Source organism: Meles meles, chromosome 6, assembly GCF_922984935.1.
Source record: "Meles meles chromosome 6, mMelMel3.1 paternal haplotype, whole genome shotgun sequence".
Classification (NCBI taxonomy): domain Eukaryota; kingdom Metazoa; phylum Chordata; class Mammalia; order Carnivora; family Mustelidae; genus Meles; species Meles meles.
Window position 1 is genome coordinate 917,993 of NC_060071.1, and position 272,359 is coordinate 1,190,351.

General features: G+C 61.0%; 9 protein-coding genes and 1 non-coding gene across 26 annotated transcripts in view; 6 read left to right on the plus strand and 4 right to left on the minus strand.

The window, feature by feature from the left end:
* Positions 1 to 6,230: 6,230 nt before the first annotated feature.
* ACSBG1 (acyl-CoA synthetase bubblegum family member 1) lies at positions 6,231 to 46,777 on the plus strand. 3 transcript variants are annotated; one of them, XM_046009912.1, is made up of 15 exons: positions 6,231 to 6,423; positions 22,837 to 22,935; positions 23,894 to 23,994; positions 33,418 to 33,638; positions 34,004 to 34,092; positions 34,340 to 34,460; positions 37,676 to 37,756; positions 37,851 to 38,000; positions 38,307 to 38,483; positions 39,085 to 39,266; positions 40,048 to 40,278; positions 40,806 to 41,023; positions 44,375 to 44,514; positions 44,903 to 45,149; positions 46,208 to 46,777. In XM_046009912.1, the coding sequence occupies exons 1-15, from the start codon at positions 6,362 to 6,364 to the stop codon at positions 46,291 to 46,293; spliced, it is 2,205 nt and encodes a 734-aa protein (XP_045865868.1). In that variant the 5' UTR covers positions 6,231 to 6,361; the 3' UTR covers positions 46,294 to 46,777. The 3 variants fall into 3 exon arrangements, with proteins under 3 accessions (XP_045865868.1, XP_045865870.1, XP_045865869.1); XM_046009913.1 differs by lacking the exon at positions 6,231 to 6,423 and adding an exon at positions 20,245 to 20,300; XM_046009914.1 differs by lacking the exon at positions 22,837 to 22,935 and having other exon boundaries at positions 6,236 to 6,423.
* Positions 46,778 to 47,614: 837 nt separating this feature from the next.
* IDH3A (isocitrate dehydrogenase (NAD(+)) 3 catalytic subunit alpha) lies at positions 47,615 to 61,463 on the minus strand. 4 transcript variants are annotated; one of them, XM_046008214.1, is made up of 11 exons: positions 61,371 to 61,463; positions 57,607 to 57,669; positions 55,508 to 55,591; positions 54,181 to 54,295; positions 52,856 to 53,043; positions 52,377 to 52,510; positions 51,620 to 51,722; positions 51,461 to 51,525; positions 50,152 to 50,236; positions 49,589 to 49,741; positions 47,615 to 48,268 (listed from the first exon to the last, which is right to left on the minus strand). In XM_046008214.1, the coding sequence occupies exons 1-11, from the start codon at positions 61,395 to 61,397 to the stop codon at positions 48,185 to 48,187; spliced, it is 1,101 nt and encodes a 366-aa protein (XP_045864170.1). In that variant the 5' UTR covers positions 61,398 to 61,463; the 3' UTR covers positions 47,615 to 48,184. The 4 variants fall into 4 exon arrangements, with proteins under 4 accessions (XP_045864170.1, XP_045864172.1, XP_045864169.1 ...); XM_046008216.1 differs by having other exon boundaries at positions 55,508 to 55,566; positions 61,371 to 61,419; XM_046008213.1 differs by lacking the exon at positions 61,371 to 61,463 and adding an exon at positions 59,246 to 59,473 and having other exon boundaries at positions 55,508 to 55,566.
* A 9,070-nt stretch (positions 61,464 to 70,533) lies between these two features.
* CIB2 (calcium and integrin binding family member 2) lies at positions 70,534 to 85,253 on the plus strand. Of its 4 annotated transcripts, XM_046007519.1 has the most exons (6): positions 70,535 to 70,789; positions 75,050 to 75,084; positions 80,844 to 80,955; positions 82,376 to 82,523; positions 84,321 to 84,516; positions 84,653 to 85,246. In XM_046007519.1, the coding sequence occupies exons 1-6, from the start codon at positions 70,739 to 70,741 to the stop codon at positions 84,672 to 84,674; spliced, it is 564 nt and encodes a 187-aa protein (XP_045863475.1). In that variant the 5' UTR covers positions 70,535 to 70,738; the 3' UTR covers positions 84,675 to 85,246. The 4 variants fall into 4 exon arrangements, with proteins under 4 accessions (XP_045863479.1, XP_045863475.1, XP_045863477.1 ...); XM_046007521.1 differs by lacking the exon at positions 75,050 to 75,084 and having other exon boundaries at positions 84,653 to 85,247; XM_046007522.1 differs by lacking the exons at positions 70,535 to 70,789; positions 75,050 to 75,084 and adding an exon at positions 75,139 to 75,291 and having other exon boundaries at positions 84,653 to 85,247.
* Positions 85,254 to 86,257: 1,004 nt separating this feature from the next.
* Positions 86,258 to 93,901, minus strand: SH2D7 (SH2 domain containing 7). 5 transcript variants are annotated; one of them, XM_046007515.1, is made up of 6 exons: positions 93,657 to 93,901; positions 92,401 to 92,486; positions 89,878 to 90,317; positions 89,464 to 89,676; positions 87,632 to 88,318; positions 86,258 to 86,554 (listed from the first exon to the last, which is right to left on the minus strand). In XM_046007515.1, the coding sequence occupies exons 1-6, from the start codon at positions 93,830 to 93,832 to the stop codon at positions 86,267 to 86,269; spliced, it is 1,890 nt and encodes a 629-aa protein (XP_045863471.1). In that variant the 5' UTR covers positions 93,833 to 93,901; the 3' UTR covers positions 86,258 to 86,266. The 5 variants fall into 5 exon arrangements, with proteins under 5 accessions (XP_045863471.1, XP_045863473.1, XP_045863474.1 ...); XM_046007517.1 differs by having other exon boundaries at positions 86,266 to 86,463; XM_046007518.1 differs by having other exon boundaries at positions 86,266 to 86,463; positions 89,878 to 90,043; positions 92,401 to 92,490.
* An 8,553-nt stretch (positions 93,902 to 102,454) lies between these two features.
* TBC1D2B (TBC1 domain family member 2B) lies at positions 102,455 to 158,439 on the plus strand. 3 transcript variants are annotated; one of them, XM_046007511.1, is made up of 14 exons: positions 102,455 to 102,807; positions 116,689 to 116,842; positions 122,869 to 123,034; positions 138,304 to 138,467; positions 140,850 to 141,079; positions 141,565 to 141,954; positions 145,414 to 145,524; positions 146,376 to 146,569; positions 148,716 to 148,782; positions 148,916 to 149,343; positions 149,766 to 149,883; positions 153,152 to 153,337; positions 153,514 to 153,635; positions 157,181 to 158,439. In XM_046007511.1, the coding sequence occupies exons 1-14, from the start codon at positions 102,484 to 102,486 to the stop codon at positions 157,374 to 157,376; spliced, it is 2,850 nt and encodes a 949-aa protein (XP_045863467.1). In that variant the 5' UTR covers positions 102,455 to 102,483; the 3' UTR covers positions 157,377 to 158,439. The 3 variants fall into 3 exon arrangements, with proteins under 3 accessions (XP_045863467.1, XP_045863466.1, XP_045863468.1); XM_046007510.1 differs by lacking the exon at positions 148,716 to 148,782 and having other exon boundaries at positions 148,849 to 149,343; XM_046007512.1 differs by lacking the exon at positions 148,716 to 148,782 and having other exon boundaries at positions 102,455 to 102,774; positions 148,849 to 149,343.
* Positions 158,440 to 161,261: 2,822 nt separating this feature from the next.
* Positions 161,262 to 200,022, minus strand: ADAMTS7 (ADAM metallopeptidase with thrombospondin type 1 motif 7). The gene is made up of 24 exons (XM_046007509.1): positions 199,675 to 200,022; positions 192,719 to 193,074; positions 191,068 to 191,233; positions 189,912 to 190,111; positions 185,970 to 186,053; positions 185,551 to 185,675; positions 184,528 to 184,677; positions 183,188 to 183,331; positions 175,136 to 175,280; positions 174,327 to 174,419; positions 173,881 to 174,026; positions 172,581 to 172,750; positions 172,267 to 172,400; positions 171,286 to 171,406; positions 170,052 to 170,296; positions 169,720 to 169,861; positions 167,982 to 168,108; positions 167,518 to 167,731; positions 165,825 to 167,189; positions 164,860 to 165,012; positions 164,379 to 164,552; positions 164,142 to 164,288; positions 163,522 to 163,684; positions 161,262 to 161,608 (listed from the first exon to the last, which is right to left on the minus strand). The coding sequence occupies exons 1-24, from the start codon at positions 199,808 to 199,810 to the stop codon at positions 161,451 to 161,453; spliced, it is 5,058 nt and encodes a 1,685-aa protein (XP_045863465.1). The 5' UTR covers positions 199,811 to 200,022; the 3' UTR covers positions 161,262 to 161,450.
* A 27,401-nt stretch (positions 200,023 to 227,423) lies between these two features.
* On the plus strand, positions 227,424 to 227,496 carry TRNAK-CUU. The gene has a single exon. It is a non-coding gene; the product is annotated as a tRNA-Lys (tRNA).
* Positions 227,497 to 232,971: 5,475 nt separating this feature from the next.
* On the plus strand, positions 232,972 to 253,481 carry MORF4L1 (mortality factor 4 like 1). Of its 3 annotated transcripts, XM_046008659.1 has the most exons (13): positions 232,972 to 233,134; positions 237,264 to 237,310; positions 238,912 to 238,979; positions 242,049 to 242,165; positions 243,616 to 243,702; positions 244,118 to 244,198; positions 246,819 to 246,844; positions 247,324 to 247,412; positions 248,051 to 248,152; positions 249,313 to 249,401; positions 250,119 to 250,291; positions 250,778 to 250,862; positions 252,744 to 253,481. In XM_046008659.1, the coding sequence occupies exons 1-13, from the start codon at positions 233,095 to 233,097 to the stop codon at positions 252,826 to 252,828; spliced, it is 1,089 nt and encodes a 362-aa protein (XP_045864615.1). In that variant the 5' UTR covers positions 232,972 to 233,094; the 3' UTR covers positions 252,829 to 253,481. The 3 variants fall into 3 exon arrangements, with proteins under 3 accessions (XP_045864615.1, XP_045864616.1, XP_045864617.1); XM_046008660.1 differs by lacking the exon at positions 242,049 to 242,165 and having other exon boundaries at positions 232,982 to 233,134; XM_046008661.1 differs by lacking the exons at positions 238,912 to 238,979; positions 242,049 to 242,165 and having other exon boundaries at positions 232,987 to 233,134.
* LOC123944014 (transcription initiation factor TFIID subunit 4-like) lies at positions 233,388 to 235,958 on the plus strand. Its single transcript, XM_046008662.1, has 2 exons — positions 233,388 to 234,987; positions 235,561 to 235,958. The coding sequence occupies exon 1, from the start codon at positions 233,582 to 233,584 to the stop codon at positions 234,437 to 234,439; it is 858 nt and encodes a 285-aa protein (XP_045864618.1). The 5' UTR covers positions 233,388 to 233,581; the 3' UTR covers positions 234,440 to 234,987; positions 235,561 to 235,958.
* Positions 253,482 to 267,455: 13,974 nt separating the features above from the next.
* The window catches only part of CTSH (cathepsin H), a 14,128-nt gene continuing 9,224 nt past the window's right edge, over positions 267,456 to 272,359 (minus strand). The window contains exons 8-12 of the mRNA XM_046008771.1: positions 271,580 to 271,661; positions 270,439 to 270,507; positions 269,483 to 269,589; positions 268,517 to 268,642; positions 267,456 to 267,845 (exon numbers count right to left, since the gene is read on the minus strand). Of these exons, the coding sequence (XP_045864727.1) occupies positions 267,770 to 267,845; positions 268,517 to 268,642; positions 269,483 to 269,589; positions 270,439 to 270,507; positions 271,580 to 271,661 (460 nt within the window). The 3' untranslated portion in view covers positions 267,456 to 267,769. The remainder of the gene's footprint in view (positions 267,846 to 268,516; positions 268,643 to 269,482; positions 269,590 to 270,438; positions 270,508 to 271,579; positions 271,662 to 272,359) is intronic.

The following is a 272,359-nucleotide window of genomic DNA, read 5'->3' on the forward strand; positions in this document are numbered from 1 at the left end:
TGGGGCAAAGACTCACTAAATTTTCAGTCAGTGAAGCTCTTGAAGCACCATGGCCCGGCCGCAGGGCAAGCCCCGAGACGGGCGTGCACATAAATGTTGCTTCATAAGTGGGGAAACTGAGGTTCTGGGCCACAAAGGCGCCGAGGCTTGAGGACCCTCGTCTGGGGCTCCCTCTCCAGCCCCAGCCCTGCCCCAGCTCCAAAGGCAGCTGGCGTGGGGTGTGGTGGGGACCTGAGCCTCAAGCTGCACACACACCCCCCACCCCTCCGGGAGGACCTGCCTCCGGGCCAATCTGGAGCTTTCTCGGGACCCAGGGTAATAAAAACAACGAACACTGACTCCTGCTGAAAGTTCCCACGGCTCTCGGCGCTTTCTGTGTGATTAGCTCCCTGTGAGCCGTGAGACGGGTTATTAGGGCTCCATTTTTCAGATGAGAAAACTGAAGCACAGAGAAGTCACATAAGGTCACACAACTTGTGCGCAGCTGTGTCCTCCCAGGTTCCCCAGAACACAGAGCCCGAGGCAAAGCTTCTGCCCTGAGGCTTTGTTGGGGCTGCACTCCCGGCACAGATTGTGGGGGGCAGTGAGGCGGAAAACGATGGAAAGCAAACGCAAGGTAGTGAGCGGCCCGTTGCGGCTCAGGAGAACAGCTCTTGGTCTCAAGCCCGTGGGATCCCCGGGTTCCTCCCGGTCTCGTCTGTCTCCACGTGAGGGAGCTGGTGCAGACCGTGTCTGGGAGGACAGGGTCAGATGGCAGGCACGGGGCCGGGGCAGAACGGCCCGTCCAGCCCTCAACCTCCCCACCCCATCCCCCAAGACGACTTGTTAACCCCGCCTTGGAGTACCTCACTGTGTTGTCCTTGTCGCTTACGCTGGTTTCTGTGAGGGTTTCTGCCCCGGCCACCAAGAGTCCCCATTTTATAAATGAAGAAGCAGACTCGGAAGGGGGGACTTGTCCTGGCCTGGGTCGTGATCCTATGCCGGGGCTCAGCCTCTGCCCAGAAAACCCCAGCCATGTGGCCCCTGGTCTGGGCCTTCCAGGTGAGGGCAGGAGGGAAGGGGTCTCCGCGACGGACGGGCCGGCCTCTGCCGTGCCCACTGCCCCTCGCCCACCAGTCTCCTCCCTCAAGGGGCTCGTTCCCAGGCAGGCCCCCCGCCCGCCCGGCCCCGTGCCCCCTCGTCAGAACCCACCGCATCCTGTCCTTCCGCCCCCGCGTTGGGGAAGCTCTGCCCTGGTGAGTCTGTGAGGCCCTGGGAGAGGGTCTGAACCTCCGGGACCCCCTGAACCCCTCTGATTCTGTCCGGAGCTGGAGGAAACGCAGCTCGGAGCCGGGGACCCGAAGCCCTCCTGACCGCGGGACATGGGCGCCGCCCTGGCACAGGGCCCTTGGGTGCACAAGGGCCTGGCAGCAGGCTCTGGGCCCCGAGGGTCTGCTTGGGGTCAGGGCAAGAAGGTAGCTCCTGGGGGCAGGGGCGGTGGCATTCTCCGGAGCCCACGGCTAAGACCGGGCAGCCTCGGTCATGGCCCCAGAGCACAGCATTTAAAGCACAAAAACGATGCCCTAGGAACACATTCACATGGTCTCAGAAACAGCCCAGAGGAGTCGATGCTGAGAATAGACAGCAAGGCTCCCCCGGCTGGAGCTGCCGACGCGTCCGTGGGCTATTCTGTTTCTTGACCGTTTCTGTCCGGAACCCCTGTGTCTTGAGAGGGCTCCGCAGGGTTAAACCATACGTCGTCTCCCGCGGTCTTGGTTCATCAGCCGTGAGGGACACCGGTACAAGGACTCAGGTCCCCCTGCCTCCTGCCCATGCTCGGGCACTGTGCCCCGAGCGCCAGCTCCGTGATCCGCTCCGACAGCTCTGGGCAGTGCCCTTGTGCCTCCAGCCGCGTCCCAGCCGCGTCCGCGGAACCCGGGAGCCCTCTGCGTCGCTGCGGGTCTGAAGCCGCCCACTCACCCACCGAGGCTCCGGGCAGCCGCTCCCTGACGCTGGCGGCTTCCAAGGAAGAACATGTACACCCTTCAGCAAAAATTAAACTAGATTTCCCCAGCTTTTCCTACAGCAGATTCCAAAAGTATCCCCGACCCAACGGTATATGTGGAATGGACATTTTTGGGAAGTTTCCTGGGCATGTCGGCGGTCCTCGGGAAACGCGTGTGTGGAACCAGGCCTGCTGGTGGTGACGTCACTGATGGAAAGGCTTAGGAAGGAACCGGCGTCAGGCTCTAGATTTTAAAAGTGGGTCAAAGTCCAGAGGAACATTTAAGGGTGTAGGAGGCCAGGGGTGTGCAGAACTTGCGGACTGCGATGGTCTGGAACGAAACGGAAAGTTGGCCTCGGTCTTCCAGGCGGGGGACACTTAGGGACACGTAGACTTGATTTTCTCCCAACTGTTCACAACGTTGCCACTTTCACATTTGTGCAGGTTGCTTTCCTGGCACTCCAAACCGCCTGTCCCGCTGCTCTGTGTCCGCCCTGACCAGACAGCAGCCCTCTGGGCGCAGTCACTGCGTCGGGAGCAGGGCCTGTTGTCCTCTTTCCTGAAGGAGCCACGATGCCACAGTGACCAGGGTCACACAGAAACCTCCGCCTTCCAGGAGCGCACATTCTGGCTCACGGGTAGATGATAAAAACCAGAGCATCCCAGAACTGGGTGACGGTAAGGCGCACGCAGGAAGTAAACAGAAAGGGGGCAGGGCGTGCCGGGGGGAGCTAGGTGCCCGCCCCGTGGCTGGAGAAGGCGTCCTGAGAAGGCGACATCTGGGCAGGGCTGAGGGAGGCGAAGGAGAGACAGCCAATGGTTGCGGACCGTGCGTTCCCCACGGGGGAACACTGTGCAAAGGCCCTGAGGCAGTGGGAACAGCAAAGAGGCTGGTGTGGCTCAGGGCCCAGCGCTTGGAGGAGGTGCTGGGCCCGGGGTAAGGACCAGGGCTTTTGTTCTGACAAGGGACAAGGGAAGCTTTCGGAAGGGTCCGGCACAAGAGCGATGCACTCTCCCCTATAACCGAGCCTGTGCGGCCACACCCCTGCGCAGGGCTCCAAGACTCCACTCTGCTCCCTCAGGTCCAGCCCTGGGAAGGCCCGTCGCCCACAGCTGCTGGGGGCAGGGGCTCCACCGCAGCCGGCACACCGCGGCCGTCCGCTGGATCCGGTCCAGGACTCTTCCTTCCCGCAGCCCCTCCCGCAGCCTCCCCCTCATTGCCCTTTCCCTCTTCTTTCCCAAACCGCCGGATCTAATCTCCCAGAGAAGGAAATGCCCTCTGCGCACACGTTCCCACGGTGTTGTTCCAGGTCAGTGGGGCAGACCGGTGGGGGGACCGTCGCCCCCAGGCCCCGGTACAGGGAAGGGGGCAGAGACCAGCTATTCCCCCAGGTGCAGTGGTGCCCCGAGGAAGCCCCACTGGCCACCCCCCATGCCGGCACCTCCCCACCTCCTGGTTGGCTCCTCGCAGAAGTCGCCCCTTCTCACCCACCCCCTGCGGCCACGCTCAGGCTCCCCGGGCTGGGGTCCCTTCCCCTAGGTCGCTCAGCCCCGGAACACAAGAACGGGGAGCTGAACCGTGGCCTGTTAACCCCAAAGCTTGGGGCTTTCCTCCTGCTGTGGTTGCTCACCTCGGGGTCTGCTAAGGGCTAGAGCCCTGTCCCTAGAAAGATGGGACCAGTGGGGACACACAGAGCCTGTGATTTCAGGAGCTTCCCACACCCCCGGCTAGGAGCACACCTGTACCGTCCACAACCCTGTCTTACCGCTGGGCCCGGAGCACCCTGGAGACACCCTACGTCCGCTCAGCAAGCCCTCCCCACCCCACCCTGCGCCCCGAGTACCGAGCAGGGGGGCCTCCAGCTGCTGCAGAATGAGGAGGGAACTCCCAGACCACACACTGCGGCAGCAAACTGCGCGTTCTTCCCGGTAAGTCGGTGGAAAGAACTGTGACCCTCTCCCCATCCTCCTCCTAAGGGCAGAACATTCAGTCTGTCCCTGTCGCAGAAACTGTCATTTCTAACTTTCACCTGAGTCCCACCCCAGCAGCGTCACTGTGGGAGCTTGTCCTGGGGTGACGCGCGGATGGGCCAGGCACGGCCAGTCGCTGCGGCAAACGACCTCGATGGTCCTCCCACGATGGGGGGCTAGGGGAGCCAGACCTCTGGTGGCCAAGGAGCCCAGAGGGGCGGCCCTACCCCGGGCCACGCGGGGCTGGGTACGGGAGCGAGGCCGCTGCCACAGACCACGCCGGCCACCGGCGGGTGAGAGGACACAGCCCCCAGCCTCTCCCTCTCCCCGTGTCCCCCTGCGCGGGCCTAACTCAATCCCGCCGACGTCCACACAACTCTGCTAAACCAGGCTCGGTTCTCCCCGTCCTTCCCTTCAGCCCTGAGCCCAGCACCGACCCTCTGCACGGCCTGTGCCCTTGGTCCTGGGGCCCAGCACAGGGGACAGCAGCCTTTCGGCCCCAGCTCTGCCATCTCCCCAGGGGGCCTCTGGTCTGTCGCCTGCTCTGAGGAGCGGCTGCCCAGACCCTCCCATCTCGGGGGCCCCAGCACCATCTCCTCGGTGGCCCTCAGGGGCCTCGTCATCTCCACCTCAGAAATGGCCCAAGGAAGACCCTCCCTGTACCCCTCCCCGGGACGGCTCCGTTCCCAGGAACCCTGAAATTCGGGGGGAGGGGGGGCGGGGTGTCCTGGCTAGGCCCGTTCACACCTCCCTCCAAACCCTTCTAGGCCTTCATCTCGGCCAAGAACTGGACATCGTTCTCTGACTCGGGGCCGCGTGGCTGCTGCTCCCCGACCCACCACTCCAGCGCGGTCCCGTGGCACGCCCGAGCCCAGAAACAGGCCCCTCCACCCGGTCACCGTCCCTGTCACCGGTCACCGTCCCTGTCCAGGTGGCCGGTTCCAGGCCTTTGCCCACATGATTCAGTCAGTCCAGTGGAGGCCCAGAGGGGGACGGGGACCCATGCAAGGTCGCAGGGAAGGGGGCAGGAGTGAGGGTTCGGCCTCAAAGCCAGGCTTTGGGGCCCCGTCCTGTGTATGGCGAGCCGCACCGGCAGGCAGCACCCTGAGGCCGGAGGCCGATGTTCGAGTTGTCCCGCGGGCTGCGCACTCCGCCTCGGCCCGCTGTCAGACGGCATCCCAGCACCCAGCGGACCCCACCGTCCCTTTAGGCTGTGCCACACAGGGATCGCCACCGGCAGCTCCTGCCTGGGGTTCCCACCCGTGTGCCCAGAGCTCATGCCCACTCAGAGCCCGGAATGCGTCCTCACTTGGAAGCATGGCCTTTGCCGTGACGACGACGTGGTATGCGGTCAGGTGGGCCCCAGTCCCAGGACGGCCGACCGCGGGCCAAGGACAGGGTGAGGCGCGTAGGCACAGACTGGGGTGCGGCACCTCCAAGCCTGGGCCGCGGAGGGCACGAGCAGAGCGAGGAGAGGCCAGGGAAAGGCCCTCCGGGATTCCCCCGGGGTGGCGGGGGGGAGGCGCCGCTGCTGCCCGACCTCCTGCGGCCGAGCCCCAGAATGGGAGACCATGACCTTGTGCGCTTCCGCCCCCCCTTCTGTGGTGCTTTGCTCCAGCTTCAGGGACCTCTACACAGGGAAGGGGGCTCTGTGGGGTCCAGAGGAAGCCCTCTGTTCCTCTCACCCCGCGTCCGGCCGTCCTCTGCTGCGGCTAGCCCGCCGGCGCCCTGCTTGCCTTCTGCCAAAGGGGCGGATCCGTGCTTGTATTTCGGTGCCCTGGATGGTCTCCGGCCTCGGTCCCTCTCCCAAGTCTGTTTTGGGGCCGATGCCTGTGACAATGACACGTCCTGGAGGGCAGGAGTCAGGGACCCCTCAGCGGGTCCTCGTCCGGGCAGGGCCTGGGCAGGGAGGTCGGCGGGGAGACTGGCGGCCGGGGCTCGAGGGGCACACGGTGAGCTGGGCGAGGCTGCAGCTCGTGGGCCCTGGGGCAGCGGCTGCGGCCGGCCGGGTCCGGGCGCACCTGGGGCCGGGCTCCCCTTCGGCTCCAGCCACCAGGGAGGCCTGCCAGGACGGCAGGGGAGGTGGAAGCCGGAGCCCACTGGCCAGGCTTCCGGCAGATTTGCATCATAAAGAACGCGGCTTCGTTGAAATTCTCCTCGCCTCCCGGGAAGCAAAACTCAGAAGAAAAGTGAAGTTTTCCTCCTGAGCAACTGCACTGCCCGGAGCCTTCTGGGCTTCTAAAAATAGAGAGGAAATGGGCCTCTTCGGGCCGCTCCAGTCGCCGCCTCCCAGCCTGGGGCCCGCCCCCACGGTCCACTCAAGGGCAGCCTCCCGCCCCGTGGGACACCGGCCGCAGAGGCCACGCAGCTCTGGAGCTGGACGCGGCCGCCCCGGAGGAGCCCAGCATGCCGGATAGCGCGGAGGCCCCGCAGGCCAGCGGCCCCGCCCGGGAAAGCTCGGCCGCCAGGTGAGCCCGCCGTCAGGCCGGTGTCCGTCCTCTGGACTGGGGGCTCTGCCCTGGGGTCCTGGGGCAGCTGCACCCTCTGAGCCTCAGCCTCCCCATCTGGGAAATGGAAGGAAGGGCCCGGATGACCCGCGGAATGAGCTGGGACGCAAGTCCTTTGAGCTGTTACTTGTGTCCCTTCCCTGTGTGGCCAAGAGGGGCTCAACTGAAAGGGGACTTGTCCCCCAGGGGTGTGAGCCCGGGGCTGCTCTGGAATGCGGGAAGGACCCCTCGGTCCTTAAGAACCTTCCTTATCTCCCCAAGGGCCCTTGGCACATGGAGTTGATAAGAGGCGAGGACGGGGAGAGCTCGGGCTGGCTGTGTGACCTTGGCAGGTCCCTGCCCCTCTCTGGGCTGCGGCCTCCCCGAAGCCCTCGCACTGTGTGTTCTACCAGCCCGCGATTCAGAGGACTCAGACATTTGCTGGCACCACGCAGACCCAGGCCCTGCCCGCCCGAGGTGCGGGGGCTCCTGAGAAGAAGGGACCCAGTCCCTGCCAGAGCGCTCAGCCGGGAGGCAGGAGAGGGCAGGCATCTCCAGAGTCCAGACATTGTGCTCGGTGCCCAGGAGGGGCGCCGGCCACTGGGGAGGGAGAGATTTCTAACTAGGGGCGCCGGCCACAGTGAAAAGACACGCAGAAAGTCAGGGACTTCGGGGATGGGAGCGGTCCGGGCAGCCGCTGTGTGGGATCCGACGGGAACAAGGGGTAACTGCCAGGTCTGAGCTCCAGAGCGCCTGGCCTGTTCAAACAAGACAGGGTAGGAGGACAGAAGGAATGTTAGCGAGCTTCAGATACAGAGGCCCCTTACAAGGGCTGGGCCCTGGGTCTCCAGGGAACCCTCCAGAAGCAGGGGGCCTTGCTGGCCAGGCCGCGAGAGCAGGTGGTCCAGCCTCCCTCCCTGGACATGGGCCGTACCCTGAGGGCCAGTAGGCCCCTTGAGGTGGCTGGCGGAGCGTCCTCACCGAGGGGTAGCTTCAGGTCGTCCCGGCACCGCCTCCATCCTGGGGGCGATGCGCTCATAGGCCTGCCTCAAAAGCTCACCCTTTGACAGGAAGCACCAGGCTCTGCTGGTTCGCTGGGTTCCCCATGCCCGTGGACAAGCGTTGGGGTGGGGGGGAGTGTCAAGAGCCCGGGGTGTTCCGAGGTTCGCCGAGCAGGTCCACGGGGACAGGGGTGGCCAAGGGTCCTGTGCACGGGCTGGGGCCCAGCCGCCCTGGAGGGGCTGGACAACAGGGCCCGCAGAGGCTGAGCCCGGTCTGTGGACATCAGGAAAGGGAGGCCGTCAGACAGGGACAGAGCCCCTGACGGGGAGAGAGGGCTAAAAGTGCAGTTAGAGGACCTGCCCCTCCGCCTTCTTGCTGAGAGGCTTTGGGTAAGTCGTCTGGCCTCCCTGAGCCTCCATCCCACCCTCCGTGCCCACGAAGACAGACCCTGACCCTGCTGGCCTTGCAGAGAAGTCAGGCAGATTCCGCAGGCTGGAGAGGATGGCCTGGTTCCGGGAGCAGAAGGCCATGCTCGAGGCACGGGGGACGTCCCGGCAATGCGGGGGACTCTGAGCGGCACGGGGGGATGCTGGTGGCAGGTGATCTTGGGTTCCTGCCACGCTCTGCTCTGGACCGACGCCGGCCCTGGGCGAGGCTGGCTGGCAGAGCCTCGGTTCCCCGGTCCGGTCCGCGGCTGTGACACCGCGACACCGTGACACCGTGGGCCCGCTCTCCTCCAGTAGCCCGAGGGGGGGCTCATCCACCCACCCCGCTCCCAGGACTGCAGAGGGGACGGCTGGAGGTCGGGGGAAAGGACCTGAGAGCCGGAGGAGGGCTGGCACACCAGCCAGACCGATGAGAACTCCCTTCTGTGCCTGAGGGCAGAGCTGGCGCTGGGCCTTTTGGGCAGGCTTGAGGGGAAGGAGCAGAGCGAGATGCCGCGGGGCTGGAGCAGGGTCCCCCTGAGACCGCGGGGGGAGGCCGGACCAGACGTCGGGAGCACCACTGGGTGTGTGCAGAGCCCCCGTTGGAGTCTGCGCTGGTACAGAGAGCAGCTGCCCGAGGCTGAAGAAGCCCAGCTTGGAGGAAGGCCTTCCAAGGAACCAGGGGAAGGAGCCGTTCTGGGGCTGGGAGGCCGTGGACGCCCAGGGGACAGGCAAGGGCACCGCCAGTTCTGAAGGTGTGGGTGAAGGGGAGTCACGGGCCTCGTTAGGCCGGTCAGGACGGGCCGGGCTAACTTCTAGGTCTGGACAGGCTGGTGTGGCCAGGTGAGGGGTGGCCGCGGCCGGAACAGCCCTGAGGAACCCTGAGAGCACAGAAGCGGAGGAGAGCCTGGGGTGGGGGGCTGGCGGGGGGTGCTGGAGTCTGGAGGCCGGGAGACGGGAGCCTGCAGGCCGAGTCTGGCCCCGGGAAGGACAGAGAGAGCACCACACTTGCCCCGGGCTCCCCACGGCCCCTCCCGGCAGGGCCCACCCAAAGACTGGGTGCAGAGAGATGGCCCGCGGGAGCCAGGGACGTGAGGCCGGCCGGGGCCCAGCGAGCCTGGGGAAGGAGGCTGTTCTCCCTGACGGAGCTTCCCAAGGAGGACAAGCGGTGAGCTCCCCGTCTCTGCGGTGGCTAAGCCTAGGAGGAACAGTTAAAATGCAAATACCAGGGGAAGGATACAGGTCTTCGAAAGAAGGGGGCTACCCAGTACCTCCGGGTTCTCCCCGGCCTCCTCCCTGCTCCCCTGTGTACGGAACACGGCTAGGGCGGGGGTTTGGTTTGTCATTGTGTTTGTGTGTTTGTTTCCGGCATCTTTATTGTCTTTCTCTGCTTTCGCGAACACACGTTCACTTATGCAAAATCATTCATCGTTGACTGCGTCGGGCACTGTGCTGAGCCCAGCAGAGTCATCACGGAAAACCAGGCAGGCTCCCGACCTAAGGAGTGAGTTTACATCCGTGCCACGAGACCCACATCACACTGTAGTTGTGCAATGGCCTAGGGACCCATCATTGCGAACGTGCCGCGGAGGGACTCGGGAAAAGGGGGAGGGGATGTGAGCAACGACGCCAAACACCACTCAGAACTGCTGAACTGGCACATTTGTGTTACATGTTTCATCGCAATAAAGATGATCTTTAAAATGTTGGTAATGCTTTTAAGGAAATTATGGACAACACGTAACAGATGTCCAGCCTAGGCTTGACAACACCTTAGGAGAAGCAACACCTAAGCCGAGACCTTAGGTGTCGAGGAAGGGGTGATCAGGGGAGCTTTCTAGGAAAAAGGCACAGCACATGCAAAGGCCCTGAGACGGGAAGGAGCTCGGAGTGTCTGAGAACGTGCAAGGCCAGTGGGCACAGGCAGAGAGCTTGGGAGCCTGCGAGCCCCAGGAAGGCTGGTGCGGGTGCCAACAGTCCCTGGGCAAAGGGCACATCGGTAGAGTCAGAGTGCCCGGTCCCGGACTTCTGAATACAGATCCTGCAGGATGCAGTCCTTAAAGGGGATGCCACGCTGTTGTCTGGGTACAGCAGAGCCTAAGCTGGCCTGGAGTCGGGACGCTGCGCCCAAAGCTGACTTACTCTGTCCCCACGCAAGCCCTCGAATGGCAGACCCTCAGGTCAGTGGGGTTTTTTTTAGGTCACTGAGTCTAACCTGCTCCGTCACAATGTTCATATATTATCAACCTACCCTGACTTGAGAACTCCAGTGATGGGGAACTCACTACTTCTTTGTCCCTGCAAAAGGTATGGTTTCATTTAAAGAAATCCCTACATCACTCTCTCCTCCCAGGCAGCCCTGGCTCCTTGCAAGGGAGCCGGTGAGGGACGCTTGAGGTCAGGGCTGGGATGGTGCTTTGAAAACTGTGACGGTCATGGCCATGTGAGGGACGTCTAGGACCGAGCTCAGACTCTAGCCCCAAGCGGCTGTAAACTAGACTTTACCTATGCAGAACCTAATGGGTCGCGTCCTGTGTTAATGGAAGGAAGTTGTTCATAGAATGCACAAGGGTGAGTAGGACTTGATGAGTGGACTCAGCGACGCGGTAGAAATGCCGAAGGTTTCATCGTCCCAGAACGTTCTTGTCCTCGACAGTCCGCCCTCGCCCCTCTTACATAAGCAGCCCGTGGGAACAGACCCTGCTCTGGCAATTTCTGGACGTCCTGGCAACGGGTCACACAGCAGGTGCCCGTCCCCTCCTCCCTGTGAGACTCACCCCTGCGGCTAAGTGTTTCTGCTTCTCACTCTTCGGCCCAGTGGGGTGAACGCTGCTCCAGGCTCTTCCATACGTGGATTATCCGTTCTTGTGGGCATCTGGGCTGTTTCCAGATTGAGGATTTCATGAGCAGAGCTGGAAGGAACATTCTTGCCGAGCCTGTTTTGTGATGGGCGTATTTGTTTTCTTGGCTCAACCCCTGGGATCCTACTGCCGGCTCAGGGCGGGGGTGGGGGGTGGGGGGGGATGTTTGAAGAAGCCACAGACGTCCCCACAGAGTCGGGGTCTCCGCCGTCCCGCATTGTTGCTGGCGCTGGGAGCGCTGTTCTTTGCGAGCCCCTGGGCGGGGTGAGCGGTAGAGTCCCCCTGGGTTTCGGTGTTCGTTTCCCTGCCCATGGCGTTGAGCCTGTTTCCAAGGGCCGACCGGCTGTGTCTCCACATTCTGTTGTGAGGTCTGTTCAGATCTCCAGCCCATTTCATAACTGCGTTTAGCCCTCTTGTTCTTGTTTGTCTCTTGTTGAGATTCTTCCTACGTTCTGGACATCAGTCCCCCACTAGCTACAGGGCGTCCCAGTACTTTCTCCCACCTGTGGCTTATTTTCCCTTTTGCAATGCTGTCTTGATGAGCAGACGTCTTCTGTTTGATAAAATACAGTCTCCCTGGGGCGCCTGGGTGGCTCAGTGGGTTAAAGCCTCTGCCTTCGTCTCGGGTCATGATCCCGGGGTCCTGGGATCAAGTCCCGCATCGGGATCCCAGCTCCACGGGGAGTCTGCTTCTCCCTCTGACCTTCTCACTCATGCTCTCTCTCACTGCCTCTCTCTCAAATAAATAAATAAAATCTTAAAAAAAAAATCCCATCTCCTTGGGGCACCTGGGTGGCTCAGTGGGTTGGGGCCTCTGCCTTCGGCTCAGGTCATGATCCCAGGGTCATGGGATCAAGCCCTGCATCGGGTTCTCTGCTCAGCGGGGAGCCTGCTTCCTCCTCCTCTCTGCCTGCCTCTCTGCCTACTTGTGATCTCTGTCTGCCAAATAAATAAATAAAATCTTTTAAAAAAATCCAATCTCCTTTTCTCTTTTATGGTTGGAGACACCGTGTCTTCTCTAAGAAATCTGCCTCTGCCGAGGTTAGAAGATACTTCTCTAGGTGTTCTCCCAGAAGCTTGATAATTTTAGCTTTTCCATTGATGTGCATGATCTATGTCAAAGTAATATTTTTCCACACATTGATTCAAGTGCCATTTTGTCGAAAATATTTTTTTCACTATTAAGCTGACAAATCTCCTTTGTAAAAAAAAAAAAAGAAAGAAAGAAAGAAAAAGAAAAAAAAATCATTTGACCATACGCATGTGGGCCTTTTCCTGGACTTTCTTCCCAGAGCCAGTCTTCCATCCCGATGTTCCTACCTTACTGTCTCCTTTGCCCTGACTGCATCGTAAGTTTTGAAACCAGGCAGTCTTGGTCCCCCGTGTGGTTCTTTCCTCCTGCTTGGGCAACGGCCAGTGCTGTTGGCGGCCTCTAGGTTGTTCTGGGACTCTTGTCTCTGGATTCCGTGCAATGGCCACCTCTGGGCGTGCGCCGAGCTAGTGACTCATCTCTAACAAGTGGAGAATTGCAGAAGCCGTGGGATTTCACTTCAGAAGTTGAGTCACAAAAGGCTCATGCTTTCACCTTTGTTTTCTTGCTCGTTCTGAGGGAAAGGCCTCTGTGGCAAGGGCCGAGGGAGACCTCTGGCCGAGAACCAGGGAGCTGAGGCCCTCGGCCCAATGATCTGCCAGGGACCAAACACGAGCAAAGACAGGGGTGCACTTGGAAGCCGGTCCTCCCCCAGTCGAACCTCCAGATGAGATGCAGCCCGGAGAACAGTTTGACTGTGGCCTGTGCGAGGCTTTGAGCCAGAGGCACCAGCAAAGCCACACCAGACTCCTGACCCCCAGCAGCTCTGAGGTAATAAGTGCTTAAGTGACCGCATTTTAGGATGTTTGTTATGTAAGGATAAGTGACTAACACGCTCGCTCCTTTGTGTGCCCACGCAAAATTTAGAATCACCGTGTCAGTCTCCGCAAAAAAAGGCTGTTGGAACTTTGACAGGGAATGAGGGAGACTCTTCTGATCCATGAACATAGTCTGTATTTTCATTTATTTAGGTCTTTGATTCCTCTTATCTGTGATTTGTAATTTTCAATGTAGATTTCTTGCACACTTTTTCTTCCATTTGTTCCTAAGAATTGTATGGGTTTTGATGCTATGTAAATGTATTTCACACTTAATTGTCTAACATATATTGTTGGTAGATAGTAATACAGTTGATTTTTTAAATTATTGACCTTGTATTCTGTGATGTTACTAAATTCTTTTATTAGTTCTAGTAACTTTGGGGGGAGGCCCTCCCTAAGATTTTTTATTTGCACAGTTTTGTTATCTGTTAATAAAGATAGCTGTATTTCTTCCTTTCCAGTCATTTCTTGTCTTATCGCACTGGCTAGAACCTCCAATGGAACTTATGTAGAGGGGACATCCTTCCCTGTTCCTGACATTGTTGGCATTTCCAGTGATCTTCATTCATTTCTGGAGATTTGTGGTCCTTCTGGTGCAATCCCCGTAAGCCTCAAGCCAATAACGATTATTTATTATTTTTCTTGGTTTCCGTGGTCACGAGCAGCTTAGCAGAGGGGCTCTGCCTCAGGGTATCTGGAGGTCACAGTCAAGGCATCAGTCAGCCAGGTGCCAGACATCTGGACTTGGAGGACATGCTGAAAACTATTTGTTTCCTGTGGACACTGTAACAGGTCACCACAAACCTGGTGGCTTCAGACAGCAGACATTTATTCTGAAGTTCTGGAAGTCACACTTTCATTGGGCTCCAGTCAAGATGTCAGCAGGGCTGTGCCCCCCTCCAGAGGCTCTCAGAGAGACTCTGTCCCTCACCTGTCCATCGTCCAGCATTGGTCCTTGACCTGAGGCTTCATCACTCCCATCCCTGCCTCTGTGGTCACACGGCCTCTCTCCTGTGTGTGTCTCCCTCTGCCTGGCTCTTATAAGCATACAGGGGACTGCAGTTAGGGCCCACCTGGAGGGTCCAGGTCAATCTCCCTATCTTAAGATCCTTAATTTAATCATGTCCACAAAATTCCCTTTTGTGGTATAAGGTAATAGTCACAGGTTCCAGAGACGAAGAGATGGATATTTGGGGGGACAGTTTTCAATTTACCACATTGGTTGTTGGCCAGAGACTTTAATTATGCCAGTGGACCTCTCTGTCGGCTTCTTGAGAGATAACGGCCAGAAGAAGCAAATCTATAGAGGAAAAGTAGGTTAGCAGTTGCCTGGGGTTGAGGGGCTTGAGAGGAAATGGGAAGTAACTGCTAAGAGGGTTTCTTCTGGTGATGACAAAAATGTTCTCAAAGTGACCATGACGATGACGGCCCAACTGTGAAAATACTAAAAATTATTGAATTTTACAGTTCAAATGGTTGCTTCTTCTGGACAATTAATGTCAGTGAATTCGTGTATCATCTACCGTGAATGGCTTCTTTCACTAATCCTGCTTTCGCGAATCAGCCACGTCGTGCTGTGTGACCGTGCTCGTTCCGTGACGGCCAGCTCACATCCAGTGCAGGGATGCGCCCCATTCCACTCACCCTCTCATCAGCTGGAGGACATTTGGGTTGTTTGCACTCGATGGCCACGGTTCATGACGCTGCCAGGAACACATGCACGGGGTTTATCTAGACATGTTTGTATTTCCCTCAGGAGTCTATGTGGGGATAGAGCCACAGGGTCAGAGGATGACTCTGTGCATCACCTTTTGAGGATCTGCCAGACTGTTCCCTACTGTGGCGACAGCCCCCCGGTCCCCAGCAGCCGTGTGCAGGGGCTCTGATGCCTCCCACCCACCCAACACTCCTCCTCATCTCTCTGACTACAGCCATCCAGGAGTGGCGAGGGGCGTCCCCATGGTTTTGATCTCCTGACGCCTGGCTGTGCTGAGCGCCTCTGCATGAGGCTGATGCCCACTCGAGCATCTTGCAGAAATGTCCACTGAGACACATTGCCTGGTTTTTTTTTTTCCAAAGATTTTTTACTTATTTGACAGATAGAGAGCACAAGCAGGCAGAGAGGCAGGCAGAGAGAGAGGGAAGCAGACTCCCTGCTGAGCAGAGAGCCCAATGTGGGGGCTCGATCCCAGGACCCTGAGATCATGACCTGAGCCGAAGACAGAGGTTTAACCCACTGAGCCACCCAGGCGCCCCACACACTGCCTGGTTTTAATCAGGTCTCTTGTCATCTTGTTGAGTTGTAAGGGTTCTTTGTATATTCTACATGTAATTCTCTTCGCAGAAATATAATTTCTAATGTTTTCTCCCGTTCTGCAGGTTATCTCTTTGCTTTATTTATGCTGTCCTTGAAGCACAGGAAGGCTTTATTTTGACGTAATCCAATTTATGTGTTTTTCTCTTGCTGCTTCTGCTCTTGACATCGTGTCTCAGAAGGCTGTGCCTAACCCCAGGCCTCACAGATTTGGATTTTCTTCTAATGGTTAAAGTTTTAGCTCTTACCGTTAAGACTTTGACTTTCATTTTTTGTGTGTATGGTGGGATCCAACTGCATTCTTCTGCATGTGGATATCCAGCTGTCCCAGAGCTATTTGTTGAAAAGACTATTTTTCCCCTACTGAATGGTCTTGGTGCCCTCGTTGGAGACCAGTAGACGGTACCTGCGAACTTCAGTTCTGGACTCCATGCTCTGCCCCCTTTATCCGCACACGCATCCTTGCACTGCACTGCGTTGTCTAAATGACTATAGATGTGTAGTGAGACTTGAAATCAAGAGGTGTGAATCCTTCAGCTTTGTTCTTTTTCAATATTGTTTTGGCTATTCTGGGGCTTTTGAATTTTCATATAAACTTTAGACCAGCTTGTTGATTTCTGAAAACTAAGTCAGCTGGGATTTTGTTAGGGATTATGTTGACCTGTAGATCAGTTTGCGGGGGGCGGGTAATTGTCATCTTAATATTAAATCTCTTGGTCTTAAGATGACTTTCCATTTGTTTAGATCTTAATTTCTTTCAACAATGTTTTGTTTAATTTTAAAAAACATTTTTTCTCCCTATTCTTTTGATTGAATAATTTCTACTATTCTGTCTTCAAGTTCACAACATTTTTCTGATCATCTCAAATCTGCTGTTAAGCTCATCTGGTGGGCTTTTCATTCAGAGATTGTACTTCCCTTATACTTTCCATTTTCATGGGCAACCCTGCATTATTCATCAATTATGTCGCTATTTTTTCTTTTAATCATCAAACATGTGTTAGGAACTGCGTTAAAGTCCTGGCACGCTCATCTCAACATCTGCGTCAGATCCAAGTTTGTTTCTGTTGACTGCCTTTTTTCCTCAATTTTGGCTCAAATTTCTTGCTTTTTTGGATGTCTGGTCATTTTTTGTTATATGCTAGATATTGTTATGATAGGTTGGGAATATGTTGATTCAAAGGGTTTAAATCTGCACGAGCGTCAGCTGGTGTCTCAGCCACAGGGCTCTGCCTTTCTGAGTCAGTCACTCCTAAGAGTTCCCATGTTGCTGGCTGCAATGGCCCCGGAGCCTGGCAGACACCCAGCCACATTCGGGCAGTGTGTACGGTGCTTGAGAGTTTGAAGTCTGGAGTCAAACTACCTGGCTTTGAATCCCAAATATTCTGATTACCAGCTGCGTCAGCCTCAGCACGTCAGCTCTCTGTGCTTCCACAGCCCGCATGATGCGGATTAGAATTCGGTACCTACTTTATAGGACTGTGGGTATAATTGAGCGACTTTATAAATTGAGTGACATGTAAAACGATTGGAGCAGCACCTGCCATATGCTAAGGGCTCAGGAGATGTTAGTTTGAACTTTTAAAAAAGTGAAATGAGGGGCGCCTGGGTGGCACAGTCAATGAAGTGTCTGCCTTTGGCTCAGGTCATGATCTCAGGGTCCTGGAATCGAGTCACGCATCGGGCTCTCTGCTTGGTGGGAAGCCTGCTTCTCCCTCTGCTCCTCCCCCTGCTTGTGTTCCCCCCTCGCTGTGTCTCTGTCAAATAAATAAATAAAATCTTAAAAAAAAGAAGAAGAAGAGCAGAGGACACTAGCGGCAGCGACAGGAAGTGCCCTTGTCAGCCGTCTGCGGGCTGCCTGCACGCATGTCTGTACAAGGTGTAGAGGCAATGGCCTGACACGTGGAGCCACGTAAATGCCAGCTGCTGGCTGTTTACATAAAATCATTATTTCTGCCGGCTTTCCCTCTGCCCCCTCTGGCCTAGGGGTCTGGTAACACCCCACCTGGTAGCCCTGTCCCTGCCGGAGGCAGCTGAATTCCGGCCCAGATGCCAAAATCACCCTTCACCGGTGCAAGGCGGTCCCAGAGAGGACCAAGGACTCACCCACGATCACCCATCTGGGGCAGACCCCAAGCTAGAAGCCACGGGGCTCACTGGGTTTTGCAAGAGAGCCTGATGATGGACGAGTTCATCCCCATGCAGGCCTGTGAGCTTTGTCCCGACAGGGTTGGAGACTCTGGGTGTGGCCATCTGGGTTAGAAGTGAGCTGGCTGGCCTCACCCAACACGGCAGAAGCCAAGCTGCAGCTGGGACCAGGTTTGGGGCGAACGCCACTCCCCAAACACTCTGTGGGGGCCTTGCTCTGGGGGCTCAGTCCCCAGGTGCCTGCCACAAATATGTTCCTTCTAGTGGGTGTGGCAAACTGGGCTTAGACCACTCGTGCCCTGTCCCCACCCTTTCGGAGAGACCATGGGTCCCCCCAGAGCTGGTCCGTCACGGGGCCTCAGCTGCCTCCCCTCGGAACACATTCTCGTCTCGGGCCAAATAGACACACCCTCACACCTTGCCAGCTGTCTCCTTTAACTTCGCTGAGCGCCGCCCCCCAGCCTGGGTTTGGTGCCCCAGTGACCCTGAATGCTCCTCCATTCACGGACGGTCCCCGGTCTGCCGTCACCTCTCAGCCTTCGAAGCACGAGCCAGGCTGGCTGGCTCCTTCGGCCCCCATACCCCCCAACCCCTGCACAGGCGAGGTACTGAACCATTCTCCACGGTCGGAAGGGGGATCCTCCTGGTGCTGTCAGTTCTGCGGAAGGGTCAGATCGTTTCCAGTTCAGGGAACTTCAGTAGAATTTTTATTTCACGGTAGACGGTTATACTTAACAAAATAACACCCAGCCTCTAATCTGCGTGCTCTGGGAGGCGGTCAGCTAGGGTGGCTGCAGAGGGTCCCTCCCAGAGGGCTTCCTGGAGGAGGAGGGCTCCGAAGAACAGGCCAGCTTGTGGATTGTGCAAGGGGATGGAAAGTGAAGATGATATATTTCCCAAGCCACCCTGATCCCAGAAGGAGGTTATCTGCCTCCTCGTCCGTTTAGGAACTGCTGGAGATCCAGCTGGCCTGGGGGTGCCAAGGCCTGGGCGTGGGGTAGATGGCAGCCCTGGAACGGAGGCCATCTCTGATGCCATCCCCCACCCCACCCGCACCCATGCCCAGCGCCAACTCTAATCATTAACACCGCAACCGCGAGCCCTAGCCCTCAGCGGGCATCATCCATGTCCTGGGGACAGAGGAGGACTGCATTCCTTCCTGGGGTTCGCTGGGGCTGGGAACCCTTCCAAAGCACGGATGGGGGTGAGGAGGGGGCTTCTGGCAGGTTCTCAAAGGAGCACATAACCCATGGGGGGCTCAGGGCTAAAGCCCCATACCCAAACTGTCAGGGTGCCCTGAGACGGCTGCGGGCGTGCATGGCCAGGGAAAGGGAACTTGAAGGAACTGGAATTTGGTGAAAGGCAGAATTTTCTTGAAGTTGGTCCACTGTCATTGGCATTCCAGCTTCCTGGGGCCGTCTGGGGGGTATCTGCCATCTGACTGGGTTCAGGGCCTTGGAGCAACCAGTGTCCTGCCCCTGGGCCCTCAGAAGGGACTTACAATCCCCCTGAACGCCCGGCGGGGCTCGGCACGTCTTCCCCTCCCCCAGAGGCAGTCCAGATCCTGAAGCTGTAGCTTGCAAGTGACCAGTAAAGGTGGGGGCCTCCTGGACTGGGAGGGCAGCTGGGGGGGGGTTTCCATGGAGCGGGGGTCCTGGTGTTCGAAAGGTTTGGGCTTGATGCGACAATCCTGCCAAGTCCCGGGGGAAGAAGCAGAGGGGGCACAGGAGGGCAAAGGGCACAGGGCAGGATGCCGGCCGCCGCAGGACAGGGACCCTCCAGAGGCAGGGGTGAGGGAACAGGGGACTGTTTCATGACACAGACGATGGGTACATCTGGCACCCATTGTGTCCTGGTCCAAGGAGACCCGGGATCCGATCCCTGTTCTGCCTCTGGCTGGGCTCACGACACCGACCCCGTCCCAGGCTCTCCAGACTTTTGTGCTGCCTCGGCGGGAGCTCGGAGCTCTCCACGAAGCCCGCGCTGCAGGGCTGGAGAGTGCAGGGGAAAGGCACACCTGGACTGCTGGACGCCGGGCATGCATTTAGTACAGAAAAGTGAAAAAGTCAAAACCAAACCAAAAGTCAAGCTTGCATCCTGCCGCTGGGGCCCGGGCCAGCTTCAGGAGCGGCGCCCAGCGGAGGGCGGCACCAGCCGACTGCCTCCCCACCCACGCCGCAGGGGCCCTCTTCCTCGCCGTCCCTGTGCTCTTGTGTAAGGCGCGCAGGTGGGCAGCTGGGCCTGTGCCAGGTGGGTCAGAGGTGTCTGGGGACCCACCTCACCCACAGCCCCGGGGCAGGCCGGGGCGGGTCCCCACGCACGCCCGGCCAACCTGCCTCATTACCTGGAGCTCAGGCAGCACCGGCTCCCATACTGGGAGCCTTAGCCGGCGGCGCACAGGGAACGCTGAGCCCTGTCCCGGCCTCTGCTTCGGGGAGGCAGGTGAGCCCCCCGTGGGGCCGGACCCGGGATCCTGAGAGAGCTGCCGGGGTCCGACCGATCTTCGAGGTGAGACAGGCCATATGGACTAAGGAGAAGCAGGGGCGTGGGCCACCGCATGGGGGGACCAGAGAGGCCCCGAGGAAGCAGCTGTCTGCCGGGCTGCTGGCAAGCCTGACTTCAGCGCTGCGGCGGGGGACAGTGGGATCTGGAGGAGGAGCTGCTCCCCTCCCCGCCCGGGGCCGTTTAGGATTCGGGGAAGGTCTGGGCAAGGCCCTGAACTGGAAACCCTCTGCTGAGTTTCCGGAGATAAGGTCTCCCCTTTGCACTGCGGGCGGAGAGAGGTGGGAAGGGAAGAGGAATGGGGAAGGCAGGCAGGGCAGGCGGTGGGGGCGCAAGGCGTCCCGGGGACCCGGCGGGTTTGCTCATCCTGGTCAGCGCCGCCTGGCCCTGGGAAGAGAAACTGGAGCCCGAAGTCGAGTCGGTGCTATTCCTGACACACTCAGGTGTGTGGGCTCGGCAGGCGGCAGACTACCGTCAGGTGCCCGGCCCCAGGAGCCGGTGAGTCCTGCCCAGCCTGGCCGCGGGCCGTGACGCACACTGTGTCTCTGTTGCAGGGCGGTTTGGTGGAGCGGGGCCTCTCTGGGTCCCCTGCGGTCCCCACTCTCTCCTGGGTGAGCTCGAGGGGCACAGCCGCCCCACGGGGACCACGCCAGAGATGCTCCTGCTCAGGCCTGCCAGCTCCGTCCTGAGGACTGTGTAAGGAACTAGGACCCCACCCTCCTCCCAGAGACGGTCCCCGCACCGCACGGCGCCTGGACCCCCAGGCCTGGGCTCAGCGGCTTTCTTTCCTCTGAGTCACCCTCCCAACCCCAGCAAAGATCTTTCTCCTCCTTTCTCCCGGGAAGACCCCGACAGCCCCGCAGCGATACAGGAGAGCCGCTGAGCACACGAGGCACTCTGCAGGGTCCCATAGCCTCACCACAGATGCAGGACTGGCCCAGGGCCCCGAGGCTCAGAGAGGGACGGCGACTTGCCCAGGGTCACACAGCAGGCGGAGCTGACCCCAGACAGGCCGGTTCTCATGAACCTTAGAAAGCACTTCTTGAACGTGTGTTGCATACGGCACGGTGCCTTGGCTGTTGAGAAAGTGGAAAGGGAAGAAAGAACGAGTAACGAGGAGGTGCACCCCCATCCAGGAGGGCTGCCCATGGAAAACGAGGGTTCCTCTTGGCTTGTGGGTCACACACATGATGACACCTTGAGGATGCTTACCGAGCTCCAACTGCGCACCTCAGGGCCTCTCAAGGGCAGAGGACAGACAGACTCATGGAGCTTACCAAGTCGCGTGCGGCCTTCAAGGCCCAAACCAGAGTGTCCAAAGGCCATGAGAGTGAGAAGGTGTTGGGGACAATCCCTGAGGGCTTCCTGAAGGAGGAGCTGAATGAGGCTTAGTAAGCTCTGTCTTCAAATGCCTCGCTTCAGCTCCTAGGGCAGGACAGGAGGACAGAGGAGAGTTGACCGGGTGCGGTCAGGAGAGGAAGTGCAGGTTCTCGCAGCCCCCGCCTGACCCACGAACCTCGAATATACCTTCGGTATATTACCGCACACAAGCCCTTCGAGAGCTCCCTCGTCCCAGGGTGACTGGGCCGCTGCTAAGGACATTTGGTTTCTGTGCCAGCGGCGTGAGGCCAGATGCTAATGGGGTGCGTGCGTGCCGGAGGGGGTCTAGCTTGCCAGAGGAAGAGGAATACTGTGCTCATCCCCTCGGACGGGCTCTGGACACGATCACGGTGGACCCACCTCGCCCGCTGGTCCCTCGCCGGACCCTGGGGCTGCCCAGAGCAGCAGCAGGAGTCCAAGGGCCCCCGTGCGTGGGAGGGTCAGAGCGGCCGGGGTGGCTGCCCTCGGGGGACGCTGTGGAAGCCGATCTGTGGGCTCACTCCCCAGGCAGAAGAGGCTGGTTCAGCGGGCTTGGTTCTCCGGGCCCCCAGGGCGGCTGCAGATGGGCCAAGCAGAGTGGGGGCGGGGCAGGGCTGGAGGCCGTCCCAGTAGCGACAGGAGCAGGGGCAAGGAGGACGGCTGGAGCGGCCACGGAGGGGCCCACTCCCGGACACGGGAGTGTCCACGCAGGGAGGGCATGGCCCCCGTACCACACAGCACGGCTCCCTTTCCTTCCGTGCTGCAAGCGGGACCAGGACATCAGGGAGGTCCTGCAAAGTCTGTTCCTGGCGGTGGGCAAGGGTGCTGTCCCCCTTCCAGGGGCCAAGCTCCATCAAGGGAAAGGGCACGGCTTCCTCGCCGGGGAGATGGGATGCTGCCCGCTCCTAACAGGGCATCCAGCGTTCTGCCAGCTCCAGGCCATGCGCAGGGTGAGCGAGGTGTCCCTGTCACAGTCCCCCAGGCCGGGGGGGGTGGATGGCAGCGCGTCTGAGGCTGCAGAGCCCGGCCCGTGCGTGGGGCTGCCTGGCGCTCAGGAAAGGGCCCCACACAGAAGCAGAAACCAGAAGCTCTATCAAGTGCGGGACGGGCTGCCTGTACCTTCGGTGGTGGGCATTTTTTTTTTTTAAGAGTTTATTTATTTGTTTGACAGAGATCACAGGCAGGCCGAGAGAGAGGAGGAAGCAGGCTCCCCGCTAAGCAGAGAGCCCGATACGGGGCTCGATCCCAGGACACTGGGATCACGACCTGAGCCGAAGGCAGAGGCTTTAACCCACTGAGCCCCCAGGCGCCCCAGTGGTGGGCATTTAAAGCAGACCATGCCGGTGGCGGGGGGCCTCCACTAATCTGGGCGTGGGGAGTCCAGAGTCTCGTCGCTGTAGGCCGTGGGTTTGCCCCGTGTGTGGCCCACCCATCCTTTGCAGACATGGCCAGGAGAGTGTGTCCTGTACCAAGTTGGCCCCGTACCAAGTTCGCCGTGCCTGCTCGGGAGCTCCCAATGGGGAACCCTCGGCCCGTGCGTGTGCATGTCCCGCATCCACCCACTAATTGCGGCGTCTGTGCCCAGAGCTCGGGGGCCGTTTGGTACCAGCATGGCTGTATCTGTCCCAAAGCAGACGCAGCATCCACTCTGCGACCCAAGAGGGTAATGGTGGTGGCCAATGACCCAAAATCAGCAGGACAAGTCCCACGTGCTCACCCCTCCACCTAGCACAGCGGCCCCCGGCCCCAGACAGAGGGGACTTGCTCACAAAGTTCCCAGGAAGGGGACCGCCTTGGCCCCCACCCAGCGCCCTTTCCCCAGGCCCCCCCCTTTATAATCTCCTGATGTCTTTCGCTTTAAAACCCATCCCAGGTTCTTAAGCAGACTGCTGCCAGGTGGGCCTGGGTGCGTTCAGAAACTTAGTTTGAACCTGCAGAACCAGCAAGGAGTAAGGCCGAATGTGACAAGCAGGTAACTGGCGCAACAGCCTGGGAAATGGGCAAGGATGGGACCAGCCCCACCCTGACAGACGGACGAGACTCCCTGGAGCCAGGGTCCTGCCCTCAGGGCTGCCATGACCAGCTACACAGGTTGCACACTGCCCAACTCCAGTAGGCTCTGTTTACGTATTGATGCGTGTGAAATGTGCCCCTGGAGTTGAGTGAGGTTATAGCCCTGCTTGACCCTGGTGTGTGTACTGAACTCCATCCACTCATCACCCAGGACACTGAGGTCTGGCCAGTTGAACACTGAGGAGGAACGGTGCTGAGGTTCAGTCGGTTGACAACAGAGGTCCCATAACCCCTTAGACCATCCAGCTGGAACAGGAGATCCATTGTCCACGGCCACCATGCCTGGGAAGCGAGGAGGATCTGGGCCAGGAGTGAAGGCGAATGGCCTGAGCCCCTGATCTCTCTGGCCCCACACCTGTCCTCTCCCTGAGGGAGTAGGCTAGGGCCTCCCCACAGGTGCCTTGGGGGCGGGGAGGTCCTTGCTGCGGCCCGCACGGGACGCGTGGGAGCCCTAGGAATGTCCCCAGCTCCAGTCTGAGCTTGTAAGCCTGAGTGCATCTGACGCCTGAGGCCAGGGCTCTGGGAGGGTCAGGAGGGGTTCTCATGAAGTCGCGCCCAAATCGGCCAGTGCTGGACCCCCAGCCTTTCCGTGTCCGGAAGGGGACACTGAGTCCAGACAGAGCTGGGCCCTTGCCCAGAGTCCCAAAGTCCGAAGCAGAGCAGGGCTGAGCACTGAGCAACCACGGTGGGGGGCTGGGGGGCCAGCTGAGCCCTGCAGCCGCTGCGCTCTTGTCCCCGACCCCCACCGGGAGACAGAGATGTCCATGTCACCCCCGGTGCCCCGATGTGTTCCCGGGCGAGCACCGGGAAGCCAGGCCGGGCCCGAGGGTCTCACGCTGTTTCTCCCCTCCCCCCAGCTCCCTGACGGAAGCGAGAAAGCTCTCCAAGGAGTCCCTAAGCCGTGCTCTCACGCTCTCATCCCCGGAGGAGGAGAAGGATGCCCAGCTGGATGGCTCAGGTGAGCCGGCCAGGAGACTGCGGGCTGCGCTGGGGTGCTGGGGGGCTGCGGGCAGAGCCCGGGCAGAGGCGAGCTCCGGGAGCCACAGGACGAGACTCCAGGGGCCAGATCTGGTGGAAATCCCGCTGGTCGCCATGTCCCCAGGAACCCCATCACACCCCTTTCCTGATGGCCGTGTCAGGGCCCAGCACGAGAGAAGGCCGTGACTGGTGGGGAGGACAGAGGCAGGGAGGCGGCTGGGGGCTCTGGACAGTTGGAGATCCTGGGGAGCAGCCTGGTTGCCTGGGGTGTGCGGCCGCCGGGGCCTGAAAGGGGGCTGAGTCTGTGGGAGGCTCGCAAAGACCTTCTGTCACAGCCTGCCCAGGGAGGACGCAGAGCCGTCATTTACCCCGAAGAGTCATCACAATGACAGCAGCCACATAGCTTCGCTCCGTTTTATTGGCTGTGTGGCAACATTGTAGCAAAAGCACAGGTCAGAGGTAAACAGAAACAGGCAGCGCAGAGGTGGCCGTCTCCAGGTCCCGCGCGGTCCCCAGGGCAGTGCCGTCCTGTGTCACCTGCCCCTGAGCTCCTGGGAGCAGCCAAGCGCGACCCCGAGGCTGCCCCCTCGCTCGGGTGTTAGGGTGCAGGCATTTGAACTTGGGGCATGTTTTGCAGAATGTTAAGTTTGGGTCTGCCTGGTGTCTTCCTCGTGCTCAGACTAGGCCTGGGATTTCGGGAGCAAGTGGAACTAGCTGGGGAGGCCATTTCTTTCTTTATTTTTTTTTTTTTAAGATTTTATTTATTTATTAGAGAGTTGGAGAGAGATCACAAGTAGGCAAAGACGCAGGCAGAGAGAGAGAGAGGAGGAAGCAGGCTCCCTGCTGAGCAGAGAGCCTGATGCGGGGCTCGCTCCCAGGACCCTGAGATCATGACCTGAGCCGAAGGCAGAGGCTTAACCCACTGAGCCACCCAGGCGCCCTGGGAGGCCACTTCTTCCGGTCTCCGCACAGGACCGAGGGGAGGGCAGAGCCAGCAACAGCTGGAGGGGAGGCCCAGGCCTCCTCCCCCAGATTTCTTCCGGCCGGGCTTTCCGGGTCAGAGGACCGAGGAGAGTCAGGCAAAGGTCACCGTGCGCGCCAGAAGAGGTACCGAGAGGTGTAAGGACTGTGTGCGCCTCAGGGCACAGCTGCTCCCAGGGATGTGGGCACTGCCAGGGGCGCGGTCCGGCCTCTGGGAGCCCCACGGGCCGACGAGTGGGTCGGGCTCTGCCAGCCTGTCCTGTGCAGCCCTGGGGCCTCTGGGGCATGGCCGCGGTGGGATCCGAGTCCCGCGGTGACCGAGTGCCCGCCACGTGCCCGCCTGGTGCCGGGGCTGGGCCCTCTTACTCCCCGACTGCCCAGCAAGTGCAGGAACCCGGGCTTCAGGCTCCGCGAGGAAGGAGGAGGGAAGGAGCCTTGCAGCCGCCTGTGCAAACGCGCCCTCCACAGCACTGGGAGACAGTCGTGGGGCGGGGCTGGAGGGCGGTGAGGGGTTCAGTCCACCGTCTCCACCCACCTGCCCCCTGAGAACATGGGGCGCGTGCTCCGCTTTGTGCCGAGAGGTTCGCTGTCCTGCACATTACCTTCAGAGGGCAGTATGGGGTGGGCCCAAGCTCATTCCCACGTGGCGGAGGAAAGCGGGCTCAGAGAGGCTCTGTGACGGTCTCAGTCATGCCGCAAGTAGGACGTGGAAGTCTCCACAGGCCACGCTGCGTCCTAGGGCCCCGGCAGGCATGGCCCCCTCCGGGCCCAGCAGCCTCCGCTCCCCTCCAGTTCACCTCGGAGCCGCGGCCCCCCTGGGGAGTTCAGGGAAGTCTTGTCTTCATGTCACCTACCACCGGGGCCTCTGTGAGTTCCCAGAAGCCAGAGGGTCCCCGAGCCCCTATCCCCAGGCCAGGCTCTGAGCTGGGAGGCAGGCCCACTGAATCCAGCGTCCGAGCTGCTGGAACCTGACCTCCACACAAAGGCAGCCTTGTGCCAGGCCCTGGGGATGCATTTCTTTCTAGTGCTTCCCAGCGGGGCATGAACGCCAGCTGGAGCGGGGCATGGCCAAGACCACAGGGACGGGGAGGGGTCCGGGGAGAGCAGCTGCTCCGGACGGGACCAGCAGAGGGGCTGGCCAGTGCCAGGTCCCCACGCCCAATCTTCTAGTGGACTCCACACCCCCGGGGAGCTCAGAGCCCCGGGAGGCCTGCGGTTGGGTCAAGGGCTGGGGGGGGCCTCCTGTCCCGCACTCCCCCCTGCCCAGACGCCTCAAGGACAAGGCTGCTCTTGGCTGGGAGGACACAGACACCACCCTTGTCCTGGGGCGCTCAGCCTGAGGCAGGGGGCAGGGTGGGGGCAGTGGGAGGGAGCCCCCCCCATGGTCACTTCTGCCTCTGGCGGGGAAGGAGCGGGAAGGACAGGGGGCTGGGTGCAGGCAGCTGCTGGGGAAGAGGGGACCCTTGTGCGAGCGTCCCCGGTCGCAGGCCCAGCTGGTGGCAGGTAAAGCACACGATTCGTCGGGCCCAGCGCTGTCGTGTCTCGCGTCGTTTCGGGGTATAGGGGAGGCTTTAGGGGTCAAGAAAGAACACTTGAAATGCCTTTGGTGCAACATGTGGTCTTCCTAAAGCTCGGCGACAGGCCCCGTGGGCAGAAAGAGCTGCCCCAGGGCTGAGAGGCTGAAGATTCATTTGTGCCCGTGGCCCAGAGCTGCTCCTGCCTGTCCCGCGCCCCCAGCTGAGCAGGGCGCGTGTTCAAGGGAGGGGCTGTGAGGCTTGGCTCCTCCCGAAACGACAGGAAAACCCCCTTGGGCCCCTGGGGGCTAGCCATGGGATTGCCCCTGGAGAGGGTGCCGGTGGATGGAAGCTGGGCTCCACTGGCTCCGGGCTTCGGAGCGCCTCCGGCACGTGCCCACCACAAGGCGGGCAAAGCCCGTCTCAGCTCCCCCACTGAGTGGTCCAGGCCTGGACAAGGGAAATCCTGGGGGTAGAACATAAAGGCAGAAACAGCGACCGCAGGGGGGCCCACAGAGACCATCTCGTCCGTCCCGACTGTAATTCAGGTGGGGAAACTAAGGCCCGGGGAGGATGGGGGTCTGCCCAGGCTCTCCCTGCTGAGTGGCCACAAGCCCGAGCTCGTAACCTGTGGGCAAGAAGGCTTGGTGAGTGGCCAGCAGGTGGAGGGGGTCTCTCCCACCCCAGACACAGAGGAGCCAAAGTCACATTCTGGCACATTCTGTACAAGGTCTGGACAAGCTGTTCTGTCCTAGGCAGGCCGCGTCCTTGTCTTGAGTTGTGTTCTGAGGCCACCATGACCTCTTTCCCTTAAATATCCCCACGAGGGCCTGGCATGCATCTGAGCAGGGTCCAAGGGCTGAAGCAAAGGGTCCCTGTGTGCAGAGGGAGCGTCCATGCCCCCATCCAGCCTCCATCCAGCCCCTGTCCAGGCCCGAGTCCAGCCCCCATCCAGCCTCCATCCAGGCCCGCGTCCAGGGCCCCTTCCAACCCCCGCCCCCGGCTAGGGTGACCTCGACAGCAGAGGTTTTGGGGCCCAGAGCTGGAAGGAGCCGCATGGAGGCAGATCCATCCCAGGCCTGAAGCCCCCCCTCCCCACCCCAGGCCCACGAACCCCTCCAGCTGCACAATGGGCTCCTTCTCAGTTGTCCCGCAGACTGTGGTAAACAGCCCTGGGCTTCTCCTCCCCCACATCGCCTCGCCCTTGCCCTCGCCCAGTGTTTTCTCCTTCCCAGGCAATTCAGAGTGGTTTCCTCTGCTCCTCAGAAGCCTTTATCCCAGAGCCTCAGGACAGCCGCTCCCAGCCCCCGGCCACCCCCAGCATAATGGGTGATTGATAAGACACAGGCCGGGTCGGGCCAAGACCAGTGCCCATGTGAGCAAGAGGAGGCGAGGACAGGGGGAGGGGGCCTTTGGGAAAGCCCGTCCCGGGCACTCGGCTGGCATTCTCTCCTGCGCACGGGGGGGGGGGGGGGGGGGGGGGGGGCGGGGCTGGCTGGGCTGCGATCGAGGGGGCCTCCTAGATGTCAGGGACCTTGGCTGGGTGGCGGCTGTATTCTTCGCTGCTCCTGGAGCCGTGAGCTTGCTGGGGTATGGCGGACTGCGTCCCTGCCCAACGTCCGGTCGGGGGCCGAGGATGCTTTAAAGGGCAGGTAACTCGGGGACTTCGGCTGGCTCCGTTGGTGGAGCATGGCACTCTTGATCTCAGGGTCGTGAGTTCAAGCCCCACGTTGGGCATGGAGCCTACTTAAAATAAAAAATAATAAACAGAAAAGAAAGGGCTAAAGGGGACTGGCAACCCGTCCTGATTTCTGTCGCCGCGGTCACCGCGGACACTGCCCCTGGAACGGCGGGCTGAGCAGCCCCGCAGCTCACAGGCCCTCCTCCCTGCTCGGGCCTGGTAGGGGGTCCAGCTCCTCCCCCAACACCATCCCCAAGGGAACGGACTGTGGCCCCCCACGCCTACACCCCCTTCAGCTGCCGGGACTGACTGCAGTCTGGCCCTACTGTTGCCCTGAGCTGCTGTGACCCTGGCCACCCCGGCCCGCTGTAAGGAAGCCCTCTCAGGCCGCCAGGGTGCTATGTGTGGGAATCCCGGCCGCTTCTCCACGGAGGCTCTGTCCCCATCCGCGACGGACGCCACAGGCTTAGCTTTACTTGACTGTTGGCGAACGTTTGCGGCGAGCACGGTGGTTGCATAGGCTCAAGTCTGTCTGGAGCGAAGGAGGGAAGGTTCCGGACGTGCCTGCTGTGTCGGCTCTGGGTGTGGATCGAGAGGCAGCCCGTCTCCCCTCCACCCACGAGCTGACCCCACGTCCCCCGGATGTCGTCCGCCGGCATTTCCGTGTCATTAAACTCTTCAGACGCCTTGTTCTTGCCACTGCTCAGCGACTGCTCAGCGTCCGCGGTGCGGCTTCCCGGACGCATGCGCCGGTCCCTTGCTGGGACACGGGGTCAGTCCCCAGGGACCCTGCGCAGAGCAGAGCCACGGACGGATGGGTCTCCGGGCTTGCAGGCTCCGGACCCTGCTCCGGTCGCACGGGCCCGTCCTGCAAGTGTGGCTGCTGCTCCGAAGGGACTCCGTTCCGAAGCCCTTTGCTGTATCTGCCTGACTGTCCCCAGGGGGGTCGCACCGACTCCCACACGGCCAGAGCCCCGGCAGGTCGTGTGCGGAGTCCGCGGGGCTGGCGCTGACTTTGCCGCTGCCTCACCCTGGGAGAGGCCCCGGGCAGGAGGCTGGTGGGCCGGTGCGTGGACACGGCTCCCCCAGGGGGGTTGTCGGGACGACAGGCCGGGTGGGAGGGAGCGAAGGTAGGAGGAGGGGTGGGAAGTAATCGAGGTCGCAGCTCCCCTCGCCCGTGGCCGCCACTGCGCGCACACTCTGCCTGCCACCTGCCTCTCCAGGCTCCCCACCCGCCGTGGCCCAGGCCTGCCACACGTGCTCTGCGCGCGAGAGGCTCCCACGGCGCGGGGACCCCACGGGCCTGGTCCAGGGCGTGAGGCTCCGGAGTTCCTGTGGCCAGGGTGCAGGGCCGGGGTCCAAGGCTCGTTGCTTCACGGGCCCGCAGCCCCCTACAGCTCTGCCCACCTCGATGGTAGCGAAAACTCTTCGTCCAGAGGTGAGGTCGGGAGAGGGAGCGGTGTGAGCAGAGGCCCAAAGGTGGGCCTGCGTGCATGTGAGAAGACAAAGGTGAGCATGAGGCCCTCCCAGGCGTGGAGATTCCCGCGTCTTCCTCCATTCAGTCCCCAAGCCTGTGGGCGCTCGGTGGCGGGCACCAGAGGCCATGGCCCCTGAGCTGTGGCAGGCTCCCGGGCATGCGGGACAGAGGCTCACGGGGCCGCGTAGGCCACCCCGACTCGGTGGGCCAGCCTCTCTCGGTACGTGGGCAGGAAGGGGACCTGCATCACCGTCGGGCCAAGCCAGTGGCCGGGAGGATGGAGGATAGGAGGCCTGGGTCCCCTAGACACACGGTGGTTCAGTCCAGCCTCCCTGGGACGGGGATGGGACAGAAGCAAGCTCCGTCTTCCCTGAAGGCCCCCTGACCTCCGCTCCGGGTCCGGCTTCCGCACTCAGGCCCCAGGAGGAGTCACACCCACTTTCGAGGCCTCCAGGCAGAGACGCAGCTCGGGCCCAGGCATGGGTAGGGGCTCTGGGACCGGGAGCTGCTCCGGCTGACCAGAAGGGGGGTGTGTGCTGAGGTCACAGAGGGCCTTCTGCAGAGGCCGCACGTGGAAACCTCCCTGTGGTCAAGGTCAGACCTGGGCTCCAGAAGGTCGCTCCGGGAGCCGCGGAATGTGGGAAGGGGCAGTGGTGGCCGCTGCCCAAGGTCACCGCTCCTGGGCCACCCCCCCAGGCCTTGGGCAGGAGGTACAACAGTCCTTTCCCAAAGGAGATGTGAGCGCCGGGGTCAGCGTGGGGCCAGGAGCCGGCCTGCAGGTGGGATCGCAGCTGGGCCGCCAGCCGCGCCCGTGACCTGCCCGCCTCCCTGTTCCTCCGAGGGTCAGCAGTGCAGTCCGTGGCCGTGGAGGTTTGCACAGCCCACCTGCTGCAAGGTGGGCGCTCAGACCGCGAGCTGGGACCGCGGCAGCTGTCCACGGGCAGGGGGGCGGCTGGGGCCAAGGCAGGCCCCTTGCCCACCAGAGTCCTTCCTCCTGCGGGTCTGGGGGCTCGGGGGCCCAGCTGACTCGGCTCGGCAGGGGGAGCTGATGAGCCTCCAGCGTGGCTCTCCTGTCAGGGCTGAGCAGCTGGGCTCAAGGGCCCACCACATTCCCTCTCCTCGCCGTCCCCTCTGTCCCGCTGCCTGCCGAGCGCGGGCACCACCGGGCAGGGCCCCGCCGTCCGTGGGAGAGCAGGGTCAGATGAAGGGACTCCGTCGAAACCTATACGCTTTGTCCTTCGGAGCCGATGGACCCATGTCAGAGACATGTCCTGTGGAAAGCCTGGAACGAGGGCCAACACCGGGGCCGTGGGAGCACGCGTGGCTGGGAGGTGGCTGGGAGTGCGCTCACCCCCGCCGCGGCACCGCCGGGGAGACTCGCTGGGCTCATGGAATCGAGGAGGGGCATTTCCGAGGGCTCTGTGGGGTTCGGTCGCGGAATGTTTCTTTCAAAGTGTGAGCCAACATTGGACGCAGGGCGGTCGCGCGCAGACACTCAGATGTCACGGGACCCTCAGTTTTCACTCCTTCGGGGCACTGGCTCGCGGTGTCCAGGGCGGCTCGCGGTGTCCAGGGCAGCTCATGGTGCCGCGGAGGACTGTGCCCGCCCTTCCCGCCCGCCCTGCGGCCTCCCCGGCGCGGGGACGGGGCTCAGGGCGGTTACCGTCCCCCTGCGCTGCGGCCCCCTTCATGGGTGCTGTTCCTGCCGAAGTACAGAGAAGCGGGAGGAGGACCCCGCGGCGGGCGCTTCCGGGAGGGGAGGAGGAGCCCCGACGCCCGCCGGCCCTGGAGCGGGCCGCTCCGTGGTATTGTGTCCACACGTCAGGTTCTTGAAGATTTTAAGTGTTCATCTGAGACGGAGACACAAGCAGGGAGGGGCCGAGGGGGAAGCAGGCTCGGGGAAGCGTCTGCCTTCATGGGGTCGATCTCGGAGTCAGGGATCGTGCTCCACGCTCAGCAGGGGCTTGTGTCCCTCCTGCCCCCCCGTCTGCCGCCGCCTCTCATGCCCCGAGGGACATACCTGCAGGAGAATCCACCAGCTCTGGTTTAGGGACCTGGGAAGGGAAGAGGGCCTCCAGCTGCCCAAGCATCAGAGCAGCTTCACTGAGGTAATTGTATGGCCTCAAACTGACCCATTTTAAGTGTGATTATTTTTCACTGGAAAAAATCACTTGTCGGTCATTTGTAGCGAATGTTAGAGTCGAGCCGGCATCACTGCAATCTGACTTCAGAACCTTTCCCCTTGGTGCCCGTTTGCGGGGACTCCCCACCGCCAGGCCACCACGAATCTGCCTTTTCTGGACGGTTCCCACACTCCTGGCTTCTTTCCGCGAACACGGTTCAGAGATACCCGGCGCCGTGCCCGCAGCGGTCGTGACTGCCGTTTCTGAGGGGACCTGCGTTTGGGGATGGCAGGGGGCGGGGCCCCGCTTGACTGTTCACCAGCGACAGTGTTTGCCGGTTTGCACGTTCGACTGTCCTGTAAATAATGCGGATGGCATCCACATCCATGTCTTTACGTGGCAAATTCCGTGGGCTCGTTGGAAAGAGGAACTGGCTGTCCTGTCCCAGCCCGGGGTCTCCTGTCAACCTCGAGGGTCCATGTGCCACCCAAGAGCATCTGGAGGGCAGGGACGAGGTTGTCCCACAGGACGGTGTTGAGCTTGGGGCTGCCTCAACAGGACATCCAGCGGCTGGGGCCACCTGTGCGGTCCAGCCGTCAGGTGGCAGAGCCCCCCCCCCACCCCCGGTGCGTCGTCTGCCCCAAAGGACTGTCTCAGGCTGCGGGGAAAGGAAGCCCAGAGGACAGAAGCCTCCTGGGCATTTGGGGAACTTGGGAAATCGGAAACGTGCATTTGCTGCAGACCACCTATGTGTTAGGGTTCTTCGTGGACATGGTTTCTGTTGACCCCCGATGGTCCCTGAGGTCTGCATCCTTGCCTCTCTGCCAAGGAAGCCGACTCGGAGACCACACGGTGTGCTGGAGGCTCTGGTACACGGCGGTCAGGCTGTCCCGCCTGCCACGCGGGGAATGGCCACCTGACGCTTCGGGGCGGGCTGGTGCCCCGAGAGGGAGCTGTGGCATTGGGCCTGCGGGGCCAGCGCTGTGACCTCAGGGAAATGCCTGGGCCTCCCAGAGCTGCGCGGCTCCGTCTGCAAACCGAGGGGCCAAGCCCTGTGGAGCAGACTGGCCGCCCGCGGGAGGGAATCGGCACGGCGCCTGGCATCGGGCGAGAAGACCTGAAGTTGGTCCCCTCGTCCAGGCCACTTCTCGGGAGCCTCCAGTCTCCGGCCTCCCCCTCGGGAGGGCTGCTTTTTCTGCTGCTTTGACCTTCTGCCCCGCTGGGTCTGTCCCCGGTTCTCAGGAGGCAGAGGAAGGGTGCGAGTCTGGAGCACCAGGAGGTCTGACGGGCCCCTCTCCGGAGGTGACCCGAACGCTGCTGACCACGCAGCCTCGGGGGACAGGTTCACTGGCGAGAAGACGGGAAAAGGTCTAGGCCTTCCGCATCTGCGCGGCCTCCACCTCCTTGCTGCCTCCCTAAGCCTGGCCCATCCCCAGAGCCGTCAGACCTCCTCCTCCGGGAGCCTCCCAAGCACCCAGAACCCTGCGTGTCTGCCACCACTCAGCCCGGAAGCACGGCTGGGACCGGCAGCCGGGGGCTCCGCCCGCGGGAGGACCGGGCCCCCGGCGGGGTAGGGAGGCGACTCTCGGCCAGCACGGTCCCAGCCGTGGTCTCCGCTCCCCTGCAGAGGAGAAGCTGTGGACGACGCGGGCTGACGGGTGCGTGCGCCCACGCCTCCACCCTGCGTGCCCTCAGCCGCCCTACACCGTGCACCGGATGTTCTCCGAGGCCCTGGACAAGTACGGGGACCTCCGCGCTCTGGGCTTCAAGCGCCAGGGCAGCTGGGAGCACGTCTCCTACGCCCAGTACTACCAGCTGGCCCGAAAAGCCGCCAAGGGCTTCCTGAAGGTGAGGCCCTGCGAGACGCGGCCTTCCCTCCCCGGCCCTGCCTTTTGGCTCCGGACCTCCCCTCTGACCCCCAACCTGGCGAGACTTTGGGAGAATAACTGAAACCCTCCCATGTATCGGCCCGCTGGTACGTGCTGGGCCCTCCCCGCGGGCCAGCCACTCCGCCGCTGGTTTTCCTTCGTGGGCACATTCGGGATGGGCTGGGCGCCTTGCTATGCCGGGCGGGTGGGGGGCAGCCAGGGCCCCACGGCATTCCCCCACTCCGTGCACCGTGAGGTGGTCCCCGCGGTCCGGAAGGCGGCCTGGATGGGAAGGAGAGACCCTTCCATGCCCGCTGACCCGGCCTGTCTGCCTTGGTCCTGGAGCTCGGCCTGGAGCAGGCGCACAGCGTGGCCATCCTGGGCTTCAACTCCCCAGAGTGGTTCTTCTCCGCGGTGGGCGCGGTGTTTGCAGGGTGAGTGACCGGGGTGGGTCGGAGGAGGGCAGAGAGGGCAAAGAGGGTCGGTCTCTCTTTCCCGAGCTCCCCCATGCCCTCCCCAGCCCCCATCTCCCCCATCTGAGGACCCTTCTGTGTCCCCGTCCACCCCCGCTCCCCCACCCCCCACTGTCTGTCCGGATGTGGCGGCTCCCTGGGGCAGGGTTGCGGGCAGAGGGCGTGGCCGTCTGCACTGGCTCACAGGTGAACCCCGGGTCCCCTGCAGCGGCATCGTTACCGGCATCTACACCACCAGCTCCCCGGAGGCCTGCCAGTACATCGCCCACGACAGCCGCGCCAACATCATCGTGGTCGACACCCAGAAGCAGCTGGAAAAGATCCTGAAGGTTTGGAGCAGGGGGGAGTGGGCATGGGGGCCAGAGGCCGGGTGTCCTGGGGGAGCTCCGGCTACAAAAGGACTTTTCCACTCTCCCTTCTGGGGCTTCATTCTCTGCGGCGACCCCGTGCCACACAGATACACACAGACCAAGGCCAGGCGATGGGAACTTACCCACTGGCCAGCTCGGGACCTGAGGACCAGGAAGCCGGGGGTGTGGTGATAGCCTCGGACTAGGGCCGCCAGCTGGCCCGCTGCCTCCCATGGGCACCAGGGTCCTCAGGCTTGTGTGACAATGACCCAGGGCCCGGGCACCTTGAGCACTCAACCCCGACTCTCAGTGTGGGGGATGGGGCCTGCCGCAGGTCTTGTCAGGTCTTCTAAAGACAGCGGGGGCAAAGCATGGGCTTGAAATCACCCCCTGAGCCAACCGAGCCTCCTTTGCGGCCGGGGACTCACTTAAGAGCCCTCCCTGATTGGCTGCGTCCCACGTGCACCACGGCCAGGGCGCGGCGGCCCAGGGACAGCCCTGAGCCCCCGCTGCACTGCACCCTGCCACCTGCGAGGCCCTCAGGGGCTCCTTGCATCCCAGAGGGCTCTGGAGTGGACTTGGTGGCTTGGCGCTGGTTCTGGAGATATCTGCCCCGCCCCGGCTCCTGACCTGCCCCTGCCGGGGGGACGGTGGGTCTGGAGGCGCAGAGAGGAGACTGGAGCAGGCGTCTCCCTCCGTCACCAGTGAGGAGGTCTCCCCCTCAAGCCTAAAGAAAGAAGCCAGCTTGGCCATCCGCTCCTGGGCCGGCCACGGTGGCCGCCAGTCCCCTGAGCCAGACTCACCGGCAAGTGACCCCAAATCAAAGTGCGTTCTGAAATCGCTCCCCGGTGAGGCTGTGGGGTCCCCCGCTTCAGTTTGCGAAGGCCGGTGTTCGGTGTTCGGACATGGCAGCCTGTCATCCCTGCCTCTCCGCTGGCAGGGCCCATGCTCCCCGTCTGTTCTCTGCCTCCAAATCCCTTTCCCTGAGGACAGCGGCCGTGTTAGGGTCAACGTTTAAGACTGATTCCCTCTGTAGAGACCGGATTTCCCAGTAAGAGCACATTCTAGGGGGCTGGAGCTTAAGAGTCCAACATATCTTTTCTGGGGACACAATTCAACCTATGTGAGTGCTGTTTTTATTTTAAGATTTTATTTATTTATTTGACAGACAGAGATCACAAGTAGGCAGGGAGGCAGGTGGAGGGGGCGGGGGGGGGGAGAAGCAGGCTCCCCCTCCCTGCAGTTTTGGATTCTTCTGAAAACCCGCTTTCTCACAGCACTTTGGACCTGCTTTGCTTGAGGATTAAAGATTGCAGATAGGGTCACCTCCCTGGGGTTCCTCTGGGATGTGTTTGCAGGACCTCGTGGGGAATGTCTCTATCCTGCTGGGACTGGGAGGAGGTAGGGGTGTGGACTGCGCAGCCCGAGCCGTCCTGGGCGCCCCCCCTCACACCCCGCCCCCACCCCAAGCACTCAGGTCCTTCACGAAACAGAAGGGGGACAAGTACGTGGACAGTGGTGACCAGCAGGGACGTCCCGTCACAGGCCCACCTGGCGACCCCAGGGCTCAGTGATTTCCTCGGCCTTGGGGGCTTCAGAGCCCCGAGAGTTCTCTGAGGCGAAGGACCCCCTGGCCCCACGCCCAGCCAGGAGAGCCAGCGAGGCGGGGCCCTTCTCTGCAGCTTCCATGTGGGCACCCCGGAGTCCAGGGCAGGGAGGCCTCCCTCCCCTAGATCCTGCAGCCAGTGATTTAAGCCCAAAGCTGTCCTCAGCTTTTGCATCTGAAGAGGCTGAGGCCCAGAGTGAGGAAGTGCTCACCCCACGTCACCATTTAGAATAAGGCCCTCCAATGGTCACTTCCTTTGAGTCAGGACCTAATGGCCCCGCCGCTGCCTGTGATGGTCCCTGAGTGTCTTTGACCCAGAGCAAATCCCCACCTTGCGGGACTGAGGCAGCCCACCCGGAACTTGTCAGAAACGCAAATCCGCAGGCCCCACCCCAGGCCGCCTGCCCCCGGACGGCACCCTGTGGGGAGGGGAGCACACAGGGACCTGCGGTGAGAACTGTCTCCACAGCCTGCGGCAGAAACAGGTCAGCTGCCCTAAGCAGCGTCCGGTGGGGGTTACCCGCCCGCTTCCCCTCCTGGCTGCTCCCCTGGTTGTTGTTGGGTGGAAAGGCGGCTGCGTTCCGATGGAGCCCCGCCGGGCTCACACCCCACAGGCGGATGCCATGCCCAGGGCCTCGGGGGTGGGGGACATTATGGGGGGGCACCCTCGCAGGGAGCTTGGCTTCATCAGCATGTGGGGGGAGGGTGCCATGCACGGGGACGTTCCCCGTCGACCTTTCTCCGTGGACGGTCGTGGCCTGAATGTTTACCTCGTGAGTGGCAGCAAGTGAGCTGGTTTTCTGACTCACCTGCGGGACTGTTCTCGGAACGTTCTCTCCCTACTGAGCTGGGGCTCTCGGCCACCCGTGGCACCTGCTGGTGCTCGTGCTGGGCGGGACGGCGGCCTGTGCTGGGCGGGAAGGCGGCCTGTGCTGGCGAACATCCCAGCACGTTCGAAGGGAGGGCGTGGGGCAGCCGCTGGGTGGGAGGTCGCTGAGTGCCCGCGCCGTCTCTGCGGCGGGCTGCGTCACGATGCTCAGGTCGTCGGTCTCCTTGACCCCCTGCCTCCTCCATCCGTCCAGGACTGAGAAACGGAGCAGCGAGTCGCCCATTATTATCGTGGGTTTGTCCGTTTCTCCTTTCCCCTCCGTGAGGTGTTGCCCCGTGTACTTGGACGGTCCGTCGCGTGCGCGCACGTCCAGGCTCCCGTGTCCTTTTGCGACACACAACCTTCTCCTTGAGGACTGCTCCAACGATGGAGGAGCCGCCCTTGTTCCGAAGCGACTGTGTCTCCGGTTCAGACTCCAGACTCCCGACCAACGCTTGCACTGTCCCAGCAGCCCGTGTCCTTGTGCTCACAGCAGGTGTCTCGTGGCCCCTCTGTCCTCCAGGAGAGCACAGATGCTCCTGGAGGACACATCTGCTCCTTGTCGCTTCCCCTCCTCCCTGCGCTCCTCTGCGTTCCGTTCTTTATTTGCATTTCAGCCCGTCCTAGGTGTCCCGTCGTCCTGGGGTGTCCGTCCTGTGGCGTCTGGCGTCAGGTAACTTCTCTTTCAATGAAACCCCATTATTTTTCCTGCCAACCCAGATCTGGAAACACCTGCCACACCTGAGGGCAGTGGTGATGTACAGAGACGCCCTGCCGGAGAAGATGGCCAACGTGTACACGGTGCGAGGGGGCGCGCGGGGGCAGGCGGGGCCCGTCCGGCCGCCCCACTGACCGCCCCACTGACCGGGCGCCCGCGCGCTCCCACCTGCCGCAGATGGACGAGCTCATGCAGCTGGGGGACGGGCTGCCCGAGGAGACCCTGGACGCCGTCATCGCCACCCAGCGGCCCAACCAGTGCTGCGTGCTGGTCTACACGTCCGGCACCACTGGCAGCCCCAAGGGCGTGATGCTGAGTCAGGACAATGTACGCGGGTCCCGCATGGGTGGGCTTGGCCGCAGGCGGATCTGGGCGCGGGACCTGCCCTTACAGCCCCTGGGGATGCTCCTTCGGCCCCTCAACTGGGGGGCGCAGGACATGTGGGACGGCACCTGGGTCTGTGGTCCAGACCAAGTCCACGGAAGGGGATGGGGAGGGGAGGCCTATCCTGGGAGCTCCCTGCAGAGGCGCCCAGGGTTGGGGGGTGCCTGAAGAGGTCTCCCAAGCCCCCCGGGGTAAGGACTTCCGGGACGGGCTGTGGGACCCTGCCGGGCCCGTGTGCCGGTCCTCTAGATCACGTGGACAGCACGGTACGGCAGCCAGGCCGGCGACATCCAGCCGGCAGAAGTCCAGCAGGAGGTGGTGGTCAGCTACCTGCCCCTCAGCCACATCGCCGCCCAGATCTATGACCTGTGGACGGGCATCCAGTGGGGCGCCCAGGTCTGCTTTGCTGAGCCTGACGCCCTCAAGGTCAGTCTGCCTCGGCCCGAGCAGGGGTCCGTGGACATGCGCACTCGTGTATGCACCCGGGGGCGTGGGAGCGAGTGGGCGTCCCGCACGTTTGTGGCCGGAATGCTCTCTGCTGCAGCCAGCACGGCCCACGTGACCCAGCAAGGGCTGGCGCCTGTACGCGGGGGAAAGGGCCCCCGCGCCATCACGGACAGGGCGGACTCAGAGGAAGGCCGTGGGTGCACAGCCCCCCTGCTTCCCGGGCTCATCAGCTACCCCGTTCTTTGGAAACCGATTTTAAGTGGGCGGAGAGCTCTCCGGGACCCCTCCCCCGACCGGCACTCTGCCCAACACCCCCTACCTCGCACCTCCTGCCCCAAAGTGCCCCTTGTCCATTCCTGCATCGGTCACTGCTGAGGGGAGAGGTCAGGTTAGAGAGGAAAGAGGACTGGGAGGGGGCCGAGCAGCGGGGATGGCCGCCCAGCGGTGGCCGACCGCGTGGAACACAGCGTGTGCAAGTGTGTGTGCACCTGTGTGGGCGCCCGGGCGCGGGACGCGGGGGGTGGGGGCCTCCTGGCACTGAGCCGGCACTGAGCGGGCCTCCCTCCCTGGCTCGGGACAGGGGAGCCTGGTGAACACGCTGCGGGAGGTGGAGCCCACGTCGCACATGGGGGTTCCCCGCGTGTGGGAGAAGTTCATGGAGCGGATCCAGGAGGCGGCGGCCCAGTCTGGCTTCATCCGGCGCAAGATGCTGCTCTGGGCCATGTCGGTGGCCTTGGAGCAGAACCTCACCTGCCCGGGCAGGTACGGAAGGCTGGGAGGCCGGTGGGGCCGGCGGGGCGGGGGCACAGGGCCAGCAGGCACCTGGGGATCTGCTGGGCTGGGCTTGTTCTGGGGACCCCTGTGCGGAGGCCCCAGCACGCACCGGGCTGGAGACCTCTTCCCAGACAGTCCAGGAGATGGTCCCCCACCTCTGGGTTCTGGCTGGCAGGACGGCCTCCCTCCCTCTGGGTGGCATTCACCTCCCGGGAGTGGTTCCTTGTGGTCTCCTGGGAGGTTTCCGGACTCCATAGGGGGCCAGGGAACGGGGCACGGTGATGCGCCCTCTTCCAGCCTTTCCAGCCCCCAAGGCACCCCACAGCCGTCTGACTGCTTGTCCAACGCCCACACAGCCCTGGGGACGGTCCGTGGCATAGCCCTGGCCACCCCCCAGCACGGATGTTTTCCACCACTAGTGAGTCTGTGAACTGGCATCAGGTCTCGTGAGATGCACACGCACGTCCACAAATACGGCCTTGTGTGCACAGACAGGGACAGTGGACACACATGAGTGACTCATCTGTGGTCCTCAGAGGGGATCACGCCGGTCGGCCCCGTGTGTCTGCAAACAGACCGCAAGCTTCCGCACACCCACACGGCCCAGCTGGGCTGACCTCCAGGCTCGGGCGCGGTGCACACAGGGCACACACACACCCGGGCGTGCGGGCCCGCTCACGGACAGCCTGGCCAGCGAGCAGCCGCCCGATGCCCCCCTTGCCCCCATGAGCACACATGTTCCTCCGCTGACCACCCCCACTCCCCGCAGTGACCTGAAGCCCTTCTCGACCCGACTGGCGGATTACCTGGTGCTCGGCAGGGTCCGGCAGGCACTGGGCTTTGCCAAGTGTCAGAAGAGCTTCTATGGTGCGGCTCCCATGACGGCTGAGACGCAGCACTTCTTCCTGGGCCTCAACATCCGCTTGTACGCGGGCTACGGCCTCAGCGAGACCTCGGGCCCCCACTTCATGTCCAGCCCCTGCAACTACCGGCTCTACAGGTACCCACAAGCCCCTTGCCCTCGCTGGACCCCGGGGCCACCGCGGTGTGGCTGTCCTGAGCCATCACTTCCATCCTGGGCCGGGCCCCCGGGGCCGGGCCTGTCCCCGTGCGCGTGGTCTCCGCCATGCTGTCCCCGGGGGGCTGAGGTCGCAAGCCCCCCCACCCCGTTCTGGCTCCGTCCCCTCCCTCCTGCAGGGTGGGGTGTTGTCGCAGGCTGTCCCTGCTCCACTGGGGGCAGGTAGTGGGGAGGACAGGGCAGTCAGCTCTGGGGTGAGTGCAGGGACCCTCTGTGGTGCTTAAAATCCCTTCCGGCCAGCCCATCACCCCCCCTTCCTCCCCCTCTTCCTTCCTTCCTTCTTCCCTTCCTCTCTCCCCCTCCCTTCTCCTTTCTCCTTAAAGCCTCTCACTCTAAGTCCCTGTTAAAATACAAAAGCGCTGGAGGCTAAGAGGGAGAGGTTGGAGGGGATGTTCCGGGCAGAGTCTGACCCCGGACTGAGGCCCGACCGGCCCCCTCGGCCGCCCCAGCTCGGGCAAGGTGGTGCCAGGCTGCTTGGCAAAGCTGGTGAACGAGGACGCGGAGGGCGTTGGGGAGATCTGTCTGTGGGGCCGCACCGTCTTCATGGGCTACCTCAACATGGAGGACAAGACGCGGGAGGCCATCGATGACGACGGCTGGCTGCACACGGGTGACATGGGGCGCCTGGACACGGACGGCTTCCTCTACATCACCGGGCGGCTCAAAGGTGAGCGCAGCCGACTCCGTGGCTGCAGGCTGGGGGGGAAGCGCCGCGGCCCGTGTGCCCCGAGTCCTGAGCCCGTATGGAGCTCATGCACTTGGACTTCCCCGTCTCCGCTGCGGGGCGGACACTGTCACCCCGACTTCCTAACGAGGACACCCAGAGAGGGTAAGGGACTTGCCCAAGGTCGCCCAGCTAGTAAATGGTGGGGTTGGGTCCCAATTCCCTCGAGAAACAAGGCAAGTCTTTCCAGAAGATTCTGGGGCATAAATATCATGTACTTTTACATGCAAAATGGGCATGATATCAAGAACACAGATTGGATATAAAATTTAGAATAAAGCAGGAGACTTCAGAGAAGTTTCCCATGAGGGATGTGGCCCTGGCAGGGGGGACAGCTGGGGACTTGCACGGAAAAAGTGTTTTGCTCACTGCCCCGGGGATGTAAGCCCAAGCACATCCCTGGGGGGAGATCTCCGCCTGCCTCCCCGGGGAAGCCAGCCCAGTGAGGCGGGGAACAGCTCTGGCAATCTCGCAGGCCGGGGTGCCATTCAGCCTGGGCTCTGAGTGTCACAGAGAGCTGGCCCTGGGGGCAGAGTCTGGGCAGGCCTAGCTTGAGCCTTGGGAGGAGCGGGGACAGTCCTGGCTGCCAGCCCACAGCCCAGGGCTGCGGGATGCCCAGAGGCACAGTCCTGCCCGGCCGGTGCTGGCCGGCTTAGAGCGCCGCCTAGGGCCCGGCTTGGGGATGGCGGCTGAGGGCCGGCACGCTGATGGGGAGAGTAACCAGAAACATCAATCCGGAGTTGGCCCTCCTTTCAAAGTAGTATGGTTAGGGGCGCTGGGGTCGGGCGGAGGGAGCTCCATTGGTGAGGCGTCTGCTTTGGGCTCAGGTCATGATCCCGGGGTCTGGGGATCGAGTCCCATGTCGGGCTCCCTGCTCAGTGGGGAGCCTGCTTCTCCCTCACCCTCTGCTGCTCCCCCTGCTTGTTCTCGCTCTCTCTCTGTCAAGTAAATAAACAGAATATTTAGAATTCAGGGTTAGAGGCTGGGGCCCCCTGACTTTCTGCAGATAAACATGTACGGGCCCAGCCTCCGTGTGGAGGAGACCGTGCTCCCAGGCCTCACCGCAGGGGGCCGTGTGGGAGCCGGCTGGTCTGCCTGTCCTCGTGCCCGAGGACCTTGTGACACGGCTGTCATCTGGCTGAGTGAGGCCCACAGCCTCGGTCTTCGTCTTTCAGACGGCCTTGGCCAGAATCATGCCAGTTGCCTACAAGATTTTTTTGATTTTTTTTTTAAAGACTTTATTTATTTGACAGAGATCACAAGCAGGCAGAGAGGCAGGCAGAGAGAGGGGTGGGGGAAGCAGGCTCCCTGCTGAGCAGAGAGCCCGATGCGGGGCTCGATCCCAGGACCCTGAGAGCATGACCTGAGCGGAAGGCAGAGGCTTAACCCACTGAGCACCCAGGCGCCCCTGCCTGCAAGATTTTGACTTTGGTTTAAACAAAGAAACCTCCACGTGGTCAAACCGCCAGGAGCACAGACAGGTGTCACAGCCAGGGAGACGCGCCTGCAGCTCCCGACGTGGGCGTTGACGGGTGGAAGCAACACGGCCTGTCCCTGGGTCTCAACCTTCCGCTTCGTGCCTCCCCGCCGCGTTTCCTACTGTGAGGTGTGGAGGTTTCTGCACACTTCTCCTTAGATCTGCGCCCGCGTACCTTATTTTTGGGGTGCTACTGTACAGAGCATCATTTAAAATGTGTTTTCTATTGGCTTGCTGCCTACCGAGGGGCCTTGTCCCGCGGGCTGGGGTCATGTGACTGGGGGCGCCTGTTAGAAGCTGGTGGCTTGTAGACGTCGTTCCAGCTCTCTGTGCGCAACACCCGGTCGTCTCAAATGCCGACAGTTTCGTTCCTTCCTTTCCGTTGCTCCTGGGTGTTTCTCTTGCCTCCTGTGCCGATAGGACGAGCAGAGCAGCAGTGGAGAGACATAGGGACTGCGGTCGTCCGTGTACCATTCCTGATCATGGGGGAACGCTCTCAGCATTCGCTCCCTGAGTGGGGATTTTTGGGAAGGTGCTCCTTTCTGTGCCCGGTTTGCTGAGGGCTTCTACGCACACTAACGGGTGAAAGACACCGGTAGGAGGTGGGGGAGGGGCCAGAGAAAGCCTCCTCTCTGACCAGCCTCGGGAGCCCTCCTCATTCACCCCGCTCACCGGCGTCCTGAAAGTCCGAGCCCCAGCTGCTCAGCGGCCGGCACCCACCCGGGCAGCCCCTCGCCAGGCTCTGGAGGGGCCCCGCCGCCCTGCCTTTGCCTCCCTGCCTCACCGGCCGCACACGTATGCCCTCCGCCCACGAGACCCAGTTCACGCTCAACGTGCAGCCAGGCCATGAGCCTCCCTGTCCCACCGCCCTGGGAACTCCCTGTGGCCAGGGCCCATCTCAAGGTCTGCACGGGACCTGCACACAAGGGGACCAACTCCTGCAGTTGACCTAGGACTGGGGGACTCAATCCAGCAAAAGCAGGCCAGGCGTGTTGAGCAAATGTCCGCTTACCCCCATCTGGCCCGGCCGTAAACCGCCCTCCAGGGAGGAGCCCGGAGTGCTCAGTGCAGACGCTGGTCTTGCATACGTGCCCGCGGCGGATCCCTGAGTGGGCGAGGCGGTGGGCGAGGGCTGGACGCTGGGACTGCAGCTCCGAGGGGGGAGCCGGTGTCCCCAGAGGGGCGAGGGCTCCCTGAGAAGAGTACATGGTGTGTTAGAGTCGGGAGCGCGTGTTGGGAAGGTGCAGGCGAGGGGAGAGGCTCACGGCAGGAGCTCGGGAACAGAGCTGTACCGCACTCCCAGACGCTACTCGACCTCAGACAAGACACCTAACCACCCCAGGCCTCAGTTTCCCCATCTATGAAATGAGCCACTTTCTAGGCCGGTTGTGAGGTTTCGGTGAAGCACCGCACGTGTAGGACTTACGCAGCGCCTGGCCCACGGTGCGTGCCGGGTGCCCGCCAGGGAGTGGCAGTTCACCTGCAGGGCAACAGCGGTGTGTCCGGGGCGCTGGGGAGGTCTGAGCGGGCAAAGTCTTAGACGATGAGCAAAGAAGTGGAGCCCCGAGTGGGCATTGCTCCAGGAACTGCCACCATCCCTCAGTAGGTGTCCCCCCTGCAGGCGTGTCTCCCAGCAGGCGTCCCCCAGCGGGTGTCCCCCAGCAGGTGTGAGGAGCCTCTGAGGGCATGCCCCCCCGGAGTATCCCCAGTGCTGCCGGGCGCTCCTGCCTCCAGAGGCTGGGGCAAGGCTGGCGTCCTGGTCCAGCCGGGGCACCTGGACTGAAGCCTGTGTCGGGGGCCTGGCCCTGCCTCCCCAGAATTAATCATCACAGCGGGCGGAGAGAACGTGCCCCCTATGCCCATCGAGGAGGCCGTGAAGATGGAGCTGCCCATCATCAGCCACGCCGTGCTCATCGGGGACCAGAGGAAGTTCCTGTCCATGCTGCTCACGTTGAAGGTGCGTCAGGGGATCTGGTTCTGGGGGGTGTGGGTCTGGCCCAGGCAGAAGCCATGCCCAGCCGGGACACATCTACGTCTCAGACTTTGTTCTGGGCTAACCTGCTGGCTGCCTGCAGTGGGGGCGGGAAACACAAGTGGCCACCAGCTGCTGTGACGACCCGTTACAGTCCAGCTCAGCCTTGCTCCCCAGGGCTCCTGCCCTCGCTCTCCCTGCCCAGATGCTCCAAGCCCAGGCTGCTGAGCGGGGAAAAAGCCCACGGTTTTCCTGGCTGTCCTGCCACCACGGGCTGTCTCTGAAACAGCTCACGGTGACCCACAGCCTCCGAGACCGGGGCTTGAGTCTTGTGGGCCGAGGCTTGGGCCCGGTCTGACCTCTGGCTTTTCAGTGCGTGCTGGACGCAGACACGTCTGAGCCGACAGACAGCCTGACCGAACCGGCTGTGGCCTTCTGCCAGCGGGCGGGCAGCAAAGCCACCACCGTGTCTGAGATCGTGGGCACCAAGGACGAGGCCGTGTACCAGGCCATCGAGCAGGGGATCCAGAGGGTCAACAGCAAGGCCGCCGCCCGACCCTACCGCATCCAGAAGTGGGCCATTCTCCAGCGGGACTTCTCCATTTTGGGCGGAGAGCTGGGTAGGGCTGTTTTTCCCGCTTGTCTGTTCGCACTATCGCACGGTGCCGGCTTGCACCTGGGGAGAGTCCGCCGCGTGCACTGTGTGTGCTGGAGCCTATAGATTCGGACGGACAACCTTTAACTTTGCCTTGACTGGGGGGCCGTTCTCCCCTGAAATCACAGTGGGAGCAGCGGGCAGACCCCAAGGCCCTGGCTCTGGGGGCTCAGCTCACGTACAGGTAAAGGAGACGACCTTCTGGACCGTGATCCGCAAAACCGGGGAAGCTGCGGTACAGCCCCGGCTGGACAGAGAGGTTGCTCTTGGCTGTGGCACGTGGTTCGCGGCAGGGGAGGTGGGATGGTTTCTAGAACAGCCTCTGGCCCGTGAGGCTGCAGCAGGCACGCCGAGAGGCCCTCAGAGCTTGGAGCGCGTCTGGCTGGCTGACGCGAACAGAGGGAAGGCAGGTGTCCTCTCTAACCGGCCTCCGGAAAGGACTTTGATTTTGAAGTGTCCGGTGTCTGTCACAGCCCCCAAGCTGCCCCCAAGCTACGTCACAGCCCATGTGCTTTTGAGGAGCAGGACAGGGATTTGGGAAAGACCGCGGTCGGCGGAGGTGGCGTGCCCGGACTCCCCCCGCCCGTCGGGCAAACAAAGCACAGTGCCCCGCGCTGTCCTGTGCACGGTCCCCGGCAGCTCGTCAGGATGTCAGCTGCTGGCCTGCTCACCCGCGCGGCTGTTGGCCACAGCTTTGTCCCGAGGCTGCCCGTGTGCTCCCGGCACGGTGGCTCGCCGAGTGCCCCGGACAGAAACCGTAGTTGTGTGGGTCTGCTTGACTCCGTCATCAATTCACCCGAGACACAGAACAGAAAACGCTTGGGGGGACCAGAAACGGGTGCAGGATAAGGAAGGCGGCACCTGCTGGCCCTGCGGCTGCGGGGACGGTGCTGGGGCAGTGCAGGGGGCTCGGGGGTGTAGCCTCAGGGGCTGGGTCACCGGGCGCCACTCCGATCCTCACACGCGCCTTCCCACGCTTCGCGGTGTCCAGGCCTCACTCCCTCTTTCCAATCGCTCCTTTAGGTCCGACGATGAAGCTGAAACGGCTCACAGTTCTGGACAAGTACAAAGACATCATCGACTCCTTTTACCAAGAGCAAAAGGAGTAACCAGGGGCCATCCTCCCAGCTTCTGCTGAAGACGGCTGGCCTTTCGGAGGGCCGGCCTGCGCTCCAGTCGCCGTCGGTCTGGGTGCACGGACACCCGGCAGGGCTGAGGTCTCCGTGTCTGGCCGAGACGCTGGCGCCTGCACTTGCCAGGTCTGGTGCCAGCAGCAGCTGACGCCTCCCAGAAGCTTCCCGTGTGGGTCGTTGTAATTTTAAGCATTGCTTTTTGTTCAGGTGACGCCTGAGCTCAGCTCCCCCCCCACCCCAGAAGTAGCAGGCAGGTCGCTAGCTCCCGTTGGGGAGGACGCGAGGAGGACGGTGGGGAGGACGGCTGGAGCTCCTCTGCACGCTGCAGGAGAGCCAGTACTTAGAACTCACCTCCGAGCTGACCTGCTCTGGAACCGTGGCCGCTGCTCTGCCTGTCACGGCGCCAGGACCCCTCACACTTGCCCGCTGATCTGATGCTTAATAAAACCGCTGCCGCCTATCTGATTGTACGGGTGTGATTTGAGTATTAAACCGTTTAACAGAATTGCCAACAAGGACCTGGTTTTTCTTGTCCGTTGAGCAGGCGGGCCGGGTCGGAGTCGTGGGTGTTTCACCCAAGGGACCATCGCGCCCCGGAGCCCGCGGGGCACAGGACGGCATCGAGGGGCGCACGCTATAAAGGCTGGCCGTCTGCACCAGCCCCACCCCCCGAACATGCAGAGCCCCGCCAGGAGACGGGCGGCGAAAGGATACCCCCAGTCCATCCTGGAATTCTCTGTTACAGCGAACCCAAGAGTCACGATCATTAGCGCCATCCAGCTGAGCAGAGGAAGCCACGGCCTGAACAGACCGAGACACACGTGAGAGAGTGTGGGGACCAGCCTGAGGCAGCACCCAGACAGGGACCCTCGCTAAGGAATCCCGTGTGCTCAGGGCGTGGTATGCAAAGCCCATGGGTTCACAACACTGTGCGGGGTGCAAGAGAGAGACAGGAGCGGCTAAAAATAGTGACTTAGAGTCTGACATAAAGGACAAAGGTGTTGGGTGGGGAGGGGGCAGAGTGGGGGGCGTAGGGAGGGCGCTCAGTGGCTCTGCTGAGGCAGGACAGCAGGCAGTGACTCGGTGCCCTGGGGACAGGGCAGGCCGGCCAGCACACCCAGTATAACCACAGCCGCAATCGAGGCCGTGGGGGCCTTGGGCTGCTACGCGCAGAAGGACACATGCTGCAGACTCCTGCAGCCGCCCTCCGCTCTGCTAAAGCTCTCCCCGAGAAGGGTGCGTCTCCAGGTAACAAAGTAACCGAACCCACAAACGTTAACAAAAATTACATCGCCCGTCACGCAGTTCTTGAAGTCTTTATTCGAGTCAGTAGTTCACGTTCAAGGACGCGCCTGTCTACTCCCCACATCACTAAGAAATATGCCGTGTCCGCTGGCTCTGAGCTGAACTTTCCGGGAGGCCTCCCCCGTGCCCGTGCAGCTTCATAAGAAGGTCACCTTTACTAACATGTCAGTAATCCATTTTGTTTCTATTACATTCTTCATAAACCAAGGAAAACAGGGTTTCTTTAAAAAGTTATGTTTTCTCTTATTAATTCTGTATCGTATTTACAGCTGAGGAAAAACCGTTTTAACCGAAATGTAAAATGATTAACATGGGAAACGATACGGTCCACTCAGAATTTACAAAAAACATACACCGGATAGACGCCGAATAAATAAACAAGCACTTGGGGAAAGTCCTCGGAGAGCAGGCCTGGGGACGCCACCAGCGGCTGCTGCACGGACTTTGTTCAGAAAAGGCAACATCTACGGGGCGTCAGGAAAGAAGCGAAGCACACGTGCGCACGACGGGCGGGACCTGCGGCGGCCGGGGGGACTGACGGCCACCGACACGCTCGCGGACCTCAATCCAGATCTCGCACTCGACGACAGATCTCGTCGGTGAAGTCGGAGCACTTTGCGTTGCCTCCTAAGTCTTTTGTTAAGCTCTGGAAGAAGAAAAGAGCGAAGATAAAAGGCAGCCACCGGCTAGAGCCAAGCCAGGCGGCTTCCCGGAGCGCCCGGGCAGACGCGGGCCGAGCTGGACCGGCCGCCCCCGTGGAGAGCAGGGCCCCCACCCGGGACGACAGGCCCAGTTAGCGCACACGGAACACCCGGCGAGGCCAGGCCACGCTCGCGGCGGGGAGGAGGGAGGCTCTCCCAACTGTGCCTCTGTCGGTACAGCAGACCTGAAGAAAACAGTTGATTGTGGACCTTTAAACGGAGCACAAATCCCTTGGGGAAGTTTTAAAGTTTAAAAAACAGAGTTGACCTGTTTGGGGAAACTGAGAAACGGACTGAAGGGACAGCGTGAATCCCCCGGGGCCTGACTCATGAGCCGGAGACCGGGCGGCTCCCAGTCCACAGAGCCGCCAGCCAGGTGCTCCGAACCACCAGCTCCCTGACTCTCCTCTGAGGAGGGAAACCCTCCCGCAGCCCTGTCGTCCACCAGCCTGTCCTCCCTTCACTCACAAAGGGACCCCGAGACACTTAGATCTCCCGTCCCACCGCATGCCACAGCCTCCCGCGCGGCTCTAGGGGCCACCGTGGACCCCTGCGGGGCTGGTACAGCCGCTCGGAACAGAGCCTGTGCCTTCGAGGTCCAGCCTCCTCCCTGGCTACGCGCAGAACCACCAGACCGGGCTCCAGCCCGACTACGCGCCAGCCCTGACCACCCTGGAGCAGCGGTGGGACCTTGGACAAGCAGGTTCCCTCACCGGGGGAGGGGGCTGCTCCCGGCCCAGACCTCCCAAAGGAGTGGAGACCGAGGGAGACGCCGTGTGTGGGGAACAGACAGTCACGCAGTACTGACAGGCACGAGGGCTGCTTTTATGAAAGCTGTCTTACTCTCACAGCTCACATGGAGTGCTCCGTCTCCATGCGCCCGATTTGTACAAACCGCTCGACCCCCCGCCTCCGTGGCCGGGACATCCACTCCCCTGGCCATGGAAGACCACTCAGACCTTATCAGGGGCACCACCCGTGTTTGCGGGGGAAGGGGCAGGGACCTGGCCCAGACTGTGCGCGGAAGACAGGACATCAAGGCCTCGCAGGCTCTGGGCTCCGAACTGCGGCTCCTCCCGCAGCATACGGGCGTCTCTGTGTGCTCGCTTCGGCAGCACATATAATACGGGCGTCTCTGCGCCACTGCTTCCCGGGTCTCCCTGGAGAAACCCGCAGCTCCTCTCCCCAGAGCACACACCGCGTGTGCCCGGGAGCCAACGCCTGCTCCCCCCGTCTGGACGCAGCGTGCACAAAACGACCCATACCTTCCCGTCCTTAATCGTGGCAAAGCACGCGGCCTCCACCCTCGCCGCGTGGTCGAAGAGGCCCATGTGCCGCAGCATCATGACCGCGCTGAGCAGCAGGGCCGTGGGGTTGGCCATGTCCTTGCCTGCAATGTCCGGGGCCGTGCCGTGAACCTACCGGCGAGAAACGCAAACACGGTCAGGGGGACAGCAACAGTCCCCTCCCAGGGACTCCGCCTCGTCACGTCCCTTATCGTCAGCGACGACCGGGCCAGGACAGAAAGCCTCAGAAGAATCAAGAGCCAGAGGAACAGGGAAAGTGCAACGATGCGGACTGACGACCCTTCCCAGCTTCCGACCGAGTGCGTAACCGAGGAAGGACACATGGTAACAAGGACACAAACAAAGAAGGGGGAGATGAACGAACTAACCACGCTCATACAAACCACCTAACGAAAGCATCATTTTCTTGTGGCTCCTGGGAAAACTCAACACTTGAACCGTGTTTGTGCAGATAACCTGTCCCGGACCCTCAGGCCGCTCCCAAGCGAACGCTGCTTTTCCCGCGTCAGCCGGGTCCTTACCGACTCGAAGACCGCGACCCCGTTGGCTCCAATGTTACCGCTCGGTGTCACGCCGAGACCTCCGATCAGTCCCGCACACAGGTCACTGGGGGCAGAGACACAGTTCACAGGGTGCTCGGAACAATGAAACACCTTGCCCAGACTTTGGATTTTATCTATTATGTTTTAAAGATTTTATTTATTTATTTGACAGAGAGAGCACAAGCAGAGAGAGCAGAAGAGGCAGAGGGAGAAGCAGGCTCCCCACTGAGCAGGGAGCCTGATGCGGGACTCGATCCCAGGACCCTGAGATCACGACCTGAGATGAAGTCAGACACTCAACCCACTACGCCCCCCAGGTGCCCTGGACTCCGTTCTCTGCCAAAGGGAACCAGAGCTCCTTGGAGAAACAGCTAATCTGGGACCAGTCAGAAAACCAGGATGGGCCGGAGGCAGCTTACTGTTCCAGAAAGCAGATGGTGGGCTGCGTCCAGAGGACACAACAGCTCAAAGGGACACACACTGACTAATACAGATAATGGTTGTGACGGTTATACCCGTGAGTCAAACGGACAGAAGGACACCAATAACTGCGAGAGAAGGGAAGCTGACCGTCGCAGCAAAAGGCCGACTAACAGACGTAGCAGTAAGGGCCACCTCTGCACGTGTGGGAGAGGGGGCCCACCAGGAGGGGGAAAGCAGGCTGAGGGCGAGAGAGGGAGAAGTGACATTAGCAGGCGTGCGCTGGGCGGGCAGGGGACACAGGAGTTCCTTGTCCATCTTGTAACTTTTCTGTTAAGTCTGAAATGACGTCAAAAGTCACAACAATTTTGTAAAAAGGTCTGCCTCCTGGCTAACACACTGCAAGCAACCAACAAAACCTCTCAGACGGGGAAGAGGGGCGGACCATCAGAGCGCAGCCCAGAGCCAATGTGGCAAATTGAACCAATCAGCCACCCAACATGTGGTCACTGATGTCCCCACCAACTCGCCAGGACCCAACTCATCAGACACATGCTGTACTTTTTTTTTTAAGATTTTTTTTTTTTTTTAAGATTTTATTTATTTGACAGACAGAGATCACAAGTAGGCAGAGAGGCAGGCAGAGAGAGGGAGAAGCAGGCTCCCCACTGAGCAGAGAGCCCAATGCGGGGCTTGATCTCAGGATCCTGGGATCATGACCAGAGCCGAAGGCAGAGGCTTAACCCACTGAGCCACCCAGGCGCCCCCATGCTGTACTTTTTATATTTGAATGAAACTCCTTAAGCCACATGCATTTCAGAGCACGTGCAAATAAACTACAGGCACGACGACGTAGAGCTGGGCTCACCTGAGGATGTCTCCGTACAGATTGGGCATAACGAGAACGTCAAACTGGGACGGGTCCTGGACCATCTGCGAGGGACGCACAGCGCGTTCAGCGACCAGCAGCTGGGCTGCCGCGCCCCCGACAGTCACAGAAGGCAGGCGAGCAAGCACTTATACTTACATTCAGACACACTGTATCAAGGTACATCTCATTAAACTTAATATCTTTACAGTTTTCAGCAACTTCCCTGCATTTTTGCAGAAAAAGCCCATCTGACATTCGCCTGTATTTAATCAAATAAAAATGGTTGAAAGAAAGATTTGCAGAAAGAAAAGGGTCAGGTCAGGGAGCAAAGTTAAGTTCAAGAAGTGTTAGTTCCAGAAGCCCAGACATCTGATTTCAATCATAGCAAAATCATTTTTCAGGCAGTTAATAAAAAGCAAACTGAAAATGGGGATTTTTCTGGAAGTACAAAAGGGCATAAAAATGTAGAATAGTCTGATCATAATAAAAACTATTATTTTTAATAGTTCTGTCCAGAAAAAATGAAGAAATATAAGAAAATGTTAAGACTCCCTCTCACGGGTCAGGGAACCGTGTCTGCACCCGTCCAGAGCTGCCTCCAGCCGCCTGGGGCGAGCAGAGGGTGACCGCCGAGGACCTGTCAGACGGCGCTGACCAGGCAGCCCCTGGCACACGGCGTGTCAGAGACGCTGCCCTAGCCCACGTGGACGGCACACGCGCCTGCCCTTCAACCTGCATGGCCTCGGCTAAGCAGCCACACCAGCTGGGGGTCCGGTCTCCAGTGTGTTGCTCGGATGAAGCCCAGTCCCTCCTGCCCCCCAGTCCGCTCACAGACAGAGCTGCCTGGCCCGCTGGCTGGGGAGAAGGAAGGGACGCCGGTCGCTGAGCCCCCCGCTGGCCAGCGGGGACTTACATGATGTTGGCTTTGTGCACGGCCGTGACGTTGCTCCGGTGGTGGTTGCGGGCGTACTCGAAGGCGAACTCGGCGATGCGCCTGCTGGCCTCCTCGGTGATGAGCTTGATGCTCTGCACGACCCCGTCCACGATCTGAGGGAGAGCGGGTCCGGCCTCACTACGTGGCTGGCGCTGGGCACCCCGCCATGGGGGATGCGTGGGGCTCTCAGCAGCCTCAGCCGCAGGAGGCAGGCGTCACGAGGCCCACTAAACAGATGGGGACCACTGAGGTGCAAAGGCCACCTGCCCCAGAACACGCCTGTGAGGGGGATCGAGACTCCCAGCAGATGCCCGCCCCAGGCCAGGGTCCAAGCCCCCAGCTCACAGAGGTCACTGTGAGCCGTCCCCGCAAGGGGCTCCCAACACCCGGGAACCCGAAGGGCAGTCCCAAGTGCACAGAAGGCGGCGCGAGTGAGAAAGTGCGTGAGATGAACGTACCACATGCTCGATGCCGCTGTACTCGCCTTCCGTGTTCTCCCGGATGGTGACGATGTTCACGTCGGTGTAAGGAGTCTTATAGCCCTCGATCGAGACACACGGGCGGACGTTCGCATACAGGTCAAACGTTTTCCGCAGCAATAAATTCATAGATGGGTGACCAGCAGCTATTGGGGTCTTCAAAGGGCCTGTGACAAAGAACACCCAGACGACACGTGCATGGCACCCAGACGACAACAGGCTGCGCTCTGGGGTGCTTTTCTTCTTTACGGACACGAGTACAGAATGTTGACTTGAAATCCGTTTCTCCTCGCTCCATTTTCCCGCTGGGGCGGTCAGGATGAGAAGCACCAAGTGACGCGTGCACCCCCAGGCCGCCCGCGAACCCACCGGGCTGCCGAGGGCCTATCTCTGACTGTACCCCCTCCCTGACTCTAACGAAGGAGGCAGAGTTGCCTGGAAGCCTTCGGGAACATTACTGCACCCACAACACCACACAGCTCCCGGGGGAGGGCTGGGCGCGGCAGCATCGGACCCTCCCCACCACCTACAAGGTGCCAACATCCCCGCTGTCATTTAGGGGAAGGGGCACCTGGGAGGCTCAGTGAATGAAGAGTCTGCCTTCGGCTCGGGTCATGATCTCAGGGTCCTGGGATCGAGTCCCACATCGGGCTCCCAGCTCAACAGGGAGCCCGCTTCCCTCTCTGCCCCTCCCCCCTGCTTGTGCTCTCTCTATCAAATAAATAAATAAAAATCTTTAAAACTAAAAAATAAATAAACTAAAAGTGAAGGGAAACAACAAAAGCAGGAGCAAGAAACCTGCAGAGCCCGCGGTGCTGAGGGGCGGAGAGGGCATTTGACCTCCCACGTGTCCGCACCAGCAGCCCGTGCTCCACCGGCCCCAGGCACGCACTCGTGTTTTCCATCATGACCTGAAGTACGTATTAATTAAAATAGTAACAAAAACGTGGAAAGTGTGCAAAGGTAAATCTGGGTGAACCAAAACACACACTTGCATTTGCCGCTGGCCAGCAAGCCTTTACTGCTCTTACTGGGGGGAAACACACCCAAATGAGAAACCACCTTGCCGTGACCAGGCTGTTTCGCGTAGGGCAGCGGGAGGGCAGGGAGGGCGAATCTCCGTGCTGCGCACCCACACCACGTGCATGTGTCAGCCGCACGCCGATACAGACACGCGGGGGAAAGCGGAGGCCGCCCCACAGGGACGGCTGCACTGCAATGCGGCCAGCCCTAGCTCCGACCGCGCACCCTGCAAGAGCACGGCGCGTGGCGCAGAGACGCACCCAAGCCCGCACGGCCACTACCTTTCAAGCCCATCTTGTTCTTATCCATGGACTCTTTGGCTTCGGGAGGGATCATCCACTTTCCTCCGGGTCCTTGGATGGCTGTGACATTCCGCTCCTCCCACTGAATGGGCGCCTAGATGCGGCGACACAGAGCAGTGAGCTGCAGGCCTCGGGTGTGACCGGCACCCACCTCCGAGCACCCGTCTCCCACGTCGGGGGGACTGGCGAGAACGCACAATAAAGGTCCAGGAAGTTGCTGGCACGCGAGAAGAGGTGTCATTCCCTAGTGCGACCGGAGGGCCTCTCCGCGCCAGCCCGTCCAGTCCGCACCGAGCTGCCACCCGCCCCTCCTTGTTCTCGCAACTCTTGCCACGGCTAGAGTCAAAACATCGCAGCGAGAGGACAAACACGGCCGCCTACGACACGGGCGTGAACTAGAAATCATCCGATCATCAAAGACCACACAGTAGAAAACTATGCATAGCAAGTGTCCAGAAGAGGCCAGCGGTGGACAGAAAGTAGCCAAGTGGTGACCTGGGGCCTGCGGAGGGAGGGGCAGGCTGGGAGGGCTGGGGGACGGGCAGTGAGTGCTAACGAGGGTAAGATTTCTGTTTGGGGGGTGAGAACAGTCTAAAATTAGACCGTGGTGCTGGCCGCACAGCTCAGGGCATGCGTTAAATACCATGGACTTGGACCGCACGATGCAAACCAGCGAGCGTGTGGCATGTCGGCTGTTCCAGTACAGCTGTGGGAAGACCCCAGATACGGTCCATAATCCACACAGGTGCTCGCCAGGGTCCCCTCCTTCCCCAGATGCGCCCCGGCAGCCAGCACCGGAGACGCCCCTGGTGTGGGGGGGTCCTTCTCCACAGGGCGCTCACAGCGGGGGCGCAGCCCCCCAGCTCTCCGCGCCACCTGCCCCTCCGCGGGGCTGTTGCTTACGGAGACGCGCTCCGAAGCGGCCCCTGCGCGGAAGGCCGGGCCGCCACGATAATCGTTCCCACGCCTCAGGGTGACCCCACAGCGGGAATTTGGTTTCATCCTTCAAAATCTCCTAGGCGGTTTTTTGAAATAGCAGCTCTAGTCGGGTTGGCAGGAAGGCAGGGAAGAGGCGGTCGGGGGACTGGCAGGGCTGAGCCCGCCACCCAAAAGCACCTCGCGTGACTGTGCACGACAAAGCCAGCCCGCGCTCCTGTCCCTGCGGCCGCAGCGAGCGGCTCTGAGCCAGGGCTGCGGCGACCCGCGGCAGCGCCCCACCTCCCGCAAGTTATCCCAAGAGCTCATACACTCCAACTGCCCAAGGAAAGTTCTCCACAAACGATCCACGCCTTTTCCCAGCACTTACCTTGGCGGCATCAAAAATCTTCATCACAGCAGCCGAGATCTCGGGCCCGATGCCGTCGCCTGGAATTAGAGTGACTGTCTGAACCTGAGCGTGAGAATCACCAAAGAGGATAGTCAGGGTGAGCTCTGGAAGGTCCGGAGAGAACATCACTCGCAGAGAAATCCAGCTCCCGGGGGCTGCTCGGGAAGCGGAAGGCCTTCAGGAAGAGAGCGTTCCTCAAGAGAAGAGGCTCTACTCTCCACCTGAGTTCCGAGACCTTCGTAAGGCTTACGTGATGCTCTTCAGATAGCACAAAAATCAACTACTAAGCAGACTTCCCGACTGATTTTTTTTTTTTCAGACAAACTACAAAGAGGTCAATTAAGTCACGTCTGGGCAGCCGAAGACAACAGAGTTCCCACCATGCTCAGTCACCGGAATTCGGGGGCTTCCCATGAGGGCAACTGCTCCCTCGCCACAGCGACTCTGGGAAGGTCTGTCCTCCCCCAGCCACCCAGGCTTAAAAACACTTGCAAACACGTTCCCAGAGGACTGCTGCGGTCTGTTCTAGAACTCGGAGAACATCGGACTTCCAATCACAAGGGGGTCCCCGCTTTCCGGCGTCCCTCTGTGACACCAGCGCCTCAGTGACAAGGGTCACCTAGGGAGCCTGGCGGAGTTTCTGGGGGGCCTACAAGAGCAGCAAGTATGGTCACACCGGAGAGTGTGAGTTAGCCACAGAATGACAAGGGGTTTATAACGCAACACCAGAGCTTGAGGACAAAGACTCAAACAATCAAGCCGGCATTTCAAACGGAGAAATAAAACTGTGTAAAGGGACGTGATGATGGGCCCTCAGGGAGGTAAGACCACATTCAGACGGCCTCTCCCCGTCCGGAGACAACAGGTCTCACGGGGACTTGCTCTCAGCGGAAGTCTGGCCCAGACGCGGTCCCTGTCTTTTCCCGAGGGGCCGCCTGCGCTACACTGTTCTAGGTCACGGACTCAAGGGTCACCGGTCGTTTGCCTTCCACTGATACTCACTGAGCAGGTGGACTATTTCCGAATTTCTCTGTTATTACCGAAGACATCTTTTTTAAAAATTTAGTTCCTCTTCTTATTTCTTTCAAATATAACCCCGTCCCACCGGGCAAATCTCTTTACGAAACGGACAGCTTAAATCATCGCAGAGAGCGTGGTTCGCCCCGTCAGCTCTGAGCGCGTCCGAAACGCTAGCCCGGCCAGCCTGACGCTGGAAATGCAAGCCTCGTTCTGCGTCTTTGCACAAGCGGGAGCCCAAAGAACCCTCTGGCTTCTTCTTCCTGTTCTCCCACCACATAAAACAAACGTCATCAGGCCACCAGAAGAACCCACTTTTCTTCCACAGTACAGAAAGTCAACGGAAGAAAAGAGGTACAAAGGTCTTACAAACCCCTCCCAGCGTAAGACGTGGTATGGGAGCAGAGAATTATGGAATCCCATCAGACTCTGCAAGATGCGGTAAACAAAAACCCACAGGAAGTCGCTGACCCACAGTCTTAGAATGCTCTAACAGTGTGGTATCAGCTCTTGAAGCACAGAATTCCAGGCTGGCGGTTCTAAAAGCAGCAGATTTACTGAGAAATGGGAGATCCATTAACATGTCTACAAAGACCGTGAGAGGACGTGTGAGCCCGCGGGACTCAGACAAGTCGGGGGCCCTCCCAACAGCGGTCCCTCTACGGTTTTTATGGAAGCTCACAAAATAAAAATGCAAAGCAGGCTTTGAAGGTTCTCAACAATTTTCTCTCAACTTGTACTAGTTTCAAAAAATAGTCTTACCAAAGTGAGTTTGCGAAGGGAGGCAACAGGCTCAAGGGTGATTTCTATTTTTAACCAGGCTCCTTTAAGACACCAGTATGACAGGTTTAACAGAGCCAGCTGTAAGGTCATTCTTAAATGTGCAAGTGATCCGATGAGTTCATGCATGTCAGCCAAGAATCTAAATATCCAAGGTAAGTGGGACACGGTTTTCCCGAATTTTAAGTAAATGGCAACAAAAAACTGTATCATAAATGTGTTAGAGCATCTTTCTTGAGAAACTTCTAAAAGGAAAAAATAAAAGATATAATTATACTCACACCACCAGCAAAACGTCTGGTCACCTGTTTTTGGTTGTGGAACGCCCCCAGCAGCCGAGAGACCTACATCAATATCAACAAAGAAACGTCACGCACAGGATTCAACCACGTACAGTGAGGAGCAGAGATGAGGCCGTTTCTGATGCTGAGGACACAGCGCGTTTACACACGTAATTCAGGAACTTCTGTATTAGCTCAATCTGACGAGCTCTCTCAGATTTGAAAACCTCAGTTTCTGGCTTACCTTTGCCTTGGAAATGTCAGTACTATGTACTTTTACATTTCATTTGACAAATTTAAGTTGCCAAAAAACGCTGAGGGTCCAATGAAACTATCCCTTTGAACTCAAACAGAACTTTTCTCAGATGATCTGGAAGGTTTTAGGTCGACAGTCTTGACTACCGGGGCATTCTGGGGGGAACACATATTTGAAGAAAACTACCACAAATTTAAGCTGGAAGGGTCCTTAAAAATTCCAGAGCCCAACTCATTCACTACACAGGCAGCGGCATCGCTGCCTCAGGGTCGGGGTTTGCCTGCAGCTGCAGAGTTCTCCTGACTCCCAGTCCAGTGCTCCTGCGGGGGAGGAACTACGGACAAGCAGCGAAGTGCCTGTTCTTCCCCATGAGTATTTAGTAACTACACTTCATAAAACCAAAATACAATGAAGTTTATTTAATCCCACTGGATACCTACGTCATACAGAATGAAGATTTTACTTATTTTTCTAGTAATACAAGTAATGTGGTCATTTTTATTAGCTGTCAGGAAAGAGGATACAGAAAAAAGCAAAGTGACCCCCTAACCCCACTAGCCCAAGATGTTACCACTGGTTCCTACTCAATGCTACCAGACACTAGAAACAGAAATTTTAAAAGGTTACTTTGAACTTTAAAAACTGAGTCATTGAAAACTGGTACAAAGTCCTATTAAGAAACTGGGTCCATAGACCACAGGTACTAAAATCCATTACATGTTATAAAGGTAACTTTTTTTCACACTAGATTCATAAGCCCTTTGTTACACCCTGGCTTGGTCTTCCCTCCTGGGAACGGTTCTCGTAAGGCCCGACCCTTTGCAGTCACCCTGGCGTCCACTAACAAGACACCAAACAAGAACCCAGCAGGTAGGCAGGACCAGTGTTCTCTATCCTGGCATGTACAGTCATCCCTCTGGACCCAAAAGAACACTGTGTGCCAAAACCGGCAGCAAAAATCTTAACCCCAGAACATGATTCATCCACGGACAGACGGGCCGCTGGAACAGAGGCTGTGGAAAAGCACTCGGTGACAGGAACACGATAAAATGTGACAAGCACGTCTGCCCAGCCCAGCCCAGCCCAGCGAGAAAGAGGGGAAAGACAGTCATACAAAACGGGCCCCTATTCTGTGACAAAAGACCTATCCAACCCGTGATTTAAAATGTCAATCTACGGGGCACTTGGGTGGCTCAGTGGGTTAAAGCCTCTGCCTTCGGCTTGGGTCATGATCCCGGGGTCCTGGGATGGGGCCCCGCGTCGGGCTCTCTGCTCCGCGGGGAGCCTGCTTCCTCCTCTCTCTCTGCCTGCCTCTCTGCCTACTTGTGATCTCTCTCTGTCAAATACAATATTTAAAAAAAATAAAATAAAATGTCAACCTACAAGCACAAAGATTTTTCTGTCTCGCTCGTTGCTGGACCTCCAATGCCGACAGCAGCACGGGCTCACAGGAGGTGCTCAGTGTGTGCATTCTGCAGAGACACAGGCCAGCCTCGACCATCTCTCTCATCTGACAAGTCCCCACCCCAGCAAACATCTTAATACTTGGGATGATTTTTCTCTCAGGAGGCCGCGTTTGTCATCTCTCCATGGGATCTTGGAATAAGGCACCTAAGTCACAAAAATGACCCAGAACTGTAAGTAAAATGAGGCTTTTTAAGGCAGAGACTGTCTTGTACTTCACACTGTATCTGTCCACACGTGACGTTATGTTACCGCTATAAAACCTGGAGAGGCAGGTATCAGCGGCCCGTTTCAGATGAGGAGACTAGGGCCAGGCTCGCAGAGCGTGAACTGGGCTGACCTCGGGCGCTGGGCCGTCTCAACCCACGGCTCCTCATTCCCTTCGCAGCTTCACAACCCAACTTAAAAATACACAAATACGGTGCTGGATGTATGGCTGGTACCCATTCACTACGTATTTGCTGCTGGGGAACCCGCTCCTTGTAATTACGGCATTTCAGAACCAGAAAGGTCTTCAGAATCCTATTTCTCTAAATAAAGTTTTTTTTTTAGAAAGAAAGAGTAAGCTGCAGACCACTTTTTCAGATTAAACCCTGCGTGTACCCCAAGACAGGAACCGCGCTGCTCGAAGCATGAGCCCGGCCCCCGGCATCCTGGGCATGGGGCTCTGCGACACCTTCTCGCTCCAACCCCTAAAGGGCCCCACCAAGGTCCAATGCTGGCCGAGGACCACACGGGCGTCCACGTCAGGGGAGAACCTCGTCGGATCCCACAGCCCAGCAGCTTCTGAGCACCCGCCGTGTGGTTTCTCCTTGCAGTCCGCGCCAGGCAAAGCAGGCTGACCAGCACGTCAGCATCCGCAGCACCTGAGCCCACCTCTGAAGCGCAAGGCACCCACCGAAGACGAGGCAGTAAGTGGGGGCGACCTCCGTGACTAAAGGTCTGATTTCTGCTGAGACCGTGACACAGACATCACTTCACCTTCAGGAGCAAATGGGGCAGAACAGTGACCCTCACGCACGAAGCCGTCCGGAGAGGGGGACAAAGCAGATCCGCTCCCTGAGGCCCAGGCACGCCGCCCACGGGGAGTGCCAGATGGACGCGGATGCTGGAGAAGCTTCGGGGCTGCGCGCACCTTCTGGTGAACTCACGCCCTCCCGGACCGTGTCTAACGCTCAAACAGCCCCCTACCGACGGCCACAGAGCCCAGAGATGTGAAGCAACCCCTCAAGGTCACACAGCCAACCTGCGGAACTGCCCCAGAGGCAAACCTTGGTCGGACGGGGTGCAGACTTCCAGAGGAGACCTCCGGTCCCTAAATCAGTGACCTGGGATGCTCTTTAAGCTCAAAGCAAAGGAGAAAAATAGCACCAAGTTTTACCAAAAAAAAGGGAATTTCTTGCGGCAGATTTCCAGGGGCCATGCTTGAAGCGCAACAGGAGACCCAGGGCCTGCTCTTCCCTGCGCCTGTCATGTGGCTGACCTTGGCCCGAGGAGGGAGAATGGGACCAACAAGTAGGAAGCGGGACGCCCGGGGCCGCCCCCAGTTCCGACCCCGACTCCCCGCGTGACCTTGAGCGGCGGCGTCTGCAGAAACGGGCCGCGGGGGGCCCTGACGCCCCTTCCGGGTCCGGCCCGAGCTGTCAAGGGCAGCGACAGCTCTCCTCGAGGTCGCGGGGCTCTCCGCAGGGAGGGCGGGGGCCGGCGGTGGGACGTCCGGGGTGCGGGGGGCCCGCGCCGTGTATGTCGGCCCCGGGTGTCCCAGTGAGCGGCGCGGCCCGCGTCCGGGACACCATCCCCCCCGCCAGCCCCGCCGGCCGCGCTCGGGCCCCAGCGCCACCCGGGCCACCCCCACCCCCACCCCCGCCGCCGCGCGGCGCTCGCGGGCACACGCTGGCCCGGCCGTGACCTTGGCCCGCCTCCGGCGCGCCTGTCCGGGAGCACGGCCGCCCGCACCGTCCGCGCCCGTCGAGGCCCGCGCGCAGCGCCGCCGCCGCTCGGCCGCGCAGCCCGCGCGCCGCACACCCGCCGGCCGGGCGCTCACCTTGGAGATCCACGCGGGCCCCGCCATAGCGTCCCTCCTGCCGCCGCGACGACTGCAGCGGAAGCACTGCGCAGTCGCGCAGTCCGGGCTGGAGCCCCGCCCCCCCCCGCGGGGGAGGGGAGGGACTCAGGCCCCTCCCCGGAGCCCCAGTCCCGCCCCTGTCTGGACGGGCGCAGTCTCTGTTGACCAATCGCCTGCCTCCCCTCGCCGTGACGTAACAGACGCGACCCGGAAGCATCGAGAAGGCCCGTCCCCTCCTCCCGGCGGCGGCCGCCGCGCTGGGGCGGGCGGGACGCGGCTCCTCACCGCAGTTTGCAACTTCGTGCGGGTCCTGGGGCGGCTCGCACCGTCCCAGACGCTTCTTGTTGTGTGGCAGCGTCACCGACGAGTGGCCGCGGAAGTCCGGCGGTCGGCCGTGAGCGCTGGGTCCCGTCCGGCGTCACGGCCGCGCGGGCGAGGTTGGAGGCGGTGCGGGGACGCGCTGGGGGACCTCGTCCCGGAGGGGGGGGAGGCTGGCCGGGGAGCCTCCTGCCGGGGGACGGGGCTGGCCGGGGAGCCTCGTCAGGGGGAAGGCGGTGGCCGGGGAGCCTCCTGCCGGGGACCCGGGGCGCCGCGGCGACTCACACCAGGGCCTCCCCTGCCCGCCCTGCAAGGTGCTTAGGTGAGAAATGACGCCCGGGGCCTTCGTGGGGTAAAACAACCACAGCTACGCCTGTGGCCTGAGCAGGGCCGGGGCCTCGCCAGCCTCCCCCTGGCTCTGGCCGTCTTGGGGCCTGGCGATCCGGTCCTGAAGGGTCCGCGGACTCTCCCGTCTCCTCCAGGCCTGCCCCGCCCCGGCCCGCCCTCCTCCCCTCTCACTGGACCACCCTGGCTGGCCCGCTCCCGGCTCTCCCTCGCTGGCATCTCCCCAGTGTCTATTTTCAGCCGGATTCCTGCCCCTCCTCCCCGCTGCCCAGCCCCGATGCCTCCCGTGCGTGCCTGGTCCCACGCTCCTGCCAGCTCCTGCCGTGCCCGCTGCCGACGGCCCTTTCCTCCCGTCCCGCCTGCCGAAATTCCAGCCACCTGTTGAGACAGCTGGGACGCTGGTTCCCCGGGGAAACCCCCACACCTGCCCACCTGTCCTCTCCCTACTCAGAGCTCCCCAGCCCTGGATTCCCACCTCCCCCGGGGAGCCTCATGGCGTTCTTTCCTGCTGAGTATCCGAGAAGATCTCCCTCCAGCAGTCTTTGCTTTGGGAGCAAAACCAGCACGTTTTCTCCTCAGTGACTACAAAACAGACCAAGTGACTTGCTCCAGTCTCTGTTGAATGCCTACAACAGCCCCATGAGGAAACGGAGGTACAGCGGGCTGCCGTGGTGCTGCGTTACACTGGGAAACGTAATTCCTGCGGGGTCATCCGTTCAACACGGCTTCCCAAGAGGAGTGCGGTCAGGTGCACTGTGAGAACAAGGAATGAGCCCTCCCCCCCCACTCTCGTGAGGGCGACACCCAGACTCCGAGACAGGGACAGGTGCTTGGAGGGTTTTGAACAGAGTGGGGTTGGCTGGGGAAGATCCCGGTGTGAAGATGGAACTTAAAGTGGTCCTTGCAGAGCTGAGATGTCGGCAGCCTGCGATGGGGCCAGGAGAAGGGACCGGTGCCAGCGAAGACTTGGAGGCAGGAACGCATCAAATTCTCAGAAGCTCAGGTGCTCGGGACTGAAACGGACCTTGGAGGTTTCCCAGCCAATTCCCACAACAGGGTGCTCCCTGCCTCCTGAGCAGCTGAAAGGACGTCGAGGAGACAAACGCTGCTTCAGCCCCAGCTGGGAGCTGCTCTCTGGACCAGGCCACAGGATCCAGAACCCCTCGGACATTCTGGAGCGCCTCCGCCATGCATGTCACTGTCCTCTGGACAAGCCCTTTGTCCTGTCCTTACACTTTGTAGCATCCGGATGTGCCGTCAGCCGTGTCCGTTTGCCCCTCAGGAGAAGGATCTAGAAGGAGTGCCCTTGGGACTACAGCATCACCCAATCCAAGACAATGTTTTTAATTGAGACAGCAACCTTTAAGAAATCAGCAAAATATGTTCTATTTATTCACATACCAAGGGCTTTTTACTTTTTTTAAAGGGAGCACAAATTTATTTCAATAGGGTTTCCCTCATTAGTTTCCTAAACATTAGAACTTTAGTAAATACATGGGCAAGGGACCCATGTGAATGACCAGTTCACAGCCAAAGAAACAAACAGACAAAAAAATCCTTAAAATATTTAATGTAGGGACCCCTGGGGGCTCCAGTTAAACATCCAACTCTCTTATTTTTAAATTTCATTTATTTGATAGATCTAATGTAGGAAAGAGGACATTAGGATTCAAAGCCAATGGCAAGAAAGAATTCTTGAGGCATCTTTGGTGCATAATGGTGGTTTATTAAAGCACAGGGCGGGACCGTGGGCAGGAAGAGCTGCTGCCCCGGGGTTGTGAGGGGTGGCTGAAGGGGTTGGGGGAGGTAAGGAAAAGGGAGGTTTCAAAAGAGGACCTACAAGGAGGCCTTGCCATTGTCAAGTTAAGGTCGTTTTCCCCTCTAGCAAGGCATTAAGACGGTTGGGAGATTGCTGAAGAGTGTCACACAGATCCCACCCAGGAGTGGGCGGCGGGGTCGGGGCAGAGGGTGCAGGCGTTCAGCTTCTGCTCTGTCTTCTGCGAGCCTTTGGCTCCCTCATCAGTATCTTCTGTGCTCTGGGATCACCTCTTTGTGCATGTGAGCAAAGACTAGCAGGGGACCTGCTCCCCGACTCAGGCTCCCCGCATAGTAAAATCCAACTCTAGTCTCCCCTTCTCGGGTCAGAAGCCTTGAGGGTTGGCTCTGTTTTTCCAAGTAGATCGAGAATTAGATACTCCTTCCCCCGCACAGCTCCCTCCCAGGTCTAGAGTCCTCTCTGGGCAGAACCAGGGCGGGACCCTGCGGACTTGTCTCCCGCCTCCGCCTCTGCCCCTTACAGTCCATCTCCTCCTGCCTTACAGATGCTGTTAAAGCCTAAGGCAAATACAGCCTCCTCTGGTCAGAGCAGCGAGTGACAACTGTCTCTCGGAGTAAAAGGTAAAAGCCAGTGCTCTGACCATGGTATGTAGATCCTAAGTCTGGTCTTGCTCCCCGCCCCCTATGACTCAGATGTGGGGCTTTTCCCCACAACAAGCAACTGTCTGCAGCACCCCTGGGTGTCCCCAACTCCGTTCTGACACCAGCTTCCAGCAACACCATCCCTCCTCCTGGCCAAGGGCTCAGTCCTGCCACATTGCCCCACCACAACGCTAGTTGCTGGCCCAGGTATTCAACTAACTGTGTTTCTGACAATCAACCATAAGCCTGATGTACCCATGATCCCCTCCCTGGGTTCAATTAACTTGCCAGGCGGCTCACAGAGCTCAGGGACATGCCTGTACCTGTTCATTAAAGGACAGGACACAGAATGCGGGTAAACATCTCCATGAAGAGGGACAGAGCCAGCTCTGGGAGGGTCCCAAGTGCAGGCAGGAGCCTCTGTCCCCATGGATTTGGGGCACGTCACCCTCCTGGCACATGGATGTGTTCACCGACCTGAAAGCTCCCCAGACCTCATACATGAGGGATTTTGATGGCGGCTTCCCCATCTCGGCATGATCAACGAGTAACTCCATTTCCAGCCTCTCTCCCTTCTCAGGAGGTTGGGGAGGGGGTCATGGCTGCTAGGTCTTTCTCATGATCAGAACCCCTTTCAGGAGCCCACCTGGGGTCACCTCATTAGAACAAGGGACACTCCTGTCACCCAGAAAGTGACAAAGGTTTCAGGGGTCCTGTGTCGTCAACCAGAGGCAAAGCTGCTATATTATCTTTAAATATTTCAGTTTAAATAATGTGATGTATGTGTGTGTTACAGGTTTGAACCCATAACTACGGAAAACCACCTCCTACAGACAAGCTTTGGCCCGGTGCCTCCTTTTGGACAGCTAAGACTTGTTTTGACACTTACACTTTTATAAGTGGCTCATAAAAATTAAAAGATAATGCTTTGAGGGACTTCAATTATGTAAAATTCAGATTGCAGTGCCGATAAGTAACGTGTAGCTGGAACACAGCCCACCCACGCGCCTGGTATGACAGCGATCAGAGCCGCGGCAAGGAGACGGGACACAGCCCTGGACTGCGGATCCTGCAGAGCCGAAACTCTCCCGTCTGGCCCAAACGGAGAAAGCATGCTGAACCCCAGAGCCATGGTGTCCAGACATTTTGGCCCTAACACTACTTCTCACTCTTAAAATTTGAGGCCCCGAACTCTGTTAATATAGATTATTAATATTTAACCTAAGTTAAAATTGCAAATGACCCCTATGGCTGTATTCGAGTGTGTGTGTGTGTTTTAAGATTTTATTTTTTTATCTGACAGACAGAGATCACAAGTAGGCAGAGAGGCAGGCAGAGAGAGGGGAGGAAGCAGGCTCCCCGCCAAGCAGAGAGCCCGATGTGGGGCTCGATCCCAGGACCCCAGGACCATGACCTGAGCTGAAGGCAGAGGCTTAACCCACTGAGCCACCCAGGCATCCCTCAAGTGTGTTTTAAATAACTATAACAAGAACCCCGCTATATGTTCGCTTAGCTCAAGTATTTTTATGAAAAATAATATTTTCAAAGACAATAAACATTTAGTGAGAAGAGTGAAATCGTTCCACGTGTTTGCAGACGGCTTTAAGTGGTGGTAGTCTGCTGGCAGACCACTGGAATGCCCTGCCAGCTGCGTTGTGCCCCTGCTGCCACAGGGCTGAGTCCGGGAGAGCCCCCGCACCTGTGAGAAGATGAGGGTGGGAACAGCGACTTATGTTTTCTGTAGCAGAGATGATAACACCGCGGACCTCACAGACCCTCCGAGAAGGTCCCGGGCACCGTGCCTAGAGAAGGGCTGCTGGGGCAGCGGGGACTTCCCCCAGAAGCCTACACTCCAAGAGCATCCGGGCGGCGGAGGATCCGCTGGTGAGCACACGGACGCTCAGACGGCGGGGTTCCCGTCCGCAAGGTGCCGGCCAAGGGCTTCCGCGCTCTCAGAGCACAAGGCTCGATGGGATCCGGGTCTTAGATGCCTGTCTGGCCTCAGGTTCACGCTGCTGAGCGAGGACGCCGTCATCTGGTCCCGAACTGGAAGCTGTCTGCATCTCGTTCCTCAAATATTGTTGCTGCTGCTTCGGACTAAATCCTTGAACAACGGAGCCTGTGGCAACACCTGAAAGGATGCTCTTTAGCCCTCCTTGTGCTCACAGAGCACGTCTGTGACCGTGGGAGGTCTCCTTGCTAATGAGGGACAGTCTGTGGCCCCACCATCCAGCCTGCTTGCACGGCCTCGCACCCCCTCCCCATAGCAAGATTTGAGCATTCCCCGCTGGAGACGACACCGAGCCCGGTGGTGAATGACAGGTGTCCCACAATGCTCCAGGAGAGGCGAGGGGGTGGGGACCCAAGTGAGGGGACCCAGAGCTCGTGGCCGTGGGACTCTGCTGGCAGGAGAATGTGGGGTGAGGGAAGGAGAGGGTCACGCCTCTGAGGATTTTAGAAGCACCTGAAAGGAGGGACGGGACAGTTTGCAAGGGAGGCTGACCCGCCTCCCTCAACAACAGGACGGCCACCATTGGCTTGGGCCCATTCTAGGCCACCCAGGAACATCCCACATCCAGAATGGCTTCTGGCAGAGGGTCCGGAACAGGACCACAGGGGCCATTCATGGGGAAAGCGAGCTCATCCTGCTTGCTCTGTCCCGAAGGCCTTGGTCACTGGACCCTCCAGGAGCAGTGACTTGACTGAATGTGTGAACGACTCCAGGAAATGGATTCTTTTAAAGAATGTGGATTCAGTGTTCACTAAGACCTTGTCCTAGACCCTGGGGATAGAGCCTCATCGGATGTGGTGTTGCCCTCCTGAGCCCTAGCGTTGGAAGGGAACTACAGCCCCAGACTGTATTCCTTCACCCACAAGTACAAAGATGTGTGTGTCAGACGCTGGAGATGATAAGGGAGCGGACAGACTGTCCAGTGCTCGGGACGGAGAGGTAACAGGCAGTTGCAGGGCACGTGAGAGGGATTGAGGTGGACCCAGTAACCTCTCACAGATGACAAACAGCTCTTCGGGGAGAGGCCAAGATGACCAGCGCCCTGCGGCAGCGGTAAGACCTCCAGAAGGAATGAGGTTCGGACAGCCCGTGAGGTAGAGAAGAGTCAGAGAGGGCAGGGCATCCCCGGAGGGCCCCTAAAGCTGCTAACAGTGACTAGAGATGGGACAGCGAAGGACAAAGGGACATCTTCACTTTAGAAGATGTCCCGACCAGGCCTCGGGTCCAGGACGCTCCATCTCCACCACTAAGATCCCCTCAGACTCTACGTCTTAGAGCAGCTGCTTGCGGAGGAAGGACATTTCATCGCGAAGAGTCACAGCTGATCGAGGAGGAAGGATGGGAAAGAAGGAACCAGATGAACGTTTCGTTGTGGTCACTCAGACCCTTTACCTCCTACCAAACACTGCTTCAGCTTCGTACCATTGATGCCTCCTGTTTTCCTTCCAAATTTTAAAACAAACTTCATGGAGTCAGAAACGAGAAAGGTCAGGTCTGATGAGTGCTCGCAGAGTGCGGCGCTCCGGTGGGCTCCTCCTCTCAGAGACGTGAAACGGGTAATAATGCCAACTCTGCAGACTCGGGAGGTGCCCATGGAGTCATACTCAGCAAATGTACAGCGTCCAGCACAGAGCAGGTGACCAGTGTTTGTTATGTCCCCCTCTCTCCACCCTCCTGTTTGTTATGTCCCCCTCTCTCCACCCTCCCTTCACACACACACACACACACACACACACACACACACACACACAGAATCCCAGCAGGAGGTAAGAGCTTCCTATTACCCTTTCCTAGCTGGGTGGCATCGGGCAGGTCACTGAGCCTCTCCCAGCCCAGGGTCCTGTGACTGTAACGCGGGATGTCACTGGCCCCTCCTCACGGCGCTGTGGGAAGAATTCAGGAGGGAGGGCCTCTTCTAGGGCAGCGGCGATAGAGATCACAAAAGTTTTATTTTTTTATTTTTTTTAAACATTTTATTCATTTATTTGACAGACAGAGATCACAAGTAGGCAGAGAGGCAGACAGACAGAGGGAGGAAGCAGGCTCCCCGCTGAGCAGAGAGCCCGATGCAGGGCTCGATCCCAGGACCCCGGGATCATGACCTGAGCCGAAGGCAGAGGCTTTAACCCACTGAGCCACCCAGGTGCCCTGAGATCACAAAAGTTTTAAGGGAATTTTTCCTGGGGCGGGGAGGGGGTTGCTCCTGTTGATCTCCCGAGGTCAGAATCCCAGAACTGAACACACAGGCCTCGGAGCCGAGGCACTTGCTCCTCTACCTGGAACGCAGGGGAGGAGCAGAATGCGAAGACAGGGCTCTGGCCCGCTGCTGGGCAGTGCGCAACGCGAGAACAAGAAGAAAAACCACGCCGGTAACTGCTCTGAGAGGGCTGCGATCTCCCTGGCTCTGACACGGGGGAGACCCTCACACGGGCTCTCGCTCTAAGATGCCACATTCTCTGAATCGCTGCCCACATATCCCACTGCCTTTCCTGCAGTCGGGCCCCCCCTCACACGGGTCCACTACACGTGAAGACTGGTCAGCAATCCCCTGGGCTTCTGAAGTCCTCCCACCCGTCTCAAAGCCACAGATTACGCCTCTGGTGACTCTTGGGATTTGAACAGGGCGGCTCTTCTGCTTCGCTGATGGCTGCTGTTCTCATCTGAAAGTGGCAAAATGCTGAGAAACTCCAACAGGAACCTTCAGCAGAAAAGGAAAACATAAAAACACCAGGGATGATCTGTCCAAGAGGGAGGGACCCCTGTTCCCATCGGAAGCCCTAACCTCCAGCAGTGATTCTCGAAGTGGGGTCCGGAGCCAGCAGCACTAGCATCACTTGGGACCTTGTTAGACCCCCACATTATGGGCCGCCCCAGACCTATTACATCAGAAACCCTAGGGGCGCCTGAATGGCTCAGTGGGTTAAGCCTCCGCCTTCCGCTCAGGTCATGATCCCAGGGTCCTGGGATCTCAGGGTCCTGGGATCGAGCCCCGCATCGGGCTCTCTGCTCAGTGGGGAGCCTGCTCCCCCCACCCCGCCTGCCTCTCTGCCTACTTGTGATCTCTGTCTATCAAATAAATAAATAAAAATTTAAAAAAAAGAAAGAAGAACAAGCCTGGGAGTGGAGCCTCCCAAGTGGCTGAAGAAACAAACCACCTATTTTAAAGCAAAACGTCCTGAGCTCAGGAAGCCCAGGTGCGGTTCCGAGTCAGCACCCGCGTCCAGCCCAGGTCCTGCTACCGCCCAGCCGTGGGGCCCGGGAGAGGGGGACCCGGGCGCGTGGCCGAAGGGGTCTCAGCGCGTGTCCCCGCCGGTGCGCCGCAGAGGACGCCGGCAGCACCAGCTGCCCTGGGGTCGGCAGTAACGGGTGTGGGCGCGACCCCAGAGGACTCAGCGGGGCTGCGGTCTTCGGCGTTTGCTAAACGTCCCGGAAAGCGTCCCGGCCTTTGCCCCCTTCTCCGGACACGGTAAGTCCTCCGCAGTCCCGCGAGGGCGCCCGGAGCTGCAAAGACAGCCCGGCGGGTCCTGCCCGGCTGCGCCAGAGACCCGGGGCCGGAGAGGCCGTGCCCGGCAGTGACGCAGGGCCGCGCGGGCCTCCCGCTCACCGACCCCTCCCGAGCGCCGCGAGGCCGGGACGCGAGCACCCACTGCAGGGCTCGCCTCGCGGGCGCGCCCAGCCCCGGCGAAGGGGCGCCAGGCCCACCGCACCGCATTCCCACGCCACGGAGTCTTCCGCCGCCCGACGTCCGGGTCCCCGCGGGTTCCAGTCCCACGTCCCGCCCGGAGGGAGGGCCCCGCCCCGCCCCGTCCCGCCCCGCCCCGCCCCGCCCCGTCCCGTCCCGCCCCGCCGGATGTCCTGGCCCCGCCCCGCTAGGGGTCCAGGCCCCGCCTGGCAGGAAGTCTCGGTCCCGCCCACCATTAACCTTGACCCCGCCCAGCCGGTGGTCCTGCCCTCCCCCTCGGCCGGAAGTCCCCTCCCCGCCTTGCCGGAAGTCTCGGCCCCACCTGGCCGGAAGTCCCGGCCACGCCCGGCCGGAAGTCTTGGCCCCGCCCGGCCGGAGGCGGGACGAGGCCGGGTAGCGCCTCCCGCGGCCGGAGGGGGCGGCCCCTGACGGGGTGGGCGCGCGGGTCGCACGGTGGGCGGAGCCGCCCGGCCCCCTCCGCGCCGCTCGAGGGCTGCGGGGCTGCGGGGCTGCGGGGCTGCGGGGCTGCGGGGCGGGTCCCGGCGGCCGCGAGCTCGGGCTCCGGTGCCCGCCATGGGGAACAAGCAGACCATCTTCACGGAGGAGCAGCTGGACAACTACCAGGTGAGCCGGCGCCCGCCCTGCTCTGCTCTCCGCGCCGCGTGCGGGCTGGAGACCCTGCCCCTGCGTCAGCTCGAAGCGTGACCTTGGGCCGTGACCCCGAGCCTCAGTTTCCCCACCCTCGCGTTGAGAGCGCTTCGTGGGGAGATGCTCGCCGGCGCGCTCGCCCGCCTTCAGCCGCCTTGCTCTGGGCCCCAGCCTGGACGCGACCCCCGCCCCAGCCACCTGCCCAGCGCCCCCCTTGGCACGGAGCTGGCGGGTCATCGAACGCGGGCTGGAGGGAGGCCCCTATCCCAGGAGGCAGCCCAGCAGAGTGGGGTCCTGTCCGGCTCGGGAGTGCGGTGCAGCTGCCGCAAATGCAGTTCCAAGTTGGGGCGTCTTGTTGATCCGTAGGAGCCAATACCAGTCCACATCTCGGGGCCCCCCGTCCCCCGGCAGCCAGCCCCTAAGACCCTTCCAGGACCTCCTGCCTGCAGTCACGAAACGTGCAGACCAGGTGTCCAGAGCCCTCCCACCGGTGGGTGCAGGAGGAAGGCCCAGCTCTGACCCGGGGGACCCTGGCCAGCCTCCCAGGCCCCGTCCGGGCTCTGCCCACTTCAGCCACCCCCGACTATCCACAGCAACCCTGACGTGCCAGCTCTTTATCCCTCCCTTTGCCTGCGTTCTTCCTCCTCCAAGCCCAAGGCGATGCTTCTTACCCCACTCCCCCGGGCAGGGGGCCCTGGATGTGCTGTGGTCCCTGTGGGTGCGCTGTGGGAGCCAGGAGGCCGCCTGCTGCCTTCCCCAGCAGCTAGTTTGGTGATGGGCTGGACGTGGGAGCCCTCTGATGTGGGCGAGGTGAAACAAAGGCCCGGCTGTCAGGAATGGTGGTCAGCCCCACGTGAGGCCCTGAGAAGGCACAGGAAGCCGCAGTCACGGCCCGGCTGCTGGGTACCAGGCACTGGAACGGGCGCCCTCCCCGCCGGGTGCTTTTCAGCCCCATTTCACAGAAGAGTAAACAGAGGCTGAGGCACCAGTCAGGGCTCTAGCCCAAGGCTCTCTGCATTTGTTTGGGGGCAGGGACTGTGTGTGCTCTTGGTCTTGGAGGCTGGCCAGCCTTCCCAGAGGCCCTTAATGCGGGCAGCTCCTGGGGAGGGCCCTGGTGGGCGGCCGAACACCACGGGGAAGAGGGGCTTTTGCTTTGCAAGATTCAGCGAGAGTGCCTCACTTACGCAGGAGGCGTTCCAGGGGCAGGGGGCCACACGATCACGGGCAATTAGTAGGTAGACTGTGGCTCAGGAGTGCAGAGTGGCCCGGTGTGGCTGGGTGCCTGGGTTTCCACGCAGACCAGCAGGTGTTGGGTTACGCTTCTGAGCCAGGCCCAGGGCTGGGTTGTGATCCTCCCGCCACAGCCAGGCAGGCTGGGACAAATGAGAGCCTCCAGCCCCCTCCCTCGGCTGTCCAGCCAGTCGGGGCCCCAGTTACAGCCACCTACCCGCTCCTCCGTCTGCAGAAACCTGAGAGCCCCAGCCCTCTCCCTCGGCTGTCCAGCCAGCCCCTTGCCGTCCAGGGCCCCAGTTACAGCCTTTTCCACCTTCCCCTCCCCCTCTGCAGGTGCCAGTGATGCCCAAGTTCAGGTTTCTCTCCAGACTTCTCTGCCTTCCTGATCAATCGATCCATCCCCCAGACCTCTCCCTCTCCAAAGCAGGGCTCCCTGCCTTCCCCAGAACCCTGCGACTCTGTCCTGGCTCTCTGCTTGCGCTCAGGCAGCTCACGATTTCAGCCCTGAGCAAGTCCTGCAACTCTCCTGGGAACCCACCTCTGTCTCCGACTAAGGGTCCAAACCAAGACAAGAATTTGAATGTGGCTACAAAACCTTTCCTTTGCCAACACCACCAGCCTACTCAGAACCCTGAGAAGCTTTAAAGGTTACTGCCGTATTCACCCCCCGGGGGCTGCTTCCTGCCACGGGCTTCAGGCAGATAAGTCAGCAGCAGCAGAAGCAGACCGTCAGCTGATGCGTGGCCTCCTGGCAGCTTTGCTGGTGTCCAGAGGCGGGTGAGGTTAGGGGAGGCAGGGTCAGCGTCTTCACGGACACCTTCTGCACCCAGGGGGAGGTTTACATGCAGAGGCCTGGTTCCTCATCCCACCTGCACATATTGAGCACCTGTGGTGCGCAGGGGATCAGCACACAGAGCAGGAGCAGAACGCGGTCACGTACAGTGGTCGTGGGTGGACTCTACTGCAGTAGGCCACGTCAGGAAGCACAGAGGCCCGAGCTGCCGTCAGCCCTTCTGGGCTGCATGTACAGCTAAGAACAAACCATCAACTTCACGGAACCTGTCTTCCCATCTATAGAATGGGGAGATAATGCCTCTCCCCCGCCAGGCCCCCACTGGCTAGTGGGGAGGACTGAATAGAATTGGATAATCGGAGCCCCACGGACCAGGCCCGGCCGGGGTGTGGTTCTCAGCCTGGGATGTGCATGCAGGCATCAGAGTAGCTTTGAAAGTGATGCCTGGCTCTAGCCCTGGGGATTCTGCTTTAATGGATCTGTTCCTTGGTGCTGCTGGGGCTAGAGTGGGTGGTGGGGCCGGGGCTGCTGGGAGAGGGCACAGAAGGTTCCACAGCCCCCCAGCTGATCCTGCTCTAGAGCCGAGGCCCTCATGTTAGCAGGCGTCGGCATCCCTGAAGCCGGAGGATCTCAAAATGCAGATTCCCCCCCGCCCCGAGTTTGTGACTCAGTAGGTCTGGAGTGGAGCTTGAGAGGCGGGTGCTGCCCGTCCAGGCACCACACCTTGAGGACCGTTGAGGGGGACAGATGTAAGTGGTTTGATAAGCGACCAGGCTCATGTGAGAAACTTCTGCATCTTTGCCTGTAGGGCCCTGGGTCAGGACCCACACACTCTTCAGCCCAGGGCAGAGGAGCGAGAAGAGGAAGAGAGGACAGGCCAGGGCACAGAGACCAGAAGCCAGGGCCTCTCCCCGTTGGTGGTGATGCTGACACGCCCACCGGGCTGGTCGGGAGAGCCTTGGCCCTTCTCACTGGGCACCTTAAGGCCACAGAGCCAGCCCTGGGGCTGAGGGAGGTCTGTACCTGGACGACTCAGCTGGGTGGCCTTTGGGACCTGCTCCTGAGATCTGGGGGCTTGAGGAAATCAGTCCACACAGTCACCACCTGAGTCTGGGGCCTGCAGGACAGGGCGTTCTCTCTCCATGCTTGTTGGGGTGAGGGCAGACAGAGGGGCTAGGGCCTACAGCAAAGCCCAGTCCTCCAGGGAAGCTCCTGGTTCCTAGAAGGCCAGGACAGCATGAGGGCTCCTAGTCCAACTATTGGGTAGCGGCGTGTGGCTCAGAAAGACAGACTAACTGCGCGTGGCCTGGAAATGCCCACCAGCTCCCCCTCCTCAGCTCTCCCAGAGGCGCCCAGTGGGGCCATCCTCAGTGTGCGTTCCAGCTGCTGCGGTGTTTTCGGGTCCCATCCAGGGCAGCAGCCGCAAGCCCCTCGCCGGCCCGCTCTGCACAACATACTGCCTCAGGGTCTCTGGGCTCTACAGAGCCTCAGGGGCAGCCTGCCCCCATGGGCAACAGCGGGCAAGGGCAGAGGGTCCGGACAGCAGGGGTGAGCACAAGAGCCTTCCGCTGCTGGGATCTTTGTGTCACTGTACTTCCCGCCGTGGCCTGGCCTGGTAACCGCATCACCGGGCAGGACATCCAGAGCGAGGGGGGACAGCTGAGAGGAGTTTATGACCAGGAGACCTTAGGACCCGTGTGCTACGCCCACCCTGAGAAACACCTGTCCGAGGGTCCCTGGCAGCCACCGCCCTTGATTCTGTCCAGGTGCCACCGGCCCCTCCCTGCCTGCCTGCCTCCTCGCCGGTACGGCCCCACACCCCCACCTTCCTGTGTGACCCCAGCTCTTCCAGTGGCTTCAGAGGACAGGGAGATGCTGGGGTTTCCCCAGCCTGTGGACCTCGGACCCCCCTCTCTGCGCTAAGGCTAAGGGTGGCCCCTGCAGCTGAGGCCCTACGGCCCCGAGCTTGTCTCCCAGCCCCTCTCCTTGCTGTCCCGCAGGGCAGTCTGCACCTCGGTGACCTCTCCATCTGCCCATGAATGCTCCTCAACACCATGTACACAGTTCCCCCACCAGGATAGAAGCTTTGGGAAGCAGCGGCTCTTGGCCAGGGGCGGGGCAGGCGGGGAGGAGCGGTATGAGTCTGAGATCCCGAGGGAGAAAGGAACCTGGGACTTGCAAGGGACTGTGTGTGTGTTTTCCCTTTGCAGGACTGCACTTTCTTCAATAAGAAGGACATCCTCAAGTAAGTGCGGCTTCTGCTCGCCCCCGGCACGGGGACGGGGGCAGGGGCTGGGGCCCTCGCATGGGCTGGCTGTGCTAGCTGGACCTGAGGAGGAGCGTCGTGAGCTCAGGCTGCGGTGAACTCGAGTGCTTGCCCTGCCTGCACCCATACCCCTCTGCCAGGAACCGAGCCTCTCCGTCTCTCTGCTCCTGCACACCGGGCGCCATGGTGGGTGGTTTCAGGCTCTTTCATTTAATCCTCACTGTGACCTCGTAAGAGGAGAACACTCTTTTCCGCACTTTGCAGGTGGGGCTCAGCGGTCAGCCAGAGTCGCAGAGCCAGGCACTGAAGACCCGGCCTCCTCCCACAGGCCCTTTGCTCTGTCCCCGTGGCCTGTCACCTGTCTAGTAGACTAGCGGCCCCTGACGGCCCTCTGGCTCCGGCTCTGATGGCCTCGTGCTTCTGGGAGGTCCAGAAGTCAAGGCCATGGCCTGTACCCCCACACCACCCCTGAGGTGCCCACCCGGGGCTCTTCCCTTTCTTTGGGCTTTGATGGGTGAGATGAAGGGGGTTCGGCAGCTGAGAGCCCCAAGGCCAGACAGTAGCTTCCCGGTGGCGTTAAAAGCCTGCAGGGTCGCAGGGCTGCTTTCCCTGGGCGTCGACGGGCAGGCTGGTGTAAGAGCCTGGAACAGCGAGCTGTGCTTCGTCACTGTCCTGCCCACTCTGCGCGGACAGGCAGTGTCCTTTCTCCTCTGCCCAGACTGCTCTTCCAGCCTGTCTGCTGGCTAGACAGGGACACCCACGTCTACCACCTTGGGGGGGGGCACAGGCCCCAGGCTGTGGCATCAGCAGACCAGGGCTGCTCCCGCTTGCTGGCTCTGTGGCCTTGGGCAAGCCGTGAGCCTCTCCGCGTCTCCGTCCCTCCTGTAAAGTGGGGACCACGGTGCGTGCCTCTCTGCAAGCTGACAGGCAGGAGCCGCAGGGCATGGTGTTCAGAACATGGGATTTGGTCCGTGGCCTGAGTGATGTGTGGGGTGAGGTCCCCGTCTGCACAGGATGGCGCTCGGAACCATGACCACAGCCATCGCCCAGGCACTTCTCCCCTTTCAGAGCTCTCAGCCCGGACCTTCGTGGAAGCCTGGCCACGTCTGTTCTCTGCGGGGGGACCCCACATCCACGGCACTCACATGCAGCCGCTCGGCGTCTGAGGCCCGTGGCCATTTCTGCTCCAGCAGCTTGTCCCCGCCACTGGCCACCGCTTCTCCACGTTCTCTGCTCACCCCGATCCTGCGCCGCAGTCAGCTGCTCCGTGAGCGCCCCCTGCCGCCGCACCCCTGCCACTGCTCTTTTGGTGTCCTGGGGCCTCTGGGAGCTCATGGCTGGGGTGGGCGGGCCCCTGCGAGGCTGCAGTCGGTCAGGACCCAGGTCCCCCCTGCTCTCGTTGGGCACGTGTTAGCCACCAGCAAGCACTGGAAGATCCCGCAGGTGAGGACCCATCGAGTTGGTCCTGAGAGAATGTTCCGGGCTCAGAGCCGCAGGGCCAAGGACACAGGTCTGCTTCTCCCCACCTCTGCCTCCAGTGGTCGCTCCGGGGAGAAGCACGGCTGCCGTGGGGCAGGGAGGCACAAAGGCCAGGCCAGAGATTAGGCTAGACATGGTAGGTTCCTGGGAGTGTCCCTTGGCAGATGGGGGATCCCGCCCATAGCCCTGGCCTGCCCCACTCTGAGCCCTCTGAACCCTTCAGTACCCCAACCTCTGTAGCTCCGCCCAGACCAGGCCTGGGGTCCAGACAGGAAAAGCACCCCCCCCACCCCCCGCCAGCAGCTGGGTGCCCTCCCTGGTCCCAGCTGCTTGCTCTGGCTCATCCCGGCTTTCCCACGCTGGTCACACCCCCTGGGGACCCGAGGGGCCAGATGCCGTGCTTCTGCGGAGTGGCCGGCAGGAAGACGGCCCGGACTGCACGGGCGCAGCAACCCTGGGGCCTGCTGGGGAGCACTGTGGAGGTCACTGTGCCGTAGCTCCGTCCCAGCGTTGGTGCCTTTGCTGGGCCCCGGCAAGGGCTGGCGGGACGCACCCCCCACTATGCCTGCCAGAGGAGACCCCCGGTCTCAGTCACGCACTGATGGTCCGGCCGGGCGGCAAGCCCTGTAAGTCATGGTGCCTGTCCCTCGTTGCCTTGCCGCGGATCCAGGCTCCTCAAGCCATGTTCTAACTTGTATGTTTGGCAGCTACGGTTTGGGTTATTGCCTTAATTTACTTACTGTTCCTGGCAAGCTAGTCCCAAATGGGGACCGCCAGCCAGTCCACAACTTCCAGAAGAATCCATCCCTCCCGGTGCTTTCCAGTGCCGTCTGTCATGGACCGCCCTTCTGTAGATGGGCGCCGTGTGTGCCCTGGTGATCTGCTGCTCCTGCCAGCTGTCTCCACACCGGGGGCTCACGGCCGCAGAGGCCTCTGCTCCAGGCCCGCGCCCGCTCTCCTGCTGTCGTCCTGCCCCGCGGGCTTCCGAGTCCGGCCAGCGTGCTCTTGGGTGACCCTGTTGCAGACGGCGGTTAAGGTTGTGGTCACTGTGTGGGAGAATGGGGACGTGGTTGTCACTGTTACAGGTTCCAAGAGGAAAAGAGCGGCACGTACCCCACCTGATGTTTGCTAGCTTTTTTTTTCCTTAATATTTTATGTATTGGACAGACAGAGATCACAAGCAGGCAGAGAGGCAGGCAGAGAGAGGAGGAAGTAGGCTCCCCACGGAGCAGAGAGCCCGACGCGGGGCTCGATCCCAGGACCCAGGGATCATGACTTGAGCCGAAGGCAGAGGCTTAACCCACTGAGCCACCCGGGCGCCCTTGAGCGTTTCCTATCTTTTTACACACTTTGAGTTTATTTCATACTTTGTTGTTTTGGCGGGTCTTGGTGGGGTTTTTTCCCCTATTGTGAATTAGGTCTTTTATATCTAATTTTTGAACAGGCTGATGATGGAACATAGAAAACTATTTGGCGTTGGGTGGCTGCTGAGCCATTTCTCACTGGTAGTTTTTAAACTGACGATTTTTGGTTTTGGCAAATAATTTGCCTCCTCCTTTCCAGTACTTCCGTACTCCGCCTGTTTCCCTGACTGGTCGCGGAGCCCAGTGCTCCCCAGTGGCTGCTGCGTGACGATAGTGCCAGTGGGCGTCCCACACCCCTGGGGTCTCTGCTAGGTCACTGTTTAAGTGTGGGACTGGGCGCCGGTGTGAAGCAACCCTTTATTTCTGTTTCACTAAGCATAGGAAGCTTTATTATTGATAACAATAACATGGCCGCCAGCTCCCTCTTCTCACTCTCGTGTGCCCCCATCTTGCAGGCGCCATGAGTGTGAATACGGCCTGCGTACGTCTGGGGTCTCTCCCGTGTTTTTACAACCATCCGGTCATAAATGCAGCTGCCAAGTTAATAAAAATGTTTTTTAACCTATTGCTATGACGTGGGGCCCCTGGTTTTCGGACACCGGTGTATTCCCGGCAGGAATCCTCCGTGGTCCGAGTGCATGAAGCTTCCAACTCCGTTGGACTTGACGTAGCTGAATCTTGTAAGATTCTAGCACCTGTGTGTGCCTGTCGTCGGCCCATCCTGCATGCCGCCCGTTGTGTTCTTGCTAACTTTCTGAGAGAAGCGGGGAGGCTCTTACCGGTTTGCCCCGCGGGGAGGCTCTTACCGGTTTGCCCCGCGGGGCAGGGGTCCATCGTGCTGAAGCCTCCAGGAGTTCCGCGGGCCCAGCGCTGGGACGGGGTAGCAGGGATCCACATCCACTTGTTCCGAGTTTCTCCCACAGTGATTCAGCCTTCCCAGTTCTCTTCAAGTTTTCCCAGAAAGAGAAAAAATGGCCATGTCACTTTGTCCTAGAGTCAGGGCGGAAGTTGGCCTCCTCCCCCCACAAGGGGACACGCCACCCTGCCAGCCCTGCGCCCCTCTCCCCAGCTCCCCCTGGTGGGGTGCCCCTGATGGGCGGGCAGCTGAGGGCCCACTGGCTTCTGTAGCGCCATCCTCTTTGAGCCCCACATGTGAGGACATAGGACAGTCCCCATTTTCTGATAGGGAAGTTGACTCACCCTGGGGTCAGACCACCAGCCAGCGAGGTGCGGGCTCCAGCCACCCCCTGACTTGACCCCATGTGACCTTGGAAGGGTCAGGTGATGCCTAGGAGCACGTAGCATCACTCCCCAGCATGTCAAGGGTCAAGGGCGGGGAGCAGGGGCGTAATGTGACAGTTGGAAGTTGAACACACCGTACTCCACCCCAGCTGCCTGAATTGGGGTATGGAAGTCCTGGCTCCGTGTTTGGGGACAGAAATTCGAAAGCAAGAGCAAAGAAAGCCCTTGAGTGCGGCCGGTGGGGGGTCCGGCTTGGTCCGGTCACCCCGCTGTCTGCTCACGTGCCCCCAGCCAGGGGACGGGCCTCCGCTTGTTTCCCTCCAGCGCCGTGTCTCAGGCACAGAGCTTCATTGTGATTTCGGAATGAGCCCCGGCAGGGCGGGCTGGTGGCACTTTGCTCTGCCTGAGCCCTGTGCGGACTCTGAGCCGGGTGCCGATGGGCTGGGAGGAGCCCAATGACTGGAACCGGAGGGCCTTGGGTTCAAGTCTGGCCCCACCACTCACTGGCTGGGGTGCTGGGCAGGCACTTAACCCTCAAAGCCTCAGTTTCCTCCCCGGAAACAATGGAGAGGGCGACACCTGTGTCTTGGGGTGGTGTGGGAGTGACATTGAGTCGTCCACACGGGGCACTGAGCCGGAGCAGGGCACAGAGTGAGCGTTTGCTGGACGGAGCTGTCTCACCTGGGGGAGCCAGATGCACGCTCCATGCTCTGCTGGAGAGGGCTGCGTGGCTGTGCCGGCCAGCCTGCCACAGGGGCCGCCGCTTGCAAGCACACCTGGCTTTGGGGGAGCAGGGCAGGTGTGGCCAGGAGCTCTGGGGCCACTTCGATGCCCCTCCCAACAGTCCTGGGCCTCACCTTGGGCCAGGGACCTGCCTCAGTCCCTGCTCAGTGCCCCGACACTTTCCCCCGTAAGTTGTACTTGTCTGGGCCTGGGAGTTGGGGGCTGTTGTCTGCGACGTTAGAGGCGCAGACACAGAGACACAGGGCAGAAGAGGCCCGAAGAGCCAGGGAAGGGCCTCCGCCTGCGTGCTCGGCCGCCCAGGGAGGTGCGAGGGGGTCCCACGCGGCCCAGGGTCCACAGGGGCTTCCTGGGGGTGGGGGTGGGGGCAGCTGGCAGCTCTTCCAGAGACCGGCCTCGCGGCCCGGCTCGAGGCTGGGGCAGCCAGCAGCCTAGGCCTTAGCAGCTTTGGGGCCGGGGCAGAGCGGTGAAGAGCTCCTGGTCTTTGTTCCCACCATGGACCCCGAGAGTTGTAGTTGGGGGGTCCTAGACAGGTGACTTCTAACCTCCTCAGGCCTCCGTTTGCTGAGCAGTGGGCTGGGCCTGCAGTGTGTCTGCATGGCCAAGGGGAGAGTTAAACCAGGGGACGTGCCTAGTAGAAGGCCCTTATGGGAGCCTAAAGAGGAACACAAAGGTCTGGTTGTGGACCCGGCGAGTGGGGCCCGGCCTCCGGGGCCCAGGACACGACCTGGTTATTGGTGCGGGGGTCTGGGCAGAAGCGGCCTCCCTCACAGGTCCCAGCCCTGTGGGCAGAGCAAGGGCCGGGGTGGGAGAGTGTGCCGTGCACGAGACTCGGGTACGGGGTGGGCAGCACCGGCCACGGGGGGCTCCGGGGTGCGCCCCTCCAGCTCCTCCCCTCTGCCTCCCTCACAGGCTGCACGCCCGGTTCTACGAGCTGGCCCCCAACCTCGTCCCCATGGACTACAGGAAGAGCCCTGTCGTCCACGTGCCCATGAGCCTCATCATCCAGATGCCGGAGCTCCGGGTACGAGCAAGGCTGCTACTGCCCCGAGGGGGGCTGGGGCGCAGGGAGCCCACGCCCCCGGACCCCGGCTGAGGCTGCTCTGCCCTCCGGGGCACGCCTGCTCCGTGCCTGCCCTCTCCCCTGCTCTCTGAATGCACGGGCTCGCATGCGGGGGCGGCGTGGGGGCTGCGCTCACTGCCGGTCCCTTGTGCCATGGCCAGGCGGCTTTTCAAGGCAGAGCTTGTCTGCTTTTTCTTTTGTAAGATTTTATTTGTTTTCTGAGAGGGAGTGAGCGAGCAGGGGGAGAGGGACAAGCAGACACTGAGCACAGAGCCTGGCACAGGGCTCCATCTGGTGGCCCTGAGATCATGACCCAAGCCCAGTCCGAGAGTCCCACACTTAACCGACAGAGCCCCCCCGGCTCCCGCTTGTGTCTGCCTTTGTAGATGGCTCTTCTGTCTCCGCCTCATCTGGCTTTGGCCTCTCGCCTCAGGTCACCCCCCACCACCCCTTCTCAGACCTGCCGATCTTGTCGGAAGGCCGCTTAGGGTCAGCAGGTCTGGGTGGAGGGGGTGAGATTCCATTCGCCCGCGGATGCTGCTGGACCTCAGACACATGTATGTTGGACGGGAAAGTTTCATTTCATGAGTTCCTGGCCTGTAATGCAACCGGTGCCCGCCAGGGGTAAGGGAGACTGGTGTTCGGGGCACAGCTGCGTCCCGCTGTGGGATGTCGCCAGGAGCCCCTCGCCAGGCTTTGGATGTGTGACTCCAGGTCAGGGCACCATGTGGCATCCTTTCTGGTCTGTGTTCCAGTTGTGACTTCTGTCCCGAGGGACGGTGAGGCCCAGGCTTGGCCCTGGCACGTGCCTGCCATCCTAGAGAAGGGCCTGAGCGCTGGCCCGGAGGTCACTGCAGGGGTGTGGGGCACTCTGACCACCACGCAGGTGGTTTCTGAGTCTCCTTGGCCTGGCACAGAGTGGGGGCGGCCAAGCCCAGAGACCTGGGACCAGAGGATGGAGTTGGGGTGCAGCTCCTGGAGTGGGAGAGCCCCGAGCAGGCTGACAGTGGCCTGGGCTCTGACTAGCCCCCCCGAGTCTTGCCGTTTGTCTCTCCCCTTTCTCCAAGCCTTGGGGGGCCCCACTTCTGCCTCCCATGACCTTGACCTGACCTGGCCTAGTGAGAGCCGAGAGGGTGTCTGGTGAGCACAACTTGGCCTCGCCAGCTCCATGCTCGTCTGAGAAACGTGACCCGAGGAACCCAGGCGCCTGGCCGCGCACCCCCCGAACCCTCATCATGCTTTATTCATCCCCTCATACGCCGGCTGAGCTGTGCTCGCAGCCATGGGGGCTCACTCGTCCGAGGCCACACAGGCCTAGCGGTCTCTCTGGAGTCCGCCCGGTGCCCTGCACCCACGCGACCGCTGTGGCTGTTTCCTGCAGGAGAACCCCTTCAAGGAAAGGATCGTGGAGGCTTTTTCTGAGGACGGCGAGGGGAACCTCACCTTCAACGACTTTGTGGACATGTTCTCTGTGCTGTGCGAGTCGGCTCCACGGGAGCTCAAGGCTAACTATGCCTTTAAGATCTACGGTGGGGGCCTGGGGGGTGCCTGGGGGGGTCCTGGGGGTGGGGGTGGGGTTTGGGGATGGGGGGCCTGGGGGCTGTCTGTGGACACCACAGCGGGGGCGGGCGTGCCCAACAGACGGAGCAGCAAGGAGGTGCCAGGCCTCCAGGAGCAGAGACCCAGGCGGTGTGAGCCCAGGGAGCTTGCAGGTCCGGCTGCAAGGAGCCAGCCAAGGGGCTCTGGGGCCGCTGCGGGCTCTGGGTGGTGCACGTGTGCGCCAGGGGCTGGAGAGGCACCTAGGCCAGGCAGCGGGGCTCCCGGGACCGTGGCCACACCGGGCCCCAGAGGAGAGAACTTGGCACAGCTGGCCTGTACCCCCATGGGGACACCCAGTTCCAGGGCGGGGCTGGGCCTGAGCTACAAGACACCTTGTGTGTCCCAGCACCTTTGACCAGCCTGTGGCTCCGGGCCTCTCGGACTTTTTCCTTTTATAGCCACGTGCTGCTCTCAGAGGCCTGGTCTCGGGCACGCAGCACCCCCTGTGTGTGAGAAAGCACGGCAGCCGCAGGCCCTCCCTCCCACGCCCCACTGCACCCGCCACCCTCTAGCCTCGGACCCCTGGCAGCAGGCGTGGGGCATGCTGTTATCTGCCGGTGAGGGTCGTGTGGGCAGGTGGGGGCAGATGCAGGGGTACCCAGACTCTCTGCTGCCCCAGCTGTGGGACAGAGTGGGAAGGGCAACTGGGACACGGCATTTGGTGCTGGGGAGAGTTGCGTCAAGGGTCACCCCCTTCCTGGGCCTCAGCTCCTTCCCATCAAAGGGGCCCAGGAATCCAGCGGCGGGGCAGCTGGCACATCTCTGCAGAGCTTTCTGGGCGCCCCTGCGGGAGCCAGGGAAATCCCACCCGTGCCTGCCCACCCGTCCTGAGGCGGCCCGTGCATGTACCTGTCCAGGGGCTAGGCTCAGGGTCCAGCCCTGACCAGGGGTGTCCCTTTGGGTCACGTGCCCTCTGCAAGACCCTGTTTCTTCACATGTGCATGACCTGGACCCCCCAATTCGCTGCATGGGTGGTGCCAGGAGGCAGACCCCTGCCATTCCCACGGGCCGCCGCACTCTTCATCCCTGCCGCTTGTGTCAGGCGCGGCCAGCGGCGGGAGACCCTGCAGCCTAGAAAGCCCCCCAGAGGTGGTGTTTGATTTGGAACCTGAGGACAAATGGGAATTTGCTGGACCAACGACTGGGAGGGGCGGAGATCTGGGAGCCGAGCTGGACGCGGCGTGCAGGGTGTCAGGGTCCCCGCTGCGAGCTGGGCGGCTGTACTTGGGGCCGCGGTAGTGCCCTATGCCAAGTAGACTGGAGCCGTGTGCCCTGCTCTGTGCGCGGCGACCAGCCTGGGCCTCCCTCGAGGGCTCCCGAGTCTCCTGACCACTGCCGCTCCTGGCGGGTGGCCCGCAGGAGGCCACGTGGTGCCGTTGGGAGAACGTGGCCGTGGTGGGTGAGCACTTAGTGGAAAGCACACCTGTCCTGACTCCCCCTCCATGCAGCCCTGCCCTGGGCTCGGTGCCTTGGCCTCCTGGGCCTCGATTTCCTCTACTCTGCAGGAGCACAGGGCCCACCGCGGGTGTGGCCAGAAGGGCCCAGTGTCCCCAGACTCAGACTCAGACTCGGAAGGGTCTCGGGCCAGGTTTGGACCTCGGACCATCACGGGGTCTTATGGGGTCATGAGCATCAACTCCTCTGATGTGCTGTTTGTCCTGGGCCTGGGCACCGGGGGCGGGACATCGTGGGGGGCCCCGGCCTGAGCACCCCTGCCCCGCCCACAGACTTCAATACGGACAACTTCATCTGTAAGGAGGACCTGGAGCGCACGCTGGCGCGGCTCACCAAGTCAGAGCTGGACGAGGACGAGGTGGTGCTCGTGTGTGACAAGGTCATCGAGGAGGCCGACCTGGACGGCGACGGCAAGCTGGGCTTCGCGGACTTTGAGGACATGATCGCCAAGGCTCCCGATTTCCTCAGGTGTGGCCCCGCGGCTGGGGCTGGGTTTCCGGCCCTCCCTGGAGGTCAGCCGTGTCCTTCGCATCCTCCTATGGGACCGTACCCTGGGCCGGGGGCCGGTGGCATTTCTGCTGAGGGGCCCTTCCTCTTTTTCTAGCACCTTTCACATCCGGATCTGAGAACGCCGGTGAGGGCGTGGGGGCCCCGAAGCTGACCCTCTGGCTGTGCTGTCTACACGAGCGTGACCTCCGAGCTGCCCGGAATAGAGGCTGTGGCCTCTAGGGTTAGACCCACCAACATTTCCTCGGCCCTTTCAGCAAAAAAATCCTTAACCAGGGAAGGGGGGTGTGGGGAGCAGGGCCCTGCCACAGGCCATCCGTCTGGGCCCCCAAGCCCTCCAGACCCCTGTCCTCTCCCGTCAGAAGTGGCCCCACTAGGAGGGGACAGCAAGACCTCACAGGGCAAAGGCTCCAGATGTGTCCCAAGTCGTGGGCGGGTGTCCCAGTCACCCAGGGCAAAGGGAAAGAGGACAAAGTTTCACGAGCTATGCAGTCTTTCTCCAAAACTCACGGCCGGGCTCTTCCCCCGGCCCCCCCAATGTGAAACTGTGTGGACAGTGGGCCAAGGGCTCTGTCCCTGTCCCTGGCTCTGAGGCCTGAGCATCCCATGCTCTGCGCCACCCCCCGAAGATGTAGAATTCTCACTGGTGCGTGCTGTCCACACGTAGTAAAGCACTTTGACGTCCCTGTGCTCTGTGACGTTAAGACGGGCTCAGTGGTCCCTTTCTCCTGCTCCTTAAAACCCCACAGTGAGTGGGTCGCCTCGGCCGCGCGTTGCCTTCCTGCGTTGGGCACTCACGTTTATTTCAGTGCTTGTATTTTTGAGGGAAACACATGCCCCGAACCTCCGGGTGAGCCCACAGGAGACGTTGGGTGAGAACCGTGTCCGTTTCCCCAGTGATAGTAGAGCTCGTGGTGAGAATTCACGGAGCGCTAACCACGAGCGGACACGGGGCTGGGCTGTGTGCCGCGCCTTCCATGCTACAAGGCTCCTGGGGGTCGCTCTTCGTGGGGAGAGGCGGCTAAGGGGACATGCCCCCGCAGGTGTGAGGCGGGCCAAGGCCACTGAGGGACATGGGTAGGTGGGGTGGGGGTCACAGTGCTCCTTCTGGGGACGGTCAGCTTGTTTTCTACCTCTGGGGGCTGTGGGCGGGCAGCGGAGGACAAGCTCCTCACCCTCACACAGGTGGGGACGTGGGGGACGAGGGGAAGTGGGACAAAGCAGGAAGGACCCTGGGGGACCCAGGAGCGCCTGTGTCCAGAGCTGTTGTGTGGGCCACCTGGTGTGAGAGCCGCCCCTTGGGGCCAGGATGGGTGGGAGCCAGAGGGCAGGGGAGGGTGACCTGGTCGAACGGGTGGGCAGTCCACACCTGACTGGCTCCAGAAACGCCCAGGACCGCGTCTCAGGCGGCCCCTGGGCAGGCAGGCTTGGGGTGTGTGCTGAGGGGCTAACCAGAACCTCAGGCAGCGTATTCCCCCTCTGCAGGCCTTGGTTTCTCCATCCGCAGCACAGAGGGGTTGGGAGAGGGCCTGACAGGACCGTGTGGCAGGGCTACAGTACGGCAGGGGGCTGCTCCTGGGAGCCCAGCGCCTTCGGGCCGGAGCTCGTGCCTCAGAGGCCTCTGAGCCCTGCTGCTGGGAGGGCCCCCAGCCCGGGAGCGGTCTTGGGTCTCAGCTCAGAGTGGCCACCCCAGCCCAGGGCCGGCCTGGGCTCAGAAGTGGTCTGGGAGCCCAGGCCGCAGTTCATCATGGAGATGGGGGTGCCGCCCCTGCCTGTGGTCAGCCCCCCACCTCTCCGGTCCTGACCCCCACTCCTCTCGGGAGGCCCACCGCTGAGCTGCTGGGAGGAAGCCTGGGCTCAGGACTTGTTCTTCTTGTCGGTGAAGAAGATCCTCCGGAGCTTGTCGGGCTGCAAAGAGGGAGGAGACGCTGGGGCCTGGAGGCCCTGGGCAGGGAGAGGCGGCGCCGCTCAGACGCTGGGGCCCAATCGCAGGAAAGGCCTGCTGGGAGGATCGCTGGTGGGTTGGGAGCCTCATGGTCCCAGAAACTGCACAGCCAGCCCCGCTGCCCGCCCTGTCCTGGGTGAAGGACCTGTGTCTTCTGAGAAGGCTCAGGGGAGGAGGGGGTCTCCAAAAAGATGGAGAAGCAGGCCCCGGCCACCCTTCCCTCCCTGGAGGGTCCTGGGGTCCCCTAATCTCCCAGCGGGGCACTAGGCAGGCGGGAGGGGGCTGGCCCTTGGGGCGGGAGGGACTGGAGAGGATGTGGGCTTTGCAGTGATGGGGAGGGGCGGGGACTGCCATGGGGTGTGGCTTCAGGGTTCCTTGGCCTCCCTGCAGGCAGGGCTTGTGGTCCCAGCAGTCAGGACTTCAGTGGTGCCCTGCACCGCACTGGGTGAACCCCCCGCCCCAGGATGTGTGGGAAGGCCTTTCAGCAGGGTCTGCGGGAGCAGAGGTCCGAAGCTGTCCCCACAAGCAGTGGACCCTCCCTGCCCACTGGCTTGGGGTGCAGGTAGAGTGTGCTGGGGCCGAGGGTGCCTGTGCCCCATGGAAGCCCCTGCCCTCTGTTTCCCCCGCCGGCCCTCAGACCAGAAACCCTCCATGTGACAGCTCTGCCCGGCCATCTCGGCTGTGTCCTGAGCACGGGGGTATGTCTAGCCTTGCCCCGGGGCAGACTGCAGTACAGAGGAAGAGAGGGAGGTCCTGGTTCGGGTTGCTGAAGGAGAACAAGCAGCGATCGCAGTGTTTGCGACAGTCTTGGGAAGGCCTGCTAGGGAGACTGCCTTGCCCAGAGCCGCGTGGCTGGGGGCGACTGAGCCACAGTGAGGGCCTGGCACGAGTGGCTTGGAGGGGGCCAGGAAACTTGGTCTGCAGAGAAAGCCCCCCCGAAGGGCCTAGAAGACCACACCTTACATTCAAGCTGAGCAACAGCCCTCCCACCACCTCCGAGCATATGTTACTTCTAGAAAATCCTGGGCCCCGTGGAGCAGTCGCAGTGACCCGACCTGCTGGTGTATGAAGGCCGCTGACCCCTGTCACCAGCAGGGGCTGGCAGCCACCCCATCCCCCCGTGGAGCCCACCTTTTGTGTCCATCCAGTCTCCTTGCTCCTGGCCGCTGGGATTTGTTCGTAGGTGTTCCCGGGCTCGGGGAGCTCTGGGTCCCCTGAGAGCCTCTTGTAGTCATGGTCTGTGGATCCTAGTGGCCTGCTGGTTGGAGGACTGGTCCCGGGACACAGGGGCCTGGGTGGGGCCCCCCAGCGCACTGGGACCTGCGCATAGGCACTGCCTTCTTGGTCTGGCTTGTCCCTGGGCTCTGACAGGGGACCTTCTGTCTGCAGGAGCTGGTACGTATCTGCAGAAGCGCCCTGGGAGTCAGGCTGAGCCCTGTGGCTCAGCTTTGGAGATGCCTGGCTCCAGGGGGTGGCGGAGGATCCCAGGGCCTCGGAAGCGGGGGGCAGGAGGTGGCCCCGGGCTGTGGGAGGCCCTGTGGTTCCCTGCTCAGGGCTCACCCCAGAGAAGGCAGGCCCAAGGCCATCAGGCCTGTTCTGACCTCCAGCCGAGAGTCTCTTCAGGGACTCCTTGCCTGGGGAGCTGGGCTGGCCGCCCCCTGGAGCTGGCCTGGGTCTGCCGGATGCCTCTGGGCCCAGGCCTAGCCGTGCCTGGTTCATCTTCCTCAGGTCTGAGTAGATGCTATTGTTGGGGCTTCCAAAGGACTCATCCAGAAGGGAGGCACTCCTCTCAGGGAGGGGGGGTACCCTCCCGGGGACCTGCGGAGACAGAAACAGAACCCCTGGAACGCTCACCCATCGCTAAGATGCCCTCAGGTAAGAGGGAGCTCTCAGCGAGCCGCAGCCCCTGTCCTGGCTCAGTTTACCTCACTGTCCTGTCCCCGTCAGCCCCCACACTCCGAGTCTAGTCTTCCTTGGCATTGGAAGCCAGCAGGCACCACCCAAGCTCATCCTGCCCTGTCCTGCCTCCCGAGTGCTCCACTGGCCCCTCAGAGCCCCTGAGCCCCTCCACTCACCGCCCTCCCCCCGCTTCAGAATAGACTGTCACCTCCAAGGCTACCATTTGTGTGTTTATTCCCTAAATGCCCGCTGGGCACCAGCTCTGTGCCAGACACGGTTCCAGGTGCCAAGGACTCGATGGGCAGCAAGGCCAACTCTGAAGTCTGCCTTTTACCCTGGGAGATGGATAGCAGACCAGTCTGTTACATGGTTTCATGTGCCTGACACACAGGATAGCATGTCGCAAGATGGTAAGCTGTCAGGTTGTGATTGGTCCCATGAGTGGGATAGACAGAATGACAGGTGGGAAGGCGTCTTTCCTGCAGCCTTGGCCCTTCTGGAGAGATGACATGCAAGCAGAGAAAGGGCAAGCAGCTATGTGGGAGGGAGAGCGTTGCAGCAAAGATACAGCAAGTGCAAAGGCCTTGGGGTGGGACCAAGATTGGCGTGTTCTGGGAAGGTGCCAGAGAGGTCGGAGAAGAGGGTGCAGAGGGGAGGTAGCAGGACCCCTGGTGAGGCCCCCCCATGGACCCTGGGAGAGGCCTCAGATTGTTTACAAACGCTAGGAGAGGCCTGGGGCATGCTGTGGTCTGCTGCGTAGGAGGAAAACTCTCTGAGCCCCTCCGGGGGGTGCTGTAGAGGGAGAATGTCCTCTCATAGACACCACCTCCCACCTCGTTCCCCTATAGTTCAGAGGAATTTCAGGCCATTTCCTACCCATTTTCTCATTCAAGCCTCAGAAGAACTGTAGGAATGGTAAACTGAGGCAGCCCCAGCAGGCCAGAGGCGGCCCTGGGGTGGGTGAGCTCACACCTCTCTGAGCCTGGAGCTCAAGCCGCAAAACCCTAGACCAGACCTTTGGGCCTGGTGCATGCAGGACCCACTGGGCTCCGGATGCTGCTTACCGCCACGCCCCCGTCCTCTGAGAAGCTGTAGGAACTCGCATCCAGGCTCTTCTTGGTTTGGGGGAAGGAGACCTGTGGCTTGGGGCAGGGGCAGGCGCTGGCAGCCCCGTCCAGGATCGCTGCCGGCGAAGATGTGACCGCTGGGTTGTCCAGGCCCAGGTGGGTGTGGCGGAGGCCCAGCGTGATAGCGTCATATAGATCGTTGTCCTCCGGCTGGGCATGGGGCGCACAGCGGGAGCGTGGTCACGCACTCCCTGCTGACCTCCCATGGAGGGACCCACACAGGCTCCCCAGGGCCCTGACCTCAGGGAAGGTGCTGCCTCAGCCCGCCCTCCTCAAAGCTGACCACGACTCTGCACTGAGTGCCTGGGGGCACCCGCCCCACCCCTGCACACCCCGGGTAGGGGTGCCTACCCGCGGGCAGGCAGCAGACAGGGTCTCCCCAAAGGGCTCCAGCTGCACCTCCTGGTAATGGCGTACAAGGTCAGCCAGGGTGCCGTGGCTGTGCGTGTCCCCGGAGACCAGGTAGCGCCGGTCCCGCAGCTGGTTGATGACGAAGTGCCGACAGCGGTCGCTGCCCCTGTAAGGCAAGCAGGTGTGGCCGCGGGCGGTCCAGCCTCCGCGCCAGCGCCCGCCGGCCGCACAGCCCTCCGTGTGTCCCTCTGTAGCGGGGACTCGGCCCTCCGTGTGTCCCTCTGTAGCGGGGCCTGGAGTCCCGGAGCCCAGCCTCGCGGGTGGCCATGTGGGGTCGGGAGCCGGGGAGTGGCTTCCAAACCACGGGCCCCAGGTGGCAGGGAAGCCCCCAGGCCCGCCCGGTGGGGCGTGGGCGGCACCCAGCGGGGCGCCACAGTGACCTGCAAGGCGATGTTTTAGAGAAAGTCCATGAAGAACAAGACACCGAAATCTTCGACCAAAACGAGGTCCAGCCCTGCACTTCCTCCGCGCGCCCCAAACCCTTGGACTCCCGGCCCCGCCCCCAGGCCCGGGTCCACGGCCGCGCTGCTGCGGTGAGGTGCCCGCGTCCGCAGTGCGCGCAGCGACGGTTCCCGCACCGGAGCGCTCCCGCCCGCTGACCCCCGCCCGGCCCCGCGCGGCTGCGGGGCGTCGCCTCCTGAAGTCCCGGGGCCTCGCTCTCCCGCCCTGCTCCTTGCCCCAACCCTCCGTTTTAGACCGACCGGCTCCACGCCCATCGAGCGCCCGCCCCGATGCCGCGAGGTCCCCTGCGGGCAAACACGCGCGTCCGCCTCTGTCGCCGCGCGTCCCCTCGTCGTCCGCAGACTCGGCCCTGCAGGGAGCGCAGCCGCCGCGGGCGTCCTCGTGCCTCCGGGCGCTCAGGGGCGGCTCCGAGCAGGGGGCTGCGGGGGCGCCGCTGTGCCGCTCGGCGGCTTGGGGCTTGGGGCGGACGTTCTCGGAAGCCCCTGCGAGCCGAGCCGCGGAGCGCACCCTCCCAGACCCTCGCGGCTCCTCCTCCCGCGTGCGCGCACTGGGGCTGCGTTTGTATTTCCCGGGAGAGGGTCGCTGCGGGTCGCCCAGGCCCGTTGCGCTCCAGACAGCCCCGTCTGCTAAGCGCCATTCCAGCCTTTCCCCCTCGTGTACCGCGTCGTGTCTGTCCCAGTGGTTCTCCGCAGCTCCCCGCGTGTTCTGCCCTCGCTAGACACGCGCACTACCATACGTGACTTCTCCCGAGACTTCGGTTTGGCCTTTTGTTCACTTGGCATCCTCTGAAGAGCAGGAAGTTTTAATTTTAGGGAAAAATTTTAGGCAAAAATTTTCCTGGTTAGTAGGTCTGGTCTTAAGGAATCTTTGTCTTTTTCGAAGTCTTGACAATTTTTCCTGTCTTCTTTTAGAAATGTCCTTTGTTTTCCTCACTCAGGGCTGTGATCCTGCTAGAATTAGTTGACTTCTGTGTATGCTTAAGGTGGGGGTCATTGTTCTCCATCTGGATATCCGACTGCTCCCGCGCTCCTTGCTGGAAAGACCTGCCTTTCCCCACAGAACCGCTGGGAAGCAGGTGACCACAAGCGCCGGACTGTTTCTGGACCCCAGGGTGCCCACGGGTCCATCTACCCATCATGGACCTCTGAGCAATTATATAAGTTGGCATCCCACCCAAGACATGTTCGGGAAAAGGAGCCCTGATGCTGAAAAGACATTTGGAAGCTGCTGAGCTCACGTATTTCAAAGTGCTTAGCTTAGTACCTGGCACACAGAATAACAATTCCCATTTTGGTAGTGACTGACGTTTGTTTGGTCATGACGACGTTCAGCCCCTGTGCCAAGCACGTTTCAATGTGTAAACCTGTCCTACCCATTCAGCGATCCTGCGACGTCTGTACTAAATGTTCCCACCCTACAGATGGAGAGACGGAGGCACAGGGATGCCCGTGCTCAAGGTCAGGATCGGGGCGGTCTGAGCAGGAGGTAACTTTGAATCTGATCTGAGGCCTTTGAGATGCACGGGAGCTCTGGCCTCGCTTCCTGATGGGGAGGAGGCTTCTCACTTCCTTCAACTCTGCCTTTTCGGACCCAAACTGCTCTCCAGCCCGGTCCGATGTCACCATCTCCCGCGGCTTCGTGCTGGTCGTCCTGCCCTCTGTTCTGTATCGTAGCCTCATCCTTTCAAGGGTTCCCACGGGCCTCACCCGTCTAGGCTCTGTCTTTAGGTCCTCCATCCACAGCAGGACCCTGACCAAATGGCCCTGCCCTCCTGCACAAGCCCTCCTCCTAAGGAACCCACTGCCCCCAGCCCCTTGTGGCTTCCCCAATGCCCCCGCCCGCTCCCTCCGAAGGCTGCTGCCTCCCATCGCGTGGCCTGTGCTGCTCAGTGACGGAGGGAGGCGGTGGGGTTGGGGGAGCCCACGCCCGGGGAAAGCCAGGCCGTGCAGGCTGTGGGGGCAAGGCGGGCTCAGGGGCCTTGCAGACAGCTCCCTCTCCTACCTGTAGGACAAGATGTAGCCAGTGGCCCGGTCACTGAGGCGGATGAGGAAGGAGCCGAGAGCTTTGTCCCCAAGCAGCTGCTCCGTCTGCCTGGGCAGAAGACATGGAATTAACAGGGGCCCGTGCCCGTGTGGCCGCAGGAGCAGGTGGACTCAGCCTGCCCCAGAGTCCCTGCTGGCCGCTCCTTTGGGTACAATCTCCAGCTCTCTACAGGGAACTCTCAGACCTGCAACCGCTACTGTGGTCTGTGTGTGCTCGAGCATCCGGCAAACTCAAGACTCAGGGCTGGGCTGGGCCCGAGTGCTGAGGCCCCGGGCGGCACCCTCCCCTGCAGCCTCACCGGCAGGTACAACAGCCACTGACCCAGGCCACCCTCTCTCCACCTGAATGTCTCTGTAGCAAGAATGAATCTCTATCGCCAGAGATTTTTAGGTCTGGGGGCTCCTGCCTCAGGACCACTGTACGGTTGTGCAGGCTGTGCACAACAGACGTTTCTGCCGGGAGGAGGTGCTGTGATGCCAAGAGCTTGATCGCAAGGGCAATTCCTAGGCTCTCATCTCCCTACATGTCCCTTCCAACCCGAGGCAGCCACGGCCATTTCTGAATGGCGCCAAGTATTCTGGAGAGGTGGTGGAAAGTTCCAGCTCTCTTCTGGTTTGGCAGCCCATGGAACACCCGCTCACCCAGCGCTTACCAAGTGCTGGCTCCGTGCAGGGCCCACGCCAGAGTTTGCAAGCCCAGCACTAAATGAAAGTGCCGAGCCTCTCGCTCGAACATCGAGCCTCTCGAGACAGGGACAGCAGAGCCGCACACTAAGTGTGGCCCTGGTTGACTGCCGGCGCTGAGCCGGGAGCTGCAGGGGGAAACCTGCCACTCCTCTGTCTCGGCTCAGGCCACTGGCAGGGGCCGCACAACCCGACGCCAGCCCCACGTCGCCTCCTCCACAGTGGGGCGGCGCACGTCCAGGCGGGCCCAGGTCGGCCCCCACTCAAGACAGCGCTCACCCCCCCCAACGAGTGTCTGGCTGGCATGACAGCCCTCCAGTCCTTGGTTCTCCGGGGCGGGTCCCAACGCACCCTGCGCCTGCCCCCCTCCCTCTGCGAGACCAGCGCTCAGAGCGGCCCGGCACTCGCCTGCCCTGCCCACATGGTGCCCCTCAGTCTGCTCCCTGCCTGGCCCAGGGAGGCAGCAGAGGCCCATCTTGTCCCGGGGGGGCCCAGGCAGCTCTCTCACGGCGGGGGACGGGGCAGCCTTACTTGCGGGTGATGAATCCGTGAAACCAGGGGGGCAGGGCTCCGTCCTGCAGGATGAAGGGTGCCTGTGTCTCCGTGAACCATGTCAGGGCCAGTTCCTGCAGCTTGGCGAGGGCCTGGCTGTCCCCCACGTCCTGGGGCCCACTCCGCAGGCAGGGCTGCTTCGGGCTGCCCTCCATTCTGGCCGGCTGAGCGGAAGCAGCGGGCGGACCACCCACAGGCCTCTATATCTGTGGGCGCCCCGCTCATTTGCCTGAGTCCTTGACCGCCCCAACGCCCAGCCACGCCCGCACACAGGAGCCCTATTGTCACTGTCCTTCCTGACCCTGGGGCGGACCCCTTGTGTGGCTGGAGACACTGGGGGGAGCGGCCTGTGCGCAGCGAGGTTGGGGGGTCTGGATCGCAGGGGAGGCCTCGGACTTCTTGACCCCTTCCCCCCCAACCCCCAGCCTCTGCCTCTGCCGAAGCCAGGCCCTGGCTCAGGTCCTCAGCCCAGCGGCTCTTAGGAAGCCGGGGCTTCAATCCCCCTGTCCTACAGGGTGCCACTCGCACTTTGTGAAGCTCTGCGCTGATGACTCTTCCTCTCGAGATGCAGGGAGCGCTGCCGTGCGCCGCGTGCCCGGGGCCGTGGGAATCCCGCACCGGAGAGCGTCTCTCCCTCGTGGCGTGGACCCAGAGCGTTGATAAGTCCACGTACAGAACACGGTATCCAGTGCGAGGGGCACCCCAACAGAAGGGGGCAGAAGAGGGCGTGGCTCCCGTCCCTGAGGGCTTGGGTCAGGGGTCAAGTGGGGGTCTGGCCAGGAGCAGGCAGGCGCCCGGGGAGGGGGGAAGAGAGGCTGCTCACCTGCGGGGGATGGGGGGTCTTCGCGGGAGATCTGGGAGGACAGCCCAGACCTCGGCGGAGCTGATGGGGACAGACCTCGTGTCACGAGCATTTGAGAACCTGTTCCAGTGCAACTGATTTCTGCCGGGACGCCGTGTATTCTGTTATGTGCATTTAAAAACGCAATTCTGAGATCCAGGGGCGTCGCCGGAGCCCAAAGGGGAAGCTGGGGGCGCTGGGGTCGGACGCAGAAGCGGTCTGCTGCGGGACTGAGTCCTGCACGTATTCAAATGCAAAGAAATGTGTTTCTATGATTTTCCATGAAGCACTCCCTCCCCACCTCCCTTTCAGGCGCTGCTCTCCTGGGCCAAGCCTGGTCATTTGCATGGGAAGACAAAGGTGTTTTGTGCCCGAGGGACCAGGGTGAGGATCCCCAGTGGGCCAACAGGCCAGACTCTGTATCTGTGCTCAGATGACAGGTGAGGCCCCAGTCTGGGGGCATCGGGGTCTCTGTGAAGGACTGCGGGGTGTGGTCCAGGTCTGGGGGCATCGGGGGCTCTGTGAAGGACTGCAGGAGGGTGGTCCAGGTCTGGGGGCATCGGGGGCTCTGTGAAGGACTGCAGGAGGGTGGTCTCTGACAGCGCTGCAGACCCTGCTGCTCAGTCCCCGCCATGGTCACCTGGGGGGACACTGGTGTGCCGTGCCCCTTCAGTTCTGCTCCCTGAGGCGCCAGGAGGGGCTTGGCCTGGGACCCTTGGTCCCCGCTGGCTGGCTCTGAGGCTCTGAGGTCAGTCCTAAACCTCACCACCTCTCGGTGCCCTCGTCTATATAAATGGAGGGGAGAAACCGCCCTGGTAGGGTTTGGAGCGTCAGAAGCCTGTGCGTGCAGGCCGGTGGCTGGAAAGGACACACGTGGACCAGAAACGTCAGCCCCGCTCCAGGTGTCTGTAGGATTGACACCTCCTGGTGCTGGGTTCTCCTCCCAAGGTCACGTTCCTCCTGGAGGACCCATACTGGGCAGCAGGCCACCCCAAAGGGGATCCCGCCTGAGGGCGCCCAGTCTGGCCTGCCCTCCTAGAGGCCACGCCCGAGGTCTGTCCAGCTGTCCTGACTGGACACCCAGCCCCAGCCCCGCACACCTCCTTTCCTGAGCCTGTGTGGCGGTGGCGGGAGCCCAGCATGGCCTCCTGAGTGAGTTCCAGCGCTCGTTGTTTGTGGACGTGAGGTCTTCATGCCCTTGGTTATTCCATTAGTGGGCGTGGATCACGAGCGAGCAAGTCTTCTCTCCGTCGTCTGCTCCGTTCTCTAGTCTGTTCTGTGCCTAGAACACGCTTGGCGCAGTCGCATGCCCAACAGGCACATTTCATTTAACTTAAATTCTTTACTTAGGTCTGACTTACAGTCGAGTTAGTGAGGATACAGCGGGTCAGTAGCTGTGGGGGTCGGATTTAGCGACCCATCACTCGCGGGTAACACCCAATGCTCATTCAATAGGCATGTTTTAAGTTATTATCCATGTTCAGGATACACCCACATGACGTTTAAAAATAAAAAATATAAGACGGTATCTGTACCGGTGCTTTCCGCCCAAGCATTAAATCCCATGCCCCCAGGTCCTTCTCCCTCCCACGGGGACCCAGGGCCGCCCCCCCCACCCGCAACGTCCTTCCTGGGTTTCCCTGTGCACAGCTGCCTCGGTCCGCACGTTCTTATTCGAAGGGCAGAGTGCCCCGCGGCGTTCCGTGCGTGCACGGCGTTTCGCTTCATGAAACAATCCGGGCCCCGTCCTGGAGCCCTGCCCGTAGGGGCACGCCCGGGTGCCACGCGGGCCATGGCTGTGGGACATTCCTGCTGTGGCTGCACCGTAAGCGTCTCACTTGGTCGCTTCCAGTGTTCCTCGATTTCCAGCGTCGCGGCAGTGGACGGCCTCACACATACTCGACGTGCACAAGCATGAGAACATCCCGAACACGGTCTCCCGGGGGGCCCCTCCACTCAAAGGGGGCTTGCTCTGTGGTTTTGACAGATGTTGCCAAATTGCCTTCTTTCGGGGTCGTTTCCATCTGTGCTCAGTAGAAGCTGGAGGAGCGGGCAGATGCACGGATATTTTCAAGCTCAGTCGTTTGGGCCTCCCGCTTGAGAGGAACACCGGGGGAGGGGCTGACGCTGTCAGGAGAGGTCCCCGGTTTCACTAGGACTGTTTGGCCCCTCGATGCCGCCAAGCAGCTTGTTTCTGCACGGCTGCAGGTGTGGAGGGGGCCCCGGCGATGCCCTCGCCCCCCCCCCCAACCCGATGCACTTTGCAGCCGTAGGAGGATGGCCAGGTCCTAGGAACGCAACAAGGGCCAGTAAACATGTCTGGGACCCGAGCGAGGAAACACCCCCCAGCCCGCACCAGTGTTGGCCCCAAAATCCAGAAAGAGAAAACCTTAAAATCGCAATGAATAAGTGTGTACGCAAATGTCTATACAGTGCAGAATTGCATCAGCTTTATTAAGGGTTCATAAAGGGGTCATCACACCCAAAACGGTTTGGAGGTCAGATGGTCCCCCCAAAACCCCCAAGTGCGCAGGAAAACTCTCCAGAAGTGACCACCAGCCCCCAGTTAAACGAATTCTCAAAGCCAAATCATTCCGAAACCAAATCATGAAAATAGTATTTTACCAAAAGTTCAAAGCAAAAATACACACACACACACACATACACATTTTTAAAATAATGTAAAATGGGACTGTCATTTCAGAATCATATGTATCTATTTGGTAGGAAGTGACACGGAGTCTCCACAGACTGTCTTGGACCGAGCATCCCTGCTCGGGCCTTCGGGCGCACCTGGAGGAAAGGGGGACCGTCCCCTGGTGCCAGCGGCCTCCCCGTGCGCCGCCTCTCGGTCTTAGTGTCAAGAACAGGTGAACTTCTCCTCCGATGATCGTCTCGGCAGTGAGGTCTGAGTCCAGGCGAAGCTGAAGCCCCGCAGACTGTGAGGTCTGGAGGAGGGGCAGCCACGTGGCGGTCCCTCTCGGCGCACTGGCAAGATCGGGTCAAAGGCCGAATGTTAAGAACCCTGTTCTACAGCTTCTCAGAGGCCAGGTGGCAGCTGTGGTCCTGGCGCCCCCGCAGCCTGCTCTGTGGCCCTGGGGTTCCCCCCACCAACAGCTGGGAGCATGGAGCCCGACCACGGCAGGTGCGCGATGACGCACCAGGCCCTTCAAATACACCCCGTTTCCTCCCCTCCCTGTCCCAGGCTCGGTGACCGCAGAGGTGTGAAACAGACCCAGGACCGGAAAAGGCCTGGCCTGGTCCAGACCCAGCAGGACGCGGTGCAGGGCCTCCCCCTGCCCGCCCCCCTCCCCGCCCCCACCAGCGGCACCGCAGCTTCGCCTCTGCCCTTCCCCCGTGGGGGGCGCCTTTCCCTGCACACCAGTTCCGCACCTTATCTTCCAAGCGCACTGCGAAACAGACCCCAAGTGGGCCCTTGCTGGGTGTCCTCCTGTCCCCACCCTTCCCTCAGGGACCGCCCCCAGCTCTGCTCCCCTCATTGTTCAGCCTAAGTCAGCACCTCTTAGCCCCTTTGGAGACCCCTTCGCCCAACCAGGAGGCCGCCTGGACTCTGCCATGAGCACAGCCCCTCCCCCCCACTCCCACCTGGGCCTCACAAGGGGGCTGCAAAGAGGGAAGCCTGCGGGCAGGAGGCCCAGGGAGGGGAGCCCTGAAGGCAGGTGGGCTGCTGTCCTGGGCCCAGAGCCAGGCTGAGAACCAGGACGGGGAACAGAGAGACCCTGGGGCCTCTGGCCCTGCAGCCCCACTGCCCGCCCCAGGGTCCATGCCTCAACCGCTGCCTGGGCTGCTGGGCTCCCCTCACTCCCGTGCAGGCCTCCCCTGGCCACCCTCTGCCCTCCATCAGCACCCTGGGGTAGCCAGGCCTCTGCTGGTCCTAGCCCTGGCCCCCTGGACCCTGGGGCTGGGACGGTGGCCAGCACCTCAGGGGACCTCCCTCTAGGAAAGGCAATCACAAGGTGTGGAGATTTGCCTGCCCATTTGGTAGGGAAACTAGGCTTTCTGGAAGCCAGAGTCTGCAAATCCAGGCCGAGAGAGGGTCCGTGGGGCGGGGGCGGGGAGGGGTTTTGGGCTCCTCTGCACAGCTGCTCCGCCTGCCCAGCATGCTTCCGGCCACGGGCAGCACAGCCAGAGCCCCTCTTCCTTCCCCCCACGACCCTGCCAGGGCAGGAGGCACGGTGTGGGGCTGTGTGGACACGCACGTGGACGGCCGTCTCCCCGGGGCCGTGGTGAGGCCTCCCCGGGGGGCTGCTCCCTGGGCCCTGCCACTGGCCCAACTCCCTCGGTTCCCTCTCCAGCACCCGGCCCTGAACTCCAATCCCCTCCCTCCCAGGCCAGCTTCCTCCACACGTGCTCTGGGGTCAGCAAGGTCCTCCTGAGATCCCCGAGATCCCCCTGTGCCTGACCTCGGGACCCCGTGCTCTCTGCCTCAGGCACAGGAGGCTCCGTCCCCGCCATCTCTCTGGGCGGCAGGGGTGGGCTGTGGTTAGACGCAGGGAACACGCAGACCTGTGACCCCCCCAGGGGCAATGCTTACACTGACCACAGGGCAGGATGGAAGCGAGCCCGGGAGGGAGGGGTCGGTTGGCTGTGATGCCCGAAACACTCAAGAAGCTGGAAAGAGGAGTGTCGCTGGTCCCAGGAGCTGCGGGACGAAGGCCCACAGGCCCACTGGGCCTCAGCTGGCCACCCAGCCCCTGGCAGTACAGGTGGGAAACGGCAGCCCAGAGAGGGCACAGACAAGTCTGAGGACACACAGCATAGCAGGCGGTGAGGTCTCTCCTCTCTGGAGAACTGCAGGCTCCTGCTGTGTCAGGACAGTGACCTGGCAGGCTAGTCCCCGGGGTCTGAGAGGCACAGGGGCTGTGCGTGGCCGGGCTTCTCACCCCATTCCTCTCGAGGGAAACTGGCCCGGGAGGAGTCCCTGGCTCTGTGTCCCTGGGGCTTGCCCAGAGGCTGGCCATGTGGGAGCACGCTCGCTGCCCAAATTTCCCCTTTTGGGTAAACAGCAGCCACTTCCTCCTGGTCACCGGGCTCCAAGAGGCTGGAGGGGGCACACCCTGCGGCCCCAAGCAGGCCTGTCCTAGGCATGGGGAGCGGGGCTACAGAGGCTGGACCCGGCCACAGGACGCGGACGTTCAGCCAGGAGACTTGGGGACGTGAGCCACGGAGGAAGGGCCACGGGGGAGGACCCAGGAGCCAGCAGAGTTCCCGTGTACAACGGCCTTGAGCGGGGGACCCGCCTGGAAAGGACGGGAACCGAAGCTGCGTTTGTTCAGCATTTTACATAAACTGACTAAACTTGCCCAAATGGAGGTGGGGGAAGGGCAGCAGGAGTGGAGATAAGGGCTGTCCTGTAGCTCCTTTGGGCATGGCGACCCCGGTGGGACACAATGCAGGGTTTGTTTCAGGAAAAAAGCATCTTGGTTGAGGGAGTGGACAGGGCTGGTGGCCTGGGAGAGGTCTGGGGGGTCGGGAGGGGGTCGGGTGGGTCCTGAATTCTCGGCCACTTCTACTCGGCGGGACTGCAGGGACAGGGACTTTGCTGAGAGGTTGGGACCACTTTGTCCGGCTTGCTGGGGTCCCAGGACGCCGGGGGCCACGTTCTGGGCCTGGCCAGGGTGGTCTGTTCTGTAGACTCTGCAGGCCTGGTGCCCTCGGCCAGCTCTCAAGGGGCCGACGAAATGTCTGGAGCCTAAAACAGATAAACTGGGGCTCCAAGAGGAAAAGCAGAATCTCCATGAACACACGTGGAATCAGATGTCTGCAAGAGGTACCGTTCTGTCAATGCCGCAGTCATCCTAAAAACAGTCCTGGTAGGGGATGCGGCTGGCTCCGTCAGCAGAGTGTGCGACTCCTGACCCTGGGGTCATGAATTGGAGCCCCATGTGGGGCGTCAGGTCACTCAGAAATAAACTTCAGAAAGAAACGTCACTCCCTTTGAAAACAATGCGTGGGCTGGATTTCTCTCACTCGGCCAGGGCGCCCACACAGACATGATGATTGCCAAGAAACTGTCAACCAGACATAAATTAAAATGAATTCCTCACAGTCAGAAAATACCGGCATCATGATTATAGAAATGCCTTCAAACATTTTTGAGCAATGTTTACCGTAGAATGTGCGGCATTTTAATGTGTTGGATATGATGTGGGATGTGGCCCGGCCCAAGGAAGCCGGGGGCAGAGGCAGCCTCCTCCCTCGCCAGGGGTGGCCGGGAGGGACAGCGGGCTCTGGTGCAGGATGGTCAGGCTGGGGGCCCAGCTTCTCTGCTGAGAAGCACAGACAGCAGCCGCCGAGGGATGGTAGCGGTCCCTTGTCCAGTCCCATCTGCCCAGGCTGGGGACTTAGTCCTGTATCTTCCTGACACTTAGCAGACCTCGGTCTCAGCAAGGGGTATCCGGGCTCAGTTCTGTCCTCTGGGACCACAGGCCACGGCCACCCCCACTTTTGCACAACTGGCTCACGGAGCTGAGGACAGTGGCTGTCCCCCGCTCCTCCCTGGCCTCCTGTGCACAGAGTTGCGGCTACACAGATCCAGCGCTCTGCAGATCCAGCTGGTCCCCTTTCCACGGGATTTCCTGGTCACATCCCACCCCCACTGCAAGCTGGTTAGTCACTGCCCCTCTCACCCACAGGGCGAGGCCCAGATCCAGCTCGGTTCCCTCTCTCTGGAGGGCGGCCCACCCCACTTCTACAGGGCACTCTCGGGCCTCCACCTGGGTCACTGCTGGATTCAGCACCCCCTCCTGGGAAGCTACCAGCTGAGGACATCTGTGTTAACTGTACAGGACTGGACCGAGTGCCGAGCACTGCTCCTGTAAACCTCACAGGAACAACAGTACGAGCTGTGTGATCCCATTCTACAGATGAAGAGGCAGAGGCTCAGAGAGGTCAAATGACCTACCCAAGGTCACAGCTCTGGAGAGTGGCAGAGCTCCAGGCCAGTTCCGTGTGCCTGGCTCCAGAGTCCACCCTCCACACTGTGTGTTTGGTGCTCAAAGAGCACGCGGGACAGGAAGGTGGGGTAGCCGCGCTGTGGCCACCTGCGGGACTGCTGATGGCCCCGGGCAAGGGGTGTCCGAGGGTCAGCGGACCCCGCGCTCATGTGTGGCTGGCTGGGCGGAGGTGGGGGGGCGCTCACTGGGCTCGCGAGTCTGAGTGGGCGACTCGGTCGGTGCCCTGTCCGTCCCAGAAAGCGAGGCCTTCCAGCTTCCCTGGTGTCCTTTCACGCGTCTGGTGAGGACGCGCAGAGGAAAGGGGTATTTGCTTCCATCTGGCCCTTGAGGCGAAGCCAGAACCTCCTCTCTGTCCTTCCGCGGAGCTGCAGTCCGCACAGTCAGGTCCAGGGGCCGGACGCAGCGGTCGGCGGGGCGGCTGCCCGGCAGGTCCCGCTCCGAGCCGCCCCTGCTCCGCCGAACCCCGCGCCGCGCCCCTGCAGGCCCGGACCTCCCGCCGACGGCCAGGGCGCGCCTCTTCCCCGGCCCCGAAGCGCCGGCTTCCGCTGTGTTGCTGCGTCTGCCTTCCAGACCCTCCGCACTGGCGAAACCGTGCGGGGTCCGGGTGCCCCCGCGCGTTCCTCTCTGCACCGCGGCCTTGGGCCCACGTGGTCGCGGCGGGCTCGGCCTGTCCTTCCTCGCGCTTCCTCTTTCGGACGACGGCCAGTCTCGCGCGGTCGTGGCCGCTGCCGGGCCGTCCGCGGCGCGTGCCCCGCGTCCCCCCCGGAAGAGCGCGCGGCACAGGGGCTGCGGGTGCGCCGAGCGCCAGCTCCCCGCGGGCTCGCGCCGTGACGGCGGGACTACAAGTCCCAGGCGGCCTTGCGCGGCCGCGGGCCGTGCGCAGCGGCGGGGCGGGGCGAGGCGGGGCGGGGCGCGCGGGGGCGGCGCGGGGGCGCGGGCGCGGCGCGGGGGCGCGCAGGGCCGGGGCGGCGGCGCGGCGGCGGCGGCGATGCCGGGGCCCGGGGCGCGGGCCGACGAGGAGGAGCGGGAGGGCGCGGCGGGGGCGCGGGAGCCGGCGCGGCTGTGCGGGTACCTGCAGAAGCTGTCGGGCAAGGGCCCGCTGCGCGGCTACCGCAGCCGCTGGTTCGTGTTCGACGCGCGCCGCTGCTACCTCTACTACTTCAAGAGCCCGCAGGACGCGCTGCCGCTCGGCCACCTGGACATCGCGGACGCCTGCTTCAGCTACCAGGGCCCCGACGAGGCGGCCGAGCCCGGCGCCGAGCCGCCCGCGCACTTCCAGGTGCACAGCGCGGGCGCCGTCACGGTGCTCAAGGTGGGAGCGAGCCCGCCCCGGCGCCCCCCGCCCCGGCGCCCCCCGCCCCGGCGCCCCCCGCCCCGGCGCCCCCCGCCCCGGCGCCCCCCGCCCCGGCGCCCCCCGCCCCGGCGCCCCCCGCCCGGCCCCCGCGCCCGCCCCTCACCTGGGCTCCCCACGCGCGACGCGGACGCCCCGCGCGGCCCCTCGCGCCCGCGGGCTCCTGTCCCTGCCGAGCGCCCGGCCTCTGGGTGCTTCCGCTGCCGCTTCGGGCCGGGGGAGGGGCGGGCTGACCCTGGACCCCCGGCGGGGGTGCGTGTCAGGGCCCCCACCCGTGGTCGCCTGCACTGCGCGCCCCGTGGGGCAGGGGCGTCGGCGACGGTCAGCCTGTTCGGCTCCTGGCTTTGCTTGGGAGACGTGGGAGGGGGCTGCTCCCGCCAGGTCTGCCTGGCCTGTGCGAGGCCTCCTCCCTCCCGTCGCACAGAAACCCCGCCTGGGACGTCCGGCAGAGGGGCTGGGGCTAGAGTCACCAGCGGTCCTGGTGCCCGCAGCCTCCCCTGGCCTTGGGGGCCCTTCCCGTCCCAGGGGCCCTGGCCCTGGAGCTCACACCTCTCTCCTGGCCTCGCTCCCTGCCTGGCTGCTGGGCCCCCCCACCTCTGTCCTCAGGCTGGGCTCTGTCCCCAGCAGCAGGGCTGGGCTGGGCTGCGGCGCTGGCTCTCCCAGGCCGAGTGCAGAGCACGGTGGGTGTGCCTGCTTCCCTCAGCCCCCTGAGCCCCGGACGGTCCCCAGGACCTCCCTGAGCACGGTCGTTCTTACAGCCTGGTCACCTCAGCCGCTGCCACTCAGGGCCACCGTGACTCCCGGGTCTTTTCCGGCCCCTCCGTGCCCTCTCTGAGTGGGTGCGGACAGCCCGATTCTGCAGGGTGCGCTAGGACTCCGGCTGACTTGGAAACAGTTGGTGTAAACTTAGGAATGACTCCAGGGAGCGCACAGGGACTCCTGCCAGAGAAAGGCTTGTCCTCACTGTGCGTGCAGGCCCTGTGTGTCAGATGGATTTCCTGTGGAAGTGTTTGTTAAAAGAGAAAATGTAGCATCCTGTTTCAGGTTCTCTCAGCCGACTTTGGAGCCTTCTGTGCGTCGTCTCATGGACTGAAATGTGAGTCACGGAGGCACGACCCCGCACGGGGCCTAGAGGGTCAGGCGGGGACGGTGGCGGGAGAGCCCAGTGGGCCCGAGCTCGCCTGGTCTGCCAGCTCCCACCCCTGCGTGTCCCGGACCCCTCTGGTCTAGGGGGACGCTCGCCTTGCTTGTTAGGGGGTTGTGAGCAGTCTGGATGTGCGGGACTGTCTGGAACGCCGTAGGCCCTCATGCGAAATGACGAGGAGCATCTGTGGCCGAGTACGTGGCACAGCCGAGTAACGGAGTGTTTATACAGCAGAGAGCCTGAAGGGATGACAGCTAGCGCTGTCCACACGGCAGACGCGCAGAAAACGGGGCAAGGAGTCAGGACAGGGGGATTGCCTGTAGACGGCACCATGACGGAAGCGTCCAGAAGGTCCCGCCATGGTCTGTGCTGTGTCGTGAGTGGGGGGCCGCGTGGGGTGATGAGCCCTGGATTTAGGATGGACTAGCCGCGTAGGAAGACGGGCAGCAGGAGTGGGTCCCGTGGGTGTCCGGTGTGTTTGCAAGTGTTCGTTTCTAGGACCGGGTGGTGGGTGCCCCAGAGTGCTGTCTAGATTTCGTCCATCTACTTATAGGTTCAGAATATTTGAAAAAAGGGAATCCATGTTCATGTGGACTCCTGAGTGACAAACACGGGAAGTTGAGTGTCACGGGGTCACACAGGATGCCCGAGGCTGAGGGTCTGCTTTGCAGAAACACTGGGAGCCGGCGCGTGGGCAGAGCTTTTCGGAAGACGGGAGCAGGGGCGACGGCGGGGCCCAGAGCAGGGCACGCTCTGAGAGGATGCATTTTGGTGCAGGGCGTCCCTCTGGCACCGCGGAGTAAAACTTGCAGGGTGGTAGAGGTGGGGACTGGCCATTTACCTTCCTTGTCACCTGTCGGGTCCTGCAAGCACTAATGCTTGGCTCAAGGGCCCCTTGGCCCGGGGGAGCCCCTGATCTGCAGCGGGGTCTTAGGCTGCAGTGGGGTCTTAGGCTGCGGCGGGGTCTTAGGCTGCCGCGGGGTCTTAGGCTAGCGAGGGACTAAGCCCAGCTCAGGCTTCAACTGGTCGCATATCATCTTACAGATACCACATCCCTGGGCAGATGACTTGTAAAGAAAAGAAAAATCAGCAATTTCCTTCTTGCATTATCATGTGTTTCTTGTTTGAGGCGTCTCTCGGCTGCCTCTGGCACGGCTGTGGTTTCGCTGGGCTTTTTCGAAACGTTTTACTCTTTGAGTCTTAATGAAAGCTGATATTGGAATTTCTTGCTCAGCTTCTCTGTTGCCGAGCTTGGGGATCTGGTCCAGCGCCGTGTTTTGCAGAGGAGGGGATGGAGGCCAGCAAGGAGCTGGGATGTGCCTGAGGTCGGGAAGCCAGAACAAGACCCCCTCTGAAAGTCGGGACTGCGGGAGTAGCGAGTGCCTAGGTCTGGGCTAGGCACCAGCGTGGGTACATCCGTGGTTTGGGATGAAAGAAGGTTTGGTGCTTTTCCCTTCACTGCATTTGATTTCTGTCCTTTGCACGCAGTAAACAAGCATCAGAACACTCGGAAGCCGCCGGGGTGGTCAGGCCGAGGCCAGCGACGCGGGGACGGGGTGGGGAGGCGGCCCACTGGACGCTCCAGGGGTGTGAGGAGCGGGGGACGGTTCTGGAGTGAGGCTGGCGCATGACTGCCTGCGGGGGTGGGAGGGCGTGAGCGGGAACCCGCTTCCCCACTGGGCCTCTGCGGCCAGGACAGCCAGTGGATGGGTCCCCTGCCCTCCACCCCTTCCCTGCGGCCGTTCGGTGCTCAGAGGGACTCGGGGTGGTTTCTGAGCCGTGTAACTACCCAGTCGCGCTCCCTCAGTCTCGGCCCACTTTTGTGGGAAGGGCGCACGTTGTCTGGTTAATGCTGCTCCCAGCCGAATGACAGACTTCTCTTAGCTCAGGTGATCGTTGCGTCCCTCACAGAAGGGGGGGGCTCTGCCTGCCAGCGCCGGGGTCCTGCCTAGCGCTCCCGCCAGAAGGCTCCCACTTGGGCCCTCCGAGAAGTCCTCCTGCCCGTTGTCCCGACTCCGCTCCTCGCGGGTCTGTTGGGCATCCCAGCCAGGGCCGTCCCGAAAGGCCGGCGCAGTGTCCTCCACGCGCACTGCCAGCGGCTTGCCCGGTCCTGCTGTCTTTCCCGGCGTGCCTTACGCCGGGGCTTGCACCCCACGTCCTGGAGTTCGAACCCCAGTTTCCAAGCAGCTTCTGCACAGTCTGGAGGGCGCAGACGGGGGCCGCCCAGTAAGCAGGGGCGTTGGCCTTCTGGGACGGTGAGTCAGACCCTCCAGTGTGCCCGGGGGGGACCCTCTTCCCTTGGGGCACGCACAAGCGCCCGCTGAACCCAGCAGGCATCAGCTCTGCAGGGAGGGTGCGGCCCGCGCGGAGCACGGGGGTCCTGATCTTCTGGCTGTGCTGGGTCATGCCCCTGGCTGGACGCCGAGGACCCCGGTGTAGCCGCGGTGAGTGTTGGACGTCAGGGACGTGTGGGAGAGATTGCGGGCGTCGCCGTGGCACCACCTCCGGCTGCTCTGCTATCACAGCGCAGGAGCCTCTGCGGCGAGCGTAGCCCTGTCTCCGAAACTGGAATTTCACGTGATTTTCACATGGCGCCAAACACTGTTCTTTCCATTTTCCCCAACCATCTAACAGCGTAAAAACTGTTCCTGGCGTGTGGGCACGTTTACAGGCCGTGGGCTGGGTGTGACCCCGGGCGGTGGGTCACGGACCCGCATGTTTTGGGGGGGCCTGCGGCCCTTCTCCCTCTCTCAGCCTGAGCAGAGGCGCTGGGCCTACAGGCGGACGGACGTGAGCCAGTTCCTGCCCGTCGGGGCTCTGTGTCGCGTTGGAGGCAGACGCGGGTCACAGTGACGGGCGCCTTGCAGCGTGGGCGGGACGAGGTGTGAGCGCGTGTGACGCGAGCGGATCCTTCACAGGAGGGTGGGACAGACTTGCTGAGATGTGAGGGCCGGGCGGGCGTGGGCCGCAGGGGTGGGAAGGGGGCACGGCGGGAGCAGAGGCGCGTCGGGGGCAGTGGGGGGGGGCGTTTGGGGCCGGAGCTGCAGGAATCAGCAAAGAGTTCTAAGTGGGGGTAGAGAGGTTTTTCCAAAGCGAGGCAGGGCCCGCCGGGCACTCTGGTGTCACCGCGGGGGAGGAGGGTCGGGTCTGGGTGGGGAGGGCCGCCGTGGGGATGACAGACCGGCAGGAAGGCCCCAAGGGACGTGGACGTGAAGGAGGCGCTGCCGTGGCCCCTGGTCCTCAGGCACTGCGGGGGGCCACTCGGGGGGCTCACGTGCCCCGGGCCAGCCCTGCAGGGTGGACGTGCCGCCCCAGAGCGCCCCTCGTGACCCCCTCAGCGAACGCCCGCCGCCCCCACCCGCGTCGCTCTCATGCACGGTGCCAGCTTCCTTCCCGTGTGGGGGCAGCTGTTTCTTGAGAAACGGGGAGGGGCCTGCACGTTCAGGCTTGAGGCCGAGACACCAGCTGCCACCCCCCCTGAGGCTCCCGAGGGCTGGACAGGTGTCCTCGCCTGGGTGCTGTACCCACAGCCTTCCTGTGTGGTCACAACGGCATTCAGACGTTAGCCTCCCCCCGAGGACAGGAAAGACCCCGTTAGCGTAGAGATGACTCTCTGGTGGGGGTAATCCCGTCTCGGAGAGCTGTGTAGTCGGGTCTGAACGACACGGAGGGGCCATTTGCCTGCCTGCTGCCGGCCTGGGCTTCCGTGGGGCTTGGCCGCCGGCCCAGAGAGAGCGCCGTGGGGGGTCGTGAGTTCGGGGACTCCTGATGGGTCACCCGCCGCACACCTACCTACCTGCAGAACCCGTGACTGGGACACTCTGGCAGCGCAGGAGGAGACGCCCTGGGGAGCCCGTGGACCCTGCATTGCCCCTTAAAACGTGGCTTATCAGGCTACACAGGAAAGCCCAGGGGCACACAGTGCCCCGAGGTGGGCCCAGTCCTGTCCAGGTATCTGAGCACCGCATGCTGCCCCAGGACAGGGATCGTCCGCGGCTCCGCACTGTGTCCCGGGCATGTAGAGGGAGGTCAGGCAGGCCGTCGGCGCTCAGGCCATTCTGGCCGGCTGAGCGGGTTCCCGCGACCCTGGGAGGTTCACGGGGTCTGTCTGTCCGTTGGCTCCTGCCGCTGGGTAAGTGGTAAGCCTTTCGCTCCTCCCGCAGATACGGGAGCCGTCTTCCCGCACAGTGCGGGGACTTTACAAACACACCGGCACCTGACGGCCTCGCGGGGAGAGTGTAATTGTCGTCCTCGTCCGCGTGGGGCATGACGGTCCGAGGCTCCCCGCATCCTGACCCTGGGGGCCTTGGGGCATCTTCCCAGAGGGATGAAGAGAAGGGAGTCCCGTATGTCAGGGACCGGCTTGGATATGGCCCAGGGCCAGATGGCTATGGGCTCTGCGACCATTTCTGTGGGCCTGGGAAGGCCTGGGCAGTGGCTGTAGGGAGTGCTCCCTGGAGAAGGGAGGCAGGGAGCCGGGAGGTTTGGGTAGAACTGTAGTTGCTCGAACACTTAGAGCCTCTCACGCCCGTGGACCTGTCCCCGGTCCGGCGAGAGTCTGTGTCGTCATTCGCTGGCCTTTCTCAGGTTGACCGCACGGGGAACTGGAGCCTGCTGGGGAGGGGTCCAGAGCCGCGTCCTTGGGTCCTCATGCTGCGTGCCCCTCGGCGGAGAACTTGTCTGAGTGTTGGACGGCAGGCCTGGCAGTGGACGGGATGGGCAGGCCCTGCCCTCGGAGGTGTCGGTCTTGGGTTAGACGGATTATTTCGTTCCCCTTCCAGATATGTGATGTCTAGGGAAGACCGGTGGCCGACAAGCTGGCCTGACTGTCCCGGGACACTGTGGCCAGTCAGCCCGGCGCCTGGCGGGTTCTGTGGCACGAGGCCCTGGCGGGAGTTGGCGGGAGTTGGCGGGAGTCAGCTGTGGCCTCTGGCCTCGGGGGTTGTACCCGGCCTGCTCCGGGCTAGTGGCTCTGGGGTGGTGTCATTAAGCGGCTTGGTGACTTGGAGGAAGTCCCTGCGCACTCTAGCTCCGGGGTCACTGTCCCCAAATTGGAGCTGAAGGGGCCGTGACCCGAGGCGTCAGCACAAGGGAGCAGGCCCCGGGCGGGGTGGAGGCGGTTCTGACACTGGGCTGTCCCTGGACGCGCGAATCCAGCAGCTCCCCAAACCCAGTCTGCGTCATGTTTCCGCCCTTGGCCGCGATCGGTGGGCTCGCGCGGGGCAGGGGGGGACCGGCCCCCAGACTGACCATCTGTCCGTCTCCTCCTGCGATGTGGCTTCAAGACGGTGAGTCCCATGGGAGCCGGGTGGGAGCGGTGCAGGCGACGTGCTTTCGGGAGGCACTGACTTACCGGGAAGTGCGGGTCACGTTGGGAGCCCTCCCTTGGGCGGCTTGTGCCGGCGGGGACAGGCCCCGGCGACTGGGCTGTCCCGTGGCTGCCTGTAAGCCGTGCCCACCTGCTGGCCACAGGGTTCGCACCGCATCCCCGCATCCTGGCCCACGGGCAGCATGCTGGCAGGTGCCCTCGCGGCTGGCATCTGAAGGGAGCATGTTGCTCAGAACCGTGGTTCTCAAACAGGGGAGAGGCCTGCGGAGAACACACATGGCGGGCTCGCCCCAGAGACCCCGGTGCGGCCGGTGGGCCATGGTGTGCCCCGGGAACCCACAGCTTAGGATGCCCCGACCTTCCCACCACAGCCTGTGCTCCTGTCTCTGGGGACTGCTGCCGTCCTGGACCGCGGGTGACTGCGCCCCCCCCGCCCCCCACCAAGAACCGAGCGGCCCCGTGTGGTCACGGTTCCCCATGCGGACTGAAGCTGGTGAGGCTGCGTGGGCGAGGCCAGTGGGGCGTGAGCCCGGATGCTCGGGTGAACACTCTGTGGTTTCTGTCTGCGCGTCTATTTTGCATTCTGGGTTTCTACTGGCAGCGGTTTGGGGCCCCCAATCCCCCGAGGCCTTGAGGTCTGGGTCCCCTGCGCCGGCCACTAGGGGCCTAGGCTGCCCTGCGTGAGGGCGCTCCTCCGGGGGCGTTCGAAAAGTGTTACCCCGCGCAGCTGGTGAGGTCTGCCAGAGCCCCCGGGCTTCACCCAGCGAAGGGACAGAGACAGAATGACATCGAGGAGCCACCCAACCCTTTCCTGAGACACGGCTCAGCCCAAAAGACCGTTAGAGAACAGCATGCCTCCCAGACACCCCGCAGACTAGCCTGAAGGTCTGCGGATCTCGGCTGCCTTGCTCTCCTGCCCCCCAGGTCTCTGGCGGGTGGAACCTGGGACCCCAGTTCCTAAACCTTCATGGTGCGTGGAAACTGTCCCAGGCAGGGGTGCTGCGGGTGGTCCCATGGGCTGCTGGCCGAGGCTGCCTCAGCTTTTCATTCTCTGAGCCGCAGAGCCCTGGCTGTCCCCAACTGTGATAGCGGAGCTGGCAGGGCCGCGGGGATGCAGCCCCGTGGTCTGTGGGGGGCCATGTGCACCCGGCCTGCTACTGGGAGAGTGGAGCGGCTCTAGTCTGTCACTGGCCCAGCCCCCAGCCGTGGCCCTTGTCTTTGGAGCCCCTTTCCTGCGGACGTGCTTCACCTTGTTTCGTGGCTGGGTCCCCTGTCCCTGTCCTTGCCTCTGCTCGCTCATCTCTGTGAGGCCCCTGGACGCCGGGAAGGCACCAGGACGGAGACCTGTGTCAGCGGATCTGTTTTTCCAAAGAAGGGGCCTGAGTGGTAAGGGGGAGCCCACCGATGTCCTCCTCCCAAGTGGGCGGCAGAGGGGGCACCACTCCTGGGCTCTGGCCTCTTGCTAAGCCTTTGAGATGGGTCGAGGTCCCAGTCGTGTAACTGCTTTGATAGAGAATGTGAAAATGCCAACGAGAAGGTCGTGTGACGAGGTAAGAGGTGCGTGCGCAGCCGCCGCTCTCCCCGGAGGTCCCAGCTGGGTCCCCTTCCTGGCGTCTGCCACGGCTCACACGCATGGCTTCACGTCCGTTTCGTTTGAGAGCTTTCCAGGCCCGTGACTTTGAAACATTCAAAGGAAAGTTTAGAACCTAAAGTTATTAACCAGACGTGGCTGTAGTGTGTGTTTCATCTGAGTTTTGTGTCATCGGGCTGCTGACGGTTCCTCGTTGCTTCCAGGTGTCCTGGGGCGCAGGCATCCATCTTCAGGGCTGGGAAACAGAATCCCCTCCCAACAAGCAGCCGCCGTGTCCTCTTACGTGACACGCTGAGTGAGGTGGGCATGGGAGCCCACCCCGTGCGTACCCTCCTCTCTGTGGCTCTGCGGGGAGCCCAGAGTCTGCACCCCACATGGACGACAGGGGTGCTGTGTCCTCACACTCTGCAGGATTGGTTCTGGGGGGGCATTTGGGCCGGGTGTTGAGGAGCGAGTAGGAGCTCGCAGGCAGTTGCTGGTGCAGCAGGAGGCTGGGCTGTGGGAGCTGAGCCAGCTTCTGCGGGGGACGGGGACAGGCCACTGTCCGCGGAGACGGGTGCGGGGTGGGGCGTGGCACAGGGACACCGTCAGTGAGTCTGGAAGCATAGGGCCCATGTGACTTCGCCAGGTCTTGGGGGGACGCTGAGGACAGCTCGCTGCTGCAGGGCAAGGTGGACCCTCAGGAGAGCACAGGGAGCAGGCGTGGAGGGACGGACGGTCGTCACCCTGCAGGGCCTCTGGGCTGGAGCGTGGCTTCTCCTGCCTGTTGCCCCCTGCGGTCTGCCTGCGACAAATGTCTTCGGTGCGGGATCGTGGGGCCCTGGGGACCCGCGGCCGCCCTCGCTTTGATCCCGTGCAGCCGTGCCGACCCTGGTCCGTGTCTGGCCAGAGCTGGCGTCCTTGCCCAGAGCCCGGCATGCTCGGCCCTCGAGGACAGCTGTGCAGCTGTGGGTCCTGCTGGGGTGCTGGGAAGATGGGTGCAGCCTTGGGCGTGCGCTCCCTCCTCTTCCTCGTGAGACCGCAAGGACCCCAGGCCCCGGATGAGCGTTCTCGGAGCCACCCACCCACCGGGAGGTTGTAGGGGACGGTGGAGACGGGAGAGCAGGTGCGGCGGGCATGCTGCTGTGGGTCCCTGCTGGCCACACGGGAGCTGCTTGGCCCTCAGAACCGCGGGGGCGAATCCGTTCCCACGGTTGCTTGCGTCCGCCCCAGGGGGGATCGGGGCTCCGCTGCTCTCGACACGCAGGCGGTGCGCCCAGACGTCTGGTGCCCAGCCCTGGTGCTGACACCGAGGTCCGTGGACAGTGCTGCCCGATGGCTGTGCGTATCCCGTGACCACGTGTGCCCTGCGTTCAGTCCGACGTCCGGCCCGTGGCGATGGCATCCTTGATGGTGTCTGACGCTGTCACCAGTACGGGACGCACGTCACAGCCTGTCGTGCTCGGTTGTGTGGAGGAAACCGGGCCGGGGGACAGGAGAGCATCGGGAAGGAGTCCCAGTGAAGGGCAGGCGCCGTCCCGTCTGGAGAAGGGCTGGTGGTCCGGCGCTCTTTTTCCTGCGTCCCCAGAGCTGCACACTCTTGTTTGAAGTAAAAGTCTACCATGTGCTGTGGGGTTTTTTCTTTTTAAGGTTTTTATTTATTTATTTGAGAGACAGAGAGCACAAGCAGGGAGAGGCAGAAGGAGAGGCAGACTCCCCGCCGAGCAGGGAGCCCGATGCGGGACTCCGTCCCAGGACTCCAGGATCATGACCTGAGCGGAAGGCAGACGCCCAACCGACGGAGCCCCCCGCCCTCTGCTGTGGTGTTTGTTAACGAGAGTGAGCTGGAGCTCCCAGGCAGACAGGAATCCTCGAGGTCGGCCCCCCTCCGGCTCATGCAGGCTCTTCGCTCTCTGTCTCCGTTTGTCGATTCTCTTCCACGTCTGGGTGTGCTGTTTGGGACAGTTTTCTCTGTGCCTTCCTTTCTGGGAGTAGAAAGGTCTTTACATCCCAAGAGACTGAGGCTGTTGCAGTAGTCACTCCCTTTTGTTTCTGGTGAAAATAATCAGCCCGGTGGGACCAACGCCTCCTGCCTGGAGCCGACTCCAGGGCCTGGCCGTGCGCAGGAAACAGCCCTCAAAGGCCTGTCCCTGGGCCTTCTGTCTGGGGCTCAGCCTCGGGGAGCGGTGGTCCCTCCCAGGTGCACGTGGTCTCTGTGGTGGCCGCCCACAGTGCTTGACCAAAGCTGCCCTCCGCTCTGCTGGGAGCTTCCGCGTGGATCACGGTGGGCCAGAGTCAGACCCCCGGGCCCACCTTCGAAATTCGGCGGAAATCTGCTTGGCTACTATCGCGGGATGCAAAAAGAGACAGAAACTTGATCGTGTAGGCATTTTCTTTGGGTGATTTAATAATGACTTTTACTGTACATTCAAATCTGGAACCAAATTTGACTTCGTTTTCTTTCTTTGCAAATTTCTAACCAGCTGTCCTAATGGCCATAGTGGAATCGTGAGTCCTTCTCCTGATTTTGCTTGGAACCCTGCGTTCCGTACCGGCTCGGCTCTGCGTCGGACTCTGGGGCTGGCCCTCCGCGCCCGGTGGCGCCTTCCTCACGGGCTTCCGTGCCTAGAAGGGCAGAGCCCCATGCCCCCTGGTTTTGTCCAGGATCACTGAGGGCTAAACTTCAGATGAGTCTGTGGTCTCCTTGCTGTATCTTGATGAGCTCCTCTAGAGCATGGACTGGCATTTTGGGAAGTTTCCGTCTGGTACCGTAGGAGGGTTTCTGTCTCCGAGGCCAGGCCTTTTGCGTTCCAGCTGGGATGGGGAGTGCGCTTCTAGCTGTTGATTGCTGCTGTGAAGGAAACCGCTGCTCCTGGGTGTGGCCGAGGCAGGAATCCGCCGGTCCCACCCAGTTCTGCGTCCCCAGCCTGGACCGGCACTTGGCCCAAGTTAGGAGCTTGGTAAATATTTGCCGAGCAGATGAACCGTTTTTGTGTACACGGCATCTTTCCCTTTTCCCTCCTTTGGATTCCTTTCGATAGAGGCCCAGGAATGATGCAGTCAAAGGGGACGGGCCTTGTGTGGCTGAGTTCTTTCCCACAGGGCTGGAGACCCCGGCGTGCAGAGCTCGGCCCAGGGGTCGTGTGCTGGCGGTGTGGGCGGGGGGCGCCCCACTCCCGTGGCTGCCAAGTCTGCTGCACCAGCCCCTCCCGTGGGAACTCGCCTGCCGGGAGTGGTGACCAGATGACCTTATGATAGGACTTTTCTACGCCCTGGGGAGAGAGCCAGGCCCCGGGGGAGTGTCCAGGGGAAGGGGCAGGGGCCTGGGGCCCTTCTCCCCACATGCGGGCTTCTGGGTTTGGAGGCCTGGGGACCGAGTCTGTGGGAGCAGCTGGGGCATCGTGTGGTTCTCGGCCGCTGAGGGCTGAAGTCCACGTCAGGCTGCATGTGGGTGGCCTGGTTTTCATCCTCCGACCTGATGTGATGCGGCCCTCTGTGCCGCAGGTGCCGCAGATCAGGGCCGTGCCTGCCCAGTCCGAGTCTGGCCCCTGAGACGCTCGCACGTACAGCTGTCCAAGGTGTTTCTGTGTGGTTTGTGCCGGGCCTGGTGCCATGTCTGGCTGGGATTAGCAGCCTTGGCACATTAGGAGCAGCTGGACATGAGGAGAAAGTTGGATCAGGCATCATGGACCGTGTTGAGAGCAGCAGGTCTGACCTCCAGCTTCAGGGAACTCAGGCCGATGAGGGACACGCGAGGAGCGTGCCTATGTCCGTGGGAAGCTCACCTGGGTTACGTGGTGTGGTGAGATTCCGTCGAGAGGATGGAGAGAACATGCAGGCTCAGCTCAGGGAAACGTCCTCTGGAGGTAACATTTGCATTGGGCTTTGCAGGATGTAGAGGAGTTCGGCAGACGGGTATTCTGAGAGACTTAGGATATGGCCCTGGTGAGTCTTCAGGTGGCCTTCTGCTGGACGCTTGTCTCCCACGGGCACCTCCTGTGTCTCAGCTAAGCCTTGGCCCTGCCCCGTCCAGCATGACTGGGATGCCCGTCTGGCTGTCCAGAGTTTGGGATTAGAGCTCTGTAAATGGGAGACCAGGGGCAGATCCTCTCTCCCAGTCCTGCTCCCCATCCTGTGGCGGGTGGGGGCTGGGCAGACACAGTCTGGTGGCCATAGGCTTTAGCACGGACTGGCTTGTGTCCGCAGCCGGGCTGGGGCTCTGTGGGGCACTCCTGGTGATGGGCTCGTGGAGGTGTTTGTGACGTCAGACCGCTTGAGGGTCCGACTTACCCCATTGGAGAAGGGCAGAGGAGGTATAGAAACGTGAGCCGTCAGCCGGACGAGCCAGACCCGTGGTTGGTCCCTAAACAGTGCTGGCCTCTCCGTGGTTCAAGATCGGAGATGATATCTTGAGTCCTACAGCCCTGTGGAGGGGGGCAGTGGGGTCGCCCCAGGAACCCGATGCTCTTGGCCTCCGTTTCAGTCCCCAGGGCTGCGTCCCACCCCCCGGCCTTCCCACCAGCCTCGGCTCCCAGAGTGGACTGCGTTTCCCATCACGGTCCAGCGCAGCCCGAGTGAGGAGCACACAGTGGGAGCGTGCCAGGCAGGCTTTCGGTTTTCAAGTACGGGTGAGACGATCCGAGGCCTCCAGAGGGTTCCGTCCCGTGGCACCCACCGCATTTCCCGTGCTCCGTTGCGGCGTGTGTCCGGGGGCCGCGGCCCTGGGCGGGTCTGGAGATGAACTTCCCGTGGTGAACCCAGACTGAACCCGGGGTGACGGAGAGCTTGTTAGTGATCGTGATCTAATCAGGTCGGGGCGAGGTCGGCCCTCTGCTCCGCCCTCCCTCCGTGCAGAGATGCCGAGGGAACACACAGTGCCAGCAGCCGGACTTCCGCAGAAAGGCCGCCTGGTGCGGTGGGTGCCGCCCAGCCTTGCGGCCTCTGCCGGTCTGTCCAGGGATCTGGGCGCCTGACGGCAGGGCCTCCCTGGCCCTCCCGCCTCCCCGCAGACTGTGCCAGCCCTGGAGCCTTCTGCCCGCTGCTCGGGATTGAGGTCAAGATGCACTCAGAGCTTTCCAGATTTTAGAAAGGGAAGGAACCCCAGTTAATCATCGCCTCGAGGTGGTTTTCCCTGCCACACTGACCAGACTTCTGTAACACGAACAATGGGTCAGACCCTGAAAGCATGTGACGTTCATGTGTGTTTCTGCCCTGGGGAATTCAGTGAGCGAGCCTCACGAGGTCTCTAACTGCTCCCCAGCCTGGTTTTCCCCTTTTGACTGAGGGTTCTCCTACAAGCACATGTGCCCGCCATGCAGGGACCGTGGGGGGCTCGCGACGGGGCCCGTGACCCGGCACCCCTCCCGCCACTGGGTCTCATCAGTGGGAAAAGTCGTGGCCATTGGACTCGCCCGAGTCCAGCCTGCAGTGCCCGTGGACGCCCTCCCAGAGGCTCACGAGTGGAAATAGGGTTATTCGACGTGACGCGCCCAGGACGGCTCCCCGGCCTACACGAGGTGTGAGCTCTCGACGGACTTTATGCCTGTGCCACGTGCAGGGGCTGCGAGGCTGTCCAGCCGTCCCGAAACCGCCTGCGGACGGTGTTCCGTGGCCCTAGACTTCCAGGTCCCACACGTGGGAGGATCTCTCCCCGGGGCTGAGCTCCCACTGTCCATGCTGGGCGCTCCGTGGGCTCATCTGGACGGCGGATTCTCTGACCTGTGCTTCCCACCCCCGCGGTCCGCGGGCAGAGCGCGTCCGCCTGTCCCGCCGTAACGCTCTCCCCTTCCATCTTTGCAGGCTCCGAACCGTCAGCTCATGACCTACTGGCTGCAGGAACTCCAGCAGAAGCGGTGGGAATACTGCAGCGGTCTGGACATGGTGAAGGGGGACAGCAGGGCCTCCCCGACCCCCGGGGATTTCTCTAAGGGTCTCGTAGCCAGAGATAACCCAGGTAAGTCACAGGAGGGGGATCCGCATCCGTTCCTCGCACACAGCCGTTGGCCGCGGCTGGGCAGCCCGATGCAAGTGCCCACCCGAAGTAGCCGCCATCCCTTTCCCATGGTGGCGTTCGTAGCTTCCGGTGCTTCCCCGTATGGAGACCTACTGCAGCCTGAGGACGACCTTGGGGTTGGCTCCCCAAGGCTCCCCGTGCAGTCGAGAGGCGAGGGTGACCCCTGCCCTGCCCTCCTGTGCCCCCTAAGGCGAGGCGCCCCCCCCCACGTGTTCACAGTCACTTGTACGTGCTTCGTCCTCAAAGCCTGTGCTCCCGTCGCCTTCCTGAGGGAGACTTACCCGATTCCATTTCAGTCTAGATTTGTGGCTTGTCCACGACTCTTGGTAACTCGCAGACGGTCTCCGTGTAGAGGTGAGGGGCTTCTTACTCCAGTATCAGCAGGAAGCGCCCTGACGTCCGCGTGACTGCAGCAGCACGTTCCGCTGACCGTCGGGCGGGGGCCGGGGCGGGCCGGGCGCCGGGCTCCTGGCTTCCTTCAGGGAGAGGGCAGGCCGCGGAGGCCTGAAGCCAGGCGTGGGGGGCACACATGCCAGAGTCCAAGGGAGGGGTGAGGTCTGCCCTTCCTGACGCCCGCATGGCCCTCTGCTCCACGGAGCACCGTCTCCATTGAGTTCCCCGCAAGCCTGGGAGACAGCTGCCCGCAGAGCCCCTCCCCTGCAGGCCCCCTCGCCCGCTGCCCTGTCCCCCGAGTGCTCGCCAGGTCCTGTGGCCTGACCCTGTGGTCAGCAACATAGTACTGAACACACGTCGTGCCTGTCCCCACGCACAGTGACGTGGTGCTGTACGTGCGTCACGCCTGTCCCCATGCGGTCCCATGAGGCTTTCAGCTCATTCTCGGGGGTGTCCACTCTGATGACATGGAGCCGAGGGGCCCTCGGTACTCTATCACGGTTCTGCTGCGGATTTGAGAGCTGCTGTCCTGGGGGTTCGGACCAGAAGCAGCCTGTGACTCGGTCTCGACCTCGAGACTGACCGAGCACATTCTTGACGCCGCCGGTCCCTCGGGGATGGGGTGCACCAGTCCGTCCCCTTCCTTTGTTCTTCAGCTGTAGTTATTTATAATCTCCATGCCCAGCGTGGGGCCTGGACTCACGACCTCGAGGCTAGAGGTCCAGGCTGTAGCAACTGGACCAGCGCGCCGCCCCGGCTCCTTTACTCCGAGGTCGCAGTGCGTCTAGCAGACCCAGGGCGCTAGACCGAGTGTGTTTAGAACTCTGATTTGCATTAAAAATAATCTTCTCACCCTCTGTCCTCACTGCCCCCTGGCTTGGGACTTTCTCATTTTCACCCCGTGTGGTCCCACCAGTGTCCACGGCCCCTGACGTCGCTGGGGGGGAGACTCGTGGGAAGGACGGCTCTGGGGCAGGCGGCTGTGCGTCTTGGGAGGCCCCGGGGCCCACAAGCTGAACGTGCTTCACGCCACCAGGCCATCAGGAGGGGTGCTGAGCCCCACTGCGCCCGGCGTGTCTGTCTGAGCCTGTTTGCTCATCGGCAGGGACAGTCTGGCCTGTGTGCTACGCATCTGGGCTCTAAGGACCGAAAAGTCATAGTCCGTGTCCTTGGGGACTGTGTGGCCTGGTGAGGGGCCCGGGCCGGTCGGACCACGGTGAGAGGCGGTGAGCCCGGGGCGGCCTCGGGATGCAGAAGGAGCAGCCGATTCGGGCGTCTGGCTCCGTGAGAGGCCAGCTAAGCTGGGTGGGCGGTCAGAGCCCAGACCCAGAGGGGCATCGCAGACGAGCGACAGCAGGGTGAGTGACAGGTCGGACATGCCGAGTGCGGGGGACGGGACCAGTGCGCGGAACGGGGCTGGGGTCCCGCTCGAAGCCATAGGGCTGCGGGGCCGGGGGTGCCGGAAGGGTTGGCAGGTTTGGAGGTGGGTCGGAGGGAGGGGAGGCCCAGGCCACGGGCTGGAATGGGAACGAGCTGTCCACCCCTCACACTGGTGCCATGACGGGCGGAGGGCAGGCTCGTTACCTGTGGAAGTGTCATTCCGAGTCGGCGAGGGTTACCTTGGGGTCGTCCTGGGGAGCCTGACTCACAGGGCTGTGTCTGTCTTGGGAAGCGCTGTCCGCGGCCGGCCGAGCCGCTCCTCTTCATGGGCCTCGTGGCAGCTCTCCATGCCTGCCCCGGTGCCGCGGGGGGCGGACAGGAGGCGGCGCTGCCGGGGTCGCTGGCCTCCGCCTCCTCGCTGGCCAGTGCGGCGTGGCTATTCCCAGCCCGGAGGGAGCGGGAGAGGCCGGGCTCTGAGCTGAGCCCATGGCTGCGTCCCCACCAGCGTCTGAGGAAGGAAGGACTGTGGGGAGCCCCGAGCAACGTCACTGCTGGCCTCCGGAACATTCCTTCTCCAGAGTTCATGTTCTGTGTCTTGTGCCTGCAGCTGACGTCCGAAAGGCTGCACGGGAGGGGTGGCTTCACTGTGTCTGTCTCCTCCTCCTGCCCGCAGCCCACCCCTCGCAGGATTGCCGCGCACACGGACTCCGTGCGTCTGGGCACCGGGGTGGTGAAGACCTAGTTTCCACACAAAGGAGTACTTGGCAAGGACGGAAGGCAGCGTTCAAAGCCCTTCCCAGCTGCTGGGCACGAGGCAGCCAGACCCGCAGGAAGCCGGCGCAGGAGGCCAAGGGCCCCGTTCCAGGAGCCGCACAGAGCTTCTTCTGTGGCGCTCACTTCCCACGTAGACGAATGGCGAACCGCAGGGGTGACGACACCTTGTCACTCAAGGCTCCGACAAGTCCGGGCCCACGGGGGCACACCAGCGCCCAGATACCGGGCGGAGCACAGCGTGCTTCCTGAAGAAAACGGCAGCACGACGGTTTGAGGGGAGACCACACACTTCCTTCTGGGGGCCGGCGGGGCCGGGGCGGTCTGTGCGGGGACCGTGGGGACAGAGGGAAGGCCCACGTGGGGCGGGATGCAGACCTGTCACCCCGTGAGCTGATCAGAGAGGCTGTTCCTCTCTGTGACCTGCTTGGAAGTGTAAGTCGCGGTGACTCTCGCGTGGTGCCTGAGAGGCAGCCGATCCCAGTGGGGAGAGCGCCCAGGAGTGGGCACGCGGCTCGTCTGAACAGACGCCGTCTGGCCTCACATCAGGCCGGGAAAGGGAGAGCGTGTGGAGGGGAATGGCTTCCAGTGGTGCCTGCGAGGGGCCTCCTCGGAGCCTCATTATGGACAGAGGGGGCGGGGGTGCGGGCGAGCTGGGTGGGTGCCGGTGCCGGGCCGGGGTCTCAGTAGACAGTGGGGAGTGGTGCAGGCAGGAGAGGGAAGTCGTCTGTCAGGTGTGGTCCCCACCTCAACTCGGGGTCTCTCAGGGGCTGGTGACGGGAGAGGCGAGTCGGAAGGGAGACGTGTGGCTTGCTGGGGACCGGCCCGCTGGGGGCCCAGGGAGCCCCTCCTTTTTGGCGCTTGAGGTCGCACGCTGCCCTCGCTCAGATATCTCTTCTGCCTCCGACCACAGCTCTGACTGCTGCTTCGTGATCTGGGCTAAAAGTCACTCTGATAAAGGGAAAGAAGCATTTTCCCGTCCAGCCCGCGCTGTCCTCCGGCTCCCAGAGAGACCCCCCTTCTGCCGTGTTCTCTGCCACCTGTGGGAGTGGCCTTCTCCCGTGGTCCCCTTGTGTGGACGACCCGGCGTCCTGGCTGCGTCGAAGCAGTGTGAGGAGGGGAGCCCTGCCGTCAGGACACGTCCGAGCTGCCGGGTTTGAAGATGCTGGAAAAGAGCAGAGAACATCTGAGGCCAGAAGCCTCCAGCGCAGCCTCCCGCAGCCAGAGCTGGGGACCGGTGGCCGCCGGCCGGACTCCAGGGAAACCCCGCCATGACCTAGTTTACGTCCCCCTCCCGGCGGCTCCCGAATGCTGGTGCGCGGACGCTGCGGGTGGAGGGCAAGCCCACCGCTGTTCTTAATTAAGGAAATCTCACACACTTGTGCAAAAACAAAGACGAGGCACAATGACAGTCGGACCACAACTGGGAAATTGCTTCTTTTTCACGTGGAATCATTATTTCAGAGACGGTGTGTTCCGCCAGCATCGTCCCGGGCCTCCTGGCCCTTGTCTGCAGCCGCCCCTGTGGCTCGTGCTCCTTCGGAAGCGTTTCTGGTGCGGGGGAAGGTCTCAGGGCCTGGGGTTCTCTGGGCAGGAGGTGCTTTCCAGGAAGGTTGGGAGCCCGCGCCCGCAGCAGAGCCGCTGCTCACCGTGCCCCCGGCCACGCAGAAGGAGAGCTGGCCTGGCTGCAGATGGGAGCCTGGGCACCGTGTCCCCGTCCTGGCCCGGCCTCTGGGTCTTCGCTGCGAGCTCTGCCAAGACCAGCCCTCGGCCTCCTGAGCTCGGCTGCTGCCGTTTCCCGAAGGAACAGGGTGCCCCTCGTGGGCCACCGCCTGGTGCAGTCCCTGCTGGTGGCCGCCGACCCTGGATGGTACGGTCATGGTACCTGCCGTGCGGGGTTTGTCTCCCGAGGACTGGGGGCTGGACCCGGTTCAGTGTGTGACCTCGTTTTGTGTGAACTGGAACTCTTCCCAGGTGAGACCTCAGGGCTCCCATCTGAAGGAGGGAGGAGCAGCTGCTGTGGTTGGAGGCGCAGGCGGGGTCCCGTCTGCTCCCTCAGGTCCCTGCGGCACCTCCCAGAACCCCAGGCTCCGGGTGCCAGGGGCTCCCTGCTCTTGCGTGACATTCTGTTACCTCGTGTGTCCTTCCCAGACGTGTTCTTGTTGGCCGTGCGCCGAGCACACCGTGCTCACCGACGGTGGTGACTCGAGCCGAGAACCGGGAAACCATGCTGAGGCGTGACTTCCGGCCTCCGTCACTGAGTCTTACAACCTGCCGCCTGCCCCCCGTTCTTCTGTCCCCCAGTGCCCCTCCTGCTTGCCCTCTCAGGAGCCTGCTCTGGGGCTGCAGCCGAGTCCTCCCGACGGGTGCACGGCCCCCACATCCTCCCGCCCCGTGCTTTCCCCGCAGGTTCTCCGAGCCCTTCCCACGCTACCCGGTCGCTTAGTGATGCGCCTGTGCGGCAGGCGCCCGTGGTAGGGGTCGGTCCCCCTGCCGGCGCCCAGGGCCCTCCGCGGATACCCTCCTGAGCGGCTCAGATCTGCTTCTCCTGCGAGAAGCCGCGTCTTCCTTGGTGTCCTTGCTCAGGCCGCTCCTGATTTTGCCTCCGAGGGAGTGAGGGTCACGGCTGCCAGAGTCGTGGCTCTTTGTGACGGGGACGGGGAGCGCAGGCCATCCTCTGTCTACAAACATCCCTGCCCTCCAGGAGAGGAGGACACCACCGCAAAGAATGCAAAGTATTTGCAGTTGGGGACGTTTTTCAAAACGTTAAAAGAAGTTCTACTATGGGGATTTTAATGCAAAGAGAGAACCTGTAACATTGCCCCACATTTCCTGGGTGACTCCCAGAATTCCTGCTTCATGGGCCCTTCCGGTTTCCCTGGACACCCCGACCCACTTTCTGGTATTTTGAAGCAAATCCTACACACCAACCGTTTCAACCTTCGGTATCTCTGAAGCTTACGTTTTAAAGCTTTTCTGAGATCTGATCGCCCCTTAGTGCCGTGTTCCTGTGACCTTTCTGAACCACTGCTCTGGGACGTGCCAGCTTCCTCGGGTCGCCACCGCCGGTATTAGCAAGTGTGTGCAGGATACTCCCCTCCGCCCGTTTTCTTAGAGGCGGTGTCCGAGGTCGGTCTGATGGGCACTTTGCGTTTCTGCGTAACGGCGGGTCCCGGGCGTCGACCCTCATGGGCGCAGGCAAGTGGACCTTGGGCACGGTTTCCTGCCGCTATGCTCATCTGTGAGACCGCGCAGGGGACCCTGGTCCCTCCCGGCCCCGTCGCAGACATGGAAGGGCATTAGGTGTCTGACGCCACCACGGGTTCTGTCCCATGGCCGATGGCCCACGGGTCCGTGTCTCACGTGGGACGTGGAGTTCCGCGTTCGGGTGGAGGACTGACCTGTGTTTGCCTGTCTTTCAGATGTCATGTGCACACATCCGGATGCTTCCGCAGAGAAAGCCAGAAACGTCCTCGCTGTGGAAGCCGCCCCCGGAGAGCTGGTAGGACAGGCAGCAGCTCACCAGCCAGCCCCCGGGCACCCAAATTCCATTAATTTCTCTTTCAAACAGTGGGGCACTGAGCTCAAGTGAGTCTTTGGGAAGCGACGTATGAAACTGAACGTGGGTTGTGTCTGATAACATGTCATGATTCTGCACGTAGATTGCGAGAGCGCCGCGCACCTGCCGCTGGCCCGGTCCCCTCGGGCACGGGGCAGTACCTCAGCGTGTGCAGAGGGTGAGCTGCACGGCTCGCCCTGCGCCAGACGTGCTCCCGCGGGGCTGGTTTTCGCTCGCTCGGCTGTGAGCCGGGTCGCACGGTCCACAGGCCGCAGAAACAGAAACCAGCCCAGAAGAGTTTGTCCGAGGTCATGAGGCCCCCAGGCCTCTGAGTCGGCGCATCTTCCCCGGGGGCCAGCCCCCTTCCCCGGCCCCGGGGCTGCTCCGGCCCGCGCTGCAGACATCTACCTCGGCGGGTGTGTGAGCGGGGCTGGGGGGCAAGAGCTGGTGTGTGTGTGTGTGAGCGTGTAAGACTTTGAGATAGAACTCACGTACATGCCGTTCGCCCACTTAAAACGTGCAGTTCGTGGCGTTTAGTACTCGTGGCAGAATGGCCATCACTGCCACTGATTTTAGGACACTTTCATCCCCACCTGACCCCAACAGAAACCCTCGTACCCGCTAGCAACCCCTTTCCGCGTCCCAGCCGCCCTCGGTGACCACCGGGGGCCTCTGTCTCTGCAGGTCTGCCCGTCCTGTGCATCCCCTCGCAGACAGGGGCCCGGCTCCGTCCCCCAACCCTGCGCTCACGGGCCCTGACCCCGCACTGACGGCTGCATGCGCCCCGGGGCCGGTACGGTGGACTGAGACTCCGTTTTGTGCGCAGAGCACGCTGTGTGCGTCCGTCCCGCCGTGGGGGGGGGAGCGTGCTGTGGCTTCCACGTGGTAGCTGTTGGGAATGGCGCGGCTGCCAGCGCTGGGATGGGGTCTGTGGGGATGTGTTTCTCCTCGGTCCATGCTCGGGGTGGCCCTGCCGGGCCGGGTGATAAGTCTGCGCGACCTTCCGGGGACCTGCCTGCCGTTCTGGAGGCCGCACATGAGGCGTCCCCACCAGCGTGGCTGGAGGTTAAGGGCCCCCCCACGCCCTCCCTGGGGCTGGCGGTTCCCCGTCTTCCTGGCCCTCGCCATCCACACTGGGGAGCGGGACTCTCACGGTCGGGATTTGCGTTCCGCAGTGACTCACGATACTGAGCGACTTCTCGTGTGCGGCTGGCTGTTTGTAGATCGTTGTCTGTAGATCTTTCATCTTTTGTCTACTTTTTAGTACCTTGAAGGTATGCACTTGCTGACGTGCGTGGATCTACTTTGTTCTTTACTTTTTTATTTTTATTCTTTGGGGGGGGAGAGGGGCGCTGGCGGGGAGCGGCAGAGGGAGATTCTCGAGCAGGCTCCTTGCCCAGTGCAGAGTCTCACACAGGCTTGATCCCACGACCCTGAGATCACGACCTGAGCCAAAGTCAAGTCAGATGCTTAACTGGCCGAGCCACCAGGCACCCCCAAATTGTCTTTTTCCCCAGTACTCCCTTTTTTTAGAGCAGTTTCAGGGTTATGCTGAGTTGAGGGGGTGATAGAGAGTTCTCACACATCCCTCTACCCGCACGTGTAACCCCACGCCCGTGGTCACCGCAGTGCGTATGTTTTACCAAGGACGAGCCTGCGCTGACGCTTCGTACTGACCCAGAGTCCGTCGCACACATCAGGGTCACGCTTGCCGTCCTGCGCCCCGTGGGTCCGGACGCGGGTGACCCAACATGTGTCTATCACAGTATCACGCGGAGGATTTTCACGACCCCAGAACCCCTCCACGCTCTGCTCGTCTCCCTCCCACCCCAGCCCCGCCGCGGCCCATCGCTCATCGGTTCGTCGTCTCCGTACGTTTGCTTCTTCCAGAAGGTCCGTTTTGTTGGAATCCTAGCACGCTGGCCTTTTCGCATTGGTTTCTTTCACTTGGCGATACGTACTCGAGGTTCCTCCCTGTCTTTCCGGTGTGAGAGCTCCTGTCTTTCATGCTGAATGCTGAATGGTAGCCGTCATCCAGATGTGGGGGCCCCTTAGTCCGGTCACCCTCCGAAGGGCGTCCTTGGTGCTCCCAAGTTTGGCAGCTACAGACAGGGCCGCCGGGGACGTCCACGTGCAGGTTTTCGTGTGGCAGAAGTCCTCGACTCCTCGGGCACATGCCAAGGAGCGTGGCTGCCGGGCGGCCCGTGAGAGCGTGTGTGCTGCTGCCAGAGAGCGCCCAGCTGTCTCGCACGGGGCCCAGCGGGGTCGCACTCCCGCCGTCCGTGGGGGAGGGTCTCAGTGCCCCACGTCCTTGCCCGCATGTGGTTCCTTGGGTTCCGGGTTCTGGTCGGTCTGTGAGGCGTGTGACGGGGGTCACTGATGTCTTCATCCGCGTTTCCCCAAGGGCCTGTGACACGGAGCATCTTTCTCTTACTGGTATCCTGTGTCTTCTCTGGTGGGTGCCTGTCAAGGTCTGTGGACCACTTTTTTCTTCTTTTTAATTTCTTTCTTTAAATTCAATGAATTTACTTATAAATTAAGTTAATTTGCCTATATATTCAAATAATTTATAGTTACTTGATTTTCGGGGGGAGGTCCGTGACTCCTCCGCCCCGTGGAACACGTCTTCGGCCCGTGTGGTGGCCGGTTGGGTTCTCACCGATTGTACGAGCTCCTTGGGTATTTTGGGTGGCGGTCCTTTGTCAGGACTGCCTTTTGCAAATATTTCCCCAGTCTGCGGCTTGTCATCCAGTTCGCTCGATCCTGTCTTTCCAGGGCAGAAGGTGTGGTCCGGCTGATCGCTACTTCTTCCATCAACCGTGTCTTTGGTGTCGGACCTAAAAAGGCATCACGACGCTCAAGACTGTCTAGGTCTTCTCCTGTGTGATCTTCTGGAGTTTCGCAGTTTTGCATTTTACGTTTTGGTCTGTGACGCGTTTGAGGAGGTCGTGGTGAAGAGCGGAAGGTCTGGGTCTCGACTCCGACTTGGCGTGTGCGCGTCTGGCTGTTCTGGCGACATCGGCGAAGAGGCTGCCTCTGCCCCTTTGTCCGGGATCAGTGGGCCGTGCTGACCGGCCGTGTCTCTGGGCTTTTGCTTCCGTCCCGTGCGGGTACTAGTTCTTCTCCGTGTCACCCTGTCTCGGTGACGGTAGGTTTACCCTCAGTCTCGAGGTTCGCGGCATCACCCTGCGGCTTTGCTCTTCTCCGTCGACCTTGTATTGGCTGTCCGGGGTCTCTTGCCTCCCCGTGTGCACTCCACAGTCGGTTTGTCCACATCCGCAGGACACCCAGCAGGGCTCTCGACTGCGATGGCGTGAATCTGGGATCCGTTTAGGAAGAACTGGTATCGTGACGATGTTAAGTCTTCCTGCCCAAGAGCATGGAATGTCTGTCCGTTACTTTGTTGTTCTTTGACTTCAGTCGTCAGTTTTGTTTTTTTTTTAATATTTTTTATTTATTTATTTGACAGAGAGATCACAAGTAGGCAGAGAGACAGGCAGAGACTGAGAGGGAAGCAGGCTCCCTGCTGAGCAGAGAGCCTGATGCGGGGCTCGATCCCAGGACCCTGAGATCATGACCCGAGCTGAAAGCAGAGGCTTAACCCACTGAGCCACCCAGGCGCCCTCAGTCGTCAGTTTTGAGGCATTCCTCACGTGGATCTCACTGAGACACACGTGCATGCACACACACACACACAGATACTCCCGCGTGTTCCGCTCAGGCGTGCTCAGGTAAGTCATACTGTTTTTAATCTCAAATTCCCCGTTTGCTGTGGGTCTGTGGGAGAACGGAGGCTTTGTGTATGAGCGTCGTATCCTACCACGCTGCTGTAATTGCTTATTAATTCAGGAGTTTTTGTTTATTCTTTGAGAGTTTTTATATAGGTGACCAGTCATCTTAAACAAAGACAGTCGTGTCTTTCTTCCCTATTTGTATACCTTTAATTTCTTTTTCTTGCCTTATTACGTGAGCACGGGTTTCCCGTACAGTGTTGGGCAGGAGCGGTAAGAGGAGACGTCCCTGCACTGGACGTTGTCTTTGGGGGACAAGCTTTGAGTTTCTCACCATTAACTAGGATGTTGGCTGTAGGGTTTTTGTAGATAGTCCTTACCAAGTGGACAAAGTTCCCTCTATTGCTAGTTTAACGGGAGTTTTTGTCATGAGCGAGAGCTGCGTTTTGTCACATGCTTTTTCTGCATCTATTGGTAGGAACCTATTATGTGATTTACTTTTAGTCCTTAGTTACGTTAATGAGTCTTCAAATGTTGAGCCAGTCTTGCATGGCTGGGACGAGTCTGCCCGGGTGTGGGTGTCATTCTTTCTGTACGTTGTTGGATTTGATTTCTCCTGTTTCATGGAGGATTTTTGCATCTGTGTTCATGACAGGCATTAGCCTGTGGTTTTCTTTTAATGTCTTTTTGTGATTTTGGTATCCGGGGAATCCTGGCCTCGCAGAGTGAGTCCGGAACTATCCTCTCTGCTTCCGTCCTCTGGCAGGGAGTGGACAGCATATTTCTTCCTTAAATGGTGGTAGAACTCACCCATGGACCCATCTGGGCCTGGCGTCTCCTGTCGGAAGGTTGTTATCGAGTCTGTATTTGTCACAGATTCGGGACCACTCAGATCGTTTTCTCCTTGTGTGAATTTTGGCAGATTGTGTCTTTCAAGAAACTGGTCCATTTCATCTAAGTTATCACATTTGTGTTATAGAATTTCTGTTTTTATGTTTCTGTGGGCTCTGTAACCAAGTCCCCCATGTTATATCTGATCATGGTACTTTGTGTTTTCTCTCTCTTTTCGCAGCCTGACGAGAGGCTTATTGAACTGATGCATATTTTCAAAGGACCAGCTTTCGTTCATTGATTTTTTTTTTCTATTTCGTGTTGACAATTTCATTGGTTCTGCTCTCATTATTATTTCTTTTCTTCCTTATTTTTGGATTTGATTTGTCCTTTTAAAAAAAAGTTTCTTGAGGTAGAAACATAGATTATTGATTTTAGGGGCACTGGGATGGCTCAGTCGTTAAATGTCTGCCTTCAGCTCAGGTCATGATCTCAGGGTCCTGGGATCGAGCCCTGCATCGGGCTCTCTGCTCAGCGGGAAGCCTGCTTCTCCCTCTCCCACTCCCCCTGCTTGTGTTCCCTCTCTAGCTGTCTCTCTCTGTAAAAAAGAAACAAAATCTTTAAAAAATATATTGCTTTCAGATCTTTCTTCCTTTCCACTGTGTGCACTCAGGGCTATACATGTCCCTCTGAGCACTGCTTTGGCTGTGTCCCACCACCTTTGATAAATTGCATTCTTGTTTTTATTTAGTTCAAAACATTTAAAATGTATCTTGAGATTTCTTCTTTGACCTGTGTGGTTTTTTAAAGAAGTGTTGTTTATTCATGTATTTCGGGATTTTCATTAATGTTTCTGTTACTGATTTCTAGTTCAGTCCCACTGTGGTCTGAAGATAGGCATAGGGTTTGTGTTCTGTGAAATTTGTTGGGCTGTGTTTTGTGGCTCAGAACGTGGTCTGTCGTGGTGGATGTTCCCCACGAGCTCAAGAGAAGTGTGCATTCTGTCGTTGCACAAAGTTGGCTGCATGTCAGTGATATCCAGCTGGTGGATGGTTGTTGGGGTCAGCGAGGCCTTACTGACTTTCTGCCTGCTGGGTCCTTTCCTTTCTGACTGAGGGTGTTGAAGGCTCTAAGTACAGTAGTCGGTTCTCTTGGTCCTGCTGTTCTACCAGCACTGTGCTGGTAGGGTGTGTGCACTGAGGCCTGCGGTGTCCTTGGAGGGTTGACCTTTGCTCATTGTGAAATGCCTTCTTCATCCCTCCCGACTTCCCTCACTTTGAAGTCTGCCCTAGGAGGCGTACGGCTGCTCCTGCTTTCATTTGATCACTGTTGTTAGGACGCCGTGTTTCTCTCCCTTGGTGTCTCATCTGTCCGTGCGCCTATGTGAAGTGGTTCCCGGAGACCACATACCCTCTGGTCCCGACCACCTCCGTCGTAACCGGTGCGCGTGGGCCTCTGACGTGCGGGTGATTCTTGGAGCGGTCGGATTAGCGTGTCACTGTTTTCTGTTTGTTGCCCTTTTCTTTGTTCCTGGTTTATGTCTCCCGCTTGTTCTGCCTCCTGTGGTTTTATTTTATTTTATTTTTAAGTAACCTCCACGCCCAACACGGGGCTCAAAGTGACGACCCTGTGATTGAGAGTCACGTGCTGAGCATCAGAGCCGCGGGCCGTCCCTGCCTCTTGAGGTTTTCATCGGGCATTTTATATGGTTTCGTTTTCTCTTCTTCCTTAGCATGTCCCTCATACTTCCTTTTTAGCTGTTTCATTTTTGTTTTTTTTTAAGCCGTTGCTCTGGAGTTTGCAACACGCATTTCCTGATAATCCAATTCACTTTAAAATCACCCTGTGCTGCTCCACAGGTGGGTGCCTGGTAACAGCACGGCGGTCCCAGCTGCTGCCCGTCCCGGGGTCGCTGCCGTGGTGTATGTCGTGGGCGTGGGGGGTGCGCGGGGCGCACAGTGCATACACAGAAGCCAGCACATCGATGGCGTTATTATTGGGAACAAGCCGTTACCCGTGAGAGCAGTTGGAACGGAAGAGAGAAGGTCTGTGTTTTACTCTCCCTGTCCCGTCTTCCCGGCTCCTCCTTTCCTCTTTCTTGCCCTGCCCGAGTCTCTCGTCCGTCTGGCGTCTTTCTCTCTGCGGAAGGCGGCGGGTGTCCGCAGGTCCGCGGGCCACAAGCTCCCTCCCTGTTTCTCCGAGGAAGCCCATTTCTCCTGGGCTCTCGGAGGCCGGTTCCGCAGAGTGCGGAGTTCTAGCGCGGTGGGGCACGGCGGTTTTTCTCTCGCTCCGCTCACATCTTACTCGCCTGCTGGCTGAGGTGACCATTACGGCCCTACCTCTGCCGGTCACGTGTTTTCTTGGCCTTCTCGCTGGATTCCTTCTAAATCTGTGATCTTCTCTCATCTGGGCAGGGTGTGCCAGGGTGAGGGGGTTTTGACAAACTCTGTTCGCTTGGTGCTCCCCGAGCTTCGTGGAGCTGTGGCCGGTGCCTGACAGTCCTTTGGGGAAATAACCCCCAGATTCAAGTATTTATCGTGCTGCCTCTGGAGGACGGTCAGGTCTGCGCTCTCCCGAGTCTTCCTCAGCCTGTCCCATCACCGACGCGCCCAGCAGGCGCTTCTCGTCTGTCTTGCGGTGCTTTTTGTTAATCTCCGTCATTTTTCTTTGGTTCTTTCTTGGGGTCTCCGTCTCTGTTTATGTCGCGCATCTGACCATGCGAGTGGACACTTGATCCCTTTGGGCCCCGAGCATGTGAGTCGGGATTGTTTGACGCTCCTGGCCTGGCGTTCCCGCGTCCCCGCCTCGTCTGGTTCTGCCGCCGCCGGTGCTCTCTCCACGTCATGTTGGTTTGCCTTATCTCTTTCCTCGAGGGCTGGACAGGACGCACTGGGAGAAGGAAAGGCCACAGACCAGCCTCCGGAGCAGGGGTGGGGAGGTGGGGAGGGAGGGGTGCTTTGTTCTATGACGGGTGAGCCCCGGCTGCTGTCTGTGGCCCCACAAGGGTTTCTCTGTCTTTTCCCTCCCTCGTAGGCAGCCAGGATGGCAAGAGGGGCCAGAGCTGGGGGCCCCTGGGCCCAGGTCAGTGAGACTCTGGCTGACAGGGTGCCCCGAGGGCAGGCCTTGTTCAGAGCAGTGTGTGCTGGGGAATTTACAGCTACTTCCTTCCCGTCTCCTTGCTGGAATCCCGAGGGGACTTTTCCCCACGTTCTCAGGGGGAACCTGGTTGAACTCCTGGAGGTTAACCTCACAGCACCTTGGGGGCCTTTGGGTTCCGGTGCTCCGGGACCCAAGCTCAGCTTGGGCTTGTGCTCAGGCTCTGCCCGAGCCTCTGGTGACCGCCCATTACAGCTTGGGATCCCAGCCCGTGCTGGCGTGCTTCCAAGTCCCCTGTAGGAAGCCGGGCCTCCGCGCTGTCCTGCCTGGCTCTCCCGTCTTGGGGACAGCAGTTTGCCCCGTGTCCCTGTCTGTCGTAGATCCGAGGGGACGTTTTGGCTTCACAATTCAGCTCACTGTTTGCCGCTGGGGTGCAGCGGCCACTCCCAAGCCCCTTGTGCGGGACGGGAACCGGAGCACCCCGCTGGCTTCTCACGGCTGAGCTGGGGAGTTCTCTGAGTCGCCGTGTTCCTGCTCGAGACAGCCATGGTGGTGGCCACGGAGCCCCGGGCACTCGGCTTGGCGTGGCGGGTGCTGCGGGTGCACGGCCGGAGCTCCCTGCTTTGCCACAGGCTGCCAGCTGGGTACAGTGGTCCAGCCGCTCCCATGGGGTTTTGGGGTGGGGGCGGCCACGGGAACCACGTGTGCATGTGGGGCACGTTCTTTCCCACGGGAGCCCCGTTTTCCCTTTACCTTTATGGTTGGGATCAGTAAGCAAAGAAACTCATTCTTTTCAGTGGTGAAAACGCAGCAGCCGTGTGCAGAGAAGCCGAGTGGGGTGTGGGGGCACCCCGCCCACTGCAGACTCGCCCCTGCTTGCCGGCCGTCCACTCTCCATGTCCTGTTCTCCTCTCCCCGTGCCGCCCCATATCGGAAGCATCGCTGGTCCTCCTCCGCCTGCAGGCATCTCCTTGGTCTGACTACAGTCTGTCCTGTAGGCCTCTGCGTCCCCGTGTTCTGACCCCGGAGGCCCTGTGTGCAGCCACGGGACCCTTGCTCCCCAGATCCCCTGGCCACCGGCACGTCCTGCTCATCCCGCTTCCGGGCAGTGCGGAGCAGGGACTCTGGAGATTGTAGGGAGCTGCTGGGACGCTGTCTCTCCCTGTGACAAGCTACGTGGCGGAGGCTTATAGTGGGAAGGTGACTTGCTCAGGGTCCTGGCAGGCGTGCGGCAGAGCACAAGACACCCGGGGTCCCTTGGCTAGACCCAGCACCCCCTGCGCCGTCCCTTGTAAGAACATAATTGGGGGACGCCTGGGTGGCTCAGTGGGTTAAGCCTCTGCCTTCGGCTCCGGTCACGATCCTGGGGTCCTGGGATCAAGCCCCGCATCGGGCTCTCTGCTCAGCAGGGAGCCTGCTTCCCCCTCTCTCTGTCTCTGCCTGCTGCTCTGCCCATTTGTGATCTGTCAAATAAATAAAATCTTTAAAAAAAAAAAAGAACATAATTGGGAAACTATTGATTTGCCGGATTTTTATGTCATTCTGTCAGCAAAACGGTAAGCCTGAGTGGATGACAGGGATACCTTTCCTGTGAAAGATTCGTTGAACATTTGGAGGAAACTTGATGAAAGGGGGTGACTAAAAAAATTGAGATGTGGGCGACACGCGCAGGGAAAACTTGTGAGCGACCTATAGACCCTGTACGGGGATCATTTCCCAGCCCTGAGTCCAGGGTCCGGTTTTTGTTTTTTTTTAAATATTTTATTTATTTATTTGACAGACAGATCACAAGCAGGCAGAGAGGCAGGCAGAGAGAGAGAGGAGGAAGCAGGTTCCCGCTAAGCAGAGAGCCCAATGCAGGGCTCGATCCCAGGACCTGAGATCATGACCTGAGCCGAAGGCAGAGGCTTAACCCACTGAGCCACCCAGGCGCCCCAGGCTCCACTTTTAAAAGAAGCCAAACAGGTTTGGACAAATGAGGTGATGTCCTGCAGGTGCGGCTGGCCCGGGGGGGGTGCCAGGGAGCCGGGTCAGCAGCCGGACTCGGGGACGGGGCCGCGGCCCGCACAGGTACCTGCAGAGGTGGCCTGCGCTTGTGAGCAGCGTGTGCTTTCCCGTTTTACCAGCCTTTCCGCTAAAACCTACCGACATCCGGGCCCCCTTGGGTGAGGGAGACCCGCGCTCCCAGGAAGGTCAGTCTGGTCTGTGTGTGGGGGCAGGTTCGGGGCCGGAGGCGGGTGTGCGTGGGCCCCAGAGCTCGTGAGGGGCCTGGGTGGGACGGGTGCGCATGGGAGGAGGGTGGTGGCCCTGAGCTGTGCCTGTGGCTCTGCGGCCTGGGGTCTGGGCCCGCTGATGGCTGCCAAGCCCGGCCTGCTGCGTGACCACAGGGCCTGACCACAGGGCCCGGCTGTCCCTCCATGCAGGGCTGGTCCCGCCCCAGCCGCTGCTCTGTGCAGCCAGCCCTGCTGGTCAGGAGCTGTGTGGTGCTGAGCCAGTGACCGAACCTCTCTGAGCTGTATGTTCTCCGTTAGTAACCGGGCTGTGTGCACACGTGTGTGTGAGTGCTCTCCCACGTGCTGGGTGTGAGGGCTGAGGTCATGGCCAGGAGTCGCCCAGCTCGGTGCTGGCTCCTCGTGAGCCGGTTCTGCGGACGTAGCTGCCACGGACGTGACCGTGTCTGCGGAGACCGTGGGCGCGGCGGATCTTCCCATCGGGGAGCTGGCGGCAGCGGAGACCAAGCTGGCCAGGGTGCCTGCCCGTCCCGCCGCCTGCCTCTCATAGGTGTCCCCCCGCAGGCCGTGGGCATAGTGAGTTGTGTGCGCGGCCATGCTGGGGGCCGTCGCAGTCTTCCTGGCTGGGACCGCGCCCCAGACGTTTGGTGAATGTGGGAGGCCATGCCGGAGCTGTGACGTGCGATTCTGGAGTCTTCCTTGCGGGCACAGCTAGGTTTGTGCAGGAAGGACGTGTCACAGCCTCAGCACAGGACTTGGAAAAATACCTATAAACCCCTCATGTGTGATGAGCGTGGTGTGGGGTGCAGCGTTTGCAGGGTGGGGGCCAGCAGCCCCAGGGCCGTGAGGGCTGCTCAGCACACCCGTCTCCCGGCCTCGGCTGGCCCCGCACTGCAAGGGCGGGAACCCGTGAGGCCGTGCCGCCCCAGGAGGTCCCGCCACCCTGTGAGGCCACACCGCGGAGACCACCGCGACCCTGAGAGGAGCCACAGACCGTTAGGCCTGACCGGAGAGTGTGCTCAGTCACCCAGCGCACGTGGGACACGACCTGAGGACACCACGGCCTTGTCCGGGCCGCCAGGGGCATGACGGGCCGTGCCTCCTGTTGTGTCTGGAGCTGGGGTCTCCGGGGGGACCCCATGTGTGCCGTGTGCCTGTCGTGGGCCCTCCTGTTGCAGGGACCCTAACCCCGGTGACCCGAATCCATCCTTCCCACGGCCACAGGCTTTCAGAGGCTCTGCCGGTGCTGAAGGCCGTGCTCTGTACCTGGCCATCGAGGTCCTGAGGGCTCACCCGGGTCGCCGGCCTGCTTGGCTCCCTTAGTTGTTCAAACATTGTCTCCCCTTGGGCCCTGCCTTGCCCCCCTCTGCCGGGCGAGTCTCCCTCCTGGGGAGTCCCGGCCATGCTCTGCCCCTCACCCCGTGTGTCAGCCGCACGTCCCCACAGCTGTCCTGCCGCCGGTGGTCGCCACATCTCCCTGTGTTCTGGCCCGCAGCCCACCTCCCGCGTAAGCCCGTGTGTCCCCAGTGCGTCACGTAGCACCGTCGTGTGCTGGGAAGGACTGAGGAGGGGAGGGCCCGGCTCCAGCCGTGCCCCGGGGGAGCGACCCTCAGCGCCCATCTGTCTGCACCTGCGCCGTGCGGTCCTGCCGGGCCGGCCAGTGCTTGTGGGGCCACCGCCCCGCTCGGTCGCTTGGACGGCATTTGCTTCCCATGCAGCGTCCCGTCCGCTCTTGGCCCAGAAATCCACAGCGAAGAGTAGCCTCTCGTGTGTAACGTGTGCTGCTGGGAAGCACGTGAAACCCGGACAGAGTGGCACGGAGTGTCGGCGTTAATGAAGTGGTGTTTTCGGGCATGTGACAACATGCCCAGCAGGGCCCTCAGAGCTGACCTCGCGACTCCTTGATCCGGCTGCGTGGCCTGCCGGGGCCACTGCTCACACCTGAGAAGCAGGCTCTGAAGGCCCCAGCCAGGCAGCCTGCCGTCGTCCTGGTCCCCTTCGTCCCCCATGATCTCCTGTGATCTCCGCGGGGTGGGGCGGACGGCGCCCACGGGTCGGAGCTGGCTGCTCGCTGCCATCAGGGAGGGTGGCGGCGGATGGGGCCTCACGCACGAGGCCGTGGGGAGCCGTTGAGGGCCGAGGTCATGGTCGCTGCCCCCGACCTGGGTGCACGGAGGTGTTGGCGGGTCACTCTGCAGGACGTGGGTTTTCACTTAGGTCTTGGAGCACACGGAGGACCTGCATGAGGGGGTTTGTGTGCGAGGCTGCAGCCATGAGAGCAGGTTTCCTGAGTCCCCGGGTCCGCGTGTCGGGAGCTCAGGCATGGAGCGGAGGTGGCGCAGGGGAGGGGCCCAGGTGGGGGCTGGATGCCAGGTCTGTGCATCGGGCGGGGGTACCCAACCCGCTGCCCCTGCCTGGGGATTCGCCGTGTGATGACTCCCGCTCGGGTGGGGTTTTGGGACAGGACACAGTGTTGTAGACGTGATGTGCCCCAAAGTGAAGGACGGCGTGCTCGATTGTGCACGTGTGGTGGATGGGCGCTGGCGGAGGCCCCGTGACCACGTTCCTACGTCACTCTGGTGACAGTGCGGCCGCTTGAACCGTGCACGTGTGGCTCCAGACTTGCGAGCCGGCCGGGGTTCATGTGGGGACGTGGAAGGGTGTGCGGCTGCTGGAGCAGCTAGCCCCAGACGAGAGCCTGGAAACAGCAGCGGCCCCTTCTCCCACACCGGGAGCCCCAAGTCTGAAATCAGTCCCCGGGGCAGCCGTCCAGGTGTGGCTGTGGCACGGCGCCTGCGCCACCCTCTCGGGAGGACGCCGGGGACCCTATCTCCAGGCCTCCGTCTCCCCCGCAGGCCCCTTCCGGCTGCTTCTGACTCTTACCACTTCAGACAGTGTTTTCTGATGGGCTCATACGTATCTGTGTCTCTGTGAGACCCTGTCCAAAGAAGGACCTGTTCCTGGGGGGTCCCTGTGTCGGCGTCCCCGACGTGGCCTGTGTTTGCTGGACGGGGGAGAAATTGATCTGAAACACATCCGTTTAGGAACAGCCGCTGCTGGGGATCCCGGCGCTGCCGCCGCCGGCTGGCCTTGCTGTGCGTTTCTGCCGATTATCTCGCCAGAGCTGCACCCGGCATGGTGCGGGGGGACACAGGGGGCTGACTCTGAGGTCTCGTGAAGAGAGGGCTCTCTCCGACAAGAGCCCCAAGTCTCCGATGGGAGGGCCCCGGGGGTGGCACAGGTGGGGATTTGTCTGCTGCCAGGGGATGTGGTTTGAGGACAGTGGACTCTGCGGTCCCCCAGGCACAGGCAGGGAGGGTCCAAGCCAGGGACAGGCTCTTCGGGCTTCGAGCTTTGAGTCTGATCCTGTTTCCTCCTCCCCCGGGGCTTGGTGCGGGGGTCTCCCCGCAGGGCAGGGGCATGCGTGGCTTCGTCGCCATGGGGCAGGGACGGGGACGGCCTAAGTTGGGTGAAGAGCTGTTCTTTCCTGGCTGCGTCCACGTCCGTCCCTCCTGCCCTGGGGCTCCTTCCTGTGCGCATTCCAGGAAGGACGTGCGTCGAGAGCAGGTAACCGCTCTGGTCCGCGGTGATGCGGGCGATTGATGGCCGCCGAAGCCGCCGTGAGAGCTGTGGGCCTGGGAGCAGCGGCCTCTGGCCTATTGAGGAAAGGAGTAGAGTGTGTCGGGCGTGTGTGGGCGTGCGTGGGTGTGCAATTCCCGTCCTGAGCCGCTCTTCTCCGTGGCGTCCCGCACGACCGTGGGATCCTGTTGGCAGTCGCGGGCATTGGCGCGGACGCACCCCGGCCGCCCGAGGGAGAGCTGGAGGATAAGAGCACGTGGTCGGCGGCCCCTCGAGGCCCCCAGGAAACGCTAAGACCACACGTGGCGGGTGTCGGCCAGGCACTCGCGCCGGGGCGGAAGGCTGTGTGTGCCCATCGGGAGGCAGCCGTGGGAACGTCGCCGTTTCTGGTCTCCTGGGGTCTTACATCTAGAGCAGCTCAACGCGGTGGAATCAGCCAAAACCAGTCTTGATCACAAACAGCGCATTGACAAACGGCCGTGGTCTGTGTGGGTGCGGTCGGTCTGCCCCTGCGGGCCCACAGCCCCGCTCCGGCCCCCGCACCTCCGCCTTGGGGAGCCCCACACGGTGCCTGTTCCTCCCTGGTCTGCCTTTCAGCCATGGCCCCGAGGTGTGACTGACCTGCGGGAAACTCCGCGTGTTCCGTGTCCAGGGTGGTGATTGTCCGCAACCGTGCGTGGTCATGTAGATGCCGCTGTAACCAATGCCGGGCACGTCCGTCCCTGTAGCCGTCGCTCTGTCCTCTGTGGCTGTTGCCTCGTGAACGTGGCCGGGCTGTGCGTGGTCCTTCGTGGTTGTCCTCTCTGTGGACTGCTCTGCGCTGACGGGTGTTTCATGGTTCCCTTTCTCTGCTGCATAGTGTGTGGTGTGTGTGGACGTGTCCGACTGGGGCCACCCACCTGCGGAGACACGTTTGTGTGAGGAATCAGGCAGCTGTGGCTGTCCACGTGCGGATCCTATGTGCACACACGTGTTCTCATTCTGTGAGTAAACCCCTCACTGGGGGGGCGCCTGGGTGGCTCAGTGGGTTAAAGCCTTTGCCTTTGGCTCGGGTCATGGTCCCAGGGTCCTGGGATCGAACCCCACATCAGGCTCTCTGCTCGGCGGGAAGCCTGCTTCCTCCCTCTGTCGAGTCCCACTGTGTGGGCCTCCCTGCTGTCTGCATGTCCCGTGCGGTCCACAGCCGCGCACCTGCCCCTGCCCCTGCCCTTCACGCAGTGGGGCCCTGTGTCCTGGCGTTCATGGTCTTGCCACACATATAGGCACAGCGTCTGTGACCACTGTTCCCGCGAAGATCTGAAACACCGTCACTGCACATGTCACTGTCCCATCGGCATCTAAAGACCCTTCTCTCCCAACGGGGGGCAGTGGCTGACGTGTTTACCGGGGCAGAACCGTGTCCCGGGCTAAGTGGCTCCCAAGCTGGAGTCGTGGCTGGCACACGGCGGGCGCTAGCGACGTAGGGATGGACAGATTCCCTTCCGTGGTGCCGCGGCACTCGGCCCACCGCACCTATTCTCCCGGGGACGGGTGTCTGGCTGCCACGTTCACCTGGGTCCACGTGGACGGCGCAGCCGTCCTCCGTGTCTCATGCCCACGCCCGGGAATCTGGGACACGCGGGGTCTTGGGGTGGATCCCTTCCCCTGAAGTGGGTCTTGCCGACGGGACCCCGTGTGACTCCTGTGACTCAGACCCGCACCCGCCAGCCGTCCGTCTCTCCACTCCCTCCCGACATGACGTCGTAGCTGCTGGTGTTCGCCGTTCCTGTAGGCGTGAAGTTAGGTTTTCTCTGCAGCGTCTCACATACCTCACCTCGTTTCCCCCAACAGAAACTCCATGTCATCTCTCCGTCCTGGCAGAGGACACAGCGACAGTCGGAAGAGTGTGTTTTATACCAACGAAGAGTGGGAACTCTTGGACCCGAACCCCAAGGAGCTAGAGGAGTCCATGGCGCAGGAAGAGAGGAAAAAGCCGGCCCTGGAAGGAAACAAAGGTACAGACGTGGTTCCGGTCGCCCATCGTCTCTGCGGGGAGCCTCCGCGGTCCCAGCTTTTCTGGAAGCAGGAGCCGCGTCTGTGGGGGGTGAGCCCTGCGGGCCTGCGAGGTGAAGCATCATGGGGAAGGACCCCCAGCCATGGCTCGTGAGGTTTCTCGGGAGGTGGGGCGTCCAGAAGTCGCAGTGCTCTTCATGGGTTACCGTGTTTTTTAAAAACGCTTTGTTTACAGAACACGTGTCTACACATGTCTACACGGAGGTAGAACATACAGGGTCATGGATTCCACTGTAGCCGTGTGGCCCCCACGGTGTTGAACTTAGGGCCACTCTCTCCAAACCCCCGCCCTCCCCACGTTCACCCCAGTCGGGGCGGGTTTAACCTAAGTCCTAGACGTTAAAACGCGGCGTCTAAATTTAAAACCTTATGATGCTTCATGGTTGTACCGAGAAACGGCCGCTGTGAATCCAGTCATCAAGCCCACCCTGGCCCTCAGTCCCGTGAGGCACTGACGAGGCCTAAAGGCGGGTTCCTCGCTGCTGTGCGATGGCCTCGTTGTGTCTGAGCCGCTCCCTGTCCTCATCCTCCGTTTGCCTCGGCGTCCGTGTGGCCGAGACGGTCTCTGTGCCGAGGACGTCCCATGCTCCGGAGGTAGGTCCCTCCTTGCTCCTCACGTGCCCTGGATGAGGTCATGGGGCCAACCTCCTCGGACGAGGACACGCTGTGGTGGGTCTCTGGGGCCACATGTCCTCTGGTGCCACGGTGGGAACCACGTCACATGTGGCCCTGCTGGTTTGGGAGGATCAGGGTTCGGGTGTCGTCAGCCCGACCCTGTCTCTGCGGCCACTTCGGTGCCTGTCCAGGGGTCCACGAGGAATTGTTGATATTTTCATGTAGAACAACAGTAATTTGGAAATTCTGCCTCGTGCTCGATTGTAGCGGGGGCTTGAGGAGGAGGAGGCAGGATCTCACGAAATCTTTACCGGGAGCACGAGTATTTTAAGGAAGTACGTCTCCTGCCCCCCGAGGGGTGGTCCTGGCCCCCTGTGCCGGGAACTGGCCTGTGTTCGCAGGGTCATGGCGGGGGGCCTAGTCCCGGGGGACGCGGTGTAAAGGTGGCGGGCCAGGCACCGTGCTTCCTGCCGAGGGCCACGTCAATGCCTCCTGAGCAGAGGGCCTGGGGTTCTGGGCATGACCTGCGAGCACGGTCAGGATGGAAGGTCTGCGAGGCTGAGCAGCTCGCGTGGGCTTGAAACTCCCGGGCCAGACACGCAGCCGCACGGGGTCTGTGACTCTGATTGCACGACTCGTGGACCCTTCCTGTCCCAGCACGAGCATCAGCCCGTAGCGTGTCTGTATTGCGCGGTGTGGGGCCCCACGAACTGCTCTCTCTTGTGTCCCTCTGCGTTCAAGTGCACAAAGTCCCTCTTGTTGGAAACGTGATGTCAGCAGGTGTCCACAGTGAGTGCATGCACGGGGCAGCATGTCCTGAAACAGGATAGGGCTGGCCCTGTCCCCCGGCCCTGTCCACCGGCCCTGCCAGTCACCTATCCCTCCCAGGGCAGCCGCTGTCCGGACTTAGGAGCCGGGAGTCGTCTGTTTTCCAGCTGCACAGAATCCCAACACGCGTTCCTGGTGCACGTTTCCTCCCCGGGGTCGGAACGTGAATGTGATTTCGTTCACGCTGATGTTTATTTGGATCCGTCGGTGTTTTAAAGGCCCTTTCTAAGGAAGAGAATGTAGTCACCCTTTAAAACACATGTTCACGATGAAGAACATGTGTTGGGGGGTTTTGTTTTGCTTTCTTCCTGAGAATAGCTGAGCAAAGGGAGCCCAGAGGCCCTGTGTCTGTGAGTCCCGCCGGGGAGCCTGCTGTCTGACGGCAGGGGCGGCGGGGCTGGGACTCCGTGTTTCTGGGACACTGCGGGACCTCGGAGCCACCATGCTCCTCCCCAGCTTGCGTCTCTGTCTCCTTCGGGAGACTGGTGACGAGACCCAAGCATCTGGAGGAGAGCGGGTGTCGCAGATGAGTCTTCAGCGAGGTGTCCCGCGGCCTCGTCCTGAATCCCTCGTCAGGCCAGGGCCCTGCGCCCGTCCACACGTGCGCTCAGGCAGGCGGCGCCATCACACCCAGGACACGCTCTTGGGAAAGGACCCCATGGCGAGTCTCTAGAGGAAGGACCCGGGGTGGGGACCGTCTCAGGGTCTGGGCTCGGCTGTCGTCCAGAGTGAGTCGGGGCCAGGGGCGTCCCCACCTGTGCTCGCTGCACGCGGACGTGGACGTTCCCGGAGGATGGCAGGCGGGAGGTCGATGCGTTTTCCTGGGTTTGCAGAAGGACGGCTTGTCCTGCACGTGGAAAACAAGTTTTGTTTTTCTGTAGGAGTCACTGGCTCAGGATTTCCCTTTGATTTTGGACGTATTCCCTACAAAGGAAAGCGCCCTCTGAAAGACATGATCGGATCGTACAGGAACCGGCACGTCAGCGGCGAGCCGTCGGCAGACGGGGCGCAGGGCACAGCCGGGGTCAGGCCGCCGGCCGGGGTGCAGCTGCAGGTCCAGAGCCAGCAGGAGGAGCTGGAGCGGCTGCGGAAGGACCTGTCCAGCCAGAAGGTAGCCGTCCTCCCTCCCCGCATGTGCCCCGCTGCCGGCTGTGCCGCGGGGCTACAGCCCGGGCCCCCGAGGGTCTCCGTCCCCATCTGGGCCTTCTCCCCCTGGAAGTTTAATGTCGGCGTCAGACACACGTGGGTTTCCGGGAGCGTGGGCGGGGGCGTGTCTCCTGCTGCCGGGCCCTTTCCCACGCGAGCGCAGCGCTGGCTGGTCCGGTAACAGGGGAGAAGCGTTCCCACGTGGTGTCTGTGCCCCTCAGAGACCGAGGACACCTCGTCGTGGCAGCTCAGAGCTGGTCAAGCTCCCGAATGCGTGTGTGCTGGGGGCCGTGGGGGGGGCGGCGCGCGTCCGCGTCTCCCGTTTCCTGGTATTGTCCTCTGCCCAGGGGCCGGCGTTTTTGAGCCCCCCGAGAGGAAGGACGCTGTGCGTGGGCTCCTCTGTGCCGGGTCGCGTGGTCACCGCGTGCGCTCCCTCCCCTCCGGCTCCAGGAGCTCGTGCGGCTGCTGCAGCAGACGGTCCGGTCCTCCCAGTACGACAAGTACTTCGCCAGCAGCCGGCTCTCCGAGGGGGTCCCGAAGGACGCGCTTGACCTTCTGCACCGCAAGGACGACCAGATCCTGGGCCTCAGCAGCCAGCTGGAGCGGCTCTCCCTGGAGAGGGACAGTCTGCAGCAGGAGGCCCGCACGCTCAAGGGCAAGGTGGCCGAGCTCCACGAGCAGCTGGGCATGCTGCTGGAGACCATCCAGGCTAAGGACGAGGTCATCATGAAGCTCTCGCGGCGGCTCAGCGAGGGCGCAGACAGCACGGCCCCCGCTGCGGGGGTGCCCGGCTCCCCGGCCCCCGCCAGCAGGGAGCAGCTGGAGCTGGACAGGCTGAAAGTGAGTGGGGCGCGAGCTCAGCTGCAGGGCGGGTCAGACGGCGTCCAGGGCTGCGGGCCTCCGCGGAGCCGCGGTGTCTCTCGGGGGTGGATGGAGCAGGACCTGCCACCAGACGCCGGGTGTTCTCTGAGAAGCGCCCACGGAAAGTCCCAAGTCTGACTGTGCGGTTGCCCGGGGTGCTCCTGGATCTTTCCCTCCTTTGCTGTCGCAGCCGAGACACCCCCTTTCTGCTCTGTACCCCTAGAGTTTCATTACCGCCCGTAGCCACTGCGTACGAGCGCCCAGGCCAGCACCGCACACGGCCTGCCTCAGCCCTGGGAGTGCGGGAGCCGTGGGGCCGTTGTTCCCAACAGCTGGTGCGGGCTTGGCTCCCAGGCAGGCCTGCTCAAGTCGGGGTCCCTGCACCTAGGCTGGGAGGGTCCTGGTGCTTAGGGCCGGGGGCTGGCCTGGGTGGGGAGTCTGCTTCCTGAACTGTGACTGTCCGGGTCAGAGCTGAGGTGGGGAAGGGCCGTGCCTCTGGCCATCAAGCCACAGAGAGGCACTGAGCGTGGCCCAGCTCAGCCCAAGTAGGTCTGTAACCCCAGGCCCCACCCAGCCCTCACGTGCTGCTCGCCTAGGCACCCTCTTTCTGTAAATACCATGCACCAGGGGTGTTTGGCCCCCCGAGGGCAGGTTCTCCTTGAAGGCGAAGACGTGCACGTCGAGGTTATCAGTGAGCACCTACCACGTGCCCAGCAGTGGCTCGCCGGCTCATCGGCACAGAGCTGAGTGGTAGACGTGCAGGGGGATCTCCGAGAATTCTAGAGGAGAAGCGAGCCCTGGGCTGATGGGAGTGTCGTGGGGACAAGCATGTGGTCTCCCAGAGTGACCGCCGCTCAGTGACACGTGTGAGTCTGGAAGGTCAGCCGCAGAGCTCCAGCCCGTTCCTCTGTGACTGGACGACACACCAGTGTGGCCGGTGTGGCTGGAACAGCGCGGCTCTGCTCGAGTTCTGAGAGCGAACACGCCCCCCCGGATGGCACCGCATCGGCCCGTGGGCACACTGGGCGGGGATGCGCGGGAGCGAGCAGCTTGTCTCTGGCCCACGCAGCGCCCTGTGGACGCGGCCAACAGACTTGATCGGGAGTGGGCGTCCCCCTTATTCACGCTGTAGGTTCTGTGGTGTGATGGGCGGGTGGTTTTGACGCATTTGGTGATTTTATGACTTTTTTCCTCCAATATTTCTCCGTGATGGGGTGACTTGGGACAGAGCCCACGGGGCGGGGGGGCGGCTGGCGTTCAGCCGCGGGTGCAAGGCCCTGGGCTCCGAGCTGGCCGGCGGCTGCCCCGAGCTCTCTGCCGCCGTCCGCTCCCTCCGTCAGCCCCCACAGTGGCTCTGCGGGAATTGAAACAGGTCTGGGCGGGGGCTGCGGACCAAGTGGGGTCCTGCCACGTGTGTGCCTGCTGTCCCCACTTGTCACGGCGGCACGGTTTCCACACTGACTTCCTGCCTCGCCCCGGAACTCAGAACGTGTCCGCGGGGAGGCACGGCCTGTGTTTCCTGAGGAGCGCGCGTCTGTCACGGTCACGACCCACTTTCTCTGACTCTGCCTGTTCGGAATCTGCTGACGCTTCTTGGCTCTGGGACGCGGTCACTTTCTGTTTCTGGGGTATTTTGAGGAAGGAACGCACAGGGGTCCTAGGATTTTACCAGCCTAAGTACTCGACTGTCTCTGTACTTCCTTCCAGGCTTTTCTGTGTTCTGGCTCTTCTCACTTGGCGTGGGGGCCCCACGGCTTCGTCGGGCACAGTCGGGGCTGCCGTCTGCGTCACCACCCCCCGCCTGTGCGGCCAGTCTTCCTGTGACCTGCTGTCCGGCCGGCCACTTTTCCTCATCTGGACTCTCACGGGCGTTGATTCGGCCGCACACCAGGGGCTGTGCTGGGAGTGTGGGCCCGTCCCAGGGTACCCACGATAGTCAGAAAGTGCAAAACAGACACGCACGGTTTTAGAGAGCACAGGAGGAGCTCAGAGCCGCTCAGCTTTGCTGCGTATGAACGCCGCCTGGGTGCTGGGTCCCCTCCTGCCCCAGAGTGCTCGCCTGTGAACCAGACCTCCCCTGACGGGGTCTCTTGGGGTCCTACGGGGTTCTGTGGCATCCAGCAGGGTCTGGCGGGGTCCGGCAGGGTCCTGTGGGTCTGGCGGGGACTAGGGGCCTGGCAGTCACAGTAGGGGCTTCACTTGTACGGTCATTGGCGTTGGTGTAGGGAGAGTCCTCACGAGGAAGTCACACAGGATGTGACCCGAAGGCCCGCGTACTCGGCCTTCCCGCCGTCCTCACCTGCCCGCGTCCCTCGGCCTCCTCTGGTGCTGCTTTGCTGTGTGTGCGTGTCGGCTGTGGCTGGAGAGCCGTCAGGCGCAGGAGAGGAGAGGATGGACCCTGGGGCGTCCAGGCCTCGTGGGGGGCTGGCCTTCAGCACCTCCGGGGCCTGTCGGGGCGTGCGGTCCTGCTGGCATGGAATTGTGAGCCGACCAGGTGCGGCCCACAGCCCTGGGGCCCGGCTTCAGCGGAGACACGGAGACAGCGGCCCAAGGGCTTTCACTCATGCGGCTGCCAGCCCTACAAGCGTTAGGGATCAAGGCGCCGTCGAAATGTTACCGTTCCTCTGTACGTTGTAGGGTGATTATGGCCCTACCCCCACGGTGGAGTCCAGCCTGGAGACAGGACATGACTCAGGGAGCAGGCATGGCCTCTGTCCCGTGAGGCGCGGACATTCCCGGCCGGTTCAGGAATAGCCCGGCGACCCGGGGGCCAGCGCAGCCCTGGGAGCCCCGCAGAGCCGGGGGGTGGGCACATGGACAGAGGACTGAGCTCCACGGAGCACATTCCTCCCAGACGCTCCCCCTCCTCGCCCATGCTCCTGGGTCCGCCGAGCGCGTCACTGCACTTGGCAGAACCCGTCACCGACCTGCGAGGCTCCGCCAACAGCCGGTGCGGCAGACAGTAATAGCTGGTGACTTCTAGGCGGAGGGTGTCCGGTTCCTCGCGCTTCCCGGTCGGCGTCCGCAGAGCTGGAAACGTTTGCACGTACGCAGGAGGAACGTGCTCCCCGAGCATGTCGTTCGCTGCGGCGGGCGGGTGTGATTCCGTAGTCGAGCACGCCGGGTGCCTGCGTGGCCTTTTCTCTGTCCCCTGAGTGACAGTAAGAACCCACAGGAAATGTGTTGTTCCTCGAGTTACAGAGGAAATGGTCACGAGGATTGGCCCTGTAACCTGTCAGAGCGTGGAGGAGCTGGCGGTCACAGCCTGCGCACATGGTCCCACTCCTTCCTTCGTTGCCCCAAGGGTGGCCGCAGGGGCCGTCAGGATGTGCCCGGCGGTCGTCTCGCGCTGACTTGGTGGGGCGCTCGGGGGACACGGTGGTGCGTTAACCGTACGGGAGGCAGCGGGCTGGACTGACGGCAGTTTTCTGCCCACAGGATAACCTACAGGGGTACAAAACCCAGAACAAGTTCCTCAACAAGGAAATCCTAGAGCTCTCGGCGCTGCGGAGAAATGCGGAGAGGAGGGAGCGGGATCTGATGGCCAAGGTGGGTCGGGCGCGGCTGTTTCCTGGTGGCTGGGGGTGCGGAAGCCTCTAGAAGCGGGCACACCCTGAACCCGTGCCGCTCCTGTGCTGGGGCGCAAGAACCCACAACACGGGCTGTAGAGCGCGGCGTCCCGACAGGCGCCCTGACGTGTGCTCGTCTGCCTGCGTCACGGGGTTGACAGGAAACCGTTCACGCTGACTCGGTTCCCTGAACAGAGGGGTTTGGATTGTGACTTTGTCCGTTGAGTCGTGTGGCCTGGTTTTCCCTCTGTCAACGGGGACGGTGGGAACCCGGTGTGCGTGTCTGTCGGCGCTGTGGCTGGAAGGGCAGCGTCTGCACAGAGCCGGCACGCGTGGCATTCGGTGGTCCTCGCAGCCCCTGCTTTGCACTCGATGGGTCGCGTCTCCCCTCACCTACGTCCACGTGGTCCCGGGGTGTGTCTGGTGACGCCGCAGACAAGCTGGTTGGGGGCCCAGTGTCCCGGGATGTTTCAGTGCCGCACGGGCCCCTTCTTATGGCCCATGTGCCACGTGGCACTTGGCGTGACCATAGGGACCGCCATGTGGTTGGCTCCTGCCGCTTCCCTCGCCGTGGGGGGCTGATGCCAGTGTCGGCGTCTGCGGTCTCGCCGGCAGTGCGTCCTCTGGGCCAGCGCCCGGGGACGAGGGGGCCCGGTGGCCCGTGCGGACGTGACAGGTGGCCCGAGGCGACAGGACTCTCCTGTCCTCCACGCAATCCCGGCTCACCGCCCCGTGGCTGGGGCTCGCCGCCCGCCGGCGGCTTGCGGCCCCGGGTGGCCCCTCCTGCGTCCCGGTCTTGGTCGGGGCGGCCATGACCCCCGTTCTCTGCAGTATTCCAGCCTGGAAGCCAAGCTGTGTCAGATGGAGAGCAAGTACCTGATCCTGCTGCAGGAGGTCAAGACGCCCGTGTGCTCCGAGGAGCCTGGCCCGGCGCGCGGTGTCATCGCGCAGCTGCTGGAGGACGCCCTGCAGGCCGACGGCCCGGAGCAGCCCGGGCAGGCGCTCGTGAAGCCTCGCCTCGTCAGGTGGGGGCACCGGCGGCTGCGGGGGGGCTGGGTTGGGGGAGCACCGTCCTGGGGATGGACGCATGCGTGTGTCCCGCTGCTCCTTCGCGACCGGCACCATCCGCCCCTAGAGCGGGTGATCTCAACGTTCTTGCCGTAGCCGGCGTGCGGTGGAGCCAGGTTCAGGCCCCCTCCCCTGAGCACATCGGTGTCTGCCGCTCCCGCGGGTTCCCGTGTGGCTCCGGTCCCGCCGTGCGGCCGTCCCCGCAGGACTGGGGTCCCTGTCCTGAGACGCAGCTGCTCCCATACACGGCTGGAGAGCTGAGGGGCCCCTGCGTGGGGAGGAGACTCGGCCAGCCCAGCACGGTGGCTCGGTGTCCACTGAGGGTCCCGCCCCAGGGGAAGCCTCGCTCCAGCAAGACCTGCTGCGTCTGATCTGGCTCGCAGCCCTGGGGCCTCCTGCTGCACAGCACTCCCTGCGCCCACGTGCCCTGACCTGCCCCAGGGGAGGGGCGGAGGGAGGGGGAAGGTCCCCCCACCACGCTCTCGGTCCAGCTGGGTGAGGTGGTGGTTTCATCCTCGCACCTTGTCCGCCGCTGCCCCCGAGTGGCCGTGGCGGGAACAGGATGCCAGCCTGGGCAGCCGCTTCCACGCTCGCCCTTGCCGGGTCCGCGGGGCTCGGGGTGCCTGTGTCCCCCTCGTTCACTTGTGGGCTCCTACGATTGTCGCGTTGACGTATGTCTGGCTCATCATTACAGAAGCTTCCCGACCCGCAGAGTCGGGTGCCGGGATGCCCGCCCTCCGCCCCCCGCGCCCCCTCTGGAATTCCCGTCCATCTGGTTGTGCCCCCCCCGCCCCAGGGTTTGTCCTGGGATACCGTCTGGCCCATCCAGGCGTCCTGCCCTGCCGAGCTTCCGCGTGTATCTCTAGCCCCTCACTGACCACGTCCTGATACACGAATCCCACCGTACCCGGTGTCCAGGGGGACGCACGCCTCCGAGCTGTGTTTCACGGGGCTCGTGCCCTTCCGCTGTGGGAGATGCAGGTGGAGCCCAAACCCCGGTGTCGCTCCTCCTTCCCTCGTGGCGGACACGTGGGGTCCTTCCACATTCCATCATGACAGATGAGAGGCGGCCAGCATCAGGGTTTGTGTTTCCAGCGCCCGTGTGCGGGCTCCTCTAGTGCGGACGCGCGGCGGGATCCCGACCCGCAGGGAACACGTCTCTTCAGCTCTGCCGGGTTCGCACGGGCCACGCCGGCGGCGGCAGGCATGAGAGGCCCTGTGCCCGTCTTCTGCGGCTCCTCACGGATCGTCCCCAACGTGGCGGCTTGCACACCGCCTGTGTGCCGGCTCAGCTGGTGTGGGCCGTCCGTCTGGGCCTCCCTGGATGTTCGCAACATCACAGCCGCTGTTCCTTCCCGGGGCCTGCGGGCCTTTGTGGGTGTCCTCACGTGCTTGCGCCCTCCCTGCACTCGCACACCGAGGGCTCTGTTCCCACGGTGGCTATTGGGCACGTCCTCTCCTGCTTCTGGAGGCCATGGGCGTCGGTGGACTCTGGCCCCCTTCTCCCCTCCTCTGGCGGCAGCAGCAGCGGCCTGCACACCCCGGTCCTGCCCCGCTCGCCCGCCGTGAAGGGCTCCTGCACGTACGCTGGCCCAGGATAGCCCAGGGGGACCGCCCTGCCCTCGGCCATGTCCAGGGACGCCGTGCACCTCAGCCGTGCGGCGTGGCCGGCCGCAGGTGTGAGGGGCCGTGGTTCTCACGCCTGCGCTGTCTTCATCCCTAGTATCTCTGCAGGTGCCTTCTGCCTCGTCTTTCCCCTTCTAAAATGATGTTTTCCAAGCACAGGAGTTACACACGGACGCGCACGACATGGAAACCCATGTCCATGTGGCCCGGCTACTGGGCATGTTTTTTTCTTCCGTGCTTCTCACACGAAGGGCATTAAACCACCTGGAATGGATTTTTATTCTAGTACGAAGAGATCGAGTTTCATGACTTCCCACACGTCCTGCACTTGCTGTCAAGAAGCCGCTGCTTTGCTTGCCGAGTTCCGGTGGCTGGTCCCAGACCCAAGGGCCACGTGCACGGGGACCGATGCTCTTTCTCTTTGGTGTTTGCGTCAGAATCCCATTGCTCAGTTTTCCCTTCTGTATCTCTCGACAGTGAGTACGACATCTACGGGTTTAGGACCGTCCCAGAGGACGACGAGGAGGAGAAGCTGGTGGCCAAGGTCCGAGCGCTGGATGTTTGCGTCAGAATCCCATTGCTCAGTTTTCCCTTCTGTATCTCTCAACAGTGAGTACGACATCTACGGGTTTAGGACCGTCCCAGAGGACGACGAGGAGGAGAAGCTGGTGGCCAAGGTCCGAGCGCTGGACCTGAAGACGTTGCATCTCACGGAGAACCAGGAGGTGTCCACCGGCGTCAAGTGGGAGAACTACTTCGCGAGCACGATGAACAGGGAGATGGTGTGCTCCCCGGAGCTGAAGAACCTGATCCGGGCTGGCATCCCACACGAGCACCGTTCCAAGGTGTGGAAGTGGTGTGTGGACCTGCACGCCAGGAAGTTCAAGGACAGCACTGAGCCCGGGTACTTCCAGACGCTGCTGCAGAAAGCGCTGGAGAAACAGAACCCAGCCTCCAAGCAGATCGAGCTGGACCTGCTGCGGACCCTGCCCAACAACAAGCACTACTCCGGCCCCACGTCGGAGGGCATCCAGAAGCTGCGCAACGTGCTGCTCGCCTTCTCCTGGCGGAACCCCGATATCGGCTACTGCCAGGGCCTGAACAGGTGCGCTCGGCCCGTCCCCTCCCCTCCTGGCTAGCCGAGGAAGGTCCGCCTCGTAAAGCAGGCTTGCCCTCAGCTAGGCTTAATGACGCGGCATCCCCAGCTCTGGAGTAATCGAGAGAAGCAAACGTGCTTTCGGAAAGTATCAGGAACACCAAGCGTGGGGCGCCTGGCTGGCTGTCGGTGGATCCTGTGACTCTTGACCTTGGGGTCATGAGTTCGAGCCATGTGTTGGGTATAGAGGCTACTACAAGAAAGAGGAGAGGAAGAAGGAAACAGCTCACCAGCCTAGGAGCGCTGACTCGATGTTATTTCCTGGGGCTGGAGGGGCTGTGGCCACGAGAACCCAGGGGCACGGGGGTCTGACGGGCCGTACGGCCTGTTCTGCTGGGGCAGGCTCTCACTGCACCATCGTTTGCTTGCAGGTTGGTGGCAGTGGCCCTTCTGTATCTGGAGCAGGAAGACGCTTTCTGGTGTCTCGTCACCATAGTGGAGGTGTTCATGCCGCGAGACTATTACACGAAGACGCTGCTGGGGTCCCAGGTACGTGCACTCGTCCTGCACCTCGGTCAGCAGCGTGCAGCGCGAGCGGAGACGGGGCCGACCTGAGCCCCGGTGCGGGTTCCTGCTCGCGGCCTCAGCCCCAACCCTGCGCCTGGCACACCAGGCAGGGCACGCCGCACCGTGGGCCGGGCTGGCGTCAGCTGGCGGGGCAGGCTGGCCCTTACACGCCATGGGAAGTGGGCCAGCCCTGCAGCCCCGCTGTTCACAGCGGCTGCTGCGCTGTCCCCCGGCTGTGCTGTCCCCCGGCTCCGCCGTCCCCGTCACGGTCCAGGAACACTTGGAAACCTGATGTGTCACTCCAGGTTCTCCCGAGAAGCTGAGGCCAAGGCTGGAGTGGACGAGCCCAAGATTTCTGAGGGGCGGCCCCTGCGAAGAAGCGGGGTGGGAGTGAGGAGACCGGGGAACCCCCAGACCGGGGAGAGGAAGGAGGCACGGGTGGGACGGTCCTCAGAGAGGAAGCTTGGCCAGGCTGGTGGGGAGTCCACACGCTGGGGCCACCTGTTCCGGGCGTGTGTCTCGTGGGAACTGGCTGCCCCGGGGCCTGCCGGGTTCGCTCCCTGGCCGCGAGCGGCCCGAGGCAGCGCTGGACCCCGGGGGGCGGCCCGTGGCTGCCATCACCTTCCTGGCAGGAGATGGGAGGGCACAGCTCATGCCTGCCTCGCCTGGAGCCCGAAGCCAGGGCAGGCAGGGCGATGTGGGCGGCGAGAGCCCGGGGCTGTCCCCACTTGGGCAGTCCTGGCTCCGGAGCGGCCGCTGGGGCCCAGGCCAGAGCTCCCCTGGGCCAGTCCGGGGCCACTGTGCAGCTGATGGCCCTGCAGCGGCCAGAGGAGGCCCAGGCAGGGGACCAGCGGGGGCTGGAGGGGAGGGCAGGCGGTTCTCAACCCACCGTCGTGGACACGGGCTTCCCATGACCTGGTAACTCCGTGGTGCCCGCTCCTGTCTGGCAGGCCCCCTAGGCCAGGGCGTCTCCATGCCCCAGCCTGCAGGCGGCTTCCTGCCCTTGCCTCTGGGCCACTTCTCCGTCTGCCGCTTGGCTTCTCGGCTTTTCTCTCACCCATGGCCGTGTCCCCGCGTAAGATCCCTCTGTCGTAGACAGTGAGGGTGGCGTCCGCTCGCCTGGCTGGGCCCTGAGTTCTGTACGTGCGCACGTCTCGTCACGGCCTCTGTGACCACCTGCCCCCCGCCCACCGGCCTGGATGCAGCCTCATTCCTGTCCCTTTGCGGCCCTGTAGTTAGGCTTCTGGTCGCTGCCACCTGCCCGGTGGCTCGCGTGCCTGCTCTGCTCTGACCTCTGACCCCCGCCAGGGACCCCCGTTGCTGCACCTCTGTGCTGCCTCCCCATTCCCCACCCCGTGTCACAGGGTCCCCCGCTGGAACCACATGGTGCCCCACAACGGAACCCTTGCTCCCGGAAACGCCCTGTTTTCCATGTGCAGCTGATCCCCCCCAGGTCACTGTGCCCTGCTTGCCTCCCCACAGAGCTCCTGTTCAGCCTGGGCTCTGAGCGCGTCTGCACTGCCCGCTGACCCGAGGCCACCGCTCTTTCCGCAGCTCTGGTGCGCGCCTCAGGTTCGCAGGCCGCGGGACGTTCCGACAGCGGCTTACGTGCTCTCGTCTGTGCGGGCTCTAAGGAGTATGCGTTACAGCTCACCCACGGTTCTCATCTCTGAGACTTAGTCTCTTGCTCTAGTCAGAAGGCACATTGGCCAAAATGTTTCCAGCCGGATTCCTGTATTTTGTCTTTTTCACACTGAGGGGGATTTACAACGCTTTGGAATCATTTTTGTAACGGTAACATAATCATTTTGTAACAGTATTTGTAACATTGTAAGTTATGTTGCCTTTTAAATTTTACAATATCGACCGGTAATGCTTACTTGACTTTCACCACGCCCTTTAAAAAAAAAGCCTTCTTGATCGTTAAAGCTTTTATGTTAAAGAAAAAGCAAAACTTCCAAAACGGAAGAACCATGGCTTGTTTAAAGTTTCAGATTCTCCTAAAAAAGAACCTTTAAAAAAAATCTGCTATATGCTATTTTTTGAAGAGATTTATTTATTTGACAGAGACACAGTGAGGTAGAGAACACAAGCAGGGGGAGTGGGAGAGGGAGAAGCAGGTGTCCTGCAGAGCAGGGAGCCTGATGCGGGGCTCGATCCAGGACCCCGGATCATGAGCACAGTGAAAGTCAGACGCTTAAGCAATGAACCCCCAGGCACCCCAAGAAGAACCTTTTAAAATGTCATTTTAGGAGCGTCTGGGTGGCTCTGTTGGTTGAGACTGTGACTTTTTTTTTTAAGATTTTATTTATTATTTGACAGAGACACAGTGAGAGAGAGAACACAAGCAGGGCAGTGGGAGAGGGAGAAGCAGACTCCCCGCTGAGCAGAGAGCCTGATGCGGGGCTCGATCCCAGAACTCTGGGATCATGACCTCAGCCGAAGGCAGCTGCTTAACCCAGTGAGCCACCCAGTTGCCCTGAGTGTGTGACTCTTGATCTCAGCTGTTCATGTCAGGGTCATGAGTTCGAGCCCCCATTGGGCCCCCGCTGGGGGTGGCCGTGACTTCAGTGTATCTGTGTGGGTCCCCGCCGGAGGCCAGGAGAGCCTGTGGGGGACACCTGCCCCCTGCGTGGATCCCTGGCTTCCAGCCTGGGCCACCCACGCTTCTCCAGCGACCCCGGACGGCGCCTGCTGCGGCTCTGGGAGCACAGCCAGCATCCCTCCCCAGGGCCCGGCCAGCGCTGACCAGCACACCCAGCCTTTGGCGCCCCGCGCTGCATCTCGCTCCTCGGGGGCCGGGGGGGTGGACACCTGTGCCTAGCAGAGCGCTGTGCCCGACGCAGGGGGAGGAAGAGAGCTCTGAGTCCCATGGTGGTTTGCACGTGGCCTGTGGTACCCTTCGCGGGAGAGCGGGTGATATGTGCCTCAGGCCACCCCCTGGACCCTGGGAGCCACGCCCCACGCCCCATGCCACCCCCACCCCCGGGGGGCGTCTGTGGGACAGACGGGCTGCTGCCACAGCTCCTCTCGGGACCAGGACTCGGCCTCGGGCCCCGGAGCCCCGGATCGCAGGCAGCGGCGGGGCTGACCCCAGTGCTCTGTAGCAGCCTGTCCGGGCGGCTCGGCTCACGGGCGGCTTCCAGGCCACGGCGCCCTGGTGACAGTTGGTGGGCGGCGGGCGGCGCGAGGCTGGCGTGCGGGACGGCGGCCCCGGGCGGAGTGTGCTGAGTGCCGGCACCGCCCCCAGGTGGACCAGCGCGTGTTCCGGGACCTCATGAGCGAGAAGCTGCCGCGGCTGCACACACACCTGGAGCAGTGCGGCGTGGACTACACCCTCATCACGTTCAACTGGTTCCTGGTGGTGTTCGTGGACAGCGTGGTCAGCGACGTCCTCTTCAAGATCTGGGACTCTTTCCTTTACGAGGGCCCGAAGGTTGGTGCGCTCGCCGGGCGACCGGGCAGTGCGGGCAGAGTGGCCAGCTCGCCGGGAATGTGGGAGGGTCCCCGGGCCGGACGGACCCTTTGCGGGGCCGCGGGCGGGCTGGGGTGCGGGAGGCGGCCCCCCGGGCGGGGCCGTTCTGCCGACGGTCGTCCCCGTGCTCCCCGCAGGTCATTTTCCGGTTTGCGCTGGCGCTTTTCAAGTACAAGGAGGAGGAGATCCTGAAGCTGCAGGACCCGATGTCCATGTTCAAGTATCTGCGCTACTTCACGCGCACCGTCCTGGACGCCCGGTGAGCGCTGGGGGGCCCCGGGACGGCAGGCGGCGGTCCTGCCCTGCGGAGAGCGGCCTGGCCGGCCTGCGGTGCACAAGCGGGGAGCAGGGACAGCTGTGGACACCGGTGCCCCTACCGACCGGGGATCGAGGAGGGAGGACGGCTCGTCCTGGATCCCGCAGGCACGGTGACGCGTGGGCACGGCAAGCACTTGCTGAGTCTTCACAGCAGGACAGGCCACCGGGCGCTGAGGGTGACCGGGGCGGGGGACAGCCCCCGATAGAGAACCTGAGGGGAGACGTGCTGCCTGTGCGGCCGCGGTGCTGGGGGAGAGCCCCGGCCCGGGACAGAGCCAGGGGAGGGGGCAAGGCGGGGTGAGCAGGGCTGGGCGGGGGCACCTAGGACGGGGTGTCCTAGGTCCGGGGAGCAGGAGCAGCAGCAGGGACGTGAGAGGCAGCGTGTCCGGGGCCGTGGGAGTGGCTCGGTCTGGGCAGGCCAGGGTGGCCAGGTGGGATCAGGCCGGGCCCAGGCTTCGTCCCTGGGGTGTTGGGGAGACGGGAGGAGAACTGGCAGCGGGGGGAGGCCGGGGCGTCCGGGCAGCCTGGGGTGAGGCTGGAGATGCCCCCAGAGATGCACGAGGCACGAACTGGAGGGCGGGAGAGGACGTGGACCTGTAAGGGCCCTGGACTTCCGGCACCTGTGTCGGGGGAGCGTCTCCCCATCCCTCCCCCGTCCCCCTTGCCACACGGTGTCACCGTTTGGAGCGATTGTCCTGCATGTGCCCCGACCACGGCTGGTGGCTGCTCTGGCCACGCTCTCCAGGGGCTCCCACGGGGGCTCCCACAGACCTGCCGCTGGTCAGGCCGGGGAGGACAGTGTGGCTCTGGGCCACCGGGGGCGGGTCGCAGTCCTCGGCTGGACAGCGCCCGGCCTGAGCCACTGTCCCCACCCACGTGCGCACTCCCGCGTCAGGCTCATGCAGCCCTGTGAGAGCCACAGGTCCGAACGCTGAGAAGTATCTGTGGCTTGTGATTTCAAACTCTTTTTAAAGATTTTATTTATTTGAGAAAAGAGCATGAGAGAGAGCACGAGCAGGGGGAGCGGCGGCAGAGGGAGCGGCAGGCTTCCCACCGAGCAGGGAGCCCAGTGCCGGACTCGATCCCAGGACTCTGGGGTCATGACCTGAGCCGAAGGCGGGCGCCCCCCTTTCAGTCTCTTGGGACTGTAGCTCCCAAGACGGGTGCTTTGTCTGAGGACCTGGGATGCCTGTTCCAGAGCGTGTAGAAACGACACAGTTTGTTGAAATGTTTTTGGTTCTCGCTAAAGGTCTGTGTGTCAGAGACCGAGGGTTTTTATTCCCTGTTAAGAAACGCTGGTCGCGATTCCCCACATGGTGTCCTCTGTCCCCTGACGTGTCACAGCGGGCTTCAGAGCCCCTGGGAAACTGGCAGGCACCCCCTCCTTGGCCAGCCCACGAGACCAGCGGGACAGCCTCCAGGCCCCAGAGCCACTCACTGGGCGCCAGCATGGGGAAGGGACCCTGGGAGCAGAAAGGGGCTAGCGGAGGCCGCACCCGACTCCCAGGAGCTATTGCTGTTGGTAGGGCCTCCTGCTCGGGCAGCGGGTTCTGAGCGTATCTTCGGGCGGGCCGACTTGCATGCAGCAGTGACACCAAGTCCAGGGTGAACCTCCGGGAGGTTCGGGGAGATCAGGGTTGAGCGTGGCCTGGGTGCCGGCTGTGGGGCCCCCAGCACCCCCGGCCCGGCGGCAGTGCGCCCTTGTCAGGGGAAGCCGCTAGCTTCGGGAAGTCAGGGTCCACGGGACTCAGGTTTGCAGACGCAGTGACGGCCGGACCCAGACCCGTGGTTCCGCAAACCTGAGCGGTTCCCCGAGGAACGAGGGACAGGCTGTCAGGCTAATGAGGTTAGACCAGTCTCAAATTGGGGCTTCTGGGGAATTCAGCCTCAACTGACCACGGGACAGTGGTCTCCTGGCCAGGCCTGCAGGGCAGTGTCCTACCGTGTCCGCGGCGCGGATGGCCAGAGACTTTGGTGCTTTCTGGGTTTGCCTTCTCTGGCAAAGCGGGGGCTGGACGCCCTGTTTCAGGGGAGACGGCTGGACGCCCAGTCTCGCAGGCGCGGAGCATCAGGCCGACTGGGAAGTGGGTCCGATCTCTTGGGCCCTGGGGCCCCGGTCTTGGCTGGCACTTCTATTACCAAAGATGCTCCTACCACCGCGCTCCCCTCGGGCCGGTTCTGTCGTCCCGCACGCCTGTGTTCTCGAACGCTGCGGGAACTTGGCCTTCGAAGCTGGGCTCCCTGACCTGTGACCTCCTGCGGGAGCTGTTTGAAGCCAGGCTCCCAAGGTGTGGGCGTCTGAGAGCTCGCGGGCTGCCGTCATGCCTCAGCACCCAAGCCTGGGGCTGGAGCGCGGGCCCCTCGGTGCCCAAGGGACTGGCTTTTGCCTTCGCCTGCGGGTGGCCGCGGCTGACCCAGTCAGTGCTGGAGCCCTTCGCCGGGGGCTCTGTTCTGCTTTCGTTAAACCTCAGGCCGGCGGCCAGGGGCACATTAGCGGGATTGGTGCCTGGACCTGCGGGCGGTGTGAATCCCGTCGACAGCCCGCCTGTGTGCCGACCGTGTCCGAGCCCTGGTGCGCGCTGGCTCGGTCCGGGTATTCCCGGGCAACCCCAGGAAAGCCCAAACCAGCCTCCTGCTGGCCCCACTCAGGCACGCTGGCCCTCAGCCGCCCAGCACGTGCCGGGGACAGTCCCATGCCACCGGTGGCCGCACTGATAACCCCACACCCCAGGAGGGTGGTGGTGCTCCCTGCAGAACGGGAGTCAGAAGCTAGGAAGGGAGGGACCCTTACCCGCCCTGTGACACAGCCAGTGTGCGCCTCCACCCAGGCGGGGACTCAGGGCCAGCCCCGTGGCCTCTGTGCACGAGGGTTGGCCTCTAGGTGACAAACCTGCCCCAGGGCCCATCCCGTGTCCTGCCCTGCTGGCCTCTGTCTCCGTCCCGTGTCCTGCCCTGCTGGCCTCTGTCTCCGTCCCGTGTCCTGCCCTGCTGGCCTCTGTCTCCGTCCCGTGTCCTGCCCTGCTGGCCTCTGTTCCTGTCCCGTGTCCTGCCCTGCTGGCCTCTGTCTCCGTCCCGTGTCCTGCCCTGCTGGCCTCTGTTCCTGTCCCGTGTCCTGCCCTGCTGGCCTCTGTCTCCGTCCCGTGTCCTGCCCTGCTGGCCTCTGTTCCTGTCCCGTGTCCTGCCCTGCTGGCCTCTGTCTCCGTCCCGTGTCCTGCCCTGCTGGCCTCTGTTCCTGTCCCGTGTCCTGCCCTGCTGGCCTCTGTTCCTGTCCCGTGTCCTGCCCTGCTGGCCTCTGTCTCCGTCCCTCCCGTGTCCTGCCCTGCTGGCCTCTGTTCCTGTCCCGTGTCCTGCCCTGCTGGCCTCTGTCTCCGTCCCATGTCCTGCCCTGATCACCTCTGTTCCTGTCCCGTGTCCTGCCCTGATGACCTCTGTCCCCGACCCATGTCCCGCCCTGCTGACCTCTGTCCCCGTCCTGTGTCCCGTCAGGAAGCTGATCAGTATCTCCTTCGGGGACCTGAACCCGTTCCCCCTGCGCCAGATCCGGAACCGGCGCTCCTACCACTTGGAGAAGGTGCGGCTCGAGCTCACTGAGCTGGAGGCCATCCGCGAGGACTTCCTGCGTGAGCGGGACGCCAGCCCCGACAAGGGCGAGCTGGTCAGTGACGAGGAGGAGGACACCTGAGCACCCCCCACCCCAGGACGCTGCTCTTGCCTTCACAACCAAAGTGTGCCAGAGGGTACCGGTGGGGGTCTCTGCTCGTCGGGAAGCTGGACGGCGGTGCCTGTGGCCTCTGGAAGTCTGCTGGGCGGACGTCCACGGCCACGCTGCTCTTTCTTACTTGCGGGCGGGGCTGTTCTGTGTCCAGCCTTCCTGTGTGGGGCGGGCGCTGCCTGGTGCGTCCTGGGGGAACTGCTGGCAGCTTTCCAGAGCCTTCGACAGCATCTGTCTGGGCTTTGTGCTTGGCTCGCACCCCAGCAACCTGCCGTGGTCCGTCTCCCATGTCGCCCCGTGCCCAGGCCCGCTGCCCTGCTCGTTGCCCCCCACCCCATCCCCTGCTGGAGCGCAGCTGCTTCGGGGGCCGTGAGGTGAGCGGAGCCAGTGCATCCACGTTCAGAAGCGGCCTGTGGAAACCCGCCGCCTTCCGTGCTGGGCGAGATGTCCGCGGTGCCCCATGGCCCTCCGGACACCCCACGTTCCCCCCGTCAGCTGTTGGCAGGCGGCCGGGCTGTCCCACTCCGCGCTCTGCCCAGCTCAGCTCCGGGAGTCCCTTCCGGGGAAGGCCTTCCTCTGCGGAGTGACTCGTGCGGTCACTGTGTGGGGACGACGGTCCACTCTGCACAGCAGGCCCACTGCTGGAGCAGGCCCTGCCGGAGGGGACGCAGGAAGCTTCTGGGGATGCCCTACAGGGCAGCGGTGCGGCGGGCGGTGACACGGGGCTGGGGGGTCTCCACCTGCTGGGCCCGTGCCATCGCTTGGGGCGCAGCTTGGGTGAGCGGTTCCCCCTCCCCCATGCTGCCCAGAAGCATGCCCGTCCTCGCAGGCAACCTCGCCCCTCCCCGGGGCCTGCATGGTCCTGGCTGCGGGGTTCCCCCTGCTTCCAGCAGGTTAGGCTGCCCACGCCATTCTGCAGACTGGGGGCTCCGTCTTTCTGGGGCTCCGCGAAGAGGCCTTACCCAGGAAGGCAGTTCTTGCTTCATTGGTCGGTGGACCAGCGCCCTGGGGCGGGGGACGGGGCTGGCTGCTGGAGGCCCCTCAGGGTTGGGCTCTGGTTTCCAAGCTGACTTTCCCGAACGGCCGCATCCTGGGGAAAGATGCTGCCTTTCGGACTGGGCTGCTTGTCTATTCTGCCCCAGAAGGGCCCCTCTGCGAAGCGCCGGAGGTGGGCGCAGGTGCCTGTGTGCGGCTGGAGCTCTGGTTTCGGGCGCGGCCGGCAGGGCCGTGCTACTGTCCGCAGGCGGCTGTCCGTGGCCAGGCGGTGGCCGTGAGAGCGCTGCGGTTGTGGGGGAGCCGACGGGATGCTTTGCTGGGGCCGCCCGATCCCTGGGTGTCCGGCTGGCGGGGGCGCTCGGCCTGGCCCGGACAGGGGGCGGGTGGAGAGCGGCCGGCCGTGTGCCCCCGTCTCCACTGCCCATAGCACAGGGCAGCTGCCGGCGTGCACGGGGACTGCTTGGGTGTCTCACGGGCCTAACGTCTGTTTATACTTTTGTATATTTTTCACTACAGTTTATATTTTTATAGACTATTTTTATCAAGGTTTTGCTAGATTACATACACCTATTTTATATAACGTGTTCTCCTTTGTGAACAGCTCCGTGTGCGCGCGTGCGTGTGTGTGTGTGTGTGAGAGAGAGAGAGAGAAAGGAACAGGGCAGCCGGGGTTGCACCCCCTGTGGCCGGCACGACCCCTCGCTGCTGTGTGGTGGCTGTCCCTGCGTGCCTGCCCTCCCACGGCCCCCAGGGCGCCCAGGGCTGCACCGAGTCGGCTTTCCTGCCTATCGTGTCCAAAGAGGAAGCATTCTAGGCAAATCGCCAGCGCAGTGTTCGTACTCATGCACAGACCCCCCTCCCCGGCCTTGTGCGGCTGTCTTCCGGCACATGCCCTGGGCAGCTGGGCCCGCCTGGGGCAGCCCCGACGGGGGCGGGGGAGGCTGGCGGCTGCTTCAGGGGGCTGCGTGGGGGGCGGTGGCAGGTGACCTCCCTCGGTGTCCCTGCAGTTTCTCTGGGTTAAATTCTGGAACAGTCATACTAAAAAGCCAAATAAACTACTAATTTGTGTCACGTTCTGGTTTGAGGTGCAGTTACAGCCCCTCGTGGTGGGGCTCAGCGGGGACAGGACTTCGCTGGGGGAGGGCAGGCTCCGACCGACAGCTGGCTGTAGGTCCGCACTCTCGGTCTGCCCCGGGGTGCTTGGGACGGGGGTCTCGGTCGGCCGTGCAGCGCTGGGAGCCGCGGTCAAGCCGCAGGGGAACTGGGGGCACCGAGGGGAGCGCGTCGGGGTCCCGGGCTGCAGTCGGGAGCCGGAGCAGCCCCCCAGTCCCCCGCCACAGCTGCGCCGTGCCCGCCTGAGTCACGGGCTGTTTGCCTCCTGTCTGGGCTGACCGCTCCGGCCCTGCTGCTGCGGGGACACCGCCCCCGCGCCCCCCCCTTCGGGAACACATGCAAGCATGATTAAGACCAAATGTGTTTCCACGATGTGGGGGAGGGGCGCGGGGGGATTTCCAGAGCCGGCGGATAAGGATGGCTGCGCGGTCTTCTCCGGGACAGACTCAGCAAGGCCAGGGACACAGGAGGTCACAGCACTGGGGCAGGGACTCCCATGCTCGGAGCCCAGAGGCGGAGGCCCTGTCCTCGGAAGGGCTGCCGCCACGCACCTTGCCGGCCGGGGAAGCCGTTATGGAGTGTGGGTCCCCAGGGCCGCCTCGGGCTGCGGAGCCGTCGCCAACACAGGAAGGAAGTCGGTGCCCCTTCCTCCCCAACCGCGCCGCGCTGCTGGGACTCTCACGGGCCCGGGAGACTTGCTTTCCGGAGTGACTTCAGCCCATCTGTCCCTGCGCACAGCCACCCTGGGGCCTGCAGGGGCAGCGGCTAGCGGGAGGGGGGCTCCAGGAGGGCCTGGCCAGACCCACACCGAGCTGGGGGCTGCTTGGGCCCCGTGGGGCGTGTTCCTGGAAGGGCTCTGGTGTGTGAGCGGAGAGTGAGAAGCCGGAGAGCTCTGCCCTCCGTCCCGTCCTTGGAGGGACCGGCCGGCACTTGCGGCTGGCTTTGGTGGCTCCTGGGTCTCTCGCTCTCGGTCCCTGGGGAGTGAGTTTCCATGGCCCCCTCCTGCCCCCAGCCAGACTCAAGTGGCCACGTGGCCCTCACCCCACCACACACAGCTCAGAAACCGCCATGCACGTCCAGGACATGTCCCTTGCAGGCATCTGGGGGCCTGGACCTCCCTGAACCTCTCTGTCCCCTGTTTGGAGAAGGGGCATTCCAGGCCCCAAGAGCAGGACTGGGGAGCAGGACCTGGCCAGCCAGGCTGGAGCCCAGGACCCCCTGCGGCACCTCCGCCCCTGCTACTGCAATCGGGGCCGGCTCCGTGGGTGCAGGTCGGGCGGGGGCACAGAACCAGCTGCGACCCGCCCCGCCATCTCCAAGCAAGGGGCACGTGGCGGGAAGGGACAAACGGGGCCGCCCATCTGCTCCTGTGGCACCCCCACCACCCCTGGGAGGTCACCAGGCTCCTCGGAGCTGCCGCCGCCTCCCTTCGGTGCAGGTGAGTTACCGTGGGGGTCCCAGAGCCCCCAAGGCCATCCCCAGGGGGCAGTCCCTATTGCCCTGGTGGGCCGTGAGCCGGTTGCCGTGAGACCGTGGTCTCTCAGGCCCAGGGGTGGGGACGTGGGGGAAGGGCTGGGGCCTGAGTGGGGGGACAGAAGTAGCGTGGCCAGGACCACTGCTCCCCGCAGCCCACAGAGGCCACCATACAGCTCAGGGTCACGTGCGGAGGACGGAGAGCCGGAGACGGGCCCTGAAACTCCCGGTGTGAGAGGAAGCCACGCGGCACATTGGAACTGGGTGCTCGTTTATGTAGAATAATAATAAAGGTTATGCAAACCGTTAAAAAAATACTTCTTCTTGGGGGAGGGGGGCAGGGGTCCCCAGCCCGCCACCAGCAGGCCGGGTGAGCACCTTCGGGGTGCAGCCCCTAGCGGGGCGTGAGGTCCGTGCGTCTGGGTGAGGAGGGGGTGGATCCGCGCGGCCCGGAAGGGGTGGTCAGCGGCGGGCGACGCGCTGATAGCCGCGGGCGGGGGCCCCGTGGCCCGGAGTGGGGCAGGACCGGCAGCACTGGGTGCGGACGGCGGGCAGCTGGCATCGGCCCAGCAGGCGCAGGGTCTCGCAGAAGCCGAAGGACAGACGGTCCCGCTCGCAGCCTGCGGGGAGAGGGGGGAGGCAGGGTGGGGAGGCCCCTCAGGATGGAGCCTGGAACCCGCGGCGGGCCGCCTGCCACCCCCAGAGTCTTGGGGCTCCAGCTGTCGCTGGCCTTGTCCACCTGTGCCCCCCAGGTCTCTGGGGCACTGGCCCGCCTCCACCCCGCTTTCCAGAGGAAAGGCCCTGGGACCCCCGCCCCGACCGACTCGAGTGCTCCTGAGAAGCCAGCCAGCCTGCGGCCCTCTCCACCCCTGCTGGCCCCCTGCAGACCCCCAGCTCGGCCTCGGCCTCAACTTCCGGGACCGAGGCCCGCGGACAGCGGTGGGCCCGGGCTCTGCCCGTACACCCGGGGCGTCTGGAGCGGGGGCGGAGGGAGGCAGCCGCCGGCTGGCGCTCCCGACCAGTCCTTATCGCAGCTATTTCGGGACGCACTTGGCTTCCAGCCACCTGGCCTTGCTCCCACGGCCGCGGACGGCCCCCAGCTGCCCAGCTCACACCCGCGGACGTCCCGGGGGAGGAGGAAAGGGACGGCCGTGCGCAGCCCTGGCCCGGCAGAGGGCAGGAGGGAGCTGCTGGCGGCCGCAGACCTGCGTCCTGTTCCCACCGTGTGACCTCACGCGAGCGGCTTAACCTCGGACGTGGGGGACAGTTCCCTTCTCTGCCAGTGACCCTCCTCCCCACAAACAGATGTGGGTCCCACTAGGTCAGCTGCTCACCGTGGTGACCACACACCCTGGAGTTTCCAGGCTTTCTAAATGTCTTGCCACACATCCTCCAAACCATCAAAACATCCTGGGGTTCCAGTGCCCTGCCCGCACCAGCCTCCACCCTGAATGCCTCCTGGGGGACGCCTGGCAGTTCCGCCACGTAACCAGCCCCCCAGCCCCTGCCTGCCGTCCACCCGACCCCCTGGCCTCAGTTCCCGGCACAGCCCAGCCACCCAAGCTCCGGGGGCCGGGAGCCCAGTGTGAGGGGGGCGAGGAGCCGCGGGGGCCCCCACCTGGAGGCAGGTGCTGTGGCCGTTCTGGGAAGTCCCACAGGGGGCCGGCGTCGCGGCAGGGCAAGCGGCACCCCTGCAGGGGTCTGGGGCCCTGGGATGGGAGGAGGCCCGGGCAGCATGGCAAGGCCGCTTCTCCTTTGGCCTAGACCGGGGCCGCCAGGAGCCCGTGGCATCGAGACGGCAGGGGGGCAAGTCCCTGAGGCACTGACGGCCACCCTGACAGCCGCAGACTCTGTCCTCGGGGCGGGGGGCAGCGGCTGAGAGGCACAGAAGCTGCCAGGGTCCCCCCACTGACAGAGGAGGCCCTGAGCTCTCTTCCTGACCTCATGGCGGCTGCCCGCACCGACAGGGACCCCCTTCCCCGAGCCCCTCCTGGGCCCTGCCCGCAGCCCCTGATTTTGCTCTCCCCACCCTGCCCAGGCCTGGGGGCTGCCCAGGAAGTGGAGGCCAAGGCCACAGCTGCCGGGGGCCCAGGTGTGAGTCCAGGCCCAGCTTCCTGTGCTCAGTAGCACCAGGAAGGCTCGGCGGCCGGAAGGCGTGTGCGCCGGGTCCCTGGCCACCTCCGGCTCCGGCCCTTCTTCCAGGAGGACACAGCTGGCCAGGAAGGAGCCAGCTGCCGGCGGCCAGCCAGACCCTGGCAGAGAGGCCACCTTCTGCGGCCACGGTGCACGCTCTGGGCACCCCTCCTCTGGCCGGAGGACACCAGGGGGAAGGGAGCTTGCTGGAGGCCACGCAGCAACTTGGGGGCCACGTCTGCTGCTCCCCCTTCCCGCCCTCGAGAGGGTGCCCGCGGGGCACCATGAGGCTGGGCCCCCTTAGCTCTGGCCCGCAGCCTCACCATCCTCCATGGGCCCCCAAGGATCCCGTCTCCCGGTCCTCCCCACCCCGACCCCGCACACGGCGCCGCTGACTCACGGGGTGCCTCGGTGAGCTCGCAGTCCTGGGCGCCACACGGCCGGGAGCTCTCGGGCCAGGCCTCGTGGCCGCACTGCTCGCTGTCTTCCTCGGGCAGCCCCGTCTGGGTATTGACACAGCGGACCAGACGCCGCTGCACACCGCCGCCACAGGGCGCAGAGCACTGTGCAGAGCAGGGAGGTGAGGGTCCCCCTTGGCCAAGCTGGGACCTGGGGGGCCAGGGCACCTTACCTGGCCGAGTCCCTGCACCCGCTGCCTCCCACCCCGTCGCCCCGCCCCGCCCTGCCCTGTCAGAGCCCTGCAGGGTCAGGGAGGGTCCCAGGACCCCAGAGGGTGGGGGGCAAACCCTGACACGGGGCGGCAGGGCCGGCCACAGCCATGGGCAGCCAGGAGGGGGCGGTAGCAAGTGCTCCACCAGGGTCCTCCATCCCCGGTGGCTTCCGACCACGGAGTCCCAGGCCTCACCCTGGCCCCCGTCCTAGCACCTGCCTGCTTGCTTTCGTCAGCACTGTGGGGCCCTCGCCTGGCTGCCACCACCGTGTGTGGGGACCAGAGCGCCTGGTGCACTGCGCAGGCCATTCCTTCCTGAGAGAGGGAGGCCTGGGTTGCGGGACCCTCACCTGGCCCCAGGGCCCCACCACCCACTGCGTGCAGGGGTGCGCGTTGCAGGCCCGCGTGCTGCTGGGTCTCAGCGCCTCCTCACAGAGGCCCGGCTCCGGGCACGTCACCAGACGCTGCTGCTCGCCGCCGCCACAGGCCTCCGAGCACTAGGAGGGTGGGGCGGGCAGGGAGAGGGCTGGGGTGCGGCCAGAGTCTGGGGACGCCCCCCGCCCCACCCCGGGCTCTCCCGGCCTCACCTCCCTCCAGGAAGAGGTGTACCAGCTGAGGCAGGGCTGCAGCCCGCAGGCGCGACGCGCAGGCGGCATGGCCGGCCCCGGCTGGCAGTGGAAGGGCCGCAGCGGCCGCAGGTCCCGGGTGTCCACGCACTGCACGTCCCGCACGGACGAACCCCCACCACAGCTGCGGGAGCACTGCAGGCCGGGGGTGTGGGGTGAGCGGACCCCGTGCCCCCCAACTCCGAGAGAGCCGGCCGGGAGCGAGGGCAGCCACCCAGGGGACAGGTGGAGGGGGGCGAACAAGGGAGCGGCGGACGGTGAAACCCCGAGGGGGAGGGCGGCTCCCGGACAGGGCTGCGGCCGGCAGCCAGCGGCTCCCAGCAGGTGCAAGCGAGGGGGGAAGGGGAGGAGGCAGCCGGACGAGCCCGAGGATGGAGGCACAGAGCCCCCCCGCCCCAGCCTGCGCCGGGTGGCCCTGGCATGCACCCTGAGGCCCACACACCTTGCTCCAATTCCCCGTGTGCCAGGCAGCGCAGGGTCTCAGGTGGCAGCGGCGGGCGGGCTGGGGCCGGCCCGCGGGAGGGCAGTCGTCCTCGCGGCCAGAGCTACAGCGCACGGACCTCCAGACGGCACCCAGGCCGCAAGTGGTGGAGCACTGGAGGCCGCGGCACAGGCGTGAGGGCGGGCACCACCCCGTGCCCCAGCCGGAGCCACCCGCCGGGGGAGCCAGCGCCTTCCCCCCCGCAGAATGAGCCCACCCGCCGGCAAAGACACGCCGCGCGAGCAACTGTCCCCACTCACAAGGTCACAGGAGGGGGCCTCGTGGTCACGCCCAGGTTTCCTGCTCCCCAAAATCCCCCAGGAAGGGAGTCTGGGTCCCTCGTGGAGTCCCTGCCTGTCCCTCCCCACCCCAAACGAGGGATCTGGACACGACTTCCACAGGGATGACATGCGGGCGCCCTTCAGCCTCTGTCCGTCACAGTCAGACCTCGCGGCCCCCAACCGAACGGGGTGGCGAGGGCCTCAGCGGCCCCTGGAGAAGCCGAGCTGAGCCCCACTGCCCCCGGGGGAGCCCACTGGGCCTGGGGGCCCCAGAAGGGCTTCCACACCAGCACAGCTGTCCCAGGCAGCGCCGGGAGCAGGCAGGCTGGAGTCTGAGGACCGAGGCTCCCGGCTGGGGCGCTCTGCGTGTGCTGGCGCCGCCTTTCCCACACCGCGGCCCCCTGTGCAGCCCCGGCACAGACTGCGGGAGACCCCGAGACTGGCAGATGGGCCCTCACCCCCCCTTACTGCTCACATGGGAACCTGCTGACAGGACAGACTGCCCCCGGGGGCACATGGACGGCAACAGGATGATCTGGGGTCACGAGCTGCCGGTCCCTGGATCCCGGCTTCCCCACCCGTCTGGGAGGCAGGGCCCGTCTCCCTGCGCGAGGTCAGCAGGGCCTACCCAAGCCGGCGCCTTACCTCACTCCAGCTTCCCACCTCCCAGCTGGCGTTCCCGGCCGGTGACTGGTCCTCCGCCAGGCCGGGGTCCAGGGGCTTGGCCTCGGGGACTCTGCTGCTGTTGGCCGAACTGTCCCAAGCCGGTGCAGGCAGCAGCACGGGGCTTGGGGGAGCCTCAGAGCCAGGGCCTTCCGGCTGGCCCACAAGTCCTGGGGCCAGCCCCCAAAACGTCGTGTGCTCGAGGCCAGGGGTGGGCATCGGAAGGAAGGTTCCGGGCACAGCCGCGGTCTGCAGGTCCCACGGGGCTGAAGGGGTGGGAGTGCCCGGTTCCAGGGGGCTGTCCCCGCCCCAGGGGGCTGGCAGAGCGGCTGGGGGAGGAGGAGAGGAAGGAGCTCCCCCGACGGGGAGCCATAGCTTGGTGTCCACAGGGCCTTGGCCACCACCCAGAGCTGGTTCCCAGGCCACGGTCCCCACCGTCCACGGATCTCCTGTGTCAGGACTGGGGGAAGCGCGGCTGGTGCTGACAGAGGGCAAAGGGGGAGACGTGGGATGGGGTGTCTGGGGCAGGCTGGTTGTTCGGGGGTCCAAGTCTTCCTCCTCGTCCTCAGAGAGCTCGTTGGCCGCCTGCCAGCGTGGGGGGTGCGGCCGGCTCCGGCTGTCTTCCGCTCCCGGGAGCCTGTTTTGGCCCCCAGGGGCAGCAGGTGTCTCCATGCCACCGACTGAAGCGGGGGGCCAGGTCCAGCTGGGGAACCCCAAGTCTGGGGCCCCAGTGGGGGTGTCCTCAGGTAAGAAGTTGACCAGGTGGTCCCCAGGGGCCTGCTCCGAGGGTGACGCCAGAGAGCGGCCAGCCTGGCTGGGCCAAGGGGCAGGGCTCCCGTCTCCCATGGCCCCCTCCTTTCCGGTCCCAGGAGGCTCTGAGGCCGGCAGGGGGGTGCCTGTGGGGGACTCGGCAGGACTGCTCAGGGGCGGGGGTGTCCAGTCCCCTGCCCCTGCCAGGTCTGGGTCTGGCTCGTCGAAGGGCCCGTAGGACAGGTCCTCGTGGAAGTTAATGAAGTTGTAGTCGTAGTAGAAATCGTCAACAAACACGGGCCCCGGCGGGCCCAGCTCCGGGTCCTCCTCGATGGCATTGCCCATGCTGGCCGGCTCGAAGGACAAGGGGGGCAGAGGGCGTGGGGCCAGGCGGGGCGGGACGAAGTCGATCTCATTGAAGAGCTCACGGCTGGAGGAGCCGCTGCCTGAGCCCTCGGGGTCCGGGGCCCGAGGACAGGGCGGCAGGGAGCAGGGGGCCCCAGTGGCTGGCCGCTGGGCCTCATCACACGGGACACCGGTGTTGTTGGTACAGAGGACAGTTCGGTGCTGAGTGGCCTCCCCACACGTCGCCGAGCACTGCAGAGGAAACCAGGCTGAGGGGCACAGACCAGGGGAAGCTGGGGCCCAGCGGGGTACCTGCCTCTGCTCGAGGTCGGACGAGAGGTCTCGGCCTGCCCTCTCCGGCCCGGTCCAACTCGAGACCACGGCCAGTGGTGGCAGCGGCTTGCCGGGGCACCCTCATCCCCGGGGCTGTGGGGACACGGGCCAGCCGGGGAATGCCCCCACCTCCCTCCCTCCCGTTGCGGGGCCTCGCGGTCAGAGCCCCCTGAAGATGGCCTCCACCGGCCCATAGCCCAAGCCTGACGGTGGAGCTGGGGCCCGGCCCTCCAGTGCCGATGCTCACCTGAGACCATTCCCCCACGGCCCAGGTGGCCGGACAGGGCACATGGCGGTTGCAAGGGGTCTCGGCCGGGGGCCGGGGGAGGTGGGCGCAGGCGGGCGGCTCCAGGGCGCTCTGCTCGTCCAGCCCCACACTCTGGATGCAGAGCACGGCGCGGCGGGACAGGCCCCCGGGGCCGCAGGAGCTGGAGCACGGCTGCCACTCCCCTGTCCACCACCTGCGGGGCACCCGGGCTATCAGCGTCGGGGGCCCCACGGCTCAGGGTGTGGCCCCCCTGCTCCTCCCCCCTCACCCCTGGGGGAGCCGGGCAAGTCCCGAGCCCATCTGAGCCCCCGAACACACACCACCTGGGGTGTCCCGGGCAGGCCGGGCGGGGCGGGGACCCCCAGCCCCCGGGGCTCGGGAAGAGAGGCCTTGCCCTGCTCCCTCGGCTCCGCTGGGGTCCCGGGGGGAGGGGGCCGGCTCACCGGGCCGGGCAGGGCTCCTCGCTGCACTTCTGCTGCCTGTCGTCGGGCCGGCTCAGGGGGTCGCAGTGTCTCTCGTCCACGGGCCCCGCCTGCCGCTCCGTGCAGTGCGCGCTTTGCCTCTGCACACCTGGGGGCCGCAGGGCTCGGCTCAGCCTCAGCCTGGCACCGAGGTGCCCCCCACCTGCGCTGCCCTGCACCCCAACACAAGCCCACACCCATCCTGCTAGTCACACCCAGAGCAAGTCCCCCTCCTCCTCACCAGCCTCCTGGCCTTCACCTCTGGCCCTGGGGGGGAGCAGAGTGAGCAGGCTCGGGGGACGGTGGCCAGCCCCCTGGCTTCCTAACTGGAGGCCTTGGGCAGCTCGCTGGGCCTCTCTGAACCTCAGCGTCTTTGTCTGCAACAGTAATACCCACCTCGAAGCCTCCAGCGAGTGAGGACACCATGGAGTCCTGCAAACCCAACCCTGGCCTGAGCGCCTCCCTCCCAGCAAGGTCCATGCTCAGAAAAGGGAGAGCAGCGAGGAGACTCACCAGACCTCCCCTCCCCCCCAGCGGCTCACACTCCTCTCCAGCCCCGCAGTCCCTGCCAGCTTTGTCAACATTCCTGTCCTGCCACCTCCTGCCTCGGGGCCTTTGCACGCCTGTGCCGCTCGCCTTCACCATGCGCCCCACCCCGTCTCCAGCAGCATGACCCCCTCTAGCAGGTTCTGCCTTCGTCCCTGCTTCCCTCCCAGCCCAGGAGAGTGGATCTCCTCAGCCTGAGCCACCTACTCCTACCCACTCCCTGCCTCCCTCACAGAATTCTGCTGTGCAAGGTCCCCGTGGGCCCTGCCGTACTGCCCATGCACCGAGGGAGGTCTGAGGCACAGTCCTTCCAGGGAGAAGAGGGCACAAGTCCCCCGTGGGGGTCGGCCCCAGGCCCCTCCTTCCTGCCTGGACCACAAGAGGCCAGGAGAGAGCCATCCCTACGGGTTGAGGGGGACTCACTGACAGGAGGAAGCTCCTGGATCCTCAAGGGAACCCCAGGCCATCCTGCCGGCTTGAACCACACCCCAGGGCCCGAGCTGCTCCAGCCAGCCGGGTTAGGGGCCGCACCCACCGCTCAGCACGCACCCCCGACGGCCACCACCACTCCACTGACCAAGGCCCTGGCGTCTAGTCTGTCCAGTGGGTCTGCTTTCACGTTTGTAAGTTTAGGGACGCTCATACGGCACAAGAGCCTTCTAACGGCTTTTGAAAATTTGTGCCAAGGTTCAGGGGGCCGGTGTTCATCTTGTCATCAAACGAGCACTTCTGGGAGCGTTCAGATGTCTGTCCCGGATGCCCGATGCCAAGCTCCCCGGACACTGAGGGGCAGTGGGGGTACCTGGGGGCAGCAGCCTGTCTGCAACAGGAGCTGGGGGAGGCCAGGGGCCCACACTCGCGGGGCCTCGGGTCAGGTCTCGGGGCAGAGACACAGGCACGGGGCACAGACACAGGCGGGAGGCCAGTTAGGGTGAGCCATGCAAGCAAAGGGCGGGATGGCCACGGCCTCTCTGGGGGCCACGTGCAGCATGGTGCTGGCCTTGCCCCCATCCCGGCAGACCCGTAAGACGCGGCTCTCAGCAGCCCTACTCCAGACGCGAGGCTGCGGGGCCGGGGGCCAGTGCTCCAGTCCGTGGGCGCTCGCCAACCAGCACCGAGCCGGAGGTGGAAGCCGGTCCCACTGCCCCGAGACCCCGGGCCGCCCCGTCCTCACCTGTGCCGCAGGTGACCGTGCACTGGGTCCAGGGCCCGTAGCTCCAGGAGAACTCGGGCGGCTCGACCTGGCCAGGGCCGTCCGCCTCCCTGTGGATGGTGTACTCGTAGCGCACGCCGGGGTTGCTCTCCTGGAACAGCAGCTGGGCCGCAGGCGAGGGCGTGAGCACGTGTCCCCTGCACCCACCCACACAGCCGTCCCCAAGGATCCGAGCCCCACCACTCTGGGCCCCAGGGCGGCCACAGGACGGGCAGGGAGGGGAGCTGGGGGGCCCCCCCGGATCCCTCAGGCCCCGCCCCTGCTCCCCCCACCCGAGTCCCGGGGGCGGGCACCTGGATCCAGACGGGCTCGGCAGTGGGGCCAGGGGACGTGAGGTTCTCCCAGTTGCCCGTGCGCGCGTACGTGAAGGTGGTGCCCGCCACCTGGTAGTCGCCGTTCCACTGGATGGTCCAGCCCCCGTTCAGGAAGTACTTCTCGGGGTCCTCGCTGCGCAGGGCCAGGAAGTTGGCGGCCTCAGCCACCTCCTCGATGCGGATCTCACGGGCACCGGCCGGGATCAGCCCCACATCCACGTAGCCTGCGGGCCAGGCGCAATGCCGAGGGTAAGGGGCGTGGTTGTCCCCTCTCGCCCTCCCCCAGGCAGCTGATTCCACCAGGAGCTCAAGATTCTGGGCTCCGCAAAAGGCAGAGGCATCCCTCTGTCCTAGGTCACCTAGCACACCTCCGAAGGCCCCTGAAGTCCTGCCGCCGGGACCCACGCGTCTTCACCCCTCCTGGACACCGGGCTGCGGTCCGCTCCACCAGCCGGGCCCTTCCTCGCCCTTCCACCAGCTTGGACACTGTCCTCGCTGCCAGCCTCACTGTCCTTTCAAGGACCCCACGTGCGTCCCCCTAGGGCACGGTACCGCCGTCACCCCTGTCTCACAGATGGGGAGACTGAGGCCCAAGGAACGAAGTAACGTGCCTTAGGCTCTGTGGGCTGTGGCTGGGTGTCCCGGCCCGGCAGCCCGACCCTCACAGTCCTGGACAGAGATGCGCCTCCGGCTCTTTCTTCCCAGGGAACACCACGCCCACCTCCCCGGAGCCTTTCGTGATTCAGCTAACCTGCCACCTCCTCCAGGAAGTCCCCGCGGACGCCCCTGGTCAGGACGGCCTTCCACAGTGCTCTCAGCCTAAACTGAACGCTGCACACGAAACGTTTCCGCCACTCATCAGACCGTGAGCCCCTCCCTCTGCCCTCCTCACCTAGCACACAGTAGGCAATGTCTGTGAAACGGCCCGGGCTGTGGGAGTGGCGCTGGGGGTCTCTGAAGCCTCCCAGAAGGGAGGAGCCCTCTGAAAGGTCTGCAGCCACCCGTAATCACCCCTGATCAGCCAACCCGGAGTCCCCAGGCAGGAGAACGCCCTCTGAAGACAGTTCCGCATCTGGGCCAAGGTGCCCCAACAACTGCCAGGACCAGCCTGGGCGGCTTCCCTGCTTCCCATCTCTAGGCTGGGTGGGAACCCCGGGGGCCAAGGAGGGGACACCAGCCTAGGAGCTCCCCCCCCAGGGGCGCCAGCCCGTACCCAGGCCCTCAGACTCCTCGAAGGTCCTGCTCACGGTGTGGCAGGTGGAACCATCGCCGTGACACACGCCGCAGCGGTCCTCGACGGCCCCCGAGTCGATCTCGAAGTCACAGCCCACATTCTGGAACACACGGGAGGGAGGCCCTCGAGCCGGCCCCAGCTGCCGGGGTCTGCCAGAGCAGGGAGGAGGGGCCTCCTCGCTCAAGGCCTGCCAACCAGTCGTGCCCTCTGACCTCAGCTGGGACCCTCTGCCTCCCTGAGCGCGCTTCCCAGTGAGAAACAGGGAGGTCCGTCGGGGCCGTAAAGCCACGCTGCGGGGCATGAGGCACGAGAGGGCAAGTTTTGTGAGCAGAGATAGCAGGCGGGGCACGGGCAGCCCAGGGACACCCAGCTAGGGTGGACGCGGGTCTCCCAGAAGCAGGGATCAATGTCAAAGGCCCTGGGTGAGCACCTCCCTGTTGCTCCCCAACCCCAGGGGCTGCAAGGCGGGGGACAGCAGGGGGAGAGGGACACAGGCGAGGACGACAGGCCACCGCCGGTGCTGGAAAGAAGAGGACGTGTCACCTCAAACACTGACGCACTCGGCCAGCCCAAGCCCCGCGGGTCCCTGCAGTGACCTCACTGAACCCTGTGATATGGAGGCAGGAACAGGCTGCCTTTCTAAGACAGAGGGGCCTGCTGTCTGGGGTCACGGATGCAGAAGGGCGTGGGGCCGTGGCTGGGAACCAGCTTCCCGGTGGGCGCTGCGCAGAGCAGGCCATGGACAGTGGGCAGGGAGGGGGTGAGAAGGTCCGTGGTGCAGAGTCTGGGGCCCCGGCGCCAGAAGGGGTGGGGGTCTCTGCTGATGGGAAGGCAGAGCTGGGAAGCCCACAGCACAGTCTGGGGGGGGGGGCGGCGGGGAACCCGGTGCAGGGGGAGGTTGGGGGGGAACCCACGGGGCGGGGGTGCTGGCGGGGGAAACGCTCATCTGGCTCGGCACACCTTGCAGATGCCGTTGATGCAGAGGTCGTGGCCGGGCTGGCCCGGGTAGCAGGGGGTGCCGTCGACCACGGCGTCCCGCAGCTTCTCAGCAAAGTACTCGTTGGACGGGCGGCAGTGCAGTTCACAGGGGTTCACTGGGGCCCCAAGCAGAGGAGACATGAAGGACAACCAAGGCGGGAGTCAGGGAGGCCCCCGGGAGGCTGGCTCTCAGCTGGGCTGATCGCGGGGGGTGCCGCCCCACGCTGGGGTGGGTGACCTCGGGACCCCAGGACCCGGCCCTGGGGCTGCCGTGGCCCGGGGGCGGCAGGACTCACCGTCACTGACCACGGGCACCCACGTGTGCAGCCGGCCCTTGTAGAGCACGGCGTCGAAGCGGCTGCACTGCACGTGGCGGAAGGAGGGGCGGCCAGGCGGGCAGGCCTGCAGGCCGCACAGGCGGAAGCGCCTCCGCTCGCCCACGCAGTACTTGCCCTTGTATTTGGGCCTGTGGGGAGAGACGGGTGGGGCCGAGGGAGCACACAGTGAGCGCCCACGGAGTACCTGGGTCCGGGAGCAAGCCCTCGGGCTGACTCTGGGGACTCCGGGGACTCCGCCGCCCCCGGCTCTGGCCCAGACCCTCTCCCTGTGTGAGGACCTATGGGACTGCGGGGGGAACCGGGGCTGCCGGAAGCTGGCTCTGCCCCCCCTGCAGTGCGCCCCCGGGCACGTCTTCGGCCCTGTCTGGGCTCCAGTCTGCTCGCCTGTCAAAGGGGGACGGTGCTGCCCACGCAGAGCACTGTCGGGAGCCTGGGCCGAGCCTGGGCCGAGCTGGGGAAGGGTCCAGCGCCCCGTCTCCGGCCCATGAGACCCAGGGTCCCAAGGATCCCGTGTCTGCAGACTCATTCCTGGTGGCACCCGCAAGCACAGCATCTGAGCCCCACCCTTATCTGGGTCGGGGTGGCTGCCCCCAACCCAGCCCAGGCCAGGATGCTGACCAGCCCAGGCCAGACGGGGCCGGCTCTGAGTCCCGCACGGAGAAGGGCAGCCTCGCCAAGAGAGCTCGTCCAAAGGAGCCAGGGAGCTCCTCGGTCCGCACTACCACCGGCTCAGACTCTCCTGATTCTTCAGATCACCCTTTATAGGTGGGGAAACTGAGGCCCAGAGAGATGAAGTCACTTGTCCCAGGGCACACAGCTGTCCCCTCTGGTCTCAGACCCACAGGCACTTCCGATGTGAGTTCTTACTAAGCCCTTCCCACTGGCTAGCTGGGGTTTTCATGCTTTAGCTCTGCTGGAGGGTGCCCGCAGCAGTCATCCCAGAGTACGGTGTTCCTGGAAACGGAGACTCAGAGGTGAGGCAGACAGGGGATTTGAACCCTGATCCCTCTAAGGTCCAGGGTCTAACCCCCCTCTAGCCAGTCGCTGGAGCTGCTGGGCCGTGCCGTTCCCCTCTCTGCACTGCGGCCAGCACCGGGACTCTGCCTGCCTCCGGGATGCCCTCTGAGTGACCCAAGGCGGCCCTGGATACTCTGGACGCGGTCTCTACGGGGACACTCTGGAGCGCAGGAGGCTGGGGCTGACTCTGCTCAGGGTGCCCCATCCCACCCGCCCCTGGTGTCCCCAGCCCCGCACTCACGCAGGTTGCGTGCAGTGCCGCTCAGAGCTCTGCACACCCACACCGCAGCTCCGCGAGCAGACCGACCAGGCGCTCCAGCCAGACCAGCCGCCGTCCACAGCCTCGGGCCGGAAGCTCACGGGCACGCACTCCCCGTTCAGACACCACTGAGACAGACGGGGGTGGAAACGCCACCGGGCCACCAGTCATCCCTGCCCCAGCGGGATGACGGAGCCGGGGGCCCCCGCCCTGTCCCCCAACACCCGGGCCCCCCTGGAGCAAAGAAGGAGTAAAACGGGATGGAGCCCCTGGGCTGACTTTTTGCAGACGGGCCGAGGCCGGAGAGGCTGGGGCTCTGCTAGGAGCTCGGGTCCGACGGAAACAGGCAGCGTCCTGAGCACGGCGCCACGGGAGCCGGCCTCTCCCCGCCCACCTACCCCCCGAAGCGCGGGCTGTGGCACCCCTACCTTGTTCTCCCCACACCTGGTACCGTCCACGGCCGCGTCCAGCTTGGAGTGACAGGTGGTCCCCACAGAGCACCACAGAGTGTGACACACGTTCTGCAAGGAGGGCAACACAGGCCATACTCTTACCCCTGCTCAGGGGATGGCAAGGGGGTGGGGCTGCAGATGCGACTCCCGGTGGGCCCCTCCCATCTTCCCCCAACCGTGTGGTGCCCCTGCCCTGGGGTTCGCAGCTCAGAGCATCTCCAGCCCCGCCCACTCATACCGGCTCCATCCATACATCTCCCAGCCCCACCCACTTGTAACAACTCCGCCCACAGCCCTTCCAGCCCTGCCCACTCACCCCGGAGCTTCACCTCCCAGCCCCGCCCACTCACAACAGCTCCACCCACACCACTCCCAGCCCCACCCACTCTCATACCAACTCCACCCATGCCTCTCCCGGCCCCGCCCACTCGCAACAGCTCCACCCACACCTCTTCCAGCCCCGCCCACTCTCCAGAAAGACACCCCCCCACAAGCCTGGGGACTCACACAGGGTGACCACCTTCACTTCAGGCGATCTTCCCCGGGGCCACGCAGCAGAGCTTTCGTTTTGCCCTTTATAACGCAGCCCTGGGAGGTGAGGGGCTTGCCCGAAGCCACAGTCAGCAAACGGTCCCCCCAGAAATCGGACCTGGGTCAGTGCCACCCAAGCTTCAGTGGGTCCCACAGCCCGTGGTGTCTCCCAGGCACCCCATGGGACGGGCCCAAACCAGCGCACAGGCAGGCTGGGGAGGCAGCCGCCCGCCCCGTGCGCACCCCGCACTCACGTCCATGTCGTCGCAGAAGGCGGAGTAGGCCCCGTACTGGAGCCGGCACTGATGACCCACATCGTAGAGGACCCCGGGGGGCGCGGAAGGGAAGTCGATGACATCCTTGCTGGGGGAGTCGTCCAAGCACAGGCCCCACCCTCGGCTGCAGAGAGGGCACAGGAGGACAGGGCAAGGGGGCAGCCTGAGAGACCCACGGGGGAGGCCTCTGAGGGGAGGGGAGGGCACAGAGCACCCACCCTCCCTGCTCACTGCAGCCCACCCCCTGGCCCGCGGGCCAGCATTCAGGGTGCTCCTGCTCCCTCCCCTTGACCTCCAGGCCCTCTGGCCGCTGAACAACGTGCCCCACTCCCCAGGGTCACACATTTGCACGAGCTGCTCCCTTGCCTGCTCTGCATGCCCTCCTGCAGAAACTCTCCAGCCCAGGCGGCTCCTGGCCCTGCCCGGAGCTCCCGCAGCCGCCACCTTGCAGCCTGGGGTCAGGGCCCCTCGCTCTGGGATCTGGAGAGCATCCACGGGCAGCGGATACAGCAGCGGCCCCTGCCCGCCCCACCCTGGGCTGAGGTCTCGGGTCTCCTCGGTGGGGGATGACAGCCCAGGGGGCGGGGGAATGCCCTGCCCGCCCTCTTCCAGTCCTCCCCGGCAGGTCACCCACACCAGCAGGCAGGGCGCACGGAGGCAGAAGGGCCCTGCAGAGGGCATCCCAGGCCGGCTCGGACCCACCTCTGCCAGCGCGTCTCTCCCTGGGCCCCTAGGGCAAAGCTGTTGCCTCTGGGGGCCAGTGTCCTTCCCGCTGCCCTGGCCACGCCCCTAAGGTTGAGCACCCAGCCCAGGCTCACTGCTGTCCTGCCGGAGTCAGAGAAGTGTCCCCGGACCTCCCTCGGGGCAGCAGCAGGGGGTGAGAGCTGAGGTTGGGGGCGAGGGGTAGCTAGCTGGCCCAGGCAGCAAGGACCCCCCAGCCAGGCAGGGGGGGCGGCAGAAACCCCCCGCCCCGTTTTCCAGTCTGGGGTGGTTAGGGTGGCTGGTAGCAGGCGGGGGACCAGATAGGCAGAGGGTCCTGGTTAGGGTCAGAAGGGCAGAGGTGACAGGGACTGGGGTCTGACAGGCACAGAGGAGACACCACAGGACGGCGGGACGGTGAAAGATACGGGCACCCGGGGCGGGGAGCCTCTGGGACTGCAGAGTTCCCAGTTTCAGAGGGGAGCTGTGGTGCTGGGGTAGTGTGGGCGTCTGTGGGGTTTCCTGAGGCCCGAGCTCCACAGCCTCTGAGATCAGACCCTGCGGAGGACCCTGGCGACCCCTCCCCAAACCACCTGGACCACCCATGCTGGTGGAAACCAGACCGAGTGTTGGCAAATGAGTAGCGAGGGGACCCAGGCCTCTGCCCCCGCCCCCCCCGTGGTCATCGGCTTCTTGGTCGCTCCTCAAACACCTGTTCCCTCCACACAGGCAGGGCCCGAAGCACAGTGCCCCCCGCCCTGGGTCGCCCCAGGCCCTAGAGATCTGGTTCTGACGCTGGCCCAAGCTGCAGCCGCCACGCCACCCCCCCCCCCCCCCCCCCCCGCCGGGCGGCCCCGGGCAGGCCTCCTCCCCTCCACCTACAAACCTGACCTCAAGGGCTTCACCCCAGCGTAAGTTCGAAAGCAGGACAGCGGAGCCCCGACTAAGCCCGTTCTGACCAAGCCCATTCTGACCGCTGGCCTGGCCCTTGGGGCGAAGTGTCAGCTGGGGGTGTGGGGGGCAGGGTCAGCCTGGCCCTGGGGCTCCTTCTTTCCTGCAATTCAAGACGCTCGGCTAGGAGGGCCGGCCCACCCCTCTGACTCAGACCCAGGCCGGAGGGTCCCCCAGCTCAGGTCCGACAGGCCTCCCCAGCAGCCCAGGCTGCCCTTTGTCTCCTGGCGGGGACCTGCCATGTGTCATGTCCTGTGTGCCGGGCAGCTGGCGTGCAAGAGCCTCTCTGACCCATCCTGTATGTGTGTGAGGGGTCGGGAGCACTGGGGACCCATGCGGGACCCGCCACCGAAATCAGGGCCATATTCAGGCCCAAGTGCTGATGGGGAGTCAGCCCCCCCTCCACGCTCCACCGTGCAGCCTCGGGTCACCTGTCCCGCTCCCTGGGGGAACCTCATCTCCAGAGGCCGAGGCTGCCCGAGGGAGCCCGAGCTCCAGAGGTATAAATAGCAGCATCTACCCGGGAAAGTCACATGGGCAGCGGCCGCCAGGCCCCTCACGCGAACACACACCCAGCGCTGTCTGCAGTGGGGCCGGGGAACTCCGGTCCGCTAGGGAAAGCCAGGCGGCCTGCGTGGCCTGGGAGCCTCCCCCAGGCCCAGGGCACGCTTTCTGGCCCCGGAGTCCATGCGGCTGTCACTGGCCCAGACCCTACCGGGTGAAGCCCGTCCAACCCCAGCAGGGAGACGGAGGACAGGCTGGCACCACGCCTCCCACCTGGGACCCCCTTTCCTTAGCCCTTTCCTGGCCCTCCAGGGTGGAGGGGCAGAAAAGCACCCTCCACCACAGGCCTGCCTCTCGGGCCTTTCCCCTCACACGGCCCCTCCTGGTGCCCCTCCTCTCGCGCCCCCCCCCCCCCCCCGCCCCCTCCACCAAACGCCCCGAAGGCCCCAGCAGGCTCAGGCTCCGGCCTGATCTTCCCGCCCTCGCCCCAGGCCCCGAGCCAAGGCCCTCATGCATTCCAGCAAAGAGCACAGAGACCCCGTGTGTGTCCTGCAGGCAGGGTGCTGGGCGGCTCCCTGGGTGGGGACAGCTGGGAACAGGCCCTGGGGGTGTTGTGGGGGATGCCCCCCCTTACATGGGAAGGGGGGCAGGAGACACGCCCCTGGGACTTATTCCAGGCCTGCTCTCCTTGCCGGGGCTACCGCGCTTGTTCAGACTTGTCTTATCGGGCTGCTTAGAAGTCGTGGTGAGAGGCATCAGCACCGAACAGGAACCACGGGGTTGGCGACAGGCCGGATGCTAGCCGCCGCGAGGCAGCCCATCAGGTGCGCTATGGGACGTGTCTGCCAACACGGGCAAGAGCCGAGGCCAGAGTCCAGGTCCTATCACCCCAGCCACCCCGCGGCCGTCCCTCCGCCGCAGAGGCCAGAGTCCCTGCTCACACCCACAGGGGACATGCTCATGTCCCCACGTAAACCCACAGTGAGGGACTTATAGAAAAACATGGCAGATGGAGCTCCACACCCACCCTCCCACTAGGATGGCAGCAAAAGAATAAACAAGGACACAAGGCAAGGGGGCAGTGATGAGGACACATGACAAATGTCGGTGAAATTCCGGACGCTGGAAAGCCTTTGTGAGTGAGGGCAGAGCTGGGGGTGGTGAGAGTCGGAGGCTGAGGCCTGCGGGAGAGACCGGCCAGGAGCAGAACCGACACGGGCTCAGGCTCAGGGCCCTGGGAGCCATGGACGCCGGGGCTGGGGACAGGGGACATCAGACCCCACCTCCACTCCCCCACCCCTCGTCGCCAGGTGATGGCCACCTCCCTGCCTGCAGAGCACCGGGGTCACTCTCTGAAGAGGCTGACCGGGGGATCTGGCCCTGGGACACCTCAGAGGGACCCACAGAGAAGGGGACATGTGTGAGCACACACAGGGAAGGACGGGACCGCCAAGGCCCTTCCCCACCCACTGCCGGAATGCTACGGCCGCACTCACAGCTCCCTGGACAAGAGCAGAGTGTCTCTGGGGAAACAGAACCACTCCAGAAAGGGCCCTCGGTGCTGCTCTCCAAGACACAGCCCCACCCCGGCCACTCCCTCCCCACCGACTCCAGAAGCCTGCTTGGCCCGGAGGTCTCCCAGCTGGTATCCCAGGGCCGCCTCCTGGGCATGGGAGGAAGCTGAACTGGCTTAAACCCTTTAACATGAAATGGTTTTTAAAATTAAGGAAAGGGGACGCCTGGGTGGCTCAGTCGTTAAGCGTCTGCCTTCAGCTCGGGTCATGATCCCAGCGTCCTTGGATAGAGTCCCGCGTTGGGCTCTCTGCTCAGCAGGGAGCCTGCTTCCCCCTCTCTCTCTGCCTGCCTCTCTGCCTACTTGTGATCTCTGACTGTCCAATAAATAAAATAAAAATCTTTAAAAATAATAAAAATAAATAAGATAAAATAAAATAAATAAAACACCAGCAATCTGGATCCAATAATACACTTAAAAAATCACTCCCCTGATGAAGTGGGATTTATTTCAGGGTTGCAAGGTCCACACATCGATCAATGCGATATATGAGTAAGAGAAAGGATAAAAACCATGTGGTTCTTTCAAAAGACACAAAAAACCCATCTGACAAAGTACAAAGACCATTCATGATAAAAACCCTCAACAACATAGATTCGGATGAGAGGGAATGAACCTCAACATGATAAAGGCCACATATGAGAAACCCACAGCCAACGTCACACTCGACGATAAAACACTGAGAGCTTTTCCTCTAAGATCAGGAAGAAGACAAAAATGTCCCCGCTCACCTCGTTTACAAAACATAGTACTGGAAGTCCTAGCCACAGGAGTCAGACAAAATAAAGAGATAAACAAATAAATAAATGCCATCCAAATTGGAAAGGAAGAAGTAGAATATGATACTATATATAGAAAACCCTCAAGACTCAACCAAAAAACTAAATCCCAGGATACAAACTCAACATACAGAAATCGATTATGTCTCTCCACACTAACAGTGAAGCAGCAAAAGAGAAACTAAGGAAAAAAATCCCATTTATAATTGCACCAAAAATAATAAAGTACCTAGGAATAAACTTAATCAAAGAGGAAAAAGATTTGTACTGCGAAAACTGCAAAATATTGAAGACGACACAAAGAAATGGAAAAACATTCCATGCTCATGGGTTACAAGAACAAAAATTATTGCAATGTCCACACTTCCCAAAGCAATCTACAGATCTAATGCAACCCCGACCAAAACACCAATAGCATTTTCCATAGCATTAGAACAAACAATTTGGTTGGAACCACAAAAGATCTCAAATAGCCAAAGCGAGCTTGAAAAAGAAAAGCCAAGCCAGAGGCATCCCAATTCCGGATTTCAAGATACACTGCAAAGCTACAGGAATCAAAACACTATGATCCTGGCTAAGAGGAGACACATAGATCCACAGAACAGGACAGAAAGCCTAGAAACAAACCCACAGTCACATGGTCAGTTAATCTTTGACAAAGCAGGAAAGAATATCCAATGGAAAAAAGACAGTCTCTTCAACAAATGGTGCTGGGAACACAGCACAGCCACATGCAGAACAATGAAACAAGACCACTTTCTTACACCATACACAAAAATAAACTGAAAATGGACTAGGGACCTAAACATGAGACATGAAACGATAAAAATCCTAGAAGAGAGCACAGGCAGTAATTTCTCTGACGTTGGCCGTAGCAACTTTTTTCTAGCTACGCCTCCGGCAAGGGAAACAAAAGCAAAGATAAACTATTGGGACTATATCAAAATAAAAAGTTTCTGCACAGTGAAGGAAACAATCAACAAAACTAAAAGGCAGGGGCACCTGGGTGGCTCAGTGGGTTAAAGCCTCTGCCTTCGGTTCGGGTCATGATCCCAGGGTTCTGGGATCGAGCCCCACATCCGGCTCTCTGCTCCGCAGGGAGCCTGCTTCCTCCTCTCTCTCTGCCTGCCTCTCTGCCTAGTTGTGATTTCTCTCTGTCAAATAAATAAAATATTTAAAAAAAAAAAACAAAAAAAAAACCTAAAAGGCAACCTATGGAACAGGAGAAGGTATTTACAAACAACATATCTAATAAAGGATTAGTATCCAAGATACATAAAGAACTGATACAACCCAACACACAAAACAAATAATCCAACTAAAAATGGGCGGGAGACGAACAGACATTTCTCCAAAGAAGACATTTAGATGGCCAACAGACACATGAAAAGATGCTCAGCATCACTCATCATCAGGGAAATGCTATTTACAGCCACAGTGAGATCCCACCTTACACCAGTCAGAATGGCTAAAATGAACACGTCAGGAAACAACTGGTGTTGGTGAGGATGTGGAGAAAGGGGAGCCCTCCTACACTGTTGGTGGGAATCCAAGCTGGGGCGGCCACTCTGGAAAACAGCATGGAGGTTCCTCAAAAAGTTAAATATAGAGATACCCTACGACCCAGTAATTGCACTAAGCTATTTAACCAAAGATACAAAAATACTAATTTGAAGGGATACGTGCACCCGTTTATTGTAGTGTTATCTTACAATGGCCGAGATATGGGAGCAGCCCCAGAGCTGCTCGATAGATGAATAGGTAAAGAAGATGTGGTGTGTACACACACACATACATACATACACACGTGCGTGCGTGCAATGGAATATTACATAGCCATCAAAAAGAACAAAATCTTGCCATTTGCAATGACGTGTTTGGGACTGGAGGATATTATGCTAAGCAGAATAAAAGAAAGACAAAACAACATGTGATTTCACTCACATGTGGAATTTAAGAAACAAAACAGATGGACAAAAAGGGTAAAGAAAGAGGAGGCAAACCAAGAAACAGACTCATCTCTAGAGGAAACACTGCTGGTCACCAGAGGGGAGATGAAGGTAACGGGGGAGAGAGGTGATGGGGACTAAGGAGGGCACTTGTCATGATGAGCACCTGGTGGTGGATGCAAGTATCGAATCACGGAATCGTACACCTGAAATTATTATTACGCTGTGCGTCAACCTCACTGAATTAACCCCCCCCCAAAAAAAAAGCATCTAGGAAGAACCCTCCAAAACAAAAACAGATCAAGGCACGACTGCGAAATTTCCAATCATCATAAGAGAGAGAAAAAGAGAAAGAAAAGCTTCCAGATGTTTTAGGAGGTCATGACAGAGGCCTGGGAATAAGACTGGAAAGGGCCTTCTCGGCAGCAATGTTAGGAGCCAGAGGACAATGGGAAAAAGCCTTTGAAAGGCTGAGGGCGGGTGACTTCTGGCTCGAAGCTGATATCAAATCCAACTACCACTCAGGGGTGAGGAGAGAAGGAACTCCTTCAAACAAGCAAACCCCTCACCTCCACGCGCCTTTTCTCAGAAAGCTACTTGGCGATGTGCTCCAGCAGAACAAAGAAGCATCTCCTCTACATCGATAGTAGGATGACCCCAAAGGACAATGTTAGGGCAGGCCCAGAAAGCAGCTGGTCTAAACTGGAACGGGGGCAGAGGCCACACTGTCCCCTGGAACCAGAACTTGCTCCAGATGCAGAAAGAAGGCAGTGGCGTGCCGAGCAACATGAACCACCAGAAGCTGTGCTGTCCCTTGTTACTGGTCCTACTTCCCCGTCTCTGCCAAGCGTGCACTGGAAACGAGGAGGCAGAAGGGGACAGGGCGCAGCCCCCAGACCCTTCTCCCTTCAGACTTTGCTTACTGGCTATCAAGCCGAAGGCAAGGAGTGTGGGCAGAACGCACACACATTAGGAAGCAGAATGAATCCTGCCGGGTTATGCGCACTGTGGCACTTCGGTGACTCACACAGGAGGTCGACGCTCTTATGCTTGCACTTACAGCTAGTGCTGCACAGAATAAAGGTCAACAGTAAGACTGTGCTAATAATTTAAATTTTTAAGTTTTTCTTTGTTTAGAACATTAAATAGCAAATAAAACTTAGAGGACGTGAAAGAAAGGAAAAACTTTAAGCTTCGGCACTTTTCCCTGGACTCCACTGGCCACGTGGCCAGTCCTGTGCCCTGTCTGGCTTCCATCCCATCCCAAACCCAAGGATCGCGTCCCCATCCTGGACCCATGGTCCCCGAGTCCCACCTCGGCCCCTGCCTTCCCGAGAGCCCTCGGGTCCCTGGTATCTCAGCCCCGTCCCCATGCGAACACCACTGCTCTCGCTTCTATGTGTGTGTCAGCTGTTACTGTCGGACCGGCTCAGATGGCCTGTCCTTCCAGCCCAGCGGAGGGGGAGACCCACCCCAGCTCCACCTGCCGGCCCCGGCTCCACTGGCTGCCCCTCTGCGCCACCCTCCATCTGGAACGCCGCTGGGGCCGCCCCCTCCCACCCCGAGCGTGGCTTACTCCAGGAATCTGGTGATGTACTCGCGGCTGCAGTGGGACCAGGTGAGGGGGACGGTGTCGTACAGGAGCTGTGGAGACATGATGAAAGGCCGTTTCCCAACGGGCTCGCAGTCATTGCCGTTTCCATCGTGCTGAATGCCAAAGCTGTGCGAGAGCAGAGGCCGCGGGCAGGTGAGCGGTGGAGGAGCGCCTCCCGCCCCTTCCGGCCGCCTCCCGCCCCTTCCCGCCGCCTGCACGGGGCGAACCCATCAGACAGCTGTGCAGCCTCCAGAAGGTCAACCCCTCTGGGAGCCTCTGCCTTCCTGACCTACAATGGGGGTGGCACAGCTGTGCTCCCTGAGCCCTCCTCCAGGGCCACCTGCCCGAGCCTGACGGCACCTGCCGGGACCAGCCGGCGGGGGGCACTGCCGGGAGAGCAGCCCCAGCTCCCTCCCTGGCGCCCAGCACCCCGGACGTCAACCTCGGCCTGCGGCTGTGCGCCAGAGGAGGGCATCCAAGCTGCCCTACCACAGAAAGGGTCTTAGGACGCCATCCTTGGGACGGAGCCGAGAAAGATTACGTCGGCTTGGCACTTAGGACTGCCGGGCACGGTGCTATGCCCTGGCAGAGACCCCATCTTGCTCAGCCCTCAGAGCGGCCTGGGGGGGCTCAGACAGGCTCGGGGCCCGGCCGAGGGAACGCAGCCAGGGAACGGCAGGTCTGGGGCACCGGGCTCTTTCTAGCACCATGGGCGTCTTCGAGACCCTGCACGCTGTCCCTCGAGGAGCCTGAGCAGGTAAACCATGAACCCCCAAACCTCTGAGCGGCGGACCTGGCTGCGGCCCACCCTCATTGGCGCAGCGGCCTGAGGCGCGGCCCCACCGAACAGCCGGACCTCCTCGCACGGCCGGCTGAGCGTGTGGACCACCCTTAACCCTAGAGCCTCATGCGGACAGGCTGGCTGGCCGGAACCATGAGCATCGCCAGCTCCGACCCCCTTGACCAGCAGGGCGTGCACAAAGGCCCAGAGAAGGCAGGTCACTTGCCTGGGGTCACGGGGCAACTGGGAATACACGTGTGGAGGGACCAAGAGTCAGAACGCGAGCACAGAGAGCACCGCGGAGGGGCCGCTCCAGACCCCCGCTGACGTCCCGGCCACGCCAACCCCGCCTCACACAGGACACCCTGAGCTGGCCCCCGGGGTACCTGGCTGGGCCTCTCCCCAGCGGACAGGAGAGCAGCCTGGCTGTGGGGACGAGGCAGGGACAGTGCATGGCCAGGCCAGGGCAGGCCCCGCTGGCTGGGAGCCGGCGCCCCAGGGGCAGGCAGGGGAAGCTGTGTGTGCAGAGCAGGCGGAGTACCTGTGTCCGAGCTCGTGGGCCACGGTGAAGGCCAGCGGCAGCCCCGTGTCCTCGTTGATGTTACAGCTGCGGTGCGGCTGGCACATGCCCGCCACGTGGGACAGGCCCAGCGTCTCGCAGGGCTGGTTCGTGGCCGCACACAAGTCCTTCCTGCAGGTGCGAGAGAAGCCGCCCTCAGGCTGACCTGGCCCTGCGCCAGGCCCACCCCAGCCGAGAGCGAGCCGCGAGGAGGGCGGCTGTCCCCTCCCGCCCAGACAGCCCACCAGCACCGCAGTCACGCCTGGGGCAGGGCCCTCAGGCAAGCGGGACGCCTGCTGGCGCCTGGGACGCAGGCGCCTGGGACGCAGCCCAGCAAGATTCTGGTTCCCCCGGAGGGCACCGAGGCACTGCTGGGACCCAGCAGAGGGAGACCCTGGACGACCACCGCCGACCCCTTTGCGTTCGTCTGAGGTGGGGGGGGGGGACTGGCGGCCAGGGCAGCCTTGGCTGTCCAACGGGGGCAGGGGGCTCCTTCCAACAGAACTGCCCTTTCTGCAGACCGCAGGGGTGGACACAGGAACTCACACGTGTGATCCAGTGCGTAAAGCACACGTGCGCGTGATGACCAGCTGGGGACGTGCGAACGGGTCTGTGGACAGGACCAGGGTCCGTGCCCCGGTTGTGGGCTTGCGCTGGGAGCACCGGGGAAGGAGCAGGGGTGTAGATGCGAACCCCAGGGAAGGGGTGCGGGTGTAGGGCGTCCCACATCATCTCAGTATAGAAAGATCTCCCCAAACAGCGGCGGAACCTGTCTACAGCCACCCTCCGAGGCTCCAGAGCAGCCCCCCCGCACCTGGTGAGCAGGACGGCAGCCCCCTCGCACCTGGTCAGCAGGACGGCAACCCCCCCCTGCACCTGGTCAGCAGGACGGCAGCCCCCGCACCTGGTGAGCAGGACGGCAACCCCCCCCCCGCACCTGGTCAGCAGGACGGCAACCCCCCCCCCCCCCGCACCTGGTCAGCAGGACGGCAGCCCCCCCCGCACCTGGTCAGCAGGACGGCCGTGTCGTGGTGCAGCGGGTGCGCGTCCCCCTTCATGTTGATGTTCTTCTGCCACCGGCAGAAGCTCCTCAGGGTGTTGTCCGCATGGTGTGTGATCTTCAGGTCTTCCTGGGGGCACAGAGAATGGCCACTGGGCCTCCCTGAGCCCGGAAGGCCAGGCCCCGTTCTCCCCCACGGGGGTGCAGGACACAGAGGGCGGGGACACAACAGCCAGACCTGTGGGCTCTGGTCCAGTTCCAGTCTGACCACCCCTCCCGCAGGCACATCCCGGGGGACCGGAGAGAGGGCCGGCCAGGGACTCGGGGGGCGAAGGGGGCCCCGCCCGGGCTGAGCTGGCTCCCGGCGCCCTTCCGCACAGGGTGGCTCCGGGGACGGGGCAGCCCGGGGCCCGTGACCTCTCACCTCCTCCTCCTCCAGCAGGATGAGGCGCACGACGGTGATGTGGATGGGGTTCCCGATGCTGGGGTCGTGAAACAGGCCGGCCACCTGCCGAGAGATGGGGTTGGGCTGTCACCCTGGTGGAAGGTGCAGACAGCTGCCACCGACCCACCCAGACGTGTGCACGCCCCCCCCCACACACAGGCTGCCCGCGCAGCACACTGTCCCCACGTGTCCCCAACCCAGCACCAGCAGAGTCCACATGTAACCCCTCCCAGGCCCCGGCCGGCCCTGAGCACCGGCATGGGATCGGCTTCCCTGGCTCACAGCTCAAATATGGGTTCTCGGCGCGTCCCAGGGTCCTGGCTTGCCTGCTCTCTTGGGCTGGGACAGCTTGGCCACCTCCTCCTCCTGCCCTGGGGGGACACCAGACCAGCATCCCAGGACTGAGCCCTCCCATGAGACAGGAGACCTGGGCAGCGCTGAGAGACGGGGTGGGGCAGGCACAGCCCCGGGTCTCCCCACTGGCCTGCCATCCCGCGGGGCAGGCGTGCCCATGTGCCCAGGCCCCGTGGCTACACGGAGCCCCCCACTCAGTGCCAGGAGAGAAGGCCACCCCAAAGGCAGCAGGTGCATCGAGGGGCAGGGAACGGGCCAGGGAAAGCTAGCTTCTCTGTGAGGCTCCCTTAGCACGGGGAAGGGGCTGGCCCAGGACCGGGCAGGCGTCAGGTTCCTGGTGGCGGAAATGGCAGGACAGGTGGTTAGGGGGGCTTCTAGTAAGTCTCTCCGGAGATATAACATTCAGACAGGAACGGACAAACACACGCTTCAGCAGGGTGCCGTAGGCCCCGGTCACAGGGACGAATGGCGCTTTGAGAGCCCAAGGTCAGGGACGGGTCAGACAAGGGGGCCCTATGTGCCACCCCCCCAAGGCAACCCCTCCTGCCCCCTCCAGCTGCCCTGCATCCGCCCCCAAGGCACTGCCCAGGCCGAGGGGCCGGCACCTCCTGCCTGGCCGGCTGTAGAGGCCTCTAAGCAGTGTCCCCACGCACCCTGCCCACCTACAGCCTCGCAGCCCCCTGCCTGCCACCAAAACGCAAGCCCAACCACATCGTGCCCTTGCTTAAAGCAGTAAGCGGGGCTTCCCGTCCACTGGGCGAGGACCAAGTCCCAGTCCTGACCCACTCGCTCACCACCTCTCTTGTCCCCACTGCCTGGTTCCGACCAATCTGGCTCACTCTCAGAATCCCGTGAGCGTCCCTACCACAGGGCATTTGCAGATGCTGTGTCCTCACCTGGAACACCCATCCTCTCATCTCTCCAGCTCTCACCCTCCGGCACACCTGCCCGGGAGCCTTCCTTCCACCCGACGCTCCCAAAGCCCCGTGAACTCGTCCTTCCTAGCAGCCCCTCTGCTGACCTGCATGTTCCTCAGGATGACGGTTTCACTAACATCATGCTCCCCCGCCAGACCCGAGCTCCACGCAGGCCGTGTCTGTGTGGGCCCCCTCTGACATCCCAGCGACCCATCCAGGGCCTGACCCACGATGAGCACTCAAGAAATATCTGTTGAATGTTGGGGTGCCTGGGTGGCCAGTGGGTTAAAGCCTCTGCCTTCGGATTGGGTCATGGTCCCAGAGTCCTGGGATCGAGCCCCACATCGGGCTCTCTGCTCAGCAGGAGGTCTTCTCGCCTCGCCCCGCCCCGCCCCGCCCCGCCCCCCCCGCCCCGCCCCCCCCGCCCCCCCCCGCCCCGCCCCGCCCGCCCCGCCCCGCCCCGCCCCGCCCCGCCCCGCCCTGCCTCTCTGCCTGCTTGTGATCTCTTTTTGTCAAATAAATAAATAAAATCTTTAAAAGAAATCTGGGATCACAACCAGGTTTGACCCAGAGCCCCTGCTCTTACTTCTTAGCTTTGGGAAATGCCATCTGTCTGGTTTTAGAGATTCTCAATGCACTTTAGCTCTGAAGGCTCTGAAAAGTTCTGCAGCAAACGAGTCAGTGTTGTTAACCTCTGTTGCCACCTTCTTTCACAAAATACTTACTACCATCTCTTGGAGTGAGTCCTCCCTGGAACATTCTTTGAGAAATGTTACAATGAAGCAGAGAGTCTCCCAAGCGTGGGATCCGCATTCAGTGAATGAGCATGTCCTCCAGAGGGACAAAGAGGGTGAGCTCTCCCCATCTCGACCACTCTGTTCCCCCATCCTTCTAGCAAGCTCTGGCCACCACAGCCTCACAGCTGCCTGTCCCCGGGCAGAGGACAGAGTGGGGCTTTGGAGGCAGACAGATCTGAGCTCCAGCCCTGGCTCGGCCAGTAATCAGCTATGTGACTGTGAACACGTCCCTAGACCTCTCTGAACCTTTGTTCCCTCCCCTGTAAGGTGGAAGTGAGCCCGAGGCAAGGCAGTGACCATGGGACACTGGACGAGCAGGTGCTCACGAGGCTGCAGTGCTTCTCAGAGGCTCATGCCCCCCCCCCATGTCCCAGGTACGCAGCACGGTGAGGCTCCAGGGCAGCACCACTCTAACCCGACCCATGCTGGACTTGCCGACTCAGGAGAGCCTGATATGGTCCAAAGCAGGTGAATGACAGCCCCAACCCCTCCTCCAGGACGGGGCTCCTAAAGTGAAGGCACGGGTCCTGTGCCCCTGGACAGGGAGGCAGGAAGGGGCCAGGCCCCAGGCCAAATGGCTGACCCATCCCCGAGGGGACACCATGGGGGAGCCTGAAGGGCCCAGCACCTGGCCTATGGGAACACCCAGGAAGGATGAGGGGAAATGAACAGCCAGAGGGGCCAGCCCAGCTCCTGGGCCTCTGTCTGGCTGAGCCCTGAGATGGGACGCCGACCCTGTGGCCTTAGAATCTGGCCTTGCTTGTCCTCCCCCAAACCCTGGCCTGTAGGGCGTCCCCTTTGCTGGGCAGACAAGGCCACACGGAGGCTCGGCTGGGCTCTGAGGTCTCCCGGGCCAGGTGGAAGGCAGCGGCTCTCACCGCATGAGGAGCAGGGAGCCTGAGGACCGCCACGTCAGGCCGGAACTGGCCCAGAGCTGAGCTTGCTGGGGAGGCTGGAGCCATGGGGGCGCGGAGACCACGACAGAGGCCCCTCCTGTCCTGGAACCCCCGCCTCAACTCTAGAAGCCGGTGGCCAGACGCTGTACGTCTCGGGGCTGCGGGAGGTAAGGGGCTGGTGCCGAGGACACAGCTGACTGTGGCCCTGGCGCGCAGAGCGCACACCGGCTCACCCGGCAGAGGGGGCCACGTGGCGTCTGCCCTGGGCGGCCTGCTAGGGCCGGGACACCGATCTTTCCTGTCACAGGGAGGCCGCAGGGAGGGAGTGGCCGGCACCCTGCGATTCCAGGACGCCCCAGCTCTCATCCAGGTCCGCCCTGCCTCGCGTGCAGCGTGACCTGAGCAGACCACTCACCCTCTCACGGCCTACTTTTCCCAACCGGCCTGCAGGGCCCAGATCAGCAGGGACAGCCCCAGCTCCCATCATCATGCCCAGGTCACAGATGAGCAAACTGAGGCTCGGGCCCGCCAGGTGTCACCTGAGGTCAGCAGCTGGCAGACTCTAGCACTGGAAAGACCCTTCGAACGCTCACAAATGCTGGTGTCGAAGGCAGGGGCCGCCCTGACTGGGTGCTTCCATGTCCCCAGGGCCCAGAGATCGCGGCACAAAGGGGCAGGTCTGCTTAGAGCAGTGTGAATGCACCCACACGAGCACGGGCGCCCCGGGGGGTGTGCACAGCGGCTGAAACCGCCGCCCGCCTCCGCTCCCTGCTCTGCACAGCCACCACTCCCACAGGCTCAACATGGGCCCCGCTCTCTCCTGGGGACGCCCCGTGCCCAGCCCGGCCCGCCTGGACTGCGGAGCCCGGACGCCGCTCCTCCTGCCCAGGCCCAGGGTCCAGCCTGCCGGCCGGCCGGCACCTCCAACACCACCCACCGCACGCTGCGCAGGCTCACCATGTTCATGATGGTCAGCACGTAGCTCTCGACTTGCGGCTGCCCGTGGTACTCCACCATTTTGGCGTCGGCCACCACCAAGGTCTCCACCCACTTCTCTCTGCTGACGGAGCGCTGATGGAGCCGCCGCGGCCGTGGCCGCCGCCGCGCCTGCTGCCGCTGCTCCCAGCGCTCCCGCCGCGCCTCCGGCTCCGCGGATGCTGTGGGCCGCGGGGGTTGGGGGTCAGCGGTTGGCCCAGGGTGTGCATCACAAGGGCCTCTGCTCCGTGGCTCGCCCCGGAGCCGCAGGAACGGCGCTGGGCCCAGGGCTAGTGGCCTGGACTCCCACCGTGGCTCTGTCCTGGACCTCTGCTGTGTGACCCTGTGCTGGTCACTTCCCACCCCTGACCCCGAGCTCCCCGGAGGAGTAAAGAGGAATCAGCTGCAGACTCTCTGAAGGTACCCTCGGGGCACGATGGTAGAGTTGATGGGGGTCCCCATCTCCCCCGCCCCCCAGGCGCTCCCTGTCTGTGAGGCTGGGTGGATCCCAGCGCAGGGACCCCGGGGCCCACCGCCCACCCAGGAGGCCACTCCCACTAGAGACCTGCTCGCCTGTCCCAGGCTGCCCCGAGAGGAGGACGCACATCTGTGAAGCCCGGAAGACTGTGAGTCTGGGTACCTGTTCCGCTGAGCGGAGGCCCCGAGCCGAGGCAGCCTCCGGGGCCGGCAGGCCGGCCGAGCGGTCCCCACAGCCCAGAGTGCTTGCTGGGCAGCTCCATACCTGGACTGGCCAGCGATGTGGCCGCTGGCAGAGGAGGAGCTGCCCAGGAACCGAGGTTGGCTGTGGTGGGCTGGGCAGAGTGGGGACGGGAGGGAGGCTGGTGGCCAGTGGCGCTGCCGGGCTGGCTGCTCGGGAGGAGCCGGCAGAGCCTCAGTGCGCGAGGAGGGGAGGCACCGGACAGGGAGGAGCCCAGGGCAGGGGCAGGCCGGGCAGCAGAGGCCCCAGGCCCGTGGCCCTTTCGGAAGGCGGAGGCTACGGTGATGTCCGCCGGCCTGTCCGCATCCTTTTGTTTCAGGGGAGCTGAGCATGGACGTGTGGACAAGGGAGGCTTCCAGAAAAGCGCTCCGTGCCTCCAGGCCCGTGGCCTTCCCCAGAGCCGGCAGCAGCGGCGCATACCTTGTACCCCACAGGTGCCTGCGGCCACGGGGTCACCAGGCGTCCTTTCCCTCTCCGGCGCTTGGCGCTTGTAGACCACGTGTGGCTGGGCGTGGCCAGGCCGGGCCTGGACGCCCTCGAGGGGCTCGATGAAGTAGTCCTCGTTGGAGAGCCGGAACACACCTTTCTGGGGAAGAAGGGCCAGGGTCACAGGACAGGGCTGGCACTGGGCGCTCTGCACACCCGTCCCCGAGGCCCATCCTGCCAGCTGAGGCCACCCTGCTCCCAGCACCCCGATTGACCCCAAGTGCACACGCTTTCCTCCCTCCGGGCCTTGAACCCTCCACCCAAGGCAGAGCTCGGAAGCCGCGAGTCTCAGGAGGACGCTTCCCCGTCACCCGTCAGGGGCAGGAAAAGGGGCTCTGGTACATCTAAGATGGCATTTTCCACATATGCCCGGAGGGCCTTCTTGAGTCAGCGGCCGGGCCCCCAGACCGCGCTCCCTCCTGTCGGCTGCCCGCCATTGTGCCCTCTCGCGGCTGCCTGCATCCCAGTCTCCCCAAGGCAGCGAATCACTCACTGACTCTGCCCACGCCCCAGCTGCGGGGATGCCCACGGTCACCAGGACATCCTGGCTCCCGGTGCCAGGGCCTGCCAGAGCAGGGAGGCAGGCGGGGGTGTCTCCGGGTGCCCGTCTGCCAGCATCAGAGAGGCCGGGGAGGGGTGCTGGGAAATGTCCAGGCAGCCCACCACCTCCGGACGAAGCCCAGGCCTCCAGCAGGGAGAAGGGTTTTCTCGCCTCTGCAGCTCCCTCCTTGGCCCCAAGTCTGCCCCCCTCAGGCTGGGCAGAGCCGAGAGCCCCGCGGGCCAGAAAGCGCACCCCGGCGACTGGGTTGGAGTGCGTAACCAGGCGGCTGTGGGCAGTGCCCTCCAAGCCGGCCTCCTGGCCCGCCGGCGGAAACAGCTCCCGCGGGCCCAGCTGGGGCAGCTTCTACGAGATTAACGAGATGAAGGAGGACGGGCCCAGGCTCCCCGAGGTCCCCATGACCTGCGGCTGTGCTGCGGTCTGTCCACCGTCAGGCCCGGTCCTCCAGCCCACGGCCTGCCTGCGCCCTGGGAGCTGAGGGAACAGTGGTCGGCTGACAGTGCACACACGTCCCCCCCCACACACCCCACCTCCCACAGAGGGCAGGGCCCGTCACCCACCAGGAGCAGAAGGGGTCCCGGTGCCGCCCAGAGTGGCCGCGGGAGGGGACGGCGGCCCCAGGCCCTAGCCAGCAGCACCTCTACCCACAGCGGCCAGCTGGGGCCCCGTCTCCCCAAAGGAAAGGGAGCCGGAGGCTGTCTGACCCAGAGAACGCCCTAAAGGGATCTTAGGAGAAACAGAGTCATAAGGGAGGCTCCTGGCGGAAGGACGGCTGCGCTGTTTGAAGAGCTCCCTGTCAGCGCAGTGGTTCTCAAAGGGGGGTCCCTGCCCCTGCAGCTTCCACTCTGGGGAAGGGCCGGAAATGCGGGGTGGGAGACCCTCCCCGACCCACCCCGCAGGCCGTGCTAACGAGGTCAGCGGGCGCTTCCGGCTGGCGCTCAGGCTGGAGGAGGGAGGACCGCCAAGCGGGGGGACAACACCCGCCAAGGTCCAGGCCCGACCTGGGGGTGGGGGGTGCGCACTCACCAGCCCGGCGCAGGCGCTGATGGCCGCCAGGCCGCCCTCCAGCTCGGGGTCCTGCACCTCGCCGAGCAGGTGGCAGGCGGGCGCGCGGGCGCGGATGAGCGTGCGCCCCAGGCCGCCGCGCCGCCGCGTCTCGCTCACGAAGCCGGGTGCCAGCAGGTGCGGGTTCGTGGTCAGGTTGAAGCGCAGCTCGCGCCCCCGGTACTGCAGCTCGTAGAAGGCGGGCGCGGCGCGGCGCGCGGACACGTCCCGCTTGCGCAGCGCGCGCGGCCACAGCTCGTAGGACAGGAAGGAGCCCCCTGCGTCCACGCGCACCGGGTGTACGATGTCCAGCGCCGCGCGGCCGGCCGCGCCGTGCCCTGCGGGGAGAAACCGCGGCGACCCGGCGTGAAGGGGCCGCAGAGGAGGCGGAGGCCGGGTGCCCCCGCCGCCGCCCAATTCTCTCCCCGGGCTACCCACTAACCCCCCATGGGCCCCCGCCCCTCCCCAGGCTGCCAAACCGATGGACCGAGCGCCCAGCCCTGCCGTGGCGCCCACCCTGACCTGGCCGCATATCAGGAAAAGGCAAAGCTCTGGCGGCCGCCGAGGGGGCCCGGGCAAGTCCGTTGCTCCATCCCACCTCCCTGCACCTGCCCAAGTGCCTGCCCCTCAGCCCACCGCCTCACACCTGCTGCCCCGCCAGTGGGGCTCCGTGGGCCAGAACCTTCATCCTGCTCCCGGGGCTCACGGAGCCCTCCCCTGAGCACTCTATCTTCACACCGCCGCTCCCTGTCCCCCTTCCCCGCTGTTTTTCTCCCCAGAGCACCTCAGACGCACCATGTGGCTTCACATTTCAACTGTTTCTATTTGTCAATGTTCTCCCGGGGTAACCCCAGGAGGGCGAGAATCCTTAGTCTTTGCTGGAACTTTACCGGCCAGAAGAGTGTCTTAGCGCTCGGGGTCGGTAACAAGAAGTAGTTGCTCAGTAAGCGCTGAGTGACTACGTGGAATGGAGGTAATCACCGCTCTACTCCAGGGGCTCTTGTGGGAATCAATGAACTGACCCCCCCAGCCCTCGGGGGCCTGGCCGGCTGACTGCACCTGCCAGCGATCAGGATTACTACGGTGACTGTAGAGCTGCGGGATTTAAAAATGCGCTCTCGGGGCCAGAGGGTTCTGCATGTGCCTCCAGGCCCCCTGGCATGGGGCGACCGAGGAGGACCACACAGCTGCATGGCCCCCACCCCAGCAGGGCGGCTCTGCTGGGCTTCTGTTACACACTAGAGTTCATGGGGAGAGAAGGTTCCAGGACTGAAAAAACTGCAGACCTGCACGCAGGCCCCTGCCTGAGGCGGAATCCCCATCGCCGTCTTCATGGAGTCCCGGTCACACCTTCTCTTAACCTTTTTTGCCACGGACCCCTTCTCAGAATAACGTTCTCGAATGCATAGGATACAATGCAAGTGAGAGCCAAGGAAGCAGACCATACTGGAACACAGCCATCAGCACGACTCTGCAACTGGGCTGCCGATGCCAGCCCTCGTCCTCACACACAAGGCAGGGCCCAAGGGCAAATGCAACAGAACACGTTTGCTGGGTCGGAAACAAAGTCACAAGGGCTGCTCATTACCGTCGTTGGTGTGACCACGCATAACTGAAGAAAACGCTAACTTAGACGTTCTATCTTCCCTTCGGAGTTCATGGTCCTTTACATCTTGCCCGTGTCCCTGGGGCTGGGGATTCCAGACGAGGACCCCCGCGGTGAAGGCTGCAGGCTGCTTCTGGAGAAAGCACGGGGGTTCGGGGAAGTCCACACTGGCCCAGAGCCACAGAGCGAGAGGGACAGAGCCGAGACCGCATTCCAGGCCCCCCACACGGCTTCAGTCTCTGCAGGAACACGGCTGTGCGCTCTCAGCAGTCCGTGCCTCGCTGGGCCTGTCTCCCGGTCACTGACATAAAGGACTTGTCCTAGAGTAACTTTGCAAACTTGTGTAGCTACCAGACCTGGTCTTCACAAGGAACCTCGTGTAGACACACAGACACATCAGAGCAGTGCTGCGGTGGGGGCCGGGGGTCCTGGCGCTGAAGCTCGTGTCCCTAGGCTCTGAGGAACAGTTAGGAAACTGGCACGTCCAATGTTTCTCTCAGCCCGAGGTCCTGCCCTGCCCAACTGGGTGTATGCCCAGCTCTCCGGAATCCTGGCCGCCCAGGACAATGACCCCTCGGGCCGTAGGAATGCCTGGGCGCCCGGAAAAGTCCCGCCAGGGACCTCTCTGTGGCCGCCTGCTGGGGCTGCAGGGGCAGCCAAGCCCAGCCAAAGCTCCATCCGGGCCAGGCTGCAGAAACCACCTCGCCCGTCTCCTGCGGAACCACATGCAGACGTCCGCACGCGCCAGTGCTGTGCCCCCGCCCAGGCCGCGCCCCCGCATCCACAGCCGCCCGGTGGGCAGCCCACGGCGCTGTCCAAGAGCAAGGTCCGTCCGAGGCGGGCGGGTGGGGTCAGTCTGTGAGGTTCCGGGCAAAGCTTCCCTCTCCAAGTCTCTGGAGGACACGAATGCAAGGGTTTCCCAGACTTCTCGGGTAAGAATTTGTGAAAACCAAATTAAACCAAATTCCCAGGCCCCGTCCCAGACCCGCTGAATCAATGTCTCCAGGAAATGGGACTGGGAAGCTGCGTTTTTTCACCAAGAGCCTCAGGGGACTGTGATCATCAGGGAAGTCCGGAAATCCTCCGCGGGGAGTGACCTTGGCCGGACGTCAGCAGTACCTGCCCAGCTCTAAAGGCTGTGAGGGCTCCAGACCCAGCCCACAGATGGATTCCACAGACCCAGGACTCTAGGGCCCCAGAGTCTGTATGTCCCTTGGCCGTGCAGGGCCTATGACGTGATGGTCCCCAAGGCTGAGCTCTGGAAGCCAGGGGGCCGGCTTGTTGGAGGAGACTCTGCACTCCGACACCCTCGCCGGGGCATTTGGGGTCCAGCGCTGCCCGCGGGCTCTATCCTGTCCCTGAGTTGATCTTATTTCCTCATTCTGGCTTGCACCAATATTGAAAAACATTTAATCTGTTGCCTATGTTTAAAAAGGCCATGATCTTGTCCAAAAATCTCCACTTTCAGCTTTCCTTGAGAAGTCTTAGCCACCCACGTCAGGCCCCCATTCCCACCTCGCAGCAGTGGCTGGCAGGGAGCAGGGCGCCCCGCTGGAGAGGACCCGCACCCCCGGCCAACCCCGCTACCCCCCAGTGTGTTCCCCAAATGCAGGCTGCCCTTGGCCTCCTGGCTGCGCGGTCCTTCGAGGACTAAAGCACAGCACTTCCCACAGAAACGGGGGAGCAAGAGACGGGCCGCCCGCCAGGTTTGTCCCCACGTCAGGCCGCCCTGGTGCGTGGCCTTTGCTGCGTCAGGCCTGGCTACTAACTGCGAGGGACGGTTAGGTGAGCCAAAGTCCGGGAAAAACGTGTGAGACACTGTCCCTCCCCTCAACATCGAGAAAGGTGTGTAGGGCCCAGTGCTGAGCGGCCCGGCGAGGGGAGGGGACACAGCCCCGGTGGACAGAAGTGAAGAGAGACCTCATCGGACAGGGTGGCGTGAGGTCCTCTGACCCTGGAGTGTCCCGGAGCGGATGCCGCGGGACGGGCCCGGGAAATGCCACGGGTGCCGGCGAGAGAGGCGGCCAGCTTGGGGCCCCCCACACTTGTCTTGTAAAATGAGACGGTGCGCGGACAGGATCCGGCACTGTCGGGCACGCGGGCTTGGAACACAGGAAGGTTCGTCCAGCTGGGTCACTCCACAGCTGTGTGGCCCAGGGACATCACTCCGTCACTGGCTTAGCCTCGGCCACCCCGCCTGCTCGGAGAACCCAGGGCCGTGGGCGGAAGGACAAAGGTAGCGGGACGACACAGCGACTGCGTCCCACAGCTCCGTTTTCAGTATTATTCCCAGCGGCGCCCCGGGCACGGGCCACCCCAGCTCAGGCCGCTAAAGTCAGCCGAAGGTAAGCGGGACCGGGGCCGGCCTGAAGCGCTCGGGTCCCCGAGGAATGGCCGCCATGTGGCTCGCTCCCGGCAAGAACAGCGTGTTGGGGCATCGGGCAGAGGGTCAGGGGTGCGAATGACATGGGGGATTCTGAACCACGGCGGAGAAGTGACCCCAGAACTCCAAGCAAGTGTCCCTGGGCAGGGACCCCCGCCCGACCCCTGTCGGGAATCCCTGCTCTCCACCTTGGGCAAACCGCACAAGACAGAAATTCGAGGTGACTCATAAAGAAGCAGCCTATTCGGTTCAGAAATGTGACCGAGAGGCAGGTCAAAGGCACGAGGGCTCGCACGCCCTCCAGACAGCCGGTCTGAATCTCAGCTGGGCCACCGCAGTGGTGAGCCCTGGGGTGAGTAACTCAACCGCCCCGCCTGCTTCTCCACCTGTCAGATGGAGACCGCCTCCCTGCTTCCCTGGGCTGTGAGTGGAACGAGCTCCCACGCAGGTGCTGGGAACCGGAGACGGCACTGAGCCATCGGGAGCGAAGCTATAACCCAGAGTTAGCAAGCGAGCTTCTAAAGGGTTCTCCGCGATTTCCTAAAGCCTGTTTTCTCTCTGCCTAATGGCTTAAAAAAGAGCTTTTTAATCAAAAAAAAAAAATAAAAAATAAAGACTTACAGGAAGTTACCACTCCACAATAACTTTTATTTTCTGGTTTTGCTCTGCTCTCATCTTTTTAGTAACTTATGTTGTTTTGCCATTAAAATGGTTTATAAAGGGGGGCAGGCGAGTTACGAAGCAGACAGCTCGTCCACTGTCTAGAGCCGACCCCAGCAGAGACCGGCTGACACTCTCAGCCCCCCAGGGCTGGCAGGGCCTAACTGTGGCTCCAGGCTCCGTGGGTGCGCAGGGCTGAGCGAGAGCGCGGCTGCGGGCGCGGGGCAGCGGGCCTGCTGGGTCAGGAGCCCTGCGCCGCCGATCGGACAGAGCCCCTGTCACGGCGGGCGTTAAGTACGTGGAGTGTCATCCCTGGGTGACAGAACTGGCACTCTGCAGCTTCTGCCAGAGAAGGACGAGTTTACCCTCCCTCTATCAGAAACCCGAGTCACAGTCCAGCCCTTCAAACGACCTGACCCCATGCTCACGTCAAAGAGGCAAAAATAACCAGGGTGTGCGTGCGTGCGCGTGTGTCCTCCAGCCGGCCTGCGTGTGCCCGGCATGCACACCGGGCTCACGTGTGCCATTCAGCAGTGAGGATGGGGACATTACCGGGCCCCAGTCCCATCAATCCCCACAAGCCCTTTGTCACAGAAGAAAAAGTCAGGATATACTTCCTAAAAGTGAGTCCAAGATAGGCCCTTGTGGTCTCAAGGAAGATAGTGCTGAGACGGTAGGGCCCCTGGTCTAGGACTCCTGGGGCAGCTCCAAAGAGAACGACACACAGCTCAGGCATCCTGAGCGGGGGCAGCCGGGGGTCCCCAGGCTGTATACCTAGAGGTTAGCGGAACAGACATCCCCCCAGGAGTGCGGGGGGCCGATCAGCAGGAGAAGGTGCCTGCTCTGTCAGGTAAGCTCAAACGGCAGGCCAGAACCACAGGACTCCGCAGGGTCTCCCTGGTCTCCGTGGCTTTCAGTGGCGGTCACTCTACCCTGATACCCAGCATCTGGATCCTCCCAAGAACCCTGGGGGGGAAAACACCGTTCTCCCCACTTAACTACAGCCCTGGAGTGGCAGGAGCTTGGCCAAGCTCACACACGGGCTGGCCTGCAGTGGAAGTGGAGAGGGTCCTGACCCCCCCCTCCTCCCACCACTGCCAGGGGGCCTGGACCCCAGTAGGGGCTCAGGGACAGTTCCCTGGTGCAACCACTTCCTGCTGCCTCATCCCCATCACCTGGTCCGTCCTTGGACCCGGCTCTGGGCAGGGATAAAACAGGATTCACACGGTAGCTAAGGAGCTCAACCTGGCAGGGCACGCTCTCCGAGCCTGTCCCCTGGATCCTGAAAGAACTTTTTATGACCTGCCTTGCAGGGCTGTTGTAGAGAGGATGAGAAATAAGAGCGCATTAAATATTTGCTCCCTCTCCACCCCGTATACCTTGCTGCTAGGGGAAACCTCCCTAAAACCCCCGCACCCCTGAGCTACTCCCCTCAAGGGCTCCCCAAAACCTCTAAGATCTGGTTTAAATGCCTCCTTAGGCTGCGGCCCCGGACACCTTTCCCTTCAGTCCCTGTGCTGGAGAGGCCAGAATCCCCCATCCCCAGCACGCAGGCCTAATGCGGCCCACGCCCGGGGGCAGGGACGTGCCCACTCCCTCCAGCCCACCCCGAGTTCATCCATCTCCGTCCCTCCTGGCTCTGGCCTCTCCCCCCCTACAAAGCCGTCCGGACCGCTTGGCCCGCACAGCTATCCGATCGACCCCCGTCAGACCAGGGGCTCCCTGGGCGCGGGGCCCGGGGTCTCCTAGACCCTTGGCTCCTAAAATCCCAGGCCGGCTGCCTCGGACGCGCCTGGAGCTCCGCGGCCGAGGAAGGCCTGGACGCCGGCCAGAGGCTCGTCGGAGGCCGCGGGCGGGGCAGGGAGAGCCGAGCCCAGGGCCGGGAGAGAAGCTCCCCTCCGCTCCCTCCGCGCGCTCGGGCGTCTGCACACTCCGGGGAGGGGAGGCAGGAAGTGCTGGGGGCGCGCGAGCCGGGCCCCCGCGCCGCCGACCGCCCGCCGCAGCTGTGACCCCGCGCCCCGGCCCACGGCGTCCCGGCGGGCTGCTCCTGGACCGGGCGCCGACGAGGCTCGACACGGAGCCCTCCGCGCGCAGACCGCGCTCGTGCAGCCCCGCGGACCAGCCCCGGGGGGCCCCGCGCGGTTCACCCGAGGACGGAGGGGCTGCCTCCAGGCACCGGCACGGGGCCGCCGGGTGCGCGGCTTTGCCCGCCGGCCCCGCCCGGTCTCGAGCCCCCGGGGTGCGCTGGGGGCGCGCGGGGCCGGCCGGCGGGGAAAGGCGGCCACCCACCTGGTGCGGGTCCGGGGTCGCCGGGCGCCAGGGCGCAGAGCAGCAGGAGCAGGGGGCGCAGCCGCGGCGCGGGGCTGCGGGGGCTGCGGGCGCTGCGGGGGCTGCGGGCGCTCTGGGCGCTCGGGCGGCGGGGCATGGCCGGGGCGGGCGGCGCCGGGGGGTACCCCGCGTGCGCGCTCTCGTCCGTCCCGTCCGCTCGCTGCCCGGTCCGGGTCCGGCTCAGGACATGCCCGGCCCGCGCGCAGCTCCCGCGTCGGACCCGGCCTGCGGCAACAAAGGCTGCAGGGCCCGCCCCCTCGGCGGCGCAGGAGGCTCCAGGGACCGAGAGCCCGACGGCGAGAGAGAAAGAAAGAGAGAGAGGAGAGGAGCGGAGCGGGTCGAGGGAGGGCGGGAGGGGGCCGCGCGGCCGGGCCGCCCCGCCCCTCCAGCCGCCCCGCCCCTCCAGCCGCTCCGCCCCTCCAGCCGCCCCGCCCCTCCAGCCGCCCCGCCCCTCCAGCCGCCCCGCCCCTCCAGCCGCTCCGCCCCCCGGGCCCGCCCCCCGGGCCCGCCCCGCCCCCGCCGCCCCGCGGGCCCCGCCAGCTGCGGTTTGGGGGCGGGTCCCGGCCGGGCGCGCGCGGCGCCCCCCGACGGCCGTGACCGCCCTCCGGGCCGCAGGCGCCCTCTGGCGGCGGAGCCGAGCCGGGCCTCCGGGCCGCGACCCTCCAAGACCCCTAATAGCCGGAATTTCCGGAGTGTAGCCCTTCCCCGAACAGGCCCGACCCCCCGGGAAAAGGGGTCCGGAGGGCCCCGGGGGACTCCCTAGTGGACCCTACTCCAAAGCCGGCTCCCGAGAGTGGCCTGGCGGGTGGGCGGCGGCTCCCACGTGAGGCCAGTCCCGCAGCCACAATGTCCACTCTCCTGCGCGGCCGTTGGGTTAGCGCCGGCCAAAGCGGGGTCCCGCGGGCGCAGGCCCCGTCGTCTGTCCTCAGTGGCCGCAGCCCTTCCTCCTGTGCTCGCTGGAGCCTGGACCTAGGACACTCCGGCCTTCACTCACCCTGTCCCCTACACAGGGACCTCCTGGAGTTCCCCGGGCCGGGCGGGGTCAGCCTCTCGCCCCTGGTCTCCGAGGCCCGCACTGCTCGCCGTCCTCTCCCCTGCACGGTCCCTCTTCCTGGAAGCTGCTCCCAGCTCCTGCATCCTTAGCCCTACTGTCCTGGCAGGGCACAGGGAGTTCGTGGCCACTCGGCTCCTTGACGCCCTCATTTCCCAGGGACCTTTCATCCACCTCTGCCACCAGCCCCCAGGGCCACAGCCTAGGCTGTCATCCCCAACTGCCCCAGGTTGGAAACCCCAGGGCCCGGGCCAGACCTTCACACCTGACCCTGCCACTTCCCGGCCCTCTTTATCACATTCTGCGGGTTCATCCTCTGGTCCCGAGTCACCTTCTTCCTCTCCCCCATCACCCCCTCCTGGCTTCAGCCACTTGCCTTCCTAGCTACGTCCACTGCTTGACCTCTGGCTCCTACTCAGCCCCCTCCCATCCCCCTCACCCCCATGACAGGGACGATTCAGGCTGCCGCATCCAGCCACACACACATCTCACCCCGTGCACCAAGCCTGTGCCGGGCACCCATGGGCTTCCCCTCCTCTGGACCCTCCAGTGGCTGGAGACAAACGCTTCTACCGTTCCCTCCTTCCCCAGGGACCGTGCTCTGGGGCCCCCTCTTTCCTTGGTCCCCACAGCTGCTGACCCTCCATCTGAAAGCATTGTGGCCTTCCTCATCTCGGCCTGCCCCGAGCATTCTAGAGATGCCCCCCACCCCCTCCTCCCTCCACCCTCCTCGGCCAGGCCCGTCTCCTCCTCACCCTGCAGATGTGGGGAAGTCAGTGAACGGCACAGACACGGTATCTGTTGTCAAGAGCCTCGCTCCGAAAGAGGCGGCCAGACCACGGGCATAGCAGACAGACATGGAAACAAGGCCCCCGCTGAGAGGGGCTGGGGGGGGGGCGGGTAGCGGTTAAGCTGGGAGACTGGAGGACAGTCAGGGAGGGCACCTGCGGACGGGCCGTTGAGCAGAGCAACCGGAGTGATGCCGGAGTGACGTGAGCCAGCCACGTGCAGTGAAGAGAAAAGGCGGGCGTAGACCTGGGACACCCGAGATCCGTCCTTGCAGATGCTGACCGCGTCAGCACTCACGGGGTCTCCCCTGCCCCCTTCTCGGCGCTCCGAGAGCCCCCACTGCCCCACCAGTCATGGCACCCACCACACAGAATGCCTGCCATCTGTTCGTGGGTCCTCGAACCCCACCTCCGTGAGATGCGACATTGGGTCGTACTTGCCTGCGGGACCCAGCCCCCAGCACCGTACCCCCAAGAGACCAAGACGACCCGGTGAGGGGACACACAGCCCTCCCTGGCCGGCCCCACAACTTACCACCCTCCCTCCTGCGGCCAGCCATCGAGACTGACCGGAGGCCTCTCCGAAGGCTGACGAGAGTGCCGCCTGCTCCCGCTCCAGTCCCAGGTCCTGGCCTTTGTCCTGCGCGCCCCTCCTCACAGACCAGGCTGCACAGCACGGGATGCAAGGGCACGACCATCTCAGTGCTGCCCTCGGGCCGCGGGGAATAACCCAGCCAGAAAGACAAGGCCAACGCCAAACTCGGGGAGCGAAGAGTACGTTTTGAACCAACAAGAGAGATGCTATTTCAGCACGTTTGATGTAATTGTCCAGAAGGTCCCATTACAGACTCCCCCTCCCCAGCCTTGGTAGTTTTTTTTAGTGATCACCGTGCGAGGCGGCCCGACACCCCCTGGGAGATTTAACTTTGCTAAAGGGCGACCAGAAACTCAGCCAACTGAAGGAGAAGCTGGCGGTGTTCTGCTTTTATGTTTCCATGTGTATATTGACCGGTTGCTTAACAGGTAGCGAGCAGAGCAGAGCCCGGTCTGTTTACCGTTATGAATGAATAGATAACGATGGTAAAATGAGGCACACACTTTTTTTAATTTAATGGAAACTCTGGGCCTCGACTGTCGTATCCAGCTAACGGAGACGCGCGTCCCCACTCCCCATTTCACGGGTTTTCTTGGGCGGTTGTTTTCAGCCAGCGGTGACTTCACTTCCGTGGAATTTTGCAATGTCTAGAGACATTTTTGGTCGTCACAGCCAAGGGGGAGGGGCCGCGGGCACCCGGTGGGTGGAGGCCAGGGGTGCTGCCAAGCCTCCCACGGCGCCTGGGGCAGCCCCCGCCGCGAGGGGTTGTCCAGCGTGGACGTCACTAGTGTCCAGGTTGCAAATCTCTGGCGAGAGGACGAAATCGTTTGAAGGCCCGTGTGGCAGACCCAGGAGCTTATGTTCTAGTGTCTTCGTTGTGCTTTGGTTCTGGGGGTCAGGCAAGCACAGGGTAAACGTTCAGCCTTCACACACAGTGAAAAGTACCCCTCCTCCCAAAGTGGGTCGTCTCGGCCCCTCGGTGCTCCTTCCCGGGGGCCGTTTCTGCCTCGGTTTCCCACGAATCCTCCAGGAAATGAGTGTGGACGCTTGGGGCAGCACACTCCGCTCTAACAGCCCCGGGCTTTTTCTCAGTGAGCGGCCCAGCCTGGAGATGCTTCTCCGCCCTGGTTAGCGCGGGGCCGAGCACACACGGGACTGTGGACTGCACGGGGGAGGAAATCTGTGTTCTACCCACTGAGGCTTCTAAGCAGCAGTCTCTGGCGGGGACCCTCCGCTGTGCACGAGGGGGAGCTCATCTGTGGGTCAGGCCCGGCTCCGGGCTTACTGTCCTGGGCCTGCAGTTTGTGACCTTGACAGGGAGGTAGGTGTCCCCAGATTAAAGGAACGTTTTTGGTGGGTCCCTTCCACTCCAGTACATCACCAGAGCTGCAGAAGTCATTCTTTTTTTTTTTTTTAAGATTTTATTTATTTATTGGACACAGAGAGAGATCACAAGTAGGCAGAGAGGCAGGCAGAGAGAGAGAGGAGGAAGCAGTCTCCCTGCCAAGCAGAGAGCCCAATGCGGGGCTCGATGCGGGGCTCGATCCCAGGACCCTGAGATCGTGACCTGAGCCAAAGGCAGAGGTTTAACCCACTGAGCCACCCAGGTGCCCCTGCAGAAGTCATTCTAAATTCTGGTGTAGGGGCCAGACTGCTGAGCAAGGCTGTCCCAACCCCCCAGCCCCCGTGGGACAGGACTAAGTGCCGGCTGGGAAACTCAAGGGATGCTTGCCTCCGGAGGGTCGCTGAGCTACCAGCCCAGGCCTGACTGGCGTTGTTGCGGAAGCCTGGAGACTTGGGCCGATTTGTCCCCATCTCTGATGCACAGCACCAGCTACCAGAGCTTGGGAAGGTGGTCAGCCCCACAGAAAGGGACATCAGCGTTGGGGGTCCCATGCTGTCCCCCTGGGGAGTCCTGAGCCATCGCTGTCCACCGCCTTGCCAGCAGCCCATTGGGCAGTGAGAAGAGGAAACAGACGGAGGCCCGAGTGGAACCCCGAACACGCACCGAGTCCCCTGTGCGGGCCCCACGCCCTCCATGCAATGTCTTGCCACGTCCTGCTCCCAAGGTGAAGTAGAGGTCACCAATCTCCGGGCGTGCAGGTGGAGAAGTGCAGAGCACACAGCCCACGTCCTCTGCCGAGGGCCCCACGCGGGCAGGTGTCAGGGCCTGGCCAGGCCTGCCTGCAGCACTCGGGTCCCTGGCCGCTGCACGCTATGACTCCCCAGATGGCCAGTGTGGGCTGCGGTCATCAAGGGGGCCACTGTGTTGCAGTGCCTCCCCCCGGGGCTGTTTCCTCAGGCAGGCAGGTGCGTGGGAAACAGGCCCCTTCCCCTTCGTGAGGGTTCACAGAGGCTTCTGCTCTGAGCGCCTCTCCAGTGCCCGGAGCCCGGCTAAGTCCGGGGGACCCTGGTGATGGCCCCGCTGTTCCCTGCAGTCAGCTCTGGCCTCCACCCACAGCCCAGCAGCCCGCAGGGGCTGGGCCTGGTCTCCTGGGCCAGCACCCACCAGGACCCCGGGAGGAAACTGTTGGCTGTGAATCCGAGCAGCTCTCCCCATGAGTCACCCGCAGCCCGAGCCCAGCACGGTGGGTCCCGCTGCCGCCCTCCGACCCGCAGGCTCCAGGGCGCATCACCTCCGCTGCCCTCCTTCCCTGACCTGCCACCCCTTCAGCAACGGGGTCCCACATCCCTGTGGCTGGGAATAATCTGAAAACTTCTTCGGCTTTTCTGTTGCATTTACTGAGGGCCTGGGAGCCCTTTCTGCTCGCTTATCCTTTAACGTTTTTCCTATGGGTGGTTTTATTAACTTTTGTAAAGAAAATACTTGTTTCAACATTTAAAAACCAGAATCTGGGAGCTCCTGGCCAGCTCAGTCGGGGGAGCAGGGGACGCTGGATACTGGGGTCATGAGTTCGAGTCCCACGCTTGGTGTAAAGATGATGTAACAATAAAATCTTAAAAAAGAAAAGAAGGAAGGAAAGAAAACAGAATCTTGCTGGTAATAAGATTCTGGATAAAATAGATTATGTGGGTTGTTTTTCTTCTTTTTGTAACCAATACACTGTTTCTCTCCTTGATTCACCCGACGAAAACTCACGTGTGCTGCCCGCAGTGGAGCGGAGTCAGTTGAAGGAAAACAGCACGAGCCTTATGACGAAGTTGCTCTCGCCAACATTAAAAATGGAGCTGGTTATATAATTGGGGGTTGGGAAGAATACTTTAAAGATGAAATCAACAGCAAAATCTGTAGGGGAAAGAAAGCTAATAGATGTGCCTACATCAAAAGGAAAACTTCTCCCTGTTCTAAAGCTCCGAAAATCCAACATCCGAAAACCAGGAGACCCAGAGAGCTCAGAAGAACCAGAGAGGAGACCTTCAAGCAAAGAGGGTGCCTCTCTGACCGAGGGACGGAAACGTCCAGATTGGAAGGGTTTACTGGCATCCAGCACAATGGAGAAAAAGCAAACCGGTCCACCCAGGAACACAGCCTCTCAGCCTCCTCACGAGCCAACTCTTGGGGACTCGAGAAAAGTCCCATCCGGAGTTTCCAGGGCGGGGAAAACCGGCCCGAAGACCATGGTCGGAAATGCGCGGGAATTCTCTCCTGTAACTCCCCGAGCAAGAGGCCAGCGGCGCCTGCCTTCCAGTCCCGAGGAACATGGTTTCTGACCTAGAGCTCAGGTCTCGCACTCTCGCTCCTGTGACCCGGGCAAGAAACGCCGTGAAAGAGATAAGCCCAAGTCCGAGTGCAAGGTGGGGGAGGGGTGGCGTCGCCTCTCGGAACAGTCACACGGGAGGCTCCAGGACGGCGGACGCCCGGGCTCTGGCCTTGGGGTGCCCTGGCCACTGGGCCTATGGACAGCAGGTCCCGAGTACCCAGCGTGGGCCCTGCACCACCCCCCGACCCAGCACCCGCTTGCGGCCGCTTGCTCCCAGTGGAGCCCGAGCCTCTGATCCCTGAGCGAACACCGGCTCCTGCACACGGCAGACGCTTCACCAGATCGTCTGGTTAACCCTCCGGCACCCCTGCGAGGTGAGCATTACTGTCCCACTGGCAGGTGAGAGACACGGAGCTGACCTCACGGCCATGACGCCACACGGCAACTGACGGAGCAGGGCCCAGAGCGGGTCTGCGTGCGCCCCACCCCAGGCTCACGCCGTCCGCCTCCACGGCCGCGTGGGCTGAGTTCCGAGAACAGCCCTGGTGACGCTGGGCCTCAGGGGCGAGGAAGGCAGTGGCGGACCGGGCACCCGTGAAGCGCTTGGCACCTGTCAGATTTGCGAAAGTATTTGTCTCGCGTGTAGTTTGCATATATATCCAAGTAACATGCGTTCAAGACTCAAAGAGGCCAACGGTGCTCCACAGAAGCTGGACCGCCGCCAGCCCTGCTCCAACCTCCCTGAGACACACACACACATACACACACACGATCTGTGGCAGGGAGGGGTGCAGCTCTAAGGGGGCTCCCGAGCCAGGCCTATCCCCACCGCCACCCACTGTCCCCTGCTTCCCAGCCCTGTGTGTCCTGGAGGCCGTCCAGGACCGCTGGGCACATGGTCTTGGAGAATTCCCTGCATGCAGAGCCCGGCGCTCCAGGAGGCCGAGGGGGGCCTTGGCAGGGACAGAGCGGCAGGAGCCCGGAGCAGCGCGCCCGGTGACTCACCACCTGTCATCTCTGCGGGGGAATTTGTCCGGAGGGAAAAACACTGACCACATCACTGGTGAAACAGGATCTGCGGAAGTGCTGTTTCCACTGTCCTAACGACAGCCGGGAGACGGCTTTTACAAAGGAAAACGAAAAGTCCCCAACCTGCGACCCTCTCCCTGCCGTACTGCTTCGTCTTGGGGGGATCCTGAGTGCGGGTCCTTGGAGACGCCATCAGAGCGTCACAGGGCAGAGCCGAGGCACCCCGGTTCCCTCCAGTGGGAATGAGGCCCCGTCCCCACCTCACAGGGGGCCGTAAGGGTTGGAGGAGCTGATTCTCCTGACGATCCTGGGCCTGGACACAGGAGGTGCCCCGCTAAGAAGAGGGACAGCGTCCTCCCCCCCCCCCCCCCGCCCCGCCCCGGCCGCAGCATCGCCCCCTCCCCTGGCTCCATCCACCCTCTGGCCCTCTCTGGGACACTCCCCCCACCATCCTGGTAGAGGCACTTTCCAGCCCATGTCCTCCTCAGCCCCCCAGCTCTGCGGGCGCAGGGCCCGGAGGGGGTCTCCTCACAGGGCCCACCGCACAAGGTGTGCTCACGTGCTCAGGAATGAGTCCTGCGGGCCCAAGTTAGATCTCAGCCCTCCCTCTCTGGCCTACACCCTCTGCCCCCAACACCCGTGCCCCTACTCAGCTCCTCCCTCTCTGTGCTCCCCGATGCGCCCAGAGCTCCTGGGGTAAGGATGATGCTGGTCCAGCTCTGTCTCCCTCAGAGACAAACGGAGTCCCTGAATGCTGGGGCCAGAATGGGTGACGTCCCACAGGCTTCACATGACGCCTTCACCGACGCCCCCCATGCGTCACGCTCTGCTTCTTGATGTGGGCGCTGTTATATGGGTGTGTTTGGTCTGTGAAAACCCATCATCCGCGCTCTTATGACACAGAGGCATGTGTGTGGTCTGTGGATATTACATTTTACCTAAAAGTTTACTTTTAAAAAAAGTTACTTAAAAGTCTTTTTTTTTTTTTTTTTTTTTTTTTTTAATCCTAGGGTGATGAGAGGGAGACTTGAAGCGGAGTGGGGTTGGGGATTAGAGGTAGTCAGGGAGGACTTCTTGGAGGAGGCAACCTTTGATCTGAGACCTGTTGGGTAAGAAGAAGCCAGTCTTGGAGGAAACTGGGAAAAGCGCCAAGCAGAGGTTCTGGCAAGTGCAAAGGCCCCCGGGGCGAGCAAAGGTTTGGGCTCTGGGGGGAGCCCCCCCCTGCAGATGTAGGTGGATCCCAGCACAGAGTGGGGGGTTAGAGGACTCTAACAGGTCGGAGTGCAGGCACCAGATCAGGCAGGGACTATACCCAGGTGAGGAGTGAGGACCTTACTCTAAATGGGACAGGCAGTCGTGGAGGGTTTTGTTTGGGGGCACGCTGTGGTGTGACTTTCCCTCTAACTGCAGAGGAGAAAAAAGGACCTGGGCTCAAACACCCCACAAGTTCTGCGTGAATGAACGAAGACAACGGGTACCCAGAGAGCTTTTAGGGCATGAGAACACAAAGGGACTTACAGACCACTTTACAGAGGAGGAAGCAGGTACCAGAGAAGGCAAGTCACTTGCCCCAAATCACACAGCACGTTGATGGCCAGAGCACAGAGACTAAAACCCCAGGCACCTGATATACAGTGACACCTCCCACTAGAAGAAGAAATCCCCCTAATTTTGCAAACTTTCTATCAGATTACTAGTTCATTCAGGGTCTGGCCCAGACTGGATCTGGGTAATGGGGTTAATTTCCCCCTTTCTGATAACTGGGCTGTGAATCCCACTTCTTGCTAATTCTTCTGGTCTGGTTGTGGGGACTGATGGCGGACAGAAGACATAGGGAAGATCTGGCCTCTGGAGACCACCTCCCAGCTCTTGGTGGCATGCCTTGCCATTGTTCCTGATGAGGGCAGGAAAGAAGGAAAGAGCTAAGGCCAGTGGGACTGTCTTCCAGAGAGGAACCTGGGAACAATGGGAAGAAGGAGGAGGAGGAGGGGGAGGGGGAGAGAATGAGGAGGGAGAGGGGGAGGAGGAAGAGGGATGAGGACGGAGATGGAGGGGAGAAGGAGGAGGAATGGACGAAGGAGCCAGGGTCCACAGCAGCCAGGGCTAAGACCTTTCCCCCATTCGCTTGGCTCATTCTCCCATGACCCTGGCCAGGGGTTATCTTTCTCCTCCTTTACAGATAGGCAAGGGTAATGGGTCAGCCCCAGGACACACAGCTGGTTAGAGACATCAACACGACTATGGTCTCCTCCTCTCCCCTGGGGGCCCTCCCATCCTTCAGACCATCCGCCCCATTCCCACCCCCCTCCTCCTGGAACTTCCTGCTCAGTTACTAACCATCTGTCTTACTTCCCTGTTTTATCTGCGCTCGTTCCCTGTACCAGCTCGTCCCATCTGTCTGCACCCCCCAGCAGAACCCCAACCCTAACTCCCAGCAGAAGTTGGGCTCCCCAGGGCGGCGGCACCCCTGTGTTCAGCAGAGTGCCCACCACGCACACTGTCTGGGGACGTGAGAAAGGGGGTAGCCAAGGGAAGGCATTTCTGAAGGGTGGAATTGGGGTCGAGGCGAGCGCTGAGGAGTCGGCCAGGCCCCGGAAGATCTGTGGCAGGTCAGGTCTGCAGGAGAGCCACTCAGGCTCCCCGAGGTCAGAGGCCATCTAGGCCAGGTCCAGGCGGGCAGGTCAGAGAGGAGGGCGGCGCACACTGGAGCTGCCCGGGCGCCTTCACAAATACCAGGCCTTGGATTCCAGCCCAGACCTCCGGGGTCTGGGGTTCGTTTACGGACTTGCTTTGAATCCGCTGAGGGTCTGACTCTGCCACGAGACCTCGCAGGCCAAAGCAGGAAACGTAACTTCGTTCCAGCTTGGGGAGGAAGCCACTGGAGGGCGCTAAGCCAAGAGAGTCTTGTGAGCAGCGCAAAGCCGCCTCCTCCGGGAAGACTTCCCGGCTTTCCCTGGTCTGGGGCGCCTACTCTGAGGACGCTCAGGGGGCGCGGCCCGCGGGTACCCCGTCGGCTTCTGCCCCCGAGCAGCCCTAGTCACCTCTGCGTGTCCAGCCCCGTGCGGCAGCGCTGCCGGCCTTGGGAAGGAATGAGGGCCCGGACGCCGGAACCGACCAAAATTGGGTTGGGGCGAGCGGGGCCCACGGCTGCCCCGCGGGGGAAGCACCTTCCTCAGGCGAGGGCGGTCCGAGGGCGCGGGGCTGGGGGCGGAGGGTCCGGCTTGCGCGGCTGGACGCGGAGCACCCTAGGGACGGTTCCCCTGCCCCGGGGCCCGGGTCACGAGGAACCGCGACAAGCGACCGTAGAGACGCGGCCGGGAGTCCCCTCTCCGACGTGCCGCCACGCGGCGCCTTAGCCCGCCTCTCCCGGGCCTGGAGCGGCCGGAGGGGGCGCGGACCCCAGAGTGGGGGCGGGGCGGGCGGTGGGGGCGGGGCGGGGCGGGGCGGGTGCGGGGCGGGTGCGGCCCGCTGGGGTCCGCGCCGTCGAGGCCGGCTCCCGCACCGCGGCGGCGCGCGGACAGCTCAGGGGCTGAGGGCTGCGGGGCTCGCACGGGCGGCCCGCAGGTGGCGAGGCGGGGGGCGACGCGGGCGCCGCCTCCACGTCCGGCCGAGCGCACCGCGGGGCGGCCCCGGCGCCGCTCCAGTCCCGAGGGTGCCCGCGCGCTACCCGACGGCGTGCCCCGAAGCCTCGCGGCCGTCGCCCGTCCAGACCCGGAGGTGGTGCGCGACCGCAGCTGGGCCTGCAGCGTGCGGCGCGGGGGGTCGCGGACGCTCACGCACCCTCCACGCCCGACGGCCGCCCCGACAGCACGGGGAGGGCGCGGTGGCGGACGCCTGTGCCCGCTGGGCTTCACCCCCGCCGGGCCTGCCCGCCCGCCGTCCGCCGTCCGCGGGTGTTCGCCGCCGGCCACGCTGGGCAGCTGCTGCTGCCCCTACCCGGCCGGTGTGCTGCCTGCGCTCAGCCCTGCTGACGGCCTGGCGGCGCCCCGCGTTCTGGGGACGCTGACCAAGCCGACCGAGCCAGCCCCGTCTGCCTGGCCCGCTCCAACAGCCGCCCCAGCTCGCTCCTCGCCGCGTGCGGTGCCCGCAATTCCGCCAGGGCAGGGAGCCCAACGGCCCCAGCAGCTGCAGGGCCAGCCAGGCCTGAACCCGGGGAAGCGGGGTTCTCAGTAAGGACAGCTCCCTCCATGTCAGTACTGGGAGCTACCGGGCAGAGTGGGTCTCTTGCAGGGGTCGGGGTGGGGGTTGATGACGGCAAGAAGCAGTGTCTGGCGTCTGGCCGGTGTTCGGCTCCCAGGAGGGCCCGTGGAGGTGACTTGAGCTGAGAGTGCGCCACCAGCGTTCTGGGCCACCCAGGGTGAGGAATCCCTTCCCGCCCAGCCTGTTTCCTGTCCTACCTGAACGCTGGGGACCCCAGCAGGTCCAGGGCTTGGAGGTCCTGCGGCAGCCTCTGCCCACCCCAGCCGGCGAACCCGGTGCCGTCCACTCCTCGCCCTCCAAGGACTTACTGCGACTCCCACTTAGGTATCACCTTTGTGCTTGTAAGGAAGCGGTAAGCGTCTGTGAAGTCGTCGGGGGAGAAGCAGAAGGCAGGAAGGCAGCCCTCCGTCGCTGGGGACTTCTGAGCTCTCATCCAGGAGGCCTGCCTGCTTCCGGTCTTCTCCAGATCCTGGGGCTTCTCTGGCTGATCAGGGGCTGCAGGGAGCAGCCCGAAGGCCTGCAATGTGCATGATGGTGTGCGGGTGCTGGAGGGGTGCGTCACTGGCCTGGCTGGCCACAGAGGGTGCACCTGCCACCCAGGGGAGAGAAGTCACGGGGAGCAGATTCTGATTTCTGGTTATGACAGACCTTTCCCATTTTTGAGCACCATGAGGTAGTAAGCTCCCTGTCCTTGGAGGTGTTCCAGTAGATGCCGGTTGGTCACAAAGAATGAGGGAGACAGAAGGACGCATCCCCCAGGGGTGTGGAGGTGCTTGGCGGTTCCCACAGTCCCGTGAGCCTGGCCCGGGGAGCGTATCTTCAGTTCGCACGTCGTGTGGCGGAAGCACCTCCTCCCCTTGCTCCCACCTGCACCGCAGACGCTACATCGAAAGGCACGTGATTGAAATGCCTTCCCTGGTCGACGGCAGCAGATGCTCGTGCTGACGCCGAGCCATGGTAAAGCGTTGCCAGCAGCAGGGCTGCAGAGGAGGGGTCCGAGTCAGAGCCAGACTCGCATCCTTGCAGCCATCTGCACCTCAGTTTCATGGCTGATGGTTCTCTGGAGGAAGACTTGAGCTTGAATGTAAAGGAAGAGCCCATGTGCCCCACATGGTGTCCAGGCCAGGAGTCCATGTGGGACCTTGGGTTGACCTGAATGCCGGCAGCTGTGTTATCCAGGGGCCAGCGCTGTGCCCGAAGGAAGGAAGGCCCCAGCGGCTCCTGGTGTGCATAGCACAACTCTTCTTTGAAGCGTGGCCTTCGGGAAGAATCTTAGTGTCTCGGAGGGTGTGAACGCTTACAAAGAGGATACTTGTTTGGAAAGTAGAGAACCACAGTGCCTTCACGGGTAGCACCAAATCTTGGTTATTTTTCTTGGTGTTCATTTTAAAAGCCACGTGCAGCTCCTTTCTCACTCGTGCGCAGGGGATTGTGTTTTGTGGGAGCAACAGCAGGGAGAAGGACCCCTGCTGGAGTTCCTACCTGTCTTCCTGCTGCCCAGGCCCCAGCCGTCTGAAGGGCTGGCCCTAGGAACCAGCAGTGCGACGCAGGGTGCTCTCCTGAGAGGCCATGAGACTGTCCGGGAGCCGCGAGCACTCTGAATCAAACGTAATAGCTTCTTACATGATCATTTTTTAAAAGACTTTATTCATTTCACAGAAACAGAGCCAGAGAGAATAAATGGGGGAGATGACAGAGAGAGTGAGAAGCAGACTCCCCCATGAGCAGGGAGCTCAACGTGGGGCTCGATCCCAGGACCCTGAGATGACCTGAGACAAAGGCAGATGCTAAAATGACTGAGCCACCCAGGCAGCCTGTTCTAAAATTATCCTGTCAGGGTGCCTGGGTGGCTCAGTGGGTTAAACCTCTGCCTTCAGCTCAGATCATGATCTCAGGGTTTTGGGATCGAGCCCTGCATCAGGCTCTCTGCTCAGCAGGGGGCCTGCTTCCCGCCCCCCCCGCCACCACCTGCCTGCCTACTTGTGATCTCTCTGTCAAATAAATACAATATTTTAAAAATCATCCTATTTCTTTTTCCTTGAAGATATTATTTATTCATTTGAGAAAGAGTCGGAGAAAAAGCATGAGCAGGGGGGCAGGGCAGAGGGAGAGGGAGGAGCAGACTCCCCGCTGAGCAGGGAGCCCAACATGGGGCTCCATTCCAGGACCCCAAGATCACGACCTGAGCAGAAGACAGACAGACACTCAACCGACTGAGCCACCAAGGTGCCCCTAAAATCATCCTGTTTAAAGACTATTGTAGAAAGTCCGTATGTACTAATCAGTCCGTATGTACCACATCGTGGACACCAGCCAAGGTGTGGGAGGTAAAGACATTCAGCCTGGAGTCCGCTTGGTCAGAAGTCCCTGGTCTGCCTTGCTGTGTGACCCTGAGCAAGTCACGTTGCTTCTCTGAGCTCCGGTTTCTTCCCCCATAAAATGAGGGGGGTCTGTGATTCAGGGATTCATTTTTACACCTCTGTGTTCTTTTCTCAGTGCTCTTCCCATGCAAACTGTTTTCAGGGTCACTTCTTGCCACAAAGTGGAGATCCTATAAGCATCACCGTTCCTTTGACTCTTCGTTTCCTTGATGGAGATCAGGGCTCCTCTCACTGGCTCTTGCCATCGAAGCGTGCTCACCCAGAGGAGGACTGTGGATCTCAAGCAGGTGTTGGCGGTCATGGACCGAGCCCAGCTCTGAGCCGGCCCTCATGAGGCTTCTCTGGGGACTGCCCTGAGTGTGGGAACAGGACACAGGTGTGGCCTTGAGGGACAGCCTGGTCCTGCCCCCGGAGCAGAGGGGACGGTGAGGAGGGAGGCGTGGGTCCACGGCTCCCATGCATCCTGAGAATTGAACCGTCAGCAGCTGTGGACGAGAGGGACACGAGCAGATCCACGCATGGAAGTGCAGCGTAGATGAGATTTTTGAGCGAAACATCGAAGCCCGGAGTGTGCAGAGCGGGGAGAGCGGCAAGCTGGTGTTGACCAACACTGGGCAATGAGGCAGACACGGTGCTTTGCGTGCGGTTGAGCCTCACGAAGGGCTTAGAAGGGCCCGGCGTGGTTCATATGGTCTGGGGAGAGGCTCGGGAATTGCCCGGTGTCATCCAGCCCGGATGGCGGTGTGGCAAGAATTTCTCAGTGCGGATTCCCATCCCAAAGCCCAAACCCTTAACGGCCATTGGCTCACCTGCCCAGAGCCGGGATGCGGAGAAAACACAGGGAGAGGACCTATCTGTGAGGACTTACCTCCCAGATGCAGAAGTGTGGAGAAGCCAGGCTGACCGGGTCAAGTGCTGCAGGGCCGGCGGGAGTGATGGTCTGAGCGGCCCCAGGCACATCCCATACTGTCCTTCCTCCTGCTGCGTGCTGGTCCCCTCAGTGGCGTTCCAGGGAGAGGGGTGAGGAGACCCTCCAGGTGAATGAAGGAAGGTGTGAAGCCTTGCACCCTGTGCCAGGAGTGGGGACAGTGGGTGGCTGGAAGCGCGCCCGGGGGGGGGCCCTCTGCCCCGGGGCCTCTGCTGAATCCCTCCTCAGCCCCCACCCGATGTGGCAGAACGCTTCCCTGCACCCCGGCCCTGAGCCACCGCACCCAGGGGTCCCCATGCTTTGTCTTTGCCGCTCCGGGTGGGGGAGGGGCAGTGAGGGCCTCCAGGCGCTGGGACCCAGCAAGACTGTTCTAGAACTTGCCTCTAGAACGTGCCGCTCCCTGCGGAAGCTTCTGGGGCTCTCCGCTCCTGTGTCTGGGGCTCTCTCTTTGCCTCTGTGCGCCGCAGCATCCCTGCAGGGCACCTGGCCTGCCTGGGGGAGGAGGTCTCCGTGGCCCCCGCACAAGGCTGAGTGGGTGTTTCTTCTCCAGAACTATAAACCGTGAACGTCTGTGTCTGAGTCTCGCTTGGATCTCGTATACAGTAGGCTGTTACGATGCGTCTGACGGATGACCGGACACTGCCATGTGGGTCCTCACTGTCCTGTGACGGACACTGTGCCTGCCTATCATGGGGTCGCAGGTCTCCCCCTTCTCTTTGCCCGAGCTGGGTGTTCCCTGGACCCCCTCCCTGCCCTAGTCCCAGAGGGCTGCTGGGGGAGATGCAGGCTGCGGGGGGCGGGCCAGCTGGCTCGGGCCTTCGCAGGGGCGCAGCTGTGTCCAGCTCTCACGTGCCCCACACCTGCCCCGCGCCATCAGCGCACTTGGGAACCAGATGGCATGGGGCCTCCTGTAAGGAAGGGTCAGCTCAGGCTGCAGGGCCAAAGGGGTGGCCGTCCGGCCCACATGTGGGGGGATACGAGGAGGGCGTGTGTGGGATGGCCAACCGCCCACTCCCTTCCATGGCGGCTTTCTCCGAAGAGGACCCGGAGGCCCTTGCAGACATGAAGGCTGCCGGGGGAGGGTGGCTTCCAGACGCTGAGAACCGGGTCTGAGCATGGATCCCAGAGAGGCAGGCCCAGACTGCATCCCGCGTCCTGCGAAGAGCTGGGTGGGGAGAGGATGGGAGGAGAGAAGCGAGAGGCCGCCCGCATGGACAGCTCTGGCCAGATGGCTGTGTTGGGAGTAGAGGAAGCTGCGAGGACGGTGAGGGAGGGGGTGCCCCCCTCAGGCGCTGGCGGGGAAGGAGCCCAAGAACAGGAGGGTGGGGCCTGGGAGTGAGGAGGAGGAGGAAGAGGAAGAGGAGGAGGAAGGGAAGAGGGAGGAGGGGAGAGGGAGAGGGAGAGGGGGGAGAGGGAGAGGGAGAGGGGGGAGAGGGAGAAGGGGGAGAGGGAGAGGGAGAGGGGGGAGAGGGAGAGGGAGAGGGGGGAGGGAGGAGGGGAGAGGGAGGGGGAGGAGGGGGAGAGGGAGGGGGAGGAGGGGGAGAGGGAAGGGGAGGAAGCGGCCAACCCCCTGGGGCTCGGGTCCTGCACGACAGCGGTACTTTGAGGACTGAGCCAGCTGCAGTGAGACCACCCGCCCCCAGACTCTGGGGCTGCAGCCTCACTGGGAAACAGGGTGCCCGCAGGTTGGCTGGTTAAGACTGGGGTTATTCCTAATTCCAGCCGCTCGTGTCCTCATGAGAAGCCCCGTGAAGACAGAGATGCGTCTGTCTTCTTCCTCCAGAGAGAGGAGCAGAAGGGTGGAAACGGAGATGGGGCACCGGCCAGGCCCCGCGGGCATCCCGGGGAGCTGGAGGTGGGGAGTGCGCCCGCCGGCACCCCGCTCTCTGACTTGCGGCCCGGACCTGAGAGAAGAGAGCGCTGCTGTTCGGAGGTGCCCACGGGTGCTGGTGTGCGCGGGGGACCACGCGGGAGCTGCCCCAGATGTCCGGTGGGCAGCCTCCTGGCAACGTTCGCAGCCCCCAGGCCTTCCCGCCAGCGCCCTGTGGCCCAGCGGGTGGGCAGCTTGGATGTGTGGGCCTGAGCCACGGGGGCACACACGGGAGGTTTGGGCTCAGGAATCCAGCGCCCGGGTGCACACACGGGTACCGTGGCGGCTGCGGGGCACAGAGGCTCTGAGCCTGGAGCGAGTTAGGAGTCCCCCTGGGAGCCTCCGTCTCCCTCACCTGTAAGCCGGACCCAGCCGTCCACCTGCGAGCGCTTTCACTGTCTGCGCAGTGTGTCACACCCCGCAGACTTTTTTAAATTTTATTTGACAGACAGAGATCACAAGTAGGCAGAGAGGCAGGCAGAGAGAGTGGCAGAGAGGAGGAAGCAGGCTCCCCGTGGAGCAGAGAGCCCGATGCGGGGCTCGATCCCAGGACCCTGAGATCATGACCTGAGCCGAAGGCAGCGGCTTAACCCACTGAGCCACCCAGGCGCCCCCCAGCAGACGTTTGCGGACCGGCTGTGCGTCAGGCCCCGCGCCGGCCGGGGGGGAGGGGGCGAAGACAGGCACGTGCACGCACAGGCACGCACACGTGTACGCACACACGTACGCACACACACATGCTGTTTATGCCCAGCGCTTGTCAGACGGACTTTGAAAACCACCTCACAGTCTCCCTCTATCCTGCTTGCACAGACTCACCTGAACACAAGGGCGCCCACAGCCCGCAGGCCCAGAGGGTGGGGACTGGGAGATCTGAGCCGGCGGGAACGGGGATGCTAGGCGCTGCGAAGGGCAGGAAGGCATCGTGACGGGGACAGCAGCTCACGGTAGGACGATACGAAGTAAGAACTCTCCAGCAAGATGCTTGGAAACGTTCAGCTTCTATTCACAAAATGGAAGAGGCTCAAATCACACAAGGCAGAAGCCGATGGAGTTATGGGGCAAACCCGTGATAGCGGTGGCAGGTCTTTGACAGCTCTCGGGAAGCGGGGCTCGGCGGGTGAGAGGTCAGGGACGGAAAACCTCAACCGTGCCGTTAACGAGCTCCATCAACGGGGTAAGCTCAAAGCCCCGTAGCCGACAGAGAAAGCACATTCGTGTGTTCGGGGAAGTCACTTCATAAAGATGGACCGCGTGCAGCCGCGGAACCATCTACGGCAGGAGGAGTGCAGTCCTGCTGGGCAGACCTCCACCTCCGATGGCAATCTGGTAACAACAAAACAAAATCCTGCACGCTGCAGAAAAAGCTTATAAATGATACAAAAAATAAAGCACAATGGAAATTAGGACACATTCAAAACCGAGTAGTGAGAACGTGGACCGCGAACAGGTCCTCCGTGTCTGCGGGGAGTCAGACCTGCTCCAGATGCCTCCTACCTCCCCATCCCGTTTCCCAGGGGAGGAAAACAAGGCACGGCTTGGCTGACAAAACCACACATTTCCAGGGCGGCCAAACGGCGGACCCGGGAGCCAGAGCCAGCCTGGAGGTCGAGGTCAGAGCGACGTGTCCAAACCCACCGCTGTAGCTGACGTGCTCTCAGCTTCTGCTCTTGGAAGGAAGAGTGGCTCGTGGCCGGTCCTTTACGTGGGACGGGCGAGCAGGTGGCAGGTGCCCCGTCCGGCACCTCATTCTGACTCGGGGGCCTTACCCCACCCTCCCCTGCAGCTTCTGAGTTGGAGCTCAGTCTGGACGTCCTGCCCCACACTAGGCCCTGCCTGGCCTTTCCCGCTCCTGGGGCCTCCTGACCCCCTTCCCAGCCCCAGCCTTCCCTGCTGAAGGCCCAGCCCACACCAAGGCCCAACTCAAAGGGCCCTTTCTGGAGCCTCCCACCCACGTGGGGTGCCCCGGGGGCCATGAACTGCAAAGCTGACCTTGCTGTCCCTCTGGGTCCCTTGCCTGGCCCTGAAGGGCTCTGTGTTCAGCTGGGAGTGAAACTTTCCTACAGCCTTGAGTTTTATCTTCAAAATTCAGTTTGCAGTCGGCTCCTTGTTGATTTTATAAAAATCCTGGCGTGACAGACTTACAAAATGCTCCGAGCAGCCTCCAGGCAGCGCGGCGGAGAAGCGGGCTCTCGCAGTTGGCTCCCCGGCCCGCCTCCTCTGGACCCGGACTTCGCTCCTGCCCCGCTCCTGCCGTTCCCTCTGCCCGGGGGGCCGGCCCCGCGAGATGGGGTCTGCCTGTGCGCCCACAGCCCTCGCTCATTCTGGGCTGTGGCGCTCGTTGTCCTGGCTCTCCGGCCCCTGGACTCTCAGCCACCTGGTCTAAACCCCCTTTCCCTTGCTGCCCCCCACCTGTCAGCGCATCGTCACGGGCCCTGGGCAGCGGGCTGGGCCTGACTGACAAATGGCACGCACGTCCCCACTTTGTGCACTAAGTCACACACTCCAGCCACCCCTCGTTTCGGCTTCCCCCACCTCCTGGGGGCCTGCAGGGCACCTGACACAGGGTGCCCATAGTCTGGTCCCTTGTGGCCTGACCCCCTCCTTGGGCCGAGCAGGAGCCTCCTCCTGCAGCAGCGGGGGACAGGCCTCCCTGAGCTGCTTGTCGCGCCTGGAGGGTGGGGAGACTCTGGCTGAACAGCACATGAGCACGGCTTGGCCCTGACCTTTCCACCAGATGCTTCTCGGCTCTCAAGTCACGGGTTAAATTGCCCAGTAAACAGGGATCTGTGAAGCCGCTTTCAGGGGCCTGGTGGTGGATGGGCTCCGTTCCCGCGTTGTGCCGAGCATGAATCACCCCCTAGCCGCCACGCTGGGCCCCTGCGGGGGTCCAGCTGCCTCCATGGGTAATCCCAGCGGTTGCTCCGGGACACCCCAGGGAGACGGCCGGCTGGAAACCAAGACAGGGCAGCAGTTCGGTCAGTAAGACCCAGGTTCATAACTCGGGGAACGGGGAAGTGAGAGGCAGCCTCCCAGGTTCTAGCCAAGTCGCTGCCTAAGAGATGGGGAGACTGGTCCCAGGACGTTTCCCAGGATGGAAACCCATGGCATGGCCTCTCTCCCTCAGTCTGAAGAGGTCCCAGGAGGAAGGTAAGCCATCCCATTCGGTTTGCCTGGGGCTGGTTTTCTGGCACCTGGGACCCGCCGTGCTACACGTGTGCCAACCCAGGTGGAGGTCACCCTGCCCCCCACCCCCCGGGTCACAGTTTCTCTCTCTTCCCTGTCTCTAAGGTCTCCCAGGCAAGTTTTATGGGGGTTATGAAACAGGCAGACATAGCTGAGGCCCAGCCTGTCCCTGGACCCTCCGGGCTCTGGCGAGAGCCAGAGCTGCTCGAGGCTCTGACATTGCCCAGGCCCTGCCCTGCGGGGCCCGTGAGCCCCGAATCTCTGGCACAGCCAGTCTCCGGCTGACTCACTCTCTTGTACGAAAGACAATTTAAAAGCTCTCTCAGAACAGCTGAACTTCAGTCTTCATCAACATTTCTTCTGATAAATGCTGGGATCCATAAGGTGGGTGTTGGGACAGTTTAGCCACGGGGTGGCTTGTGTTTCTGTTACTTTGCAGTTTAGGGAGACCCACACAGCTCTGTCCCTGAATCTCTGTGTAATCTCGAGCAAATCTGCACACCTTTCTTTTTTTAAAGATTTTATTTATTGATTTGACAGACAGAGATCACAAGTAGGCAGAGAGACAGGCAGAGAGAGGGAGAAGCAGGCTCCCCGCCGAGCAGAGAGCCCGATGCGGGGCTTGATCCGAGGATCCTGAGATCATGATCTGAGCTGAAGGCAGAGGCTTTAACCCACTGAGCCACCCAGGTGCCCCTGCACACCTTTTCAAAAAAAAGTTATCATTTTAAAAATGTTAAGTGGGGGCGCCTGGGTGGCTCAGTGGGTTAAGCCGCTGCCTTCGGCTCAGGTCATGATCTCAGGGTCCTGGGATCGAGTCCCGCATCGGGCTCTCTGCTCAGTGGGGAGCCTGCTTCCCTCTCTCTCTCTCTGCCTGCCTCTCTATCTACTTGTGATCTCTCTCTGTCAAATAAATAAATAAAATCTTAAAAAAATAAAAAAAATAAAAATGTTAAGTGCCGTGGAGTTCCTGTACAGTGTCCTGTTCGCTTCACGAGGGCGATACAGTGACACGACACGTCCAAGTGTGACTCAGCGCTCACCAGGCCCGCGCCTCGCTGAGCCTTGAGCTCCCCGAGTGGGAGGGGAGACGCCCCCCTCTGCCACACTGAGCTGCTCTGTGAAGTAAGGGAGAGACACGGAGCACACAGAAGACCCTCAGCTGGAGGTCCCTGCTCTTATCTCTGACCCCTGCTGGCTCAGAGGCCCGTCGAAGCTTTCCTCCAGGGTTTGGGAAGTCGGCCAGGGTTCAGTGCAGACACAGGGACTCCCCAGGGAAGGAAACTTGAGATTTCTGCTTCCTGGGCCCCGGCAGCCCACAGCTCAGCTCTGCTGTTAAATATGTGTTTCTTCTTCCAGATTGCTTTGGCTCCTCAGGGAGAAGAGGGAACCCCAGTGCATTGGTACTGGGGATGCAAAGAGGCTCAGCCACTGGGGGAAGGTTCCTGGAGAAGTGAAAACTAGAGCTCCCCCACAATCCGGCAAATCCCCAGGCCCAGGGGCGGGTTTTGTCCAGCGGGCTTGGTGTTGGCATTAAAAACACTTGGCGCTCCCAGGAGCTTGGGGGGCTCGGTGGGTTGAGGGCTGGACTCTCGATTTCCGTTCAGGTCCACATCCCAGCCCTGGGGTCCGGCTGGGTGCGCAGGGGGAGTCCGCGGGCCTCCGCCTCCCACTGCCCCCCCCCTTGCACATGCGCACAGGCGCTCCTTGCTAAAATAAATCTTTTCTAAAAAGAACAACTTTGTCGCCAACATTGAAAAATCAGGAATTTTTAGTTAAAACCAGATTTCTGACTCCTTTCTAAACACCGTCGGAAGAGCCGCTGGGGCTGGCCGGCAGGTGCCCGGATCCGGCCTCCCCGCGTCCGTGCCCGCCCCGTGCGCCCACGCGCAGACCCGCTCGACTCTCCGGAAAACGCGGCCCGGGCTCGGCGAGGGCTTGGTCCCGGCGAGGGACTCGCGAGCCGGGCGCGCCCTGCGGAGGGGAGGTCCGGCCGGCGCCGTCGTCCGTCAGCGCCCGTGAGCGGCGCCTCGGCCACTCTGCGCCCCAGGCCCCTCCGGGCACAACGTCGTCCTTCCCGACGCCCCCACACAGCGCGCAGGCCTGCGCCGGGTCTTGGGCACCGAGGCGGGGCGCGAGAGCGAGGGCGGAGGGCGGCGTCCCGGGGTCGCGACGGCGCGGAGCCGGCACCGGTGCGCGGAGGCCCAGCCCGGCCGCTGGGACCGGGTGGCCGCGGCCGGGCCCGCATCCCGGCAGAATGACCGAACCTCCGGCCCCGGGGACACCTGGCGGCCGGACACCCCGCGGTCCCGCCGACCCCTCCGCAGCCCCGCGGCCCGCCCGTTGCAGAGCTGGAGGGCGCGCGCGTCCCGGGGCTGGCGCGGAAGGGAGCAAAGAGGCTGCGCCGGGCGCACAGGGCACCGTCGTGAGTGCTCGGGGCTCCCAGTCCGCCTTCTGTCCTCGACCTGCGCCCGGAGGGCCCGGGTCGGAGCACGTGGGAGCCCTCCCGGAGCTCCGCCAGCGTCCCCGGAAGGTCGGAGGGGAGGCCCCGCCAGCAGGACCCTGACTGCGGGGGGCAGTTCTCGCCGGTGCAGATGACGAGTCCGGCGCCCCGGGTGGGGAGACACTTCGGACGTCACAGACCGAACTGGGGGGTGGTTCGGGAAGCGGGAGGCCCCTGGCTCCAGGCCCGACCTCCTCCGACTTCAGACATTGGACCTTTTGTCAGAATGAGGTTGTGTATTGTCACTAACCACACTGACGAGATATGAGAAAGTAAACATTTATCTTGCAACTTAAATATTTAGAATACATCTAAACTCCTATCCTGTTTTGGCATTTCCCCCCCTTCTTTTAAAACAATGGCTTATTGAGATATAATTTACATACTATAAAATTCATGGTTTTTTCCCCTCAGAGAGACAGAGAGAGTCGAGGGTCAAAGGGAAAGAGAGAGAACCCCAGCGGCCCCAGACCCCCCGCAGAGCGGACCCCGGGCTCCATCTCGCCACCCTGAGACCCTGATCTGAGAAACCAAGAGTCAGAAGCCCCACGGGCTGACCCTGGAGCCCGTGTAAGATTCAGTTTTTAAACGGCACAGCTCAGGGAGTTTTTCGTGTACCGATGTAGAATCATGACCAGGCGATTTAGAACATTTTGTTGTCCACACCCTACCCCCAACCCGGAGCCTTTAACCTGCCTCCACCGTGTCTCACCTCCGCGGATCTGCCTCTTCTGGACACCTCTCATGAGCGGAATCCTTCCATACCCGGTCTTTTCGGTCCACTCCTATCACTGACCGTACTGTCCTCAGGAACATCTCCGCGGCCGCCTGAGCCGTTCTGCACTTCGGGCCGGAGGCTGTGTTGGTCGGAGTAGACCGTGAGATTACTGGCTCCCCCATGGCAGACGTGTGGCGGTTTCCACGTCGTGGCTGTCGGGGACGGTCGTGGCTTGTGGGGCCGTTTCCACTTCTCATTTCTCATGGGTCCGTGCTAGGTGGTGGCCCTGCCAGGCTGGAGGGTAGCTCTGGGCGTGAGCTTCGGAGGACCTGCCTGCCCTTTTCGAGGCCGTGCCCTGTTCCATTCCTGCCGAGAGCACAGGAGGGTCGCGGGTCCTCTTCTTCCTTGCCTGTGCTCTTGTCACCTGTCGGCTTCCTGACAGCCTTGGGTGAACTTGGCAGCAGGTGTGGCCTCTGCTGAACCGCCAGGCCGCCTCACCCCATCCCCAGGATGCCCAGCGCTGGCCGGGGCTACTCCTTCCCTACATCAAGACTGTGTCCTGGATATGAAAGAGATCCCCGGCAGAGAGCACATGGCAGGATTCTCCTCACTTAAACTATGCCCTCGTCCTGCCAGACCCACAGGCTAGTGAGGAAGTCCTGTGCTCTGCGTGCCAGACAGAAGCCATGCATACTGGCTTCTCCGGGGTCCGGGAGGCGGTTTGCGAACAGCAAGGCTATATGGGTTCCCAGTGGGCATTCGGACCCAGCTGGTCTCAGACCAATGCCCGCGCGCGCTTACTTCCTGCACACTTGGCCGAGAAACAGCGCTGAGGCAGAAGGGACTGTACTTGACCAGTGTGTGTGCAAAGAAGAGCCTGCCCACCATCTGGGAAGCAGCAATGCCTTCCTGGGGAAGGGGCCTCCTGACCGGGGTCTTCCAGGATGGGGCTGGGAAAGGAGAGTGGGGAGCGAGACGCTGGGCCCGGGAGAAGGACACTGGCCTCCTGGAGAGCTGCGGATGCAGGGTTCCTCTCTTCCCAGCTCAGTGTGGCTGGAGCAGCAGGGTTGGGACGGGGGGTGGGGGGCAGAATCAAGGCCCAGAGGTGAAGCAAGACTCCTCAACGCCAGGCAGGTCTGATGATGGGTCCGACCTTGGACTTCATCCCGGTAGTGGACAATCCTGGAGAGTTTTAGGGGAAATATCCGAGAGATGGTGCTGGCTTCAGAGGTCTCCCCAGACCATTGAGGAGTCTGGTACCCAGAGGGCAGAGGGAAGGAGCCCAGACCAGTTCTCAGCTCAACCATGTCCATGGTGACTCTGGAAGATGCTACAGCTCCTTGGAATAAAAAATCCCTACGAGATTTCAAGTGTCTTTGTGTCTCAGGCCCCTGGCTTTGCCCCGGGGCCTCGGAACAGAGAAAGTGAATGGAGAGCGGGAGCAACCGGAGCCTTGAGGGTCAGGTGGTGTGAGGCAGAGGGCCCTGCCGCGCTGCCAGCCTGCGCAACTTTAGCCCCCTACCCTCCATCCGTCCACCCTGCCCTGCAGGCCTCCCAGGACCGGCACCTAATGGCAGTCAGGTCATGTGTCTTGGGAAGAAGAGCTTTCCTCCTCGTACTTGGGGAGATTCTGCGGAGACCAGGGCTTTCATCCAGGGGCCTGGGTGGGCACTCGGTCATGAGCTCTTTAGGGCCTCCCGAAGCCCTCTCTCACTCCCCTACCCTCATATTTTGCAGCTGAAGAAATAGAGGCCCACATTAGGGAAATGGTCTGCACAAAATGGTCTAAAAGTTGCAGAACTGCCTCAAAAAATTAAACAGAATTACCCAAGGACACAGAAATTCCATTTGGGAAGTATGCCCACAGGAGGAAGGCAGGGGTCCAAACAGAAATTTGCACGGCAACATTCAGGGAGAAGGTGAGGTAAGGCAGATGTCCTTCGACAGATGAAGAGATAAGCATGAGGAGACATGTACACGCACCAGAATACGGCTCGGCCTTGCGCGGGAAGGCCTGTCTGATACCTGCTAGAACGTGGATGAACCTCGAAGATAATAGGCTTGGTGAAATACACCATCACAAAAAGACAAGGACTGGATAATTCCCCTGGTGTGAGGCTCCGGGAGGGATCCAGTGGCGGGTCCCAGGGGCCGCGGGAGGTGCACAGGGAGCTAGGGTCTAGTGGGGCCGGAGTGTGAGTTTGGGACAATGCGAGAGTTCGGGAGACGGATGGTGGTTACACAACATGAAGGCACTTACTGCCCCGGAGCCACAGGGTTCAAAGTGGTTGAGAAAGGGAATTTTACGTCATGAGTTATTCCACCACGGTTTTGAAAAAAGAAACACACGCGCACACACACACGTGCACACATACAGAGGTGTGCACAGACACGTGCACACACACACTTCTAAAGGAGCAAGGATCCAGACATCTTTGGTCCGCAGCTGTTCTTTCTGAGTAACAGGCTCTGTTGAGCTGTATCATTTTGGTCCTGGTACCCCAGGAATTAGTTTGGTTTAAATGGCTTAAAATCGGAGGTACTATGAGGCCCACGATGATCAGTGTTCCTCCTTCGCCTGGACTGCTAGAAATGTGTGGACCAGATTGGCAATCCTCTTACATGGAGAGGAACTCCGGACTTCTGGGTTCTCATCTCTGTCAGCATAATTGTAAGGCAACCTATGAACATGGAAAATGGGTCATGGTCTCACTCTCCAGTCCTGTCTTTGTTTTACTTTCTTTTTTCTTATCTGCATTTTTAAATTTATTTTTTATTTTAAAAAATTTTTAAAGATTTTATTTATTTACTTGTCAGAGAGAGAGAGCACGAGCAGAGAAACAGCAGGCAGAGGGAGATGTAGGCCCCCGCTGAACAAGGAGCCCAACGGGGGGCCCGATACCAGGACGCTAGGATCAAGACAGGAGCAGACTGCAGACGCCCAGTCAACTGAGCGACCCAGGCATCCCTCATCTATTTTTTTAAAATAACCTTTTTTTAAAAACGGGTTTGGAAGGATTTATATGCATTTTGGAAGCTAGAGAATAAAGGCAAACAAAAATTCGGAAGGTAAAACTTGGGATTCCTAGCCCCAAGTGTCACCATTAATAACTTACTACATGACCTCCTTTTTCCTAAGAGGAGAGGTTGCATTTTGCTTGCAGTCCCCTTCTTCCAATCAGTGCCCTCTGCTTTTCTCCTATAGTGAATTTTCAGCTCACTTGAGAGTCCAACTACATTCATTTTCTCCCGTTGGTCCCCTAATCTGTTGGATGGCTGGCTTATCCAGAACAGTGTCCAATCCAGGATCGCCCATCCCATGTGCCTGGTATGGCCCCTGGGCCCCTTCATGGAGCAGAAGTCCTTTCTGGAAACAGTTCTCATCGAAGACCCTGGACCAGTTGTCCTGCAGATTCCCCACCCCCCGGGGACGCCTGGGTGGCTCAGGTGGTTAAGCACCCACCTTCTGCTCAGGTTGTGATCCCGCGGTCCTGGGAACGAGCCCCCTATTGGGGGAGCCCGCTTCCCCCGCCCCCGCCTGCTGCTCTCTCTCACTCATTCTGACAAGTAAATTAAAAAAAAAAACTTTAAAAATAAATAAAACCTTAAAAAAACGCAAAAGCATTTCCACCTTCCGATTTTGTGTTACTGCTTCCGAGGGGTGTCATCTGGCCGGTTCCTCAGGCCTCTCCACTTCCTGTGAGCGGGCGTTACTCAGGGCTGGCAGATACAGAACACTTTTGGGACACTCGGGACCACGACCTTCACACCGCATCACTGCTAAAGACACACCCCCCCTGTTGAGGATGAATTAGTAAAGTCACTAGCGAAACTCAGATGACTTTCCCAGGGTGGCGACCACCTGTCTGTGTGTTCTCCCATCCCACCGCCCCTCCTGCACTGTGAGGCACACGGGGCCGGTCACTCTGATCCGTGTGGATGTCCAGTTCCCCAACTATTCACCGAATGGTTGAATTGCAGTTTGATAACCCTTGTTTCTAAGGGTTTGAGAAATTAGGCTTTTTCTGATCCTACACGTTTGCGGGATTTTTCCTTCCCACGAAGCAGAGGGCTCCTTCATCGAGGCGAACGAGGTGGTGATAATTACAGTTCCTGCTGGAAAATAAAACAAGTCTTTACTTTGCCAGTTGCAGGGGGAGAGCCTTGAAGTAGTGTCCCTTCCCACGCTGAGGACCCAAAGTCCTCACCCCTTTGGGTCTGTGGGAGAGGCCACACTCTAGCGTATTTCCAATTAACTTCTGAGACTGCTTCGTTTTTCCATGACCGCCTACTGTGTGAATATGCCGTGGTTTGGTGGCAAAGTCCCCGAAAGCCTCAGAAAAATTCCAGAAAACTCGAGCGCACAGGGGCCCGCGGAGGCCAGCGAGCCGCTACGGCGCCTTGAGTTCAGAGCTTTTCCGCAGGGCCCGCGTCCACGCAGGGATCCAGCGCCTCCCCTGCCCCTTGCATGGGGGCGAACACCTGCCCGGGGTGGGGGCTCGGGGATGGACTCGAGCGGGTGTCGGACCCTTCCTAGGCCCCCCTTCCCGGGGGGCGAGCGCACGCCCCGGGGGCTCCGACGGACGCGAGCAGGTGCCCCCGCCCCCGTCCCCGCCCCCGCCCCCGGCCCGGCCGCCGCGGGCCGCGCGCAGCTCGTGGGGCCGCAGGTGTCCGCGCGCCGCCGCGGGAACAGCCTCGTCTCCGGAACCGCGGAAATGAAGCCAACGGGAGCGCGAGTCCCGCCGCGGGCTGGAGGCTCGGAGCCGCTAAAGGCTCCGGGAAGCCGTAGGCCCGCGCCTGCCCGGCTAGCTCAGTCGGTAGAGCATGGGACTCTTAATCCCAGGGTCGTGGGTTCGAGCCCCACGTTGGGCGGCGCGAGCTATTCCTTTTCGGGGCGCCGGGGGCCGCCGGTGTGGGGGCTCGCGGCGGCCGCAGCCCCTGGTTTTCGGAGGGGGCGACGCGCGGGGTCCTGCCGAGAAGCGGACCCCGGGCAGGGGTGCGGCCCCTTCCTGCGAGCGCGCCGCCGGGGGCGGGGGGCTCCGACGTCAGGGATGGAGGGCTCGTGCGGGAGCGAGGCCGTGGGGTGCTGACTCACACGTCTCCGTGGTTATCCAGCGGACGCCCGGGGACTGCCCCCGACGCCCGCGCTCAGACGCACCCGTTCCCTGCCGGGAAGGGCTCGCGGTGCGCGGGGCCGCCGGGAGCCCCCCGGACCGCTGCAGGCAACAGCCCGGCGGGACTATTTCCCCCGGAGCCGGCGACCCGGACGGAGCCTTTCGCACCTGCCCTCCGGGCCCCGAAGACCTGCGGCCTGGGTCTGCCCACACCCGGTGTCGCGCGGCCAAAGCCTGGCGTTCGTGCTGCGAAAGGGCTCCTCGCCCTCGGAGCCCCCACGCGTCCTCGCAGCCCCGCAACCCACGGCCGCGGGGAAGATCCTAAATGCCTCGGTCCTGACGGGGCGAAGCCGTGCTTATGTCGGGTGCGGGTCAAAGGCGACAGCCGCATCCGAGAGGCGCACGGCGCGCGGACGGGAAGGCAGCGAAGGCGCCGCCATCTGCTGGGTCGCCGATGTCCACTCCAGCGTCACTGACGTGCAGCGCCACATCAGCTTCGCGCGCTCGGCCCGCTGCTCCGGACCCCCGCGCCCTCCACCAAGGACACTCTGCCGCCCAGCGGGGCTCATCGCGCATCCGTTTTAAACGACCGCGGGCCGTGTAGGGGTCCCGCTGAGCTCCCATAAGATGCATGGGTTGAGGCCCTAACCCCTGGTCTCCCAGAAGGCCGCCTTATTGGGAAGTAGCGTTTTTGTCGCTGTCATGAGTCAAAACGAGTTCATACTGGCGTCAAACGGGCTCTTAACCCAGCACGACTGGTGTCTTTATAAAAAGAGGGAATTTGGACACAGGCACGCACCCAGAAACGCACATTTGGACACAAGGGAGCAGGCCACGGGAGGGCGCAGGCCGAGGGCAGTGCGCTCCAAGCCCCGCCCAGCACTCCCACTGGAGCTGCGGGGAGAGCCCGGGGCAGGCCCTCCGGCCGGCCTGGGCCAGCGCTGCCGCCCACGCCCTGAGCTCAAGTCCTGGCTTGCAGAGCCGGCAGACTGCAAACGTCTGACGTTCAGGCGCCCACTCCTGGCACCTTGTGATGGTAGCCCCAGGACACGAATGTAATCCGTGTTCTGTTAGGAGGTGATTTTGATGTAAATTTATTTTTTAATGCTCTATATTCAGTAATTACCATTCACCTCATTTCCTTTCATTTTAAAAGCATTAGGAAAAGCGAGGGTTTGATTGGAGGCAAACGTTGAGCTCCAGGGAGGGAGTCAGGGTCACAGTTCCGTCAGAAGTAACATTTAAAAAGGAGCTTGGGGACGCCTGGGTGGCTCAGTGGGTTTGGCCGCTCCCTTGGGCTCAGGTCGTGACGCCAGGGCCCTGGGATCGAGTCCTGCATCGGGCTTCTTGCTGTCAGGGAGCCTGCCTCTGCCTCTGCCTGCCTCTCTGCCTGCTGGTGCGCTTGTATGTGCTCTCCCTGACAAATAAATAAATAAAATCTTTAAAAAAATAATAAAAATAAAAATGAGCTCGGTCTCAAAGAAAAAAATATTTTTTTCTTATTGCTTGCTGGTGATTTAGTATACCGACTGCTGACTGATGACTAGTATTGCTAAAAGAATGCATTCAAAGATGACAAATCAAACACACCTGACTGGCCCCTGGAACTCATATTAGCACAGTTGCCATTCAGTTGTTCTGTGAAAACGCACTAGTGCTCTGTGGTTCAGTGTCTCTGACAAGCAGGGGGCAAGAAAAAGGGAGATATCTTACAAATGAAATGCAAAGAAATGTATGAACTGTGTTTGGATCCTGATTTGAACCAACCTCTCATAAAAGCACATGTATGACCCAATCTGGGGAATCTATTTGCTGACTGGTTACTTGAAGATACTAAGAAGTTATTTATTTTTAAGTGTAATAACAGTACTGTATTTATTTATTTTTAAAGATTTTATTTATTTATTTGACAGACAGAGATCACAAGTAGGCAGAGAGGCAGGCAGAGAGAGAGGAGGAAGCAGGCTCTCCCACGCGGGGCTCGATCCCAGGACCCCGAGACCACGACCCGAGCCAAAGGCAGCGGCTTTAACCCACCGAGCCACCCAGGCGCCCCAACAGTACTGTATTTAAAAAAGAGCCCTTCACTGACGACACGGCCAGACTTCAGGAGCCTCCTGAGGGGTCCCCGTTGAGAAGTGCATAGCATTGCTTAAGATATTCTTGTCAAAAACACTCAACTTAGATCTCATCAAGGCTTTACACCTAACTTTAAGCTTCTGGAAAGTACAAGAAGAGAAGGGAGTTAACACCATGAGTAAACCATCAGACAAATGTAGAACCTCAGACATTCAAAAATTGAGGCTCAGTGGGCACCTGGGTGGTTCAGTGGGTTAAGCCTCTGCCTTCGGCTCAGGTCATGGTCTCAGGGTCCTGGGATCGAGTCCTGCATCGGGCTCTCTGCTCAGCGGGGAGCCTGCTTCCCCCTCTCTCTCGGCCTGCCTCTCTGCCTACTTGTGATCTCTTGTCTGTCAAATAAATAAATAAAATGTTTAAAAAAATAAATGAAATATTAAAAAAAAAAAAGTCGAGGCCCAGGTTCTTCAGAAAGGATCATGAGCACACACTGAGACTGTAAGAATGAAGCGTGTGCGTGGATGGACTGTTTTCTGCCCAGAGCCCCCTCCCACCCCACAGCAGTCTGGTGAAGTCATTAGCTTTTTTTTAAGATTTTATTTATTTGACAGAGAGACAGAGAGAAGGCCCACAAGCAGGGGCAGTAGGAGAGGGAGACTCAGCCTCCTGGGATCACCACTGGAGCCAAAGGCAGACGCTCAACGACTGTGCCACCCACATGCCTGGTCGTCAGTTCTTTTCAGAATGATTACAAGTGTACGAAACAAACACACAGGTTGATAAAGGAAAACAATTCTATTGAAATAGAATTATCTAAACATCTTAAAATATGGTAATGTACGTGCTCCATTTCTAATGCACGAAATAACAAGACCTAGCAGCAGGTCTAAGAAGCACAGCGACTTCAAGATCATGATGAATGTAAATGACAGCCTTGAGACACACACGAGAACTGTCATGCGACACGAAAGCACCTCATTTGCAGTGTGGCAAAGCCAAGGGGTGGCTGTAGCCTGTTTCCTTCATTTCTGATGGAGGGAAGTGCTAGATTTCACTTTGAATGTGGTGACAATAAAGATGGAATTTTCTACCTATCTACGAACCAAAGGGTTCATGGACCCTTGGAATGGCATCCATGGATTCCTACCGTAAGCGCTTCTGACCTAGATTTTAAAAAGGTTTAATAGATTTAAGGACCAAACGCAAAATGTCATTTAATGGGGGCGCCTGGTTGGCTCAGTGAGTTAGGCCTCTGCCTTCGGCTCTGGTGGTGGTCTCAGGATCTCAAGGTCTCGGGGTCCTGGGATCGAGCCCTGCATAGGGCTCTCTGCTCAGCAGGGAGCCTGCTTCCCCCGCCCTCTGCCTGCATCTCTGCCTGCTTGTGATCTCTGCCTGTCAAATAAATGAATAAAATCTTTAAAAAAATGTCATTTAATGGATGCAGTTTTGGAAAAAAAAAAAGCAACAAAAATACAAATATTTGGTATGATTTTAGGGACTCACAGGTAATTGTGTCTGATGATGGTATTCTGGTCTGTAAGAGAGTGACTTTCCGTGTTGGAGGGACATACTGAGGAAATCAGGCATGGTATAGAATGTATTTTTCTTTCTAGTTTTCTGTACGGTTTTGGTTTGGTTTGTTTGTTTTTTAAAGAGAGAGAGAGAAAGAGGCTGGGGGGGGCGGTGTGGAGAGAGAGGGAGAGAATGTCAAGGTTCCTAAGGCTCCACACCAGCACCCACAGCGGGATTGGGGTGTTCACCCCAGGACCCTGAGATTATGAAGTGAGCCAAAATCAAGAGCCAGATGCTTAACTGACTGCCCCACCCAGGCATCCCCAAATAAAGTGAGTTTTAAGAGAGATTTTTTTTTTAAAGATTTTATTTATTTATTCGACAGACAAAGATCACAACTAGGCAGAGAGAGAGGAAGGGAAGCAGGCTCCCCGCCAAGCAGAGAGTCCGATGCGGGGCTCGATCCTAGGACCCTGAGATCATGACCTGAGCTGAAGGCAGAGGCTTTAACCACTGAGCCACCCAGGTGCCCCTTAAGAGAGATTTTTGTTAATGTGCTCTACGCATAACCGTGTACTGTGGGGAGTTTTTACGAGTGCGTTACTTACGACCATATGGCGTGATCAATTTCTCCATATGCGGACACCACGGAAGCACAGCCGAGAAGGGGACCGGGCACACGTCGGGCCCCTCCAGCGGGCCCCTCCCACCTCAGGTTCGCCCTCCCCGGATTTCTGGAGGAGGTTCCGCTGCAGGTCCGGTTTCCCGGCCGCAGCTCGCCGTCCTCTGACACCAGGGTGCAGGGACCGGACAGCACGGGGGCACCGACGGGGGACACGGGCTCTCGGGGACTGCCGGGTGCAGGCCGTCGAACAGGCCCGCAGCCTCCGACTCAGTAATGCCCCATCCGGCCCCCAAATAACACCACCACGTGCACAGCCGTGGGTTCCCGACTGAGGCGCCCTGGAAGCAGCCCCAGGGCCCTGCAGGAGACCCCAGGTCCCCTCGGTCAGTCGGCGGATCGTGGGGGAGGCGGTGAGGCCCCGGGCGCGGGGGCCGGACGCAGAGACGACCGCAGGTGCGGGCAGAAGACACACGGCCTCGGCTCCGCGCTGTCACGGCAGGGGCAGGCCGGGGAGGGGCACGAGGGGCACGAGGGGCACGAGGGGCCCCACACTTGCGCCCCCCGTTGGACGCTGCTGCGCGGCGGCCCCAGGAACGAGCGGGGGGCTGCAGAATCCCCGCCCCGGGTCCCCGCGAGCACGGAAGGCAGGGGCAGGGTGCCGGGGGCGGGCAGCGCGAGGCGCGGGCACGGCGGGGTCAGCGGCCCCCGGGGTCGTGGGGGCGGCCGAGGGGCTGCGGCGGGAGCGGGGCGCCCACCCCGCGGTCACCCGGACGCGGGCGGCCCCGAGGAGGAGGGTGCTGCAGGGGTGCGGGCGGGTGGGGCCGGGTCCCCGCGCTCCCGGCCCCCCCCGCCCTCCCCTGCCCCCAGCTCCCCCCGCCGGGCCCCGCGCGGCCGAACTACCGGTCCCGGCGTGCCCCGGGGCGGCGCGGCGCAGCGGCGCGTGCGCGGCGGGCGGCCGTTGGCTGCGGCGGCGGCTGCGCGGCGGCGGCGCGGGGAGGTCTGCGGGCGCTGGCAAATCGGGCCCAGGATGTAGAGCGGCGGAGGCTGACGGCGCGTCTGACGCGGCGCTGGGTGGGGTAGAGAGTGGGGGGCGGTAGTCGGGGGTGGTGGGAGAAGGAGGAGGCGGCGGCGAATCACTTATAAATGGCGCCGAAGCAGGACCCGAAGCCCAAATTCCAGGAGGGTGAGTGCCGGCGGCCGGGGAGAGGCGGCGGGCGGCGCGGGGGGCGGGCGGGGGCGGCGGGGCCGGGGGGCGACGCGGGCCGCGGCCGGGGGGGTGCGGCAGGGGCTTTGTGCGGAAGGCGCACTGCGGCGGCGGCGGGCGAGGGCGCGGCGCGGCGCGGGCGGGGAGGCCGGGGAGCGCCGGGCGCCTCGGGGAAAGCGGGCGCGGGGGCCGCCCATTGTGGGGAGGCGGCGGGCGCGCCATGGCGGCGGCGGAGCTGAGGTGGCGTGGGGGAGGGGCGGCCGCTCGCGGCGGGGGGGGCGTCCGCCAGGCCCGGGACGGTCCCGCGGCCGGCGCCCCGCCCGCCTCGGCCTGCGGGGACGGGGGGCGCCCGGGGTGGGGGGCGGCGGCCGGGCGGGGTGGGGGCGGCCGGCGGGCCCCCGCGCGGGAGGAGCGCGCTGCTGCGAAATGGCCGCTGCGAGGCTGCGGCGCCATCATGGCCGCCGGCGCCCGACGCTCGCGCGCGCAGCGCCCCCTCCCGGCGGCCGCGCGGGGGCTTTGTGCGGCCGGCGTCGGCGGGCGGCCTCGGGGCGGGCGCGCGCTCGGGCGGCGCGGCCTCGGGGGCGTCGCGGGCGGGCAGGGACCGAGCGTGTGAGCGGAGCTGGCCGCCCCTCGCCGTGTGTCGGGCTTCCCCGGGGCCGGGAGGCGCGGCGCCCTCGCTCCCACCCGGACGGCCCGCCGCCGCCCCCCGTGGGTCGGCCTGCCGTGTCAGCCGGACGGCGCGGGCGGTGCGCGCGGTTCGGGTCGGGGGCTCGGAAGGGAGGTTTTCCGAGAACAGACGAAACTGAGTATTTCGGGTACGACCTTCCCCCCCCATCCCCCCCCGGTAGCGCCGCGTGCGCCCTCGTGGCCCCGTGCCGCGGTGTGGGTCCCGCTGCCCGTGACCTCGGAGTCGCGGCGGCGGTGGGATTGGCTCGGGTGGGCCGGCAGGTGCGGAGCCCCACCCCGGGCATGACGTCATCGCCCGCGCTCCGCACCGCGGTCTCGGCGTCGGCTCCCTCGCTGACCCGTGAGCTCGCGGCTCGCCAGCCTGTCGCGGGCCGGGTCCGGAGCCGCTTTAGTCGTCAACCAGAGGGACGCGGGGACAGATTGGGGGCGACTGCGGAGGGCCCGCGTGCTGCGGGAGCCGGGACTGCGGGGGCCGCTCCGGCTGTGTGTCCGCGGCCGGCTCGGAGCGCGGGTGCCTCTGCGACGGTGGCGGCGTGGTCGGACGCTGGCTTTCCCGGTTCCGGGGACTTTCCTCCTGCGGTGGCGGCTCCGATGTGAGCAGCCTCCGAGGACCGCCGGTGTGCGGGGCCGCATCCTCGCCTGGAAGTCTGTGGGTGGGGAGTGGCCGGCCGGCTGGTGGTAGCCCAGACCAGTGGGGGCAGGGGCATTGGAACCTCGCGGGCCCTGCCTGGGACAGCCTGCACAGAGTGCCTCGGTCTTGGGAGCGGAGCAGGGCTTTCCAGGCCACGTCTGACCCCATGCTTTGCTCTTCTGCCCGGTTACAGGTCTGTCCCCTTTAACGGAGCGCAGGCTCTGGGCGTTTGTTCTCCTGCTCAGGTGCCTCCCGCTCGCTGGGTGTCGTCAGGAGGAGCGGGTCTGGTAGCTAGAATGGAGGTCAGGAGGGCCTTGGCCTCGGTGCAGTTGTCTTTGGCAGGGGGTCTTTAGTATTTATTTTTAAGCAGGCTCTGTGTTCAGCGTGGAGCCCGCGGCGGGTCTCCATCTCGGGATGCCGAAGCTGAGCTGAGCTGAGATCAGGAGCTGGATGCTTGACCAACCGGCCACCCACGTGCCCTTCACGAGTGTCTGGACTGTAGCTGGACGGGGAGGTTAGGGAACGGCGTCCTGCTCTCTGGTGCTGCTGTTGGCGGTGCACCTTGTCTGTATCCCAGGGTCTCCTCTTTGCCGGAAGTGTCCGGGGGTGGCTCCAGCCGGACGCTCTCCTGAGCTCTGGACTCGGTCCCCGGCTGCTTCCTAGAGGGCTCCGTTTTGGACGGGTGCAGCCGTTGTCACGTAGTCCAAAACGGGTCTAAGCCGCCTCCCTCCGTTTCCTGTTCTGGTTCATGCCCCCACCAGCCTGCACGTCAGTTTAAACCTCCTGCTTTTGCTTGCTTGTCCTTACTCCTCACTGCTTTTGGTTCAGACCCATTTCTCTCCTCACCACGGACTCCCGGCAGAGGTCCTTGACGGGTCTCCCTGCCTGCGGTCTCCACGGGAGGCTCTGTATAGGCCCGCGGCCTCTGGCGGGGTCTGCAGAGGGAACCACTGCACGAGAATGACGTAGAGAGCTTTGATGCGCGTTCCTGGGGGTGCTCGTTGATAGGCCTCTGGGAAGGCTGGAGAATCTGCAGTTTTAAAAACTCCAAGAGACTGTTGGGCAGATTTGGGAATCCTTTTGACAGGATAAAGTCCGGACGCCATGACGTGACACGAGGCACTCCATGATCTGTGTAACTCTGATTCCTACTTTCCTGCACGCGTTCTGTGCCCCAGTGGTGGTGTTGCCTTGTCACGTGTACCTTTGGTTTCTGTGGGAGCTCGTCACTCACTCCTGTTGCGCGTGAAGATAAAAGGAAATCAGTGGAGACTGCAGAACGTTGCTCTCCATTTACAGAACCCCCGTTCTGACAGTGCCCCGGTAGGTATGTGAGAGACTGCGTATGGTATGTCGAAAGTGAACATACTGATTTGCTTCAGGATAACTTATGTTGAAGGTTTGTAAGTTGCCAGTTTATTTATGTAAGTTGGTTTTTTTTTTTTTTAAAGATTTTATTTTTTATTTGTCGAGAAAGAGAACATGCACACAAGCAGGCAGAGGAGCAGCCAGAGGCAGAGAGAGAGAAGCAGGCTCCCCGCTGAGCAAGGAGCCCGATGCGGTACTCGATCCCAGGACCCCGGGAACATGACCTGAGCCGAAGGCAGTGGCTTAACCAACTGAGCCACCCAAGGCGCTCCTAAAGATTTTTTTTTTAAAGATTTAAAAAATTTATTTGACAGTGAGAGAGAACTACAAGCAGGGGAGTGGGACAGGGAGAAGCAGGCCTCCCACCCAGCAGGGAGCCGGATGTGGGGCTCCATCCCAGGACCCTGCGATCATGACCTGAGCCACCCAGGTGTTCCAGTTGTCAGTTGTTTTAAAAAGTAGCAGTAATCTTTTATTATTTATTTATTTTTAAAGATTTTACTTATTTGACAGACAGAGATCACAAGTAGGCAGAGAGGCAGGCAGAGAGAGAGAGAGGAGGAAGCAGGCTCCCTGCTGAGCAGAGAGCCGGATGCGGGACTCGATCCCAGGACCCTGAGATCATGACCTGAGCCGAAGGCAGAGGCTTTAACCCACTGAGCCACCCAGGCGCCCCAGCAGTAATCTTTTAAAATGGTGAAAACTTTATTGCCCTGTGATTTCTTAAGAGTTGAGCTAGGGGCACCTGGGTGGCTCCGTGGGCTAAGCATCTGATTTTGGCTCAGGTCATGATCTCAGATTTCTGAGATCAGCCCCATCAGGCTCCTCGCTCATCATTCAGCAGGGAGTCTGCTTCTCCCTCTCCCTCTGCCCTTCCCTCTCACTCCTGCTTGTTCTCTTAAATAAATAAACAAAATCTTTAAAAAAAAAAAAAAAAGGCAGGGGGTGCCTGGGTGGCTCAGTTTAAAGCCTCTGCCTTCTGCTCAGGGTCCTGGGATGGAGCCCTGCATTGGGCTCTCTGCTCAGCAGGGAGCCTGCTTCCCCCTCTCTCTCTGCCTGCCTCTCTGCCTACTTGTGATCTCTGTCTGTCAAATAAATAAATAAAGTCTTAAAAAAAAAAAAAAAAACCAAACTCAAACCCTGCCGAAAGGTAGCTATTACAGAATTTTATTGGCTTAGCCGGGAGATAGATGATTTGACAATCGATATTCCAATCGTGCTTTGCTCTTTACAGCGCGTGCTAAGGTGCTTGTTTGTGGAGGGCACTGCTGAGGTCGGAGCTGAAGTGTTAATCTGTACGTGGCCACGCTCCCGGTTTTGTGAGCAGTTCGTGCGAGTACGGATGTGGTGGTTCTCACGTGTGACCCTTAGCTACGAAGAGAAATTACAATTAACTCAGCATTTTTTTCTTCACTTTTCCAGGTGAGCGAGTGCTGTGCTTTCATGGGCCTCTTCTTTATGAAGCGAAGGTATGACGCCTGTTTTCCTTGGAGAAGTTGGCTGAGATGACTGGTGACATGACTCTGGAGCCTCGGATTTCAGGGGTTGGTGGGAAGACAGGTAGTGGCCGTTTTCACAGATGAGTAGTCCCTAGAGTCTGGCATCTTCTCTCGCTTGCTGAGTGGGTCAGACACGGTGCTGCCGCCTTGCGACCTGCTGAAGGGCCAGCAGCTGAAGGAGCATTTGAGGCAAAAGGTAAAAGACTGGTTCTTTGTGGAAGCGAGTTGCGTTGTGTAGTCAGTGACTTAGGAGAATGTGCTGCCAAGGTCGGCTTTGGGTGGAAGTGTAGAACGCGGAGTGAGCCTGAGCCGGTTGCCTGTGCTAAGGTCGGTGTAGACGATCCCCGTGTGAGGACGCCTGACTTGGAAGTTGGCGTGTCTGTCAGAGTGCGGATCCCAGGGATTCCCTTTCCTCTGCCAGTGGTGCGCTCCTCTTGTGGAAACCGGTTTTATGTTCCCCCGGAGGGAAATGAGATGAGACCTTCCCCAGTGAAAAGTGTTGCTAGTGTTTTGTTCCGGTAACTTCTAGTGCCCATAGGTGGGGTGTGATTGTTGGTAACGCTTGCAGGTTTTAAGAATGGCGTACAGAACAGCAGCGTTTAGTTCAGTGCGGCTTCTGCAGCTTCCTTGGTGAGCATTTGTGTGTGTGAAAGTGGTCCGAACAGTCTTGAAGGGCCCTTGTGACCCGATAATAACCACTTTCAATATTTTTCATCTGTGTCGAATACGTAGATTAGATGTGTGTTTTTAAAGTTCTGAAATGGCTGAATTCGGATTCACGGAGAATCTGGTAACTTTGTGTGCGTGAACAGCTCAGTGATGTCACACTGACAGTTCGTAAGTACGTTGAGAGCTCTGTTGGTCATTTTTGTCCTGAATACCACTTCTCTTGTGTCAGGGCCACTGACCCGGCCGGTTTTTTTTTTCCCTCTGGCAGCAGAAACTCCAGTGAACCATTTTTAAATGGCTGCTGGACTAGCTTAACTGCCCCGGTTCTCTTGGTTTGCCCAAGATAGAGACTTCCATCCCGAGTGGGTAGTGATCGCTCATCATCGTCAGTAACTTCTCTGCCTTGCATGCTGATTGTTTGGCGCTTTTAAGAAGAACATAACATGTTTTTCATCTGTCACTTCGCTGGTGCTAATACTCTGCAGCGAAACAGTTCATGACACCTTGAACAGTATGGTATACATGACGTTCTTCAGTGGATTTGTTTTTGACACATGGGACGCGTCTGACTGGTGGACTTTGAGAAAGCGCAGACGTAGCTTTCGTTAGCTGTTCTTGGAGAGCGCATCAAGCCCGCTGATGTGAGGGTCAGGGTGGCCCCTTACGATGGGTTTTCTGCGTTGCTGGGCCGGCTCCAGCAGCTGTGGTTGTGAGGCAGTTGTATGACTTGTCTGTGAATGAGAAGCTCTGACACTGGTGGTGACCGACACATCGTGTCCTCGTTTTTGGCCACGCAGTTTGAGTGGAGTGTCTGCAAGATTACGTAACCTGAAAAGCGTACCAGATGGTCATCTGCTTTTTCAAAACCTGTTTCTGAGTGAATGTTTTCTTTTTTATTTCAGTGTGTAAAGGTTGCCATAAAGGACAAACAAGTGAAATACTTTATACATTACAGTGGTTGGAATAAAAAGTGAGTATTAGCATTAGATCTTTAAAAGCAATGTTTTATTTCTAACAAGGTGGCTTGTGTCCTGTGTGTCACGAACCCAAACCTCTTAATTCTCGTATGGCTTTAGGGTAACCCATGTACGCGTAGGAAGAAGACAGTGATGGATTTTAGGCTGCAGATCCATTTTATTTTAAGTTTGGATTATTTCTCGTGCCGTAGTATAATGTCTAGTAATAGTCAACCAACTACTTTTTTTCCTGGTTTTGGTACATTTTAGAATAGCTTGTGTTTTTTGCCTTCGCATAAACTCAGTTACTAATTGCAAACAGTTATACTCCGAGCTAGTTGGATTTTTTTGCCTAAAAAAAGGATAAGGTTGATTGATGTGGAAGTTAATGACCAGCCTATGTTCTGAACTTTGACAACATAAATGTTGGCAGAGAGGGATTTCATGTGTTCACTTTTTAGAATATGGTTTAAGAAAGATACAAAAATTTAATTACAGAACCCAATTTTTCACCTTGAAGAGTTAGACTTTCTTTTTTCTTAAGGAGTGGTGTATTGATTTGCTACCAGGAGCGGACAGTAGACGACTGACCGTGTTCTAGAATATCTAGCCAGCGGCACTACTCTCTTTTTCAGCGATGACTCTTTCTCCTGGGGACCCACAAGTATCGCATCTAATAATTTACTCATTTTGGTTTTCAATATTGAAGAGTCTGTAATTTTTACTCCGAGAGGTTTTAAATTACTTTTATTGGTGGTGTTTTGTCATTCAAAGATTGCCAGAAAGTAGTTCTTCTGGGCTTGTTTTCTAGCAACTTTGAAGGTTTTGTATCACATGAGCCGTGTCCTGGTGCCTGGTTCCCCACGTGAGCAAGCCATCGGATGCCGTGAGCACTCTGATGCTGTGGAAGGAGCTTCTCTCTCGGACTCTTCACCAGCCCTGTGACTTTGGTCTTGTTTAGGTGACCCAGCCCAGTTTCATTTTTTAGAAAAATTTTTCAGTGTTTTTAGCTAAGAAGAGATACCAGATCCTTCACTTTTCTTCCGTTAGTGTAGTTGTAGAAAGGTGGAGATCTAAAATGTGTAAAAGCACATTCCTCGTGATTCCCCCCACTTAGAAATCAAGCTATTTCTAATGATGACAGATAGGACTTTAAATAATAAATTGGGAAAACCATGGAGAAAATTTACCCTTCTGTTTTGTAGAAATAAACTGGTTTTATCAAAAAAAATTTTTTTTTTTAAATTTTTTAAGAGATTTTAACAGACAGACAACAGCAAGGGAGGGAACATAAGCAGGGGGAGTGGGAGAGGGAGAAGCAGGCTTCCTGCTTAGCAGGAAGCCTGATGCAGGACTTGATCCCAGGACTCTGGGATCATGACCTGAGCCGAAGGCAGACCCTTAATGACTGAGCCACCCAGGTGCCCCGTAAACTATAATTTTAAGGGTGATTCCTAATACCTGAATTATTTCTGATATGCAGGAAAGTTCATCGTATGGCTCCTGGTACGTATTGTAGCTTTCCATGTTGAGAAAATACTTAAACTGTGCTTCAGTCTTGTATTAGATTCACTGTGCAGGCAGGCACTCCGTCAGGGTCGGTTGGAGTTGAGAGCGTTACAGTACAAAAGGATTCTTCGTCCTCTCCACGCGGTAGAATACCTCATTCGTGCCTGTCGTGTGGGAAAATTAAAGCCTATCCAGAAAATAAAAGAAAAACCGCAAATTCATGGCACAGATTTGCTTCCTTCTCTATTTACACATGTAAATAATTGTTTTAAGATTCCACCTGAATAGCTGTGAACACACAGGTTTTGTGCTTAACTCTTTTATGTACAATATTTTGTGTAAAGTTACAGGTAGATTTGTATAGCTTAAAGACTTGGGTTTTGAGTGGCATTTGTAGTTTATAAGAAATTTTGAAAGTGCCAAGTGCTTGTATTTCCTGATTCTGTGGTTTTAAGATAGTTTTTTCCTGTGTTAAAATTCAGTAACACAAGTAAATGATAGGCTGCGTAGATTTGTTTTCAGCTAATTTTATATACTGATTCCTTGGAAGAAGAACTTAAAAAAGGCACTAAACATTGGAGATCTTTAATATCTTTTAGGTGTGTTGAGGATATTAGTGAACAAAGGTGTATTTTTTGTAGGTGATTTTGGAGTATAGGTCAATATGCATAATTGTGGAAAATTTGATCTTAGTATTTAGAGAAGCCTTTAAATAAACCCATTTTGAAATGGGGAAGAGTTATGCAAATGCCCAACAAGTGTGTTATGTTTCTATTTAGTACTGTGTGAGTAATGCCACAGGTCACTGGAATTGTGGGAATCAGTGACAAGCTACCTTTAGAAAATTCTGAACTTAGGCTTGTGACTTAGGAAAATTTTGAACGTCTGGCCTTTGGTCACCGCCCTAGGAGTGATGTTCCTCAGAGCAAAAGGTATTTCATCTTCTGTGGTTCAGCAAGGGTTTTCAGCTTCTGACACATAAAGGAAACTCTAGAATTGATTTTTTTTTTGTTATTTTTTAATTTTTAAACATTTTTTTAAGTAAATACTGTGCCCAGTATGGGGCTTGAACTCAGGACCTGGAGATCAGGAGTTGCATGCTCAACTGGCTGAGCCAGCCAGGCGCCCCTTGATTTGCTTTTTAGATGGAAGTGTTATCTGTTTAGTATTAGAGTGGGAAGGGATTTTCAGTGGTCTAAAATGGAACTTTGTGGTAAATAAAGATTGACAGCTGCCCTTAATTTAGAGAGAATGGAAATAGATAAAAGTAGACGTGTAAGTAAAAGTAAGATTCTCATTTTGAAAATGGTTTGTCAAATACCTTATCTTCAGAAAGTCATACAGCAGAAACCCAGTCTCCAAATTGGAGTTTCTTAAACTCTAGTAACTATATACATATTTTCAGAAGCACAATATATTATAGAAATAATATATTTCTCAATTTTCAAAGACCTTATTGGAACTTGTTGACACAGACATTTAAATATTCCATTTGTAAATAAATCTTAATAAAGCTTAAGCTAAATTCTGCACCTAGTTACTGAGATTACTTTGTACTGTGCTGTCTGTATCAGAAGTGCTGTGAGGCCCAGGCGCTCTGAGAAAGCTTTGAAGACACATGAGGATATTGTAGCACTTTTTCCTGTTCCTGAAGGAGCTCCCTCAGTACACCACCCCCTCCTGACCTCTAGGTAAATGCATGTTTTAAAGTTTTCTCTAGGAAATCATGTTGAGGATTGCGCTTTAATTACTTACTCTCCTTTGGCTATCTTATGTAAGAGGTCAGAGGGGGGAGATCATTCAATAAAAGATTTTGCTTTGAAATACATCTAATTGTGTCACTAAAGGAGCTCCCTCGGCAGGAGGAAAGAATCAGTTTGCATGAATAGTTCAGCGTTCCCTACGAAATACCTTGTTTCTGATTTCCCCTTTGGAGAAAAACTGCATCAGAAATCTTGAAGGAGCTTTTCTAAGTGCCCGAATGCTGAAGCAACTAGATTTTTTTTTTTTCTTTCCAAAGATTTTATTTATGTATTTGACAGAGAAAGATCACAAGTAGTCAGAGAGGCAGGCAGGGAGATGGTGGGGGATGGGAGGGGCAGGCTCCCCGCGGAGCAGAGAGCCAGATGCTGGGCTTGATCCTGGGACCCCACGATCATGACCTGAGCCGAAGGCAGAGGCTTAACCCATTGAGCCACCCAGGTGCCCCTAGATTTTTTTTTTTTTTTTAAGATTTTATTTATTTGAGAGGGATCACAAGCGGGGGTAGCAGCAGGCAGAGGGAGAAGCAGACCCCCGCTAAACAGGAACCCGGTGCGGGACTCCATCCCAGGACCCTGGGGTCATGACCTGAGCTGAAGGTAGATGCTTCACTGACTGAATCATCCAGATTCCCACAACTAGATACTTTTAAAGAGTGGTTGGTTCTCCCTTTTGATGTGTAAAGCTATCTTTCTGGTTATGTCTTGGAAGTTGGTGCCTGCATTTGTGAGTGAAGGTTGAGGATGGTGTAGTCTGATAAACGGTTGGGGAGTGGTTTGATCTGCGGACTTAGCGGAGCTGGTCCGGATGGTGTTTGCGTGTGCCAGACCTAATCTTGTTCCTGACCAGCCTTGAGTGTGTCTCACGTGTCAGACTCCTGTTTTACACGTACCGTTTAATTTTTATAACCGTTCCATAAAGGTAGGTACGGTTACACTCATTTTACAGGGGATGAAAGTAAGGCATAGCTAGTTTTGTAACTTTGCTATTATGTTCCATATTACTAGTTTTTGATGGACTCTTTCCCTTCTTTGGGAGTTAAAATTCTTCAGGATCTCTTTACTCTGTCAGGGTAGTTGCTTAGCGACTCTTCTATTAAGTGCCATGCTCCTAAGTCATTTGAAGAAGGGTTTGAATGATGTGTTTTTGTAGTTAATCTGGCAGCTACGATTTGGAATGCAGCTTTTGAGGGTATAAAGTGTTCCCTTCCTTTACAGAACAGATACTCATTTGAAAATGGATTTGTAGTCTTAGTAAATTAAATGTCATCAGAGAGATCCAAAGTCTTACCTCTTGGATCTCTAAAAAGTAATTGGTGGACAAAGTCTGAATAGTGGTAAAAATGACTCTGAATGATAATTTCACTTTCGTCTGTTTCAGTTGGGATGAATGGGTTCCAGAAAGCAGAGTGCTCAAATATGTGGATACCAACCTGCAGAAACAGCGGGAACTCCAAAAAGCCAACCAGTAAGTTTGTTTTGCAGCATGAGAATGAGGAGAAATGTGTATAAATTAATTTTGGAAAATGGAATGAACAGTAGAAATTACGTTGACCTCTTGCCTACAAAGTGATTCTTGGTACCTGTCAGCTGCTGTGTTGGGGCTTTAAACTTGAAACGATCAGAAGCCTTTCCTAGGAAAAGGAAGTAGATATGCATCATTTCTGGAGTCTGTCCATAGTGGGCGACAGAAAACAGGATGTTGTTGGAAATTCCTGTGGTCGCAGACTCGTGATCTTAGCTCTCGGGCTCTGTGGGAGTTACACTTGGGAAGGGGGCCTGGACTTCAGTTTGCATATAAATTTCAAATGGAGTCGAGCTGGGACGATTTATTTTTCCACGTGAGTCTCGTTTAATGACAACTGTTGAAATCATTTTTGAAGGGAGCAGTATGCAGAGGGGAAGATGAGAGGGGCTGCGCCGGGAAAGAAGACGTCCGGTCTGCAGCAGAAGAGTGTCGAAGTGTAAGAAGCTCTTTGTTTCAATTCTGCACGTCACTCTGTAAGAGAGATTCAGATCGGTACTTACCGTGTGCTAGGGTTTGCTGAAAATGGAAACTAGAACATTTCAACTTGAAAACACCAGTGAGACGCCCATTCTCAAGTGTTGGGTTGTTGAAAATAGGTAGTTACATATTCTTCAATTTCCCCTAGCAGGGTTTCTTACTACCTCGTCCCCCGTTTTATAAAATTCACCATTTAACTCATTTTTAAAATATGATTTATTGAAGAAAAGTTTGTTTTTCTTCAGAATTACATTGTTTTGCTTTAGAGTTAGTGATCTGACTTGACTACCTAACCATGAGATGCTAGTCGTGAAGGTAGCTGGGCATTGTGAAGGTTGACCTTCGTTGAGGCAGTAATTGGTAGCCAGAGTGGGTGTGCCACTGAGGCCGCCGTAGCTTTTGTGAAGAAGCAGTAACAGATGGGGCGCCGGGGTGGCTCAGTGGGGTAAAGCCTCTTTTCAGGGATCCTGGGCCTTTTGGGTCTTCCTTGTCATTAGGTGGGATATGTTCTAGGCTCATCTGGTACAGTTTCTGCCCTAAGACATGGAACCTCCTTTTTCTCCCAACAGTTTTATTAGTGGGAAAGAGGATGTTTTGTGGAGATTGTAAGTGAGTGGTTAGAGAAAACACCAAGTAATTTTATGTACTGCTTTTCCTGGGTGGAATAGCAAGTATATTTTAAAGTAAAAATAGTAATTAAACCAAGGAATATTTTTTCCTGCATTCCTTTCATTTTGAATCGAGGTTTGGATATAATTTTTAGTGTTTGGTTTTATCCTACTCAGTCTTTAGGTTTCAGTAATTGTTTTTTCTCTGAATACGCGTAAGCACAAATGCATCTAGTTAGAAAATAGAACCAGGTTTACCTTCACTTTGTGGACATCTCGGTCCTTTGTTTGGGCGCTCATCTTTCTGAGCTGGTGGAGAATACGTGCGGTGTGTGTTAGTGCCTCGGCTCCAGGACGCTGTGCTTTGGTTCATTATTTAGTGGAATGACTTTATTTTTTTTCTTTTTTTTTTAGATTTTATATATTTAGTTGACAGACAGAGATCACAAGCAGGCAGAAAGGCAGGCAGAGAGAGCGGAGGGGTGGGGGAGTAGGCTCCCCGCTGAGCAGAGCCCGATGCGGGGCTCGATCCCAGGACCCTGAGATCATGACCTGAGCCAAAGGCAGAGGCTTAACTCACTGAGTCACCCAGGCGCCCCATGTCTTTTTTTTTTTTACTTGAGAGAGTGAGCACAAGCAGGAGGAACATCAGAGGGAAAAGGAGAAGCAGACTCCCTGCTGAGCAAGGAGGCTGACAGTGGGACTGGATCCTAGGACCCTGGGATCCTGACCTGAGCCGAAGGCAGACGCATAACCCATAGCGCCACCCAGGTGTCCTTGGAATGGCTTTTCTTGAGACTGACTTAGAACTTCAGTTACTCTTTATTTTTTTTTTTTAAAGATTTTATTTATTTATTTGACACAGAGAGAGATCACAAGTAGACAGAGAGGCAGGCAGAGAGAGGAGGAAGCAGGTTCCTTGCCGAGCCCAGAGCCCGATGCTGGGCTTGATCCCAGAACCCCGAGATTATGACCTGAGCTGAAGGCAGAGTCTTAACCCACTGAGCCACCCAGGCGCCCCAATTACTCTTTAAATTGAATCTAACAGCTAGTATTGTGACTATAATACGTAGTCATGGGTTAGAGAAAGGACCACAAACAACAGGTTTCTTTTGGTCCCTACCTGTTCTTGACACATATCAGTAAAAGTTCATGGTTTAATCTGACCCAGAAATACTGTCCCAACAAGTACTTGTGTTCCAGAAATTAAACTTGGGGAAACAGGAAAAAAAAAACCCTGTACTTTAGGATGGCCAGACTTTTTGTGCTTACACATGAACATAAAGTGAATTTGAGTTGTAAAATGAACCCCATGCTCTAAATTAGATCAGTACAGTTAGTAACATTTATAAATGTTTTTTAAAGCGGAAGAGTCAGCCTCCTGTAGTGTTCTGGTTTGGTTCCATGGTTTCCTTATACTCTATTTTTAAATAGTCGTGTATGAAATTAAAATGAGTAATTTGCTGTTTGCTAGTTTGTAAATGGATAGGAGTTAAATTGCAATTTGAGATGATGGCCAAGAGGAAGGAGAGGAAGCTTTGTTCTGTGTAGGGAAGAACGGAGGAGGGAATATCCAGTTGAGAGGAGGACAGGGCGACAGTGGCCGGTGAGGGCGGGACGCACACGTTTGTCAGCAGAGTTGTTTGGTGCCTAGCTCACGGGGATACTTGAACTTGTGGAACTGTGGGTAGAACTTGTTCTTATAAACTACATAACATAACACAGTGGATTTTAAATTAATAATATCCTTGGAGTCTGCCAGTGTGGTTTGGTTTATTTTTGTACTCTATGGAGGGAGGTGTGCATGTAGCCAGCCATCAGTGAAAGTTCTTGTCTGAGCAGGGAGCGGTTCGCAGCCTGGTCTCACCATCCAAGGCGGTATTTCTCTGTGAACTTAAACCTGGTAAAAGGGAACTTCTACTAGCAGTAATCACTTTTTTTTCTTTTTCTTTTCTCCTATTCTACTTTTAGGAAAACCAAAAAGAACAAACAGAAAGGTAAGAATATTAAATTTGTTAAAATTCATTATTTTATTTTTATAGCATTTGCTGTTTGAAATTAATGTCAAATGTTCAAGTTTACAGAGTTTTCAGAGTAAGCGTGTGTTTGTTGGTCATGTCAAAGCTGAGTCACAGCAGCATTCTCAAGTCCCATACACCGTAGTGTGGTCCTGGGGGACTAGAGACCAGCTCTGATACTGTTTTTACCATGGAGGAACCTGTGGCATGTTTAGTCTTGATTGACAAGATATTATTTTTTTTTAATAAATGGAAGATATTGTGAAATGTTGCCTCACGCCAGATGTTTGGTAGAACTGTTCGTACGCTGTTTGTGGTGGGACTGCGGCTCTCTGTGGCAGATCTGAGTGACTCCTGTGTAATGGGCAAGTGGGAACCCCAGGGGTTCAGGCTGTTTTCCTTATGAGTTTCTCCTCTATTAAGCTGAAAATCTCCCTCCTTCTCCCAAAACTGTGCAGCACCCGGAAACGGGGATGGCGGCAGCACCAGTGAGACCCCGCCGCCACCTCGCAAGAAGAGGGCCCGCGTGGACCCCACCGTGGAGAGCGTGAGTAGTGCCTTACCTTCGTAAGTCGCGTGTTAGCATTGTACTTTGTGCAGAAAACAAGCAGAACTTGAGTTTTCATGAGTTTAGCATTTCTGTGAGTGATAAAATCATACCTGATTTCCAACGTTATGAATTTGGAAGTAAGGCTTTAATTTAGTTTTAATGTAACAGTTTTATGTTTCTGACATCGAGGTTAGGAAACGGATGTACTTAGAGTGGCGCGTTCTCAGACACCTTCGTGGCGGTTATTAAAGACTTCATAAGGAGTCAGTACATTTAATTTTATGTACTAAGTTCAGGGTGGTCATATTTGGAACAGTCCTTGGATATCAGCAATAGGTGGGAAATACTTGTGAGTGTAAATATGGCGTGTAACATAAATACGAAAGTACCACGTGAGAGTGCGCCACGTGCGCGCACTCACTTGCAGAAGAGAAAGACCCAGTTACCTGTGAGGGCGAGATGCTTTCTCCCAGCAGCTTAGTGGTAGGGGTTTTTCATTTATGATTTCTGAACGGCAGCTCCGCAGTCCGTCTGGGTACTTTAGTGGTGCCTCTGAAGGTGGAGAAAAGCCCTGAATTGTAGTTTGTGTTCATGGGAAAAAGTGAGTTTTTAATGCCGTTCCCTTTTCTGTCCAGGAAGAAACATTCATGAACCGAGTTGAAGTGAAAGTGAAGATTCCCGAGGAGCTAAAACCGTGGCTTGTCGATGACTGGGACTTAATTACCCGACAGAAACAGGTACCTTGAAAGCGACTCAGATTGTCATCTGTAGGTGTTCTTGACAGTGTGGAAAACGGTTTTGAGAAAAAAATGGTACAGACTTGACTGTTGCAGGGAGGTGTGCGATGAGCATTACCGTAGTTCCGAGAGTGAACAGTGTGATGACCAGAAGGCATCACTTGCAGAGGAGTAATGCCGAGTCCATACGTAAAAGTCCCATGAGTTTGCAGTGCGAAAGGGTGGTGAGAGCTCCACTTTGGAGGTTGCTCGGGTAGGAAGTCATTCTGAAAATTGATAAAGACAAAGAAGCAGCATGTTTCCTATTCCGTCACTGAAGATGGGTTACCGTCGCATGATGTTGCTACCCGCGGCACGTAACAGGAAGCGCGTAATGCCTCCTGCAAGGTGTTCGTGGCTCCCTTCAGCTCAGGGAACCTGACTCTGCTCCAGCTCCAGGTCTGAGGACTCGTGTGAAGGAAATAGGGGCATTATGGCGTACGGGTGTGACCTCGACAGGTGCTGGCATCAGCCATCAAATCCAGAACGAGGAGCCACGTTCTTAGAACAGATGGCGTGGGCAGGGATGGGGGGCGTGAAGCGTGACTGCTTGAGGCTCAGGTCCTAGACGACAACACATGCCCCTCGTTTGGTTCTTGGTTCGGTTCTTGAGCTGAACTGCTGGATTCAAACCTTGGCCTCACCAGTTATTGAGTTCGGACGGGTTCCTCAGCCCTTTTGTGCTCTGTGTTCCACCTCCCACGACTGACATGATGAGGATGAAAAACGATTTATTTCGCGTGTGCTTGCAGCAGGGTCAGGTGCATGACCCACATAGAGGAAATCATGTCAGTGTCAGGAAGGCGCGTTTCTGCATTTCTCTGTGGCACATTCCGTAGACTGGATGGAAGGAATGCGTGTCCGGCAGATGACCGGCCTTTAGAGCCGTGACAGCTCGTGTGGCAGCAGCTAGTCCTGCTTGGCTACGTACTTGAAGTGACTAAAACACAATTTGTATTAGTTCCTCAGCCACATTAGCCCATGTTGTAAGTGCTGAACAGTACCATTTCCTATTTCATAAGTGTTAGGTGGTCTTTTGTGCATTAAAGCTTTTCAGTGTAATTTTTCTTAAAAAAAAAAAAAGAATACTGTGTTATTCAAGTGTGGTTTTGTTTTCGTAGCTCTTTTATCTTCCCGCCAAGAAGAATGTGGATTCTATTCTAGAGGATTATGCGAATTACAAGAAATCTCGAGGAAACACAGATAATAAGTAAGAATACATAATTTTTTTAAGTATACACAGAGATATTTTTCTTTTAAGTATTTTTATTTCCAAATAAATCCTCTGAAATGGCCACTTATTCATAAAAATAATGTCATCAGAAACCAGCAAAGTAGCATTTCATTGCTTTGATGTGGAGTTTGGTTGGCAAATGCTTTCTTTATGGGCCAGACAATAAATGTTTTAGGTAAAAGTGAAGCTATTATGTATGAGCACGTACATAACCATGTAAAATACAGTTGCTTGAGAATGTTTTTTAAAAACCGTTCTTTCTTAGCTCGAGGGCTGTAGTTTGCTTACCACTGGTTTATTTTTAGAATTGATTTTTCTTGTTCTTTTGTTTAAATCCCTTTAAAAAATTTTGTTAGTTAAAAGTTCATTGCCGTTAGTTCAACCTTCAGTTCTAGTCCCTTGCTGTTAACACTGGTTGAATTAATACCCATTTTTCAATTCTTTTTAGTGACTTTTTTTTTTTAAGATTTTATCTATTTATCTGACAGAGATCACAAGTAGCGGAGAGGCAGACCGCGGGGGTGGGGGTGGGAAGCAGGCTCCCCGCTGAGCAGGGAGCCCGACGTGGGCCTTGATCCCAGGACCCCGAGATCATGACCTGAGGCGAAGGCAGAGGCTTTAAACCCACTGAGCGAGCCACCCAGGTGCCCCTCAGTGACTTGCTTTGAAAGTAAATATTTTTGTCTTTGTCAGGGAGTATGCTGTCAATGAGGTTGTGGCCGGGATCAAGGAGTACTTCAACGTGATGCTGGGCACTCAGCTCCTGTACAAATTTGAGAGGCCACAGTACGCCGAGATCCTTGCCGACCACCCGGACGCGCCCATGTCCCAGGTGTACGGGGCACCGCATCTACTGAGACTATTTGGTAAGGTCCTGTTGAGGAAAAAAATACTTTTTATACACTGGTTTTTATCTTTTTTTTTTCTAAAGATTTATTTATTTGAGAGTGACAAGTGGTGGGAGGGGCAGAAGGAAGGAAGAGAGCACGAGAGAGAAGCAGACTCCCCGCCAAGCAGAGAGCCCGATGTGGGACTTGATCCTAGGAACCTGGGATTGAGACCTGAGCTGAAGGCAGAGGCTTAATCCAGTGAGCCACCCAGGCGCCCCTGTCTTTCAGGTTTATAATAATCTTTGTTTTTCATAATTGACATCAAGGGGTAACAGAAAATAACATTATAGAACATTCCATTTCAGTTGAACTTTTTATCTAAAATGTTATCAAATCTGTTTAAAAGTGAAGAGTTTCTAAGATCACGTGCTTTAAAGGAATCAGTGACTGCATTTGTTGCCCACACCGTAGTGCTTTTAGTGTCTCTTGTGTAACCTCGACTACGTTATTCTGTTTACACAGTACGGATTGGAGCGATGTTGGCTTATACTCCTCTGGATGAGAAGAGCCTTGCGTTGTTGCTAAATTATCTTCATGATTTCCTGAAGTAAGTGTAAGGGTATGCTTGAAGTTAAAAATGTGAATTAGCGCAGTGCACCGGAAGTCACTGGTCCGTGGCGCTGTAGATGGGATGCACGAGAGCCACGTGCGCAGCGCGGGAGCGGGGAGGAGCGCGCCGCTGCGGACTGCCCAGGTGCTGGGACTGCCCAGGTGCTGGCGCGGCGCTGATGGGCACAGCTGGGCAGGAGGCTTCTGGAAGGAAGCAAAATGTGACGCACACTTAAGTCACAGACCAGAATTCTAGGTGAATCAAAAGCATAAATCTAAAATGGAAACTATTAAGGTAATGATGGAAAAATGATAATATTTTCATTATTTTTAGAGTGAGCTTCTTTCTAAACACTCAGACAGTAGCGGAAATAATCATCTTGACTGTGTAAAAAGTTAAAATCCTGTGATTAAGAGTAGTAACACAGAAGGAAATAGTAACACGGAAGAGTTGTGATCACAGTGAGTAAAGCAGGGACGGCCGGCACTGTGGGCTCCCACGGCAGTGGCAGCGCGGCGGCCTGCCCAGACTGTGTGCAGGGCTCCCCTGCTCAGGGGCCCTCTGTGTGCCGGCTGAGATGAACCAGACTGCAGAACCGGGCAAGGGGGCGCTTCTGCTCTCTGTAGCTTTCTGGAGGGCATTTTGGCAGTGCCTGTTGGAAGTTCATAGGTGCTTCCCTCGGGCCAGAACTGCCCCCGCAGGTGTGTGAAAGTGCACAGAGATTTCCCGACGCGCGCAGGTGTGAGGTACACGTGTGCAGCAGCGTGTTCTCCACAGATAGGCCGCTGCCGCAGGCTGCAGCTCTACGTATCCCGATGGGGAAGCTGTCCACGTTGAGGCAGCTGAAAACAGCCACGCTGCAGGAACAGTGGGGGTGTGAGTCCCCTCGTTTGTGGAGAAGCGTTTGTACTCTTTGGAAAAGATCTAGAAAAGTGTGGGTCCTACCGAATGGTGGATTCGTTCCTGGGCACCGTTCTGGGAGGAAAGGTTGCAGTGGTCGGTTTCTACTTTGTCTCTGTATTTGAATGTTCTTAGAGTGATAACACCGTGTTTTCTAATCTCAAGACTGCAGCTCGTGCCTGGAAAGGGATGCGGCGTTCGAGTCCGCACCCTTCAGAGGAGGAGGGTCCCCTCTTCCTGGACTTCCGTGGACTCTCACAGTGTCACGCCACTGACCCTTCAGTGCAGGGCCCGTTTCGATTTTTATGGTGGTTGGAGTTTTTTTTTTTTTTTTTTAAATGTGACTATGCCATGTAAACTATACAGCATCTTATGGGTATGAGTTAGTGTTATCTATCCCATAGTGTAGCACAGCCATTCTTTTTTTTTTTTTTAAGATTTCATTTATTTATTTGAAAGACAGAAATTACAAGTAGGCAGAGAGGCAGGCAGAGAGAGAGAAGAGGAAGCAGGCTCCCTGCTGAGCAGAGAGCCCAACGCGGGGCTCGATCCCAGGACCCTGAGATCATGACCTGAGCCGAAGGCAGAGGCTTTAACCCACTGAGCCACCCAGGCGCCCCACGGTGGTTGCAGTTTCTGAATCTGTATTTCATACAGTGAGTTTCAAAGAGCTAAAGCAAACACTAGAAGTTCCTTTAGGGTGCAACATCTGCTTCCTAAACACAGTCCCAGCTCTCGTGAAGACAGCTGTTCCTGACTGTTCCGAAATGCGGTGACTGTAGCCTTTCTCGTCCTCACGCAGCACTGTCTGGCGTGTGTGGCCCCGTGTATGTGAGTTGTGGTGACAGGTGTTTTACCGTGAGGCTGCCTTTATTTTAGTCTCTCTTCAGGGAAACTGTCCGGTGTGGCCTCTGTGCCGTGGTTTAGATCGAGGTAGGCTTCTCCTTCATTTTCGTAATGACTCCGTTTTGTTTTTAGATACCTGGCAAAGAACTCGGCCGCCTTGTTCAGCGCCAGCGATTACGAAGTGGCGCCCCCGGAGTACCACCGGAAGGCCGTGTGAGGCCGGCGGCCCGCGCCTCGTCTGGATCTCTGTAAACACAGTTTGTGTAGTCCTTCTCTTGTACAAATGATGTACTTTGAAAATGTTAGTGTACAACAGAGTTGATGTTTGTTTTCTGTTTGACCTTAAACAGAGAAAAATAAAAGGGGTCACAGCTCCTTTTTTCTTTTCTTTTCTTCTTTTTCATTTCAAAGTTGCTACCAGTGTATTCAGTGACGGACAACGGAGAGACATACTGTAGCCTGTTCTATTGCCTAGTCGACAAAGCTGCTTTGAATGCTGGTGGTTCTATTCCTTTGACACTACGCACTTTTATAATACGTGTTAATGCTCTATGACAAATGCTCTGATTCCTAGTGCCAAAGGTTCAATTCAGTGTATATAACTGAACACGCTCATCGTTTGTGCTTTTTTTTATGGTGCTTAAAGTAAAGAGCCCATCCTTTGCAGGCCATCCATGTTGTTCTTAGGCATTTTATCTTCGCTCAGATTGTTGAAGAATGGTGGCTTGTTTCATGGTTTTTGTATTTGTGTCTAATGCACGTTTTAACATAATAGACGCAATGCATTGTGTAGCTACAGTTTTCTGGAAAAGTCAATCTTTTAGGAATTGTTTTTCAGATCTTCAATAAATTTTTTCTTTAAATTTCAAAGAGCAATGTGCTTGTGTGGATGCATTTTGAAACCTTTTTGTGTCTAGACAATGATTTTTCAGGTAGGTGTGTAATTTTCTTGTTTGGCCTTTACAGAAGGAGGTGGGTGTCTTTAGCATCAACCCCTAATCCTCTCATCCTTGGCAGCTGGCTCCTGAGTCGTGGCCAAGTAGTTAGAGACCCACAGGACTGTTTCTCTGCTTTTCCTAGATGGTTCCTATGCTGCTGCGACCCCTAGTTGTCTAATTATTTTAATGTGTTTACATCAACACAATGCCTGCAATCCAGGGTTTTCCTTTTCTTCTTCCTTTTTTTAAAAGATTTTATTTATTTATTTGACGGATCACAAGTAGAGAGGCAGGCAGAGAGAGGAGAGGAGGCAGGAGTTTCCCTACTGGGCAGAGAGCCCAATGCGGGCCTCAATCCCAGGACCCTGAGACCATGACCTGAGCTGAAGGCAGAGCCTTTAAACCACTGAGCCCCCGAGGCGCCCCTGGGGTTTTCTTTCTTTCTTTCCTTTTTTTTTTTTTAAAGATTTTATTTATTTATTTGAGAGTCAGAAATCACAAGTAGGCAGAGAGGCAGGCAGAGAGAGTGGGGGAAGCAGGCTCCCCGCCGAGCAGATAGCCTGATGCGGGACTCGATCCCAGGACTCTGGGACCATGACCCGAGCCGAAGGCAGAGGCCTTAACCCACTGAGCTACCCAGGTGCCCTGACCCCGGGGTTTTCTTAAGTATTCATTAACCTCTCCCCTCCCGGTTCTGAAGAGAGCGTTGACAGCTTTGCTCGATGATACTGAGGCAGTAATCTTATCTGGGCGGTAAATGTATTCAGTGTCCGTGAGTAGGTTTGCGTCCAGTAGTGATCTTGGTGCGGCTCCCGAACGGGTTGTGCAGGAATGAGAGGAGCTGGAGTAGGACGGTTCTGCTGCGCTCATGTTTACCAAATAATGAAATTGGATTAATGTTAAAGTCTTTGATCGAGGTTTAATTGGCATAAAATATTAGTTTTACATGTGCAACACAATGATTCTGTATGTGTGTTTGTTGTACAATGACCGACCATCACGATGTGTGGTCATATCAACTTCTTTTTCAAGATTTTTTTTAGAATTTTTTTTTTTTAAGATTTTATTCATTTAGTTGACAGAGATCGCAAGCAGGCAGAGAGGCAGGCAGAGAGAGAGGGGAAGCAGGCTCCCCACGGAGCAGAGAGCCTGATGCGGGGCTCGATCCCAGGACTCTGAGAACATGACCTGAGCCGAAGGCAGACCAGGCGCCCCATGTCAACTTTTTGAAACCATTTTGTTTGAATATTTTTTTTGAACTGTTTCAGGGAGTGTGAGCTTTGTGAGGAGCAGAGAGGGAAGCGGAGGGAGAATCCCATTGGAACTCCCTGCTGAGGGGGGAGCCTGATGCAGGGCTTGCTCTCACGACTCCGGGATCAGGGCCTGAGCTGAAGCCAAGGGTTGGACACTTAACAGACTGAGCGCCCAGCTGGCCTAGTGATGCGTTGTTTTAATCTGGGTCTTTGTTTCCCGATACCTGCAGGCGGTGGTGTTGCAGCCAGCGCCGACGGCTGGGAGGCCCTGCCACGTGCCGCAGGTGTGCGATCTGGAATTTTTAGTCTTAAGTTTATTCCTTGAACCAGCAATTGAAGCATAGGAAAGGCAGGGCTGGAAGGGCAGGAAAGAGCTCTGTCCCTGCCAAGGGCGCCCTGCCTGGCGCACCACACCCGTCTCCCTCCCTGGTTCCTGCCGCCCGGTAGCCACTGGGTTAACACAGGACTGGTGAAAGCGCGTCACTTCGCAAAGTGCTATTTGCAGACCGTGGGCGAGTGGCGCGGTGCACGACCTGTAGCGTGGTCCCCAGAGCTGCCGGCGATGCCCGTGGAGCCCAGCTGCCTGGGTGATGAGCTTGGGCCGGGGCAGTGTGCCCGTGTCCCCAGCACCCAGTGCACCTGTGTACTGACACCTCGTGTCCGTGGTGCTCCTGCTCGATCCGCCGTGCTGCTGCTCAGGTTTGGGGGGGCTCCTCCTCAGCCTCCCTGCCCTGCTGCTGTGGCAGGTCCCGAGCGCGCGCTTCTCATGCACTCTGTCGCCGCCCCCATCCACGTAGCGCCTGGTGTCTGTAGTGTCTGTCCCCGGGTGCGCGGTTCAGCTCTGCATGGCACAGCCCCAGCCCTTGCCGCCTCCGGTCACACGGACCTTGCTCCGTGACCGTTGGCGGTTACCGGCCTCTTGGGTGTTGGCCGGGGAGCGTCCTCACCCTCAACTGCTGGTGAGCCTGCCCCCTCTGCCGCCAGTATTTAAGACGGTCCTGCTGCTTCCGTCCTTCGAGTGAAGGGTTTCCTGTTCGAGCGAGTTTGTAACCCAGCCTGACCGCAGTGGGCCGTTCAGACCCGGCTCTGGAAGTGACAGCGCCTCCCTGTGCGTCAGGGTGTCTTCCCAGGGTGTCGTTAGACCCCCAGTGACCGCTGGAGAGGAGAAGATTTGTATGCGGGAGAAAAGGAGACTGGTGATTGAGCCAGCCTCCCACGGGGCTGCTCAGAGCACGAGCGGGCACGCGGGCCTCTGCTGGAAGGCCCTGGGGGCTGGGGGCCGTGGGAGGATGGGCCGGGGGCACGCGAGCCCGTGTGTGGTGCTGCTTGGGTCCCGCCCCGTGTTTGCCCAGTCGGCGCAGGGGGCCGTGCTTTTGGCGATTTCCATCTGGGCAGAGGGATGTGACTTCAAGTCTGGGGCTGCCAAGAACTTAGGACCCCCCCCTTCACTTGAGGTCACGAGTGCAAGAGACGCCATTGTTTCTGCAGTAAGTGTTACAAGTAAAGTGTCCCGCACCTCTTCGTGAGAGACCGTGAAGACCTTGAGAGAGGACGTGAGAAGCAGCCTCGGGGCAGAGGCTGTGGGATTCGGTTTACTTCTCTCCCACAGAACGAGCATCCTGAGCTGGCTGAGAAGAGTCGCGGGGAAGTGGGAGGGACTGGGCGACAGTTAGCTCTTCCGGAGAGGGAAGAGCTGTGGAGAGTCCAGCAGAGAACTGAAGGGAACCAGGTCCAGAGCCAGGACCGCCAGTAGCTGCGGCAGGCACTCGAGGGGGCGTAGCAGACTGGACACCGGCGGTGACGAGCGGGTCGGGCGACAGGAGAGAACGTGCGCTGGGAGCGCCGGGCAACGAGAGCGAGGCCGGGGTGCCGGGGGGTGCTGCTGGGTACACCGCGTGACGGTGGGCGTGGTGGCGCGGGGCTGCCGGAGGAGGAGCATCTGGAGGCTGAAGCAGCCCTCTGAGCCTCAAGCACCATGAAGAAAAACCCGCTTGAACCTCTGTCCTTAAAACCTGTAGTCGGCGTGGAAAGCGTCTGGATGACAGCTTTCTGGATGGGCGCAGGCAGCGGAAGCCGGGAGACCATGGGGTGTTCCCGGTGACGGCAGAAGGCCTCGACCCGGCAACGTCCTTAAGCAGAAGCTTTCAGACGAAGCCAGAAGACTGTGCTGGAAAACCCGCAGCACCCAAATAGGGTCAGGAGAATCCCAGCGTCTTTGGTAACGGAAGTTGGATGTGGCGTGAAGCAGCGAGGGGCAGGCGCGGCGTGAAGACGGCCGAGGTCAGGTGCGGTCACTCGGCCGAGTGGAGCTGTGCCACCACCGTCCTGTCCAGCCGCCGGATCGTCTCCAGCCCCGCGGCGACCGCTGCCTGGAGGTTCTGAGAGGGAGGGGTCCGGAGGGCAGGTCGTGGATCCGTGCGCGTGGGTCCTGTGTTTCAGGTTGCACACGTGCGGGTCCTGTGATATTTGTCTTTCTCTGCCTCACTTCACTCAGCACAACGCCCTCCAGCTCCATCCACATCACAAATGGCAAGATCCATTCTTTTTTACGGCTGAGTAATACCACGCATGAGCTCCCCCGCGTCCTCTTCATCCGGTCATCTGTCCGTGGGCCTCTGGGCTCTGCATAGTTTGGCTGTTGTGGACGTTGCTGCTGCAAGCACCGGGGGGCATGTGTCTTTTTTTAAATTAGTGTTCCCATTTGTGGGGTTAAATACCCTGTAGTGCAATTGCTGGTTAGGGCAGCTCTGTTTTCAGCCTCCGGAGGACCCTCCAGGCTGCGCTCCAGAGCGTCTGCCTGAGCTTGCGTGCCCACTGGCGGTGCACAAGGCCACCCTTTCTCCTAATCGCGCCGGTCGGCCCTCGTCTTCCGACCGGAGCCGCCCTGACAGCTGCTCGTGGGTTTGGTGGGCGTTTTCCTAGGAGTGACGTCGAGCATCTTTTCATGGGTCTGTTGGCGGTCTGGATGTCTCCTTTAGAGAGGGTCTCTTCAGGTCCTCTGCCCGTTTTTTTATTTTTATTTATTTATTTATTTTTTAAAGATTTATTTATTTATTTGACAAGACAGATCACAAGTAGGCAGAGAGGCAGGCAGAGAGAGAGAGGGAAGCAGGCTCCCCGCAGAGCAGAGAGCCCGATGTGGGGCTCTATTCCAGGATCCTGGGATCATGACCTGAGCCGAAGGCAGAAGCTTTAACCCACTGAGCCACCTAGGTGCCCCCTCTGCCCGTTTTTTAAAGAGGTTACGGTTTTGGTGTTGAGTTGCCATGTTCTGGATCGTTTCGGACGTTAACTCCCAGTGCATCACTGGTAAGTACCTTCCGTGTGTAGGTCGCCTGATCATTTTGCTAGGGGCTCCCTTCACCGTGCAAAAGCTTGGCGTTCTGGTGCAGTCCCAGTAGCTTGTTGGGCATTTTTTTCTCTGACCTGAGGAGACCTGTTTATAAATACATTGCTGAGGCCAGCGTCCGAGAGGTTGCTGCCTGTGTTCTCTTCTAGGACTTCCCTGGTTTCAGGCCTCACACGGAGGTCTTTAATCCATTTCGAGTCTGTTTCTGTGTAATAAGCCCAGTGTCGTGGCCGTCCAGTTCTCCCAGCCCCATGTGGCGAAGAGACGGTCTTTTCCCTGTGGCATGTCCTGTCCTTTATTGGGGATTAACTGACCACATAACCGTGGGTCTGTGTCTGGGCTCTCCGTCGGTGCCATCGATCGTGCCGACCTCCGTGCCGGACCGCGCCGTTCTGATCTGTAGCAGGCGTGACACCTGGGCTTGCGCTTTGTCCGCTTTGTTCTTTCTCGAGAGTGCGCTGGCTATTTCGAGGTCTTCAGCGGGTCTGCACAAGTTTTAGGATTATTGATTCTGGTTCCGTTAAAAAAAATAAAACAACAGGTGCTAGTTTTCTGAAGGTTAATTACGAAGTGGAATATGAAACCCTAAATGTTTTTTTACTCTGTTGAAATCCTTTAGTCTCTGCGTGGACGCCACGCTCATGCATAGCTGTATAACAGTGTATTAGTCCTTTGCAAAGGGTTGGTTCCCTGAGTCAGCACATTTTCCAGACGTTAAGCAGCTCTTCGTAGCACATGGAAGGTTGGTACCAGCGTTTCTGGGGACACGATGAAGCCGGGCCTCTGTGAATAGCTCAGGTAGGGATGTTTGGGCCCCTGAGGGTTTACAGAGGGCATCTGTGTGCCGCTGGGTGTCCTAGCCACCTTCACGCCTTCTCAGTTGATGCTCAACAGGACAGAGATGAGCCGACGGCCCTTCCTGGGCAGTCACTTGGCCCACTCTGAACCCTAGTCTCTTCGTCTGGGGCGGGGGAGCTGCTGGTTGTGCCTCCACACACCCACGTGTCCCGCTGTGGACGGGTGAGTCATGAATGTGATAAGTGAAGCAGCGTCCCCATCCCACGGAAGCCCTGGAGGTTCCGTCCTGCGGGAGTTGGCTCGGGGCAGGCGGGGGGCGGGCTCCACAGGTGCCCCACTAGGGGGCAGGCGTCGCCACCATCCCAAAGACACCCGCAGGGTCCCAGGTCCAGTGTCCAGCCCCCGCGGGCTCCCCCGCCCACTCCCAGGGGTCACGAGAGCCGGGGGTCACTGTTGCCCAAGGGGGCTGGTGACGTGTGGGAGGCCAGGACCCGAATGGCTCCCATCCCGGTTTACAAGTCCTTCCCAAGGTGTTCGCGGGGCAGCCTCCCCTGTGACCCCGGTTCTTCCTCTCAAGAGGCAGCGAAGTGACCGGCCACCTGCTCCATGCTCGAGCCTCCTGACTCACCCCACGAGACCCAGGCCACCGCCTTCTGAGTTGTCTGCTCGTGCAGCCTGCAGGAAGCCTGCAGCGTGGAGGCCGCGTGTCCGCCCAGAGGTTTGCGGGCCTCTCCCGGGCCACCAGTGACCCTAGAGGTGCATCAGTCACCTGACCCAGACGGCTGCGAGTTCTTCCTCACTCCCACGGACAGTGGGGTGCAGCTCCTTCCAGAACTCTCCTTGGGGATGGTGCGGGGCCACAGCCCTCGTGTGTGTCAGGCAAGCAAGCTGACTGGTGCTGCTGGCGTTGAGCAGCCACTCAGGGATCCCAGCAGCCTGCTGAGGAGAGTCTGGTAGGGGAATCCTCGAAAACAAAACCAGAGTCCAACCATCTCGGTAAGTAAAGCCTGTCTCTATCATGACACCTCGGATGTTGAGAATAATTAGGAAAATAGGATTCGAGGGGCACCTGGGTGACACGGTTGGTGGTGTGTGTGACAGTTGGTCTCAGGGCTGTGAGTTTGAGCCCCATGTTGGGTGTAGAGATTACATAAAAAATAAGAAACCTTGAAAAAAAAGGAGTCGACCAGACTTGCAGCTCTATGACAAAGCTGTCATCATCAAGACAGCATGGTACTGGCAGAAAAACAGACACATAGATCAGTGGAACAGAACAGAGAGCCCAGAAATAGACCCTCAACTCTAGGTCAACTAATCTTCGACAAAGCAGGAAAGAACGTCCAATGGGAAAAAGACAGCCTCTTCAACAAATGGTGCTGGGAAAATTGACAGCCACATGCAGAAAAATGAAATTGGACCACTTCCTTACACCACACATAAAAATAGACTCAAAATGGATGAAGGACCTCAATGTGAGAAAGGAATCCTCAAAATCCTTGAGGAGAACGCAGGCAGCAACCTCTTCGACCTCAGCCGTAGCAACTTCTTCCTAGGAACAATGGTAAAGGCAAGGGAAGCAAGGGCAAGAATGAACCATTGGGATTTCATCAAGATCAAAAGCTTTTGCACAGCAAAGGAAACAGTTAACAAAACCAAAAGACAACTGACAGAATGGGAGAAGATATTTGCAAACGACATATCAGATAAAGGGCTAGTGTCCAAAATCTATAAGGAACGTAGCAAACTCAACACCCAAAGAACAAACAATCCAATCAAGAAATGGGCAGAGGACATGAACAGACATTTCTGCAAAGAAGACATCCAGATGGCCAACAGACACATGAAAAAGTGCTCCACATCACTCGGCATCAGGGAAATACAAATCAAAACCACAATGAGATATCACCTCACACCAGTCAGAATGGCTAAAATTAACAAGTCAGGAAATGACAGATGCTGGAGAGGATGTGGAGAAAGGGGAACCTTCCTCCACTGTTGGTGGGAATGCAAGCTGGTGCAACCGCTCTGGAAAACAGCATGGAGGTTCCTCAAAATGTTGAAAATAGAACTACCCTATGACCCAGCAATTGCACTACTGGGTATTTACCCTAAAGATACAAATGCAGTGATCTGAAGGGGCACGTGTACCCGAATGTTTATAGCAGCAATGTCTACAATAGCCAGACTATGGAAAGAACCTAGATGTCCATCAACAGATGAATGGATAAAGAAGATGTGGTATATATAACAATGGAATACTATGCAGCCATCAAAAAAAATGAAATCTTGCCATTTGCGACGACGTGGATGGAACTAGAGGGTATTGTGCTTAGTGAAATAAGTCAGAGAAAGACAACTATCATATGATCTCCCTGAAATGAGAAATTGGAGAAAAAAGGCCAGGTCATAGGGGAAGGGGGGAAATGAAACAAGATGAAACCAGAGAGGGAGACAAACCTTAAGAGACAGTTAATCTCAGGAAATAGGGTTGCCAGAGTGGAGGGGGCCGGCAGGGATGGGGTGTCTGGATGGTGGAGACTGGGGAGGGTGTGTGTTATGGTGAGTGCTGGGTGTTAAGACTGACAATCACAGACCTGTACCCCTGAAACAAATAATACTTTATATGTTAATTAAAAACAATAAAAAAGGAATTGAAAGTGGGAAAGGAGAAACGAGAGATGGGGCGGATCCTGGTTTCAGAAGTAGAGGCGATGAGCTTCGCAGGGCAGCCCCGAGCAGGGCGGGCAGGCGGGGCGGCCGGCCTGACCTCTGTGGGGGCGCGTGTAGGGAGGAGGGGAAGAGCAGCAGCCGGTGAGGGGGGGGGGCCTGGGGGGGTGTGGGCGGGCCATGGGGGGGCCGTGTGGCCTGTGTGTCCGGCGGGACCCGTCCTGCACTCCCTCTCGTGGATGACTGCTGCAGCCTTCAGCACGAGCGAGGAGCGCTGCCCCTCGTGACCCCCTCGTGACCACCCTGCCCAGCCGTCCAGGAGTTCGAGAGGTTCTAGAGGTCGGTTCTCAAAGTCAGACGCGACACTGGGTCTCTCCAGAGCCCAGGGCTGGGCCCATTTGGGGGCACCTGCACCGGTGGATGCTGGCACCCCAAATGCCCTAAGACAATGTCCCCCTCGCTCCCAAGTCCTTGGGGCTTCGGTGTGCCCCTCCTGGTGGGGTATCTGCCCCAGGAGCCCTTCGATTCCGAACGGGGGTCAGCGGCCAGGGCCTCCTCCCTTCCCCTCTGAGTGCCCCCTTCTTTCTGCCACAAGCCTGCTTCAGGACTACCCAGACCGGCCGCTGGCTGTCCCTGACCCTGTCCTCTGGTCCCCCAGGAGGGCACCGCCAGGCAGGCTGTGTCCGCTCCCAGCACAGCTGCTGGCTTTACCGCGCAGGCGCGTGGGAGGCCGTGCAGGGTTTCCCAGAATCTGGTGTGTTTGCACTCGACCGAGCCGCTCTCGCCCGAAGTTGGATTACTTCCTTCCTGGAGTCATCTACCGAGGGCCGTGGGGAGAAAACGAAGGTTTCTTCAATATCACCCTCCAGACACGGCCCTGGAGCAGCCAGGGTCGGGCGAGTTGCAGGAGGAGGCTGGGACCATGGTGGCCGGGCACATCCCAGGGACGCGGCAGGACTGTGGAAGGTTTGAGGAATTCTCACGAAGGACCGTAAACCCTGGAAAGGCTGTAGAACCCTGGAAAGGCAGTAGAACCCCAGGGCCGGGAACGGCGTGGGTGCTGGGCTCCTCACCTACTGATTGGTGACCGGGGGACGTTGCTGAACCAGCCTGTTCCTCAGTTTCCCCATCTAAGGATGGGTCCTGACAGAGGCCCACTCACGGGGTCTGGCAGTGACCCTGGCAGCTAAGTGCATCAGGGCGCTGGGCTGAGGGAAGCCGCTGCGTTCTGGAAGGGAGGGTCTGCATCGGCCTCCTCCCAGGCCACACGCCAGCTGGTCTGGGGCCCTCGGACAAGGGCGACAGGGGAGGGAGGCCTGGTCCTCCCCCCCCTTTCCTGCTGCACCTGGCCCCGGGTTGGGGGGCACCGGGACTTCCCTACAGCGGCGGCCCCCTCCCTCCCTGTCCCCCACGGTGGCCATCCCCCAGGGGTCCTCTGGCCCCAACCGCCTCCATCAGTCCCTGCGGACGGATAGGCCGCCTCCAGCCCACACTCTGTGCTGACTCAGCTGCGGCCGCCCGTCCTCTGCCCTTCGGAGCTAAAGACAACTATGAAAGGGTTAAACTGCGTTGGGAGTTGAAAACTGTCCGCAGGTGAAACGGTGGCTTTGGGGCATCGGGGGACCTTGCGCTCAGCTTGACGGCGTGTGACCCTCGCGTGGCGCTTCCTGCCGGCGCCGGAGGACCCTGGGGTTGTCCCGACCGGAGGAGCTCACGGCCTTGTTCAAGTCTTGGTTCTCACGGCACTGGGGAGCCCACTCTAAGGACGGCCGGGGTGAGCGTGTTGGCTGGCGCCAGGCTCTTAGGGAGGACGGCCCCTGCCCCGCTGCCGTCTTGGCTCTGATCCCGCAGCCAGAAACACCGTGGTCTGTCCTGTGCTCTCAGAGCTCACGACTCCCCCGGTTCATCTGGGAACCTGATCCCTGATGCGAGGGCATTAGGAGGGGCCTGTGGGGTGCCCGGGGTGCACTGGGGCCCACAGGGCAGCAGGACGTGGACACTCGCCCCTCTGTGCCGCCCCAGGACGCTGAGCCGTGCAGGTCTGTGGCGGTTGTGACCGCCCCAGCGGACGAGCCCCGGCTTTGCTTGGAAACTCTTGAGCGTCGCCCTGGCGTCTTTAAGAAAAAACACCCTGACCTTGAAAGGACAGTTGTACGTCTAAGGGGAGGGGAGGGCGAGCTGCTCTCTCCCACCTTACTGCGAACGGTGCGGGTGCGGGTGCTGGTGGCTCGCAGACACTATCCCAGAGCTGCTGGGACCCCACGGGGAAGGGGTGTTTTTCCCATTTCTGGGGCTCAGAGCGGGACCCGGTTTGACCGCCGGCGCCATCATGCTGTGTTGTCGGGTCGTGCTCTCACCTGTAAGGTGAGGACATCGGACCCCTGGGCTGAGGTGGTGTTTGTGGGTCAGACGTGTGGCCGAGTGTGTGGGTCCACATCTGCTTCCGTCTGCCCGAGGTGGTCGAGGACACGACTGAGTGGGGTTCGGAGCCCGCCTACCCCGAGACCCATGCCGCAGCCTGCCGTCCTGTGTTCGGGTGACGGCCGTCCCGCGCAGGCCCCGTGCACCTTCCTGACACCGGCCGCTCCTGGCTGCAGGTGGGGGTCCGCGCTCCGTCTCTGGGCCTCCCCCTGCACGTTCCCCGGACCCAGACCACGCATCCAGGGGCCACCAGGAGCCAGGCTGGTGGCCCCACGGGCGTGTAAACGTGGCGAGTGCGTCAGGACACTTACCAAGCATGGGGACTCACCCAGGCTGCCGCTGGCCACCCACCCAGCAAGCTGGACCCGCCTGTCTGTCTTCCTGGGAATGTCGTTACTTTGGCACTGATAATTGCCAGTGTCCGGAATGTCGCCTGTGGGCCGCCAGACGGGCAGTCAGCCGACACTGAAAACAGGCAGGGCCCCCTCGACGCAGGGCCCCTCAGTGCCCCAAGCGAGAACCCGACAACCCAGAAGGAAGCTGCTTTGATTTGTGTACGCCTGTCCGTCTGTGTCGCACTCTCTCCCTCTCTCTCTCTCACACACTCACACACACACTCACACACACACACACACACACACACACACACACTTGCGTGCGCGCGTGTCTGGGTAGGGGCGGGGCTCCATGCTTTCAGGACTGGGGCCGCCCAAGGGCTTCATCTCGGCCCCCAGAAGGCGGCTTCTGCGCATGGACACTGCTGTCCGGAGGCAGGGGATGCCAGCCCCCCTACCCCTGTGCCCCTCCGCTGTCCCCGCATTACCCCTGCCCCCAGCCCCGGGAGCAGGTGTCCACGTGCTCGAGGTGGGGTTGCTTTGCAGGTGGCGCCCACTTATTCTGAAGGGCAAGTTCCTCTGGTGACGAGCGCGGCGCTTCCCACGGACGCCGGGCAGACGCACTCATACCGCTTCCTCTCCCGGGACCACACCGGGGGCCCTGGGCCACAGCCTCAGGTTCCCCTCTGCAGACAGGGCCACCTTGCCCACCGGAGGTCAGTGGGAGTCGTGTCACGGGAGTCATGTCACGGGAGTCCCTGCCCTGGGCTTTCCATGCACTCCTCCTGCGCAGGCGAGTGTCCTCTCTGTCCTCCGTGGAGGCCCACTCATCCCTCCTCCCTCGGCTTGAATGTCTTCCCACCCGCAGAGCCCCTGGGTCCTTGCGTAGAGCTGGTGCCTGTCTGCTTCGGGGGCGTCCTGGGCAAACCCTCAAACACTCCTCCCCGGACTGTGGTTTTCAATACCGTTCACCTACTGTGAACTCCCCCTTCTCCCGCACACAGTGCAGATGAACTTCCGCAGAGGTGCAGAGTTATGCCAACATCACCACGGTCTAGTTCCAGAACATTCTCAGACCCCCAAAGAGCCCAGACCCAGAAGCAGCCCCTCCCCTGCCCCGCCTCCCTCCGCCCCTGGCAGCTACGGGTCTCCTTCCGTTTCTGCGGCTTTGCCTGTTTAGGACATTTCACGCGGATGGGATTAGACAATACGTGGTCTTTCCTGTTTGGCTCCTTTGGCCGAGGGCCGCGTTTCCAGAATTCACCCTGTGGTAGCAGGTGTCAGTGGTCATTGCTCTGAATCACAGCCCATCGCACGCACGGACCTCATCGGTGTGCCTGTTTCAGGAGACGGACACGTGCTTGTTTCCACGTCTCGGCCCTTACGAGCAGGGCCGCTCTGAGGGCCCATGTACGCACTTCGGGTGGACGTGCTCTCTGTCGTCAGAGGAGTGGGATTGCTGGGTCACATGGCGAGACTGTTTTTACCTTATTTAAAAAAAAATTTTTTTTAAAGATTTTATTTATTCATTTGACAGAGAGAGAGATCACAAGTAGGCAGAGAGGCAGGCAGAGGGGGGTGGGGAAGCGGGCTCCCTGCTGAGCAGAGAGCCCGATGTGGGGCTCGGTCCCAGGACCCTGGGATCATGACCTGAGCCGAAGGCAGAGGCTTTAACCCACTGAGCCACCCAGGCGCCCCTAAAAGTATTTTAAAAAAGAGTGGATGATGATTTAGGTCAGGTTATTGTTCCAAATAGTCGCCCAATTTTCTAGCACCTTTCACTGAGTAACGAAGGTCAGTGCTCACCTGCTTACACCCCGAGTTCTCATTCTGTGGCTCGGGGACATGGAGCGGCCGGTTCTTAGCTGGGGCCACTGTGCCGTGCGGACATCTGTCCCATCGCTCGTTTATCAAGTTTTCTTAACCATCTTGGCCTCGTTCTCTCAGCCAAATAGAAAAGTATCAAACTATTTCACCGACATTTTGTTGGAAAGGCCCCAGACGAGACGCGGCGGCTCTGTGTGTACCTCCCACGCCCGAGCGCGGCGTGCGCTCGCTGTATCCAAGCCCTGCCTTCACTTCGGACAGTCCCGTCCCTCTCTCATACGCACACTTGTATTGCTTTTCTCGTGCGGACTCCTGGCCACTGGCTTTGTTGCAGTCACGGGACATGTTTTTTCCTGGATGTTGTTGACTTTCTGTGTTTTCTGGGTCTGGTCACCAGTCGCCTTCTGGACTTCATTAGACGCTCTTGGGGGGTCTCTGAGCCACGGTGTCACACCGTCCGCAGACGCCGGGCGGGTTTACCCCCATGCTGCCGCGGCCAGTCAAGCAACCGCGCTGGTCGCGGGGCTGTGTGTCCTGTTCAGTGCTGCTGACCGAAGGTCCAGGAGTCTACGTGTCAAGGGAACATGCCTGTGTTTCCCAACTTTTTGTCTTGTGCTGCCGTGTCTAATGTTACTGGAATTTTCTAATAGATTAAAACCATACGGTTATTTTCTAAGTGAATCTTACCACAAATTTTTTTTTTTTTTCTTTTCCAAATGTTGCCAAGCCTTTAGTTGTCCGGGAGACCCGAGTGACACGAGAGCCTTCCCCTGAAGGGAACCGTGAAGTTTAGGACAAAGCAGAGCCCCAGCTCAGCCCGTGGACCCTGCTCCCGGAGCCCAGACGCCGCGGGGCTGCCTTCAGCGTGGACGCCCAGAGCTCCCAAGAGGGAAGGGGTGGCGGGGAGCTGGTAGGAGCGTCAGACGCATTCAGGGGAGCGTTGGTGAGGACAGGGCGGGCAGTCCTGGGCAGAGGGCCTGTGTGTGGGGATGGAGGCCACACGGGCAAGTCTGGGCTTCCAGGCTGATGTCTGGGTCTGGATCCTGACCCCCGGGGCACAACCTGCCAAGCGCTCGGCACCAGCCTCCTCCTCCTCCCGGGCGTCTCTTGGTCGACGGTGACCCCGTGGGATGCGCCCACACCATCCTTCCCGCCAGGCAGCCCCTGGATGCCGCCCTCCCGGGGGGACGGGGGCCTGCAGGCCGGCCGGCCCGAGTCCTGTGGGGGCCCAGCACACACACAGGCCTAGCCTGGGGAGGAGTTCACCACGTGTTTATTGGATAAAGATCACAGAAACGATGGCGTGGGCGCTCCCCACTCGGGAGAAGCGGCCCCTGTGGGAAATCAGGAATATTCTGGGCCCGTGGCTTCGAGTGAGGCAAAGGCACGTGTAAGGCGCAGCTGTCTTCGCGTCGGAAGCTGCGGGTAGGCTTATCGCCGGGGGAACGGGGACGACTCCTCTTCCTCATTTTCTCACGGTCTCCACCCCGGGGCGGGGGCGAGGGCCCCCTTCCTTCAGGGCAGGACGTCCACCATGGGCCCCGCTCCGCCCTCGCTGGCCGGCGGCTGCTCACACCAGCGGGATGGGGTAGGAGGCGCAGGCCGCCAGGCCGCACATGTTCTTCCCGCGCTCGATGAGGAAGTACCTGGGCAGGCAGAGCGAGCTGGGGCCTGGCCGGGCCCCCTCCCCGCTGTCCTCCCTGCAGGGCTCTGCTGCCCCCCGACCTGACTCCAGGGCTGAGTGCCAGGAAACCGACGGCCTGACTCGGAGGAGCTTTCCCTCCCCTCCCTCTGGCTGCCATACTGGGTGCACTCCACGGTCCCGCAGTGTACCGGGGCTCCTTCTCAGCCCCCACTCGGTGATGTCCTCGTCACCAGGCCCCCGGGGACGCAGGGTCTGATGGCACACGCGACGGAGCCCCTTGAGGGTGTGCACCAGGTCCCCGTTCCAGCCCCTGGCCCCGGGGTCCGCGGGAAGCATGTGGCCTGACCTCGGCTGAGCTGCCCCCCAGCAGCCCGCTCTGTCCGGTAGGGCTGGCTCCGGGCTGAGCCGCCACAGTCCCGCCCACGGACCCTTCTGGGACAACGGACCCCGTTCCCGACACAGTATCGTTGGGATGTGGGGCCCAGGACAGGAGAGGCTGGCACGGGGGCGTCTCAGGGGTGTGGGGGTTCAGCCTCAGGCTCCTCCCCCAGGGCTCCACGGGGCGCCCTGCTGAACCCCGGCTCAGACGCCAGGTGCGTACGGGGGAGAAGACCCCCGGGCCCCCAGACCCGTGATGCCCCTCCCCGAGCGTGGGGCCCAGAAGCTGCTTACCCGTTCATCCCCCACTGGGGACCCCAAGAGTTCTTCACGATCCAGTAGGGCGTCCCGTTTTGCTCTCCGTACCCGACAGCCAGGACCGCGTGGTTGACTTTATCCGGAGTTTTATGACAGGATGTGCTGGAAACGGGAATAGAAGAGGTGGGAAGACCCAGGAAGGCGCCGCATCCGGGTGGCTTGGCCCCATCCCCCAGAGACACCCCTGGCTCTGAGGTGGTGAGTCCCGGCGCGGGGCCTGGAGGCGTGGAAGCTGGGGAGCCTGAGGTGCGAGACCCTGTCCTCGGGAAGCTGCGTCTGGTGGGGAGCGGCCTAGCGGAGGCCACCCATGTGGGGCGGCGACCAAGGCCTGAGGCACCCCAGGAGGGGGTCAGCCCAGCAGGTATGGGGGTCCCTGGGAGGGCCCCTCAGTGTGGCAGCGGTGGCCCATCGGGAGTGGGGCCGTTTCCCTGGGAAATGGGGTTGGAGCAAGAAGGCCCTGATCGCCTGGGTTCCCCCCAAGCCGACCCTGGACCCTGGGGTGCGGGGGACGCGGGCGTGGCAGAGGCCGGCAGGGCCAGAGAACTTGGCGTGGAGGACAGACTGGCGGGGATGGCCCAAGGACACATGGGTGAGGCTCACTGCTGGGTGGCGGGTCTCAGGCAGCACGGGGACGGGGAGGACCTCCCGCGGGAGAGGCCTGGGACTCGGGCTCCACTCGTGAGGCGGGACAGGCGAGCGGCCGGGGGCGAGGGTGAGGCAAGCCCGTTCCAGACCACCGTGCGGAAGCCCCCAGCCTGGACCCCAGGAGCGGCTCCTCCGTCTTCCTGCCCTCCCACCTGCTACTCACAACGACGTGGCCCCTGCCCAGCAGGCTGGGTCCTCCCACCCTTCTCGCCTGGCCAGGAGGCCGTGGGGTCAACGCGAGGGGTGTGGGGGGCCAGCCCTGCCCAGCCCAGGGCCGTCGTAGGGACCCCGGCTCACCTGGAGTAGACGCCTTTCCTGTACATCATGAAGTCGCTGGTGACCTCGAAGGCGAAGCTCACAGGGTTGTACAGGGCCACGGCTTCCACCATGGAATCCTCATCATTCTGCGACACACAGCCCCGTCACCGCTGCCCCCACCACCGCTGCCCCTGCCCTCGAGGACGGCCCTTTGCCCTGAGGCAGGGCTGGGCGCCCAGAAGGAAGGGAGAGAGGGCTATGTCCACCAAACCGCCGCCAAGGGGCGGCCGACCCTCCTCGCAGCAGGTGCGGGGCAGTGTGGAGCGGACAGGCTCCTCTGGGTTCCTCGTGTGGCTACGGGTCCCTCCTCCGAAACCTGGCTCCCCCGTGACCTCCCCCCGCCATGCCGGTCTGCGGTCCCTCTCTTCCCAGGGACGCCCCTGCCCCCACAGAGCCCCCTGGGGTCCCCCCGCCCTGCCCCCAACATCCCTGCCCCCACAGAGCCAGCAAAATTGACCAATCTGTCCCCCTGGCGGCGTCCTAGACGGAAGCCGGCCCCCCGGAGCACAGCCGCGCTTGCGGACAGCCCCGTCATTCGGGAGCCGTGCACGCCACACTCGGGGCTGTTCGTTACCGCAGCGTACCGTGTGCATTCACACGCGATGAGTTTGCATTCAGCCCCTTCCACACACGCTGACGTCACACACGTGTTCACACCCCACCCGCGGGGCGGGCCCTGCTGCTTGCATTTCACCAGGGAGAAAACGGCCCTGACCGGAGCCCTGCCCAGACCCAGGTCTGAGCCCGAGTGCCCGGCGCTCGCCCTGCACTCTGTCCCTCCCTTCTGCTGCCTCGGGATGCCGCGATCGTCCCAGTCCTGGTGACCCGCCGCTGGGACAGGCTGCCCTGCCGCGCCCACCGGTCATCCGACAGCAGTGGACGCCGGGCTCCTCGTGGGAGCACATGACCCGTCACAGGGAAGGAGCGCTACTCACGATGGTGATGTTGGCCACATCCTTCACGAAAGCGATGGCCTTGCTGGGCTGGAACTTGCAGTCACTGTCCTGTTCAGGGAGCAGAAGTCAGGGAGGCTTGGCCCCGGGCTGAGACCTCAGGTCTACCCTGTGCCGTCCGGTGATATTGGCGGAGCCAAAGCGCTGAGTGTGGGGCCAGGTGATGGGGTCACTCAAAAGGGGGTCAGAGTCATCCTTGTTCTCAAGGCACTCACAGGGGCAACACGGCCTGGCTCTGGCTCCCGTGTGGGGGGTGCTCGTGGAGCCTGGGGGACCTGGTGAGAACTGTAGGTGGACAGGAGCCTGCCTGGCGGGGGGAAGGGAGCGCTAGTCTCGGGGCGCGGACGTGCGCAGACACAAGGCAGGTGCAGAGCAGGTACACGGGGGCAAGAGGACGTGCTCCCGAGATAGGAGAGAAGGTGGGGACGGCGAGAGTCAGGACCTGGTGTCTGGGCACGAGCCAGCAGCTGGGCTGGAGCCCAGGACTTATGGGGGCAGCACAAAGCAGGTGAGTGGTCAGAGCGAGGTCCGGGAGACTGGGTGGTGGCCCCGGGAGAGCGGGATGAAGGAGGCAGGGTCACGAACTGACCGAAGGAGCAGGTGTGGGGTCTCTGATGGCTGACAGGCAGAACTCAAGTGAGGGTCTGGACCACCCCAGACTGTGGCCAGCAGGTTCTGTGGGGGCCGGTGGGGCTCACTAGCAAGGGGAAATGCTGGTGGAACCATGGATTTGGGGGAGAGACGGGGCCGTGGACAGGCCGGGGTGAGACGGCAACGGGCCTGGGACAGAGAGGGTGCAGGTGCAGGGAAGTGTGAATAGCTTGAGAGTGACCGCACCGGCGCTGCTGATGGATGGGGAGGGCGGCGGACGTTGGTCCCGGTGCAGCTGGCAGGAGGGCACCCGGGAGAACGGGAGCCGCGGGTGGACGGGAGGCTGCAGGGCTGGTGAGGGGGGTGGGCTCCGGTGAGCCGAGGAGAGGAAGGAGTGAACTAGGGGAGCAGACGTTTCTGGTGGGAGGGGCCGTGCTGCGGCTCACGGGGCAGACGGTGCTCCCCGGGCTGAGGCGGGTGGTGCTGGGCAGCCCCGCAGGCCGAGGCCGTGAAGCCGCAGCTCCGGGATTACCTGGCCCTTGTAGGGGTAGCTGTCTTCCCCCATGATGCCCTTGTTGTAGCGGATGTACTCGAAGGCCTGGCTGGGGAGGCCCCTGCAAGAAGCACACAGAGACGCCCCCTGTGCTGGCCCCGGGGGCTGGAGGCCTTGACCGGGGCCGCAGCCCACAGACCTGGGAGAGACCTGGAGTCCCCGACGGCCGCGTGTGCGTCGGGGAGGCCTCGGGACCCTGGGCCAGGCCCCTCGTCTGGACGGCAGAATGGACCTGGCCAGCAACGGGGATTCACCACCCCTGAGCCCCCACCAGACCCTGACCAGCAGGCGCTCCACCGACATGACTGCCGACCCCTCGCGTCCACCCTGTGGGACCGATGCCGTCATTTCTTGGGGCTCAGAAAGGCTGAACGACTTGCCCAGGGCCACTCAGCGGAAGCCGGAATCCGCGCACGGCCATCCGGCCGCAGCTCCCAGCACCCCGGACCCCCGCGCTGGCTCCCTGGCACCCGGCACAGTGACCCAGGTGCGCGGTTTCCGGTCAGTGTGGCCGGCCAGCATGCCCGGTCCTCGCGCCCAGCTGGCTGCCGCATCCCCAGGGCCCAGCTCCGCAGCAGGTGCTCAGGAGACAGGGCGCCCCTTTCCTGGACTGGGCCACGGGGGCCGAGGGTCTGGGTCCGGGAGGGCGGGCCGGGTGCGCGCGTGGGCCAGGATGCCGCCTCAGACTCCGGCCACCGAGCAGGGAAAGCCCCGCCACCGTTTTAGGAACGGGCCAGGGAAGCAGGTCCGGTGAAGACA

Excerpts from the sequence above, each read along its gene's own strand:
- LOC123944014 (XM_046008662.1), top strand. The coding sequence starts at position 233,582 with ATGGCCGCTGCGAGGCTGCGGCGCCATCATGGCCGCCGGCGCCCGACG.
- TBC1D2B (XM_046007511.1), top strand. The coding sequence starts at position 102,484 with ATGCCGGGGCCCGGGGCGCGGGCCGACGAGGAGGAGCGGGAGGGCGCG. Across the intron at positions 141,080-141,564 it reads AGGACCTGTCCAGCCAGAAG|GAGCTCGTGCGGCTGCTGCA; the intron begins GTAGCCGTCCTC and ends CTCCGGCTCCAG. Across the intron at positions 149,884-153,151 it reads AGACGCTGCTGGGGTCCCAG|GTGGACCAGCGCGTGTTCCG; the intron begins GTACGTGCACTC and ends CACCGCCCCCAG.
- MORF4L1 (XM_046008659.1), top strand. The coding sequence starts at position 233,095 with ATGGCGCCGAAGCAGGACCCGAAGCCCAAATTCCAGGAGG. Across the intron at positions 244,199-246,818 it reads CAGCAGAAGAGTGTCGAAGT|GAAAACCAAAAAGAACAAAC; the intron begins GTAAGAAGCTCT and ends TTCTACTTTTAG. Across the intron at positions 249,402-250,118 it reads CGAGGAAACACAGATAATAA|GGAGTATGCTGTCAATGAGG; the intron begins GTAAGAATACAT and ends TGTCTTTGTCAG.
- CIB2 (XM_046007519.1), top strand. The coding sequence starts at position 70,739 with ATGGGGAACAAGCAGACCATCTTCACGGAGGAGCAGCTGGACAACTAC. Across the intron at positions 80,956-82,375 it reads TCCAGATGCCGGAGCTCCGG|GAGAACCCCTTCAAGGAAAG; the intron begins GTACGAGCAAGG and ends TGTTTCCTGCAG. Across the intron at positions 82,524-84,320 it reads CTATGCCTTTAAGATCTACG|ACTTCAATACGGACAACTTC; the intron begins GTGGGGGCCTGG and ends CCCCGCCCACAG.
- ACSBG1 (XM_046009912.1), top strand. The coding sequence starts at position 6,362 with ATGCCGGATAGCGCGGAGGCCCCGCAGGCCAGCGGCCCCGCCCGGGAA. Across the intron at positions 37,757-37,850 it reads AGATGGCCAACGTGTACACG|ATGGACGAGCTCATGCAGCT; the intron begins GTGCGAGGGGGC and ends CACCTGCCGCAG. Across the intron at positions 45,150-46,207 it reads CATTTTGGGCGGAGAGCTGG|GTCCGACGATGAAGCTGAAA; the intron begins GTAGGGCTGTTT and ends TCGCTCCTTTAG.
- ADAMTS7 (XM_046007509.1), bottom strand. The coding sequence starts at position 199,810 with ATGCCCCGCCGCCCGAGCGCCCAGAGCGCCCGCAGCCCCCGCAGCGCC. Across the intron at positions 175,281-183,187 it reads TACATCACCAGATTCCTGGA|CCGAGGGTGGGGCCTGTGCT; the intron begins GTAAGCCACGCT and ends CCCTCTCTGCAG. Across the intron at positions 172,751-173,880 it reads CGGCACTGCACGCAACCTGC|GCCCAAATACAAGGGCAAGT; the intron begins GTGAGTGCGGGG and ends CTCTCCCCACAG.
- IDH3A (XM_046008213.1), bottom strand. The coding sequence starts at position 59,399 with ATGTTTGCTGGGGTGGGGACTTGTCAGATGAGAGAGATGGTCGAGGCT. Across the intron at positions 54,296-55,507 it reads AGATTTTTGATGCCGCCAAG|GCGCCCATTCAGTGGGAGGA; the intron begins GTAAGTGCTGGG and ends CGCCGCATCTAG. Across the intron at positions 51,723-52,376 it reads GTGCACAAAGCCAACATCAT|GCGAATGTCAGATGGGCTTT; the intron begins GTAAGTCCCCGC and ends GATTAAATACAG.
- SH2D7 (XM_046007513.1), bottom strand. The coding sequence starts at position 93,832 with ATGGAGGGCAGCCCGAAGCAGCCCTGCCTGCGGAGTGGGCCCCAGGAC. Across the intron at positions 90,318-92,400 it reads GGCTACATCTTGTCCTACAG|GTCACTGTGGCGCCCCGCTG; the intron begins GTAGGAGAGGGA and ends ATCGCCTTGCAG. Across the intron at positions 89,677-89,877 it reads TGTCTGCTGCCTGCCCGCGG|CCGGAGGACAACGATCTATA; the intron begins GTAGGCACCCCT and ends CCCCATGCCCAG.